Here is a 208,511-nt window from a genome sequence, read left to right as displayed (position 1 = left end):
CCACTTTGCCCCACAGTAGCGGGATCCTAATCAAGCATCTGCCTCAGTCTCCCCAGCTGTACAAAGGGTGCAGACACAGTCCTGGAGGTCAGAGGAAGTCGAGAAGTACCAAGCCCCGGGGCGACAACCCTAAGTGGTTGGCCAGGTCCAGAAGAGCGAGTCCCGCCCTGATTGTGCAGATCCCGCCCCCAGGGTCTCTTCCGCCCCGCCCCATCCCCGAGTGGGCGGAGCTCACAGCTGCAGCCCCAAGCGGGGCTAGGCTGGGCTCTCTGCCGGGTCCTAGTGCCCGCCATCCCCGCTGCTTCAGACCTCCGAGGCCGAGGGCACCGGAGCTCACTCGCCTGCTCGCGGCTGCCAGTGCCCGGTGGTCCGGCCGCTGAGCTCGCCTCGGCTGCCTCTCCGGGCCCCACCCATCATGAGAAGCGCGCTCCCCCTGCTCCTTTTCTCCCTGGTTGCCCTTTGCGGGCCCGGTGAGTTCTTTTCAGGGAAGGAGGGAGGGGCGCCTGGGTGGGGCAGAGCCCGTTTGGACTGGCTACAGGTGGGAGGGGAGGGAGGGCGCCCAGCGGCGGCCGGAGTGGCCCGAGGTTGTGCGGGACGAATGGGGGCGTGGGCGGGGCTGAGCCCACTTGCCGAGGCAGCGGGGGCGGGCCAGGATGAGTAGGTCTTCGAGGTTTTGGGTGGGGACCACCTCTCCTCGCGGGCCGCCAGGGCCACCCTCCGTAGCCAGTGCCTTTGCGCTGGGCGGCGGCGCAGAGTGGTAACAGGTCGGCAGGCAGCTCTGCTCAATCCCAGCGCTATTGTAGAGATGCGGAAACTTTGCCACGGGGCAGGGGTAGGGGTGCCCAAATGGCCAGCCCAAGTATGTTTGGGGGTGGATCTACGAAACACACTTACGGCACCACTGCCTGTGTCACTCACCCCCGTTGGATGATGTGCGGGACAGACAGCTTGGCTGAGGGCCAGACAGGTGAAGTGGAGCCTGCCACTCAGAAACCTGAATCTGTTCTAGGTCTCCTTGGGTGCTATGCCTGCAGACAGAATATATTTCTTATGGCCTTTACCCTATCTGAGAATCTAATGAAAGTTAGGGAAACTCTCCCCAGTAAAATACACGCAAATTCATATGCTCACAGCACATGATCATTCCAAGGGGATCATGGATGCCCTAAAACCAACTCATGGGAAAACTCCTAGCTTTAAGGGTTTACTCACAGACAGTAGAGTCTGACAACCTGGAAGGGAAATCCAGTCAGCCCTTCCCAGGCAGAGTCCAGATTCGGTGAGGATTGCCTGCTCCCAGCCTCAGTCTCCTGACCCAAGTTCCAAAGACTCTCAGCTCCACCCTCCAGCCCAGTCTTGTCCTCCAAGCCCTTGTCAGCCTAGGGGACCAGGGCTACATCTTCCATAGACAGAGACACACCATAGGAGGTGTTGGAGGTAGGAGTTGGGGAACATTCAAGGTTCCTATAGGGAAGTGAAGATCTCACCAAATATGGTGTCTGCACTCCATGTGTGTGTCCTATCTCTGTCACCACTTGCTGGGTGCCATTCCTTTACCCTCTCTGGGCCTCAGTTTCCCTATCTGTTCTATGGGGATGATATGCCCTGACTACATACTTGGGGACTCAGATGTATGAGTCAGTTGTAGTATTTCTTAAGCACGGTCCTGGGGCTACCTTCATCAGAAACGCCCAGTACACATTCCTGGGCCGCATCCTAGGCTCTCAGGATCAGACTCTGGAAATTGAGCCTGAAAATCTACGTTTATACAAGCATCTAGATGATTGTTACATGTGATTGGAGAAACTACTGATAATATATCGTGAGCTCTTTGTAAAAGGTAAAAATCTCAATGTTAGAAAAAAAATTCTTAGCTGCCTTTTAATAAATACAAATCTCTTGTTCCCTTACTCAGTTAAGGACACACGCTCCCAACTGAAAATCACCCTGCCTTTCAGATGCCCACGTGCCAAGATTCCACTTACTTTCTGTGGTTTGTATTCCAAACCAATCGGTATTGCCTTTCCATTTTCCCGATAAAGATTTTATGATCAACTCTGCTTTTTCAAACTGTACACACACTCACACGGTTTAGAATTCCAGTTATGATCTCCTCTCAGACTGTTAACCCTTTACTGCTGGGGAGAAGTTTTTCCAGAGAAGGCCTAGGAAGGCAAGGCCCTGGACAGAGGCAAGTCGGGCCCACTCCTCCTCAGAATCATTGGGTCATGACTGACCCCTAGTGGTGGCCTCTTTGTTTAACTGTGCTGGCCCCAGGGCTGGGAGGTGACCCCTAACTGTGCCCCAGAAGCTTCCACCTATTCTGGGCCACCCCTGTCGTCTGGGAGTGAGAGACCTATTCCTTGTCTTCTGAACCAGGCAGGCCTCACAGCCATAAAGCAACAGATTGAAAAGCCTAAACACGTGTTGTTCGAACCCTCCCCTCCCCTCTCACATACATAAGTACAAATGCAGGGGCAGGCATGAGCACACACGTGGCTCTGGGCTCCAAGGTGGCCTCTGCAGGGACGGTCTCCTTACGGGGAAGTTAGCAAGGACATGGAAGAGGGCACTTTGCCTGAATGAGCCACCTAGACCTGCCTCTGCCTCTGCCTCTGCCTCTGCCTCTGCCTCTGCCCAGGGCTCCTTGAGTAAGTTCCTTCCTCTCTTTGGTCCCAGTTTCCCCAGATGAGAAACAGAGAGTGGGCTAAATGGTCTCAAGTTTTCGGAGCCTCTAACTCTGGAGCCCATGGCTGGTCCTGAAATGGGTGAGGGTCCTTGGGGGTCAGCGGAATGCCCTGAGAGGCAGGACAGGCCCAAAGCGAGCAATGTGAGCAGCACTGGCCTCCCAGAAACCCAGGTAAACCAGCCTCCTGGGGCTGCAGAGATGTGGGATCCAGCGGCACTGCAGGGCTGGGGACCAGGAGCTACAGATTCTGACACCAGAGCTGCCCTGACATGCCAGATGGACTTGGGCAAGTCATATCCCACAGAAATGACAAGTCAGCCCGAATATATATCATAAGAGGGTGCTGTGAGAGAGACCCGGCTATAGCCTGGGGCTACAGATTGGCTTCCAGGGTATTCAAGCGGCTGGCCTCTGGGAGGGGGTCCAGGGTATGAAAGGCGGGGCTCAGAATGTAGGCCAAGCGTCCACAGGTCCCCCTCTGGACAGCCTGGGGCAGTTTGGGGGAGGGACAGCAGGCAGCAGGTGCGCTGGGAGCATCTTTCACAGGCACTAAATATTGCATCTGCTCCAGATAGGCAATGAGTTGGAAAGTGTATGGAGCAGGCAGGGTGGTGGCTGCTCCCCGTGGCCGTGTGTCCAGCCCAGCACCCACCCAGGGGGCCACCTCACTGGACTGAGGTCGGGCAGTTCGCACTCTGGGCCCTCTGGCTGAATACGGCCGGAGGGGTTTGGTAAGACAGTGAACTGGCCCTTCACGGGAGGAAGTAATCCCCGTCCTGGGCCTGGTGAGCCCAGGGATCCACCCCTACCCCCTCCGCTTCCCTTGTTCCCTTATCCTTCCCCCTCTGCTGTCCCCCCGCCCCTCCCACACACACACCGCTTCCTCTGCAGACTCTCATGTCTTCCCCAGCTCCTGGGGTCGTCTGCTCAGGTGTCATTGACCTCCCTCTGAGGCTCCCCTTTTCCAAGACCCCACCACCTGCCCTCACCTGAAGACACCAGAGTTCCTGAACCTTACCTTCACTCCTAGATGTGTGACGGACATGGACAAAGACCCAAATACCACGTGGCGAGAGATCTGGGTTTGAAGAGGGGCAGATCTGGGGCTATGGGTCAGGCTCCCTGCAGGAGGCTGCATTTGCTGGGTCTTGAATATGGCTGTGAGCCCAGACTTCTCCTTTAAGCTCCAGACCAGGAGCCAACTGCCAGCTGGACCCCTCCCTCTGTGTGGTGTCTGAAAGGCACCTCACACTCTGTAGGGCCGAGTCTGAGCCCAGGAAACTCCCCCAAGCCCAGGCCTTTTCTCTTTCAGTGAAAGCATCACGATGCTCCTAGCTCTGCACACAAACCCACATCGGAGGAATCTCTCTCCTCCACTACACCGGGGGCTCTCCGAGGGCAGGAGCCTCTCAGTTTTGTGCTTGCTGTCCTCCCCAGCACGTAAGCAGTGCCTGGCACAGGACAGACACTCAGACATTTGATGGCGGGTGGCCTGGGGACAGTCCTGGCAGAAGAGTGTGCTCGAAGACTAAGAAGTGAGACAGTAAAGGTCACGTGGGGAAAGGAAAACAGTGTCTATGGCCAAAATACAGAGTGCCTGGACACAGAGGTGGAGAGGCCAGGAAAGACCAGGCTGAGGGAGAAACGCCGGTGTCAGGGCAAGGGGCTGGGGATGCCAAGCCGCAGCACGCGGGTTGGAAGCCTGCCTACAGCTCTGAGAGGCCACGGGCAGGGATGGGCTCCGGTCCTCTTGCTGTAGGAAGACCGCCCTGGCGCTGTGTGGTAAATGATGGCAGGGCAGAGCTGGGGAGGAGAGACCGGCAAGGAGGCTACTGGAAGAGCCCAAGGCAGGGTGGTGAGCCCGGATGAGGGCTGGAGGGGTGCAGATGGGAGAACAAACTGAGAGACTTGGAAAGTAGGGTAGACAGAACTGGGTGGCCACTTGGATGAACCAAAGGAGGGTCAGGAATAGATGCTCAGTTTTGGACCAGGTGTCTGGAGTGTGGGCTGCCCTTCATTGCTAGAGGGAACAGGAGGAGGAAGATGCAGGGCATGGGAGGAGACAACTGAGCTCTGTCTTGGATAGATTTAATTTGAAGTCCCCAAGGAGGAGCAGGCCTGCCGGCACCTTAGCTGTTCCAGCCAGCCCTGGGCTCCCTGACCCTCACAGCTCTCCTCTTCGTTGCCATGAGCAGCAGTGGGGGTCAGCAGGGTGAGGACCTAGCAGGTCTGACTCTCTATTTTCCCAGGGGACGGCCGCGTGGCCAACGCTGAGGAGAAACTCATGGACGACCTTCTGAACAAAACCCACTACAACAGCCTGATCCGCCCAGCCACCAGCTCCTCCCAGCTCATCTCCATCCAGCTGCAGCTCACCCTGGCCCAGCTCATCAGCGTGGTAGGTGCAGGGGCAGCTGTGCCTCAAGGCTCAGGAGGAGAGGCACGGTGGGTTTTTGGGGCCCGGGCCAGGTCTCCAGAAAAGGAGTGGCCATCCCGTGTGCAGGGCTGGGAGCTGGGCAACTTGGGATTGGCTTCTGTTATTACCAGGACTCCTGGACAAAGCCCTAGATTGTTCATCTGATCTTTTTCCATATGCATAAATTAAGGAATTTAATCTAAAGTTTGAGAGCCCTGACTCTGCCTCTAAGTTATGATTCTTTCATTCCAAAAACGCTGGCTGTACCTTTGCATGCGGCCTTCTCTTTGCTGGGGATGTCCTGCCCACTTTGTGCACTCTCGTTCCACAGTTCAGCGCCACCTGCACACCCATGATCTCAATCTCAGTTCAGATGCTTTGGCTTCAAGTGACAGAACATCCAACTATGAGTGCCTGAAACAATAAGGACATCTGTTTTATCACATAACAAGCGAGCAGGCTGATCGTTTCAGTGTTGGTCACGGCAGTAATTCAATGATGTCAGGATTCTAGTCGTTGACAGTGATGTCAGGATTCTGTGATTCTTTTGTTTTCTCCCCCATGACCATGAGATGATAGCCAAGGTTCCAAACAAGATCTTCACATGACAATGTGGCAGTAAATGGCAAATCCTTTCTTGAGCCCTTTTTTGAGTAAGAGAAAAACTTTCCCATAGACCTGCCCTCTAGGCTGCCCCTAGCTCTCGACGGCCAGGGCTACAGCTCATGCCTAAGCCTTAACTGATGATCGGCTGGAGGAATGGAATTAGCATGGTTAGCTAAGACTTAGCAATACATGGTGAAGAGGCTGAAGAAGGGACCATGAAATTCATGAGTATCCAATATTTAACAAAGTCATAGTTTTATTAACAAAAGTTGTGAGCGGGGAAATGACCACTGGGGAGGCAGCCAATGGGCCTGCCACAGACAGGTAGGCCTCCAACACAGCCTAAGTGCCTCTTCCTTCTGGCCTGTTCTCTCCCCCAGCCTGCTCAGCAGGTGACTTCGCATACCCTCTACCTGTCCGAGGAAGTAGGAACTAGGTTGCAGAAACTGATGGGCACAGAGGCCCAGGTGCAGGGACAGGATGAGAGGCAGCTGCTGCATCCTTCTAGCCAGCTGGGTGAAGGTCTGGATAATTGAGGGCGGTCACTGCAGGTTTGGAAGTGAAGAATGGATTACAGAGCCAGCAGTAGGGTTTTTGGATCTTGATGTGTGGATTGTGTGGATGTGGGGCCGGGTGGGGGCTGCTGAGGAAGGCTGGGGTACTTGGGAGTTCCCCTTCTGCTGTCTCTGAGTTGGGGGCGCCCAAGGGACACATGGCTCATTGTGAATCTTCCCTGTGTGGCCCTTTCCACGTCCCTAGGCACAGTTTGGAACCCGGCTCCTAGAAGCAGCTCTGTGGGGAGTGTTCCCAGGCAGGGTACTGTGACCAGCCATGGGGCAGGAGATAACCAGGGAGGCTGGACCTCCTCTGCTCCGGGGGCTGGCTTCCTACCCCCAAGCCTCTCTCCCTAGCACACTTGGCCCTACAAACCCAGCCCATCCAACCTACAGCCCACTAGAAGGCTTTGGCCAAATTAATGGCCGGCTCCCTCCCCTGGGAGGAAGCGCAGCCCAAGAATGGGGGAGGGGTGGAGAGCCTGTGCTCTCCGTCCTCCCCTCCGCTGGCCAGCTGGAAGGAAGTAGCGCTGCCAGCCAGGCCGCTCCCCGGCTGGTGTCTGAGAGTTATTGTCCGGCCAAGGGCTTTTTGCTTAATGGGGTGAGCCCAGCTGCTGCCCCACAGCTGCCGCCCCGGGGAGGGTGGGCAGGCAGGCAGCTCTGGCCACGCTTCCAGGCTCAGGCTGCCCCTGACAGACCTGCTCCGTGGGCGCTGTGAGGGAAGAGAGGTTACCAGAAGGAGGAGGGCACCCAGCCTCCAGCCCCCAAGCCTGTGGGTGCAGCAGGTGAGCTGCCCTAATCGGGAAAGGCTGTGTATGGAACAAATGGGAGGTCTGAGGGTTGATTTCCCCTTTTTGTGTTCCAGGGTTTAGGTTTCCAGGAGGCGGAGTAATAGGCGTAACTAGTTTAAAGACAGACCGTTTCCTAGGCAGCAGGCAGGGAGTTTGTGCTGTGTAAGGCCAGGGGAGGCCAGGGTCTTGAACCAGCGTCCTCAGGCGGATTCAGCAGTTGCTGGGGGAGTAAAGGGGGCTGAAGGACAGGACTAAGGGACAAGAGAACTTTCTGGGTGACAGCAATGTTCTACACCTTGAAAAGGAGGTGGGTTACCCAGATAATGCATTTGTTAAAACATCAAATTGTATGCTTAAGATCTATGCATTTCACTGTCGTAAATTATGCCTCAACTCAAAAAAATTTTTTTAAGACAGATGAAAGCTTTCAGCTTTCATTAGTGACAGAGTATCTTATTGCAGATCGACTTTTCCACAAGAACAATTATAAAGGCCAGACAAAAATGCCTCGCCTCCCCTAGATCTATTTGACGGTCTTGGAGAGCTCAGCTAGGACTCGAGGGACCAGGATTCAGGAGGTGACCCTGTCAGTCTCTGGTGCTTTTCCCTTCATTTGAAGATTGGTAAGCACTGGAGGGCCAAGGGGCTAGGGAGCTGAGCACAAAGTAGTGGCCGAGGGGCTGAAAGGCCAGCTGAGCGCTTGGCACTCTTACGGGGCTGGGATGACACAAATTGGAGCTGGAGCCCCACTAAGGAGATGGGGCCTTGGTGGGGACCTTAAAAGGACCACCCCTCAGAGTCAAATGAATCAAGAGCAGGCCGGCCGCCACAAATAAAAACTGAAACCTGCTTTGAACCAGCTCAGTCACAGATGAGATGAAGGGCCCCCCCCAACTGCTTGCCATAAAGCCAAAGTCAGTCCTCCCTGGAGGCAGATGAAGTCAGACGAAAACTTAATAGGCAGGCAAGAACACAAGATGAAACAAGAAAAAAACAAGAGGAAAAAGAAGAGAAACAGACTCATAGATGATTCAAACACTGGAGTCATCAGACATAGGCTTTACAATAACTGCCATTAAGGCGGTAAATTAGCTCAGCGGTCGAGTGTGTGCCTAGCACGCACAAGGTCCTGGGTTCAATTCCCAGTATGTCTGTTAAATAAACAAATAAACCTAATTACCTCCCCCCATTAAAAAAAAAGATGGTAAATTTTATGTTATGTGTACTTTACTGATATTAAAAATAAAATACCCTTACACCATATACAAAAATCAACTCAAAATGGATTAAAGACTTAAACATAAGACAAGATACAATAAACCTCCTAGAGGAAAACATAGGCAAAACATTATCTGACATACATTTCAAAAATTTTCTCCTAGAAGAAATAAAAGCAAGAATAAACAAATGGGACCTAATGAAACTTACAAGCTTCTGCAGAGCAAAGGAAACCAGAAATAAAACAAGAAGAAAACCTACGGAATGGGAGAAAATTTTTGCAAGTGAAACCGACAAAGGCTTGATCTCCAAAATATGTAAGCAGCTCATACGACTCAATAAGAAAAAAAATAAACAACCCAATCCAAAAATGGGCAGAAGACCTAAACAAGCAATTCTCCAAGGAAGACATACAAATGATCAAAAAGCACATGAAAAAATATTCAATATCACTAATTATCAGAGAAATGCAAATCAAAACTACAATGAGGTATCACCTCACACCAGTCAGAATGGCCGTCATTCAAAAATCCACAAATGACAAATGCTGGAGAGGCTGTGGAGAAAGGGGAACCCTCCTACACTGCTGGTGGGAATGCAGTTTGGTGCAGCCACTATGGAAAACAGTGTGGAGATTCCTCAAAAGACTAGGAATAGACTTACCATATGACCCAGGAATCCCACTCCTGGGCTTGTACCCAGAAGGAAATCTACTTCAGGATGACACCTGCACCCCAATGTTCATAGCAGCACTATTTACAATAGCCAAAACATGGAAACAACCTAAATGTCCATCAACAGGTGACTGGATAAAGAAGAGTTGGTATATTTATACAATGGAATACTACTCAGCCATAAAAACTGACAACATAATGCCATTTGCAGCAACATGGATGCTCCTAGAGAATGTCATTCTAAGTGAAGTAAGCCAGAAAGAGAAAGAAAAATACCATATGAGATCGCTCATATGTGGAATCTAAAAAACAAAAACAAACAAACAAACAAAAACAAAGCATAAATACAGGACAGAAATAGACTCATGGACAGAGAATACAGACTTGTGGTTACCGGGGGGGGTGGGGTAGAGGGTGGGAAGGGATAGACTGGGATTTCAAAATTGTAGAATAGATAAACAAGATTACACTGTATAGCACAGGGAAATATACACAAAATGTTATGATAAATCACAGAGAAAAAAATGTGACAATGAGTGTGTATATGTCCATGAATGACTGAAAAATTGTGCTGAACACTGGAATTTGACACAACATTGTAAAATGATTATGAATCAATAAAAAGTGTAAAAAATAAAATAAAATAAAATAAAATAAATTTTCTTAAAAAGAAAATACTGTGCATTACTGTGTTCAAGAAACTTATAATGATGGAGAATTTAAAATTTATTGCATGGGCTTAATAGCAGATTGGTCATAGCAGAAGAGAAAGCTAATAAACTGGAAGAGAGGTCAATTGAACATACCTGGACACATAGCAGCACTATTCACAATAGCCAAGACATGGAAACAGCCTAAATGTCCATCAACAGATGACTGGATAAAGAAGATGTGGTATATTTATATAATGGAATACTATTCAGCCATAAAAACCAACAACATAACGCCATTTGCAGCAACATGGATGCTCCTGGAGAATGTCATTCTAAGTGAAGTAAGCCAGAAAGGGAAAGAAAAATACCACATGAGAGCACTCATATGCAGAATCTAAAAAAAAAAAAAAAGAGAGAGAAAATACCTGGACAAATGACAGAAAAAAAGGATGGAAAATACAGAGGAGATTCAAGAGGCTCTATGACTGTTTATGAGGCACAGATACAAAGAAAATCATATCCAGGTACATCACACTCAAACTCCTGACAAGCAAAGACAAAGAAAATCTTAAAAGCAGTCAGAGGAGAAACAAAAGTCAGGAGCAACAACAAAACTAACAGCTGAAAATGGAAGCCAGAAAATTAAATGACATTTTGTAAATGCTGCAAGAAAAAGTTGCAAACCTGGTAGCAGACAACTATTAAAAATGTAATTCAAAAATGAAGGTTAAATAAAGATGTTTTCAGACCAAAAAAGAAAAAATGGAGAATTTAACCCAAGAAGACCCGATATTAAATGATGCTCTTCAGCAATAAGGAAAACGATCCCAGATGGAAGCACAATAGGAAGGGTGGATTTGAATTGATAGTGACAGTATTAAACAAACAAAAGTCTTGCAAGATTTTAATTACATGTAGAACTAAATACAGACAATAGCCCAAGAGTAAGGAAGGGGTAGATGGAACTGAAATGTTCTTAAGTTCTTGCCTTGTTCTGGAAGTGGTTAAAAGTAGATTCTCATTTATACTAGATTCTAAAAAACCAAGTATATGCATACTGTTGTCTCCAGCGTAACTACGAAAAGATGAGTCACGTTAATATGGGAAGAAATGGAGTAATAAAATAGTTAATCCAAAATAAGGCAAGAAAAGAGAGAAAGGGAATAAACAGAAAACAGATAGATGGTAGGTTTAAACCCAAATTTATCAATAACTACACTAAATGTAAATACCCTAAATACTCTGATTAAAACAAGACAATTGGGGGGAAAAAGACAATTGGAATGCATCCTCTCTCTCTCCTCTTCCCACCTACGCTTCAACAGCCTGGAATGTGGGCATAATGGCTGGAGCTGCAGCAGTCATTGTGGACTATCTGCAGATGAGGGCCACACTCTAGGTGTGGTAGAGAAGAAAGCTGGAAGGAATCTGGGTCCCTAAGGACTCTGTAGAGCAAAACCACCATATACAGGCATACCTCAAAGATACTGCAAGTTTGATTCCAGATGACCACAATTCAGTGTATGCCACAATAAAGTGAGTCACATGAATTTTTCGGTTTCCCAGTGCATATAAAAGTTATGTTTACATTACACTGTATGCAATAGAATTATGTCTAAAAAAAGTACATACCTTAATTTAAAATACTTTATTGTTAACCATTATCTGAACCTTCAGTGAGCTATAATATTTTTGCAGCAGTGATCAAAGATCACTCACTAATCACAGATCACCAAAACCAATAGAACAATGAAAAAGTTTAAAATATTGCAAAAATTACCAACATGTGACACAGAGACACAAAGTGAGCAAATGCTATCGGAAAAAATGGTGCCAATAGACGCTCCACAGAGAGTTGCCACGAATCTCCAATTTGTGAAAAACACAGTATCTGTGAAGCACAGTAAAGTGAAGCACAGTAAAACGAGGTGTGCCTGTATGCCCAAACTGTTACGAGAGAGAAATAAACTTGATTCAAGCCAGTGTTAGTCTGGCTCTCTGTTACGGGCAACTGAACCTTTTTTTTCTACTGATATGCTTTCCTAGTTGAGGGTTCAGGAAAAGGTCCTGGAGGAAGTAATTCCCAAGCTGAGATCATGATGCTGGAAGTTACCTTGGTGAAGAAGAGGCAGGGAAAATGGTACAGACTGAGAGCACAAGGCACATTCAGAGAACTAAAGAAGGCCGGGGCAGGGCAGGTAGAGTACAGAGCAAAGATGAAATGAAGCTGGGAAAGCTGGCAAGGCCTTGCAGACCCTGTGAAGGAGCTGCATCTTTATTTCATACATGCAGAAAGCCATAGATGTGACCTAAGTAAAGACAAGATTAAGGGGGAAATGGCAGGAACTCTGGAAGTTTCTTTTGGCTGCATAGGAAGAATGGGTGTGTGGATGGGGTGTGTGTGTGCAGAGTGGACACAGACCAGCTGGGGGGTCTTGCAGTGGTCCAAGTGAGAAAGAGACTATGGTGGCCTGGATCATTGTGGTAGGGTTCTTGTATTCTTAGGAAAATATTTATTGCACATCTGACACATCCCAGGTACCCTTCTAAGTGCTGTCTTGCCCTCAAGGAACTTAGATTCTAGTAGGAGGTGGCACAGAATACCCCAGTAGGGGTGTCCAGTGGTGATAAGAGTGATGAAGAAAAATAAAGCAGGGTGAGAGAGGGAGGGAGACAGGTGCTATTTTATGCAGAAAGGTCACGGAAGACCTGAAAAAAGTGAGAGGTTCAGCTGTGTGGATTTCCAGGAAGAGGGAACGGCATGTGCAAAGGCAGAAGCCAAAAGACAAGTGTAGCTGAAATGGGATGAGCAGATGGCAGAGCAATGAGATGAAGGTCTAGAGCTAATGGGGAGGGAAGTGGGGGCGGGCTGATCATGGCGGGCCTTGGAGGCCTAGGGCAGGACTTCGGCTTTCCCTTTGGAGGAGATGGGATGGGAGTAGAGGGTTTCAGCACAGTGACACAGCCTGAGGAGTTGAGATTTTAAAGGATCAGCCTGGCCGTTCTGTAGGGGAGAGACCAAAGGCAGGCCAGGGCAGAGCAGGAAGAGCAATCAGGAGGCTACGGCAGAGGTCCAGGCATTGGACGATGGTGGCAGCAGAGATGGAGAGAAGCAGACACATTTGAGACTTGTGTAGGGGACAAAATCTACAGGACTTACTAATGACCAGACAGCGAGGTGTCGGCGACAACCGCCAGGTTTCTGGCTTTGAGTGGTATGGCTGGGGGTGCCACTTGCAGAGAGGGCAATGCCAATGGAGCCCCGAGAATGGGTAAAAGATCATGAGCTTTGAGGCACCCTAGCTGTGAAATACATCTGAGCCGTCAGAGAGATGTCAGCTGGGCAATTAGTCACATGGCCCAGAGCTCAGAGCCTTTTACTTGAGAAAGTGGGATCTGTTTGTGAGGGTGCCTCCCGCTCACTGAATTGATAGCCCCATTTCCCTCCCCAGAATGAACGAGAACAGATCATGACCACCAACGTCTGGCTGAAACAGGTAAGTGCCCTGCAGGACCCCCAGCCCAGGAGGCGTTTCCTCCAGGGCTGCCCCTTGGCTGCGAGGAGCCTACAAGTGACGGGGCCTCGCCTGTCTGCTCAGGAGTGGACGGACTACCGCCTGGCCTGGAACAGCTCCCGCTACGAGGGCGTGAACATCCTGAGGATCCCCGCGAAGCGCGTCTGGCTGCCTGACATCGTGCTTTACAACAAGTGAGTGGCTGGGCTGGCCAAGGTGGGTGAGGGCCGGGCCCTGGGTCCTCCAGTCCTGAGTCCAGCCCTGGGCCCCATCGGTGCTTCACCCAGTCTTCAGGCTGTGAGGCTGCAGAAGGATTAGAGATGAGCAGAGCCAGCACCCTCAGCCCCAGGTGGGGAATCAGAGTCCCAGGGACGGGGAGGGTCTTGTGACTCACTCAGGCACAGCTGGGACCCGGACCAGCATCCTGACTCTGAGCCCAGTGCTCTTTCTGTCCCCACACTGACCTTTTGACCTTCAGTTGCTTTGTCCATGTTGGTAGCATTGACTTAATATGCATAAATATCGCAGGTAGATGGAGGGGGCTAGAGAGACTTCCCGGGTTGCAGTTATACCAGCAGAAGCATGAAATGATGATGAGCATGTGGTCTAAAGACAGAAAGACCTGCCTTCAACTTGTAGCTCTACTGCTTACTCGTTTTCTGACCTTTTAAGAAGTCAATTCACTTCTATGAGCCTTGGTTTTTCCCGTCTGTAAAATGGGGGTGATGTTAATACCTACCTCACTGGATGATTGTGAGATTTAAAAGAGTTAATCCACGTGAAGCCTGCTGCTGCTTCATGGCAGGGCTCTCTGCACCATGCAGTTGCCAAGTAAAGCGGGCCGTTCCAGAGAGGACATGGGGGTTGGAAGAGGGATTAGCGAGAAAGTATCCCGCAGGGCTCTTTGGTGAGTTCTGAGAACAGCCAGCCCTCATCTATGGATTTCATGAGGTTCTCCTCCATGCCCTGCCCCACCCCCAGCGCTGATGGGACATACGAGGTGTCTCTCTACACCAACGTGGTGGTCCGCTCCAATGGCAGCATCCTGTGGCTGCCCCCTGCCATCTGCAAGAGTGCCTGCAAGATCGAGGTGAAGCATTTCCCCTTTGATCAGCAAAACTGTACCCTCAAGTTCCGCTCCTGGACCTACGACCACACGGAGATCGACATGGTCCTCAAGTCGCCCACTGCCAGCATGGATGACTTCACTCCCAGTGGTGAATGGGACATTGTGGCCCTCCCTGGGCGAAGGAACGTGAACCCGCAGGACCCCAGCTATGTGGACGTGACTTACCACTTCATCATCAAGCGCAAGCCCCTCTTCTACACCATCAACCTCATCATCCCCTGCGTGCTCATCACCTCGCTGGCCATCCTCGTCTTCTACCTGCCGTCCGACTGCGGCGAGAAGATGACGCTGTGCATCTCCGTGCTGCTGGCGCTCACCGTCTTCCTGCTGCTCATCTCCAAGATTGTGCCACCCACCTCCCTCGATGTGCCACTCATTGGCAAATACCTCATGTTCACCATGGTGCTGGTCACATTCTCCATCGTCACCAGTGTCTGTGTGCTCAATGTGCACCACCGCTCACCCAGCACGCACACCATGGCGCCTTGGGTCAAGCGCTGCTTCCTGCACAAGCTGCCCACCTTACTCTTCATGAAGCGCCCCGACAGCAGTCCCTCCAGAATCCCCCAGCCCAGCCAGGCTCGCCTGACCAAGTCTGAGGCCACCGCCACCACCTCAGCCACAGGCCCCACCAGCTCCTCCAATCTCTACAGGAACTCCATGTACTTTGTGAATCCTGTCTCTGCAGCAACCAAGTCTCCAGCCGGCTCCAGCTCGGCGGGTATACCCAGGGATTTCCGGCTGAGGTCTTCTGGGAGGTTCCAGCAAGATGTGCAGGAGGCTTTAGAGGGCGTCAGCTTCATTGCGCAGCACATAGAGAGTGACGATCAAGACCAGAGTGTAAGTTGCTAGCCCAGCCCCCGACACCTGCCCAGTGGAAGAAGCTCGAATAATATCGCCAGTTTCCCATTTCCTGCAGTTAATTCATGAGACAAGGGCTTACAAACTCTTTGTTTGAATGAGAAATCCACAACTGAAATGAGCCTTATTCTAGTTTCGTGCATCAGGGGAGATGAAGGAAGTACCAGTCATCCTTTTGTGTTTGTTTTGGGACAGCAGAGCCTGAGGTGAGGACTGAGCAGAGGCAGTTTATTTGAGAAGTGATCTCAGGACGCACAATGAGGAAGTGGGGAACAGGAGACGGGCAAAGGAGGAAAGCCGGTGTGGGTATTAGTGAGATGATACTGGGGTCCATAAGCCCTGGGGGCTCATCCAGTTGGGGACTCTCTGCGGAAGGTGGGGAACAAGCCTGAGAATCATCCCCTGGGAGGGAGGAGGGTATTTGCCCATCAGCTCCCATCTTCCATAGGCCAAGTAGCCTTGGGGCGTTAACTCCCCTGCACTTCTTGGTTATGCCAGCTGGCTGTGGAGCAAGCACCTTTGCTGCTGGAGAAAGCCCTGGGGCAAAGAAAAGAGAAGCAGGCTTGAAGTGGGAGGCTGTCCGTGGGCTGGAAAATGATTCTGCCTTTAGGGACACAGGGGGGCCGGTGCACCGAGGGCATCTGCCCCCAGGCTTGTCAGGCTTGTCACGAAGCCACGCAAACACTTACAGCTTTTATAGTACAGAACCATCCATTTGAATATTACTGCTGCCAGGGTAATAAATGATCGAGTAGGGTGACTACAATTACAGATTCCTGAAAAGAGCTTCAGTTTACTTTCACAGGGCAAAGCAGTGAGTTTAGGCATCTCAACTAACTCCTTTGAACAAATCACGCTTCAAAGGACAGTTTTGTAATAACTAAACACAGAATGTGATAGTAACGGTTAGAAATTTTCACACAGGTTTCCAAACAGGGCAGGAGAACAAGTCTCAGGGTCTTGTGAATGCTCTCATTTTAGCACCTTATCAGATCAGATTCTTTGTACAGGTTTTCACGGCACAGCACGCATCTGCTTGGGGGAAAAGAGGACATCGCCGTGTTCTTACCTTCCTGCGAGTCCTTTTCAACTAGCCGCATTCTCAAGGGAGGACACGGGGGTTCCATTAGTTCGTGTGGAGAGAAAAGAGCAGGGCAGAAAAGCTCCCAAATTACACTGTGAATAAAGAAAGAAGAGATTGCTCACCAGTGGAATGTAGGACGCAAGCTCTTCTACGCCCTTGTCCTCAGAGCGCGGTCCCTGGACCTGCTGCACCGGCCTCGCCTGGGAGCTGCTTAGACGCAGCATTCGAGGCTGCTGCACAGACCCACTTGGGCAACTGTCAAACTAGAGTTTCGAGGCCACCTGTTCTGACTGAGCTGGGATCTGCTCAGTGGCTCCGGGGCACCTGTAGGTTGAGAGGCTGGTCTCCGGCACCCCTGGCTGAGCCGGCACCCACCCTGAGCTTTCTCTTCTAAAGGTCTCATGCACCTCTTGCTGTTTCTAACTAGTAAATTAAAAGTTAATTAAAAGCATCTTGTGGGAAGGAGCCAGGCAGGACCCACAGTTATCATAATCACCAGCGTTCATTGATCTCCAACCACACATTAGGCCCTGTGCCAGGACCAGACGTCCGTTACTCCTGACTCTCCCAGGAACCTGTGAAGTGGCATTTACTTGAACCTCCATTTTACAATAGAGGAAGTTAGGTCCAGAGAGGCTCGTTGACTTGCCCAAGGTCACACAGCTGGCACAGAGCAGAGCCAAGCTCCATACCCAGATCTTTCTTATGTCCTTAACCTTTCTTGCCCTTCCCAGTGCCTTGCCCTGCCCTGGCATGTGGTGGCCTTCTTGGTTGATCAATTTTCTCATGTTGAGCTGGAGAAAGGAGACTGTTTTCCCTTCCAGAGCATGCCCGCCCCCAAGCCAGCCCAGGCTGTTCCTCATCCTTAGCACTTTCGCCCTCCCTGACGATTAACTGGTCACCATAAATAGCATAAAAATATAAAAAGGGGGGAAGGCACACATGCGCAAGAACACACACACAGTCGTTTGCAATTAGGGCTGTCAGAAAGAAACCCAAGGTGAGGGCAGTGCTGTGCGGAGAGCCTGCGGTGCTTGCCACATCTGGGACACAGGCAGCAGTTGTGTTTCGCTGGGGGTGTGGGGCTGGCTGACCAGGATCATCATGGAGGGGAGGGAGGTGCAAAGTGCTCACCAGGGCTCTGGCAAATTGGGTCACCGACACCAGCCTGCCCGTCGCTGCCCAAATTTCCAGCTCCAGTGCCTCTGCTGTGCTCTGCTGATCCAGCCACTAGCTAGCCACGAGGGAAAGTACGCAGGAGGACCCAGCCAGGCCGGGTGTGAAAGCGGGCGTGGGCGAGGGGGAGCAGGATGCTGGGGCCTCTGGGCATCTCCCCTACCCCCCACCCCCGCCAAGGAGGCAGGCACATCTGTGGTGGCACCCCGGAGGCCAGCCAGGTTTCTGCCAATACTCCACCCCACAGCTGGATCTGAGAAGACCAGAGAGCAGGGGCTGGAGAGAGGGTGAGAGTCGGGGAGGTGGGCAGTGGGGAGAAACCCAGGTGATGTGGCTGGAGGCTGGGTCTTAACTACAAGATCTAGCAGACACCGCTCATCACAGAGCTGAGCAAATTAAACAGCAGGATTTCAGGTGTCCTGCAGGCCCAACTGCACAGCCCCTACTCAGCCAGGTGCACCCCAAGTCTTCCGTTCGGTGAAGCCAGCTCAGGCAGGGGGCTTGGGGTGAAAACAGGGGCAGGAAACTTGTGATCCTCATCCCCCTTATTTATAATCGAATTTGGTTTCAGATCACACTCTGCGGTATTAATAGCCCCTTCCATTCCTAACCTTTCCATACAGTTCAGTTCCCAGGGGCTCCATGGTGCCACCGGGGCAGGAAGGGGTGGATTAAGGACCTGAGAGGCACAGCTGAGAGGACAGCCTCAGACTCGGAACTTGCCACTCCAAGTGCTAAGTGGCTTGTGGCATCCTTGGCCCGAGAGTGAGGCCCCAGTGTTGGGGGGAAGAGGGAAACCAGGGAGGACCCCCACGCTCAGCCGCTGTAACCAGCCCCTCTGTCTGCCCACAGGTCGTCGAGGACTGGAAGTACGTGGCCATGGTGGTGGACCGGCTGTTCCTGTGGGTGTTCGTGGTTGTGTGTGTGCTCGGCACTGTGGGCCTCTTCCTACCGCCCCTCTTTCAGACCCACACGCCTTCCGAGGGGCCCTAGGCTGTCTTGCATGTCTGAGGCCCCCAGCCTGTGGGGCACGATGATGTGAGTGGCCAGGTGGACAGTTTGCTGCTTCCTTCTGGGTCACAGCTGAAGAGGACCTGAACAAATGAGTCTGTCAGTCCCATCAAACAGCCATGGCCATGGGAGGAGCAAGGATGCGGGGCCTGGACTGTCCTCTCTCAAGGCCTTGGAGGAGCCCCAAGAAATCCCCGCAGGAGGGTCTCCGGACACCTGAATTCTGGCCTGTCTTTCTTCCCTGCGGCAGGCTCTGGGGATAAAGATCAGCATAACTAGAGCATCCACTGTGTGCCAGGCATCTTGCCTGCAGCCTGCCCCACCTCTCACTCCATCTCCCTCCACTCCTCCTTGTCCGCTAGGTTCAATGAGCTTCTTTTAGTCCTTCATATGCTTCAAGATCTTCTCAGCTTAGAGCCTCTGCATTGGCTGTACGTCCTACCTGAACCTTCTTCTCCCGATGCCTCCTAAGCTCTTCTTACGGCTGCATCATTCAGGCCTCTGCTCCTATCAGTTATTTGTCCAGTGTCACCTTCCCCAGTCACTCATTCCAAAACATTCTCCCCCACAGCCATGTTACCTTCCTCCAGCACCTCTCAGTACCCGAGGCTCTCATTTGGCAGCGTTGTTTATTGTCCACATCTCACCCACTAGAGTGTGAGCTCCCTGAGAGCAGGGACCTGGCCCTTGGTGTTTGCTACAGTATCCCCAGGGCCTAGGATGGAGCTCAGCACACAGTAGATGCTCAATAAATGTTTGTTGAATGAATACATGCCTCCTTTTTCTCCTTCAAGCCCAGATGCCCCCTCCTCTGAGCAGATTTCCCTGCCTCTCCCACCTGAAGGGAATGACTCTCTCCTCCACACTTAACCCTGGTCACATTCTGCTTTTCATATGGGCTGGGTCAGGTGTGTCTGCCTTACAAATGCTCTAATTGGTTTTCCCCCACATACTTTCTTTTGCACAGTACCTCGCACACAGTAGGCACTCAAAATATTGTGGAATGGAGGACTTTAAAAAAATCTATTTAAAAAAATTATACAATAAATGGACTTTTTATGTACCATTCTATTAATTTTAACACACATGTAGATCCATGTAATCAGGATACAGGAGACATATCACCCAAAACAACTCCCTCCTGATGCTCCTTTCTGGTCATGTATCCGCCCCCCCCCCCCCGCCCCGCCATGAAGGACTTCTTAGCAGGAGAACGAGAATGTTCTAAATGGGGGACTGAGAGGTGAGCACCAATTCTCACATTTTCTGAGTCCTGCAAAATGTTTTCTTTGGTTTTAACGTGGGTATGTGGCCCATTCTGCAAATAATAAAGGTGACTCACCTGTCCTGTGATAAAGGCACTCCAAGGAAACCTGCAGGTGCCCCATCCCACTCCTGGTGGGTGATCAGAGAGGCCAAGGGGCCCCAGGGCGGCCTGCCCAGATCACAGGGTGGTCCTGGGGCACCGAGGGGTGCAGACGAGGTTCTGCAGGGCGCCAGGGGCTGGGAAGTGCAGTACTCTCTCCCATGGCTCCATTTCGAAGCCTCATTTTTAGTTTTGTTATTTCTTTCGTTTTACTTTTCATCAAGAGACAGTCAAACATCCCGTAGAAGAGGGTAACAAACCTCCAGGTACTTCTCATCGAGCCTCAACAATTACCAACTCATCGCCCCTATTGTTTCAACTGACTCCCCACCCCCAACTCCACCCCCGTCGTAAACTATAAGGACTCTTAAAAAGCACATATACCATTATCACTCCTAAAATCTTGAGACCTCGCTTTGAGGGTGTCTCAGAACCTTTCGGGTAGACCGATGGTCCCCAAGCCCGGGGATGGGGAGCCCCGCGCTCACCCAGGAAGCCCGGGACGGAGATTGGGTCCCTCTTCTTCCCCGTGGTCTGCCAGTACCTGCTCCGATTGGCCGGGCGCGGGGCCGTCCGTGGGCTGCACCGACCACAGAGGGAGGGACGAGACCGCCCAGTACAGCCCGGTGCGGCGGACTGGGGCCCGCGCGTCCCTCCTCTCCGGCGTGAGCGAACCTCCCCCGGGTAGGGGCGCAGAACCCTATGGCGACGGGCTGGGGCGGGGGCAGCCCGGGCGCCAGCGCCGCGCCCTGGTCCGGCTCCGAGCGGGCGGGCTGCGCCGGGAGTCTCCGCCGCCGCCGCCGCGCGAGCTCCCCCCAGTCCGGCTCCACGCCGCCCGCCCCGTCTGCGCGGAGCCTCAGGCCCGCGGGCGGACCAGCCATGGGCGCCCGCCCGCGCGGAGCCCGCGTCGCCAGGCTCTCGCCACTCCGGGCGCCGCCGCTGCTGCTTCTGCTGCTGCTGCTGCTGCCAGGTACGGGCGCGCGGCGAGGGGCGCGGAGGGAGGGCGCCCTGCCCGAGCGGGGACGCGGGGTCCGGAGGGGCTGCGGCCGGGAGCGCAGCGCGCGGAAGCGCGGAGAAAGGCGCGGTGGCCGGGGACTCGGGCCCCGCGTGGACGGGCTCCGGCCCGGCGGCGTGTTGGGTTGGGGGGGTGCGCGTTTCCACATCGGCTCCTGGGTCCTTGAAAGTCATTTGGGCGCTGCTGGGAGGACCCGCACGGAGGCCCTTCCTTCTCCCGCCCAGAGTTACGGATTCGAGTCCCGGCCCTGCCCGTCGTCCTGCTCCGCGTACTGGGTGCCGGACTGGCGCGCCCAGGCCGCGGGTTCCACTGTCTGCATCCCACCCACCTCCTCGTTTCGCGAATAGATGGGGAAGCTGAGGCCAGAGAGGGCTAAAGACTTGACCAAGACCACCTGGGCAGAGGAGAATCGTTTCAGGGCACCAGCCTCTCCTCCCTGTCCTCGCCTCTCCGCCCTTCTCGTCGGTTGCTTTGAGATCCTTAGCAGCAGTACGCGCCTCCCTGCCTTCTGCTGGGTCCCTAAAGGAACTCATTAGGGTGAAGCTGGCCCTGACCTGCCACCGAAAAGCCTTTCGAGTGGCCTGGGAGGACTGGTAGATTTCAAGGGGCGAGGAATTTGGCAGGACTGCAGGCGACCCCTGCAGCTCGGCGGGTAATTGGTTGGGAGAGCGCTGCTTTTGCCCCCTCGGTGCTGAGACCCCCACTCCCCAGAGCTCTGCGCACTCCGCACGGAGCTCCTGCCTGTGGCCCCTCCTTTATTTCGGGGGAGGTGGGGAGCCAAGATCCTTGGAGAAGTTGCGTTGGACTTCACCAAGGATTCCCCTCACCTGCTCCCCCGATTGTCCCCAGATATGTAAATGGGAAGCAGCAGACAGCTGACTCAAGATGCCTGGGGTGTGGCTTGTAAACAGAGCGTCCCCAAGGGTTTCAGAGAGGGAAGGGTCTTTGATCAGGTTGTGAAGCAGGAACCATGGGTCACATTCTGAGATCATGGGAGCCAGGTAGGCACCTGCTTCTAAGATGGTTGGTACCCAAACCAATACAGGGTCCTGGGTGGGAAGAAAGAGAGCCCCAGTCCTGCGCTGCAGTCTCCCTCTGGCCCTGGTGACCCCTGCCCTGGGAGGGGACCCGTCATCTCTCCATTGTGGAAACAGTGAGGGGCTGTACTTAGGCAGACTACATTTGCATCACAGCACTGCCCTGTAGTAACAAAGAAGGTGAGGACAGTCCTTGAGCTCTTACCCTATGCCGGCACTGAGCTAAGCACTTCACCCCTAAGAACCTTCCGTGGGAGATTTATGATCATTATTTTTACAGATGAAGAAACTGAGGTTCAGAGACGTTAAGCCACTTGCCTGCACTCACATAGCCCAAAGCAGTTTGTCAGGATCTGCACCAGATCTATACAAATTCAGAGCCCAGACTTGTAACCATTATGCTTCTCAATGAATGTGTGTGACCTGATGGAATTCGTATCTCTCTCGGGCCTCAGTTTCCCAGTCTGTAACTAGTCCAAAAGTCTGGAGTTCCAGAGAGTACCCCCAGCAGGTGGCTAGGAGGCTATAGGTGGGTGGTGTCCCTGGTGGGGAGAAGTGACAACTTCCCCCAGGATCTGATGGGGCTACTTCCCTCAGTGGCCAGCACCTCTGATGCCGAGCATCGTCTGTTCGAGCGGCTGTTCGAAGATTACAATGAGATCATCCGGCCAGTGGCCAATGTATCTGACCCGGTCATTATCCAGTTTGAGGTGTCCATGTCTCAGCTGGTGAAGGTGGTGAGTGCCAGAGCCACAAGCTGTGGCCAGGGGGTATGGAACTTCTGGAAGAGCCTTTCCCAGAACCAGCCTTGTTTTTGTAATTCACCATCTACCTTAATCTCTCTCTCTAGGATGAAGTAAACCAGATCATGGAGACAAACCTGTGGCTCAAGCAAGTAAGTGACCAGACCCTGTGCACTGCTGCCCCCTGGTGGTGACTGCTTTCTTTGCTGTCAGTGAACCAAGGGCCAAAGCCCCCACTTCACTCCTGTGATTGGGGTTCACTGACTGACTGATGTCTCTTCCTGGGCTTGGGGTCACATACATTGCTCTATACCCACTCTCCTTGAAAGGAGTGCAGGGCCTAGCCCCTCAAGTCCCAGCTGACAGGCCGTAGCCTGGAAAGAGAGACCTTCTCTATGCTCACACAAAATGAGGCAGACCTGGGCCTAGAGCCCTGGCCCCTGAATCTAGGGTGGTGCGTGAGATACCTCTTGCCCTTCCTCTTGCTAAAAACTCATCCTTAAGTCAGAATCAGATGCTGTTGCTACTGTTGGTCAGGTGGGAGCAAGGGTTCTGAATTCTCTTCAAATTGAGGCCAAAGAAGTTGGCTTCCAGGCGTCCTGCCCAGGGAGGCTTTGTGCAGATGTGGACAGATAATCCTTGGCCTGAGGGTGATCGTCCCAGCAGCCCAGCCAATTGAGTGCTCAGCTCCTGCAACCTTCCTCCCCAGGAGGCTGGAAGTCAGATGGGCGCTGTGCCCACTCGGCGCTCTGTGGCACACGTTCCCTCTGGCCACCGCCTCACCTCTCTCCCCCAGGTGCTCAGAACTCCCAGCCTCTGCACCCAGACACTTCTTGGGCCCTGGTGGGATCACAGCTTCTTCCCCCAAACCCTTCAGAGACCAACCCTGCCTATGCTGGAGGTGGAAGTGGGTTCTGTGCCATCATTAGTGCTCTGCTTTGGGAGCTTAATGGCATTTCTGAGCATTTCAGGGACGTCAGCAGCTAGAGCTTAAGGCAGGGACCTGGACCTGGCACTGGAATTGTCTGGACAAAGCCCTAGTGGTCCTCATTGAGTGATAAGGGCTGCGCTTGCCCATGGTCATGGAGCAGTGGACCCGGCAGCCAGGAGGCAGCCTGCACACTCAGCCCTGGGCTGTCTCCCCCACTAGCCCCACCATGAGGATCTGCGCCAATGTGGTCTGCATCCTGGAGGTGGCTCTGGGACCTGCAGCAGAGGTGGGGAGGTCACCAAGATGGCTGGTGTCAAGAGAAGTAAAACCATGCTGGTCCTTCCACTGCCTCTTTCTCCCTCCCTGCTTCTTTCTCCCAGATCTGGAATGACTACAAGCTTAAGTGGAACCCCTCTGACTACGATGGGGCAGAGTTCCTCCACGTCCCCGCACAGAAGATCTGGAAGCCAGACATTGTGCTGTATAACAAGTAAGGTGCTGGGGGGCCCCCACCCTCTCCAGGCTGTCAGCCTGGGCCTGGGTACTTGGCCCACTGCACTTTGTGAAAGCAGCCCTCCTGGGACCTTTTCCAAAAGGGCTTCGTTCATTTGGTTTATTCTGCAGGTTCTTTATTGCAGACCTGGGGTGGACCCCGGTCCTCCTGTCCTCTCCCACAAACTGGAACCTGGGGCACCCTCTCTGTTTCACTGTTTCCCTTGCTGAGGATGCAATGCCGAGTAGGTCCTCTATTTTGAGGGGCAGATACCTCCTGGTGATTTTTGTCTGGGGCTCTCGGGACAGAAGAACCCCCCCTTCCCTTGGCCGCCCCCATAGTAGCTAGTCCCACACGTGTCCTGTGCAGGGGCCGCTGACAGTGGCAGTTGGACCCCACACTCTTATCTGGTGTTCACGGGGTGCTGCATACCCTAACTTTGTTGACTTCGTGGGTGGTGTGTTTTTCCTTTTGCTATCTTGCTGCCCTATTTTTCTGAGGCACGTTGGAGAGATGAAAGAGACAGATGCCCAGTGATCTTTCTCATATGACGTATACCCGTGCCCCACTCAGCTCAGACTCTTTCCTTCTATTAAAGCGGCTCCCCGCTCACCTCAGCACCCACCTTGCCTTTCGTTTTTTTAGTCCTTTCACATGGCTCAGCAACACACTGGCTCAGAAACCTCCACCCGGGCCATCCCTTGCTGCCAGCCATCTCTTGGCACCCAGAGGGGCTAAGATCTTCATTTATTTTTCAGTCATTTATTCAGTCAACTTGGACTTACCAAGTGCCCTCTATGTGGCGGGGCTGTGCCAGACCCCGGTCCCCAGCGAGGTCTCCATCTTCTGTCTCCTGGTGGCAGAGCGAGGCTGCCGACCGTCCCCGGTAGGCAGGCAGGCCTCCTGGTCTGAACAGACACAGTGCCCAGGATCCCTGGGATACAGTAGACATGTGCACCAGCCACCAAGGTAAGCTGATCTCCAGTGTTGGGCCTCTGGGAAACACGCACTTGAGGACTCAAGTTTGACTGGTCAGGGCTCTGCCACAAACTGTCTAGAGGGCCCTGAGCAAGCAAGACCCGCTCTCTGACCTTCAGTTTCCTCCTCAGAGCAGGGTCGGTCGACGTTTTCTGTAAGGGCCAGGCAGCGAGTGTTTTGGGCTTTGTGGGCCTTCTGGTCTCGGTCACAGCTACTCAGCCCTGCCCTGGCAGTGCCAGAGCAGCCCTAGGCAACGGACCACAAACGGGGATGGCTGGGTGTTACAGTAAAAATGCATTTACAGAAACAGGGGGCAGGCCGGTGGGCCGTAGTTTGTCAACTCCTAGACGAGACCCTGGGCTCTGAAGGTCCGTTTTGTTGACTGGGACACCGTGGGGAAGGCTGTTCTGAAGGCCTCTGCCTTCCTGGGGTCCTGTCAACCCTCTGCATCGGGGCCAGCCTCCCAGCCTCCCAGGGCTCCTCGGTGCTGAGCACGACCAAGTCCACCTGGGGCCCCGTGCCCCCACCCCACTGCTCACACCTTCCTTTCTTCCTGCAGCCACGGGCCGGGAATCATCATCATGCAGAACTGAGGGCACAGCAAGAGTAAAGGAGGGCTAAGAGCATGTAAACCCCGCGGGGCCCCTTTGGGACACCCAGCCAGCTGGAGTAAAGACAGGGAGAGGATCTGGCATCAAGTCTTCACATGCAGGCTGTCCTGCTCGGCAGAAAGACGCACATGGGGGTGGGAGGGCCAGAGGCCAGCGAGGGGACAGGCACGGGACATATCCCCTTCATGCAGTCCTGTCCAGGAACAACAACGCAGGACATCCCTAAGTGATGAGGTCTGCCACTTTTTTCAGTCCCTTCAGGCAAATGCATCTGAGGGTTGTCCCCTTTGGAAGGACACGAACGCCGTCAAATGCGGAACTCCAAGAAATCAACCAGGCAAATCTAGGGAAGTGTCGAGAGTCTGCTCTGCCCTCTTGGATGCGAGACTGCATAGGGTGTTGAGCTGGTCATCAGCAGATCTCCTGTTGCACAAACACGAAGCCAGTTCTCAGAATAATGTATATCTCTGTGTATAAAGAAAGTCAGGGTGCACCTAGCTAAAAGGAAGGAAGATGGAACATGGGGAGAAAACAGGGAAGGACAGGGAAACATTAGGCAAAGGAACCTGTCATGCTGGATTTGGAAGACAAGGAATCCAAAAACACAGTTATTATTCGTTCTAATACAGAGCGGGGAGGAATGGGGAGTGGTGAACGGTAGAATCAGGGTGCAGAGACAGGGTCTGGTAACAGACCCATCTCACAGGGCTCAGTGTAATGTGTGTGATCACACCTGGGCGCCTGAGGGAGACAGTAAGCAGGCACTGACGAGGGCCACGCCATAGGGACAGCAAGTGGCAAATGTCCCCAGAGGTCGCCTAAAGACCTGGATGACCACTTTCATTCATTTCTTTAATTTCTTTAATTAAAAGAAAAAAATCTCTGGCATTTGGGAGTGTCTCAAGAAATATCAAGTCTGGAGTTACTGGGTGTGCAGTGAACCAGTGGCATACCCCGGGGGTGACGGGTGGGTCAGATTGGGGGGGGCAGGGTCCTGGGCCTCAGTGCCCCCCTTGGTAAGTGGGGCAGTGAAATGGGTGGCCTTTTGCCGCCTGTGGAGCTCTCGTACTCTGTGCTTTTACTAATAATCACTTGCCGTTTACCTGCTGGTGGTGTGGGAAGCTGGACTCGATGCCCACATGGTCATGACCTGCGTGCCACACGTCTCTTCCTTGTCTTTGCAGTGCTGTCGGGGACTTCCAGGTGGACGACAAGACCAAAGCTCTGCTCAAGTACACGGGGGAAGTGACCTGGATCCCCCCGGCCATCTTTAAGAGCTCGTGCAAAATCGACGTGACCTACTTTCCGTTTGATTACCAGAACTGCACCATGAAGTTCGGCTCCTGGTCCTACGACAAGGCCAAAATTGACCTGGTCCTCATCGGCAACTCCATGAACCTTAAGGACTACTGGGAGAGTGGCGAGTGGGCCATCATCAAGGCCCCTGGCTACACACACGACATCAAGTACAACTGCTGCGAGGAGATCTACCAGGACATCACGTACTCGCTGTACATCCGGCGCCTGCCCTTGTTTTACACCATCAACCTCATCATCCCCTGCCTGCTCATCTCCTTCCTGACCGTGCTCGTCTTCTACCTGCCCTCCGACTGCGGCGAGAAGGTGACCCTCTGCATCTCGGTCCTCCTCTCCTTGACCGTGTTCCTCCTGGTGATCACCGAGACCATCCCGTCCACCTCGCTGGTCATTCCCCTGATCGGCGAGTACCTCCTGTTCACCATGATTTTTGTAACCTTGTCCATCGTCATCACCGTCTTTGTGCTCAACGTGCACTACAGAACCCCCACCACGCACACAATGCCCACGTGGGTAAAGACCATATTCCTGAACTTGCTTCCCAGGGTCATGTTCATGACCAGGCCGGCAAGCAACAAGGGTACCACTCAGAAGCCAAGACCCTTCAATAGTGCTGAACTCTCCAACCTGAATTGCTTCAGCCGCACAGAGTCCAAGGGCTGCAAGGAAGGCTACCCCTGCCAGGACGGGATGTGCAGCTACTGCCACCACCGCAGGGTAAAAATCTCAAATTTCAGTGCCAACCTCACGAGGAGCTCCAGCGCTGAATCTGTCGATGCTGTGCTGTCCCTCTCTGCTCTTTCACCGGAAATCAAAGAAGCTATCCAAAGTGTCAAGTATATCGCAGAAAACATGAAAGCACAGAATGAAGCCAAAGAGGTAAGAATATGTCTGTTACCACACTGGTCATTCATTCATTCAACAAACATTCATTGGTTCCTTGGGGGCAAGGCTTAGGGTGGGATTAAGGAATGAAACTCCAGCATCAGTGGCTTCTATTCCTCCATTTACCAGGTATATATCCTTGTCTCAATCTGTGAGCCTTGTCTTCTCATCTGTAAAATGGGATGGTTAAAGGTGGTGAGTACGTGGTGCCCTGCATTTAGCTACTGGGTTGCCAGCAGTCACACCCAGGCCACTGGAACACCTGATGCCAAGAGAGTGGATTAGGAGGGAGGTTGGACAAGGGCATGAGGCCAGATGATCTCCAGTTAGTACTGATCAGCTGAGCTTGTTTTAAACTTTACTAATTGTGTCCCCCCCCCATTTAAGTGTCATTAACATGATACACACCTCTCAAGTGTACAGCTCAGTGAATTTTTACATTATGTGCACACTCATGTAACCATGATCCAGATAAAGATACAGAACATTTCCAGTGGCCCAGAAAGTCCCCCATCCCCCTTCCCAGTTGGTACCTCTCTTTCTCCTCAGTAACCACTGATCCCAGTTTCTTTTACATTGATTAGTTTGATCTATTCTTGTACTTCATTTCAGTGGAATCGCATAGTATAACCTCTTTCATATCTGACTTCTTTCATTCAACAAAATGTCTGAGGTTTATCCTCTTGGTTCATTTTTATTGGTGTGTAATGTTCTCCACGATGACAATACCGCCTTCTGGTGATTCATTCTACAGTTGTTAAACATTTGTTTTATTCCAGTTTGGGGCTTTTATGAATAAACCCACAATAAATATTCTTACACATGTCCTTTGGTAAATACGTACACTCATTTCTCCTGGATATATACCTAGGGGTGGAACTGCTGGATCACTGGAGAGACGTGTTTTTCACTTTAGTGGATACTGTAAGGTTTCCAAAGTGTTTGAACCTATTGACACGCCACCGCTGCTCCCCCACCCCAGCAGCGTTTGAGAGGTCCGGCTGCTGCACATCCTTGCCACACATATGAAGTGGCATTTCAGCCCTATTTCAATTAGCACGTTCCTTGTTGAGTAACGATGAGGGATTTTTTTCGTAGGCTGGCCATTTGGATGTCTTCTGTGAAATAGCTATTGAAACTCTTGCCCATGTTTTTTTTAATCAGGTGAACTTCTATTTCCTCCAAAACTTTTATGCTAGAACTAGTGATAGGTATTAATAGGGAAGTTCTACATTTATGTGTTTGGCTGCTTCACTCTGTTTACCCCCAAGGTTACCAGAATCACGTTCAATAATTTTATAAGAAGCTCTGCTTGAAAATTAATTGGCTCTGCTTTAGGTTGCTTATTAGCAAAGAGCTAATTACCAGATAATTTCAGCTCCTGATGCACTGTAGGTAATTAATGTTGCCTGGGAATGACTGGAGCCCCTTATTCAGCTGTGAATGGCACAGGAAAGTAGACGAGACAGGAGGGAGACAGGAAGAGCTGCCCGTTCTCCTCAGCCCACCCCTCTGAGCAACTGCGAGCCTGTCTTATGACTGTAAGAATGCAGAACCTCACACTGAGCCCAGAAAGTTAGCCAAAAAGTCAGGCTCTCCTTTAAATTCAGTTGAAGCAATTGTTGGACATTAAATAAATGATTACTGAGAATCTCTCATTTATAACACTAATAACTTTTGCAGATATCCTCTACCCTTTCTTTATCCAATTTTATTTTTTTTTATGGTGGGTTTTTTATGTATTTTTTAAACTTTTTTTGGGGGGGCAGGTAATTAGGTTTATTTACTTAATAATTAACAAAGGTACTAGGTACCTAGGGCCTCGTGCATGCTAAGGTACCACTGAGCTCTACCTGCCCCCACCCCCGCCCCGGTTTGGCATTCTTATGAGCCATTTCATTCTGAGGTTTCTCATCTTTAATTCTGGGGAAATCAGGTTATTTCTGTAAAAGTCTCCTCCTCCCTTCTTTTCTCTTTCCCTGAACTTCTGTTGACAGACCTGGACACTTCTGCTCCCAGCCTCTGCATCTCAGCTTTTCTCTGACGTCGCCCCCTTCTTCATTCGTTTCCTGCTGCCCCTGGGAGAGGTCCTTACCCTCCCTGTTTCTTTCCTGGGCTGTACGTTCCCCACCAGTTACCCCAGCTCTTGAGCTCTTTGTTGCCACTGGTCTGTTTTTCACACTTGTATTTCCAGTTGGTTCTTCAGTAACACTGCCTGATCCTACTTCATGTTCCAATATTTTTCTCTTATCTCTGAGAATATCATGTTTAGTTTAAATCCTTAACGTATCCACTTCGTGAATGTTCTTTCAAGTACCTAAGCTGCTGTGTTGGGAGCCTGTGAGCTCACTTTTTCTGGGGGTGTCAGCCATTCTTGCTGAACAGTGTTTGAGGGAGGGGCCCAAACCCCGGCTCCACGAGACAGAGGATGCACATTGCCATGGACCGGGCTACACCACCCTTCAGGGGTGCTTCCTCCCCTCCAGGTGACCTTGTCCCTCAGGGGACTTCTCTCAACCTCCCACCTGGCTCTGATCTCCTCCGAGTCCCTCTCACTCACCCGAAGTTGTTCATCTCTGATGTGGGGCGGTCAGTGGGCACCTTCTCTGCCCTGCTCTTCACCTCAGCTGGGCTCAGCTTTGCTCACAGGTTCCCCGCCTGCTTCTCTGCACTGGGAGGGGCAGGCTGGGAAGAGGCCAGTGTTCAGGGAGGAAAAAGCACAACTGCAAAGCTCCCCCCAGCCCTTCCCTCTGCTGAGACACTCACCAGGCCACCCCTGCCCAGCTTCTGAAAGTCTTTAAATCACAGTCCCCTCTGGTTCCTGGGGCATCTCCAGGGCTGGGCTGCGAGAGGGAGCCAGGAGCTTGGGCACGTTCACCATTTTGCCTAATACTCATCTACCTGCTAACGTATCACAGGCTCCCAAGTTTCCAGAGAATGGCCAATATCACGGTGCCTTAAAGACCCAGAGTTAGACAAAAAAATTAACTTCCACAGCTCCGTTGGCAGCACTGTTCATATCCATGCGTAAGATGCAACTCCTGTCTTTCGTCACCAAGCTGAACAATGTGAACTGCTGTCAGAGCAAGATTTATCCTTGGGTAATGGGCATTTTTTAAGTCAGCATTAATATCCATGGGTATTACTCACTAAGGACCCCGTGCCAGGCACCCTGTTTCATTTAATCCTCATAACAACTCTGAGGCAGGTGCTGTTCTTACTCCGGTTTTTACGGATGAGGAAATGCAGGCTGAGAGGTCACATCGTTTACCCAGATTCTCACATCTAAGAAGGAGCAGAGCTGCGATGGTAACAAGCCTGGGTGGTTTTCCGCCCCACTGCCTCCCAGAGCCTTAGGAGGTTTAGCCGGTAACAGGTCGGGAGGAATCACAGGGTCTATTATATATTCAAAGCTTTTACAAACCAAAGTCTTAGGAATTCAAGTAAAGTGACTTGTGGCAAAGAAGGCATTAGAATTCTAATCCGTTGATTTCTCCGTGTCATCCAGAGGACACATTTACTCAAGCTCGTAATGGTGAAATAAAATCCTTGTCTCCCAGCCCCATCTCAGTGCACTTAATTAAATTACTAAATCACATGCTGCCTCTTTTTTCTTATGCGATTATTTCTTCAAAATCGGATGATTCGTGGATTCTTTTTTTCTCAATTCAATTATGGTTTCCTTGCTTTCTGAGTTGTCTAGGAGTATAATTAACATACAATTCTTCTAACTATTTCAGGCCTAATTGAAGCTGTATTATATACAATTAGCCTTGCCCTTTCTTCCATCTTTTACTTTGTTGGGCTGTATTAGCTATTCCAACAAAGGCCCCGAATCCTCCCACAAAGGCCTAAGCCCAGGAACTGATTCTAACTAACTTTATAAACTGAAATTCCATTTGGGGGAAACAATGGTTTATGTATATATTTAAAAGTTTCTGTAAAACACTTCTTTTGTTAAATTTATACCTAAATATTCATACTATTGTAAACAGAATTTTCTTAATTTCATTTCAGATTATAAGTGTATAGAAATGCAATTGATTTTTGTATATTGACCTTGTACCCTGCAACCTTGCTGAACTTATTAACTCTAATAGATTTTTGGGGGCTGTGTGTATATATTTCATAGGATTTCCTATATACAAGATCATGTTATCTATAGATTAAAGATGGAATTTTTTTTAGAAAAAAGTAAAGCTGATTTAAAATACACTTACTATGATATTTTAGACCTGTTTCCCTAGTGCACAAAGAGAAACTTGAGAATGGTAGATTTCCTCAGATTACATCAATTAGAGGAAAGAAGTTTTCTTGCAGATTGGTGGCAGAATGGCTTCTCCTACTGAAACACATAAACATTTAGTATTGAGAATGTGTTCACTCTGCCTTTTCCTTCCTGCTTAATTTGTCCCTCTTTCATGATTTTTGTTTTTGCTTTTCAGATTCAAGACGACTGGAAGTATGTTGCCATGGTGATCGATCGTATTTTCCTGTGGGTTTTCATCCTGGTGTGCATTTTAGGGACAGCAGGGTTGTTTCTGCAGCCCTTGATGGCCAGAGATGATGCATGAGCACTAAACTCCGTGTCTGCCTGAGGTTATTTAGGTGTGTGTTGGGGCTCAGTCTTTGAAGTTTATTTTTTATCGTGGTAAAATACACTTAGAGCATAAAATACATCACCTTCACCATGTTTAAGTGCACAGTTGAGTGGTATTAAACACGTTCACACTGTAGTGCAGCCTTCACCATCATCCATCCCTGTAACTCTTTTCATCTTGTAAAACTGAAACTCTAGACCCATGAAACTAACTCCCTGTTCTCCACCGCCCCCTCCCCCCGCCACCACCATCAGACATTCTGTCTTCATGACTTTGACTGTTCTAAGTACCTCATGTAAGTGGAATCATACAGTATTTGTCTTTCGGACTGGCCTATTTTACTTCACATATTCTCAAGGTTCATCCATGTTGTAGCAAATTGCAGAACTTCCTTACTTTTTAAGGCTGAATAATATTCCATTGTAAGTATATACATTTTGCTCATCCATTCATCTGTTGTTGTTGGACACCTGGGTTGCTCAGATGTTCTGGCTGTTGTGACTATTGCTACTGCGTACATGAGTGTACAGATCTCTCTTCAATAATCGGATTTCAGTTCTTTTGGATATATATACCCACAAATGGAATTGCTTGGTTATAAGGCAATTCTATTTTTAACTTTTTAAGGAAGCATCATACTGTTTTCCACCACAGCTGTACCATTTTACATTCCCACCAACAATGCCCAGGATTCCAGTTTCTCCACATCCTCATCAATACCTGTTTTCTGTTTTTTTGAAAAAAGCAATCCTATTGGTTGTGAAGTGGTAGCTCATTGTAGTTTTGATTTGCATTTCTCTAATGATTTGTGATTTTGAGCATTTTTTCACGTGCTTATTGGCCATTTGTATACCTTCTTTGGAGAAATGTCTGTTCAAGATCTTTGCCCATTTTTTAATCAGGTGTTTTGTTTGTTAAGTTTTAGGAGTTCTGTGTTTATTCTAGATATTAATCCCTTAACAGATATATGATTTGCAAATATTTTCTTCCATTCTGTAGGTTGCCTTTTTACTGTTGATGGTGTCTTTTGATGCACAAAATTTTTTAATTTTTATGAAGTCTAACTTGTCTTTTTTTTCCTTTTTACCTGTGCTTTTTGTGTCATATCCAAGAAATCGCTGCCAAATCCAGTGTCATAAAGCATTTGTCCTGTTTTCTTCTAAGAGTTTTATTGTTTTAGGTTTTATGTTTAAGCTCTTTCATAATAGTAACACACTTTATATCATCAAGCTGCTGGCTATGTTTTTGTCATTTCAAGGTTTATTATCCAGTTGTCTTGATTTTTGTAAAAAAAAAAAGATTCATGCAAGAAAAATGTCAAGAGTATTATGTAAACAAACATTTAACCAGCCTTTTGGGTAAGGGTAAGAAATGTCAAAATATAATTCTTCTACAGTGAGCAGTAGCATGCTGTGCTGTGGATCATGTAAAAATGGGCTAAATATGAAAACTTTTTCTTTTATTTAGTGGTCGAGACAATTGAAGGGAAAAAACTTGCTGTTCAGAGATGTGAAAAACCATTTGGTTCAGTAACACAACAGATCTCCCAATGGTTTTCTTACTTAGCCCATTATCTTGTTTTATACTATTTCAGCAAGACCTCACTACTGTCTTGCTGCACGTGAAGTTACCATGCACTTCTTATTGTTTTAAACTGTTTTTCAACAGTCGAAGGACCATGCCTCTACTGCAGAGGGCATCGATTATTTCATAATTTTGAATCATACTATGAGAAATTATGCCTAGTCATAACATTCATTGTCAAGGAACCTTTAGAACAGGGTTTCTCAACCTTAGCACTAGTAACACTCTGGGCTGGATCATCCTTTGCTGGTGGCAGGGTTGTGGAGTGGGGGTCTGTCCTGTACATCATAGGCTTTTTAGTAGCACCCTGGCCTCTACCTACAGGACACCAATAACGTATCCCCATCCCTTGCCAATGTGACAACCAAAAGTGTCTCCAAAAATTGTTAAATGTCCCCCTAGGGACAAACTGCCCCTGGTTGAGAACCACTGCTTTAGACAAATTTCTAAGACAAGAGGATCCCATACTCCACTTCTGAATCTGAATAACCACCGGCAAGAGATGATTCAGAGGCCATTTTAATCTCACTAGCCTTTGTTTTTCCTATGCAAAAATAAAACTGACAGAATTTCAGCTCACTGTGACTCATGTTTCAATAAGTCAAAAGAAGATTTCTATAAAATTTACATACAACATTTGAAAGTAACAGTAATGGAGATACTGGTAACAGGGATCAGGGAGGTATACATGCTGTAAGAGCCATCCCGCAATTTAAACTCATCAAATAGCATTAAACACCTGCCAATAAAATGCAAATTAGACAGGATCCCCTCTGCCTTCCAGATAGTGTTGACTTGAACTTGGACTGGTTACTTAGTATAAATAAATAAGGCATTTGTTCTCTCAAGAGCTGGGCGTTCTAAATCAAATGCAAGATTTCTATCAGTATTTTTCTCCTGGACACGCAGTAGCACATCCTTGCCTGTGACACATGACACGGTACTGAATGCATAGAAATAGGCATCGAAAGGCCCTGGCAACTCTCAGATTCTGGTACTGTAATTGTTGGAATGGAAGAGGTACAAGTGAAGCACTACAGGCATGTAACAGTGTGCTTGTACATAATTAGAATACCATCTTTAATCTTGGAAGATGGTTTTCTCACAGAACAAGTCAGTAGAATCCACAGATGTGTTCTTACAATGGGATTCACCAAGTTATAGTGGACACCTCTAGAATCAAGGATAAAAAGATGCTACTACAATTAATATAGAAGGTAGTTCTATTAATTGTGGAAAATGTGGACAAGAGGACTGAAGTTAATGTTAAGGATATGCTACTGCGTGTCCATAGGAGTTGTCTATTGTATGATTTCACAATGGAAGGTAAGCTATAAAAATAGTTGATGCAATAACTGTTCAGTTTAAGCATTGAAAGAATAAACCAGCATCATAGTCAATCGTCATCACACAGTGATCAGCTTGTTCACTATAGCAGCACAATGCTATACTAAAGATCAGCTGTCACCCAGTGAATACAGGACAGAGAATTTTTTAATGTGTACCTTTACCAAATGCAGGAAGTTTGAAATCAGTCTTCAAATGAAACAGGAATTTTCCATCACAGTCAAAAGATGAGCTTCACTGTTGATTACAAAGAAGAATTATTTTCCAGGATACAAACATCAGATTTTTACTAGTACAGTTTAGATACTATTTTGCTGCTGTTTTTTGAAGGTCAAATGTTATTCAGTCAGTTATTACTTCAATCATGCAGGGAGATGTTCTAATGGGCAATCTAGTAAGATAAATTGATGTTAGTGGGGAGGGCATAGCTCAAGTGGTAGAGTGCATGCTCAGCACGCACGAAGTCCTGGGTTCAATCCCCAGCACCTCCTCTAAAAAATAAAATAAATAAACCTAATTACGCCCCCCGCAAAAAACCCCACACAAAAACGTACCAAAAAAAGGTAAAAAAAAAAAAACCAAAACTGATGTTAGAGTGTTAATCTGTTAAAGACTGCATCAAATGTTAAACACAATTTACATTTTCATAATTTTATAGGTGCCATGGGAGATACGTGCCTTTTAAGTGAATTCCTACTACAACCCTGTGGGAAGTGTCACTTCTTTGCATTTCCAATATGAACTGGCACTACTATATTTGCCCATTTATAGATAACAGGAACAAAAAGCCCAAGAGATCCAACAATTGAAACCAGAAGAAAAGTCCATAGAAACATCCGATCAAGAACCTGGGCTATGAATTTCCAATCTGCAACAACCTGCATCAAAAAAAATAAAACGCATTAAATAGTTAAAAGACATGACACAATTTGTTAATTTACACATCAACTTATAATATAAGTGGCTTATTTTGATAGATTTTTAATAAAGCACTTGGTTATTTTATAGTAAATTAAAAAAACTTTTTTATTCTTATTATATGTAGTTATTTCTGTTACTTACTCTGGCCCCGTAGTGTTTACTTATTTTAATTATTAAAGATAATCCAGCCTGAGGTTAATTGCATGACAGAATAGTTCAGAATACTAAATATTCGACACGTGTTCATCTTCTTCCTCACCTCACCTGCTTTATTTAGTTTTGTTTCTCCTGGGGACCATTTTAATCTAAGCTCAAGAGTTCCGATCTGCTGGCTTGGAGCTCATTTCCTCCCCATTTTTGCAGCCTAAGCAGGTGTGAGTGACCTCAAGGGAAAGGGCAGGCTGAGACCAAGCCCTGAGCACCAGAAGCTCCCCTTCTACAAGGCCATGACCTTGACCAAGGGCTTCCCCAGCCCCCTGTTCTCTGTGAAGCATGGGGTCTTCTACAGACACTGTGCCCCAAGTCTCAGAATAATGTAGAATTTAGAGGATGATTAACACCCTACCACCTGTCTGTTCCTGAGTTTTTCCCCCCTGAAAATAAACCCCACAGGCCATCATGGAAGCAGCCCTGACCCTTCTACAGAACACTTTGCAGACATTCATTAAATTCCATCTCAATCTCAATCATTATCTACTACTGGTATCTTTCAAGACTCCATTGATAGCTTTATTTTATAAAGTTAATTATAGTTATGCCAAATAGAAACTTTATAATCCACAAGCGTTAAAAGTTTATTAGAAACATATGTCAAATGTTGCGGGGGTGGGGGGGCTGTTACTTTCCCAGAGTCATTCCATTTGCTTACCACACCTGCTAGAAATTTTTTTAAAGATTTAGATATTAGAATCTGTATAAATTTTTTATGCTAGATACTATTTTGTTATTTGTTGGATTTACAATATTGTATTAGTTTCAGGTGTATAGCAGCGATTCAAAATTTTTATAGCTTATACTCCATTTAAAGTTATAAAATATTGGCTATACATTCCTTGTTCTGTATAATATATCCCTCCCTATAGCTTATTTATTTTATACATAGTAGTTTGTATCTTTTAATCCCCTACCCTTATCTGGCCTCCCTCTTTCTTCTCCCCACTGGTAACCAGAGGTTTGTTCTCTGTATCTGTGAGAGAATTCACATAATTTTAATGGGACTATTCAAAGCAAAGTCAATTCTGAAAATATTACACAATAAAGAATAGTGACCAGATTGAAATTTTACATATTTTGAAAAATACCTCCAGTTCAATACAATCACATTAATAAAATGTATTCATGTTCAATTCTTGCATCTTCACTATTAATTAACCTTAGATAAGGAGCCAATGAGTTATTTTTCTATAATAAAGTTTTGAGCAAATTTTTGTTCTTAAGCAAATTAAGTGTATTATGAAATACTACACTAAGCTTCCTGTGTACACTTTGATGTATAATACATAAATCCTGAGAATACCTTACTGCTTTTAATTCAGTAACATTCTCTTGTAACTGAACAACAAAAAGAAATTATCCTAGAAAAACATCTTGGCTATATTTATAAAGCCTACATTAGGCTCATTCTTTAAAAAATAAAACCACTTGAGAAATTATAATGCAGTTGTGCCTGCCGATTACTGTACAATTCAGAAACAAAGTTACTCCAGATAAAATTAAAATGGTTCATCCTGTCAGAGCCAAAAAAACAAATGGCAGGATCACTGTGCCTTAGAGTAACAGAGCAGTCAGCCTAACACAAAGTGTTTTTTAAAAAGTCATCCAAGATGCTGATGGGGACATGGAGGCATGAGATCTGTGCACCTGCCCCACCTGCAAAGGTTTTAACTGAAACCAATTCTAGTAGAGATCTTTTACCAAACAGTGTGTCAGTATTCCTGGCCCTCATCTGTGCTTAGTCCTAAGGGTCATGCTGTTTGCCCAACTCAGAATCAAAACAGATCTGCGTTCCTAACAACAAGCGGACACAGACCTCCCGGACGTCATTCTCCCTCATCACGTGTCTCGTGATGTAGCGAACAGAGTCAAGCGCAGCTTCCAGCGTGTTCCGAGAAGGTTTTGGTCCCCTGCTGCTCTCAGTTTCTTCCTTCTGACTGAAGTACCTATCCACATGGCTTCTCATGCAAAGCAGTTTCGGAAGCCGGTGAAGAAATATCTTGCGGACCCATGGAGCCATAGCGTTATGCGTGGAGGAAGAACGGTGATGGATGTTGATAGCGAAGACGGTGACCATAATGGACAGTGTCACAAAAATCATGGTAAACACCAGGTACTCTCCAATCAGAGGAATTACTTTTGAAGATGAGGGTATGATCTCTTCGATGACAAGAAGGAAGACGGTCAAAGAGACAAGCACTGAAGTGCAGAGACAAATCTTTTCACCCTCGTTTGAAGGCAGATAGAAGACAAGTACGGTTAAGAAGGAGAGCCCGATACAGGGTATGATGAGGAACAAGGTATAAAAGAGGGGCAGGCGCTTGATCACAAACGAGTAAGTGATGTAAGGGTACCAGCAACAGCTGTCCGTCCTGTTTCCCTTGCTTCCCGTTGCGCTCACAATTTCCCATTCTCCGTTATCAAAAAAATCTCTCTTGTCTACATCTTGGTCCTCCAAAATTATATCAACCTGTGATCCATCGTAAGTCCAAGAACCAAATTTCATGGAACAGTTTTGGAGATCGAATGGGAAAAACGTGACATCGATGGTGCAGGAACTTTTGTAGTTTGCCGGCGGAGTCCAGGTGACAGTGCCGTCGTACCTGACCACGGTTTTCGTACTGGCCCCTTCAAAGCGCCCATCTGCACTGAAATACACACACTGCACGGTAACAATGCAGGGATTAAACAACCCACGCATGCGTTTTGCAAGCCTAATAAACAAGAAAGCCTATACCATAGTGTGCAATATTTTAAAAAAATTATTACACTTGAGCTATGCCTGCTACACGCAGGGGGGCTCTAGTTTAGGACATCGAACGCTACTGAAACTGAACCCCTACGTCCACATCCACTGCAGGACTGACAGAGCTATATTTGACAGAATCCTGAGATTTAAGTGGTTGAAATGGTTTCACTTTGCACACAAAATGGAATTAGGCTGTTTATAGCAATGGACGTGCACAGAGCCAGAACCTGAAGCCACACTCTTAGACGCCCCACAGTGTTCTTCCGTCTCCGTTACAGATACCGGATGCTTCCTAGCAGACGGGGAAAGAACGTTAGCACCCGGCTGGGCATGGCCCTGGGAGCAGCCGCACCTCTCCAACTCTGCCACTCGCTGGAGAGGCCTAGCAGGAAGCACCACCGCCACCATGACATATCTTCAAAGTATTGCTCTCGATCTTAAAATTCATGTGACTTTTGCACACTACTCTGTAATATATCCGTGTTGTATATAAAAATGTTTTTCCAGTGACTTAGAGTAAAATGATGCTCCAGGAAGCAGCATCATGCTACCTCACAGCTTTGTTCACGGCTTCCATGTTGAGAACCGTGCAGGTAAAGGTTTGAAAAGATTAAAGATATGTTTGCTTAGCATTTGCTCTGTCCTCATGCCAAACGCCTTCTTGCCAATAAAACAAAGTGCTTTAGGGTAAGCAAATTCCCAGAGCTGTCCTGGAGTGGTCTTAGAAAAAAAGGAAACTGGTATCCAGGAGTACCCTCTCCCCTAAGTTAAAAACCACCCTCAATGGGTAGCGGGTATAGCTTAGTGGTACAGCACGTGCTTGATGTGCACAAGGCCCTGGGTTCAATCCCCAATGCCTCCATTAAGGGGAGAAAATGAATAAAAATTTTTAAAAACCATCCTCAAAACACACTTAGGTAGAATACCTACGAACATGAGTTAATAATTAACCCAATGTTGCTCACTGTGGGAAAATTGTGATACAGTATTTAAGAAAAATTAGAAAGATGCACATTTGAACATAAAGTATGACCTTAACTATTTAAAAAAAAACATACCAGGTGGAGAGGATATAGTTCACTGATAGAGTGCATTGTTTAGCATGCATAGGGCCTGGGTTCATTCCCCAGTACCTCCATTAAAAAATAATAATAATAATAAATAAATAAACCTAATTATCCTCCCCCAAATACCAAAAATATATAAAAAAAAAATCTGGAAGGAAGTCTGCCAAAAATGTACGCTAGAACATGAGGGTAAATGGGGATGTCAGGCGGCCTCGGTGTGAACCCCCACCACCCACCATCACATGTGAGCTGTGTCATCTTGGACAAGGTATAACTCCCCTTTCTCATCTGTCAGATAGATATAATCATACCTAGTTCACAGTGGTTATCACGGGAACTGAATGAATAACGCACATAAGGCACTGAGCACGCTGCCAGGCACTGAGTAAGGTCAGTGCACGCGGAAGCTGATGACGGCAGTGGCCTCTAAGTGACAGGATAACAGGTTTGATTGCACCTGCCCCCCAGCTTCCAGCGCATACCTTTCTGGACTTCCCAAATGTTGTATAGATTTTTGAAATCTAAGAACACTTTTATGATCAGAAAACAATACACCGAAAAAGGGAGAGGAGCACAGAACCGATCTGCAGGTTTATGAAACGAACACAAGTCAGTCATGTGACTTTATAGCTAAACAATATTCAAAAAGAAGAAGAAATTACTAGTGTCTAATAGTAATGCAATTGTTTTCTTTTGAAAACCTAAAATGGCTTCTTGAATACAACTTACTTATCAAACAAAACGATGTCTGGGGTCCAAAGAGAGTCTGAAGGGACACGTATAACTTTTATTCCACCATAGTCATCAGGATTCCATCTTAATTTTACATCAACCCATTCCTTAAAAAGAAAGAAACCTGACTCAATTTCAAGAAAATTAATAGTCAAAAACAGTGAAAACTATACTCTCAACATTTTAGACATAAAATCACCTCTACTGCCAGTAGAGAAAACTCACCTCCACTGCCTTCCTCTGGGCACTGGAGGACAGCCCTGTCCCCTTGTGTGGTGACTCCAGCCATGGTCCCCACGAGACACCAGGGCTGGGCGCGTCCATGGCTCTGCTCAGCACCTCTTCTCCCACCAAATGACCAAGCCCAGGAGCTCAGCCATGGGCACCTAAGGCCGAGGTTCAAGGGACATTCTCTTTTCTAGCTGCATTGTCACTGCCTGGCTGGAAGGGTCCACGCACAGAGCAGCTGGATTTATTACACATTCCCCATATTGAAACACCTTGTCCAGCCTCCACCCAGTAACAACTCTGTAATCATGTCAAGTTAAGACTTGCACCCCAAACATTGTAAAATGATTATAAATCAAAAAAAATGTTAAAAAAAAAGACTTGCACCCCAAAGAAAGCATATATACCTTTTGGGTATATATGGGGTTTATATGTTTGGGGTTAGGAAACTGGTAGCAGGTATTAAAAAATCAGGGATGCCCTACTGTATAGCACAGGGAACTATATTCAATATCTTGTAATAGCCTGTAACAAAATAGTACATGAAAAGGAATAAAATCACAAGCTCAATTAAAAAAAATGTAAAAAAATAAATTAAAAATTAAAAAAATAAATTGAAAAAAAAAACCAGGGATAATAAAGAACAAAGCGAAGCACTCAACAGTTGTTGGGGACATATGTATGGCGGCCCAGAAAAAAGTCCTTTCTAGAAAAGGACTAGGAACATAAAAATAAAGCAATACATTCTTGCCTGTCCCCCTCACTCAGAGTAAGAGCCAAAACCCTCGAGTGGCCAAGGAGTGGCTGCTCATAACCTACACCAGAAGCAACCACCCGCCGCCTCCTGTAGCTTCCCGGACCCCATCCCCTACACCCCTCCCCACAGCTCCCTCACCTCTAGCCAGCTGGCCTCCTGGCTGCTCCTTAAACACACCAGGCCCCCTCCAGCCTCAGGACATTTGCCCTTCTGTGTCCCTCAGCCAGGGACACTCCTCCCCCAGATACTCACGTGGCTGGCTTACCCCTCCCTCCATCCACCTTCAAGTCTTTGCTCCAATATTACCTCCTCAGTGGCACTTCCCTGCCCGTTCTATAGAATTACAGTCCCCAACCCTCTCTTCTCCACTTTCCTTCTGTATTTTCCTCCAAGCTTACGCGCTTGAAAGGTACTATCCAACTTCCTATTTATTCCCCCGCCCCGGGAATGAAGTCCCCTGAAGGCCTAGACTTCTGTCTGTGTTGTTCACTGCTGTTTCCCCAGCGCCCAGAGCAGTGCCTTGCACACCACCGGCACTCAAATAATGTTAGCTGAAGGAACACACGACTCCATCTACCTCATCTTTCTGCATCCTGCCAATCCATCCCAAGACCAAACACTCCTATTCCCTTTGTGCCACAAACCCGCTGACAGCAGTGGCACAGCAAAGAGAGGGGCGGCCCTTGAGATTTTATACATACCTGTTTCAACCAGACATTTGTCGTCATTAACTGATTTTTCTCATCCTATAAAATAAAAATTTAAATAAGGCTGATTACATCAATTAGAGGAACAATAATTCTTTAAGAGTTGTCTCATTTCTATATAAACACTCTCCTCTCTCTAGTACCTACACTCGATTCATCAATCTGGTTCTCTAGAAAAGCAGCACCTTTTTTCTCCAGCCTAATTTCACGTTATTCCTTCCAACATACCCTGTACTTCAGAGCAGCTGCCCTCAAGTACTCCACTGGCTTTTTTAGATTTAACATTAACAGCCTCAGCTACTGCAGCTCCTCGAACCTAAGCCGCAATCTAAGGGGCGCAGCGTTAGTTTGTGTACTTAGCATTAAGGAAGAAGAAGGTGGAAAATGGATCGTGAGCTGTCGTTAATCATGAGACACGTCTGGATTTCAGAAGCACTGCAGTGGGGCGGGGACGCGCGTGTTACAAGCGGCGAGACCCCGTGTCTGTGTGTGTTCTGGAGGGGCTGTGACTTGCTGCTTGCCTCTGCGAAGGCACGAATCTGAATCTCTCTTGCGGAGCTGCTGTGTACAAAGCAACACTGAGGTCAGAGCCTTGAATGGCAACTTCGTAACGCCTCTACAGACTACTTGCCTAGAGAACGGAGGGCCCTTGGTACGTGCCACTCACACTTTCCTGCTGTCATATCTTTGCTTATGCCGGTCCTTCACGGAGTTTTCAAGGCCTAATTAAAGTGGCATCTTTTCCATTAAATTTTACTGAAATATCACAGAGCCAGCTGACCCAGTAAAAGATGGTTATGATTATCAACCACACACACAGGCCTGGTGCAGGGTACAATGCTCAGGGCACAGAGACCCACAGCAGTATGAGGGAATCCCTACTGGGGAGAGAGGACAGGGTGTAAACAGCTGAGGTGACTGGAGGGTCCCCATTCCCCACCCCACCCCATTAACAGTGAAGGACCCGGGAGAACGGAGGAGGCCAGAAGGAGGCTCATGTCTAGGGACAAAGGCAGCTGGTAGGTCCTTACATGGAAGGAACTGGTCCTAGGAAACACCACGTGGCCAGCCCTCTCATGCTGCGTTTTCCAACGAGCAATCTTCCTTCCTCAAAACACCAGAGCTGGAAAGGGCCTAGAGAATTTACCTACTGTAATCTCTCCATTTTGCAAATACGGAAACTGGGCCAGTGAGGCAACTTGCCTGAAAATCACACCACCAAGTAGTGGTAGAACCGATTCTAAGAACTCACAACCCCAAATTTTTAACCCTATCCCATCAGCTCTAGTGTCCACGCCAGTCATACACCTTTCCGAGTAACCGCTGATCCCCGTATTAGAATATGCCTTTCAGGCAAGAGATCTAAACAGAGACATTAATAATTAGGAAAGTTCTGGTAAACATATTAACTATGACGCTGCACGGTACTAGGTCATCTCTGAGACTATGGACCTTTTCCCCAGAAAAATGTGAACATGTAGATTTTGCTCTCTGGGCTGAGACCTAGTCAACACTCAGTGTGTTCAACAGAACACAACGATCCATAAATTCACAAAGGTGTGGGGTTAGCCTCTCCCTCAGGGGATGCAGCCTAATTTCGGCTCAAGTACCTCTCGAGCATCTATAATGCGGCCAACACAACGGAGGCCGCAACAGAAACAAAACCGAGTAAAGACAAACAGGATGACACTCGGGAGGAAACCAGAAATGAATGTGAACTACGCCTGAGCACAGTGGGTAAGTTTTAGTGGTGATGGTTGCTTTTTTTTTTTTAACCTGACCATAAAAATCAAAACAAACAAGCCAGCCCTGAGATTTTAAAAAGAGTGAGAACACATAGAAAATGAGATAGGAATCTGAGGAAACGTCAAGGAAGAGCCACTAAACATGACCACGAGGTTGAAGGGGAAAGACCTCAGCAATTAAAATGAACATAAAACCCCTGGGAAGCAAGTCAGCCAACCTTCTAGTCTCAATGTCCGGGGCCCTTGGCCCCCATCTTCCTTGACTCCAGTCCCCTCCTGCTCTTGGGGTCACTGACCCCACATCTTCTGGGCTCTTCTCTCAAGAAGCAATGCTTCCCCAACATCTCTGCTTGGCCAACCCTTGCTTCTACCACGTTCTGTGAACGTGGCTTCTGCTCTCCCTGCTTTAAGAACTCATCAATTCAAAGTTTTCAATAATCACCTCAGGCCAGCAATTCCAACCTGACATCCTCAGCCTTGTCTCTCACCTCTGAGCCCATCCTGACTTTCCAAGGGCCTCGTGAACTTTTTCTGTTGAATGTACCACAATGACTTCCTATCAAAAGCAAACCCATCACCTTCCCTGTCCCAAGACAACCAATTTTCTCTTTCAAACTGATCACTCTTCTAACCACATAGGCTTCAAAATTAGACCTCTCCCTCTATATTCAGTGCTCAAGTCCCATTCCTTCTTATCTGAGATCTCCTAACTTGCCTCTCAAGCTTCTAGTCTTTCACTCCCCAAAGCCACCTATTTAATTATAGTATTGATCTTGCTAAAGGATTGCTTTTCCCATGTCTGTGACCCATCGGATCTTTCATTCATCCAGCGTTTACTACGTGCCAGATGCCAGGTGAGGCTCCGGGACAGACACAAGGAATAAAGCTCACCCTGCTTTGAGGACACCATGCCAGGACATGCGTGCCAGTCAGTGTGGTGGGCGTTATATCAAAGGGCAAAGGGCCGTGGGGACAAAGGAGAGGCTGTCTGAGTAAGTCTGATGTCAGAGTCTGACAAATGAATTTGGCCTTGGAGGATAAATGGCTTGTGCTGAGAAGGAAAGTTCTGCAAACAGAAGGAATGACAGGAGCAGAGGCACAGTTCCTGCAGACCTCACCTCCTCCACCATCCTGTCAGGCCATTCTGCGCAGTGGGGCTCCCAGCAGGAACCTTTTGATCTAGACAGCCGAACAAAAGGGCTTAATATCAGTTCGGCACCTCTGATTATAATCTTCCTTGTTAACTGAAGTTCTTTCTTCTCCGCACACGGATCCTACACTGGGCACAAAGCCAGCTCAAGGGCCACTTCTACCTTGCTTTCTTTGATCACCTCAGTCCTCAAGGTCTGAATTCCCAGATCTGTGATATCACGATTTAATCCTGTAGTGTTCCACAGTGACTCCGTTTACATGCTTACAGTCCCAACTAGAAAGAAAGGCTGAGAGCCAGCCCTGCTGATCTTCCTTCCTACATCCCTATTTTTATCTATCTTTAAAATCTCTCTGTATTGCCGAGCAAAGGATCAAGCACAGAGTCCACATTCACTGACTTTCTGGAAGCAATTAGGTGACATATAGCAATCAACAGACTTGAAAAATGTATATCCTTTGATTCGCCACTTTTCTTGAGGAAAGGAGAAATGCAGACATTTATGCACAAAATATTCGTCACTGTCATTTATGACAGGAACAATTGGGAACAACATTCTCTTCTGTCAACAGTAGAGAATGTTTAAATAAATTATAAATTACCATAAAGCCATTAAAAATTACATTTAAAGATTATGTAATAACAAAAGAAAAGGTTCATCATGTAACAACAGGGGGAAAGCAGGAGTCAAAATTATATCTAAATAATATTCTAATTTTGTAACATATAAAAAAGGGCAAGAAATACAACAAAATGTTACCAATGGTCATCTCTGGTGGTAGGATTACAATTAATTTTTATTTTATTTGTATTTTTTGAACTTTCTAAATTCTCTCCAAAAATCACGCATCACTTCTCTAACCAGCAAATAAAAGCACACTTACAAACATTACTTACATACACACACATATATATATACTTGTTGACTATTCTGGGAGCACAGCAGGGAAATAATTATTGATTGACATGATCAGAACAAGAAGAAACTAGTTTAAAAATCAGTATGAACTTTTTAGTTAAAAACAGAAAGAATCTCAAAAAAAGAAAAAGAAAAAAAACAGAAAGAATCTCTCAACCATAAGAACAAGTTAAAAAGTTAAATCAAGGGAATTTACTCCCTGCTGATTGTCACAGGGAAAAACCTCTGAAATGTTTTAAGTGTGACGCTGAAGCAGTGATCTGTTGAGGTCCTTTTTGGTCCTAAAAGTCTACAACTCTACTCTTGGAGTTTTTGCTTTTAAAATTTTTGACTTTTTGATCATATTTTTTAACACATTTAAGGAGAAGCTTCCATAGAAAATGTTTAATATCTTCAAATTTATTTAAAAATAGACCTATGTTAATTACCAAATAAGAGAAAATGCTTTCTAAACGATACCAGATTATATAAACACACTGCATTCCCAGGTGACTGGTGTAATCATTTTCCCTGGTGAGTTGCTTGAGGAAGAAGACTTGTGTTCATTCACTTTTGTAACCTCTGTGGCCTGAGGCAGTGCCCGGGCACACAATACACTCTCCCCACCCCCGAGTGAAATGGAATATTAATGACACGCATACCTACCACGTCCACTAGTTGAGATATTGCAAGGCCAAACTTGATTTTTATTTTGTCATTCAGGTGTTCCACAGGACGAACCCATCTTTCGTAGTCTTGAAATAAGTCCTTAAACAGACTATCTTCATGTTTTGCAATAAAGGATGGTTCAGCTAATCCTGTATAACAAATTTTTAAAAGTTAGTGGATTGGCTCCTCTCCCACCAGATACCTCTACTTAAATAAAAAAAAAAAAAGTTCGGCGTTACTAACATACTAACAAACCGAAGTATTATTTAAGCTATTATCAAAGGAGATTTTTAAATGAAATATTAATACAAGTGTCTGCGACCAACAAGGGACACTCTGGTTTGGATATACTTCTTAGTTAATTCAGGTTATTCGCATGGAAATACACTGAGTTCAGTAAGAAGCACTCAGTACTTCATAGAGTAATTTGAAATCTAAGTAATGAAAGCATTTAAATTACCAAAGCTAAGGGGGTTGCTCGTCATAAAATTCCAAACCTAGAAAACAGATAGATTAAAGTTCACTGGTCAACTATAAATATAAAATAAACACGCTGTAATTTACAAGCTTTTAATATACAAACGTATAAATACTGAATAAATTATTCAGATTTCCATACCTTTGTTTGCCATACATTTGTATACAATTACCTTAGGGCCTAAGATTTAAAAAGAAAAACAAATTTTTTTTAAAGTTTCAGATGCCAAAGCCAAAGACTGGTTAGATTTAAGGGTCACAGTTACATTTATACTTTTACTGAGCTTAAATATGTCTCTTGGAAATAAGCTTTCAGTGTTGTATGGACGCTGGAGCCTCTGTTTAGGAAATGTCGAATGTGGGAAATTCAAGGATGACATTTACTCAAGACTCACAATTTTACAAAGGAAAAGTATGTATTTAAAACAAAATGTCACTGGCTTCTTTACCATAAAGTGTACACACAAGGACCTGGAGTAGCTATCGCTGCTCTTTCTTTGAACTAAAAGAAACGATCTAACAGAAAGTTAGCACTCTCACGCCTGGTGCCAGTGACGTGCTCTTGTTCACTTTTACTACCTCCTTCGACACTGAGTCAACATCAGGAAGCACAGTGGTCCCACCAGCTGCCCTCCGTGAATGCCAGCACGGGGACCGTCCTCCCGGGCGGCACCACATACATGCGCAGCAACTCCCTTCCCTGCTGCCCACTGACTCCACGACAGCTCAGCACGCTCTTCCCGTCTAGATCAGAGATTGTCTTATCCTGACGAAATTTAAAATCCCTTCTTCTCTCACCTGAGTTCTCAGCGTTAAGAATAAAATGCCATCAGGCACATCTTGCTCATCTGTACCATGCAGAAACCAGAAGGCAATTCGTGCCCCCGGTTAGTGATTCTCTCTAACCAAAAGGCAAAATCCGGGAACACACATGTGATAATAATAGCTCTTCCACGTGGCTGGCTATTAATGTCATGTGATAGCCAACACTAATTATACTAATTAATAAAGGGACTGTATTAATCATCAGTGCTGCTTTCCCGCCAAGCAGAGGAACTTGTGCCTGGCTTTACAAGCATCGTACCAACGGCAGGCCTTAAAGCCGTCTCTGGCACATGGAATTCATTCTCCTTTCAATGATATCGTGGGGGTCCTGGTCTCTTCTCTGACTTCAGCAACAAAATTCATCAATTTTACACCATAAAGTTATTTTATATTTATTCAAGAAAATAATTGTTTCACCAGAGAGGTCGCTGTCCTTTGAAAATGTCACAAATGCTTTTTGGGCTGCCATTTTTTGACAAAGTTTCATAACAAAAGAACTCCTGGGTACTGTAGGAATGGATTACTGATAGGGTGAAATCTGGTTTTCAGATAATCACTGTTTTGCTTTTCTTTTTAAGGGAGTATATGTGAAATCACCGTATTTGCAGGTACATTTTTCCCAGCACACACAGATCTATAATCTGTATGCACACCACACAGCAAAATTCTGAATCACACATTACTATTTACTATCACTATTTTCGAGCCACTAATCCATTTTTATAAAATGGAATATAATGCAACAGCTAATGTCAACAACTACCCTTTAATTATCTGAAGCTTAGCGAAACTCCACAACGTTAATGTGTTAGTTAAGAAAAGCAACCTAGACATTTCTTTAAAATGTAAACATTAAGAACACCTCCTATTTCTTAAATCCACCCATTTCCCAGCAAGCCCACTGCCACGGTCCTAGCACAAGCTACCTGCATCTGTCGTCAGGACTAGGCAAGCCTGCCATCCTCAGCGGGTGCCAGGCGGTTTCTCAGCGCCCCTAGTGGTTCTCTGCACAGATACACAAGCAGTCGTTTCAAAACACAAATCTGATGTTACCCCCTTGCTTAAAACCCTTCTGTAGCCTGTAGCCTTCCACTAATTCAAGATAGACTGAAATCCTCGGGGCCAAATGTGCTGGATCTGTCCCCTCCAGGCTGTCTCTCCCCTTTGCTCTTTCCAGCTACACTGACAGTTCAGCCTCTCAAACACTCCACACTGTTCCCCCCTGTGAGGAGTGCTTGTCCTCCCTGTCTGACATGCTCTCCCTCCCCTTCACCCAGTCGACTCCCACCCATCCTTCAGATCGCACTTCTTCAGGGCTCTGTCCTGCCCCCAAAGTCTACACTGGGTTCTCCGCATAAAAACACGTTCCTTATCTGAGGTGTCCTTCTACAGTCTCTGATGAATTTGCTTAAAGTCTGTCTTCCCAGCTGTGGTGCAAACTCATGGCAACAGGTCCTGTGTTTTATTCACCATTATAACCCCAGCGCCTAACAACATACTGGCATAGAGTAGGCACTCCATTTGTTGAATGAATACATGGATGAATAAGGAGCTGGTACCATCTGACAATTCCCATTTATCTCTAATAATTCAGAATTTCATCACTGGTTGTGAAACAACTGCCACAATTTTGCTATTTTGCTAATTAAGGATGACGAGTCACTAGACAGCTTCTTAACAGTAGAGAGACCTTGTCTGACTCAGATCTGAATGTGCAGAGAGGCAACACAACACGCTAAGAACTCAGGATTCTACGTCAACAGGCTGGGGTCCATCTAGTCTCTAATACTTACTGTCTGACCTGAGGGCAAGTTACTCAACTTCTTTGTGTATTAGTTTTTACATCTGTGAAACTGGTCTAAAACAATACCTAAAAAGGTTACTGAGAGGATTAAATAAAACTGTGCACAGAAGTGCCAGCACAGGGTCGTGCTTATTAGTCCATAAATGATTGCTAAAGTAATGATAACTGACAGACCTCAAAAGGCAAACACACAAAAATACTGCAGCAAAAGCAATCACTGCCTGCAGAGCTACTGACCTCCACCTAGAACTTCCCAAATAGCCCAACGAAGATCATCTCCTGGGCTAGTGAGTATATAGCTCAGTGGTAAAGTGCATTCCTAGCACGCATGAGGTCCAGGGTTCAATCCCCAGCACCTCCATTAAAAACAAAAACAAGTAAATAAAACTAATTACCATACCCTCCCCCCAAAAAGAAAAAAATTATAAGAATAATTAAAAAACAAAAAGATCATCTCCCTATGGATTACCCCAGGCAAGCAACCCTTGCAAAAACACGAAGGAAGAACGTGTCTGTGGCACTGGACACTCAACACAGCGCAATGACAACTCAACAAAAAGCTTTCCTCCAGCCTATAACCTTCACAGCTAATAATGCTAATCAGAATACCAGCCTACTAACAGCACGTAAATCACAAATCTCAGAAAAACAGAGACCCAAGCAGTGATGCACACTAAAAGCAGGACGAGAACCAAAAAAAATTAATGGGCAATTCTCTTGAAGCAGTTAAAAATGCAACAAGAGGAAAACTAAATTGAATAAGTAAAAGATAGAAATATGTTATCATGTCATTGACTCTCTGAGATTTGAACTTGGGCTTTACAAATCCATTTGTAACACCGAGTATCGTGACGAGGGCTGTCTCTGCTCGAGGACTGAGAATGACTGATCAAACACGTGTCCCTTTCAAGCTATTTAGTGAAGCCACACATATTTTCAAAGAAATGTAACCTTGATCTTTAACTTCAGTAGCCTGATTAAGAAAGGATGCAAAACTGCAAAGCTGAAAATCGTAATTTGAATAGTTGGCGCCACTAATGAGCTGTTAACTTTCACATGCCACCATTTTCTAATCTGCATAAATAAGGATATGCTGCAAAATGTCAACAGCTGTTCAATGTGTGTGGCAAGAACTCTTCGATCTGTTGTATTTTAAATTTTTCCATCATAAAACATGAATAAAAAGGGTAACTTCTGCTTTGCTGCCTGTTATGCAGATAAAATGAAAGAGCACATTACCTTGTATCTCGGATAGTGTCTAAGGCAGTTGAATTTTTTTTTAGTTTTCTCCACTAAATTCATAGGCAGCTAAATCAATAGATAGCTAAAGATTTAAAAAAAAAACCAATTCCAGGAAGATAAGAGAGGATAGTGTCCTCTACTGGCATTCTTCTGGGAAGAACTATGATTTTCTTATCAAAAAGTATTGGGAAAAAAGTCAACCAAGGTGCTCTGCAGCTAAATATGAATATTCACAGTCTTGACAATCTTCAGATAAAGAATTAACAGATAACATCTGCTATAAGTTTCTTCCATAAATTCTTCCTAAATCTTTAGCATCTGCTATAGCCTGGGTGTATTAGACCCTAATGTGTGGTAACTCGTTCACCTCAGTCATTCATTCAACAAACATTGAGTGGCTGCCTCTGTGCTGGGGCAAAGCAGAAGACTCTGGTACCTACCTTCCTGGGAGACAAATTTGCATTTGTTTACTTTCATTATATCATAATTATAAACTGGATGGCTGTGCAGAGAACACCCCCTTGTGTATCTGAACATGGCTGCAGTCTGAAATCTGACATAGAATTTCTCAACACTATTGACATTTCAGGCTGGATAATTCTTTGTTGGGGGGGGGGAGGGTCTGTCTCCTGCACTATAGGATATTTGGCAGCATCCCAGGCTTCCATCCGCTACATATATCGCCCTTCATGTGACAACCAAAACCATCTCCAGACATTGCCAAATATCCTCGGTGCGGCAGAGGGTAGGGTAGGATGGGGGGTTGGGGGTAATGCACAAACCTGCCCCTGGTTGAGAATCACTGGTCTACTAGTAGCCAGTAAGTGGCAGAGGGAGAAATAGGACCCAGATTTGTTTTTCTCAAAATACTTTAATTACAACAGTAATGTATGATCACTGTCAGGACTCCAGCCAAAAGTACACAAGGAGTAGGAATTCTCTCTCTCCTCATCTCCCTTCCTCCAAGGTCAACCACTGTTAAGTTTATTGTGTAGACATTTTAAAATACACACACACACACAGAGGAAGAACAAGTGTTTACTTTTTAACTTCTGCAGCTTGCTTTTTCAACCAATTCTATATGTCAAAGTATATCCACGCATCTCCACACTTTTCTTCACAAGCTGCAAACCGGTCTGGGCTACGGGTGTATCATCATTCACGTAAGCTTTCACCACTGGTGGGCATTTATACAGTCTTCAGTTTGGGGTGACTTCTACCAATGCTACAACGGGCAAATGCTGTAGTTAACGTCCTTGTACATCTATTTTTCCACACTTTTACAAGGACTTCGATGACACCGAGGTGGAATTGCTGAGTCAAGGGTATATACGTTTTAAATTTTGCTAGTTATTGCCAATAGCCTTTCCTTTCTTCTTTATAGGCTGCTGAAGAATGAAACAATGTATCTAAAAAGGTGTGTAAGAGTGATATATTATATGTCCCCAATTCATAATTAAGCCAGTCCTGGAGTAATCTTCCCCTACAGGGCTCTGTGTATGTTTTTTAAGTTAACATAGTGTCTCCTGTTCCTTTTTTAAAGCTCCTCTCTGCAGCAGCGCCAGGAGGGCTATTTTAAGCAACAGCAAGATAAAGAAGTGAACCTAATCAACCATTTTGTAAATGAGAAGAAATCTGTACTATATCCAACATCTTCAATGTGGCAGATAGGTATGCTTCCACATCATTCTTTTAAGTATTGCAGATGAGAGGCAGAGGGGTTTTTTCCCCCCACTCCAGGGTTTTCATTATATCTTCTATTGATTTTTATCACAGAATTACAGGATAAAGTTTCTCTGTAACTGATATGCATTAGTAAACCTAATTTAACATCCTGCCCTGACTCTCAGAACACCTGCAGTAAGAAAATGACCTGAGGCAGTTAAATTTAGATCCAGTCAATAATTTTTCAAGAAGAGACAACTTTCATCCTTTGAAAGTCTGAGCATCATCAGATTAACTAAATGCAGAGTTCACTATTGTAATTTGACACCATAAACCTCTCCACAGGCAATAAATATGTATTATGGGCTAGGAGATTTACAGTGTTATGAACTGAAATACCCAATGGTACATGAAGATGCCTCGGTCCACTACAGCCTGCGCGACTTTGATAAGGCTCTTGCAGATTTCCTCCTTAGGGTCATCTAGTTATGAGTGAGTAGTGGGGACTGGAAGGAAACATGAAGACAGGCTGTTTGTTAAGATGATGGGACAGTGCTTAGTTTCTACTGGTCTTATGTGGATAGTTCATTGTAACTTCTCTATCTCCATAGCTGCTGCCATTGGATCCTCCTGATAATCCATCCACTTGATATGAATAGGAAACTGTCTACAATCTTGCTACTCAAAGTGTGGTTCTCTGATCAGCAACATCTGTATCACCTGGGTGCTTGCTAGAAATGCAGAATCTCAGGCCCCGCCTCCAATCTACTGAATCAGTGGCTACATGCTAACAACATCCCCAGGGATTCCTGTGATATTTTTTGGTCGATGCTGCTGGCATCTCATGGACAGAGGTCAGGGCTGCTGCCAAACAGCCTACAAGGCAGGACAATCTCCCATAACAAAGCATTCCCCGGCCCCAAATGTCAGAGGTTGGGAAATCCTGAGCGAGAGGAAAATGGTTTTGCCCAACTCCATATATACACCATTGATCATAAAATAAAAAGAAAGAAAGAATATCAAAAGTTCATATTGTCCTTTTTTGTCAAAATTCAAATATTCACATTTAATTCCGATTTTTACTGGCAAAAGGCTATATGTGATAATTCTACGTTAGAAGGAAAGAGCCTGAGGTCACTGAACAAAACACGGTTAGGAGAAACAGTATCATGCTTCCTCAATTTGGAAACAACACGTAAAATTTTACTCGCAGAGCAGAAAAGGATCATTAAAAATAATCTCCCCATCCTATTGTCATTATAAAACTACACCTATGCTGCTCTGGAGAGCAGATTTCCAAAGAAACAAATTGGAAACTATTCCAGAATTTACCAGCTCTCATTGTCAAGACATGCTTATTTAATATTAAACTTAAAATTATATCTGAAAAAATTTAATTCCAATTCTTAGGGGAGAAAAATAATGCTATAAGAAGAAAAATTTTCTGTACTGAAAACTCACATCCTAATTATAAAAAGTTACTTGCTGGATCTAATTTTTCGATTACAGGCTGGGAAAAAACCCTATTCTGACAAATGAAAACCTCTTCGAAGTTCTGTCGATAAGCTACATTTACAAAATCAGGTGCATCTGAAATGTATCAGGAGCTACACAAATAAAACCCTACCTTCCAGGTGCCCACAGCTGAGCTTACAGAGCATATTTAGTGTTTGCAAGGAAAAAAATAATTTTTAATTTCAAATTAAACTGTGTGAAAAGTTTATGTCCTTACTTAAGGCACCTAGATACTCTTTTGGATGTAATCATAACAGAAGTAGAGAGGACAGTCACTATATGTGTATTTCTATTATCTTCTTAAAAGTATTAATGAAAATGACTAAAGGGGAGAAGAAAAATATCTTTCTTAGCTTTCACCAAAATTCAAGTTTCAACCATTGAAAACGTCACACAACTACACAGCGAAGGAATGTAACTGACTAATGACTAATTTACATAAATCACTCTCAATCATACTCAGGTCAGTTTAAAAGGCTTGTATTATCTTAATGTACTAGGTTAATTATCCACACTTTAATACAGACAAAATTGCCTCTTGAGCCACCTTTCACAGCTAAGTAAGGCTGCTGGCAGACCAGACATTTTCTATTCCTAGAGACTGGCTCCCAGAAAACCATAAAGAAGAGTTATTAAGACCCTAAGATGAATATGAAAACAATAAAAATGTAAATGTAAAATTAACTATGGTTCAAAGGACCTAAAATCCATCTATAACCACCCTCTAATTTCAAAGATGGACAAATAAAGGATCAGCAAGGTCAAGCAATATGCTCAAAGAAACACAGCAAATTAATGGCAGGTGTCCTGATTCCAGATAGTACTTCAGCCACCCTACAATCAAAGGCAGTTTTACACAAAAGCGTACTAACATTTAGGAGCAAGTGTGCAATTCCATTATCTGTTCAACATTTGTTCTTTAAACGATCACTTACTAGGAGCACATGGAATCTTGGAATTATAGAGCTGGAGAGAGAGAAGCCTTTAATGATCCCTCATCTTACAGATGAGGAAACTAATATCCAGAGAGATCTTACTATTCCATTCGTTCATCAACAAACATTTACTGGGCTCCTACAATAAGCTAGGTCTCTGCAATACAAAGATACACAGGATAAGATCACAGTTCTTAAGGAGCTCATGTGGGACAAAGGGAAAGAAAATACAAATGTAATACAACATGGTGGTTATTATAAGAGAGGTATTCACTAAGTGGAGTGGGGACAGAAAAGAATTAATCAGCTCTGATTGTTTGGATAGAACACTGAACACCAAGCATGCACAGACAGCTATTCACATCATTTAATCTTGGCTATATTTTATATTTTAAAAGATGAAAAAAGTTCCACTTCACCAAAAAGCATAGGGAGCCACTGTTTTCTGAGTGTCACGCATAGCACCTGGCATTTCATACACATTATTCAAACCTGAAGATGACTCAGAGGTAAGCAGTATTTTTCCCATTTTTCAAAATGACTCAGAGGTAAGCCATGTTAGCCACATTTTTCAAAGCTTGTCCAAGTCAGGATACACTAGTCATAATTTGAACCCAGGTTTGTCTGGCTCCAAAATCACATTCCTTTCTTTCTGTTAAATTATGACTTCCTCTGCACAGGATTTTCTTTATGTGTTTTAATCATCCTCCACATTATTTCTCTTAAGTCTATTTTAAGCAATACATCCTGCAATAAATAATTCTAGTCTTCAAGATGACCACTTTCTAGAAGCAGGAATCAGAGTTTTAAAACCTGAAGGAAGGAAAAGACAAGAAACTGTTCTGCTTAGACCCAAATAAAGTTTCCCCTTTTAAAGAAACTCACTCAGAAAAACTGAAATACTGACATGAACTTCAGCTTTTATTTCTTGCTTGAAGAATTCTTACCTTTTCTCCAATTTGATCACACTACAGGACTCCATAATTGGTAGTATTTTTCTTCAAGGTATTAAGAGGGCTGACTCAAACTTTCTAAAGCTTTCCATTTGAAAAAGTACTGTGTGTTTTCTTTTGTTGTTTCTATTCCAATCCAAAATATTTTTTTAAATTGAAGTACAGTTAATGTGTCAACTTCTGGTGTACAACATCATGTTCCATCATACATATACATACATATATTCATTCCCATTCTTTTTCATTATAGGTTACAAGATATTGAATATAGTTCCCTGTGCTATACAGAAGAAATTCGTTTTTATCTATTTTATATATAGTAGTTAATATTTGCAAATCTCCAACTCCCAATTTATCCCTTCCTACCCGCTTTCTCCCTGGTAACCGTTTGTTTACTATATCTGTGAGCCAGTCCAGAACATTTTGACATAGAGAAGGCTTTAAAAAAGCTCTATTCCAAGACGCTAAAGAGGAATTCAGGATGCAAACAGCCAGCAGCCAGGGAAATCCGCTGCCCAGAATTCTACAGCTAACACATTTCATCTTCCAGCAAAAGGAAAGATTTCAAATGCTAAGGGGTGAGTTGGGAAGGAGGGCGAGGACCAAGGGGTAAAAGATCAAGTCCTAACCCCTGGTATTAAACCCAAGCAGCCTCCATACTTGCCTGTGAATAAGTAACAACGTGAGAAGCCCAGCTGAAACCAAGAAAGGAAAGCCCTGCCGGATAACAACCGCATCTTTTACTGAGAAAGTTTTTACCTAAGTATTTACTAAGTCATCCAGCAATCTCCAGCGATTCAGGTCATGGAACAAAAGCCAAAGCGGCCTATTCTCAGCATTTAAATGAATACACCTGAGCATTTAAACGGACCCCCCCCCCACTCCAAGCCCCCAGGAGAAAAATAAAACCGCCCTCCGTAATAAGGTTTTCAGTGCGGGCCGCAGCCTCGCGGCTCTCGGGGACCCGGCCACCCCGCGCCCCCCGGCCGCCCAGGCTCACCTAGCGGCGCACCGCCCCCCGCGCCCGCCGGACCCCAGTGCCCCGCGACCAGCTGAAAGAGGAGGAAGTGGAGCGGGCGAAGCCCGAGGCTGAGGACCGCGCGCCCCAACCTCCGCGCTGCCATCGCCCGGCTGCCTGTGCTCCCGCGGAGAAGCGGACTCCGCGGACGAAGCCGGGAGCGTGTGCTGGAGCGCACGGTGATCGGCCTCGCGCCTTTGGGCGGGCTCGGGCGCGGGAGGAGGGTCCGCGCGCGTGGCCCCGCCCCAACCCCCGCCTCCAGCTGCCTCTTACCCAGACCTCGCCCCGCCCCGTCCCTTCTGGCCCCGCCCCGTCCGCGCATAGCCCCGCCTCAGCTCCGCCCAGTCGCTTCTCCAGCCTCGCGTTTGGCCCCACCCTCTCTATTCTAGCTCCGCCTTTTTCACACCTGGCCCTGCCTCACCACCCTGGCCCCGCCTCCAGGCCCGACTTTTGCCGGGCGCGACCTTGGAGCTCAGAGTCCCGGGAAGGGGAAGGCCAGAGAATGGCATCACTGGCAGGTCCTTAGTCCAACTACAGGATGACCTTGGGCAAGCCACCTGTGATAACTACCTGTAATTCATGTCTGCTCTGTACCCAGCACCAAGAGGGGAACCAGACGGACAGACGGCTCTCAGCTGACAGAAAACCAGTAAACATAAATAGTTATTGAGTTGCGATGAGGGATGCAAAGGAAACAAGTGGGAGGCTGAAACCTAGTGGAATGGGACTTGCCCCTAAATTCCGGGCTGAGGCTCTCTCCAGTCAGCCGCACCGCCCACTCAATTCGTCCTTGCGGGTTAAATACCAGTCGCAGCCTGCCTGCCTCATGTGGCTGTCATGGGGGCCAAGTGACCCCCAACAGCAGACCAGCGAGGTGACCCTGGGCAAGTCACCCTCCCTCCTTGGACCTGTTTCTTCATCCTTAAAACGAGGTGGATAAACTAGAGGACTCAGAAGGTCCAGCTCTGACACTCATTGAAGCCATCCACAGAAATAATGTAGGTGGCCTAAATGGGGACAATGCCCTCCGTGTCATCATCAGTTAACCTTAGTAAACGTTAGCGATTCCATCTGCTACGGACACTTAGCAACTCCTGTGGTGACCGATGATGACTGCTGGAAGCCCATCACAAATTCCGTGAGACCCTGTATTTATTTCATCCTTCCTTTTCATAATTGATTAGAAAGTTTCATTTGGCTGAAGAGATTCAGGCAAATCATTTCTAAACTTCAGCGGCAGTGAGTCTCACTGATTCTTCACAGAAAACTTTATAGAGTTGACACCGCTAAGACTCCTCGTGAGCAGAAATAGCACTCCAGGCTCCAGACTCTGTGAATGTTTAAAAACTAAACCTGGTTGCAAAGAATCCAAATGGTGAAATTTAGTGAAGACTTTTTTCCCTCAGTCTAAGTACAACCAGGAAAATGGAAAGCAGAGCCACTGAAGTTAGTCTCCTTCGGCTGGACTTAAAGCAAGAAAAGGGGCCATGGAAAATGACAACCAGGTTAGTCACTAATTACACTTCTACACAGGAAGTGAAGGCAGTACCTATTGTCCCTACATTGCAAATTTCTGTTTTGCTCTGATGAATTTATGGGGCAGGGAGACACTTAGGCGATTCATCCTAACCGTGTTTGGAGGAAGTAAAGTGTTATTTCACTTTCAAAGCTGGGGGATTTGAAACTGAGTGGCTGAATAACCATTGAAGGTCACAATACCTGTCAGTGGAAAAACTAGAATTCAGTGGTTGTTGGCTCAGCCACGGCGAGCATAATTGGAACTCCTAGGCCTCCCCAGAGTGTCATATCAATAATCATGAGAACAACGGTTATTTATATAATCTGTGAAAAACTCCACTGGCTGTTGTTACTAGTTTTAAGTGAGAGGCAAAGTGTGTAATGTGTTGGGCACTTGAAAACTCAAGCAAATAATTATAGCATATAATGTATGTGTCTTGGATGGTTTTTTCTGGAAGGATACACTGATTAACTCTCAGTGGAAGCAGCACCTGGCTCTGATAACAGCATTTTCACGCTGCTAGGAGACGCTGGCTGACCACACAGCAGTGACAACTGCAGCTGTTGCTGTGGCCACCGCCTACAAAGGTCCCCCGGAGTAGCAGCTGTCCACCAACTTTCTGAGATTTGATCGAAAAGACAGTCAGGCAATCTACAGTGCACCCGCGTCCCAGACACCACATTTCCTCTGGAGCAGCAGGATTTGTTATTACACTTTCCAGTCTTCACCCATCCTACTCTCTCCCTTTCCCTGAATATCCAAACCCATCCTTTCTTCAAGATCCATTTCAAACGCCACTTGTCCCAGGGCGTCTCACCTACTTCCCCCCACCAACCACAGCTATCTTGCGTCTCCAAACTTCCAGAACAGTTCACTCTGATTTCTCTCACAGCACTTATCACGTTCCATCTTCTTGTCCATTTCTCTATAAATCTTACATCCTCTACTAGATAATGAGCTCCTAGGCCTGGAGTCTAGGTCTTATTCATCTTTAGAATATCTGCCAGCCAGTCAGTGCCTGGCCACAGAAAGTAGAGTAAGTATCATAGTAACCTTGCCAGGTAGTGGGGGAATGTAATAATGGAGCACTTTCTAATATACTAGCACATTCAGTCTCCAGCAGTATTATAAGGGCAGTACTTTTATTACCCTTGTTTTGTTTTGATCTCTCCTTCTTGCTTCTCTTGGCAGGTTTCTCTTCTTCCCTCCAGACTCTGCATGTTGAGAATTCCACAGGCTCAAACCTGGACCTAGTCTCTCATCTCTGTACACTCCGCACCTGCCTCCGCACCCTCCTTCTGTGATCTCATCCGTTTCCTTGGCTTTAAAAATCTTCCACAAACTGACAAGAACCAGATTCACACTCAGGTGCCAATCTCACCTCTGTGTATGTGACACCATCTTCACTTGGGCATGTGACTTATTATGTTTCAACCCATTTTGTCCTCTCAAGTCTCCCCATCTCCATCCATGGCACCGCCATCCAGCTTATTACTCAGGCTAACAACACGGAGGTCATTCTTGGTTCCTCCCTCTGTGTCACCCACCAAGGCTAACTCAACTCTAAGTGCTGTTTACCTGGAATTTACCTGGAATCCATAGCCCACTCCTCTCCTCTCCTGCTACTACAGTCAGGTCCATGCTTATCTGTAGCTGAGACTCCTGCCCTGCATGCCCAGCACCTTCTGCAAAGGCACCTGAGTGACCATCTGAAACAGAAACCAAATCCCAAGCCCTTGCCAGGATTGTTAGTGACCCTGCTGCTGCCTGCACTAACACGGCCCCCTACACACACATACATGCACGCACACATGTGCACACTGTGTTCCTGCTTCTTTGGCCCCCTTCAGTCTCTGGAACCAGCCAGCAGGGTCCTGCCTTGACTTAATCGGCTCCCTCTGCCTGCCCTATTCTATCCCCACCCTCCCCTCCTTGTTTTGCCTAAGTCCTTCCAGACTGAGCGTATTTGTCACCTCTTGAGTGACACATCGAGCTAAGTTGGGTCTCCCACTCCTCCACCCGTTATTCTCCATCACTGTCCCCGTCCCCTCCCCTCACCACATTAGTCACAATTTGTCATTACATAATTCTAGTGTGCCTGATTCCCCCGATAGAACATTACCCGCAGACGGGCCGCAGCTGTGTCTGTCATCCACCGGGATGTGCCCAGTATACTGAGCGTGCAGCAGATGCTCCACACGTCCGTCGGGTGAAGAAATGAATGTTAAGTCGTTTGTCGCAGATCTCCCAGGAGCGAGGTAGAAAATGGTGAGCAGGGGCTCAAACCCAGCTGGCCTGACTTCAAACTAAACTTCTCCTCTCTGTGGCCCCACCCCTTAGCTTTAAAAAAGACCCCTTAAAACTTGCCTTGTGGAAGGTAAAGCTGGTAACGCATTCAGCTGCCGGCCCCAAGTGTTCAATAGGTGCCGCTAGTATTACTCGTGTGGCAATTATTCTCTGATGTGCTTTTCCACGTAAGCAAACCCTTAAGCAAAGGGCAGCTGGTGCTTTGGAGTTAAAAGCACGTGCATGGAAGGGAATTAGGAGGCCAAATAACTAACAGGAATCAAAAATAAACTTTGTCATCTGCAAGTGCTACGACCTAACGAGCTGTCTTTCATACCAATGTTGTTGGATTTTCTTTTTTATAACGGGGTCAACTGAGCTAAATTCAGAGCTGGGCAGATTCTCCGAATCTTCCATTCAGCATTTCCATTATGGCTGGGTGATAAATTCTGCTGTGAGCCTTTAAGATGAGAGCCAAACCAAAAAGTTAATTAAAGATAAAAATGGGTGCTGTCAATTTTACTGCTGAAATTAAATGCATTTTCACAGATTAAAGGAAAAAAGCAAGTATTGATAGGATATTAAAATCCAATCCTTCAAAAGAAATGATACGAAAATAAAAGGTCCCTTTCAGGGGCTATTTCAATGGCTGTAATCAAAATGTAAAAGTGCAGACGTATTTCAATGCAGAGAGCTTTAAAAGAAAATTGGCCATATTTTTACCAGATGGTAACAACTAAATAGTAGCACATAAAATCAAATATCACAAAAAGTATAAACCATGTATAAAACTGAGCTGTCTCAACAGAATTTAATAATAGCATATATATATATGTGTGTGTGTATATATATGTATGTATATATATGTATATATATATACATATATATATATGCCACAATGTCAAAGACTCAATTACCAATAGAAAAATACAAGAGAACAAGGAAATGGCAATTCACGACAAAACAGAGTAAATTATAATGTATCCTGGACAAATACTGGCTCTTGTTACAAATGAAGATACTGTTTTCCACCTCGAGAAAGTACCCTACAATATCCCATGCCCCCTAAATGTTGAAAACTTTTGTACCTGGAAATGATGAATCATATCATGAAAGAATTTTATTTAAGACAAATATGAACAATAGTGTATTGTGTACTTGTAACGTGTAAAAGGATAGATTGTAAATTAAATCTTTTCTACACACACACACACACAAAATCGTTAACTATGTAGAGGTACTGGATATGGTAATTAGCTTGATTGTGGTGATCATTTCACAATGTGTATGTATATTAAACATCAAGTTGTACACCTTAAAGAAACACAAGTTGTATATGCCAATGATAGCTCAATAAAGCCGCTAAAAAATAAAAATAATTTCTACAGTTTAAAAGACAAATGTGAATTTCTGTAGATAAATTCCTTCAGCAGATTTGCAGTTACGTACTATGCAAAAGTTCAACATCTGTATACTAGAAACAACTTACTAGATTTATTGCATTAAGTGAAATGTTCTTCATAGGAGACATACTATTATACATTTTTAAAAGAAACGTATGCCCCTATTTAATGTCTTGAAAACATAATTGCAAATATTTGATTCTGTGCAAAAGGTAGCATGGAAATATCCTTATCAAATATACAGCCTGTATTTCACTCACCTTCTATTCTAGAAATAAAAGGTATTTATAGAGCTGACACATATACTAAAAATAAATCCAAAGGACAAATGATTCTGCATGTGCAGACTCCAAATACTCCAGCAGTTTGTAGCTATGCAACAGGGGAACTGCGTCTTGGACTCTAATTCATTGATTGCCAATTTAATTGTTCTCAGACTCTTCCCACCTCAGTCAAGGGGTATGAAGAAATTCTGATCCTCAAAAGCACTCAAAAAATTCAAGATTAAATGTATTTCACTTCCATTTGTAATTTGTAAACTGCTACATAACACCTTGAGGGACATGGATAAAGTAAAACCAAAACAGAGCTGTTTCTCTACTATGTTTGCGAACCTGCTTTAATCATCCACTCCCCTGATTTATGCAGCAAGGTTCACTTTGGCATCCAGCTTCATTTCCTGTGGAATACTAATCGATGTCACGCTTTATGGGAAAAAAGCAAGACCAGATGAGCAACCTTTCAGCAACACAAAAGGCTCTCCCACTGAAGGTTAGAGTTAATGTATGGCATTGATCGTTCTAGAGAATCGATGGTCTTTGAACTAATTCTAAGCCACCTGATCCAAGGCTCTGAAAATTGGAAATCATTTGCTAATTTCCAGTTCACAGCTGCCTCACATGAGACACCATCTTTCCTTGCTCTTCTACAACACACCTGATTAATTTTATCAATTTTTGAAAACTAGAAAGAATACTTGAAGTCACCTGTAAGGAAAAGGATATTTTTGATCCTTGATTACGTCGGATCTTCTCAGCCACTGGGGAACCAGAGTTGAAACTGCTTGTGCTTTGGATGCTGATCTGATCTCTCCAGTGGGAAACAGATTGGGAAATACAGAAAGTTCTAGACATTGGGAAGTGCGCAATCTTTGGTCTTTGCTGTGAGATAAACATGAGTGTGAATCCTTGCTGTCACTTCCTGGCTATTCATTCAACAAATATTTGAGAATCTATTTGCCAAGTTCCCGGGATGATGCAGAGAACAAGATAGATGACGTCCCTGCCTGGGGAAGGAAAGCAAAAATAAACAAGATCATTTCAGAATTTGATAAGAATTCTTGAAGAAATAAATGGAAAAAGAGAAAGTGATGGAGTAGAGGTGAGGGGTTCTACTTTGGATTGGGTGGTCAGAAAATGCCTTTCTGAGGAAGTGACCTGAATGAGGACCTGGAGACAGAGAAAGTGCCAGGCATGCAGAGTGCAGTGGGGAAGAGCATCTCCGATAGAGGGGATGAGCTAGGTGAAGACCTTAAGGTAAAAAAGAACTGGATGTGAGGGAAGGACCGAGAGGAGTCAGGTACAGAGTGTCATCAACGAGAGAGGGGGCGTGCGGTGAGGTGCGGTTGTTCAGAATGAAGACAATGGACTTTACTCTCTGGACAATGGAAAGTGGGGCTGATTCAAGGTTATATTGAAGATTATATTGTTTGGGTAGTGGGGGTCCTCTTAAAGCAAAATACCAAATTGAATATGAAATTGGGTATTTATTTATAATGAAGAAAACTCAAAAAATTACGGTTTTAAAAAGTTCACAAGTATCGCAGTATCTAGAAAACCATAGTCCGATGAACTGACACACCTGTAGAGTATTTTCCCTCCCTGCTTTTTTGGGATGACATGAGCTGCATCCTCCTCTTATAATTTCATACATCTGAAGACCGGAAGAGTTTGCCATAGACCAGCTTCTGACTCCACACACTTCAAGCCTGTTTCCTTTCCACTGTCTAGACACTTCCGACGAGGAGAGGCATAGAAGACGCTGCTCCTGAGACGACAAATGTCCCTACACCTTGCTGTCGTGATGCTGGGTAGGCTGGCACAGTGGGTGGAAGGAAAGGGCCTGGAAGGCATTTCCACACTGGGATGACTAACAATAACCTCCCTGCCCATGAACGTGACTCCGAATAAATACATTCCATTACAGCCATGACCACTCCAAAGACTTCCAAAAGGAGGGGAGGTTTGTGTGGAAACAGACAGTAGTGCTTATAAACTGCAGTTAAAAGATCTTATTTTTGGAAACTCTCCAAAAACATATGAGCATAAGCCACACTGTTAGGGTCCTTCCCAGGGCCCTGGAGTTTAAGCTTCGCTAATAAATTTGTGAAATTCTCTAATGGGAAACTGATAAAAGGGTAAGACATGTGCTCACGTGCTCTGATTCATTTATAAAGATCACTCTAGCAGTTAGGGGGAGAAGGGCTGGAGGGGGACAAGTCGGGGAGGCTCCCATAGAAGCCCAGGCAAGAGATGACAGTCCTGGTTTGCGCTGCAAGGGTGGCACCGGAGCTGTGTGACTTGGTACAAGCAACTCACCTTTTCTGAGCTTTGGTTTTCTCAACTACCTAATAGAAAGGTTGCCTCTAAATCCCAGGGCACACAGAAAGTCCTCAATGACTGACTGCTATAATTACACTAAATGCTTTACAAGGTTATGGTGAGAACTAGCACTAACAGATAGAAAGTAACTGACACACACTGTGTACTCAACAAACGGTAGCTTCTGCTCTGTTGTACTGGGAAACAGGGCTTTCTAAGGCTGCAAAATGCTCTAGAAAAGCAATGAGAAGGAAAAAACATACTTTAAATTCCCCTTTAAGACTATTTTAAAATGGCTTTTCTGTAATTTGCCAGAGTCCACCAGTATGCTTATTCAGCATCTGAACTGGGCCGGTGCCACAAGTTAGCAGCGGCTAACTCTGCGCAAGATAGTGTGGGGAACTTTTACTTGATCCGTGGTGTTTTTTCAAAGTGAGCATGTACTCCCTTTGTAATCGGAAGAAGTAAGTTATTAGATTGTTTAGGACTCAGAAGACAATTTACCCTGGACTCTCTCATTCTGTATGACTGAATTTTTCAGAGAATGTTATTATATAAGGCTCTAGGGTACAGAATCAAAGATGTACCCTTTACTAGTGTTAGGCATAAAGGAGCTTAGAGAAGAGATACTTCCTGCCGGGATGAAAGGAAGCCAAAATCCTCTCCAACTGTGAGACCTACTTCAATGGTAACTAACAAATTCATATACATACATTTACTCAAAGAGTCAATCCAGCTTCCATTTTTATTGGGCTCTTATGGGAGAAAATAGGGGAAAGCAGGCTCCTTTTAAAATCTGTACTGCTAATATGAACATATAGTATAAAGATGGATTTAAAATAAACCAAGACAGGACCCCTCAATCTCACTTCTGGGTATATTCCCAAGAGAAATTAAGACACATGTTCATACAAAAACTTATACATGAGTATTCAAAGCAGCAATATTCATAATAGCCAAAAAAAAAAAAAAGAAATAACTCTAATGTCCAAAAATTGATGGATAAAATGTGGTATAATCACACAATGGAATATTATTCAGAAATAAAAAGGAAATTAATTTATGCTATTCTTTCATCTAGTAAACAAAGAACTGAATTACAGTACACACTACAACATGGATGAACCTTGAAAACATTACACTAAGTGAAAGAGGCCATTCACAAAGGATCACATATCATATGATTTCATTTACATGAAATTTCCAGAATAGGTGACTCTGTATAGACAGAAAGTAGATTAGTGGTTGTGAAGGGCTGAGGAAGGAGCTGCGGGTGATGGCAAAGTGGTGCAGGATTTCTTTCCAGGGTGATGAAAATGCTCTGAAATTGACTGCGGTGTTAGTTGCACAAGTCAGTGAATATACTGAAAGCCACTTAAGTGTATTCCTTAAATGAGTGAACTGCATGATAAATAAGTTATACATCAATAAAGCTGCCACCAAAAAAAAATTTTAAATAAATGAATAAATAAACCAAGAAAGGCAAACAACTATCTTATTTCATGTAATTCTGAATTCATTCAAGAATGGGCACAGGGAACTATATTCAGTAATGAAAAAGAATATGAAAATGAATATATGTATGTATATATATGTCTGAAACATTCTTTACACCAGAAATTGACACATTATAACTGATGATATTTCAACTTAAAAAAAAAAAGAATGGACAATTCCCAATTAGTCTGATGAATGGAATTAAAGTTGCATGATTAATTTAAACAGTGCCTTTAGATACCAATTATATATTTTAAATTGTGCATGATAAAACCAATAAAACCACACATTTATTAGAATGTTATATACTTTCATGGGGAATATCTTTATATGCATTATGCTAACAAGAACTATAAATGATTCACAGCTTTGCCTGCATAAACACAAAAAGCCTTCAGTATATCCATATCAAAAAACAAAATTAAAAAAACAAAAAAATAAATAAAATTAAAATGCAAATGCTAAAATGAGAAAACACTGTAATGTGCATGACAAAGAGCTATTCTTGACAGAGCTCATAAATGAATTTTTTAAAAGGTAAATGCTCTGATAGAAAATTGAGCAGCCAAGGAGATGGACAGTGCACAAAAGAATACAAATGAACAATATCTGGAAGAAAAAGGAAAAACAAAAAGCGTTTGAAATGGTTTTACTCACTATGTGATGTGCAAGTTTATCAAGTTCTTTCCCCTCCAGGGATATTAGTGTCCACTTGATTTCAGGCCAAAACAGTAACAAGAGATGTTAGGAAATTTAAAGAGTAGTTCATCATGTTCATTTACTGTCTTTAAATCTGACTGTAACTACTTATCTGAGTTAGAGACCTTGGTCATCCTTTACTCCCTCTCCCTCATCCCTCAGTCTGTGGGCCCCTCAGCCCCTGTTTCCTGTACCGCTGTCTGAGACCCTCATCTTCCCTTGCCTGACTATTTCAGCAGCCTCCTAGCTGCTCTCCCTGCCTTATCGCTTCCCACTTAATCCATCTTCTGGACTCCAGGAGTTAGAGTGTCATTGTTTCTCTCCTTTACTCAAAAATCTCAGTGGCCTCTGCATCATATAGAGCACAAACTCCAAGACTGGTGAAGCTGTCCTCTCTTCTTAGCTTACATGTCCAACCTCATCTCTGGACATTACTCTTCTTCCCCCGACAAGCTCTGCTGTTGCTCTGCTCAGCTACTGACTTCCCATAAAAATGGGAAGCTCTCCCATTGCCAGGCCTTTACACAAGCAGTTCCCTCTGCCTTTACTCCCTAGTCTCAGGATGCAGCCACCTGGAGTCTAGCACGTCCTCCATATTATTAAGTAGATGATGACAGCCCTCCCTGCTTTTCCTACAAGACTGCACATTAAGGACTGAGGACATGTCTTACTCATCCACAAATCCCCATCACCTAAAATTACCAGGAACATGGTAAACATAAAGAAATAAAGAAATGAATCCACTTTCTGATTTTTCAGAATGTGGAATATTTTTGCATTGCTAAAACAAATATTTTCATGGAGCTTTCAAAGTGCTAGACTGTAGAAATTCCAGTTTCGCTTATTTTCTGATTAAGAACACAAGCAGTAAAATTATATGCAGGAACACATGATTTTTTTTCCACACATGTAACTCCCCATAATGAAATCAAGATTTTGATTTTGCAGTTTGACTCAAGATTGAAAACGTTTAGCTTTTTGGTTTCCTATTTATTTCCATCAAGGTGCACCTGCACCAGTAATGCTCCTGGGGGAAACCACGAGTCTTGCCCTGGGAGAGAATGAAATACTTGCCGTTGCTGGAGAAGCACCCCCGTTTAGATGAGGATTGCTAAGCGTGCATTCAGGATGCATCATCAGAAACCAGAGGGCTCTGAAACCTAGGGCTAAAAATATGCCACAGAGCAGAGGAAAAAGAGGCTGGGTGAGAATCTAAGCTAGCAGTCAGCCCTAGAGCAGGAAAGACGCAGGTGTAGAGTAGCCCCTGCTGCACCCTCATCACCTGCTTTTCCCCCAACATAATGAAATTATTTCAACAAAAGGGTATGTCGAAATCTGTTCATCATGAGGATAAAGTTCTGAAGACTTGCTCCTAATATGGTGGAAAAATATGCAAGGCTCTCTTACACACTACGGTCCCTGAAGTGGTCGTAACTTGAAGCATTAAAGAGGTGGTCAGAGTATGGAAACCCCACCAGTTCCACTGACCTGGATGGAAAAGGGGTGTATTTTAGGATTTCACTCCAGTGTTATCAAGAGCCACTGTTCATTCATTAACATTTATTTGCTGCCTAACATGTGTCAGTTTCTGTTCACCAGTGTTCCTGCAGTGGTTAAGTGGTTGGATTCTGGATATAATCTGGAGGTGAAACCAACATGGGGGAGGGTATATAACTCAGTAGTAGAGTGCATGCTTAGCATGCATGAGGTCCTGGGTTCAAGCCCCAGAACTTCCATTAAAAAAAAAAAGGATAAATAAACCTAATTACCTGCCTCCTATCAAGAAAAAAACCAACAGGATTTATCAGTTCACTTCTCCATCTACTGCCACTTCCCTATATAAAGATGGAAAGGTGGTCATTTTAAGATACATAGTCAATTCTCACTATTTACAGATTCTGCATTTGCAGATTTGCTCGTAACCCCAAGTCAATACTTGCAGTGCTTTTGTGGTCACTGCCAACAGGCACAGAACCGCAAAAGTCCTTGAATTGCCTGATGTGCACGTTTCCAGCTGAAGTCAAGGCGACACTCTGCATTATTTCAGCTTATACTGTAAACAAGTGTTCTTCTTTCAGTCTGTTTTGTGCTACATTTTTCAGATTTTTGTGCTTTTTGTTGATGATTTTGCTTTTAAAAATGCCCCCTTGGCGTCGTGCTGGCCAGTGTTCCTAAGAGCAGTGATGTGCCTTACGGAGAAAACACGTGCATTAGATAAGCTTCATTCAGGTGAGTTATAGTGCTCTGGGTCATGAGGACAATATTATTACCAATGTACACCAGGTAAGATGTCTTTAAACAGAAGCACACTTAAAACAAGGTTATGTATTGATCCATTTATGAAAGTGGTGTGACCGGAGGCTCAAAGAAACCTGATCCGTTACTTCGCTAGGAGCAATGGCTCAGCATTTGCTAATTCAGTGCTCATGGTGACGGTAGCTACCACGAATAACAAGAATCAAGCAGCACTGCTCCACAGCACTTCTATCAGAGAGGCCTCCATCCTAAGTGAACTCTGAGCAAAACTCAGCAGTGGAGCTCCTTTAGTCAAACTGAACATTCTCACCTGCTGGTTCTACTTGTCCTCTGTGCTCTTAGTTTCTGCTGCACAGCATTCCGCGTGGTTTGGGCTGTGACTGTGGGCAGCCTGTCCTAGCTGCAGGGTGCTCAGCTTTCTTTCCTCACACCCACATATCAAGTCTGGCTTGGCTCAGCCCACATGTTCATTCTCAAACCCATCTCTGGAGAAGGACACAGATAGTCTGGCCAGATTGAAGGATGTACTCACCTCTGGGACAGGAGTGGGGTTCTCTGACTAATAGACCTACCAGGACCACCTGGAGAAGAAAGGTGGAAAACCAGAGCCTAAAAGCCGTAGCTAAGAGGAATGACGAACTGAAGGCAGTGGTCATCTCTCTCAGGGGTAGAGGGAAATGAGATCTGAAAGGGGGCTTCAAAAGTACTGATTAATTCACTTCTGAAGACGGGCAGTGGATACACAGGGCTTCTGTTCTAATTACGCCTTTCATGTTTTATCATAACTACTTATTTGTGCAAGGGTGTATGTGCACGCACACACAATATGCAGTATGAACAGCCATTAGTACCAAAGGCCAGCAAACCTAGAAGAGGGGTGTGATTCTTATTTCACTGGACAGGCCTCAGATCGGGTAATGTCAGATGAGGCCTCGGAGAAGGGCAGCTGTTTTTGCTCAAATTGGGCTCCAGGTTCTCCAAGACAGTAGGGTAACAACAGAATAAAAATCTTCAGTGCACGTTTCCCATCTTTCTTTGTGATGTTTACACTTCTGCCAATTTTAACATCTTATTTAAAAGTAACTGCAAGGGTGGCCACAGCATACATAAAGCATGAAAAGACCATAGCCCTATTAACCATGTAACCTTCAACAATTACTGCTAGAGAAATTTTTCCTTCACCATTTTCATTCTTTCCAAATTTTATTCCAAAAAAAAAAAAAAGGAGGTTGTGATTAAGATGTCCATCTAAAAAGAGTAATCATCATTACAATATTCAACTGGACAGAAATAATAAGGACCCAAGTCAGTTGGTACCATCCTATTTTCCCACTAGGTAAGTTTAAAAAAAAGTCAAAGCTTTCTCAGCAGGGAAGAGGAGGACAGCTTTTACACTGAAATGGTGCCCCAAATGAGTTATAAAATCCCTGACTTTGTCTTCTTTTTTTTTTCTTTCTGACTTTGTCTTCTATTTATCCTTTTCTTTCTGTTCTTTTTCCTTCTTCTCGCGTTCAGCTTTAGCTTCTTCTTCCTCATGTTTTTTGATCAACTGTTCCACTTCCTTTTGCTTGAGAACTCTGATGACTGTCTTTCCATTCTCTCTTGTTAGTGTGGCAATTTCCACTGGAAGCAAACACACATCTGTATCACAGGCAAGCATACTTTGCCAACACAGGTAACAGGCAACCACAGTTTAATCTCTTCACATCATCTGAGCCAGAGTTCACCACTCTTCCACGTTTTATGCTGAGTATGATTCATGGATACTTTTAGGGGAACAAAAGTCCTTCAATCGCACAATGTTTTTATTAACATTGTTGCCTTAACATTGTCTCTTCATCCATCCTCACCTCCTGAGCTGCTGTTCTGTCACTTTCTGGGAAAAACTGCAATCAGCCAATTAGTCTAGCTGGCCTGACAAGAAGGAACCACAATTTCCTTGTTGGGACCTCCGAACTCTCAGCCAGAATCTTTAACTAGTACGAACACTTATTTTTCAAGGACTTTTCAAAACAAAGACATGAGAAGCAGCTCCCATGACTATGGATGAGAAAAGAAGACTGATACCAGAAGGAGAAGGAATTTTTTGAGTAGGGGAAATTGAGAGGTGCCTCCTTGCAATCACGGAGAAGTAGACAAGAGGGCAATCTACAAGTAAATGGCATTTTTTTAAGGAACATGTGGAGCTAAGTTATCCTAAACAAAACCAACACATTAAGTTACCACAATTTTTGTAAAACATTTATAAATAAATGATCATGTAAACATTAGCTAAATAAAGCATTTAAAATTGCAAACATGGGCTTAACAAAGGAGACCAGTAGATTCAGAAGAACAGAGGGAACCACAACCCACGCCAGTGTTACAGCTCTGCTAAAGGACACCGACATATACACATAAAGGTCTAACCACTTCCACATTCTTTACTGAATGCACACATGAGCACAGACATCATTGTCAAGAAGTAGATGACCATTACCTCCAAGTAGCACGGCTCAGATTTTACTCTGAACATTGAGATCAATCAGACTCAAGGCCTTAAGCTTGGAGTGCAGTGCAGGATTGTGGCTCCACAACTTATCAATGGTGACCCTGGTCAAGTCTTAGGAAGTCGCTGAGACCACCTAACTTATAAGGCTGCTGTTTCAGTGAACTATGGTAACATGTTAACGGCCTAACATGTAGCCACTCAGTCAATTCCCTCACTAAGCAAACAGATTCGAGGAGTGGACGTACCTTTTTCAGCAGAGAGTTTGCTAACATCCATGGTCTTATTTAGAACTTTAATAGCTAAAGCAAGTGCTGACTTCAGAGTCATTTCTCCCTCTTTGTAGTCTTGTTTTAACATTGACACAGCTGCCTATAAAACATAAAGAAGAATCAACATGGAGAATTTCCTCTCAATTTTTGCATTTTTTATAAACATGGATTGATGAGAATATGCCTAAATTATTGTTGGTATTATAACCAATATAATCAATTTTGATGGCAGGGAGGGGAGACACGGGATAGGGATGTGAAGGGGGCTGCTGATGCTCTATGAATGGATCCCAGGGATCCGTGATAACATTCAGGGGGGGTCTGTGAACTAGCACGTGAAAAAAAACTACATCTTATTTTCACAGCTTCTAATTGAAAGTCAGCATTTCCTTTCATTATAATTAGAGGCAATAAGCCCAAGCAGTATCAGCTGTACCTGCGACTTCATCACCAACGGAAACCACAGACATTTTAGTCACGTTAAGATTGCTGCAGCTACCTTAAATACTGTTTACGCTCATCGCTACTTCAAAGTTACGGCAGTTATTAAGCCTTTTGCTAGATTTTATAGCAACACAAACATACTCACAGCGCTGTTATTTCCAATGCACGTGGCTTTCCATCCCCCGTAATTTCCGCTAGGGTCACTCTGATAGAGCTGAAAGCCATAGTGCTTATCCCAGCCAATGTAAAGCAATGAAACACCGAAGGGACGTTTGCCTTTAACGGGGGGGGGGAAAAAGCCAAACACATCAACACTCTGAATTTAGTTATCACCATGGTTACTTGAGCTCACTGACTGTGGCTAACCCCTTTTCTGTGAAGTTAAGTGTTCATAAACTGCTTCGTGTTCTGGACACCACAGATAAGCTCCATCAAAAATTTCACTTTTGTTTCTAGGATCTGGACGCAGCCAGGAAAGGGAATAAAGACACAGAGGACCAGTGCTGAATTTCATTATTATGTAAAAATCAATTCGTTTCCAGATTTGAGAATGTTATTTTGGTCTTTCAATAGTCTATTAATAAAACACTTAACAGTCTACACAGTGGAACCCAGTTAGTTCATGAGGCAGGAATGGATGAAAAGTGTCTACTTATTTCATTTTCATTCTCTTTTTTACTGCCTCAAAAAGGTTATTACTCATAAAATGTTTCAACTTTTTGTAATAAAATTTCCAAAGGATTCAGTACCTCCAAACTGTGTATAAGCTTGTTTGATATCACACAGTGCTGTGACCAACTGCTCACAAGGAATGGGCTCCTGATATTGCAATAAATACCTAGGATAAAGAAACTGGAATATTAATAGTTTTCTCTGAAACACTGCATCTACACTGTACGCAAAATACTCTCTGAAAAGAAATCAATGCCACGGGGACAACATAATAGTCACTTGTAATCTGAAGGGGGAGAGGGGAAGGCATGGCAACGTCTTACCCTTACAGTAATATTTTACAAGTTTGGTTAAAGAAAAAAAAATTAATTTTCAATTAATAGGTTTTTAATGACTTTAATCTTTGCAAAAATGAGTTCTTAGAAAGATCGAAACTAATTTATGTGTCATCAATTACACTATTTATGAACATACCTTTGAGCAATGAGCCTCAGTTCATTAGTCAGAACGTTAGCATCAGAAGTTATGCCGGCCACACTGCAGGCCATATCCCTTGAGGAGAAGACAGACATCAGTTAGTTTGCCTACAATACATTGGTCTGTAAGCAGAGAAGACGTTTCCCGGGTATTTACAAGTTTTCAAAAGTACCAAGTTCTATTAGAAATTCACCATATTTGCTTCACAGCTGCTACGCCCTTCAGACAAAAACTACGGAAGTTTTATCTTCACAGACTTTCAGCTTGATGTCATTCAGCATGAAACATAAACAAATGCACCCTTAAGTTCTTTACAAGAGATGCATTTATCATCACCCTGTGAACAGGGCAAGACAATAAACACTAGGAAGCTAAAGTAAATCCTGAGAAGATTCAACTACAAAGAAAAAGGTTTTGCTAGACAGGAAGATGGATTACTCCACACTCTTGGGCAGTAAGTACTCTCACCTCCTAAAGCCTGGCTTGATGAGGGTGACTGTGAGGGGACCCAAGGGCAAGATATTTTATAAGGCTGCCTAGGAAGTCCAGGGCTAGGCTCACATGAGGGATGCAATTTCTTTCTTTGCTCCCTGTTCCCTGAAGGCTGCCCTGGCTCTCCTACAGCCTAGACACCCTCTGGCACTGTACCTAGTCAAGCCTGCAAGCTGCTGAGAGGGCCCAACAGTGACTCTGAAGGGATGACCCCTCTCTGGATGAGTGTATCAAAAGGGCCTTATGACCAGCATTCACCTGGCCCACCAGAGAAGGGAAAGTCTCCAATTGGCAAACCCAGCTCTCTGGTGGCTGCAAAGCCCTGCACATCCAACTATAAACAGAAACTTCACTAAGTGTACAGGGCTCAACTAAACTGTTCCCAGATCTGCAGGAGACCTGTTCTTTGGTAAGATTCAGTATAATTCAATAAAATTCCTGAGTAACCATTCTAAACAATACCTTCAGGGCCTGCTATATGCCAGACGCTACGCTAGTTTATTTCATTTATTTTATTGTATTTCATTAAACTACCACAACCACCCTAGAAGGCTCTGAGGCCCAGGGAAGTTAAACAGTTGGTCTGAAGTCACACAGCTTGTACTGGCGGGCCCTAGATTTAACCTGAACTCTTATCACTGCACAATGCTGTTTCTCCAAGAAGTATTTAGCCCTGAACTTAAAAATGAATAAACCCATGGTCCTGGGCTTCATGGAGGTTTCAATCAAAATAAATTAAAAGCAAAAATTTTCAGAAGTAAAAACATAACAAACTGTTCAATTCTACCGTGTCACATTTGAGAGAGAAATGGCCCTCCCAAAATACATGAGATCCCACTTTTGTGAGAAAGTGAGATTATTTAAACTCTCTTCCCTAAAATTTCACTTATTTCACTTACTCATTCAGTTTATAAATTTTTTCAGAAAAAAAGACTTCATCAAGAAGCTTGTGGATGTTGCGTCTCTCTGCTGCGAGCAAAACGCCGTCGTTGGCTAAAATTCCCAAACAGGTGCCTGCATGTCCAATAGCTTCCATGGCATATTCAACTTGGTACAAGCGACCTACAAAACACAAGCGGTGAGAAAGCATGCCTCTCCGCCTTGTTCCTGAACCACTGGTCCAAGAGAAGTCAGCAACAACGCTGGCAGGCTATAAACAAGAGGCCCACTTTTACTCTTAAGATACACGTAATCAACCTGGTGACCATAATTACTTTAAAGTACAAAAAGGATGAACAACTTAGTATTTTAAAAAAAAGTATGTAGGTTTTTCCCTCCTAAAATTCAAGCACTTAAAGATAATTTTTTTTTTTAAATTTGAGACAGATTTAACAATTTCTGTTTTACCTTCTGGGGAAAATATAGTGGTCCTGGAGTCATATCTTCGAGACTGCAAAGGGAAAACATACAAATGATTTCTACCCACTCAAAGTAAGCCAACTCCTGCAAGCCCACAAATCATCACAAAGAGCATATCCTGGTACACAACAGTGAGCGTGAGAGGAAACTGATAAGGAAGAAGACACCATCCATCTCTTTTTCCTTCCACTTCAGTTTTCTCATGCAAGTCTGTAAGCTAAGTACAAGCAATACCATTTATCAGGCAACAGCTTACTGGCATGTGTATTAACTCACCATGGTTTCTGAACTTTATATAATTCCTGTAACAAGAAAACAGAATCACTATTAAAATAAAATTTACAGTTTAACAATTTAAAAAGCATTTCCTGATTACTCCCCCACCCCCACCAAAAATATGTTTTGTTCACTCCCTTCGTTCAGCTAACATTTACTCTGTAACCTTTACCCTGCACCAGGCACTATGCTAGATGCTGGAACACCCGGATAGGTAAGACCAATCCCCTTCCTGAAGAGCTTACAGTCTTCAGGTAGCCAGGTGAAGGAGGCAGACAGACTAGACAAACAGAAAGCAATGCGGGAATAGAGGCATTAAAGGTAGAGGGGGACCAGGGATGGAGAAAATCAAGAAAGTACTTTTTTTGGTGAAACAAATACAGAAAATGAGCCCAAATTACAGATGGGAGAGGCAGAAATAAGGCTGAGAACCTTCAGGTCTCAGGAAGAAAGGGGGTAGGAGAAGGGAAGGGCATTCCAGGCAGAGGAGAAAGCTTGAGCAAAGGGTAGGTCAATGAATAGAGAAGACGAATTGCTGAAACTTAAAAAAATGGAATATGAACAAACCAGAGAACTAAGCAAGTATCCAGGTCATGCAGAGCTTTGAATGCCAAGTTACGAGGCTCAGGCTATCTCCAGAGAATGATACGGGATCGTGATCTATAAAGGGGAGGGGAAGGGCGGTAATCTTTGGCATTATTACTATTCCTACAAAAGACAATACTGGGGCTCAGCATGATTTAGTGGAAAAGTCAAACTTTGGACTCCAGAACCAATCTTCCCCAACAGTGGAATATCGGTTATTAAGAACGGAAAGAAGCAGGGATCAGGACCTGAAGAGCCTGCGTGCCCAGGTAAAAACCGTGAATTTTACCTCTTAAGTAATGGGGCTCTACCGAATGATGCTGGGCCAAAGAGCCACAGGAGCTGACGGCTATTTTAGAGGGCGCACTCCGGATGGCGAGGACCGGGGCAGGGTAACCAGTTACGAGACTACTGCAACAGACGGGTGAAAGGTAGGGCTCGCCCTGGGCAGAGACCCGGGAGGGCAAAGAGAGGAGGGCCGCCGGCGGTTCTGACCGCGCGTCCCCACGCCTGACGCCGGACAACCGCCGGACGCGAGTTCACCCGCACCTCGGCCCAGCAGGCTAACTTTCACGTACGGACTCTCCCAGAGCCCGAGGCTCCGACTCCCCCGTCCTGCCCACCGGGCCCCGCGCCCCACCGCTCCGCGCACGGAAGCCCGACGGCGGCCGGCCGGGACCAGTCCCGGGGCAGGACCGTCACCGAGGAGCTGGTGCAGAGTCATCATGCCCACGGCTCCTCGGCGGCCGCCGCAGGCCGGGGCCCGCTCTGCCGCGACGCTCACGACCCCCGCCCGCGGGGAAGCGGCCCAGCTTCCGCGGGTGCCCAGGGGGGAACGCTCACCGGAAGGAAGACGCTGAAGAGTCCAGACCCAAACCGAGCGCCTTTCTTCGCGGAACCCACCGCCGCTGCGCGAGGCTCCGCTGCTAATATGGCCCCCGCGCGTGCGCAGAACCACCGGGGGCGGGGCCGCCAAGGACGCGGAAGTCCTTCCGGGGGGCGGGGCGAGAGCCAGGTGCCCTCGTGGGAGCTGGGGGGGTAGGGTGCGACGGCTCTGGCAGGGGTCCGCAGCCCGGGGAGGGGGCACCATAGCCTGGGGAGGAGGGCAGGAGCACCCCGGCCAAGGAGGAAGTAGGAGTATAGCTAATGTCCCTTTCCCACGCTTTGCGCTCTGTTTTCACTTTCACTTTCACTTTCTTTTCAGCGCTAAGTCATAGGCCCAGGAGAGCAATGGTGTGGGAGCTTCTGTCAGTTGCTAACTTTTCCTGCCCTGTTCTCAGAATGGTCCCAAGCACGTCACACGTTACCCTTCGACTTGCCTCTTCGTATCATCTCCCTTCCTGAATTTGTCCTCCACTTTTATTGCTGATACACACACTTTTGGACATATAAAGCAAATTATGGTGGGGTTTACGTCTTTGGGAGAACTTTTACTTTGGTCTCCTCCTCTGCTTTTCACCTTTTCAGAAAGGATTCCCCTGACCAATCTAGTGAAAGCAATACCCTACCATCACCACACACACACACACACACACACACACACACACACACACACACACACACGTTATCTTCTATATAGAAATTATCATGTTTACTAGTTTACGTGTTCATTGTCCATCTCTCCTTTCCACAGTTTTTCTCATCTGGCTTCAGTCCCTATGTAAACTATCTACTATTCATGTTTTAAGTTTCTTCGAGCTGGATGGTTGAGTAGGTCTGGGTTAATGTGTAGTCATGTGCATATGGTGTCCGCCAAGAAGAGCTCCACAGGGCAGGGACTTTGTCCTCTTCATGTCGGGCAAAAAATTATTATTGAGGGATCCCAGCTTTTAAAAGGAGGTAACCTAGGGATGAGTTGTGTCTTGAGGTCTCTCCTGTCATTTCTGCTTCCCAGGCACACAGGGAGGTGAGCCAAGGTGAAATGGCAAGGGCCACACCCAGACAAGTGGTGCCCTGAAGCATCTTTAGGTAGCAGGTAGCCTATGGAATCTCTGAGGATCTCTGCCACCTTTGTTTACTCTGCAGAATTAAGCATTAAGAATTATAAGTGAGAGGGAGAATTTCTTAGGTCAAAAGAAGAGGGCTCAGTTGAGATAAAAGGGCAGAAATAAGAATGAGTTTGACAAGTTTGGGTGACAGAGTAGTTCAGTCTGGCCAGAGTAAAGGAGGAAAGGGATTTAGGCTAAATCGTAGAATGCCTTCAGTGCCAGAATTTTTTTTCTGTAGGAAATGAGAAAAGGGGATTAAAGTGATATTTCAGGATGATGAAGCCTCATCTCCTATCCCACATGTTCCTCCTACAGTGTGGCATGGATGCTCCCATTTAGAGATTCTGTGTCCCCTTGCCCTAAATCTGGGTGGGCCTGTGACTGCAATGGAAGTAACATCATATGACTTCCAAAGACAGGTCATAAATGATGGTATATATCTGTCTTGTTCTCTTGGGATGATGGTTCTTGGAATCTGGGACCCTATGGTGAGGGAGCAGAGACCAAGTAGAGAGATGTTGCACCATCAGCCCAGATGAGGTTCCAGCATGACCTGCCAGATTTGTGAGTGAGGATGCCTCCAGATGATTCTAGTCCCCAGTCACTCAGTTTCCCCCAACCATCATATCTCCCCCAGCATTCATGTCTTCCCAGCTGAGGCCCCAAGCATTGTGGAGCAGAGACAAGGTATCCCAAGGCCTGTCTGAATTCATGGCATGCAGAATCCATAAGATAAAAAAATGAGCTTTTAAGCCACTGGGTTTTTGGTTAAATTGTCACACAGCAATATATTGTAACTAGAATTTTTATCTGTCCCTAATGTGATGGATGTAGGCTGGAGAGATTAAGGATAAGAGGACCAGAAAGTAAAGTTCTGTTGCAGTCTAGACAGGATTAAAAACTGGACAGAAAAAGATACACACAAGAATAGTCTTTGCCGGACATGTGGAATTGATTTCAAATCTAGAACTGGGTTTTCTCCTCTCTGGTTGAAGGAACCAAAGGCTGGCCCTTGTAGACGTGTGTCCATTTTAACAGTTCATCGGACGGATGTTTATTAAAGGTGTGCTAGAGGCCCGGCAAACAGCTAGGTTCTGAAAATAATATGAAATAAACTATTCAATTTATGCCACCGAAGAGTTTACAGGCTACATGGAACTGATTTATTGGAGATAAGCTAGGGCAAACACCCAGTAGTGAAATATCAATAGCAAGACAGCATGTATTTAAATATTGAAATAGTGGTCAATATACTGCAATAGGAATTCCGTGAAAGCGAATCCGAGTTAGCAGGAGGAACAAGCAAGCGGGAAATCTGTAGTTCATGGTGTAAGAAAAGGAACACTGGTTTGGGAGTGAAGTATAAGTTTCAGCTTATTTTTCTGGTCCCCAATTTCCTGAATGATCAAGCCAGATAAAAATCACAATCTCTTAAATTTGAGAAACGTTAAGTGCTTTCCGGTGATGACCTCATGTGAGCCTCCTGACACAGGTGTGTGTGTGAGCCCACGGCAGGCCTGGGAGAAGAGGGAGGAGAAGGAAGCAGTGTGGGGCCCTGGCTCTCTTGGAGCAAATTCCTTCAATTTTTTAAGCAAGTAAGAATGACCAGGGTTCTAGACCTGAGTCATCTGCCCTGAATGGATAGTTAAAACAAGACTAAGTAAACAGCTGTTTACTAAAATCATACCAAGGGAGACATGAACAGAAGTCAGTGAAGGAAATACAGTGGTGTGATGACAGTCAAGTATATGCGAGCTACAGTTCACCAGTATCACATATTCACATGAAAAAAATAATATAAATGGTAGAGAATTTACAAATATCTTTGAGACTTTCTTGGTATCACTGTGAAAACTATTTAGGTACCTCAGGAGTCAGTGGCCTTGCCTTGTCTTACTTGCATCCTTGTGTTCCAGTATGTTCTGGCATGTCTCTCTGGAGTTCCAGTTTCAATTGCCCTCTGAAAATGACTTAAAACCTTTTCTTATGAATACCATCTGGGTTTCCCCCTAAGGCATCTTAGTGTGTGTCTTATCTTCTCCAGCCTTTCTTCTAGCATACATTCATTCTGCAAGTATTTTTAAAGACGGTGGGAAATGCACTACACCAGGCGTAAGAAGGGATAAGGGAGAGACAAAAAAAAAAAAAGTTTTACATAGTTTCTACCCTCAGATAGCTCCTAGACTAGCAGATTGCACGGCCATAATCCATTTTACCAAGCGAGGTGCCATAAAGAAGACGGGATGCAATGGGATTGCAGGAACAAAGAGATGGGAGAAGGTGTCATAGAACTGGTGATATGTTAACCAGGGTTGTATGTTACATCCAATTATTTAAAGTATGTGAATATATCTATATGTATGTATGCCTTTCAAGTTTAAAAAAAAAATCATTGATCTTGGGGCTAGAATAGACCTTGAGAGACCGTCTGATTCAAAACATCACTGCATGTTTCAGACCAAGATGAGTGGGACCCATGGAAAGACAGGCTTGCTCCCGGAGAACTTTCTTAGGTTTAACCAATGGTCGTGAAATTGCTAGAAGGCCTTAGTGGTTTCATGTGCATTGATCTGCTCCATCAATTCATGTTTAACTGTGCAGGTTTTTTTTTTTTTACAGAATTAGACTTGGTCCTGTAGGTTTTTAATTACCCACATTAATGTGAATTTTTATCTGGTCACATGGAGATCCCAGGTTCGTAGGACTTGGCAGTTTCAAACCAGATTTCTTCTACAGCTTTCTGGCCCATGTCAAACATCTGCTGTAAATGCCTCCACCCGGTTTTTGCAGTAATCATGAGATATTCTTCGTTCTCTGGGTATAAGTGGCAAGAGTATGCAGCCAGGACAAGTGACTGACAAAAACGACTGCAGACAAGTAGAAACAAAGCACCCTTCTCCGCAGGTGTCAGTGGGATTACACTTTCAAAGCCTGCGAGGACATGACCTCCTACTTGTATAGGAGTCTTGCTTTCAATCATCATGTACATGATGGTGATTGCCACTTCAAACACATAGTAGCCATAGCTCATGTCATCAAAATCTAAAATCCCAGACACTTGGTATACAGCATCTCCACAGGCTGACTTGCTGGACTCTATTAAAATGTTGTGGTCGTTAAGATCTCCATGATTGATACCTGAAAGGACAAAAATCAAGCCAAGTAAAGACAGGTGTTTAATACCCCAGTTCATTCTCTCTCCGTTCCTTTTTCTCAGGTATGGACATGCAAATGATTTGATGGGATAATGGAGATAAAGAGCTAAGCCCTCTTTTTCTTGAAATAAAATAATTTCCTCTGAAAAGGATAAAGGCAGTTCATTTTGATGGTTATTTTTGCTTTTGCTTTTCATCAGTAGAAGGTCAGAAGATGGAGACTGTTGTCAATGCAAACACCTGACTTTGGCTATGAGACTAGTAAGGGAAAAGAACTGTATATATAACTGTCTGTTTATATATACAATGTATATATTCATGTTATAATAAGAAGCAAAGAGTGGGGAGGGAAACATCTTAGTGGCAGAGTGCATGCTTAGCATTTACGAGGTCCTAGGTTCTATCCCTGGTACCTCCATTAAGAAGCAAAGAGCCCCAATAAATACAAAACAGAAACAGACTCACAGATATAGAATACAAACTTGTGGTTGCCAAGAGGGCGGAGGGTGGGAAGGGACAGACTGGGATCTCAAAACTTGTAGATAATGACAGACATATGCAGAATAGATAAACAAGATTATACTGTATACACAGTGAAATATATACAAGATCTTGTGGTAGCTCACAGAGAAAAAAATGTGACAATGAATATATGTATGTTCATGTATAACTGAAAAATTGTGCTCTACACTGGAATTTGACACAACATTGTAAAATGACTATAACTCAATAAAAAAATGTTAAAAAAAAAAAAAAGAAGAAGCAAAGAGCCCCAGTGGGGTGGGGACTAGCTCAGTGGTAGAGTAGTGGGGCCCTCATGATGGGATTAGTGTCTGCAGAAGAAGAGACACCAGAGGGCTTGCTGGCTCTCTCTCCTTCCTGTGAGGACACAGAGAGAAGCCAGGAAGAGAGTCCTTACCAGAACCTGACCATGCCTGCACCCTGATCCCAGACGTCTAGTCTCCAGAACTATGAGAAATACGTTTCTGTTCTTTACGCCACCCAGTCCTCGGTATTTTTTCATGGCAGCCCAAGCTGACTGACACAGAAAGCACAGGGCAAAGAGGACACACACTGTCTATCCTAGGCTTTGCTAGAAATGCCCCTCAGTTCCTCGCCCTTTGACCAGTGTTTCATGCTGGGTCAAAAGGCTCATTACGCCCTAAAGAAACTGCTGTCCATGTACATAAGGAGATATGCCCTAGTGTGCTCTCTGCAGCATCATTTTTGTAGGAAAAACAAAGAAAGGGAACCAAACTAAAATTCCATTAACAAGAGAATAGGCAAAAAAAATTTACAGTACATTCAAATAAATTACAGAGTATATATACTATGGAATATTATTCGGCAGTTGAAACTAGTGAACGAAGTGAACTAGAACTCCATACATTAAATGGTTCAATCTGAAGAATAGAATGTTTGCAGAATGGTAACATACAGCATGATACCACTTATCTAAAGTTTGAAAATATGCAAAATGCTGCTATAGGTCATTTATATACACATACATATGTAGTGATATTAAAACATGTATGCAAATTTAGTAGGGAGGGGAGAGGTGGGATCATGTAAAGTTTAGAGGGAGCTTCAAATGTAGTGATTCTAAGGAAAGTGAAAGTATTTTTTTTAAAAAGCAACGGGAGCAAATAAGGCAAAGTTTTAAGGTTTGATAAAACTAAGCTGTACCTCCATACGTCTCTGATGGTTTGAAGTTTGACAACTTAAAAATCAAGAAAAAAACTTATTTGGTCGGGGGGCTACTCACATTCTCGAAAATGACTTAATTTGGTCATCACTTCATCCTTGAACAGCTGAATGACCTGTTCGACGATCTCCCGCTTCCGATTCTGGCCCAAAGCATACAGGTATTTCTCCAGAAGAGGAACGTTTTTCAGATTCCAGATGAAGTTCTCCCGATGAAGACTACTTAACTGTGGGTGATGGAAATTCTAAATCAAAAGCAAAGGCGGGGGTGGGTATAGCTCAGCGGTAGAGCTCCTGCCTAGCATGCATGAGGCCCTGGGTTCAATCCCCATTACCACTGTTAAATAAATAAGTAAACAAACAAACATGATAATCTACTCCCTTTCCCCAGCCAAAAAAAGCAAAGAAACTCTTAGACTCTAGACCGTTGGCGTGACCTCTGCTGAGAGATCTGCTGGGTGCTAGTACAGGCTGGGTGTGCCTTAGGGAGGGAGCTGGTGTTCGCTCATGGTTACTGACTTGCTTCATTTTCATTAATCCACAGAGTGGTAATGACATCATAGTTCCACCGATCTCATAGTTTTGAGAGCGCATTTCCATCTTGCTCAGTCCTCACAACTGGGTGAAGATCGGTATTGCTAACCACAGCCTACCAAAGGGATTGGAGGCAGCTCTAAAGAACTCTGCCCCGGGCCCCCTGTTTCCTCTCTGACGTCATCTTTTACTTTTATGACTTTCTTCCAACCACACCGACACTGGCCTCCCTGCTGTTCAAGGAACCCATCCCTTTGGCATTTGCTGGTTCCTCCTGGTGAATCCAGGAATCCACGTGGCTGGTGCCCTCATTTCCAGCAGGTCTTTACTCAAAAGTCACCTTTTCAGGATGGGGAGGACTCTGAGCCGTCCACCTAAAATTTCAGCACTCTCTCCAATACTTCGTACCCTTCCTCCCTGCTTCTGTTTCCTTCTGAAGCACTCAGCACGGATCGCTGTCTGACCTTCGCCGGGATTCGCCTGCCCACCCAGCTGTCTATCCTCACTAGAACGTCAGCCCCACGAGGGGCAGGAGCTTGCATCTGGTCTGTTTTGCTCCCGACTGTATCCCCACATCTACAACACTGTCTGGCACAGAGAAGGCACTGCTGGAGCAGTATTTGCTGAATAAATAAATGTTCTTAGCATAGAAAATTCCAGAATTGTAAAGGCCTCTCTAGGCATTGACCACTCTATCTAAAGTTCTGAATGACTTTGACCATCCCTGCACAAATGGGGAAGATTTCAAAGGATGACAAGTTGTAACTATGGGTCTGAGGGACTCAGTCCAGACCTCTTTCGCAAAGTAAGTTCTAGAAGGTGCCTTGGTGCTCACCCAGTGGAGCAGCTGTCAATTTTTTCTGACTCCGACTTGCAATCAGAAACATGTATAAGTGACAACCCCCCCCCCGTATCCAGGCAACACGCACCTAGGGAAAAAGGTTTCAGTAACAGTACTTAGGACCTTCCATGTAATGCACTCTGGTATTTTGCATTTTATTCTGTTTCTTTAAAAATGCTCCTCTAAATTGATTTTAACACTCATTCTCATGACCTGGAGTTTGAAAACACTCCCCTGATGCTCCTGTTCCCATTATCATGTTCTTGCTAAGTGGTCATGTAGCCTCTGTTTGAATACTTCCTGAGGGAGGTGCTTTTTAGCCTTATTGAGCCGGCTTTGTGTTCTTCCTTTTGATGAGCTAAAACCCGCCTCTACCATAGTGTCCATGCCACGGGTTCCAACTGTGACCTCTGGGGCCATAGGGAGCAGGATGAGACCTCTCCCACATGAGTGTCCTCCAGATGTTTGAAGACAGCACTCCTGCCCTGTCAGAGTCTTCTCCTCTGCAGTGTAAACCTTTCTAGCTCCTTCAATTATTCCTCCCACGACATGGTTTTGAATCTCCTGATCATCGGGTGTGTTAAACATCACCGTGGATCACAACACTCTGCAGAGTCAGCATGAAGACACTGTTAGGAGTTGTGACTCGTGGGGAGCAGGACTGAAAAGAATCTAAGAATGAAGATGATGATGGAGTGAAAAAGGTTCATTTTACACCTTTCAGTACTGCTTGAAATTTTTGCCCTGTGCATATATTACTTTTATTTTTAAAGAATGCAAAACATAATGCTCTTGTTGGGTTTCCAACAGAGCAACAGTTTACTCAGGGAAGGCTCTGAGTCAGCTTCTAAAATGGTGGCACTGTGACCCCAGGCATCTTGCTCCTGGATGGAGTAGTGGGAAGAATACTTGGGATGTGGATTTGGAATCAGACAGATCTGGGTTTCAACTGGCTCTATCTCTTAGTATCGTAGATCTTAGTTTCCTTCACAGTAAGATCAGAGTATCAATAGCAATCTCCTAGTCATCCATTGATCAACTGAGGCATGAAATAAACTAAGAAAAGCCACTGTGGCCAGCCAGAATGAAGGAGTGGGAGCAGACAGGCTGCCCCAACAGGTTCCAAAGGGGCACCGGTGAAATGAGTAGAGGCTGATCTGCTTTCCCGTCTGGCAAGAAGCCTCAGTGTCCACAGATCTCAACACTGTCCAGACCCCATCTCTAACACCCGCCCCCTTCCCATCCCTCCAGTCCTTTGTCCCAGGCTATAGAGGCGACCACATGATTGCCACTCAGGGAGAGCCCTGCCTACTTTAGAATGGGGTTAGAATCCATGTCCTGCTCAGCCCTTTCCTCTCCCACAGGCTTAACATTAAATCAATTACCGTATCTGGTTGGCTCTGTCTTCTAAATGTACCTTGAACCCTTTCTTGGTTCAAGCCTTCAATCAGCTTTTACCTGGTTACTGCATTGGCTTCCTGGATGCACTCCCTGCCTCCATTCTGGTTTTCTGCCCATCTGTCCAGCATGTTGGCCCTCAGAGTGCTATAAATCAGAAATTTTTCCCATTTAAAAACCCTCCAAGGCTCCCTACTGTCCAAGCAAATAAGATAAAGTCCAAACTTCTTAGTGTCATATATGGTAACATATTTTACAATCTGACTCCACCGTATGTTTCCAACCTTATCCCCTGTCGCTCTCAGGGAGGTGGATAAATGCAGGGAGGCTACAGTTGTAAACTGAGATAGTCAAGGCAGGAATGGAACGAAGGAGGTGGATCATAGCCATTGGAGAGGTAGACTGGACGGGACTTAGTGCGGGACTGGAAGTGTTTTACTCATGCAAACTGTCACTCATACAAACTGTGCCTACTTTTTAAAGTGTCCATCTGTTCCCTGAAACACACTCCTCTAGGACAGGGGAATCCTAACTTTTCCCCCAGTGCCTGGCATAGAAAAAGTGGCCAGTGAACATTTGTTCAGTAAATGAAGATGCTTTATGGGTAAGTCTGGAAGAATACTTGTCAAACATGATATCATTTCTATAGGACAAAAACATCCTTAACACAAGTCATCTCAATCCATTTGTAACACAGCTATTGCTTCAGAGAGAGCTCTTGCTGATTACACCTTATCTGGATGAAAAGGTCAGGTTTTAATCTGCGAATGCAGATTCACAGATTTCAGTGAGCAGCATAAAGAATATCATGAATTTCTAAAAATGTAGGTAATCTTGCCAACACACCAGTAAAGTAAAGACCTGGGCAGAAAGAAGCCTACTATCATAAAATTCATGTATCTAGGACTCTGGTGATTTCATAACACACGTTAACAGCCACCATACATAAAAAGAGAGCCTGAGTTCATTTTTAAAATAAAATATATCAAAATCAAACAAATAAAAAATTCTTATAAACAAAATAAAACCCCAAATCTTACCTCCAGTGTCTTATCCAACTTGGCGGCTAGCCTTCCAATTTCATATAACAGCTGGGAGCTGATGGGAATCTCAGCTATGGGTCTTCCTGGGAGGTAAGTCAGCAGCCTCACCAAGTAGCTTTTGATTTCGGAGCCACTGTCTAGATGGATGAAAGAATATCTCCTGTCAAATATCCTCTTTAAAAAAAAATGATTAGAGGCTGTTCTGCCTTTGCAATTATTATTGCAAAGAATAATAGAAATGACAGAGCAAGAGAAGAAAATATGCTGATCTAAGACAAGTTGGCAGGATTCCATGAGGCAGGGCCAAGCGGATCGAGCAAGCAGGTGGAACAGACAGAACTCAGAACATTGGAACTGGCCGTTTACATACTAACAAAACTGAAGCCCTCAATTCTGCAGGCCTTAGCGCTGAACATAAATTACCTACTCTGGTGAGTGAATGCCTAAAATACATTTTTTTTCATAAGTTGATAATTGAGGAAACTGTGATAAAGAAATGACTGTTTCAGAATCATAGGCTTCTTTTGGGACAAACTGCTGCTTGAAGGTACATCTTAGCATCTAGAAGCGAAAGGGACCAAGTTTCACAGATGAGGGCTCAGAGCCTTAAGAATTTGTGTGCCCAAAGTCACACATAATGGTAATTACAGAGCTGGGATCTAAAATTCCTGATTCTATGTTCTTTCTACTATATCATAGCACCAAAATATACAGCTGATCATATGAATAAAAAAAATTTTTTTTTTTTTGCTTAAAAAAAAGTTCCCCTAATTTCCACATATCCCCTTAGTTACTCATCCATCAGGTCCTTTCTAGGCAGAAGAGTTACACCAGATCCTGGCTCTAATCACTTCTGAATCAGAGGGCCAGTCTCTACTTTGGTGATGCTGTGGCTTCACCCAATTGCTGAAGTAACAACCATGTCTACGCCTGGAACAACGTACCTGTTCTTAATATTTGTACTTGTGGCCAAAATGCAGTAATGTACATGGACGAGCGATGACTGGTGGTGATCTCTTACCTACGGATGTGAGAGAGGTTATGTGGTCTCCTTTAGTACGATACACAGAGGCTGTCGGAAATCCGGCCGCTCGCAGGAACATCATGATGTGACTCTGCACTTCAATCAGGTCTGGAGTTTTGCTAGACTCGGTGTTGTTTATTTTGAGGACACATTCACTTGGGCCATCTGTAGTGTCTTTGGTTCTTGAAATGTATACATGAAAGTTTTGGTCATCATAGCTAGGAAGTGGCTGGATCTTGGAAACTTTTAACCCAAATACCGATTCCACTATTGCAGAGGCTTGGACCTCACTGAAAGTGGGTTTGGTAAGAGCCTGTGATTGCTGACCATCTCCACTTGACATTATTTCTAGGGGAAAAACAGACAAACAAACAAATAAACTAGAAAGGGGACATATAATGAATATATTTATTTAAATGATTTTCTTTAGGACAGGCCAGTAATGTTCCCCAATATTGATTCTGTATTTGACTGAATTTTCACTTACAAAGTTAAAAAAATCAAATGAGTAAAGGAGATAAAAAAAAGTAGTGAATAGAAATCCTTGTACCATAAATGACGTCTAAGCTCATCTCACAAGCTAAAGGTATGTTTCCAGGGACAGAATTCAGACCAGGAAAGCACCTTGGTATCACCTAGTCCAATTTCTCCTCCCCTCCCGCAACATCAACTTTATTTACAGGGGGAACTTAGGTCCCAAGAGGTTAACTGTCCTGCCGAAAGTTATACATCAAGTTATAGTAAGATCTCAGGGCTCTAGATTCCTAATCCATGATTAAGTCCTTTTGACTACATTATCATCAATTTTGGTTTAAAATATAAGTTCAAATACAGTGATCTCACTTTTCTATTCACAAGTCGTGTTAAATTGTGAAGACCATCATCTAGTTTATGCTTCAAAGTGTTGGCTGATGTGCAAAGGGTCAAGTGAAGCTCCGTGGGGGACATGAAATGTACCTAGAGGGCTCTGAAAAGTTAACTCATAGTCACAGATATCCTAAACAATAAAAAACTTAAAAGGTGTTCAAAACAAGCTATAAGGCAGGAAGTAATAAACCGATAGAATGCGAAGAAAACACTGAATTAAGGATAAACCTGAAATGCCTGAATTATCACTGAAGTGACCGGGTTTACCTTAAATTGTAAAGAATAAATTTTCTACTGCTAAGCAGAATAGGGGCTTGAAATAAAAATTAAAGTAGTTTACAAAAGTAAAGGTACACCTGAATTTATGACCTATGAAATTAATATTTACCAGATCTATGATAGAAATTCAGAGGAGAGAGAAATCACTACAGCCTAAGGAAAGATATTCTTGAGAAGATGGATTTGAATTGAGCTATTAAATATGATTTGGATAAATAGGATGGGGGAGACTGTTTTCTTCCGCTTGATAATGCCACCCTCTGCTACACATACTGGGCATATTTCCCAAGTGTTTGTGTGTGTGTGTGTGTGTGTGTGTGTGTGTGTGTATACACATGGCAATGTAGGGCTTCTAAATACCGTTCAGGAACCAAATATTTAAGATCCTTGCAATCTCACTTCCCTCTTTTCCCAAAATAGTTTTATTCCAATCCTTCCTTATAATTGTAAATAATTAATAACATCTTGGGGATGGGTTGCATTTTAGGGTATAATTTTGATTGCAGTTCAAGGGATGCAGAGTTATATAAAAAGAGTCTCATGAACAGTTAGCATTTGTTGTTAGAAATCAGGACAGCTGTTGCTTCTGGCAAGAAGGTGGCATGAGGAAACTTTCCCGGAGGAAAATGTGCCATATCTTGACTAGGCTTTGGTTACACAGGTATATATATTTGTCAAAACTTAGCTTAAAACTCAAGTAAGTGTAAATGCCATATGATATCACTTATATGTGGAATCTAAAAAAAATAATAAGGACACAAATGAACTACTTATTATTTATAACTTGATTTCTTGAATATGTGTAAGCACATCTGACTGTCCTTTATGATTGGATTATTGCATTCTGTTGATTCTTATTTTGTGGCTGGCTTTATTCCTTTGATAACTATGTAAGTTTAAAAAGCTAAAGCTCTAATCTGTTCTTAGAAATAATGATCCGTACACATACATAAACTCAAACAATGTGCAGTATATTGTATATATGTATTTACATGCAATATAATGTGTATGTACAGTCAAACTGTAATAATTCTACCTAATAAAACTGAAAAAGAAAAAATTCACTTGTATTATAAAAAAAACTCAACTAAGTGTAAGATCTGTGAATCTCACTGAATATAAATTTCATCTTAAAAAAAAAAAGCCCTTGTGAAGGCTTGGCTAGGACAAGGGGTTGGGGGTGAGGTCTTAGGACTTTCTTAGCGCTCCCCAAATCAGACTGTATGTCCGTTAATGTCTAATCACTTCAGGTCCATGACAGCCAAAGCCCAGTGAGGCGACGGGGATAAAATTCAGGGAGGTACTCTAGGGCTCTCCTATATGACCCCCTCTCTGCCTCAGCCCCAAGAGGACAGGCTGGTGACTCAAGTGACAATAAGAATGTAAACTTCACATGCCAGGCCCCTCTCTCTCCCCGCCTTCCCTGACCCCCCCTCCCTACATGCTTTTTCCTGCCTCTGAACTTGCACAGCCCCTCGTGCCACTGGTTCCCATCACCTGTTTTAGTTACTGCATTTCTGCCAGTCACTTCTCATGTTTCCTTTCTGACCAGAGCATTTGCTTTCAGAAGCAAATTAAATTACTGAGATTTCGTACACTAATGATATTGTGACAAAGCCTAAATGTGGCTTCAAAACAACCTTTGCACCTGAAACTTCTGGGAAGCAATATATCCTGTCACATTGTATTTGGGCTTAAGGCTTTACAGGGGATTTTAACGTTCCTTCTGGAGATTTACAAACAGGTGTAAGGCGTATATTCAGAGTGTAATATGAACTAAAGCTTTAAATTCAAGATGAAATCCTGGAGTAATTTTTCAACTCCTAAAGCATTAAGGATATCAGAATAGTTCTGAATTTGATATCAATGATAAATCCTTTAAGTTGGAAGGAATCTTAGAGGCAATTAGTGACGGCCAATCTGTCTTCTAGTCTAGAAGAATGTTTCTATAACATCCTTGAGTTTGTGAAGCCTCTGCTTGAAAGGTATGGTTTTCTAAAGCAATGTAAAGCAATATTGGCAGCTCCAGCCATCAAAAGACAGCCTGGTGCAATAAAAAGTAGTGAAGGTTAAGTGTATTTTGCCACAGTGTTAAAAGTGGAGGGAAAAACAGTTGCTATGCTGGGAGAAATAAAACATATTGCAGTCCCAGCTCTGCTAGTTGGCTCTGAAACTTTGGACTATTCACATCTCCTTTAAAAGAGAGTTGGACTAGATCATCCCTCAAAATCCCCTTCTACAGCTAACAGTCTGTGTTTCTAATGCTGTTTCTTTTTGAGCTTAAACTTGCCTTTTTTTTCCCCCTTGTATACAAGGATTCCAACTTATGGAACTAAAGGCACAGATCAAGTCAGCTCCTGTAAGTAAGTAAATGCAGAGAAAGAAATCTGTCATCAAAAATGTCTGTCTTAACCAAATGTCTTTTGTCTGGGTGAGGGGAGCACTGAAGGAAACTCAAATCCTATAGGTAGTTGATCTCTATTTCCTGCCAACAGTGTTTTACTTGGCTCCTGAGAAAGCCCTCAGGAAGCAAATGTTTTCCAACTCCAGAGCATGTGCTAGAATCTAGAAACCTTTGTCCTACATCCAGCGGGGCTGGACCTTAAACTCTGCACTTTGTGTAAGGTATACCAGACAAGAAAAAGGAGTCACTTTGATTCTTTCCTCTCCCTCACTCTCAAAGTGTTACAAAGTCTAGTAAATTCTACCTTAGCATGTCTTTCAAATCTACCCTCTTCTCCTGCAGTTCCTTCTGCTACATCCTTCCAAAGTTGGAGAGCAAGGATTATACCTAGTAAATTTCTGTATCCCCCTTACCCAGCCCAGGGTCTTATTAAATATCAGAGGAACTATTGGAAGAAGGGCTATCTTCACTCCACAGGCTCATGGGGCCATTTACCCTCAAAGGGGATCAGGAAATAGAAAGGCAGGGAAGCTAGAATCTGTAGTTTTTCAAAGACAACCACAATGCACTATTGGGTGCTCCAAGTGTTTTTCTGCTGGGTGAGGGGTTAATTAGTGGATAAGCGGCCTGAGGGGTTGCTAACCCAAGAGGCAGCTAAATAAGGTAAGGGGGGGCGCACAAGTCGGGTTCACAGCGTTATCATGTTAGTGAGGCCCCGCGGAGCCTTAGAAAGGGTTCCCAGTAACAACCTGGCTCGGAGTGGCAGGTGCTGTACCTTCCCTCTGCCAAGGTCTCCACACAAGTCGCGTCAGGGTTGGACCATATGGCTTCTCCGGTGCCACGCCCCAATCCTGGGATCTCGGTCCAGCCCTTCTGGGCTACAGGTGCGATCCAAAGAGGAGGGTGACTGGCGCATCACAAACGCAGCGAGTCTGAGGCGGAGCAGCGGCTAAGGGAGCCCGAGGCTCACGACTCCGGGCCCCAGACTCACAGCGCGCCTCCCTGCTCTAGGCCAGTCCCCCAGAGGATTCTAGGGTTCGCCTCTACTTTCCCCGCCTGGCTCACCCGCAACGACCCGAGGTCCTGAGGCGGATCCCGCTCTCCAGCAGCCCGGGACTCTGCGCTGCCGCGGGGAGGTCGCGCCGGACTCCCTGCGCCTGGGTCCGCCTCTCCTCCGAGCCCGCGGGTCCTGACTTCTGATTGGCTCCTCGAGACCCCCCGCCTCCAATCAGCGCAGACTGCTGGACGGCGAGGCTCGCCCAGGCAGAGCCGGCTTTTCCCCGCCCCGCCCTGGGCCTGCCTAGGAGGCTGCGAACAGAAGTTCCTCGCACCGGCTTCTGATGGGTTTTCTGCAGTCCTGCCCCGCCTTCTCTCGGTGGTCACCCCAGTCAGAACGCGGCTACCTCGCTACAAAACTGGACTTCTTGTTTCTGATTGGCTTTTCGAGATTCCGCCCCGCCCCTTGGTGAGTAGCCATTTAGCAGGCTTTCGGCCCTTGAGTGGCACCTCGCAGTTCCTCCCAGTCCACGTCGCCGTGGAGGCTTTGTGGACTCCTTCTCCGAAGACTCTAGGTGTCTGGGTAGACTTCATCTCTGGTTTTTCTTTCCTCAGCGTCCCTTCCCCTCCTGCTGGAAACACGTATCCTGGAGGCTTCGCAAACGTGGCCCAGGGTGGCCTCAAACCCATCCAAGTCTCCAGGAACTGCAAGAGCTCTGCTCGGAGAACCTGGGAGTTGGGCCTGGCTTTCTGCACAGGACCTCGCTCTCCCGGGATACTTAAATGTTAGAACGTGAAGTTGTCTTATTTATCGGATAGGTCTACACGTTCCTTGTACTGATGGGGAAACTGAAGTCTAGAGGGCACAGAGCCTCAACCACACCTGGTCACTCAGCTTCTAGTTTCAGCTCTTGCCACAGCTCCGAGTTTTCTACTCTCAAGCCATTAAATTGAATATAATAGATGTAAAGTGGGAGCGGGATGTGAGATATAAAGGCCACCTTAACAGGTTCCCTCTGGGGTTGGGGTGATCACAGTTCAGATCTGGTGGGATGAATGATCCATGTACACTGAGAAATAGAACTGGTAGTTGGGTCAGAATCCTTATTTAGGTAGTTCAACCACTGGATTCTTCCTCTGCAGGAAAGTACAGAATACACATAATTATCAGGAGGCTGCCTTGGGAATCATGGCATAACAGCCAGGCTAGTTGGGTGACCTTAATCGTCAAGGGCACTAGGTTCTGGTAGAATTTGATGCACTCTGCGGCCAGGCAGAACCTGACAGTATAGAGCACTCTCTCAACTAGAGTTCTAGGTACCGCTCATGTCTCTGCAACTCGTTCTGTTTCTGTCCATGGACATCTCCCCCTCCTCCCCCTCCCACGATGTAGCACACTCTGGTTATCTGCAGTCACCCTGATTGACTGACTTGCATGTTTCCCAAATCTCTATCAACCACCAATCTTCTCTTGTCTTCCTGTAGATACTGTTCTTATCTGCTTCACTTCTCATTTCTGAGTAGCAAGGCTGTCTTTTTTACAGCCCCAGGGCAACATTCTTAATGTCTCACTCCTGTAGGTTGTCAAAGACCAATTTTGATTTGGATAATCTGTAACCAGAATCTGACTCCCATTGGGCCTGATAGGCCCTTCCGCCTGCAGGCCCTGAATTTTCTCCGCCCTCTCACTGTTCTACCTCTACTGATTGGTCTGTTGTTTGTTTTTTCTTCCTACTTTTCTGGGAATGAAGAAATGGGAATGAAGCTTGGATCTGAAAATTATGGTGAGAATTACAGACGGGGCTGCTAGTCAAGGCTGCCTCCTTTGGCATGGCTCTTTCTACTCATTACACCTTCTTTAGAAATTCCTTATTTTGTAACTTGCCTTTTTTTTACTTTAAACAAGCATTTTCTTGTCTTTAGGAATATCCTTAGACATAAATCTTTTGTGCATTTTTAATGCTGTCTTTCAGATACACTGCTCAGTCATATTACTGGGTCTAAGAGAATGAACATTTCTAAGGCTCTTCATACATGCTGCTAAATCATGCTTTTCCTCAATAACGTCAGTATTGGATATCACGATGATGAAAAAAGCTCCACCAATCTGACAGACATGTCATGTCATTGTTGTATCAACGTTTTTTCTTCTCTACCTGGCCACTGGGACACCTTAGTAGTGGCTCTCAAAGAGTTTAGTGATCAAAAATTAGAGTCAGACAAAATGAACAATTTGCAGAGTGAGATTAGAGATATTTTATATTATAAAACATCCTATAAAACATAATAGCCTAATAGTCTTATGATACGATATACTGCAGGGTATTTAAAATGGTAAAAACTCAGTGCCAATATGTGAACACAAAGTTCAGTGACAAGTGTCATTATACAGGCAAATTTGGGGGGATTACATATACACCTGCTTCTGAAATAAATGTCCCATTTTTGAAATGTACTAAACACAAGCTTTATAATGGACATTTTGGAAAGCTCATCAGTCAAACAATTCACATCAAATCAAAATAAGCGGAAGCTCATTTATATAGTTAGAAAGCAAAACTAGCATCAAGTGAAAACTATAAACTAACACAATGCAACGCTGGTGTTAAACTAGGTTTCTACAAAAACTCTGGATATTTACACTATCACCATGTGCTTGTGTTGTATTGGTATAAATTTTGTAAAGCAAATTTCTTAAGAATACTGAATTGGAATCCTTAGAACACTCTTAACAATACTTTGATAACTATGTAAGTCTAAAAAGCTAAAGATCTAATCTGTCCTTAGAAACAATCAGTACATATATGTAAACTAAAAAACGTGCAGTATTTTGTACATATGAATGTGTACATGCAGTCAAACTAATAATTCTAATAAAACTTAAAAAGGAAAAAAAATTAAAGGGTAAACTTTACAGATTAAAAAACTCTTAATGTATCAGTTTTGGTTTATGAATACCAAATTTTAGTAAACCTTACTTATTTAGGTTACTCTTAAAAAAGTGGGTGAAAGGGCAGATATTTTTTGATCAGTGGACAGCTGACCATATTTATAAAACATTACTTTAGGGTAGCGGCCCCTGGCCCTGGCTCCCAACTCCAGATGACTGGCTTCACGGGAGCACTGCTAAATAAATAGCCAGCGGAAGGAGGAAGTGACACCACCAGCTGGTCTTAAAGCAGAGGTTCACGAAAGCACAGCACCTCCATCCCGCATCCATCAAGAAAAGGCCATTTCCTCCGGTAATACACCCTTACAGCCTGAGACAAATTCAGTCCTAAATGTTCACTTCAACATAAATTACTTCCGTAATAAAATCCTATAGTATGGAGGTTAAGTAAGTACAGTGCAACTTGTGGAGGGTCCAATTTGCTTGTCAAATATGTATTTTGTTTAGTTGTAGTAACTAAAGTGCTATGAACAGCACAGATAAATTAGGAAGAACCAGAATCAGTAGCTATAAGCCACAAGGAAGCAGACTTCAGCTTGAAATAAAATCTATGTAACCAACAAAACTTCAGTCAACAGGATGGGCTGCCTAGAACAGTGGACGGTCTCCATCTCTTGAATGTTCAAGAACAGGTTGCCCAGTTACATGTTATCTGTACAAGGGATCCTGCTCTGGGTGAGAGATTAGTCTTTTCAACTCTAAAATGCGATTCCACGGACCTAAGTACCTGTTGGGACAACCTCTGAATCAAGGTCAACTTCACTTACTGTTTCCTCAAGGCTATCCTTATTGCAAACTTTATCTTGGTTTTCATTCTCCTATTGGGAATAACTAGTGTGTGAACACTTAGATAACATGCTTAAAGAGAAAATTCTGGATGGTATCCTATTTCTTTTGAAGTTACGGCATTTTATTTTCAATTACCGCAAAATATTTTATAACAAGAGTCAAGTATGTGATAATACAATTTTCTTTATTAAAAATAATTTACAGCATCAATAACATATACACAATTCTCAACTGAACTTTGCCTCCAATATATTTCTATACAATACTTAACATTGTTGAACTTAAAACTGTTATACTGGTTTGTTGGCTTTAAATAATAGACAATGATTTACAGTCACTTAAGTGAGAGATATATGGTTTCATAATTACCTACTATGTGTAAAACTGATAGAAACATCGGCACTATCACACTTTGGGGGGAAAAGTCACTAAAGAAGCCAAAGCCCGCCTCCTTCCCCCTCTCTTTTATTCCAAATCAAACTAAGATCGGGTCAACATCCAGTATCTGAGCATTTTCTCCTAAACCTAAAGGCAAAAGACAGGTGTCTTTTAATTCAAACATAGAAAAACGTCAGTCAAATAATTTCTCCTCATCCTGTCACTCAACACCGAGAAGGCGGATGCACAGAACACTGTTACCATGTATGTGAACCACTGCGATTCTGACTTAGGTCTTGGCTGTGCTTTCTGCCCATCAGGATCGCTGAAGTCTGACTACCAGTGAAAACCTGAGCAATCTGGCTAAAGGGATTCCAATATCTTTCGTTCAAATATCAGTTTGGAGGTAAGACAGGAGATAAAGACAGCTGTCACCTTGGAAACTCCCTAGGTGTGGCAATGGCAATTCAGTGGCTGGAGGACATTTTCACCAATTAGCAAAACCCAGAGGCATGGACTATGGCAATGGTATGTAGCATGATGTTTCTTAAAAGCTAACAAAATGCTTTTAATAATGACCTTTGAAATAGTACTTTTAAGTTCACAACACTGATTTGCTTCTCTCATGGGCCTATTATCTATTTCCTCCCACAATATTTATGTGTTTTTTTAACACACAAAATTATCCAGATGTACTCAACAAAGGAGGTAAGTAAAACAAACAAACAAAAAAAACCCAACAGGTGCCACATTTTTGCAAACACAAAATTTGGCTGGAGGCAGAATTATAAGGTACACTCTGGGACACACATCCATGACTCTCCTCCCCAACTGACAGCCATTGCTTATCAAGCTTTTTGGTTCAATGTATAAAAGCGAGAGATTAAGAGAACCTTCATTTTGTTCCCGAAATACAAGATCTTGTACTATCACTGGAGGAGGTAGACTGGATGTGTAAAGGCTTAATTCACAGCTAGCTAGCTGTGTTCTCTTCACCTGCTGGAGCTGTTGCTTATGATCACGACACCCAGGCCTCTGCCCAGAGGGTACATATTACAGTGTGGCTTAAAAATAATACAGATGTTCTCCCCACACATGACAATCTGGAATTATCATTTCTTTAAAGCCTATAACAGATATTTTAACATTTAACTTGTAAATTCTCCACCCCAATTCATATTTTCATGTAAATTAAAAACACATGCACTGACAAATACACAGCATAATAAAATATCAAGAACACAATATGATTTGAAAGTACCAAAGAAAATATTTATAAAAAAATTTAAATAAAAAGGAAGTCAGTTTGCCAAACTCTAATCCATCTAATTGTCTAAACACATATTTGCAGAATATTTTCCAAAGATTGTATGATTGATTATGTGCAAAGTTCTCAGTGGCCTTTACCCGCTGGTTTGGTAGTTTCAGCATTTTAGCTTAAAACAAGTAATTCTTTTTTCTGTGCAATGTGAACTAATCTTCTGAATTGCAGTAACTTAACTAGGTCATATGATGATCTCTATGTGGGGAAAAAAAATCACCACAATTAACCTTCTGCCTGCTAAGTTTAATTTCTTAATTTAAAAAAACGGTAGGATTTTCTGGAATTAATTATCCAACCTTTTTCTTAAAAGTTGCCAAACTTCTTGATGACAGAACATTTGTTGTGGTAAACAGACATGCATATAGAGAAAATATGGTATTTTGACAGCAATAGTATTTTATCCTGACAGTCAGCAGACATACATAATTAATAGTGTCATGCATCCCAGTTAAAGTAATGATTCAAAATGACGGGCAGTCAATTTAAATAATTAAGAAATAGCCAACATTTAAAAAATGCTTAGGGTTGACCAACCATATAATTTAGGGTGGATAATTTAAAAATCTAGAAGAAATCATGTTAGCATTTAATAAATAAAGTTCTCTTTAGCAACTATGAACGAGTGTGGAATTTTGGTTAATGATACCTAAAATATTAGGTTATAGAAAGTTATAGAATCACATAAAGTGAGCAAAATAATCTAGTCCAATTAATATAATGCCACCCAAGGCTTGCCAAAGTCAAAGGAGCAAATTACTGAAAAATTAAGGGCAGCACATGTGATGCTTATCTTCACTGCTAATACATGGTGCTACACAACCAGCTGTAATTCTGCAGCAATCCACCTTCAGATGTGGAGGAAACCTTGGCTGGGATGGACAGAATGATTGTGTCTGGGGCAGGTTCTATCCCTTGCAGTTAGACTGAGACTTAGGATAACCCTGGCTTATACTACAAACTAAGAATGCCAACTATGTCCAGCTCAGTTTTAAAGAGGAATTAACGTATCTGAAAGTCCATTTATAAATCTCATTCCACCTTCCACCGTTTTAGAATAATCTGGCCTCTTATATTTCAATCTGCTACTCTTAAACCAACAAACAGTAGTATACAGTTTTATAGGTGCAAAACTAAACAAAAAGACTTCAGGAAGGGTTATTCATATAAGAATCTTCAACACAAGTTCAAATTCTGCCTTTATTTACAAAATGGTCTGATAAAATATCCCCCCATACTTACAGGTCTCTTCCACAACACACTTCACACGTTGATTTTAGCAATGTTAATAGCACCATTCGTATATTATTTAAAATCAGGAAGATTTCATTTCAGTCACTATGGTGATTCATAATCATTTACATCCATGGATGTGACAAGTGAACACACGAGGACTGTCTGCAGCTCCACGGTCAGGATTCCTGGGTCCAGCACAAAAGGCTTTGTTTGCAGTTACCAGTTATGAAAGGTATCCATGGTGAGTAGATACTATGAGAATTTTCGTGCCACAAAGTTTAATAATCCTCCATGTTTGTACAATGTTATTTCCACATCATTTTCAAACGAAGCAATCACGCTGAATACTTTTCCAGTGCTTGTCTTTAAACAAACAAAAACATCTCACATGAGCGGTAAAATCTACAAAGTGTTACTCAGTGGTTAAGACCATCTGTCTTCACATTCAGTGACTGTACTTACACATACTCTGTCTGAAAAACATTTGTCCTACTTGAAAAACACCTAAGATATCTAACCATGTGCTTCACAGCTAAACAGAAAAACAGATATTTTCATCCCTAACTCTAAATGACAAGCATTGTTATCACCTAAAACATTAAATTAAATGATTTATTAGATTTTGACTTACTAATTAGGGAAATTATACTCATTACTCATGTTCATTTTATGTTAAGTTAAATATTCACTGCATATAAAATCTGTTACTCTTTCCCTGAACACTCAAGTTTGGCTTCTCTTAAAGTGGTGTATATGCCTGGACTAAAATTAAATCAGGACAGAGAGAGCTGATAACTAGGAAAAGGAAGTTGAAACATGAAACTCGAAGTACATATATCTTCTTTTCTTCTGGACTCAGTATCCAGTGTTTTCTACTTTTCCTCAGAGAACATCAATCATATTAACATAGATTTAAGTACACAGAAAACCAAGCCATCTTTCTAACTACAATTTATGCTAACTGACATTAGTATGCAATTTACAGTAATTTGTTTTTTACTCAATTTACAACCACCTATTTAAATATATAGTACACAAGCATATATTTGAGAATTTTAGATATACCTTTATAGTTAATGTAACTCCAGGAGACAGTTCTTCAGGAAATGTTAAAGAAAATGTTTCTCTGCCAGAGAGGCCCAAGGAATCTGCATTTTCTCCCGGAAGGAACTGAAGTGGAGCTATGCCAATTCCAATCAAATGATCTTTGTGAATTTTTTCATAACTCTCAGCCAAAACAGCTTTCACACCCTGTAACAAATGTGCATTTTATTTCCTCCATTCATCTCTCAAAGCTGCTTTACTGAGTAGTTTAAAGGGAAAAATTTCTACTTTTGACTTTTCTGAAAAACTTTTAACCTAATACCCCATACTAAAGGTGAATGTTATATCAAAGGATTTAAATAAATTTTTTATATTATCTTTCTGTGTCTTTAAGTAGCTCCTCTGCCAGGCCAGGGTTAAGTAAGCACAGGGCCTACCACACAGTAAGAGCTCTCTCTAAATGCCTGAAACTCAGACAGGGCTCAGGAGGGTTTCTGCTTAATTGTGGTGGATCTAAACATATGTGTTCATCAACACTCCCTTTTAAACTGCCACCAAAATATAGGAGTAAAGACGTATAACCCCGTAGCAACGAAGGGAACAGGATGTGAAAATTCTCTAAGTATTTAGAAGACAGAGCTAGGTAGATGACTTAGTGTTGAAACTACAGAGTGATGAACTGAAATGAGAGTGATGCCAATAAAATGTGAGTCAATCTGTAACAAAGAACCTAGAAAAGGCTTGAGACTCAGAGGCATGAGGTTCTGGAAACACTGGGATACTGATTAGAAGTCTATAAAAAGCAGTAAGATCTCCAGCCCAGTCCCCACTGAAGAAGAGAGAAGGTTTATTCTCTGAAGAAAACAAGCTGAAGAGGCTCTGGACCCAAGTTTCCTCAACTGGCCCCATTACCGTCCTCCTAAGGAGCCCTTTATGGACATTTTCCGTCTAATCATTTCCTCCTCACTCCCACTCCCCAAATACAATGTGTATCTGTTTATGTATATACATGTAAATCTGCACTTTATACATAAAAAGAGCAAGATTTTTTTTTTTAACACCCAAGAACCAGTCTTTACCCCTTGGAAGTGCCATCACCCTGTAGAGAACCGATGCTCGACTGAGAACTAGGCACAGGGGAAGGCTGGGTGAAAAGACGAGCAGAAATGGGGGGAGTAAGCTTTCCTCAGTGGGTCTCCTTCCACGAAAAAACATTTGAATGGCCTCAGAGAAAATACTTACAGATACTGACATACAGGGCTCTCTCAATGAAAAAGGTAGCTTATCGTAGTAAGGCCCCCTAACTGACAAAGCCCAGCCCACAACCACAGCCTGTCATTAGTTTTTTAATGTGTAACTGAATGGACAGCCAAGGATCAACAGCTATATGAGGAAAGCCTACAACGTAAACCAAGGATACAAAAACCTCAGGAAAAAGGGACCCTCTACCTATAACTAATATCCATGACGCAGGCATATCTCGTTTTATTACCTTTGCAGATACTGTGGGTTTTTTTTTTTAAACAAATTAAAGTTTTGTGGCAACTCTATGCTGAGCAAGTTTATAGGTGCCAAAATTTTCCAACAGCATTTGCTCACTTCATGTCTGTGTCGCATTTTGGTTAATTCTTGCAATATTTCAATTTTTTTCATTATTATTTTGTTATGGTGAATCTGTGTAAGTGATCTTTGACGTTACTACTACGATTTGCTGAAGGCTCAGATGATGGTCAATTTTTTTTAGCAATTAAGTATTTTTAAATTAACATATGTACTTTTAAAACAAAATATGCTATCACACATTTAATACACTACAGTCCAGTGTAAACATTTACATGTGCTGGGAAACAAACTTTACTGCAGTGGTCTAGAACCAAAACTGCAGTTATCTCTGAGGTATGTCATATGTCAGTATTTATAATTATTATCTTACAAAGACAAAAGAATTAGGCTGACTCCTACAACTCCTTAGAGTATTTACATGTTACGGGGGAAGATTAAAGATTCAAAAAGAATGACATTTGTATGATTATAACAGCTCTGAGGGCTGTATTCTGACCAGGTTTTCACAACTACAGCTGTAAAGAGAAGCAGAGTTATGCGTATGAAATGACAGAAAGCACACGTCACTGACTATTCTCACTATGTGCTCTTCAACAAAGAAACAGTCTCAACAGAAATGTCTTCCTAGCAGATAGCCAGGCACCTTCATCATCTACTTGGAAAAAAGAAGTAAAACCTGGCCCATTATTTCTGAGTCTGTTACCCACTGTTACCCACCCAGAGAAAATTACATGAAAAGGGGGCAAGTAAAACTACCAATGGGTACAAAACATTACTATAAAAGCAATAGTTTAAGACAGAATCGGCTTTCCCTCTACCATATTGATTTCTACAATTAAGACTATAGGTTTAATCAAATTCAGACTATTAAAATGCAACTAGATTAGTACAATGTATTACATAAGATCACTTAAAAAAAAACCCTACAAATAGGAGATCCAAATAAGTTTAAGAAATCCAAATGAGCAAAATAAACTTTGATAGAATGTTACTGACAAAAGAGAATATTTAAAACTGAAGTTTAAGATAAAATTTAAGAATCAATACCAGTAAGTATGGTCCTTTGGCAGCCCAGTCTCTTGAATTTCCTGAACCATATTTCTTTCCTGCTAAAATAATCAGCGGGATACCTTCTTTCTGGTACAGCTCTGCAGCCTCAAATACATCTAGCTATAGATTAAAACAAACACAAAAATTTTTAATACAAATTCTGGCCTAGTCAGCAACTGCCTAAATACTTTGTATACATCCTTACCGTCTGTCCTGATGGAAAATGAACTGTTTTGGGAGCTGGTTTTCCAATAAACTTATTAAAAAGCTTGATATTTGCAAAAGTGCCTCTTGTCATCACAGCATCATTACCTCTCCGGGCTCCGTAAGAGTTGAATTCACGAGGGGTAAGGCTGCAAGAAAGTTATGGAAGTAAGTTTTTGTTTCAGATGGAAAGTAATCACACATTAGTGAACTGTAGTATTTATTCAACAACTTTTATTTTGGAAATTTTCAAGCATGTACAGAAGTAAAGAAAACAAAACAGTGAATGCCCAGGAGCCTATTACTGAACTAGAATAATCATTTCATGGAATCTCATTGTTTCTTCTATATCATCCTCTATCAGACTGTTTGAAAGCAAACCCAGATATCGTATCTTAGCTGTATCTATCTCAGTATGTTTCTCTAAAAGATATGGACTTAATACTACCTAGATACAAATAATAATAACAACAACAACAACTATAACCTTAATACCAGCTAGCCAGTCAATGTCCCCGATTTTCTTTTTCTATAGCTCTTTTGTTTTCGGTACAAGACATCTAGAATCATCTTCTATATTTTCCAATCCCAAATCTGGAACCAATCATTTCTTTAAGAAGCACTGATTGCTTGCACCAAGAATTGGTATTTAGACACCATAATCTGGGTCCCGTGGGTGTTCACTGGTACTGGATTGGTCACTACATAAATGACATTTTAGGCCACGAAAAAACTTAGCATAAGCATCTCAACAATCAACAACCAACTCTTATTAGTCTGTAATTTGGTCTTTTATGTAAAGGCAACAAATCTTCTAATTTAAACATCTTACTTCAGGATGTACATTTAAATACTGAACTTCAAGATGGAGGTGGTGGTGGTGGGGTGTCGAGTGTCTTTACAAATAAAAATTTTAACTGATAAAACTGCTGTGTTAAACACGCTAAGAAATCCATATAAAATTATAATATAAAAATTGTATATTTGAGAAATGGTGATTTTTTGTTTGGGTGGAAGCTATGTCACAATTATGATCAAGATGGAAATCACAACCAAAAACATTTGGGAGAAAACAAACTTATTTTATCTCTCACCACTATAAATAAAAGCCATGTGTAAAACAAACTGATTCATCTTTATTAAATTACATCAAATGGAGTTGCTATTAGCAATTTCTGCCAAAAAGTGTTTTAATTCACACCAAACTACAATTACCTAGAAAATAAATTCATAGATTTCACAACAGCACCAAGATTATATTAAGAGCTATGTAGTATTATTATATGTCAAACCAAGCTAAGTAGCACTGATTTTTGTAAGATATTTCAATGAAAAGTCTTGTCATTTGCATAGCTCAAGCATCAAAAAGCTAATCTGGCAGCAGCAGGACAAATTCTGCCTTTAGCAAAACTTTGTCTCTGGTGTCAATACAGCTCTTTGATAACAGAGCACCTCTACATTATTAATCATGTAGAAATGAAATTAAACTCTTATAGTTTTGGGTTTACATACCCTATGTAAATGATCTTTACATTCACATTTATTATTCTTAAAAAATGTTAGGCTCATGAAGCAGACATTCATTATCTTTTGATTTGATACAGATTGAGCCTCGTCTCATGCATGTACCTTTTACAGCCCAAAACACATATTTACATTTTGTACTCCAACAGCAGGAGGGTGCTTAGAACCATCATGCTTTATTTGGTAGATCAAACCAAGCTGAATTTTCAACAAAGTAGCACTGAAAAAGAAAAATCTCGTTTCCAATCAGTCTTTGAATTAGAACATTGGAAATGGACAGACTGGAATAAGCAAAAGCAGTTATTAACAGCAGGTACAATAAAAGTGCCTTAGTTACTGCTTAGGTCAAATACATGGACAATCAGACACCTGTAATAGCATGTAATTTACTGGATAAAGGAACGTGGCCTGTAAAAAGCCTGTTAACCAGTGAGAAAGATAAAAACAAAACAGGCTATTACCATGTACACATACCCTCTGTTTGTCAAATACTTAGCAGCAGCACTGCTCCTAGCGATGCTTCCAGCAGGTGATATATGATCTGTTGTGACAGAGTCTCCCAGATACAGTAAGACATGGGCATTTTCAATAGGCTGGAGTGCAACTGGCTCTTTGGTCTAAAAGGTAAAAAATGTTGAAGGCATTTAACTCTTCATGAGGTTTTCTTCAGTTCATAACAATCTTTAAAAGATCAAACAGTAAAACAGTACTTACAAGCTTATCAAAAAATGAAGGACATCTGATATAAGTAGACTTTAAGTCCCATGGAAACAAAACTGAATCTGGTGCTTCTAAGGAACTCCACCGTTTATTTCCCATCTGTGAATATGGTTTTGGTTGATAAACCAAAAGCAAGAGAAAATGGAGGCAGAAAAAGAGGTTTATGAAAATGATCAAAGGAATTAAAAAAGTACTTAGGTTAGAATGAAAAAAAGGAAACAGGCCTTATCTACTGGGAAGAAAGCTAAGACAGTGCATTCTATAAAATTATGATGACATTTTTGGACAGAGTGGATAAAGATTTGCTCATCAAATTTTAGCACACCTGATTTTCAGGAATACTGAGTTAAGTTTCAATACAAACTGAACATGAAAGACTTTAAGAATCCAAAAAAGCTAAAGAATTCTAAAAGATTTACACAAGTTGCTGAAGAAATTAAGTGTTTTGGGGTATGCTGTCAATCTTTAAGAATATTATGGAGAAAAATTGCTTTTTTCAATATACTTGTCCTAAATCACCGTGCATTAGTCCTGCCTTAGAACTTTATTCAAAATCTCACCATTACTCACAACATCCACTGCTAGCACAAATGTTCCATGCTATTACCATTTTTCACTGTGGACCACTACAAGTGGTCCTCCTGACTCTGTTCTTCTTATCCAACCTCTCACTCTAATATATTTTTAATTCAAAGACAGAACAATCCTTTTTGGTTATGACACTCCTTCTGTTCAACACCCTCCAATGGCTTCCTGTTTTACTTCACTCAGAGTAAAAGACTGAGTTTTTAATGGTCTAAAATTCCCTATGTAATCTGGACTCCATTTCTCTCTGACATCATTCCCTACCACCATCCTTCTTATTTCCTTTGTCATAGTCACACTGCTTTCATTAAAGTTCCCTCCTTAAGGCCTTGACACTGATCCCTCTACCTGGAACGCCCATCCTTTGTTCAGATATATGACTAACTTGTTCACCTCTTTCAAAACTCTGCCCAAACACCATGTTTTCTATCCTATATAAAACAGCAATCTACTCCCCAAATTTTGCACAGTTGGTTCTTTTTACCCTAGTCTATAATTTTCCATAGCACTCATTACTTTTTAACATATTGCATAATCTACCCAAGTATCCTGTCTACAGTTCACTGTCTGCTTCTCCCCATGAGAATTTTGTGTTTTCTTTGCTGATATATTCCAAACAGCTAGAAAAGTGCCTGGCACATAGTTGGGGCTCAAGAAATATTTATTAAGTGAATATCTTTTCTGCCCTCATATTTGTATTCTAAGTTCTTTTTTAAAAATGTGAATATATGTTATTTGCTTGTAGATGCACAAAACATCTCTGGAAAGATGCTTAAGAACCTGACATAACTGGAAGGCAGCTATACCCACCACTATACCACCACCGTCTCAAGAACTTGACATAACTGGTTGCCTCAGAGGAGGTGAAGTAGGTGGCTAGGGGCTGGGTGAGAGGGAGATTTCATTGTGCTTTTTATTTTGGGGGAGGATGGGGAGTTCTTATCTATCTATCTATCTATCTATCTATCTATCTATCTATCTATCTAATCTATCTGAGGTGCTAGGGATTGAACCCAGGATTTCATGCATGCTAAGCACATACTCTACCACTGGGCAAAACCCTACACCCCTGCTCTTATTTACTCTGAATTTTTAACCAGTTGACTAGGAACAACAAACAAGGGCAGTTTCTATGAAGTATGTCCCTGTTCAGAATGCCAAATATAAATGTTTGCTATATATTTCTTGTAAGTAAATAAAATCAATTCTAATAATCTAAGTTAATTCTCTTATTAGATAGTAGAGATTCCAGATACAAAATAACTATCACTCATTAAACACTCTGTATTCAAAATAATATAACTTTAATTTCTATTCTATTCAGAAAGATGCATGAAATAAATACTGCTACTTCATTAAGCTATTTAAGAAACAAATGAGACTCCTACCTCTATTTTCTCTTTCAATGCTTTGAACATCGACAATACAACATGTTCTTCCTCTATCTGATGGACTTCTTCCCGACTAGGCCAGATATCATGCAGGTAAATGTTCTTGCCAGTAGAGTCAGTACCTGGTTAAAAAATTTTTAATATGAAATTTAGTATAAAAAGCTACTCTTTCAAGATGTTCACATCTTTTCAAAGACATATCAGAGAAACCAAGTGTATTACTCAATAGCAGAGCGCTTTAGGCATAAGCAGCTAGAAGAACTAATTACTTGCACATTTTACATTCTTCATATGAATCAGAAGTTAATAATGCATCATAAGATTTCCTGAAATAATTCAAAGAATGAACAGTCTAGGAAGTATTTCAAAAACACAACTTCTGGGGAAAAGAGTGTGTGCAGGCTATCTAGGTACACAGGTAAAGGAGAAGGTACCTAGGGGCTCCGTCTGGAAGTCGATGTTCACTGTGCCCGCTATGGCATAAGCCACCACCAGGGGCGGAGAAGCGAGGTAATTGGCACGAACACAGTCACAGAGACGACCTTCAAAATTTTTACTTCCAGATAAAACTCCACAAGTAACCAAATCACCCTGAAAAAAAACCAACCAAACACATAAACAAATATATTCAATTCAAGAGAGGGCATAAATTTGGATAATCACATGTAAGTAATATCAAATATTATATTTCTTAAAGCAGGATAACCAAAAACAATCAGGTATGCCAATTATTAGATACAGAACTATCAATCTTGTAAATAAACTAAACTAATTACTTACACTATCAAGAAATTATTTCAAGGATCTAAAAATTATTTTAAAGAATCATTTTAAGATTGACAGCTTACTCTTCCCAAGACATCTAACAACTACAGAAATATACATACATCAGTATATATTTTCAATAATTTAAGTGAAATAAAGTTAAGAAACCTATTTATTTGGATGTCTTACTGATCCACACAGTTTACCTGTTTTACTGCATTTAAAACCGCTTCTGATAAGGGTGCTGTATTTCCCACACATGTTGAACATCCATAGCCAACTATTTCAAATCTGCATTTCAAAAAATAAATGTGATTTGACAGAACATCACAACATTTGTAAAGAAAGGAGAAATTTTATCTTTCATTTCCATCACTATAATATGATTACTTAAGAGAATATTCTTGACACATGAATCTTCATCAGTAGTATGTTCATTTCACAGCTTTTGAGCAATCAAGTCTGACTCTCAGGCATGCTATTTGTACTGAGTGCAAACTCTGAAAAGCCGCGATACCTAGGACCCTCCCTGGTAACATTCGGTTAACTAAATCTGACAAAGAACTTACCACACTACACAAGAAAATTCCTCAAACACTACTTGCTAGGAATGTAACATGACCATCGAAAAAACAGACATTGTACTTTCTTCCAAAAGGGTTTAAACCATAACATATCAAGAGGACCTGGCTGTAACAATTTGACCAAAGGCCCCCAAAGAGGCATTGTAACTCAGCGCTCTCATAGGAGCAATTTTTCAATTCCCAACCAAGAAAAATCCCTGACAAAAATTCCATGATGATATAACTGAAAAATTAGATATAATCCTTGAACTTACTTTCAGCTGCACTTCTAAAGAAAGAAAGAAAAAGAACCCTAAAATTCATCAGTTTTGCAAAAGAACTGATGGCTTATGTAAGAGAGTATGTTCCAAACGATACAGTGAGAACACAGCTAGCATCAATTATTTTTTTGACTATGTAAGAAATGTAAAAGTTATTATCTCTAAAGTTCAGGGACAACTTAATCTATGCTTAATGGATCCAATAATCTCACAAAACCTCAGTTAAAACAATTTACTCAGTTACTGTGCAACCTGTAAGATTTCATTCTGTTCTAAAAACTGATCTACGAGACTCATGGAAATAACGCACTGCTCAGTACCGTCCCTTATGCTGTCTGTCACGTTACTTGGTTTCACTTGTCTGTATTGTTTTCACCCCTAAACTAGAGATCACATCCCCTACTTCTTTGTAGCCATCACACTGCCTTTTTCACTGAATATGCCCAGTATATGTCTGCTGAGTGATACAGCCTCAAAGATTTTGTGGAATGGCAAGGCAACAAGCAGAAAGAACTAAAGGGTATTTTTCCGACCTTCTTTTTATATATGAAAGGTCTTAACAGCAACTTCAGTCACTGCTGAACATCAACATCAATATAAACAGTGGTAACCAACACTTACCCAAGCTTACTAAGATACGGTAATACTCCACTCGAACTGAGGTAATGTGTAACCATCCCACTGCCTGGAGATAAACTTGTTCTTATATAAGGTTTAACATGCAGACCAGCTTCAACAGCTTTTTTAGCCAAAAGACCTGCACAGTAAACAAATAATGATTTATTACGGCAAGGTTTCTTTCCCTCTACCCCTCATATTAAAGTAGGAAGCAAGAAAGGGTTTGTTTCACAGGTCATCTCCAATTCAGGTTAGGGCCAAAGCCTAAAATCCATGAATTTACTGTCATTATTTTGTCCAATTTATTCTAGTGATTTGTTTCATTTAAAACAAATTAAAAATTGTGGTAGACATACTAGCCTTGATACTATGAATTATTAAGACACCATCTGATATCATGGCATCATGCACACAAGTGGAAGAAAAGGATTTATCATAATATGCACATATGTAATACATATCATTGAATGAACCGTTTTGAATAGCCATTTATCACTGATTATACTTGATTTTATACAATTAATGAATTGTTCCATGTACACACAACTGATTTCATTTATAATCCTTGTCAATAAGGAGCAGGGTATAGCTCAAGTGGTGAAGTGCATGGTTGACATGCATAAGGTCCCAGGTTCAATCTCCAGCACCTCCTCCAAATAGAAATAAATGAATAAACCCAATTACCAACCCACTCCCATAAAAAAATAAAAAATCCTTGTCAATGATCTTTTACTTCCTTTATACTTTCGACTGAATCTAGCATATTGCTATGGTAAACTTCCAGTAGATTATCAAGAGATCTTCTAATTAACTTTACTTCCAAATTAACAGAAAAAGCAGATACAACCTAAGACTCAGACACATAAAGTTACAATTTAAAAAATGTACTTTCTTTGTAATAAAAACAAAATAACATACATCAAACTTAGGCTCCTTAAGACCTAAATAAAATCTCAGAAAGGCTCTCAATGTCAAACATAGACACCAATACTCATACATAATCTAAGAAACCGAACATGAATATAACAGAAAAGTAAAAAATAATTTAGGAGAAGAAAATGTATGGCCGTGAACCACAACCTACCTGCAGCGAGCATAACAGATGGGTTGCAGTTATTGGTACAACTGATAACGGCAGCAATGACCACAGATCCATGAGCTAGCTTATATTCACTTCCTTCATAATGAATAGCGATGACATCATTTTGCTTTTCAGCTGCAATTTGGAAGCCTTTAAATCCAACCTATACAAATTTGCACACAATTATTAATTAAATAGTCTGGATATGTATAGAAAAAAAGAGTGGCAGACAATATGGCAGATCCTTGACATTTGATAAGTTCTGACTGTGAGTGATGCCAAAGGTCCATGACATTTAGTAGTTGTAATTTAGCTGAAGCACGAATTTGAATAGTCATGATAGGAGTTGGTGGTATTCACAAGCTTTTAACTACTGAGTGAGTACAGCCAACTACTCAGGATCCAGATCTCATTTGACTTTGCTGTTCTGTACTCATTCCTACTTATAGTAATTCTCAAGAGATAATACAAACTTTTCCTTTGATAAAAATGGCCTTGAAGATTTGCTTCAAAATGATCTTCTGTGTATATATGTGTGTAGAACAGATGAAGTAAGACTGGCTATGAGTTGGTAATTGCTGAAGCATGGTACATGGGAATTTGTCACACTATTTTATTCCTGTACAAGTTAAGACATTTTCCACCAGAAAAGAAAAGAAATTATAAAAAGAAAGGCTCTGAAAAGAAAGCCAGCTACAAGATTGAAGCCATGATTCTCAAACAGAAAGTACAAACCTAGAAAGTCAAAGAGGTCACTTGTTATTCAGTTAATTTGCCAGATTTTAAGAGAGTAATAACAACAATATAGTGGGTTTTTTTCTAGTTTGTGAAATCACAGAAGTCTCGAGAAGGGCTGTCCAATTGAACTTTCTGTGATGATGGAAATACTCAACAGCTATGCTGTCCAATACAAGAGCCACAGCCACAAGCAGCTTTTCAACTTGAAATGAGGCTATCGTGAACTAAGAAACTCAAATTTTAACTTTAATTTTAGTTAATTTAAATATACCCAATCAACCTCTGATCTGCATAGAGGACCTGGGAATACACTTATGCAAAGTCTGACTTGCACTCTGGACAGAGGCAAGAGGGGTCTGCTGGTGTGTGCCACATAAAACATATAAAAATACAGCCGTCAGTTGAGTTCATGGGTCATCCAGTTGGTTCTTTACCACTTAGCACAAAGTGTACTGACAACTAAAGGTTAATAACAGTAATCTACCTTTTCATTTAAGCAAGCTTGGAAATCACTTTTCATATCTGTCACAGCAACTCTATCCTGAGGTCTTTTTGGACCACTGACAGATGGAACTATTGAATTCAGATTAATCTGGATCACCTAGAAAATGAGAGAGAAGAGGAAGAAAAGGAATTAGAATTCATAAGTCCAGATTCCAACTTGAGTACTACTTTCTGATGCAGATAGTATTTATTTTAATGCAACTTGTTTTAATGGAATTTGTTTTAATGGTGATATATACTCCCAGAAATAAATATTTTTAAAATGCCATTTCACTTATGAAACATAAAATTTTGCTAAAAGCAGATCAGTATGCAAAGTATCACACCACCAGTTGTATACTCTATACAAAATTTTTTGTTCCCTAAACGTTTTTTTCCCCCACAAAGATAACAGTCTTCACAGTCATCACAGCCCGATGATGAAGTGGATTCCTGTACCACCTATCAGTTTATTGCCTCTGAGCTCCAAATTCATTGTTCTTTTCCTGCCCTGTGACAAGGGAGATGGGCTTAATAAAAATTTCTCCTTTTTCAGGTTGCATGTTTAGTCTGGTCAATAGAGGGTGCTGGGGGGACACAGCAGAAAGGGAGTTTTCTATTCCTGGTTACAAGTCTGTCTAGCTGGCCAGGCTCCTACAGACCATGCTTTTATTACTTGGTTTAAAAAAAGTATTTTATAAAAATCTTACCTCCCAACTAGGTAATTTATTCTGGTAATTCTACCATTTTCCTATGTACATTTTATTCGGATATAATCAATTCAAATTGAATTCCTCTTCACTATGGCTTTCATCATTATTTAACAGCCCTGCTTATTCTGGTCGATCACAACTCCAACACCAATTTTCTTACACTGTCATTTCATGGACCCAGGTGATCCCAGTCTTTGTCTTTAACGAGTTTTTCTTGAGATCAACATCCTAATGAATTTTAGTTTTATTTCTTATAACCTAGTCAGGTTTTTAATAGGCAAGCTTATTCCATTTTGTTATATATATCACCAAAATTTTTCCATTTAATTTTTCTTATTCTTTCCTTTGATGTCTTTTTTTTTTAATGTGGACAAAGCACTAAATTCAATAAATGGAGCTGATAAGAACCAGAAAATGATCAGAGAAGTTAAAAGATTTGCCTAAAATGTCACACAAATTCAATTCCTATGGGTTCCGCACTGGCATGCAATCTACTGACATGCATTCACTTATTTACCTAACATGTTCACTAAACACCCAGTGTGTGCTAGGCTCTATTCTAGGAGCTGGGGGTAAAGTGCCAAACAAAACAGATGAAGTTCCGGTCCTCATGGAGCCACTTTTACTATGGTGAGGGAAGGACTGGCAAACAATTATACAAATTACTAGGCTACAGTAGGGCTATATGCTGTGAAGAAAAATAAAGGTGGGTGAGAAAATGGATTTCCCAACAAAAAAGAGCTTAACAGTTAACCATACCTATAACACCAAGTTGTTTTAGATCCCTCACACACTTCTAGAAAGTAAATTTTGTTAAAATTAAAACTTTCCTGAAAGTGAATTTAACCTACTTTAATATAAATTTCCAACAGATGAGAAAGAGAAATATTTGCCTAGACGGTAAAATATCTAACATTTAAGGCCATTTAACTATATATCCCTTTTCATAATAGTGCATTTTTACAAAATACAGACATTAACTAGATGTAGACATCATCAAAATTGGTATTTGGAAGTGTATTATAGTACACATATTCTAAAATGGAAAAAAATAGAGTGATAAAATAAGTCAATTTTGAATTTTAAGTACTAAAAATTTAGACTTGATAAAAAGTCATAAAATTCACTGTAATATAAATCTATGTAAAATTAATGAATAAAACCCAGAGCAGGGTCACAAATAACATTAACTTGTTAAATACTAACAGCTAACATTTACTTAGCACTTACTATGTGCTTGAAACTGTTATAATGAATTTGTATTTAATCTCTAAAGAATTCTGTGGGGGTAGATATTATCCTCATGTTTAGAGATGAGAAAACTGAGGCAAGAAGGCTAAATAAAGTGCCCAGGATCACACAGCTAATAAGCCTTAGAGCCGGGACTCAAGCCCAGGTGGTCAAGCTCCAGAATTCACACTCTTAGCTACTACTAGGTGGGTTATTCTGCGTATACCTGCGAATATTCAGGCTCTCCTGAATTATCCTGGTCATTTCGAAACAATTTCACAGCTTTAAGGTATGTTTCCATTGACTTGAGTTTGGCTTTGTCAAAACCTAAAAAGAAGATTAAGAACAAAAATCCAGTCAAGTCAGCAATTTTTTAATCTTCGGAGTAAGGATGATGAACAGCAAACAAACATTATGTATTACCAAGCACTCAGAAAAAAAAATTCTTTAAAAATTCATATTATTCCCAAATAAAAAATTTATCAGTCATGAAAACTCTATAAAATACATGCCAGAACTCTCCCTTTAAAAGTTACTCAATCACAGACAAGATCAGAAATACTGAGCCAGATCTATAAAACTCACAAAAATACTGTTTGCAAGAGAAACACCAATAACAAAATTGAACATAATAAATTACTACCCATCATGAAAGAGGAAATTCGTTATTCTCCCTAAACAATAAGCAACATTAACGTAATAGTCAAAATGAAAAAGTAAATAACAGTTAAAAATAGTTTCACAGAGCAGAAAGATGTAAATCTAACAGGATCTTCCAGAAATTAAAAGACCTTAGATGTTAACAACAAATAAATCCAATTAAACATTTTGGTGTTATCTGAAAGCCTGATGAAAAGTAACTGTGCCAGATTATATTTCCCAATAACTGTCACAATAATAAATATCCCAAGTTACAAGCTCTCTTACAATGTGACAATGACAGCCATCCATCAAGAGGTAGAATCTATGTTCGTTTCCCTTGAACCTGAGTTTCTAGCTGACTAGCTGGTGCACACGTGCTCTCACTCTCCCCTTGTCTCCTCTCTCCCTTCCCCCAACCTCCCTCCCTGGTCCCTCTCTTCCTGTCCCCATCTCCTCTCTCAAGTTACTAACCCTTGAAAAGTCACCATGTGAGAAAGCTTGGATTACATGCAGAAACCAGATGTGGGTGTTCTGGCTGACATTCCCAGCAGAGTCCTCATCAGACAGCCAGCATTCACTGCCAGACATGCAGGTGAACAAGACTTCAGGATTCCTGGCCCTAGCTTTTAAGTCTTGTAGTTGAGGCTCCAGACATCACGAAGCAGAGACAAGCTGTCCCAGCTGTGCCCAGTCTGAATTACTCATCCACTGAAACTATGCAGCAATAAATGATTACTGCTGTTTTAAGTCACTAAGTTTTAACACAATTTGTTAACGCAGTGATAAATCATTAATACATTAACCCATACTAATATATAAGGAATGAGGCACTTCTTTCTTAAATGTTCTACCACCCAAAATCCAGTTTAGCGAGAGCTCTGCATTCTATGAGGACCATTCCCTCCATGGTTCCAAAGGTCATTTTGCCATTTGATTTATAATAATCTGTCCCCAAACTGAAGAATACCAGAATATATTCCCCAAATATACCTACGATTAGAGAATAGTAGTTCAGTAATGATCTCTTTAAAAAAAAGAAGTGGATGAAATAAAGAGATACTGCTTTTTAAAGGATACGGGGCCTTATAAAATATCAACACATTCTGGTTTTGCAGGTACTAAATAGTCAATAGAAAAGTGGTCAAAGTTCCTAGTTAATCAGGCTACAAAAAGGATTTGGAACATGTAACCCTAGGTCGCTTTTCACAAAATTACATGCTTCTTATTCTTTAGATAGAGCACTGGTTCCCAAACTGTTTTGTCTGGTGGCTCCTCTATTCCTGGATGCAGAAGGGAACAGCTGTGAATAAGTGCAGCTTGACTTGCCTTAAAATTGCAACCTCCAAACCCTAAGCAGGAGAGAGGTACCCATCATTATGAGGAAAAAGTTAGGCAAAGATAAGCAGTTTGAATAATTCCTCTACATCGCTCTAAATAGGTCACAGGGGACTAGGGTTTGAGGACACAACACTCTTTAAAGACATCTGACACAGTTTATTTGAAAGCTGCTATTTCAAAAATAGGATGATTCTATGAATATTAAATAACATGTACAAGGTAGTGATTTGTTATAAAATATTTCAGAAAGATGCATTAGAAACATGTTTATCCTAATGACTCTATATCTTCTTACCTGTATGTTCTAAATGTTTTAATGTCACATTGTCAACAGGGAAAAAGCTGAGGATAGCACCATATTCTGGGCACATGTTTGCTATTGTAGTTCGATCCACTATAGACAACTGTGAAACTCCGCTTCCAAAAAACTCAACAAACTTTCCAGCCACTCCTACTTGCCTGAGGTGCTATATAAAGGAACACAGAGAAGTGCACATGGTAAGAAATTAGCAATGGTAAGATTAACATAAGATAAACAATAATGACCTACTGTGCGACACAGGAAACTATATTCAACGTCTTATAATAGCCTATAATGGAAGAGAATCTGAAAAATAGGTATACATACTATATAATGGGTGTATAACTGAACCATTTTGCTATACACCTAAAACTAGCACAACATTGTAAATCAACTATACTTCAATTAAAAAAAATAGTATGGATTCTCCAAAAACTATAAAATCTAATTTTTAACTCATACTAGTAATAGTGAAGGAAAGAGGTCCTCTGTTGTTTTTATGAAACACTCATTCTAGTTTTGTAGGTATTTTAAGATAACTAGTCAATAGAAGAGTGGTCCAAATGTTAACTGTTAGTCAGAAGGGCTTCATATATGAGAAAGTTCAAAATGACTAAGATTCATATTTTAATGTCTCTGAAATTAGGGTGTACCTTGGACTCAATGGTGTGTCTGTTGTCTGACAGTCTTATTTCTTTCTTAGCAGCACATAAAACAATGATGCTTCTAACCACTGATGGCATCTTAGATTTAATGAAATATTAATACACTGATAAAAATGTGTATTTAAATAAAAAATTATATACTGGCTATAAACATTCCTCGAATTTCAACTACTGGTCTAAATATTTATAGCATCATTAATTATAGGTAAATATCAATTTGATAGGATTTAATGTGTGACTTCAAACTTAATTTCTTCTAAAATCATTTATTATTACCAAGTAACCAAAACAGCTACCCATTTTTCTAAATTTTTTAGTAAAATGGTCCCAGAATGGTAGAGGAAGTGCCCAAGATGGTGACTAAGTATGAAACAATATTCAACCTATGAATAATATTAAATCCTAACATTTTAGAGGTGCTAGGGATCACTTAATCCAAATTTTTTTATAGATGTAGGAACTCAAGCCTAAGACAAAGCTGTTCCTTATTTTTATGGTTATATTTTTGAGGATGAGAGCAACAGAGATTGGACGTATCAAGCCAAATATTGCTTTCACTAAACCAATGAGGTACCACACAATACATTTTGAAAACAATGTATGTTTAATCCTATAAAGATCACGGTTAGAACAGGATCTCAAAAAAGGCACAAAATATTCAAAAAAGTACACATACATAATAGATTTAATTTTTGTATCAATAAGCCAAAAGGTAAAAAAAAAAGATGTATAATAAAAAATACAGCCGCAAGGGTCAAAAAAGCAGCATTAATTTTCAGGATATATGAAAGAAAAGAATCGACTTCTCTAAAAACATAATGGGATATCCTTTCCCTTTAGGAATTATCCTGCAATTCTCAATTTAACTTCTTGATCTTTTGGTACCACACATCGAATTAATCATTTCTGCAAGAGGTCAAATTTTTTCTAATTAGGGAAGAAGGATCAATACTAAATGGTGAGAGGAAGGCAATACCATTTTCTTTCCCTGTGGAGTACCCTGAAAGCCTTCAGACCAATAATCTAACCAAAATTGCTGAGACTCTGGGATCCAAACTGAAATTCTACATGGAATATTTTCCAGATTCATTCATTTAAGGAAATAGGACTCAATCATTACAATAAAGTTAGTGAAAACTAGAAATTTAGGATAAAGAGTTACAAATTACTGTCTTTATGAAACTCTATAAAGTACATGTATTAAACACATGCAGCCAATATTTTAAAAATTCAGAGAGAAAGTTTTTATATAATAGTTTAAAAAATGTTAAAATAGCCAATAGAAAAATTTGACACTACCACATTTTTACTGCCCATATACTTATTTATATTTTTTTAGTGGAAGTACTGGGGATTGAACCCAGGACCTTGTGCGTGCTAAGCATGTGCTCTACCACTGAGCTATACCCTCCCCTGCAGCCCCTATTTTTGAAAGTACTATCTAATTCAGTAATAGTTTCCAGAGAACAGATGATTCAATTAAGTATTAAAGGAGATGCAATTAGACTTTTCTAAATAGGATTATTTTTTTATTCATGTAGTCAACAACTATTTATTGAAGCAATAAGGCAAAATGGTTAAGGGCATGAACTTAAGAATCCGACTGCCTGGGTTAGAATCCTTGTCCTACACTTACTGTTCAGCCCTATGACCCTCTAGTAAGTCATTAAACCTTACTGAGTCTCAATTTTCTCTGAATTAAAATGGGAATAGTAATGGCACCAATCTCACAGGCTTGTAAGGGGAATAAATGAGTTAACATGTCACGTGAACAATGACACAACAAATTGTTTTGTACTTACTAGTATAAAATAAGGGTCATACTTTGCTATTATGATGATAATGATGATGATAACTACTATGACGTGGCCAATAACGTGAGTGCTGAGGATGAGGTGAAGAACCCAAATCCCTGCTCTCAATGGGGCTCCTCTACTTACCAAAAAAGAAAGAAAGACAGAAAATCATTTCCATTAAGGTATGTATCTAGCAAAATTTAAACTTACCTTTGTAATGCCAAGAACAACATCTATGGATGTAACAAAAGGGTTTGATGAGCCAGTTAATTCACATCCAACCACCTCTGGTAAAGTAAGAGAAACTGGCAGACCAAGCATAACTGCTTCTGTTTCGATGCCTCCAACCCCTAATGTAATAAAGACAGGCATGAGCAAAGTACATTTAAAGATAATTTATCTTTGTAACATCTAAATCTCTAAGTGTTTGAAGAGCTTGTCTTACACAGTACCTTATACAGAATTGCTACAATGCTATTACTGTAGACATGGAACTCAAGTCTTCTCAAAAGAATGGCTCTACTCACATGGTTGGGGAAAAACCTGATTTTTACCTTTATATTAAATTCAGAAAACATTTACTATGCTCAAGATACAGATATGAATAGAACCCAGTCCATGTCAACCTCAGGAAGCTCATTCCAATGACAAAGACAAAAAAGCCAACAATTTTAACACCTTGTTAAAGAGTAAATGCATTCTTCCAGAGGGAATAGCCCATGCAAAGCCATGAGGTGTAAGGGTACAGCCCACTCAGGTAGGTAAAGGGCTAGTCTCTACGATGTGTTTGAGTAAGTGGCCAAAGAGGCACCAGATTGTAAAGGGCCTTATATAAAACATGTAGAAAGGTGGATTTATAAAGGCCAGAAGTCACTGAAGGACAAGGGAGCAACCAGATCACCTTCAGACATCATCACCATCATCATTAATCCCTCCACAAATGGTAGTGCTGTGCTGAGCACTGTCCACACTTCTTTTCATAAATTCTCTCTTACACCACACTGTCCAAAAACACTTGAATTAAGATTTATTTTTGTGGCTGCTATTATAGATGAAAATATGGCCTCAAAGAGGCTATAAAGATCTTGCTACTTACATTCTTTTCTAATATTCCTGACATCCTCTCCCAAAAAGAAGTAAATACATTTAGTCATTTACTTACCCCATCCCAGAATCCCCAAACCATTCACCATGGTTATATGAGAATCTGTGCCAACGACACTGTCTGGGAAGAGGAAGTCCTTTTCTTCAAAAACCACTCTTGACAAATACTCTAAGTTTACTTGATGAGCCATTCCAGTTCCAGGAGGGATTACAGCCACATTCTTAAAAACTCTTGAACTCCACTGTAGTTTGTTTAAATTTAAGAAATCGAAGTGTTAGCCTATTACATGAATTTGTACTCACAATCCACATATAAATAGGGCACTAAATATATTTTATCAATGTTCAATATTGTCAAAGTGGACAGTACATACTGAAAAACAAATATGCAGATACTAAATCTGAATCTATTCATTTTTAAATTATTAAAATAAAATTAAGTCAAAGAAGAATGTTCCAACAGTCTAGATAAACAGTAGTTTTCAACTTTGTTCCAAGGATTCTCAGGGATGGGAAAAGGGGAAGGACCAAGTATAAGATCCTCCAAGAACACCTGAATTAGAGCCACTCTGTTTTCGTCCTGTTTTACAGTAAGCTTTCTGACTAGGATTTTATTTGAAGGAAAGAAAAGTAAAAAATGGTTCTACTGCTACAGTGTTTAAAAACTTCTAAAGATACAAAAATCATACCTTCCAATTATTTTATAAAAAAAACTTCCCCCAAATCATTTATACCTTGAAAAATTGAAGCCTCTCTCGATTTCTGCCAAATTCTACTTCTTGATTTTTTAATACTGTTTCAGGTCTAAAAAGAAGAAGAGCTGGTATTAAATGCAAGTATTACGGAAAAAGATTTGCCTTATTTCTTTGTTCTTATGCACTTACAAACCTATTTTAAAAATTCTTGGAATAGTAATTTACTAGACTTCTCAGAATCAGTTATTTTCTTTTCAACAAGGAAGCTCTACTTTAAATAACACTCAAAAGCTATTGCAAGGACATTTTAATGAAGTCACATCCGCACCAGTGTTCCAAACTGTACTGTGAGATTTGGCTAAAATATTAAAAGTAGTATGCTAAGCTTTGTAGGGTTTTTCCATTGCAAGGAAAAGGAGAGTAGCAGCTTAATGAACAACAAGCATGTACATTTCTCCCCACTTGGCTCTTGGGCCAGTTAAACTAGGAGATTTTAGTTGTTCCTTGTTGATGATCACTATGTAACAATGACAAACAACAACTCAACATAGTTTTACAGGTTAAAAAGAGCTTTTGGCAAAAATCTTGTATTCATCTCATCCAAAATGGAAGGTTCTATTTTAATGTACAAGTAGTAATTTACTTTATATGGATTATAAATATATTTTACATTAATTATTTAAACTAAGAGATAAAATCAATTGATTGCCAAGCAGTAAACATAGTGTCATTTTTAGCAATCTATTTTTATCTAATGGATATTTTTTAAAAAATTATTTCTAATAGCTTTAAGTTGTTTATTTCACCTGCCAGCTGGTGATTTAAGTGTTGACTAGAATATCAATATTACTTAAATTATACATGTCCTCCAGGGTCCAGATAATTATAGTTGTTTAATTGTCAACTTTTTTAAAAACAAAGATTGCCTTAATAATTCATTGCTGAGTGATCTCTTGAAGCCATAGCACATCTTAATGAGATTTTTCTCAGGACCTCAGGGAAGATAGCTTTCTAGAGCCACTCCAATTATTTTACCTTGCCATAGCACACACGGCTACAAAGTGCCATACAATGTTTATTAGCTCATAACCTGACTTCAAATTAGACAGGGATTTCAAGTGCCAAATGTATGCTCTCAACTCTACCCCTCAATCTCGTTTGAGTCTATAATTAATACTTTACTGACACAATAAAGCACATGAAAGAATTACTTTTTTCATGTAGCCAAGGGCCATAATATATCTCATCTTAATACTATGTAATTTAAAGTCAACATTGAGGGGAAATGTTATACCAGATTGGATTTTTAGAAATAAAAATATACTATCCTAGCACTTCACACTCAGCCAATTATAAGACAGCCAGCCAGCTGGGGTGGGGGGTATAGCTCAGTGATAGAGCACATGCTCAGCATGCATGAGATCCTGGGTTCAATCTCCAGTACCTCCACTAACAAAAAATAGATAAAAATTTAAAAAAATTTTTTAAATTAAAAAAAATCATAGCCAAGATAATTAATGATTTTTGAATCAATAAACCTTCCATTTTAGGAAGTTACTTTCTGCATGAGAAAAGATATTACTCTCAAAAGTCAACATGCCCCTAATAATCAGGACAACTCGGCAGGAGCAATAAGGAGTGCTTAGAAAAAACTGTTGTAATTTGATGGCAATGGACCCATAGATTATACTGAATTCTTAGAAAGGAAGAACAACCAAGGGCATTATAACCTGAGGTTTCATAGAAATATTGAGCCCAAAATTTGGAACTACCGAGAACTTCAAAGATCCAGTTTAGGGACATATGAATTAATGTAATATTTTGCACTTATGATGAAGTATGTGTCGATATTATTCTTAGCTAGACTAAATCTTAAATGTGTTAAATTTTTTTAAATGGAAAAAGTGTAAGTCATTTTTTACTAAACTTTTAAAAAGTCTGACAGTCTAATAACAATGGGATAATAAACAAAACTCTCAAAATAACAAAGACTTTGGAAACTTCATAGCATATAAAATTTCAAGTCATAGAACTTTTTTTCTTACTTTGAAAAATTACGTATTAGGCAATTTAACAAACTCTTAAGAATAGGATTCTTTTCTTGGCAGATTTACGACTTTCCATGGTACTAGACAGGAAATCACTTATCTAAAAGGGCTCATTAAGTCTGTAACATATGATAACGATAATATTCTTAACACAGCAGTCTTACTGCAATAAGGAAAAAATAAATCTCCTAACAGAAAAATAAAGCTAAAAACGTAAGTAAGGATTTCACAAAAAAATGAACGAATGAATAATAGCATGTGAATGGTACAAATTCACTAAAATAAAAAATGTACAGTTTAAATATTTTTTGTCTACATTAGTTACAAAAATTAAATATTAATAGAAAATTCTGAAGACAAGTTTTCTTCTAAAGGAACAGAAGGAGATAATGGTATTTAGAGACCAGCATTTTAAGTAACTTTGCTTCTTTCAGTACAACAGGAAATACACAGAAGTATATATTGAAGCACAGTAAGTATAAAGGCAATGTAACAGCAATCAGGAGGGGAAGGAGATAAAACGTAAATTCCTTAACTGAAAAATAACCCAGCACTAATAAATACTTAAAAAAAATCTCATACTCAGGCACTGGTTGCAAATGAAAAGGACATAGAATGGGTGTATTTTCAATCTGCGAAGAAAATTTTCCTGAGTTTCGGCCTAGTTCTCCAGAATCACACGACCCTCGGCAGGTAGTCTGGCCTCTGCAGAGAAGCTTCTTAGGCTGCACTCTAAGTGGAGAGAGCTTTCCTGCTTTCTGTAGGTCACCACCTCCAGGATTTGGAGCGTTCTGTATTGCACTATCATTCCAAAAGAGAAACAAAATAAAACCATTTAAAAGTCACAGAAATTTCCCTCTTCAAAAAGTACACACTAGCAATGCTGCCTAGATCTAAGTAACTGAATGTTTTTCAAAGGCTGACATATCATTTAATTCAGGTTACCACAAAAAAAAAAAAAAAAAAAAAGAGAGAGAGAGAGAGGTGGGGGCACGTGATTTAAGTTTATGGAGATAAAAACGTAAGTCTAAGTGCCCAATAAAATCATTTTCATACACTTCTATGACAATTTAGGTAACTTTTGGCAACTACCAAAATAGATTTTTGTTTTTAATCTAACAACTTATAAGAAGCTAAGAGCCATAGTTTACTCTAGAGGGCAAAAACTCTCATAGGTTTTAAGAAATTGTAGTCTTATTCCATTATTCCAGAGAATGTAAAAGAAAGCTGATGCATGAAAACAGAATCATGTCCTCTCCAGTTTGACTTGGGCCAAAGGAGCCTTTTAAATACAAGAAATTTATTTCAGTGGAAGGAAAATAGAGCTGTAGTAAGCTCACTGTTTTCAAACACCAACTTAATGTAATTAAGGATATTCATGGCTCACATCTTTAGATTTTCTCTGGAAGGGAAGTTTAAAAAACAAAAAGGAAATTATACCTTAATTCAGATATTCACTCCAAAAACAGCAGCAGAAATACACAAATGTGAAAATAATTTTAAATTTAGACTAAGTAAAAAAAAAAAAATCACCAATACATAAACTTTTTACCAGTTTTTCTCTTTGTATATTAGTCAATACTAAATGTAGCAAACTTTACTTTGGCACAAATGATCTCTGTTCCCTTTCTTCTATATCACACACTCCCCATGGATTGTCAGTTAACTTGCATGGCTGTCTTTATAAATCTCTGTATTACAGTACCATTTGTTGAAGTCAATTTGTAATGAATGGTCAACCGTGAGATCTGTTGGACAGGCAGGATGGACTTTCTTAGGATCACCTCCAAGAGTTTTCACTGCCTCCCTCATAGCAGCAAAATCCACCATTGCCGGTATTCCACTGAAAAATAAAGAATGATCAACTTACAGTTCTAATTGTTCTTTTATATATGCTCAAATGACTAATATACATTTATTCATTTTTTTTTAAAGTATCCTTTTTTTAGTTTGCATTCATGTTTGATAACGTACTGGTTATCCAGTTATATGTATCCTGGTTTAATGAGAATATTAAACATCACCTGGGAACTTGAGTGCTCAAAGGTAGTTGTGCCAAAAATAACACAAGAGATGATTTTTAGAGGCTAAAGAGAACTTCGAGAACTGCCTATGGAATTCTCTTGCCTTAAATTTTAAGATATACACCCCCCCCTTTTCTCCACCTCTAGCCTCTTGACTCCCAGTACCTACTTGTCTCCAGTTATCCACTTAATATATGAATATAGATTTATCTACATATATATCTCCAGCCAACTATATAACAAGCAGTTACCAAATGCTTTCAACATGCTAGACACCAATGGCATAAGGCCCAATAAGTGAGTAACTACTCTCAAGGAATTTGTAGGGAAGATAGAGTAGTGATTACAGAACAGTGTCGTTAAGTACTACAGAAGCAGCATATACAGGGCACACAGAGCAACAGCACATAAACCAGATTTCGGTGGGTGGGTGAAGGGGATGTTCTTACTTGTCCAGCTAACTCCTATGTCTCCTTCAAAACTCAGCTAAAGGTTAACTCCTCCAATAAATAACCCCTGGACATCCAGATCAGACAGTCTTTTAGGCTATGTAAAGGCTTCGGATTTTATCCTAAGTGTTATGGAAACCAACTGGAGAATGACAGAATGAGGTGACCTTGATGAACATTTTTTAACCAAGTCACTTCATCTACTATAAAAAGACAAGACTCTACACTGCAAGTGTAGAGGCAGGGTCACCAGTTAAGGGATTGTCATAGCTACAGTCCAGGTAAGTGAGAATGAGGCTAGAATTGGGATGACGGCAGTGGAGACATTAATAAATATCCGGGTTCAGGGTATGTATATTTCAAAGGCAGAACTGACAGATCTGCTGACAGACTGGATTATATATGAAGGAAAGAGAGGAACCCAGGTTAACAGCTAAATCTTTACCCCAAATAAATGGGAGACTGTAGTGCCATTTACTACAAAAAAAAAAAATTGGAAAGGAATAGGTGAGATGGAGTGGGCAATGAACTTCAGGATATGTTAAGTCTGAGAAGCCTATTAGCTAGGTGGAGATGACAAGTAGGCAGTTAACAAAAGTAGTTTTTAAATAAATGGTACAAAAACAAAAAAATGGCCTAATTTTTAACAAATTGCTTCAGTTTTTTAAAAGGCAATTTTTAAAATTCATAAACTGTTCTTCAAAATTAAAAAACAACAGCACCAATCATCAGGGAGTCTGACTTCTGGAAAGGAAACATTCTGAAAATTCATCCATGAAAACTAAATCTCTCACTCACGTAAAATCTTGAAGAAGAACACGGGCAGGGAAAAAGGGCACTTCAACATTGCTTTGTTTGGTTTTCCAGTCTAAAATGTTCATAACATCTTCCTTTTTCATTAAAAAGCCATCACAATTTCGCACAGCAGCTTCCAACAGGACCCGTATTGAGTAAGGCAGAACATCTGATCCAAGAGAAAATACTACTATTAATAAGGAATAGTCATAACTGTATATTGTAAAGATTACAACAGCAAAATGTTAAAGACACAGATGCACTGTTTTCTCAATTAAAAAAAAAATTTAGTCAATAACCAACAAGGATTTGCTGCATAGCACAGGGATTTATTATAATCAGTATCTTCTAATAACCTATAATGGAATATAACCTGAAAAACTATATATAACTGAATCACTTTGCTGTATACTTGAATTTAACACAATATGTAAATCAACTATACTTCAATATAAAAAAATTTTTTTTAGTCTAGTAAACAGGGAGTGAAACACTAGTCATGTTAACATCAGGTTTTCTATAAATTTGACTTTCCTACATGTAAGCGTAGGCCCTGAAAAAGCAAAGATAAAACCTTCACACAAGAGCTGCAATGATTTGGGAATATGATACTGACAAATACATAACATTCAGGAAAGACACAGAAAAATGGAAAAGCACAGAAAATCAGAATTAAATACAATAATTAAAATATCCCTCTTATGGCAAAAAAATGGTTAAACAGGCAAAGTCTGTAATGTATTTAAAGATTTACATCAAAAATGGTTAGTTTAAAAATAAGTCAGGGTGCTTAGGTGAGTAAAATTCATGTCATGAAAACTGTCATTCACTTTATTATTTTAAGGATATTATAGAGAAATAGATGTCAGTATTTAAAATTTTTCAGTTATATTAAATTCTCATACTGAATTTTGCCACATAAAAGTATTTCCTTGGGACTTAAAGGGAAGATGGAATCAGTATGAAATTAGTTGAATAAATCACAGCAACCCACATAAGAGATCACTATGCAGCTGTTTAAAGGAATGATGATCTCTACATGTTGATGAGAAATGATCTTCAGACTGTATCTTTAAGAGAAAAAGCAGTACAAAATGTTTACAGTATATACCTTTTCAGTAAGGGAGGGAAAAAAACTATAAGAATCACATATTATTATATATTAAACATAAAATTTAAACTATATAATTTAAAATGTTAAATATATAATTTTAAGTATTAAATATTAAATATATATTAACAAATACTTTTCCCCCAGAAAGAACGATGAAAGGACAAACTAAAAAACTTAGTTTATATTTCACACAGTATTTTGGCTGTATCTTCCCAGCAGGAAATATACTAAGAGCAAAAAGATCAACAAAGAAAACAAACTATATTCAGTCATTAGTATTGACATTATAATTTTGAAATTGTCATATATATAATGAGAAACAAAAAGTACTTTTGTTACTATGGGTGGGAAACCAAGATTTAAGAGTACTGATGTACAAGTATAAAATGAGAGTAGCTAAGTTTAAAAAAATACATCTCAGTTGGTATCATGAAATAATTAAACAGACCTAATTACCTCTCCCCAATAAAAAAAACAAAATAAAACTCTCTAACAATTGGTATCATGAATATAAACTCATTATTTTTCTCTTTCTAAAACATATGTATGTATTTCTTACATTTGTTCAGTGAAAATGCCTAAAATGATGACAATCCAATAGTAATGAACCCCTAGCAATCCAGTTTGCTGTTTCTAAATACTATTTCCCATTTCTAAAAAAACAAGAGTTCCTTAGAAAAATGGTTGGTCCCATTATTTGGGAAAGGAGATGGACAAAATGAACCTGGAACATCTTGTGTCAGAAACCAAAGAAGTGATCAAAGACTAATGGGGACACTTTGAGCATGGATCAATTTGAGCATCAAAGTGAGTAACGACTGTAATTCACTGAAATATATCAAATATATAAATAACCCTTAGTTCATAACAACTCCTTTACTAGAGAAACTCATTACTCTGAAAACTGACAAATAAAGAGGAGAAAATCAATCATTAATCCTGTCTTTCCTGATTTCAAGTAACTAAACAATTAAGAAAGTTCCTTGTAATAGAAGAATTATAGTTAATAAATGTAGAAAGGCAATGATAGAAATAGAAAAATCACCAGTGTGCAGCATTTAATGAAATAATGGATCTATACAATGATCCTAAGTGGATACCAAAATCATTAAGTGATACGTGAACAGGGAACTTATAATGGAAGGATCAAGATGAGAACAACCATACCCAACTCAGCTATGTCCCACAAAAGTGGGGCATTATGGTTATCTGCCTACTGATGAAACAGGAAATATAACCACCAACTATGAAATGTTCTTTGCAAAAATACATACATAAATAATCTCAAATCTAATCAAACGTCTAGCTCTAACTTCCACTTAATAGGAAACATGGGGGACAGTACAACAGTAAAACGAAACCATGAAGAAGCAATCAGTCAAATCCAGAATGCAGTACATTCTGCAGAACAAAGAACCTGGTTTCTTCAACAGAAAAATGGCATGGAAAAAGGAAAAAGGATGGATATCATAGAGACATAAAGACCAAATGCTATGCATGGATCCTATCTGGATACTATGTAAACAAATCAACTGTAGAAACGTATTTTTGAGACAACCAGAGAAATCTGAATACGGACTGGGTTTTAGATCATATTAAGGAATTATTGTCAATTTTGTTAAGATATAATAAAGGCACTGAGATTATGGTGGTTGTTTTTAAAAAAGTTTTTCATGCATCAGAGATATATACTGGAGTACACTTACAGATTTTCTAAATGGTGGAATATCTGAAACAAAAGATGAGCAAAATGTTGATAACTGGCTGAGAAATACGTGGTGGGTTATATACTATTCTCTCCCTACTTTCATACTTGAAAATTTTAACACACAAATTAAAAGATTAATGGAATTGTGAGTAAAAAGGATAAAGGACTACATAATCAGAAATACTAGATTCAAAGCCCATATTGGCTATTTACAATAGGTATAACTTTTGAAAACTGACTCAAGTTGATGCCTTTCTCATGTAAAATCAGGATGCCAGCTACCTAATAGACATGTGAAGAATATCATACCTCATCATCTGTCTAGTACATGTAAAACCCTCAAATACTGTAACAAATAGTAGGTATTCCACAAATATTAGTTTCCATTCTTACCTCAAGCAGAAACATAACGAAGCCCCAAAAACCAAGAGGAATTACAGGCGGGAAATTTTTTTAATAGGACATTTGGAAATAATGAGAAGTAAAATATTATCACAAAAGCAAATACAAAAAAATACCATATGAGATCCTTCATATGTGGAATCTAAAAAAAAAAAACATAAATACAAAACAGAAACAGACTCAAAAAAAAAAAGCAAATACAAAATTAACTTTGTGTTTGGTTGACAGGTTATGGACTGAGTGGAACAGAAAAAGCTGAAACTAAATGCCTACACAGGGGAAAGGCAATCAGAAACAAAGCCCAGGCATCAGGACAGCCTGCGGTTTCTTACGAGGAGTGTGAGAAACTAGACTGCAATGCAACAATGCCGTCAAAATTCAAATTGAAAATAATTCCCAACCTAGAAATTTGTACACAGGTAAACTATCAATCAGGCAAGGGCTCAAAAATTTACTTCCCAGGCACCCCTTCTCAGGAAGCTACTGGTAGATGTTCTATAAAACAAGGAAACAAATGGAAAATAAAAAATGAAATCTAGGTAATAGTTTCTAACACAGGAAAGAGCAGAGACTCTTCCAGGGCAATACTGTGTAAGCCACAGTGCAATCAGCCTCAAATGGAGCAGATGAAGTCCAGATGGGACACTGTCAAGAGAAGGGGAAAAAATGAATTCATAGATTACCTGATTATACCAGGAGTTTAGTTCTTTTGGAGAGTTTGAAGATGAATTATTGATAAGGACATAGAAAACAAAGCAAACAAAAAAAGATAATCATTAATGCCAGAAAAAAAAAAAGTTGTAAGAGAAATGAGATACAATCATTATTTACTACATGGATCGGCTGAGAATGTTTACAGTCATAATAAACACTACATACTGATTTAACCAAAAATTATTACTAGGAAGAGATACATGGTATGTATGTAGGAGAGAAAAGTGCCAAATTCTCATTTTCCATAGTAAAAAGCTAGTAACGTCTAAAACTGAAAAATCAAGAAATAGCTGTATTCTAAGCAAGGCTATTTAATAAGATGGAGGAAACTACCAGAAGAAATAGCCAAGACTTAAAAACAGCATTCTCTGCAGAGTAGAAATCCAGTGCAGGACCACTCTTTTGGTTATAATTTCAGTGGTTTTGCTAGTTTTTAACTCTATCATTTGAAAATTAATATTAAATTAAAAAGCAATTATCAAGTAAGAGTGCTCTAAGGAAATAAATCAAACGTTAACTGGGCATTTGGTCATTAAGAAGCACTAACCTGCAGATCTGTCTAATTTCATAATAACTACGAGAGGCCTACTGCAAGGGAAGATGTAAATACCCCTTCCGCCAAACAAAAGCGACTGACTTCTTATTTCTCTCTGTAGTAGCCAGCCTCCAAGATGATACTAATAACTTTCACCTCCTGGCATTCATGCTCTCCTGCAACCTATGCTGAAGATCACTTGTTAGTGTGGCCGAGAGTGTAGCAGAGATGACAGTGTGTGACTTCAAAGGTTATAAAAGTATTCCAGCATCAGCCTTCCTCTCTTAGACTGCCCACTGGGAGAAGCCAGCCGCCTGTTATGAGGACAAGCAGCACTGACTGAGGCCTCTGTGCTCCAACTATACCATCTTCAAAGTTCTCTACTTCTCCGAACCTCTCTGATCCCCATTCTCACACCTGTTCATCAACACCATGAGGACTTGACTTTCTCCTCTACTGATCAGCACCACTTGTCTATACTTTTTTTTTTCACTTAAGCAGTTTAGGTTCTATGTGGTTAAATCTCTCATTTTCCCTAATCCTACAATTTTTGCCCCTTTGTTCTTTTATCCTATCTGTCCATCAAAACACCAACCTGTTTTGTTCTTTCAGCTGGTGAACCCCACACCACTTCACTTACGTAGAACTGTTCTTTCTTTTTAAAAAATAACTTCATTGTGGCATGTATACTTTCGAAGCATACAATTCTATGAATTTTTAGTAACTTTACCAAGTTGTACAATCAGCACCATAAGTCAGTTTTAGAACATTCATCATTTCATTAAATCCCTCATTCCCATTTACTGTTAATCCTTGTCCTCTCTTCACCCACCCCCAGAAACTACTATCTACTGTCTCTATAATTTAGTCTTTTCTGGATATTTCATATAAATGGAATCATACAATAAAGTCTCCTGTGTCTGGCTTCTTTCACTGAGCATGCTTTTGAGGTCTACTCATGTTGCAGCATGTATCTATAGCTAAATTTCTTTTTATTGCTGAAGAGTATTCCACTGTATGGATATACCAAATTCTATCCATTCACCCACCGAAGGACATTTAGGTTGTTTCCAGTTTTCAGCTATTACGAATAATGCTGCTAAGATCATTCATTTGCAAATCTTTGTGTGGATAATGTTTCTATTTCTCTTGGGTAGATTCCTAAGAATGGAATTGCTAGGTCATATGGTAATGTCTAATGTTTTAAGAAACTGTCAAACTGTTTTCCAAAGTGGCTGCACCACTTTACATTCCCACCACCAGTGTGTGAGTGTCCCAATTTCTCCATATCCTCCCTGACATTTGTTACTGTCTGTCTTTTACACAATACCCATTCTAGTGGTTGTGAAATAGTTCACTGAGGTTTTAATGATGGTGACATGCAAAGGAGGAGAAAGGAAAACAAAAACAAAAACAAAAACAAACCCTAAAATCAGAGAAACTGGTACCAATATAAATACATGATTACAACCTCAGTCGGGTCCTCTGTATCTACCCAGAAACTTGCTTTGTTTCTTCTTCAATCTGCTTGTTTTCCCACACTACACAATTAATTCATAACTTCACCTACTCGGCCTTAAAATCTAATCTTTCTCTATTTGCCCCACTTCCTACCTCCTAGATAAATAAAAACTAAGTTTCTTCTACCCTGACTTCCTTCTACTTTACTTGCAAGCCTAGCTGACTCTGAATTTATCCTTTCCCCAGTTAAGAAGGCAGCTCTGGATCTCCTCCTACTAAATGCCAACTTTCTTATAGGCACTCTGCATCCAATTCCCAGTAATACATTTTAAGACTCATGAGTCATCAATTATTGTCTTTCTCCTTTTTCTGCAATCTACCCTTCAACTGGATTCTTCCCATCAGCATTGAAAGTCTCTAGCCCCAATTGTACACACACATGCACGTGCACACACATAGCTTCCAAGTATTGCTTTCTCCAAACTCTCAACCAAGTTTTTTGAAAGAGTAACCTCTATTCTCAATGTTCACTTTTCTACACATTCCATTCTACACTTCTATTCACTCTTCAGCCCAGACCAATCTGATTTCTTAAAATACCCACGAAACAGCTCTAACCAGAGTTTCAATATCCTCTTAACAACACTCAATGGGAGCTAACAATTCATCCTTCTTGAAACACTCATTCCACTGGCTTTCACAACACCATCCTCCAGGTCTCCTAGCTCACATTTCTGCGTTACTTTCAAGCAGAAGCAATGACTGCTTCTGTTCCAGACTATCTTTAAAAAGATATTAATATGTTCCAAGCGAATAGCCTTGGAAGATAAAAAACAGTGTCTCTTTCAGGAGCAAAGGGCAGGCATGCTTACTGTTTCTTATAAAAAAAATTTGGGTTCCCTAAGTCAGAGTTCCTTTTCTATAACACAATCACTGTGTGTACATGTGTTACCTGGTCCACTTCAACAAATGCTGGTACACTAAGCATACTGCATTGCTATGGGTAATAAACTGTCCACTGTCTCTGATCCAAGAGTTTTGTGTCTTCTGCCAGCATCTGTGAAACTGTCAGTTTAACTTGCAAGGAGAATAAAATTCCAGCTCCTTTATAGTTCTTAACACTTTCTGGCAGCCCTGTCTTGGTTTCCTGCTGATCTCTACTCCTCTACCTGATCCTTAAATGTACAAGCTCCTCAGAGTTCATATCTAGGCTCACTTCTTTTCTCACTCCATACTGTCTCCTTCCAGGAATTTCAACTGATTCTATGGCTTGTACAAACTATCTACACACCAATAATTTCAAAATATTTTTCTGCAGTCCAGGTCTGTTTTCTGAGCTTCAGAACCATGCAGCTAATTGCTTCACAAACACCCTTACTTGAATACTGATTATGTTCCCAAACCGACCACAGTGATTTCCCTCTGTCCCTGTTCTGTATCACTACCTCCTCTTGTGTTCCCCAGCTTAGTAAATAGCACCATCACCCATCCAGATGCTTTTGCCAAAGCATCTCGACACCATATTTGACACCCCTCTCATACAGCTTTTGCATTTGTCTACTTCTACCACCACCACCACTATACCCAGTCCAAGCCACCACTGTCATCTCTCACAGATTCTCTAGTTCATCTTTCTGTCTCCACACTTGCCTCATACCAGTGGTTTTCAAAGTGTGGGGGGAAGTCCTTTCAGGGAATCTGTAAGGTCAACTAAGACATTATTTGCCTTTTCCACCATTTTGACATATGCACTGAGAGTTCAAAAGCAATGGCAGATAAAACTGCTGGTGCCTTAGCAGGATTCAAGGCAACAGCACCAAATTGTACTTGTACTCACTGTATCGTTCATTTTCCCACAAAATGTCAGTTTCACTTAAGAATGCCCATGATGAAGCAGAAAATGTATTAATTTTATTAAATCTCAACCAGTGAGGTCAAGTCTTAATATTCTGTGTGACAAAAAATGAAGTGTATACAGCATCTCTGCTCAAAACCATTTTCACTTGAAAGAACTGACAAAACTATGGTTATTCAAACGTGGGTATCTAGCAGACATCTCAGAAATGAATGAAGTAGGCCTGTTTGTTCACTGTCTAGTCCCACCACTGTCTGCTCGTGGCGTTCACTGATGGTCTTTGAGAAATAAAGGTTCACTGAGTTATGCAGATCTTCCAAAGGTGGACATGCTTTATTACACAATATATAAAACATACAGAGGTGTACATTTGTTAGTATCACCACAGTCCTCTCCAGGTGGGAACCAGAGCCCCCATGTAGCTGTTCTCTGAAGGACACCTCCTGCCTGTAACCAGTACCCAGGCTGAGACACTCCCAACAGAAGACCCTTTGCCCTGCCAGTGCCTGGACTTCCTCTGCAAGCTGCCTGGAGGGTCACACAGTGAGCTGCTGCTGCTTCTGCAAGCTCCCACGTGGCCCGTGCACTCTGAAGGCTCTTGCCCCTGCCAGCATCTGTCCTTCCAATACTCACCCACACCACATTGCTGGTTGCCTATTCCCCTGCATGTACTCCAGAGGATGGCCTACTGCCTGTCCAGCAACCCCAGACCAGCTCCAGCTTGGCCAAACCAGCAAACTTCTCTGCTATCTAGTGAGCTGAACCATACCTTCTCCAATGAGATCTGAACTCCTTCCAATCTGTCCTTCCTTAGGTATTCTCTGTCAGCCCTACAGTACCGTATAGTTTCCTTGCATCTTACAACAACTCTTGTGTCATAGTTAATAATTATTTGTATTAAACTTCCCCTGTTCTACGCCCTGAAGGACTGAGATTACTACAACATACTAAAGCACTGTACTTACATATTTTCCATTACTAAACTGTGTGCTTTCTTTAGCACAAAGATGCTCTCTTAGCCATCTTTCACTCGTCAGAAACATGTGAGTACTCAACGTTAGCTGAGTGAATTAAACAGTGTTGTTGAGAGATGCAAGCACCAAGTAGAAAACTGGACAGGATTAATACTGCCTCTTCTAACCAGGAACTTCCAGAACCCTATGAATCCCCAAAACTCATCCTCGAAAGGACAGGGAATCAAAAAGACACGCAGGGAACTAGGTAGGACAAGCCTGTAACTTAAACTGAAAAAGTATAATTTGTGTTATCACACTTCTGATATGAGCTGGTAACAATAGATATCCTTCTGATCAATTATTTAGTGGAAGATCCAAGAGGTGGTTCGCACTTTAAAAAAAGATGCTGAGGTCTGCTGTTTTAAATGGGAGGCAACGGATGAAAGGCACAGCCAGGTTCCCGGGGCTGCAGGTCTTACCACTCGAGGCTCAGTGGCTGCTCCTAAAATTAGGCAGTATAATGCGCCTCTCAGTGCAGAGGGCACACACTGTTGGCCTGCAGATGTGTTTTGTTTGTTATGCAGAGAGTTTTAACATTTTAAAGTTCAACTGACAACACTGAAAGACCAGAGATTTTTTTTCCATGAAAATCCAAATTTCTAGCTTCTCAAGATGAACATGAGAAAATTTTACAACACCAACTTCACATTCTTGCTAGAACGGAGTAGCACCTACCCCTTTACATAGGGCATTTCTCTCCTGGCTGCCACAGTTCCAGCCAGGGCCATTTCACTTGTTTATGTTGCCTCCATGGTCCTTGTAAGCATGAGCATGCAACCTCTGTGTAGCAGTTTTATAAGCACCGGCTTGGGAATCACAGATTTTTATTCAAGTTCCTCCTCTATCACTTATTAAACAGCGGTACTTAGTAGCAGGACCTTGGTCAAGCGGATAATAACAGAACTTATCTTACAGAATGAATATAGCAAACAATCAATAAACACTAGCGCTTTAATACTGCCATTATTAAGCTGGGAAACAGAAAGGTATTCGGATGGGGGGGGAGTGTTGGTCTGAAATCAGAAGATATGAGTCTAAGACCAAATCTCCTCACTTAGAAGATATGTGACCTTAGGCAAATTACTCGGATTTTTGCCTCATTTGCCTCATCTGCATAAATCTATTTTTCCCTGCCTAACACAAAGCAATGCAGTGAAGACAAACAGATAATGTGAAAGGGTTTTGTTATTTCTCAAAAGTGATAATTTCAGGTTTAAACAAGAAATGAAGAAATCACCCATAGGAGATATCAATACTAACAACCAGTTTTAAATAAACTAAATGTGACAGAGAAACACACCAGACTGAAGAAAGGGGGAAACACTCAAACATCCTAGGACTGCTTAAAGCCCCAAGGAAGGTATCTTTGGAGTCCAGACTAAGAGCAAGGGGACTGATAAGAACCTGCTAGAGTAGCTACAGGTAAACCTAAAACCCTGTCCAAGGCCAGGAGCCTGGAGAAAAAATTAAGAAAATGTTCTAGAAGGCCCTGTAACCCCTGATCTGGCAACAGGATTAACTCATGCCCACGTCTTACTAGAGTGAAGGTATTGTTTCTGTCTCTAACTAGTACCAGGCTGGATGGGACTGATATCCAAAAAAAACCTCTGACTTTAAAAAAATATATACTGCTATGGAGAGTCTAAGAAGGCAGAAAAAGAGTAAACAGATTCCTGTTTCCTTAAGATTTTTTCCCCCACTAACTCACAGAGGTGGAGAAAAACTAGAAAAATAGTATCTATTATTGATAAAGCCGAAGAAACACTCTTCTCACTTGCTCCTGGCAGGCATGTAATTTGGCATTACTTGCTAACGTAACAGGCACACTTCATGGTGCCTGTCCAAACCGCTACCCATGGAATGGACAGTGCTCAGTGTCCCATTACCTCCCTGGCTACAGCACTGAAGCAAGGGCCAGTCCCCTGGCAGGTCAATGACCAACAGGCTGGTGAGAAAAAATACACATGGACAATTAGATTCAGCTCTCAGGAATTTGCAATGAGGACACAGACTGAACCAGAAAGTTGTTAAGAGCTAAGCTAGAGCCAGAGGCTGCCATTTGTGGCCATGTATAAAGTCAGCAGGCAGAGGTGGCTCGCCTGCAGTGAAGCAGAGGGAGCAGAAGAGTGGAGGGGGCAGGAATCTGAAGCCCTGAGAGAAACAAAGAGCTTCCCCAATTCTGGTCCACTGCCCATTTTCTTGAGAGAGAGCCACATTTCATTTGCCTGGGAGCTCTGTATCATCATAATAAATCTTCCTTCACTTGAGCTAGTAGGTGTCTGTTCTTTGCTACCAAAAGGACCTAACCTAGAACAAAAATTGTCTACAAAAGTACAGTTAAAACCAACAGATCCTTGGACAAAATGTGGTAGTTGTGTGCATAGAATAGAATTATGTTAGGTAAAGGTAATCCTTAGAAAGTTATGTATTGTGTGTGAACATTACAAGTAAACTATTTCAGTGCTTACCCAAACTTAAAGCCCTCTCCAGAGTCCACGGAGAAGACAAGATGAGAAAATACGGACGTGCATCCCCACTAGCAAGACACCTGACCAGCAACAGCCTCCTGACAAGCCCAGCCAAACCAGATCAAAACAACAGGTGAGAAAGTCTTCTAGAGATACAGTCTCATCTGGCTGGTAAGCCAATCATAACACACACAGAATGGCTGGCAGCAGCTGTATTGAATATTTATGCAAAATGAGTAAGTAAAGTAGATAGAAAACTGGAGAGGAGATATTAAAAAAGAAACGGAGAAAGAGAACAGGCAGCCTCCAAGTGACAAAAAGAACAGCCAGCCTCCAAGTGACAAAAAGAACAGCCTCTGGCTTAGAAATTCTGGTTCCTAGGAGGCCTTACTGTGCCTTTGAAGTCTGGAAACTGCAACAGCATCTTCTTTACTTGAGTGCCGAGTTAAGTGAGTTTTTGTTCCTTATATTCAAGGGTAACAACTGGAAAAGACAGTACATATATGGTAAAAGTAAAAAAGAAAAATGATGAGGGTGAAACTTGCACACTTTCAATCCAGTAACTGCATATAATGATAAGCTTACATCAAAATTTAAGTATTATACACACATAGCAGCTTTACATATAAAAAGGGAAAAGTCGGTAACAACCTCCATATTCAAAGATCTGCTAACTAAACCGTGATGCATTCATACAGGCAATACCGAGCAGCCATTAGAAGCTGCAGTAAAGTACAGGTATCCCTTTCTACTCGAATTCATGCTCCCTGACTCAGAAAGCAAACAGACTCAGGTTGCAAGGGATATTTGTATTCAATGACATGGAAAGATGTGCATGATATATTAAGTTAAAAAAGGTTACAAAACAAAACATACTGTATTTTTTGTTAAAGTAGCACATTTAGATCTATTTGTACATACACATAAAAATGAAAATGTTTCTGCACTGCCTATAATGTTTCTGTCTTTGATTGCCAATCCCAACCTAATTTCTTCTAATCGATAAAAATTCTCCTTTAAAAAATCAAATACAGATTTTCTTACAGAGATTGCAAGGTAGGATTTGGAAAACCAAGTCCTAGCTCTGTCGAAGGACTGAGCAGTACTATGGGCAAAAAGCAAGCAGTTACGAAGGGCAAAAGAAACGGTGAAAAAGAACCTGAGATAAAGAAGGGGGCCGGAAGCTGAAGACCTTCTTGCCCAACAAAGCTACTCTCTAAAATATGTTTCACAAGAGCCAGGCCAGTCTCCTCACTGTCTTCCCCCTTAATCATTCTCACTGATGTTTTCCATTATGCTTACTGTTCATTTTAGTTCCCCAAGTGCTGACTGTCCTCTCTGATCCCTCTGTTTAACATCAATTCAAGTCCTACTTCCTTCAGAAAGTAGCCTCTGACAATTCCAGGCAGTGGTGATTTCTCTCTTCCTTGGAAACAGGTATATTTTCAAATTCATAAATCTACTTAAGAGTTACCCAAAATTTCTAAGGTTGCAGTCAGTACATTGCAGTGCCAGACAGGCATCTCCAGATCATTAAAAAGGCACTGAGCCACAAGCGCAATTATGTAAGATCAAAATGTAATCAATGTGCACGATGTGTCCACTTCCATAGATATCCTGAGTACAAACTTAGGAAGCATGAAGATGAAATGGCAGTAAAAAAACAGAAATCAAACAATTTGCACTGTATTCCACCTAAAGACAAGACTCAGTGAGGGAAGGTGCTGTTAGTGAGGCAGAGAGTCTGGGCTGTTCACTCACCACCCACTCCCAACCACTTCAACCACTTCTCCCTTGTCTTCCTCCATGTCAAAAGCCGAAAAGCTAACTACTCCATCTTTTAGCCTCTAAAGCCAAGAGTGGCTGAAGACATTTTGACCAGGGAGATATAGGCAAAAGCTCCTGGGAAGGGTTTTCCTTCCTGTTCTGCCCTTCCAGCTCCCTAGAACATGGACATAAAGCATGGAGGTACACAGCTATTTGCAACCAAAAAAAAGAATATATGAAAGCAAAACAGAAAAAAAGGAGAAGCCTAGGTTCTTGCTGACACTAGTGCGATACAGTCCCAGTATGCTCACATCCAGATATCTTGTTATGTGAGAAAAATAAACCCCTATTTGTTAAAGCACTGTACAGCAGACTTTCAGTTCCTTGCAGCTAAAGGCATTCCTGAAAGCTCAGAAGAGTGTTAATGACCCACCCCCATCCCACCTCCCACATCCCCTCCGCCACTACGAGGGCTAGAACACCTTCCCCTCATCAGGTTACTCACTCCAGCTGTGATTCTCCGCCTGGTGGGCATCAGAATGTGGCAAGCAGAGAAGACAGTGGTTTGGACCCTTGGTTACCAGAGCCAAGTCTCCTAAGCACACACATGGGAGGCCATTCAATCTGATCCCTCTAAAAATGCAACCAGGATTTTTCTGTTCTTCTACTCAAACTGCTCCTTTCTTTCAAAGTCAATTTTTCTTTCAAGTTGTAAGTCCTATTAAGTATACTAAGAAATTACTTAAGTAACTACTTAGTAAACCTCTCATAATAACCACTCTATTAAAAGGTGAGTTTTAACCCCACAGAAATAAAAATCAAACTTGTTTTAAAGGCATTTATATTTACAGGTGTTGTACTGTTATATTTATCATGGATATAAAAAAACCTAGTACTCTAAAACTCAGTTATGTAGAGATGTCCATGCCAGCTTATTTCCAGAGATAATATAGCTCTTAGATTCCTAATCCCTCTTTCAATGCATTTTACGGTTGTTTTAATAGTTTCCTATTGATTTCCTGCATTTGGGAAATACAGGCCACCTTCAAGCAGGCACACTTCCACAAATTAACCACAGAAAGAACTTACACTCAATTTAAAAGTCATCCCCATATATGTTCTTTTCCTTTATTAAGCTATAAAATGTGGGTTAAGAAATTTCCAGGCCAGAATCACTAGATATTTGAAAGAAGTAAAGGGAAATAAGAGATTTTTCTTGCCTATAATCAACATGGCTGTTCCCTTTTCAAAATTAATACAAACTCATCATCAGTGAAAAGATAAAAATAAATGTGAGTGAAAGACATGGCACTAAGAAAATGACCAACCTTTCTTAATACCAATCGCTACAACTAAACATGCAAAGTAAAGGATTTTGGTGAACTGTTTATTTTTAAATGGCAACCTCATTCTAAGACAGGGATCTTCTCCAACATATACTCTAAAATATCTAAATTTTCTCACAATGTACAAGAAAATACTGCAAGGGGCAGTCTAAAACACTTAAATCCACCAAAATCTACAGAAAGATCACAAAAGCAATCTTCTTAAATAACGAGAGAACAAAACAAATCAACCAAGATTAAAGAAAAGCTCCCTCCAAAACTGACTGCAACAGATTTGGCATTTTTCTTTCCAAGTAGTTTTCACTGAAAAGAATCATCTAAATCACTCTTCCAAACAGGTCTTCCCTGCATTGGCCTGGTTGAGAAACCTACTCAGTCGTCAATAAAGTCAAGACTTCCATCCAATACGTTGGGGTTCCACCAAGTTCACTCCTCTGAGACCTCAGGAAAGGTTTGTTTGATCCTGATCAGGTGCCTGCAAAGTTCTGCCAAGAGTATTGGTGCATAAGCCAGGGCAAAAAAATGCCCTAGTGAACAATTCAAATCAGTAGGCCCTGTTGGTGATTCCTATTCAAAGGACAGCAGATAAAGAATTGTAGGCATTGGTCACTAGAAAAATTAAAATACACATTTAATAGCTCTAGGATACCATCAGTCAGGTTTTGTGTGTGTTTTTAAATAGTATTAGTAGTTTCCTGTGGGGAAAAAAATCATTACTAAATTAACTTAGATTTTAAAATGAGAAGCTAAGGTAGGGGATTGTATCTTTCCTCAAATAAAAGACATCCCAAGAAGAGTTTTTCAAAATGTTAGAGATATATGTAAGTATACCTGCTACAACATGGTGGGAATAAACTTAAAATTTCTTCTACTTAGCTTGACAGATGCATTTTTATTATTAGAAACTAAAGAAACCCAAGAAAATTTAAGCAACATTACCATACTTGGTGCCTCCAAGTCTAGGTACATTGAAGAACTTCTTATGTGAACTGTCATTTAATGTTTCAATAAGGTACTCAAAGGCATATCCTGGAAAAAAAAATTATACTTTTATTAAACATTGCTACAAAGTACCTAATTCAAAGTGAAAATATCTGGAAGCCAGCTCTGTCCAACAATTTTCTGCACTGGTGTAAACGTTCTATATTTGCACTGTCCAAAAGGTAGCCATTAGCCACATACGGCTATTGAGCACTTGAAATGTGATCACAGCAACTGAGGAACAGAGTTTTAAATTTTTTAATTAATTTAATTTAAATTTAAATAATCACATGTGGATAGTGTCTACTGTATTGGACAGTACAACTCTAAACTGTGATTCTTGTCAAATAAAAACTGGTAAAATAATTAACTCCTGAAATGTGATAATACAGAATACTTGGAAAGGGATAATAAAACAATTTAAATGATGTATAGGCATGTTTTGTGAAGCCATGTCCTGAAAACTGCATAAATATAAACAGCCAATTTGATAACGCCACCATTCTGTTAGAAGAATTGATTTTTTAAAAATAATCAAAAGATAGATTTTCACAGAGCATTCAACGACATGAATACAATCTAAACCAAACCAAAACAAGCAACTTATCAGGTAAGACCTTAATAGGTCTGAAGACTGAAGGTAAAAAGTGAACAACAAAGTATCTGGGTAAATTAGGAGATTCTCCCTAAAAGACATGTCTTTCTGGTTTTGCACGAATTGAAGCTTAACAACAAAGTCAAAGACCTAGAGGTCTCATTTGAATGTGCTTCAGCTCCTAAGGCTCTCAGGGGAAGTGGCGGGGAGGCAGCCCTGAGATTAAAGAACCTTCAGATCTTTTGTGCAGACTCACTGCGGTGGGTGGGCAGGACCCTCAACATTGTTAGGACCTTGGTCCGAAATGAGAAGCGATAAGTACAGCCCACTTTTTGAGAATATATAATGTTTTTCCCCTTTTTTATTGAGGAGGAAGGGGGGAGGTGGATGGGGGGAGGAGACTCAGCGCTGCAGTAAATGGTCCGGCAACTGGCTGACCAGTGTTCGGCCTTGACCGCCCCCCACTCTGCTTCCAGAGGCAAAGAGAGAGGGAGGGGCTCGAAGCTGGACAGCGGAATAAACAACTAGCTGCGTGAGACCCAAGCAAGGAGGCAGTGACCCCCACCCTTATCTCTTACAAATGGGGGCGGGGAGGGGAAGATGGTGGGCTTCTCCCCGACCCTTGTGCTACTGAAATGTACCGGGAAGCCGCTGGCAGCCAGCAGCGGCCAACAGGCCGAGGCCGGCCCGGGTGAGAGCCAGCAGCGGAGCGGACGGCCCTGCTGGGGTCACGCTGAGGGGCGAGGGCGGCGAGGCCCGGCTCTCGCGGCCTGGGCGCGGAGAGTGCGGCGCAGCAGGCAGGCCCCAAGGGAGCACGACCTGAGACCGGAGGGCCCGGACGCCAACCGGGCGACTCCAGGCGAGAGAAGCAAGGTACTCGGAGCCCGGGCAGCTCGCGTCTCCAGCTGCCAGATCCCAGTCGGCGGACTGAAACTAACCTGCACTTGGGGCGTCCATCGCCGGAGACCATATTATCCCTGCGGGGAGGGGGCCCGCGGGGGAAGGAGGGGGAGGCCGGGCGGGGAAGAGGGGGGAGGAAGACAGGCGGACTGGCGAGGGAGGAAGGAAAGGAGCAGTCTCGCGCAAACACCGCGAGAGCCGCAGAACCGGCCCCAGGTCCGAACTCGCGGGATTTGCCGCCTAACTCTCGCGAGATCCTCGGACGAGGAAACAAAGAAAGAGAAGGGGCGGGGCCAACCAGAAGGCGATTCTTTGCGCAATCGCTGTTGGTCTCGGAATTCGGGACGAAACACCGGGGAGGCTGTGGGTTTGGCGTCACTAGTATGGCCCTCTTAGCGATCCTTTGCATAGTAGTGGCCTCAAGTGTGCGACTGGAATTGTGAGATACAGCGAGTGTGGGCTCCTGCAGGGTATCCAGGGGTTGTGCGGGGGGTGGAGGGGCTCGGAATGGGAATTCCTAGGAAAAACAGCTTTAGGAGAACCGCTTTCCCCTGAAGATAAAGCCTTAGGTTAACCTGTCTTGTGTAGCCTCCACGCGTGTTCTCAGGAGAGGATGGCCAGACTGATCTGGCACGTAGGAAGCGCTTAACTAATAGTTGAATAAGTTTTCCTTGCACTCCTTAGGCATGGCATGGCACTTTATCATGATTAGGTCTCCATCCCTCGGCCTCAGCTTCTCACGTCCCTACGTTCTTTCCTACTGCCTTATCTCCTGCCGGCAGCCAACTCTCCAGAAAGAGCTGCTTGTGCTCGCCCATCCCCTCCCACTCCTTATCCCTCTCGGGTTTGCCTTCCACCCCCTAGAAACGCCGCTGGTCAAGGTCAGCAGTAACTCCACTAAGCTCATGTTTCTCAATCATTACCCTACCTGATCTCTCCCCTTGTTGAGAAATATTTTTCCATCAGCTTCTGTGATCTCAGACTACTTGTTTTTCTCCCTATCTTTAAGGGTGCTCCGTCTCAGGCTCTTCTGCAGGCCTTTCTTCCTCATGTAGCCATGAAATACACTGGGTATAAAATATACCCCAGGGCTCTGACCTTGCACCTCTCCTCACCATTTTCCCTGGCACGTCTCACCTTCTTATTTGGCTTCAGTTATTAGTTATATACTGTTGCTTCCCAGTCTACCTGTAACCCAAACACGTCTAAGCCCAGAGTTCAAGTACCTCCACATCCCACAGGCCACCCAGACTCAAAATGTCTAAAACGGAACTCATCATTTCCCCCTTAAAATCCCACTATTCCTTTTGTATTGCCTGTATCAGTGAACAGCACCATCCATCACGCAGTTCCATGCTGACACATCATCCTTGATCCTGTACCCTCTTCTTTTAATCACTGACCCAACAAGCCTGGTGGAAGCAAACCCCAGTATATTTCCTCTATTTATGGATCATTCCCCCTGCCACCACCTAGATTTGAATATTTCTTGTCTAGATGACTGCTACAATCTCTCCTCAAAAAGACCCTAGCAGGGGAGGGTATAGCTCAGTGGTAGAGTGTGTGCTTAGCATGCATGAGATACTGGGTTCAATCCCCAGTACCTCCATTAAAAAATAAATTAAAAAAAAAAGACCCTAGGACATGAGTACTACCATGATGATCATTTTCATGATGGTGAAACTGAAACTCAGAGGGGTTAAATAACTTATCCAACATTACTCAGCTACCAAGTGACTGACTCAGGATTTGATCTGGTATCTCATACCTATTGTTCATACCCTTCTCAGGAAACTTACTGTAGGCAGAAACACTTCTCTGTCACTCTGTAATATCTCACTTGCTGTTCTCTCTTCATGGAACACTCGGTCCTGCTAACCCCCTACTCATTCTTCAGGCCTTAGTCCAGATATTATTTCCCACAGGAAATACTCACTGGCAAACCCCCAACTCTTCGTCTGAGTTGGGAACGTGATGAAGTTTTTCCCTATCTTCCTGTATGTCAATTAAAACACTTTATTACACTTGATTGTAATTGCCCATTTACTATATTTTCCTTATCTTGGTTAGATGCTTTTAGCTGCATGCAAGAGAATACCCAACTAACAGTGGCTTAAACAACACAGATCTATACTTATCTCACATGACAAAGTCTATAGTCGGCAATTCTAGGGTTAGTGCAACAGATCAATGACATCATCAAAGACCCAGGCTCATTCCTTATTTTGGCCTCACGCTTTTCAGCATTTTGGTTTTTGTTCCTCAGACTTGTTGCCTCCTGGTTGCGAGATGACTGTGTGATACAGAAGACTTATGTTGTCCTACAACTTACAAAAGAGGGGTGGAAATTGGTGCAGAACACCTCTCTCTTTTTATTGGAGGAGAAAATATTTTCCTGAACATCCTCCATGGATGTCTCATTGACCAGAAATTAGACCAGTAGTTCTCCACTTTTTGAAACCCAACACCCCCTTTTCAAGACATGTATTTTGTAATGTCTCCTTTACTGTCCTGGCGGGAAATTCATAGATAATGTAACCTACACAAAACAATAAAATAATCTATACAATGCCATAACTGTAATACAAAGGAGAAATCAAAGGAAAGTAGTTTATTGGAAAATAATACGTATTACACTACGCAGGCGCCCAGGCATGTATATGCTGCATGACATAATGATGAAGTCAGATACGTGCATCTACTTATAATGTTTTTACAGAACATAAGATAGTATTCAACTGAATATAGTCAACACTTTTTGTTTATATTTGACATTTCCAAATAAGATCTAAATACATACATATTTCATGCATAAATATATATCGTGAATGCATGTATATAATAAATGCATTTATGTAATAAATGATACATGTACATATATATCATGACTGACTAGCTGAAATGGAGGCTAATGAAATGTATTGGTGACTCAGATATTATTGGAAGCACTGTCACTGCTGATTTTCTGGAGTGGTGAACAATTCTTGGCAAAGTTCCAAACAGAGCAAAATAATGACCTTTCCTCTTTTTACATAATATTTGCATTCCTGAAAATTCAGAGTGTATTAAAACCATACACAAATGCCTTTTACATTGATTTATAAATGGGATTAAGTTCGAGGCTCAGGTTAAGTATAAACGTATTTGTTACTGTTTTGATGCTTGTGAGGGTTATCTACCTGAGTATCTGGCAGCATGTTCAGTGGGGGAGGTGGTTTGATCCTTCGCTGTGAAATTCCGTCCTGCGGAATGCAAAGGGAATCTCACAGCCATTAAATGCTAGAAGTGCTCCCCTCCCATGGTGACAACCAAAAACACCCTCCCATTTTCCTTTTTTTTTTAAATAGCTTTATTGAGATTTAATTCACCCATTTAAAAAGCTTTTTATTTTGTGATAGTTGTAGACTTACATGTAGTTTAAGAAGTACTAGAGATCTCATGCAACTCTTCACCCAGACTTCCCCGGTATAACATAATGCAATATCAAAATGAGGAAACTGAACTCTGACGTTATTCAGAACTCAGCAGTTTTACAAGCACTCTTTTGTAGGGGGCATATGTGTATTTAATTCTATGTGATTTTATCACGTGTAGATTTGTGTGACCAACAGCACAGTGAAGATATAGATATGTGCTTTGCAAATATTTCCTCCCAATCTGTAGCACACATTGCTTTCCCCCCACCCCCTCACACATTGCTTTTTGCACAAAATTGGGGCTTTATTAGCAAGGAAGAAGAGGAAATTCCTGTAAGGCTGGCAACCCCTCGTGTTTGCCGCATAACCACTTCATGAGAGCAGATGCTGTATCTGTTATTCCTTGCTAAGTCCCCACCATACCCAACAGTACCTGGCATACAGTAGGTGCTAAATAAATGTTTGTTGAATAAATGAAATGACTTGTTCAAACATAGATGATTTGAATTATGAGATGACTCATCTTTCCAAAATAATTTTCCACAGGAATTCTGTAAATAGCAAGCTGTCCTAGTGAAACTGAAAATATAACTCACATTTAAAAATTCAATCAATGGAAACTTGACCCATGTAGAACGGTGCCCTGGATACTTAATTTGGCTCAGCCGTTATTTAAGTATTGTTTTCTACTACATTCCAGAAGGGGGAGGATTCAACCTACCCCTGAGGAACTCATAAACAGGTAATGTCACTGTAAGTGGTAATAAAAATAATAATAGCTAACACCTATTAGACCTCGTTAAGTACTTTACATGCATTATCTCATTTAAATCCTCACAACACCATTAGAAGTCATTTGTATCACTTAGGATGCTTTTAGCTGCAAGTAAAAGAAACATCCAACTCAAACTGGCTTAAATACAAGCCACTGCTTCTATCAGTTGAAGTCCTTACATTTCTCAGAAACATTTAGCCTGGCTGGGCATCATCACAGCTCCCTACAGACCCAGAGAAAGGTGGCACTGAGCAACTTCCTGGGTGGCTCACCTCCCTGAAAAGAGCAGCCCTAGTGACCAACAAACATTTCTCTGATGGCTGATCTCAGCCAGGCCCTGGGTGAGGGGCTGGGAATATAGAGGAGATTAGGATGACTCCAGGCTTGTCCCTTAGTCTTACTGAAAGGTAAACAGGCAATGACCAACTATCTAAAGAGTCAGAAAATGACTTTACTGGGAAGCAGTAGAGTTTGAACTCAGAAGCTTTGTGGTAGGGCTTTTTCCAGCCAGCACTGTGGACGTTTGATATCCATGTCCTGTTTATCCTGCCCAACCGACCCTGATCTCCTTTCCGGCAATTCAACCTCACCCCACTCCCCATTCACAGGTCCACCATGGGGCTCAGTATTTAGCCCAGGAATTGGGGATTAACATAATTAGAAGCCACAAGTCACTACTAGAGTTTTGCTGAGCATTCTGAGAAAGGGAAGTTTTCTTTTTTCCTCTAGAAGTCATGGGGAGTGAGGTGGTGACGTCTGGAACTGCTGCAGCCATTTTTGCCATCACAGAAGTGAGCCTTCAACAATAGGTTCTCTGCATGGAACTTGAGAACAAAGCTGAGACTGTGGAAAACAGGCCCAAGAGACAGAGAAATACTAGATCCTAGGTGTTATCACCTTAGCTTGTGGATCAAATCTTGCCTGTTTTCTACAAGAACCTCCTCTGGAATTTTTTTTCAGTTATGTGAGCCAGTAACCTCTGCTTCATAGGCTGAGCCATTTGTGTTTGTTTTTTGTAACTTGCATCGAAAGGTCTGATAGCTATTTATCAGCTGTGCAATTTTTCACAAATTACATCTGTAAGCTGCAAATTTTTCCATTGTAAAGTGAGAACAATAACCATGTCTACTTGGGTAACTGTGCCAATTACATGTATCTGAGTTGTATTAGTTCCTAATAGTGACTATAACAAATTACAGATTTAGTGGCTTAAAACAACATCATTTTATTATCTTAGAGTTCTGGAGACCCGAAATCTGAAATGGATCTCACTGGCTGAAATAAAGGAGTCAGCAGGGCTGCATTCCTGCTGCACACACTGGGGAGAATTCGTTTTCTTGTCTTTTCCAGCTTCCAGAGGCTGCTCTCTTTCGTTGGCTCTTGGCTCCCTTTCATCTTCAAAGCCAACAATTGTATCACTCGGACCTCTGTTTCTCCCATCACTTCTCTTTCTCTGACTTTCCTGCCTCCCTCTTTCACTTATAAGGAGATTTGTGATTATATTGGGCCAACTGGATAATCCAGGATAATCTCTCCATCTCAAGGTCAGATGATTAGCAAACTTAATTCCATCTGCAGTCGTAATTCCCTCTTGCCATGTGATATACCCACAGGTTCCAGGGATTAGGACGTGGACATCTTTGCACGGGGTGGGGGGAGTGGTGTGTGGAAGGGATTATTCTGCTGACCACAGGGGTCTAGCCTTTTGTGGACAAATATCCAGTACGCAATGAATTATTCCCATAGACTTTGAAGCACAGATGAAGAACACTTAACTGCACTTAGTAGGAATCAAAGAAGGTTTCTTATAGAAAATGATAATTGGAGCTGAGTCCATTTTAGACCGATATCTGCCATTTGTCAAATACCTCAAACACTGCCAGATGGTTTGCATAAACTATTTGTAATCCTCATAATGACCTTGAGGATAAATGTTATTATTAGCCCTGTTGTACAGATTTAAAAACTGAGGTTCCAGAGGTGTGGAAAAAGATGATCCCTCATTAGCACTTATTTGTTGGTGGAACTAGGAGAGGTCCATTTCGATGAGAGCAAAAGAAGAAAAGAGCTCCAAAAAACTTGGGGCTCAGGCAGAAAAGGCAGACCCAGAAGGAGCCTTGCAGTGTGGGTCCCCTGGGTGCCAGGAGAGGTGTGTGGGGAGAGAGAGGAAGGGTGCAGTGATCTAAAATGAATCAGAGAGGGGGGAGGGTATAGCTCAGTGGTACAGTGCGTGCTTAGCCTGCACGAGGTCCTGGGTTCAAGACCCAGTCCCTCCATTAAACTAAATATAAACCTAATTACCTCTCCCTGCCAAACAAGCAAAAATAATCAATCAATCAATCAATCAATCAATCAAATAAAAGGAATTGGGCATGATATGGAAACCATACTCCACTTCATATACAGATTTCACAAGCTCTTTAAAAGTGTTGGCACAAGAAGGGAACGTGAGAAACTAGCTAGAGTTCCGCAGTGAGATGTCCAGTGAGATGACACCGAGCAGGAGAGGGAAACCGGATTCTGGGCCCCCAGTCCCACATCCTTGCTGGGAAGGCAGGCCAGATCCCCTGGGTTGGTACAAGGTGAACCCCCTGAGAACCAGCCCTCCATTCTCAGTCCCCTGAGGGCTCTGCCCTGCTGCTCTGCACGCCCAGCCCATGGTTTGTGGCTGGAAAACCCACAGTGATGCTCCAGAGGGAAAGCCTGGGCTGCGAGGAGGCGAGTAGCCTCTGGGGGGCAGCAGCACCAGGCACTGTCCCTTCCAATGATACAGAGACATTAAGGACTGAGTGACCTTGGTTGGCACCAGTGGTGAATGAAACACTAAGGGAACAGTCAGGGAATGAAGTTCCCAATCGTACTCGCTAACGTGGCGATAAAAGCTCGTTCTTTTTTTTTTTTTTTTTTTTACACTCAGGACACCTCAATGGCCCTTTCAAAGCAGCCATCCTACTAGGCTCGTTATCTGTTCCAAATGAATTTGTCCCCAGTCAAAGCACTGCAGCAACTCTTCCTTCAGAACAGCCTTCAGAGCCGAGGGCTGGACTAGAAGGATCAGGCTTGAGGGCGAGCACTTGTTGGAGGCTGTTCATCTAAAGCTCAAAATGTTCAAATCTGACCTTTCCTCCCCAAACCCAGGTGCCCTGGGCCTCACTCCCACAACCTTCTGCACTTCCCCCACTGATAAGACACCCTGATCTGAACTACCACCAGATTATTGTGGTGGCCTCCTGACTGGTCTCAGAACAACAGCCCGAGGGATTCTGCCCAGATGGAAGCCAGCCCCTGTCATCCTCTGCTCAGAAGTCTGCCCTGGCTCCCATCTCACTTGGAGTAAAAGCCAAAGTCCTTACTGTGGCCTCCAAGGCCCTGTGCGATCTGCCCCCTCCTCCTTGATCTCACCCCACACTACACACACAACCCCCTCTGCAGTGGCCGCACTGGCCTCGTTCCTGCTCCTGGAGCACCAAGGCCACAATCCATTCCCAGGCCTCTGCTCTCACAGGTCCCTCCCCTCAGGTATCCGTATGGTTCGCACCTGCACTTTCTCTGGTTCTCACCTGCACTTTCACTTTCCAAGCTGACCTGCTCAGGGAGGCCCTTCCTAACCACAAACACATCCGGCAAATTCCGGCCCTCCTTAGGCCAGTGATCCTGTTTCACGCCTCTCCTCGGCAGCTATCGTGATGCTGTGCGTTTAACCCACTGGTGTCTGTCCCGCCTAGGATGTGGGCCCCACGAGAGCAGGGACTTGTTTTGCTCACGCTTGTATCCCCAGAGCCAAGCATCGGCACGTGGTGGGAATATCTGGGTGGACGTGTGGATCAAGTCACCCACAGGCAAGCTCAGCCAGGGTACTTAGCTCGTCTCTCTGAACGGAGAGTGGACAACATCAGAGACAGGGAGAGACCTCGACTGATCTCTGGTCTCATCTGCCTCTGTGACTTTAGTCAACTGAGCACTTAAATTTTCAAATTGAAAAGGGTTTTCCTGGTTTGCCTGTGGTGACGGTGGGCAGTTGTTCACTGACGGTGGAAAATTGTTTTAAAGCAGAAGCCAGACAAGCTGAGACTCCTCAGATCCGTGCAGCAGACAGCCCCACAGCTCTAGGGAAGACGTCTCAGTCCCGGGCCACATGTCACAGAAGCTCCCACTCTCTCTCAGTTTTAAGATCTGGATTACCTTTGTGTGTTTCTAAAGCAAGAAGCTTTGTCTCTGAAAACGTGGTAACTTGGTCCTGATAATCAGAAAGAACTCTAGGTCATCAACAGAGCGTTGCGTGGAGGAACTGAAGTTTGGCTCCGAGGTCCCCGACCTCGGCGGGTCCTGCATCATTCTCCCACCTCCTCCTTCCCATGCTCTCTCACTACCCCGTCTGCGCCTGGATTTTCTCTGCCTGGGCTCCTGCCTGGCCTCCTAACTGGCATCCACCTGCACCCCCCTGCCCAGCTGGGCTTCCGGGAGAATCAGCTTTTTAAAATAATTTGTTTTGTTATTGTTGTAGGGAGGTAATTATGTGTGTGTATGTATGTATGTAATGGAGGTACTGGGGATTGAACCCAGGGCCCTGTGCATGCTAGGCATGCACTCTACCTCTGAGTTATACCTCCCCCACCAGGAGAATCAACTACAATGACAGTGATCTTCCTAGTTCCAACACAAAGGCCGAAGTCCAGACTTTCTGGGCTGACATTTGAGCCCTCCGGTGTCTGGCTCAGGACACCTGTGCCATTCTTGTTCAGGCCTCACCTTCGAGGCTGCACAGGACTAATGTTCACTGAGCACTTACTATGAGCCGAGTGCTTCTGACACTTCATTCTTTGCAAAAAACTATTAAAACAGGCCATTATGACTCCCCACTTTGCTCAAGAGGAAACGGAAGCTCAGAGGGTGTGACTGACTTGTGCAAGGCCACACAGGTAACACGTAGCAGTCAGGATTTGAAACTCGGTTAGCCTAACTCAGAGAAAAGAAGTTTTCCAAATCCCGTAGTGTCTTCCTTTTGGAGAAACGTCACAAAACCCTGGACACTGGCTATACGTGGTCTGGACTCCCAGCAGATGCAGCAGTTCCTTCCGGCATCCCTCAGAGGTTCAGAGGCGGAAAGCGGAGCCGGTCGATAGGACACTGAGCCAGATGTTTGTACTCACGGATTTTATCTATAACCAGCTGTGATTTTTGACTCTAACTTGGACAAAAAAGTTCAACTGTCTCTGAAGACTGAGCTAGCCTTCTCTCTAAGAGCTCTCCCAGACCTGACAGTCAATAGTTCTGTAGTAAATACTGTGGACTGACTCACCCAATTCATCTCTGAACTGTAGGGGCTAGACCACTAATGACTATATTTCCTTTGCAGGCTGGGATCTGGTGGTGATTTCTATTCTGCTGCTCAAATGCATTCATATGAGACTCTGATTCAGAACTGAATTATGTGGAGAAAGAGGTGGGGCATGGACATCTGTTTTGCTGGCACAGAATGGAGACTAGCTGGCATGACTCCGGGGTACGCAGGTGAGGACAGCCTCCTAATTGTCACGTAACAACAGCTCCCTTGGTAGCTCAGTTCTGCAGTGTAGTTTTGTGAATTGTTCCCAAGAACTCAGCCTAGACAGTCCCAGTGATTCATTAGGCTCTACATATCTCTTTCCATCAGCTAGGGCTCTATTGCAGAGGACAGAATCCATTCTAGTTCATTTAAGCAGAAAATGATTCACTGCAGGGTATGAAAGGGCTTACAGAGTTGATGGGAGAGAGAGCTGAAGACACCAACTCTAGATTGACGTTGCATGAATGGCTCTCAGAGGAGACAAGGGAGCTGCTACGTCATCTATGATCCGGATGCCACTGGTCCCTGCACCACACTGATGCTGCCACAATCCAGGAGCCTCTATGGTTATCAAACTCACACTGAGGAAGCCACCATGATCAGAAAGCACCACCACTGCTGCAGCTCCGGAGTCACGCTGTGCCCACGGCCATCTACACCGAGAATGCCTCGTGCTCTTCTGAACTCACAAAGCAAGTGATTGGACACTGGAATTTCTGCAAGAGCCACTGAAAAATCAGTAGACCCAGCAGAATTGTGGCTTCCTCTTCACTTCTGTCTTCTCTGCAAGCCCATCTGAACTCTGCTACAAGAGAGACTGGGAAACATAGACTAGCTCTCCAGCCTCATTGTTAGAGGAAGGCACACAGGAAAGCAGGTGGAATCGATGCTAAGCACAGTCTACCAGCATAGACTCTCTTCTGTTAAAACTCACTGGAGTACATTCAGACGTCTGCAAACCAAGGGCCCTCACCAACAGAGGCTCTGGCTACCTCCCGGAGATACCTGTTGAATATGGGACAATCCGACTATGAAAAATTTTCTTTTCTGTTGGGCTGTAACCCGCGCTCCTCTGTCTCATCTGTCCCAGTTTTGCTTTCTGGCACCAAACAGAATAAGTCAGCTCCTGTGTCCATTTAACTGCCCTCTAGGGATCTAAGGATGGTGACGTGATGTTCCCCAAACTGCACAGCAGCATGGAAAAGCCTGGCTTTCAAATGAAAAACTGGTGAGGAGAGCCACACATCAGAGTAAAGGCAGAGATGGCCCGGGGTGGAAGAGGTGGCAGGGCTAACCTCGGGGAGAAGAATGTATTCATGGCATCTCAGCAAAGGCAAAACCACAGCCATTTGGCAACTCCCAGCCTACTGAGAGGCTGTAGAAACCAATTAATTCAAAGTGTATTATATACAGTATGCTAAATTGGTCACCAGAGGGAGTCTAGATATAATAGGATTTTGGCTAAAACCATCATTATAACAGTTAGTACTCGGAGAGCTTTTTCCTCCTTCTTTCATCCAAAGTGCTCCCAGCACCTTGCCACCAACGGTCTCATTAATGAACAAGTGCCTCTGTGAGCGAGCAGGTGGCCAGTCTCATTATCCCACTTTTTAAAGAAGGGCATCTAGAGGTCAAGTGACTTTTTTTCACATCATGCTAATTAAAATCTTGTGTAGCTGTTATTTGCAAGTTCATGGGCTCCTTAAAAGCTTTGTCAGTGATTTTAAAAGCCCAATTCACACACTGACTGCTTTGACACTCCCATTAAGAAGAGTCAAAAAAAGAAAAAGAAAAAGAGGCAGTTTCCCCCTCATTTTGGTTGTATATGAACGTCAAGGAATCTGGTAAAATTAATTAACTGCCTCTGGTGCCAGAATTTATTTGTTCATAATACTTCTTGGTTTCCTATGTTGAGTAAATATTATAGACTTGATAGACACTGAGACCTTGACCCCCAAGAAATGTAGTCCAGCTGGGAAGGGCTTTGTGCGTGAGCCATTCCTGGCTGGGGTGATGTGGAAGAGCTTCGCAAAGAGATGACAAAGGATAGGAAAAACAACACAGAACATTCTGTAGAGCACAGGGAACTATATTCAATATTTTGTAGTAACCTTTAACGAAAAAGAATATGAAAACGAATATATGAGTGTATATGCATGACTGGGACGTTATGCTGTACAGCAGAAATTGACACATTGTAACTGACTGTACTTCAATTTAAAAATAAGTTAAAATAGAGTAAATTAAAAAAAAAACAGAACAAAGCAGTGGGCCTTCATGCATTCATTCTTTGCCATGGGAGCACCTGGAGGAAGTGGCCATGGAGTTCCGGATGCCCCAGTCCTTCTCCCAGCTCCTGCCTGGCCTCCCTGTCTTCCCACAGATTCTCATGCAGCCCAGTGTCTTTCTAGTAAATTCCCTTTTGGCTTAAGCTAGCCTGAGTCTCTGGCTGATAAAGAATGCTTTCTGGGCAGAAGCTGTGAATGACCCAAGTCCTGGAAAGGAAAGATCAGATCTTTCAGGAAGGATGGAACAGAAGATTTGCAATGACAAGGTTTGAACCACTAAATCTTCCCCTCATACTAAATCTTTGCCCAGGTGGTGCAAGCACCAAACACATATTTTAGAGGTGTACTACTGACGTGTAAAATGTTACCATGGGGGCAGCTGGGTGCAGGGTACGTGAGACCTCTGTATTACTTTTGCAACTTTCTGTGAGATTGTAATTATTTTTAAGGAGAAGGGTTTTTTTGAAAAATGCGTTTCTTGTTTTTTTTTTAAAATTGAAGTGTAGTTGATTTACAGTGTTGTGTTAGTTTCAGGTGTACAGCAGAGTGACTCAGTTATACATATACACATATATTCTTTTTCAGATTCTTTTCCATTATAGGTTATTATAAGATATTGCATATAGTTCCCTGTGCTATCCAGTAGGACCTTGTTATTTGTCTATTTTATATATAGTAGTGTGTATACGTTAATCCTAAAAGTGCATTGTTTTTGACATGGAGACACTGTCTGAATTCCCACTCCTCTTCCACAGTCGGAGGGAGGGAGAAGCAAACACCAGAGGTGTAGGCTAAATCAAAACCACACTGGCAAGCTGGCTGGGGGCCCTGTCAGGAAGCGGGGGAAGTCCCGGCGCCTAAGGCAAGGAGCAAGCCAACTCCATATACCGGGCATTCAGAACTGAAGGAAGGTGGAAGAGCTGAGCAGGTTGGAGCTTCAGGCTCAGATGCAGGCCTTTGCCTCCTGGGTCCACTACTGTCTGAAGTTTGCTCTTCCAGGCTGCTGGGGTGTGATGTAGGGGTGTGTTGGCCACAACCGAAAAAAGCCAGGGGAGAGGTGAAGAGACAAAGATAGGAAGAGGGATATGCAGATAAACCAGATAGGGGAAAACCTTCTCCGCTTGCTGGTCAGACACAAGACATTGAGCCAGATCCTCCTGTGGATTTCACTAACTCCTCAAGTCAGCTCTTCATGGAAGGTGGTACCATCTTCAGTGAGTAAGTGGAGAAAAGCAACTCGGAGCGACTTGTGTTTGGCCACACAGCCGCTAGGTAGCAGAGAAGGAAGGAATGGGCAGGTCTGCCAGATTCCAAGCCCTATTGAGTGGGCTCCCCAGCCCCAGGCCCCTCCAAGACCCTAGTGGTGCAGAACTGTTTCCCCTCAAAGTGCTACAGTGCCCGTCACCTCGCCCGCACCCCAGCCTGTCCTAAGTGAAGCTGCCTCTGCCCACTCTGCCCTCAAGTGGGCGTGGCATGTTTCACACCGAAGAACCCAGAGTGGTCACTGCACTGGAGGGCGGGCTGTCTACGACTGGGTCCCCCTAGTGCAGCTGCTGGACCCGATGTCTGTGCACTACTGACTTTGATGCATCTTGCCAAATTGCCCTATGTGGAGGTTGTCCTGGATGCTCCCGCTTCCCCGCATTCTCTGATACTTATCTGTTACCAGGATTTTTGATCTTGACCAATCTCTGGTAGTTTTTTTTTTTTTTCATAAATCAGCTTTATTGAGGTATAACTTACATATGACGCCCAGGGTAGTTTTGATTCGCACTTTCCCCTTTAACAAATGAGGCTCCCATCTCTTCATATGCTTAAATGGTAGGGAGAGTTTAAGGTCCTTCAGGTAGAAAGAGTCCTGTCCTGCTAGGCATCTTACCTCTGCACAAATTCCCCATTTGTGTGGGCCAGTAACACTCCCTCTCTATCCCCATTAAAGCCCCAGTGGTTGTCACCTGAGTCTTTTCTGGTTTTAAGCCCAAGACTCCCTGAGCGTCACACACGTTACCCTGTTTGGTGCTCGCAGTTCTATGAGGTGGTTATTATCTCCATTCCAGAGATGAGGAAGTAGAGGAGACACAGTGAACCAGTGGCAAGGCTGGGTTTAAATTCAGGTCAGTTTGAGCCCATAGCCCAGAATCTTCTGACTCTCTCACTCTGATTGTCGGACTTGGAGTCAGACCACCAGGACTTGCATCCCAGTTTGTCTATCAGTTGCTTGAGACATTGTGAAAATCTCGTCCTCGCTCCAGGCCAACTTCCATGACCTGAGAGGGAGAATGGGACAGGAAATAATCCAAGACTGTCTAGACACCGATCATTTCATACTCGTCAGGGTGAGTGAGTCGCAAAGCAGAGGGAAAGCAAAACTTCTGCTCCTGCACAGCAAACAGCAGCACTTCTCAACGCGTTCAGTTCTGAACCCCGGGGACAGGCGGGTGAGGGGGAGAAGGTCCATATTTCAAGCATTTATCCAGCATATGCGGGGCAGCCCAGCCTTGTCAAGAGGACTTCCTCGTGCCAGGAACCAATTACAAAGGCAGGTGGAAGTAGTTATCCTTGTTGAGAGAAACAGGGCACAGGAACTTGCTCAGAGGCCCTGAAAGATGATGAGAATGAAAACCAGATTCCACAGGGTTATGGGAGAGAGTAAATGAGAGCTGCTGTTCAGTTTTAAAAGCTGGGGTGGGGGAGGGGGGGAGGCACACATTTTAAAGGAGGGGAGAATGAGGCATGGACAGTCAAGTATCTTGCTCAAGGTCATGCAAACTTTAAGGCTTGAAAACCAGTCTCTTGATTCCCCGTGCAATGCTCACCATCTCCCCACGCGCCTTGCAACCTGCCAATCTGCTTTTCTACCAACCCACAGGGAGGCGTGGGGAGGCCCACACTGCTGGAGAGGAGACATCCATCGGTTGGAATTGTCTTGGTGACGCTAATGGGATACATCTGCTAGGCTTCGCAACTGGGCTTTTATCTTTTGCACTTTGGTGATGCCGTTGCATAATTACCTCTGGATGTTTGGTTACAATGACTGCGTTTTGCTCCACAATTTGCTGGAATCTGCAGAAGCAGAACTTTACTATAAAGGAGACAAAGGAAAAATTCCAAAGATGTGGTTCAGCTTGGGAACACATGATTTTTACCCAAAGCTTGTAAAACATCTCTGTTCTTTTAAGCCCCTCTCTGCTGTACAGCATATGAACTTTGCTTCCTTAGGGAAGCTGGGAGATCAATAGGCTCTCAAATGTGGTGCTCCATGTGGACCAAAATTCTGGTTGCATTCTGCCACTGGACTGGGCGGGTGAGCTATGCTGGGGAAAGTCTGGCGGTGCCGAGAAATGGGGATAGGGCAGGAGAAATGGCAGTGAGGAAAGCCAGCCCACGGGTGGCTGAACATTGGCTTAGCCACCTTCTGTTGTTACTATCCATGCTTCAGGTTGCCAACACCTGGGGGAAAAAAAAAGATACAGGCTTTGATTGTAATTTTGAGCCAGGAGGCAAAGCTTGAGCCCCAAGGCTTTGGAGTCCCAGCTCTGCTTGTCAGCTGTTGACCTCAGGCAAGTTACTTCCCTTTTGAATCTCAATTTATTCACTGGCAAAATATGAACAAGAATAGTAAATACCAAAAAAAGTACATACATAATAGGGCTAGTAAGAGGCTTAGGTGAGGTAGATAATATATATAGTCTGATTAGCACACTTGAAGGACTTAGTAAATGGCAGTATGACTATTACACACGGTTCATCAAATCTATGTTGTCATCAGTTGTAGGATACACCATTATTTTATGTACCACTGAAAAAAGAAGCAACATTACCAATTACACTAAGGCACAAGGCTTTCTTATGTAGGATGTGTAAACACACACTTCTGAAAAATCTGAGATTTATTTAGACATGGATGCTTAATAATATATCACGTTCATATCTACATGAAAAGAAAAATGTAAGCAAAATAAATTCCCTTCAAAAGGGTGCGACAGAGTCACTTTTTGATTCCACATCACTAGTGATCATATTTTCACATAATGTTGTCATCCAAACCATCCACAGTGAATACTGCACCACTCCTTAAAAGGGGATCTTCTCTAGTGTCTCCAGAATTTCCTTCCAAGCCACTGATCCCCACTCCTGAGATTTTATGTCCATGTACAGACAGTGACATGCATGTATGGTGGCCACCTGACAACCATGATCATATGATGCACCCTGAGTGCAGGGATGTCAAAGTGTAGGAAAAGTGTGCATTTAAGAATTCATAACATCTCGTATTACCAATGTGTTGCAGTCAGTTGTGAAGTGTCTTGTGAAATACTTCTAACTAGCAATAATTGAAGCTTGAAGTTGTGGATGGTTTCCTTAAAAAATGTGTGTTCAATGTTAACTATTCTTCATGGCAGAGTCACTACTACTACTATAATTATTATTACACTTACATAACACTCTAAGTGCCGTTCACCGACTTAAGTTATTAACATATTTAATCATTAATACATTTCATTCTGACAACAATTATATGACAGATACAATTATGCTCCTTTTATAGATGAGGAAGCTGAAGCACAGAGAGGTGAAGTAACTCGCCTGAGGTCACACAGCAAGTCTTAGTTCTTAACCACTATAGGAGTTTCTCAGCTTGAGCACTGTTGACATTGGGCCAGGTGAATCTTTATTGTAGGGGGCTGTCCTGTGCATTGTAGGCTGTTTAGCAGCATCCTTGTTCTCTGGCCTCTAGATACTAGTAGTACCCCCCCACCACACACCCAGGTATAATAATCAAAAAGTCCCTAGATGTTGCCAAATGTTCCCTGGGGGGGGCCAAATCATCCCATTTAACCACTGCATTATACCTAGTCCCTTTGGGTGGTCACTGGGGAAGCCAGATCTCAGGCCCTACTGAAGATCCCAGGTCTTGCTTCATTCAAATCCCGAAATAATGGGAAAACCCAAGATTCTGGGCATGTGGCCAGTCAGCCTCAGGTGGAACCATGTGGGCTTGCAGAGGGTCAGTTGCATTGGAGTGCCTGAGGCAGAGGAAGTGGTCAAGGGTTCAGGAGACAGGTAAAGTCAAGAGGGTCTGAGAGATGCATCAGATGCAATTGACATGACAGCCTTACAGAGAACGTAAAGTTCCCTTTGTCCTTCAGATCCATTCCACTCCTTCTCCTCCTTCTCAGGGACAATCACTATCATGAATGTGGCATGATCCTTTCAGTCTGTCTTTTATGCTTTTACGTTTATAAATTTACATATACCTACGATAAATATATAGTAATATATGATTTTCCTATTTGAGAATTTATAAAAATCGTATTTTAATTTTGTATCATACATCAATTTTCTGTTTTCACTCAACAATATATATTTCGGGATCTACTCAAAATGATACATATAGATTTAATTCATTCTTTTTAATTGCTGTGAAATATTCCATAATGTAACTATACCATATTTTGCTTAGTCACTCTCCTATTGGTGGACATTTGAGTTGTTTCCAGTTTTGCGTGAAAACCAGCATTCTGCAGTGAATTGCCTTGGAGGTTTCCTGTATACATGCTGAACATCTCTCTGGCATGTCCTTAAAGATGGAGTTGCAGGCTTATGAGGATTACAATTGAAATTACATGTTCCATTTTATCAGATGCAGCCAAATTGTTCTCTGTTGAGTCTATATCAATTCATACTCTCGCTCACAATGTGTAAAAGTTAACCTTTCCACCAACACTTGGTGAGGCCATTCCTTAACATTTTTGCTGATCCTCGGGAGTCTATTCACATTGGGGGTGGGTCACGCATGTGGGTAAACATCATCCATCAAGTGAGTCTCAAAGGGGAAAAGGTTGGGAGTCACTCAGTCTGTGAGAATAGTCATGTTTGACCACAAACATCTTACTGGGGTTTGAAGGTTGATTAATTGCTTAACAACTCCTTAGAGTAATTCACCTTAGCCAGTGAAACACAAACTGCTCTTAAAACAAAGCAGTCATTAAATTAACTGCTGTGCTGAAAGAACTTCCCGGTGGACTTCATAAATGTGGTCTGAAGTCGGCCCAGTGAGTCCCCGTGGCTGTGCCTTGGTGATGGAATAACATTGAACCTGGAGGTCCGCCCTCCACTCCAGGGCTCTGCACGCGGGCAGGTGTGAAATGAGGGGCCTCCAGCGGTACCTCTGGTACCTCCTCCTATGTCCCACCCCCGCTGCTTGACCAAGATTGGTAGGGCAGGTGGTCGATGGGCTGTATCTCAGCCCACCAGGGGAGAAGCCAGGATTGGTCCAGCAAGACTGCTTCAGGAAGTGAGGTTTGCCTGATTTGGAGCCTCTGCACTGAGACCACCTCCTGCCCCAAGGCCTTTCAGACCATCTTTGCTCACCTGCTCCCTCCCAGTTACATACCTCCTTCCCTCCAGAGTCACAGTTTTAGGGTGTTAAGAAAATACAACAGGAACCCCAGGAATCTGATCTGGGTTCCACTTCTGCCCATCACCCAGTGGCCAGGGACTGTGTCTGTACAATGGGGATGACCCCTTTCTTTGGGACCTCTCGGGGTTAATTTGAGGAATGCCGTAGGTGACAGGTGAAGTGGGGAGGGGAGCTGGTTTAGTGGAGGAGACTCCAGTTTGGCTGTTCAGTGGCTTAGGATCCACTGTAACCAGGTGAGTAATTTCAGGAAGCCTCCTCTTCTCTCTGGGCCTCAGTTTCCCCATCTATGAAACTAGAGCATTGGGCTGGATCAGCACTTCCAGAGTGTATCCCACAGGATACTCTGCCTGCTCCATGGAAAAGGGGCTCCATGGTCTACTAAGCCTGGGAAACAGTGACAGTGATACCCACCCTGGAATCACGCTGAAAGGGAGCAGACAACTGGCAGGAAAGACACTCGGGGTTTCCCACACATCTTTGACTTTGGAATATTTTTCTTGTTGAATGAATAATATTTTAACATCTCTGAAACCAGGGACGTGCCTGACAAGTGCTGTATTTTATGAGATTTTAAAACATGGTTTAGTTGTAGCTATTGGGTGTCAGCTAAATGCTGGCACTCACTATTCACTATTTTTTTTTAATATTCCCAGTAATTTTGTAAATTAGGGACTATTATTATTTGTGCTTTGCAAATGAGGAAACTGAATCACACAGAGATTAAGAAACTCACAGGCAGAGGGCAGGAGGGTACAGCTCAGTGGCAGAACACATGCTTAGCATGTACAATGTCCTGGGTTCAATCCCCAGCACTTCCATTTAAAAAAAAAAAAAGAAAAAGGAAACTCACTCAGGATCATACACCTAATAAATAGCGGAACTGGAGCTTAAGCCCTGATGAGCCTGAACTGATAAACACTGATGATCTTTGGAATCCAATCTGTGATTCAGTGACAGTGAAAGACATGACATGGTTATCAAAGGCCTTAAAGGTACCACGTTCTATGAGAACAAACAGAATCATAAATGGGCAGGACACTGTTTTAGCACTAGTATCACAAGAGAGGACAGCTGGTCCATGAAGGCCACAGAGGAGTGGGGAGCACTGAGAGGGATCCAGATCTAGCCTTTCAGCAAAGAACATTATAACATGGCTTTGCAGAGCTGAGGGATCAGGCACCTGGTCTACCTAATAGTAAGTGTTGTGCCCTAGACTCGTGTCCTGCTCTGGGCCCTACAGACCATTTCCTATACTGGCAGTCCTTAAATCCCACCTGCGAGGGGGGTGGGCCGAATTATGACTCTCAGCCAGATAAGGTTGCTGAGGCTCAAGGAAAGGGAAACTCAGAAACGCTTTCTTGCAGTGCTTTCTCACTGGTGTCTGCAGGAGCCGTCTGTTCTCCAGACTGCAACATGCAGGGGGAAATGCAGCTAGTACTTTGCCCTGAGAAGGTGATTTCTCATCCAACCTGTTTCTAAAGAAGGCACGCGCTCCCCCCACCCCCCACCTCTGGCTCTCTCTCTTTCTCCACGCTCCCTCTGTCCCTCCAGAACCTGGTGGCCCCCTCTGGGTTCCTAACATCCTGTTCCCCAAAGAGGAGAATGAAACATCACAAACATTTCTGAAGTGTCTCTGACTGATGTCAGCTGTGCTCCTTATGCGAGGGCGATTTGCATCACTACAAGGGAAGGAAGCTCTTATAACCAGGCATATTTCTCGAACTGTAAGGTGGATACCAGCCCTGAGGCATCTTGTTAAAATGCAGAGCCTGAGTTTGTAAGTCTGGGTGAAGCCTGAGATTTGTGATGATGCTGAAGCCACCACACTCTGAGTAACAAACACAAAGCTTTGGTGGAGAACCTGGGGTCAGGATATCTGGGCTCTTCTTCAGTGCCGCCTTTCCGTCTAGCTGACGTCGGGAAAGTTACTTAACTTCTCCTAGTTTCAATTTCTCCATCTGTAGAGTAGCAAATACCTAGCAGTATTTAGTAAATGCCTAAATATTAGTAAAAACCTAAAATAGTGCTATCTACCTAATGGAATTGTTAAAACAATTAAATGAAAAAAAGTACATACATGGTACTTAGCCCAGAGCCTCGCACATAGTAAACCCTCACTAAATATTAATTAGCAACTATTATTAACGGGACTGGAAAGGCTAGCCTGGTAGAATCCCCAGCACCAGGAAGCCAGGAGGGAGATGGGGAAGGAAGAGATTCTTTCTGGTGTCATGAGGATAAAGTCATTCATAATCTGGCTTGGAGCCATCAGAGGCAAACTCCTCTCCTGTAATTTATCACCGCTGCCTTGCTGGTTTCCCTGGAAAGAATGAGAACCCGGGTCACCCTGGGCAGACGGGATGACAGGTCACGGGTCCAGCCTCCTGTTTCAGCAGCTTTGTCTTCTTGAAGGTCTATCTCTGCAGGTTTTTCATGCACTTGCAGCCACCCTCAGCTGCTTCTCCTTAAATCATCTCCATGTCACGGAGTGCTGGGAGCCGGCCTGCGTCTCAAGGGCTCCAGCTGTCTCCTCTGGAATATGAATAGCACCCGTCAGGCTGTTTGTCCTGTTGCCTTTGCAATCTGCTTTCTGCACAATGTCTAGTTGAGGCATGTTTGCAGGCTTGGTGAAGCCATTATTTTTCTTGGTGACATTTTCTGGGAGTAGTGTGGATTCAAGGAGAGATGAGGACAGTCTTTGCGTGTGACTGGAACTGTGTGGCCCACTTGTCATCTGTAACTATTTGTCCTGTAGACCCATCCACCCAGTCCAAAGAACACCAGGGCTGGAGCTCAGGTATAGCCCTTGTCAAACTGTAAGGCACAGGCAGACCCCCGGGGATCTTGTTAAACAGCAGCGTCTGATTCAGTAGGTCTGGGGCCAGGCCAGAGATTTTGCATTTCTAAGAAGCTCACGAGTGATCTGATGTCGCTGGTTTGTGGACCATACTTTGAGTAGCCAAGTGGTTCTCAAACTTCATCATGCATCAGAATCACCTGTAGGGGGATGTAAAACAAAGACTGATGGGCCCCACCCCCAGACTTTCTGACTTGGTAGACCCAGGGTGGGACCGGATGATTTGCGTTTCTAAGTTCCCAGGTGGCGCTAACGCTGCAGATCCGGACTGCCCTCTGAGAACAACTGTTCTGGTTCCCCAGCCTTTTCATCACCTGTGTTAGTATCCTGAGTTCTGTGACTTCCTGGAGGTCTGCAGGCCTAACTGCTCGCCACAGTCCAGTCCTGCCGAGTGCCCCTAGTCTGTCATGTGCATAGCTGGCATCGCCCCAGACTTGGCCATGACAGCCTTGCATTCTTTATGACTCTGTCTTGAACAGGTTGTCAAGACTTGCCTCATACTGCATGCTTGCTGGCCTCATTCTCCCACCGACAGCCCCTCCTGGTCCTTTCATCCTGAGCGCTACCGACGACACCTCAGCCTTGGTTTTTGTATCACGGCTCTAACGCCCCGAGACTTCCTGCCCTGGTGGCCCGAGTCAAGCAGTCCACTCCAGTCTGCACCTCGCCCACTGCCCTAGGATGGCCCCCTTCTTTCTTGGCTCCTCTAAGGATGCCAGGCCGCTGCCAGGGGCCTGGCATGCGAGGCTGTATCCAAGAGAAGCAGAAACCACGGAGCTAATTGAGCCAAAGCGGACACATGGCCCTGGAACTGAGGAGCCTGCCCTCTCCCACCCCCTCCAACCGGAGCCTCACAGAGCTGGAATGAGTTAGTTTGACCTTCTCAATTGATGTAGTTAATGACGTGGTTGTGCAATGCTTTAACAGGGCTGGTTTCTGGGCCTGGCCCAAGGCTAAGCTGGACCCTGGCGGGCATCCACGTCCCCAGCCCTGCCTGCTCCCTGGAGCCTCACCCTGGCCAGTGCCCTCTAGTCACCCAGGGCTGGTATTATCTTGTCACCAGCCACTCTGAACTCCTTTGCCTCCCCGGAGGAACCCGAGGACAATGTCTCTGACCTTTCCCTGAAACTCCATCTCTGTGACGCTTTCTGTTTTACGAGCTGGCATTTCCTGTCTGGAGAATCTGTGTTTCTGTGTTTGTAGTCAGAGCAGAAAAGAGCTTCCCAGAGAGGTTAAGTGACTGCCTGAGGGCCTGGTAGCCATAGCTCTGTGATTAGGAATCTTTGGCCTCCATGATACAATTTTCTCTCTCTTCCTTGCTATAGTTCCCAAAGTTCTTCCTAACCTTTGTATGACAGCTCTTGCCTCAACTGTTCAGGTCACCTTCCCTGAGCCCAGCACACTGAAAGGGCAAAGGCTTGGTGTCAGATTGGTCTGGGTTCGAATCACATCTTCACAACGTTCCAGCTGTGTGACCTAGGGCAAGTGACTTAACCTCTCTGAGTCATTGTTTCCTCATCTGTAAAATCAAACAGGGGCAGTCTAGGGAGTAAGTGAGAGGATGTGGTAAAGTAGCCTGCACAGTGACCAGCATACCAGGTTGTCACTGGTCACTCCAAACCAACCCTAGCACCCATCAAAGGGCTGGGCTTCTGATGGCCCAGCTCTTCAGACAAGGAAGGAGTGGGTGGGATTGCAGGCTGGCTTGGTTCCCTCTTGGCTCTAACCTGAGTGAGGATGGCAGGGCAGGCTAACAGCACCAGGATGGGGGCCCCAAGACCTCCCAGCCCGTATGATGCGAGGCAACCCACCTCCCCTCTCTCTGCCTTGGTGATCTCATCTGTAATGAGGCAGCTTGACTGTGAGACCCAAGTTCTCTCCAGCTCCGTGATTTTCAAATAGGTACTCAATAAACTCAATTAACACATCCGGGCTGGCAGAGGGGACTTGTTCAGGATGTAAAGTTGCTTGGGTAGGTTACAGGCACTCCTTAAACCATGACCCAATCCCTCTTCCCCTAGGGTCACCCTTCAGTGTCCCCACCTCCATCTCAGAATTCTCAAGCCCTACACTTCTGAACTGTGCTGTTGCGGAGTCTGTGTTTTGCATCTTTCGCATCTAAATGCGGCTTCCCAGTGAGCCCGACATCCGTCAGCCCATCCGTCCGCCGCATGTGGTAGAGCAGTGAAAGGTTCCAGGACCTGTAGGTGGTCCCTCCCCAGTGGGCTTGTAATCACTTCCCAGATTCCAGAGGCTCATTATGTGAAACCCAAGCTGGGAGCCCCGGCCAGGGCTTGCCTCTCCTATCTCAGCTGTCAGCGGGTGCTTGAGTTGTTTAGAATTGTTCTGGGGGAAGATGGGAGGACCAGGGCCCGGGAAGGTCTGTTTGCAGCCCCCTCCCTCATCCTTCCCTTGTTGATGTTGGCCCTGCTGGAGTCTCCCCGAGAGAGCCGTGGTCTCGCCCTCTGGGTACACCTACTGTGGGTCTGCCAGCCTCCCGGGGCATGGGTGTGGAGCATTTGACTTGGGCCTGACCCTCCCACTGCGGGGTGGGGGCTCTGGGGCAAAAGCAGGGGATTCATCAGGAAACGGCTGTTGAAGAGCTTGTTCACCAGACTTGAACTTGAAACGGGTCTGGACAGCTTGTTCTACTGTTCTTCCACTTTCCCTTCCATAAAGAGGGGCTAAACCTCTTACAAACCCAGAGGCAAGTACTCGGGGATGGGGGAGGGGGCTCAAAGAATTACCACATGCAAATCCTGCCCGTAAGGAAAGAACAATCTAGAGAGAGATCAGAGAGCGTTATCCCTGCAGGAACGTGGGAGGACTGAAGCTGAAGGGAGAATGTTTTAGTACCTGCACACCTTTCCTGGGGGCAGGTGCAGACAGGAGACGTGCAGACCGGAAGCACAGTGCCTGCCCTGGGGTCACACAAGGGCCAGGAGGTACACTAACAGCCACGATACAAGGCTGACTCTGGGCGGCGCCTTCACAGGGCAGAGAGAGAGAACCAGGAGTTCTCAGGAGGGAAAGGCCACTCCCAGGAAAGCTTCCTGCAGAAGGCTATGAGCTGTGCCTGGAAGGATGAAGGGATCTACAGCTAGGGATGGAAAGGAGGGAATTACAGGTCCTGGCAATGTGTGAGAAACCCATTGGGAGGCTAGAAAAAGCAGGATGTGCTCAAGGAACAAGTTAACCAGGTATTAACTAGGAGAGATACCCCTTCTCTTCTTAATGGCTGTGTGGTCTTGGACAAGTCACCTAACCTCTCTGGGCTTTACTGCTTTGTGTACACAATGGGGAGAAGGCAGAGAGTTCCTGTGAGGACCTCTCATCTCATCTGTCTTTCATAAAGCAGTGAACAAGACCGACAAAGTCTCTGCCCCCGTGGAGTGGGGAGAAAGAACAAGAACAAATAATAAATAGGACAGATGGTGCTAAATGCCTTGGGGAACAGTAAATTAAGGAAGGGAGTGGAGAATAAGGAGGGTTGGGATAACAATTTAAGATTAGAGAAAATCTCAGTGGTAAAATGACAACTGATCAAAGATCTGAAGGAGGTGAAGAGTCAGCCATGTGGCTATCTGGGGAAAGAACTATCTGAACAGAAGAGACAGCTAGTGCAAAGGCCCTGGGGTGGTGTGTTCAAGGCCCAATAAGGAGGACAGTATGGTTGGGAAGGAAAGGAAGAATAGTAGTTTTCCATAGAAACTGGCTCTGAAAGGATGTATGTAGTAGGTCCCCTTTGTGCTGGGGAGAAGTCCCATTGTGTAATCAGAAACAGCTTGATAGGGCTTGTTGGCAGGAAGCACTTGCCATGCTGGCATCAGCAGCTGGTAGAGTGCCCAGTGCACCTGGGGGCGATCATTGGCTGGACCCATTGGCTGTGCTGAGAACACGCTTCCTGACACGCTGATGGCAGGGATTCTCAAGTGCTCCTGCCTTTGACCTAAAGGGCTCTGCAGCTCTATTTGGAGTGTATCAGGGGTCCAGCACAGTCCTGCAGCCATGGGCCTCCAGCACTGATAATGCTATTCCCACAACCAGACACTAGACCTCAGCAGAATCCTAAGTAAGGCAACCATACATGTGGGGAGAAAACACTTGACATCTTTACCAGGCCCTGTTTCCCCAGTCCCCAACATTTCCTCCTGCCTCTTGACCCCTCCCCCTTTCCACCAAAGGGTTCCTCCCTGGCTACTTGATGGAAGAGATGTCACAGCAGAGCCCCAAGAACAAAGGGTTGTTTTGGCTTTTGAGTCACAAATGCCAAGGGCCCGGAGATATTAATGGCATTAAGGCATGAGGGTGAGTGAGGGTGGGGCTCTGGGCTTCCCAAGGAGAAATGAGTTGATGGTTGGGAGTTGGGAGGGGAGGCAGAGGAAAATGAAGACTGTGGATGCTGGGAGGGCCCATTGAAAGGAGTCTGTGTCCTTCTCTCTTCCAGTCAAGTGCCCAGTGTGGAATGGGGGCAGCAGGGCTAGCTGTAGGGTGTGCCCAGGCCAACTGGGGTCTGAGAGCATCTTCTCCAAGCTCTCTGGGTCCAGCTTGATGCTGGTAGCGCTTTTAGTCCTATGTAATTAAGAATGACCTGGGTGTGGTCCTGGGAACCAAAAGAGACCAGGCCACTGGGAACTGGGGGAGGTTAACAATGTCAAATCCCCATACAAAGAAGAGTAAACATTTGTTATAGGCAGCATTTTTTTCTAAAGCATTTCACATGCATTAACTCTTTTAGTCCTCACAGCAATCCGGTAAGATAGGCAGTATCTTGTCCCCATTTTACAGATGAGGAAACTGAGAGGAAAAATAGGTGAGGTCTCAGGGCCAGTAAAAGACATGGCTAGGTTTTGAACACAGGCTGTCTGGCTCTGGAATCTTCTCTTAACCACACCACCACATAGCGAAGATAAGGCTGCCCATGCGGATGATGCCCGCATGATCCTTGACCACACTGAGAATCAGATTCCAAGCTGTACCCCACCACCCAACCCTGGTTCTCCATAAACCTAGGTAAGAACCCAGATACACCTGCTACTGGGACTATGGCTTCCTCTTCCCCGGTCAAGGGTTTCCAGTTCTTGGGTTGAGCTGCTCCAAGGGGTTGGGGTTGGGGCACTTCTCATGACTCCAGCAGAAAACGCTCTCAGATTGGCTGGAGGCTTCTAATCTCCCCACTCACACATCCAATTGTGCCTGCGGTTCCCCCCTCATCTGGAAAGAATGAAGGCAGCAAAGCACTATGGTCGCCTAATGCAAACCATTTGTGTGGTCAGAAGGCAAATAGGATGTGATTCATGTGGACGTTCTGGCTTTTCTTTTAGGAGACCAGTGGTCAGTATGCAGAGGGCAAGGCATCTTGCAGAAAAGGGACCTTTCTGGTCAGGCTGGATTCATTCTCCTGGAACCATCCTGGACCTCCCTGGGAAGCCGGGTCTGAGCAATCCTCGGTTCCCTGCAGATGAGCTATGTGTGTGCATAAGAGGTCAGGGATTTTAGAAATTCCAATCGGACAAGTTTGACACCACCTTAATTTCTTACAGGCTGTGGCCCAAGAAACAATAATGTATTCAATACACCAAAGAACACTGGAAGGAAACTTTGAACAGTTATCATCCTGTTTCAGTAGATAGTAAGCTCCCTGAGGACAGGTGCGTGCATAATTTGTTTGACCCGCAAGACCTAGCACAGGCCCCTAGGAGGTTGACGCAGAGTTTTATCTCAACATCCTTTCCACTCTCGCTTCCCTCCATGTATCCTCTGACTCACCCCATCCCTTTTCTGTGCTTTGTGGACTACCAAGTACTCTCCTGCCACAGGACCTTTGCACATATCTCCCCTAAGGTTGGAGCATCCTTCCCTCCCTTATTTGCCTAGATAACCTCTGTAACTTCTGAGCTCTCAGCTCACCCCAGGGAGAGTCTCCTTGCACTTTGTAGCTCTCCTTGTTACATCCACCACCATTGTCATTTTACACTTTTTCATGTGACTCTTTGATTAGTGTCTGTCTCCTCCACACAATCAAATTTATGAGGACAGAGACTGTGTCACTGTCATCTGCACTGTCTTGTCCAGCACCTGGCCCCTAGTAAATTTGGAAGGGGTCGCTCACCCTTCCTCGAGCACCTGGTCTGTGTACCAAATGCTAAACAACCCTGAAAAAGAGGGACTATCCTCCTTTTGTGGAGAAGGAAACTGAGGCCCAGAGGGGAGTGAAGAATTATTCAAAGTCCCACCTTTGTCAGGGCCAGAGGTGGGCTCTGAACCCAGTTCTTCTGACTCAGGTACCAGCATTCTTTCCACCTGGGTTGCCCGCTACATCTCTCCTGATTTGTTGAAGGATTAACCTGACTATTCGGGGTGGATGGCATCAGCCTTGTGTGTGAATCTCAGACGTATGGCTGTGGTTTCCAGCTCTAGGCCAGCCCTTCACTGCTTTGCTGGGGAGAGCAGCCCAGCAAGGGGTGTGGCCCAGTTCTCTGGTTCTGCCCAGCCCTGCTGGCCCGTGAGCACTGAGGGTGGAGAGGCAGGCATGTCTGGGGCCCCGGGGTTCTGCGCCTCTCAGGGTGATTGCTACAGCTGGCCGCACGTTCACCCACTGCACTTTGGGAAATTGCCCCAGGTCCTGGTTCACAGAATTGCCGGGAAAATGACAGCTCTGGGTCCACATGAAAGGCATTCTTGGAAAATCTCTTCCCCCTCCCTGCTTCCCCTGCTGGAGAACTTTGTGCTGTGAATTATTGCAACAATCGGCGGCCTGGATCAGTTTGAGTGGAGGGGGCTGGGTCTCGCTGTTTTATTGCTCCAATGTGTGCAGAATCAACTCAATTCTCAGGCAATGTCTGCTCTCCCCACCTCTTCGTGGAATGAAGACACTCAGGGAAGTGGAAGCAGTAGACAAAGGGCGTCAGTTTCTTAGCAGTTTGCCCTGTAAAGCTCCCCTCCACGTTCCAAACGCTCTAGCAAACAGAGGGTGAGGGGAAGGCTCGATGGGGACCAGGTAGTGAACTTTCCCTCTGCACTGACTCACTGCTCCATGCCACCCAGGAGTGACAGCCATGGCCATGACTGACCGATAGTGATGGGCCTGGCTGTGGGGAAGAGGAAAAATTCAGTGTAAGACTGAGGACAGAATAATGCCTTGTGCCTTGTCTGTCTGTCCTTTTTGTCTGTCCTTAGCCTCTCCAGGGGTGTCAGGGAATGCATGTCATATGATATATATCATCTCACATTTTAGGGGTAGAGCGGTGTTGTCCTGTGATGACAGAAATGTTCCATCTCTGTTGTCCAGTGTGGTAGCCCCCGGCCACCTGTGGCTGTTGTGCACTTGAAATGTGGCTAGTACAACTGAGGAACTACATTTTAAATTCCATTTATCTTTAATTAGTTTTCATTTAAATCGCTCTATGTGGCTCGTGATTCTCATATTGGAGAGAACCATTCCAAAGCTTTGCTATTCAAAGTGTTTGGATAACCAGCAACGTTAGCATCACCTGAGTGCTTGTTAGACCCAAGCCCCACCCCCAGACCTACTGAATCAGGCTCATGGTTTAACAAGATCCCAGGTGGCTCCTATGCATGTTAATAATCGAGAAGTATTTCTCTGGAGCACAGTCAAGAACAAAGGAGGTTTTTAAAAAAAGGAAAGGAAGGAAAAGGGCTAGCAGACTGTCTTGAAGTCTCTGTATCTTTTGCATAGAATTCTCAGCACTCATTTGGCAGCGGTGGGAGGGGGTGGGGTGGGGGGGGAGGGGTGGTTAATGCTTCTTTGGAGTCAATTCTAACAGCTTTGGCTGCAGGGTTTTACTTTCCAGCCTGCAGGAGGTGGGAAGCAGCAGTAGGGAGAAGCAGCTAGAGGTACAATGAGAGCCTCTTTGCCACCTCTAATGCCACGTGTTTAATCAGCACCAAGTGCCACGTGGAATGTAAGAATCACCGTCACCAGTGCCGTTTTGGAAGGTAGGATCTGGAGCGTCTCTCCAAGACAGCACTGGAGTCCCTTTGCAAGCCAGGGCTGCATTTCAGAATTTCATTTTTAAGTACATCTTAGCGTCTGATATAATGAAACACATGCTGTAGACCGATGAAATTTAATGTTCAAGCTAAATAATAAAATCTTTTATTTATGGGCAATTTTTACGTCTCCCTGTAGGGAGATAAGTTATTGTGCGAGTCCTTCCCACTCCTCCTGGGTTTGATGTGAAGCCAGCTTTTTTCTCCTTGACATCACAGGGGAAATATGGGGAGAGAGGGAGGCAGAGGGTGAGGGGAGAGGAGGCTTTACCTCTACAGGCCTGTGGTACGATGTAGCCAGGTGCCTCTACGCTGCAGGCAGAGCCACCATCCCCAAGTGTAAATATGGTCACCTGATACTCCTTCTTAAATTTCTCTGATCCTCATAGTCCTGAGGATAAAGTCCAGATTCCACAGCAGGGCCATTCAGGGCCCTCCACCTCCCTCTCTGTTTACCACCCCCAGATTCTTGCATGCTCAGAGCGCCTCCAGGCCCTCGTGTCTGTGTTTCCTCTGCCTGGAGCCCCCTTCCCCTTTCCCATGGGCAAAGCACGCATTCTTCAGGGACTCAGCTCTGTGAATCTTCCTCAGTCCATCTGAATGGAGGTGCGATTCCCTCCGCCAGGTTCCCTATCACTGTGCACCCTTGTATATGTACCCCCACCCTCCACCCCAACGTGTGCCATCTAGAGGGCAAGGGCCCTGCCTCCTGTGCAGCCTGGGCACCTGGTGCTAGCCTGGCAGAGAGTTGAGTCCCTCTTTCCCGGGAACCTGCATGAGCTGCCCACACGTGCTGTGTACCAGCGTGGTGCAGGGTGTCTTCAGACATCAACTCACATGACCCCACATCAGCCCTGGAAGGGAGGCGCTAGAATTACCTCCATTCTTCAGCTGAGGAATTGGAGACTCAGTCAGCTGAAATCAGCAAGAAAGCGTTAGAGACAGAATTTGAATCCTGGTTTGTCTGCCCTCAAGATTGGTTTCCCTAATGCAGAGAAATTATCCAAAACTTGGAAATAAGACAAAAAGATGATGTGCCCTTTAAAAGTCCTTCCTTCTAGAGCATTTTCTAAGGTTTGCCTCAGGGTTACTGACTCTAGGGATGTAACTTTGACTTACTCTTTACCATTAATTAGGGCCCGGACTTTGTAAAAATTGATGTTAACTGTAGAAAATTGATAAGCTGCAAATGACTTGCAGAGAATCATCTGTGGGGCAGTTAAAACTCACCCGGATACCCACGCTCCACCTCTGATATTCTGATTCAGTAAGTCTTGGGTGAGCCTGTGTTCTGTTTTGTTTTTTCAACACTCTAAGGGAATTCCAATTAATAATCAGGGCTGAGGACCTGTCTATTTAAGGGAGACAGGCTTTATATTAAAGCCCTTGACCACAAGCCTGGCATATAGTGAGTGCTCGTTAAATTAGCCATTACTCCTGTTAGCCCTGATGGTCGGGTTTCAGACACTGAGAGAGAAGGGGTGGCACAGGGCCACCCTGGGTGTTCCTGAAGTCATGCCAGCTCCACCTGAGGTGCAGCTGTATGCCGGGTTTAGGATTGTGTTTGTTTCTTATGGCCGCTGTAAAAAAAAAATTACCCTAGATTTAGTGGCTTAAAACAATGCAAATTTATTCTCTTATGGTTCTGGAGTTCAGAAGTCTAAAAATGAATCTTATGAAGTTAAAATCAAGATGTCAGCAGGGCTGATTCCTTCTGCAGGCCCAGGAGAGAATCAGTTCTCAGCCTCTTGCAGTGTTGCCGGTGGCTGCCAGCATCCCCTTGGCTCGAGGCCCCATCACTCCCATCCCAGCTTCCATGGTCACCTGGCCTTCTTCCACCACCCATTCTCATCTCCTTCCTCTTCCTCCCATAAGTACCCTTATGATTCCATTGGGCCCATCTGAATAATCCAGGATAATTTTGCCTTCTCAAAAGCCTTAACGTAATAACATCTTCAAATTCCTTTTGCCATAAAAAGTAGCATTCACAGGTTCCGGGGATAAGGTTATGGATCTTTGTGGGGGCATTATTCTGTCTACCACAGCCCCGTTCCCCTCAACCTCTGGGACCCAAGGCATGACCCCTTGCTGCTCTGGACCCCAATCCCTACATCTCTTGTAGCTACTGGGGACTATATTCTCAGGCTGGGGATCAGAGAGATCAAGTAGACATTTTGCAAACCTCCATACAGTTTTTATACTGAAAACAGTCATATATTTTGGACTCAAGGAGTCAGGAGGGAGAATTTAAAGTCAGCTCTGATGATCTGGTTGCCTGTGGGTAGTCCACAAAGCAAGCGTGACATCTTCCTGTCACACAGCTAGGTCACAGCCACCTCTTTGCAGCAGCGGACAGTCTGTTCTCTGGGCTGCAGCTGCATTTACTGTGTATTAAGCTGTTAAAAAGAAAAAAAAAACTATCTGCCATTTAAAAAATTATCTCTAAAGGTAATAACAGAAATGAGTTACGATTGTTGCAGTTATGTCTCCATTAAATAATTATAGTCTGAGAGCTCCACAAAAGCCCATTAGAGAAGAGGCATAAGGCTCCTCTTCCTCCCTTACAACAGGCCGTGGCCTGGGCTTGCAAACGCAGGCAGGGACACCGTGTACACCGCACAAAGGCGTGCCCTCCACCGTCCTGTGCTGGGGTGAGTGGCTTGGCCACTAGGGTAGGAGCTGGATGTCTAGCAAGCAGGATAGAGAGACCAGACTCCCTGGAAGTCTGCATAGTCAACAACATGCAGATTTGGACCCAGCAGCCCTGCTCACCCACCTGTAGCTGTATCCCACCCCCCACCTCCCATACATGAACTTATTTCACAAAAGTTCAGGGTTTAGAAACCCTCAAAGCATTCCCCGACATCCTCTCCCTCAGTCCTTGCAACAACCCTGAGAGATTGGCCACATTACTGTTATTGTCCCATTTTAGAGATGAGGAAACTGAAGCCAAAAGACATGGATGCTTTGCTAATGTCAGCTGGCTGGTACGTAATGGGGCCGGATGTAGAAGTGCCCTCTTCGTGACATCACTCAGTGCAAGGTGGCCCTGGGGCAGGGAATGAGCATGCGCTGTAGTAGGCAAGGTTTCCATCTTGTCACCTGCTGCCGGAGGCCCAGACTTCAGGAGGCTCCACTTTCCCCGCCTCCGCCTGCCCCCCTCAGCATTCTCACTTTCTCCGCTTCCTCTGAGGGACTTCCCCCAAGACACTCAGCAAACACCACACCCCACACAGCATAATGACACCAGCTTCTGCGTTTCAGGCTCAAGGGCAGAAAAATCACAATTACCTACTCAAAGGAGTGAGGGAGTTAACATGCCCTGAATGGATTTTGCCCTTAATTTAACAGGCTAGCGTTTGCTGTGGGTCTAGACTGAGAGCTGTCCCACTAGGGCGGGAGCCGGCTGGCGTTTCAAGAGGCATCGGGGACAAAAGCAGAAGAAGCTCAACCCCGCTGACAGGAGGAACTGGCAGCCCGGCTGGAGGACTTGGAAAACAATTTGGTGCCTTGTTTTGGTGTAACTGAAAACCCCGTCTAACTGGGAGGCGTGGGTTCCGCTGAGCTGCTGAGCCCTGATGCCCTCGGCTCAGTTTACTCTGCCTGCTGCCCCCTCCCAGGGGCAGGGATTAGAGGGGGCCCCAGACAGCCCACCTATCCTTTGTTTAAAAAACCATCTGTCTTCAGGTTGGCAGTAAATCCCACCTGGAGGTTTACAGCAAGAACAGCCACCAGACCAAGGAACCTGCTAGATCAAGGGACCCACTGGAGCAGAGATTTGCAGACAGAATTCAGAGAGTCTGTGGACTTAGACACACAAAGCATGACACCTCTGTACCCCCTAACCTCTAAATGTAATTCAGCATTTTTCTCCCATTGTGAATGCAAGCAAAAAACCCCAGCAGTATTAGCAGCACGGGGAATTCTGTCTCCACAGAAATCACCGGTATGTTCACATCACATTACAGTTGCTGCAGGTATCTTGAGGTACAGTTTATGCTCCTCACCACTTCTAAATTAGGGTAGTTGTTAAAGGCGTTGCTAGATCCTAATTGATGGGTTAAAAAATAAATATACACGCCGATATCACAATTCAAAAACTGTTTTGATGATTGTATTTCAGTTTAGTTGATTTTCATTTTGCAGTCCTATGTATTTTATTTTATGTATTTAAAAACATTATTGTGGTCGCTCCCTCTCTTCTGAGATGGCCCATACTCTGTCTATGGAGAGTGTATCTACTTTTACTTTAAACTTCCCCCACCCCCACCCCCATGCCTCATGGCCTCTGGCCTTCTGAGGTGGCCTACACTCGGTCTATGGAGTGTGCATCTCCGAATAAATCTACTTTCACTAAAAAATAAAAACATAATTTTGAGAAGGGGTCTATGGCACCAAGAAAGGAAAAGCATTAACATCTCATGCATCCAAAGTAACCTTCACTGTAGGCAGAGGCTACAGGTCACATCACCGGGGAGGAAGGGTTAAAATACAGATTCCAGGGACTTGTCACAGGTTGGGCTCTCGAAGAAGCTGATCTGAGATGGAGTTTAGAGTTCAGAGGGTTTATTAAGGAAGCGCCTTTGGGATCAACACCTGTAGAAGGGAGAGGAAGGAGACAGGATTGGGCAGAGCAAGAAGATGCAGTCTCCATGGAGACCTGAGTCAACCCGTGTGCAGTTCAAAGGCTGGGATGACTCTTCAGAGTTGTCCTGAGTTGGGTCGCAGGGCCAGGCCTTTAAATCCCCATGTGGACCAGTTATTAGATACAATCCCCCAGGAAAGGGATATGACCTTGGGCAAGGCTGCTCTTCCAGGCAGGGCATTTCTCAAAGAGGGCTGTCAGCTGAGAGCTTCCTGCCAGCAGCACTCCGATCAGATGGGGGAGAGAGCCCTTTGTTCCTAAGGGGGATCTGGGTGGTGGCTCACAGTCCACCATGGGCTCCACCCCAGGCCTACTGCAGCGGAACCCCTGGATCGAGTCCAAGACCTGCCATGTTTAAAGCTCTCCTACTGATTCTGATGCTCTGCCAGGTTTGGAAGCCCTTGATCCCAGGAGGTAAGAGCCAGAGGGAACTCTGAGATCATAGCGTCCAAGGGACTTGTTCAAGGCCAGGAGGCTGCTGACCTGGCCTTGTCCTTGACACCTCTCCATTTATTAATTTTACTCAACAATATTTATTGATGGGGGTGGGTATAGCTCAGTGGCAAAACACATGCTTAGCACGTATGTGGTCCTGGGTTCAATCCCCAGAACCTCCATTAAAAAGAAACAAAACCTAATATTTACTAAGAGTCGTCCACCATGCTGGGCACTGGGGATGCTCTAGTGAGCAAAAGAGACACCGTCCCTGCCCTTGGGATACTTATAGTCCAGACTCTCACAAGCCTCTCAATGTAGGATGCTGCCCAAGGGGCCAGGCTGGCACAACCTCTCTACAGGGCAATTTGGCAAAATCTATCAAAGTTATAAATGTATCTGCTTAGCCTATTTCTAGGTATTTATCTTGCAGACCAACCTCCATATGGGTGAAGTGACATATGTAAGGATATTCATCAAGAAATTATTTATAATAGCAAAAACCTAAAAAGACCCCTCAGTGTCCATCAATGGTTGAATAAATTACAGTGCATACAAAGGAATGTATACAACTATTAAAAAAAGAGGCAGCTCTATCTATGTTTATATATGAAAAAACCCCAGCAACAATCCTACAAGGCATAGCAGTAAACAAAAAAAGGGAAGATGCAGAACCATGTATAACACGTTAACAATTTGGGTGAAAAAAGGAGAAATATTTATGTGAATCCATGAAAGTTTTCAGCTGCCCACGAGTTTTTAAAATGAGGGACTCAGTCCATCCAGTTAGAAAAACAGGAACCACCTGAGGGTTTTCAGACAGAGTTTAATTCAGGAAATTGGTTAGACAAGTGATGCAGGAGCTGAAAAGCCAAAGAGGAGACTGTAAGGAAGGCAGGTCAGAAACTAGCAGCTCAAGGAAGCTGCTGGACCTGTCCACTGGGAGGACAAGGGGATGAGGCTGTTCCTGGGGCTGAGGGGCTGGGGTCCTAGTGGGTCTGGAACCCTGGCAGACCCGTCCTGCATCCTTGGAAGAGACACGTGCTGTCAAGAAGCCACCCAAGGTAGAGAGAGAGGGGAAGAGAGGGCCTTTTTCCCTCCCCTCCTGCCTTTTCTTTCCCCCCAGGTACCTCCCCTTGACTTATGCCCAACCTGAAGCCAGCTTCCCAGAACCTTGAAGACAGTAGCCTGGGAGCAGCAGCCTCTTTGGACACAAAGACAATCAGGGAGGGCGAGGAGTGGATCTGTGGGCTGTCATGACAGCGATAAGCATAATGAGTATGTGTCTAGAAAATGCAGAATATCTCCTGGAGGCCACATGTGAAGTAGTAATGGTGTTGCCACTAGGCGCTGGGGACTGGGAGGGAGACTGAGTTAATATTAAGTCCCCCTTGATACTTTTAAATTTTGCACCATGAGCATATATTGCCTATTGGAAACAAGATGCTTGTCTGACATTCATATTTAGTGCATCAGAAAGGGCAAGGCTGTTAAATTTTTTCATTGGAAAATATCCCGGAAAAAAAAAAATGCCAGCAAAATCTCCCCTCAGAGCTCCTGGGATTAAACCCTCCAGAGACAGCACAGCATTTATTCTGCACATCTTTTTCACAAGTGTCCTCTTCAAATCCTTCCTTTCAGCGCCCAGTCCCTGAGAGGAGGGAGCCCCGCCCTGCGTGGAGGCAGGGGGAGCTGGAGTGGGGAAGCTATTTCCCTCTCAGCAGCAGCTGGCCTGATGCATGATCTCACACCACATCTGTAGCCACTTAGAAAACTGCCGGCCGGAAGGCCTCACTCACGGCTGAGGCCCAAGTGCCTGGCTTACCACCTCCCTGAAAGGGCAGATGCTCTGATGTGGGGCACCTACCCTCCCCCAGGGAACGGCACACACACTGGCTGCCAAGGCCAAAGCTCCAGATGCCCGCGGGGGAGGAAGGTGTCGGTCCCTGTCGGGCTTTTGGGCTCTGCCCTGGACTGATACATTCTGTATTCAATGCTCCATAAAGATGGGCAGTGGAAGAAGGGCAAGGCCACCTCTTCTCTTCGAAAATTAACCCTTGCAGCACCCTATGAAGAGACAGCAGGGGCACAGACGGGTAAGTGACCTGCCCAAGGTCACACTGCTTTCGAGTGGCAGAGGCAGGATTCAACCCAGATCTGGGTGGTATGGCAGGTCCAGCCCTCTCACTGTGCAGATGGAAATGTCGAGGCCACTGAGGGGGTCGCCGGGACATTGGCCCAGGGATCTCTGCCCTGGTGTGCTGCCTCACTTGTCCCTTTTGGGGATCCCGAATCAGACTGTAGTGATTCCTCACTGAAAATCTCTAAATCTGTTTTTCTGGCTATAAAGCGGGACGACTAATACATGTCTAAAAGGTGGTGGTGAAGCTCCTTTGTCAATGACAGCAATGCTTCTGGCACATGTGTCTTAACAAATAGGAGTGTCCGTCTTCCTTCTCTATAGCATCCTTGTCCTGAAACCTCACAGGTTGCTCAAGGCTCAGACAAGAACGCTGCCCTCACTACAGAAGGCTCGGGCTGTGTGCAGAAGTCCCAGGAGCAGGCCTGAGAGCCGGGCTGTAAGTCCCACATCCTTCTATCCTGAAATCCAGATCCAGATTTTCTTGGCATGCCATCTCCCTCCTAACTCAAGGCAGTGAGTGCAGGTTGGTGGATGCAGGATGGTTTCCCAACTAAATTCTGAACACTTTTCTTAAGAGAAGAAAAAATAGAGACACTCTCTCAGTTTGAGCCTGGGTTCTCTGGCAGATGAACTTCTGTGAGTACATCTTGGGCTCTGTGCCCCAATACCCTGCCCCTCTCCCCCACCCCAGATCTTGATGATCTAAATCACAACCAGATCCGTGACTCCCCCCAGAACCCAGAGGGTCAAACCTTTGTTTCTAAGATGAGTCTCGCTGGCAAATGCCCCAGGCCTGGCTCCTGGCCCCAGAGCTCTCCTCTCTGTATGACGGAGACCGCTTCACCCTCATTGTGGGCTCCGCCCCTCTCCAGTATCCGGGACTGATGCTGTGGATGGTTGGTACTGACGGAAGGAGCCTGAGGCTGCCAGTTACCTCAGTGGCTTACCTTCAGGTCATCCTTGCTGTGGGCCTCACTGTGGCCTCTGGCCAGCACGTTACCTCTGTGGTGTCAGCTCCCAGGGGACCCTGCAGCAGCTCGCCTGGCTAGACTGCCCTTGTCTCGGGTAACAGCTGGGCCTACCAAGGGCTGCCCGAAGCCATTCTCATTCTCTCTCTCATCTGCTAATGTCTGCTAAGTGCAGCACCTGGGCATGAAGGAAACAGCCTCCGGTCCTCTTTTCCATAGTCGAGCAGAAGAGACAGGCACATAATGAGACAATTACAGCCCAGTGTGGCCAGGGCTCTACTGGAGCAATGAATGAGGAACTCTGGAAAAAACAAATAAGGGAGGAAGAACTGAAGTTTGCCCAGAGGAGTCAAGGGCAGTGTTCCTGTTCTCTCTTGCTCCAAAACAAACCACCGCGAAACTTACTGGCATAGAACAACCATGCGTGTTTGCAGATTCTATGGGTCAGGAATTTGGACAGGGCACTCTGTTGTGGCCATTGCTTCTCTTCTGTGCAATGCCTACGCCCTCAGCTAGGTGACTCTAATAGCTGGAGGTGACTTGAAGAGTTGGGTGTCTGAGCTGGGACAGTCAACCAAAGTGCTTACTTGTGGCCTCTCCAGCATAGTGGTCTCAGGGCAGAAAGACTTTTTATATGGTGTCTCAGGGGTTCAAGAGTGAGTGTTCCCAGGGAACAAGGCAGAAGCTGTGTGGCCTTTTATGACTTAGCCTCAGAAGGTATGCAGCATCACTTCCAAAATACTCTACTGATCATGCGGTCCTAAGACCAACCAGATTCAAGGGATAGGATCACAGAATTCACCTCTTGCTGGGAGTAGAGGCAAAAAAAAAAAAAAAAAAATTGCAGCATGTTTTCAAACTGCCACAGAAGGTTTTCTGGAAGAGATACTCTCTGAGCTAAATTTTGAAGGCAGAGAAGAATTTTGCCAGATGGACAAAGTGGGAAGGGTGTCCCAGACTGAGAGATCAGCATTTGCAAAGGCTCAGGGGCAGAAGAGTGGACTATGCTACATGAAATAAGTCCCATCAGATTTCCTAGGAGCTCAGCAAAGACATCCTTCCTGCCAACTCACCAGGCAGCCATTCTCTGTTGGTCCTCCCCAGACTGCCAGGACCCACTGTGCCCCAGGACCCAGACACCAGCTCCTCAACTGAGGGCTCACCCTGATCAGGGGTTGGGTGGTAAACCCATGTCCCAGCGGCCCCACTTGGCCCCTGGGCTGTGGTGGGCACACAGGAAGGTGCCACCTGGGAGAAGCTTTGAATAGCCCATGTTCTCATCTCCAGCTCTTGATTTAGAAACCCCTGAGGTCCAGCCAAAACTTTCTTGGTTTGGTTTTTCAAAGCACTGAAGGCTCTGTGTCTACTGGCTTGAATCCCAGCAATTCTTTCCATAATGGTTAGTTCTTTTGATTGTAAGCATAAAAACTCAGACTAGATGAAACAAAAAAGGGAAATTACTGGTTCTTGTAACTAGACTGTTCTAGGAGCAAATCATGGAGTTTAAACAGCATCAGAATTCCATCTCTCCCTGTCAGTTTCTCAGCTGTACATTTTTCTGTGTGACTTCAGTTTTCGGCAGCATCTCCCCCAAAGTAACAACTGATGGCTGGAAAGCTCTAGGCTTAACTAATACTCAGAGCCAGCAAACCCAGCCAAAAAAGAGCACCTCTTCCCTGAATGCTGGTGCTTCAGTCCCAGAGAGGGTTCTTATTTGCTCAGCTTGAATCACATGCCCTTCCCAGAACCAAGAACCATGGCCATGGACATATAGTATTCTGACTTGCTATGACCAAATCAAGCTGAGCTAACCCCTAGTAGGGGTTAAGGGTTAGCCCTGTATTGACTACAAAGAATCACTTAATTTCAAGAAATAGAGGCTCTGTAACTAGAAGAGAAAAGGAAAATGCGAGGGGCAGACAAAACTTAGTTGACACAGTCCCAGGGTCACTAGAACAGTTGCACAGTTTGTGCACTGCACAAGGGAAGATCTAGGATGACTTCTGTATCTGCCCAGAGGGCATCCCTTTTTCTAATTCACATGAAAGTGGCCATGTGGACTACTGCTGGGCTTTGCAAAGTCTACCACGCTTTCTTTTCCCCAGGGCTTTAATGCTGCCTGGAAACCCCTCTTCACTCTTCATGAATGCCTGCTCCTCTGTGAATTGGCTGGGATGACTCTTGAGTTCCCCATGGGCCCTCAGAATTATGGCCTGAGTCATGGTCATACAGTTGAACAGTTGTGATTCCTTGTCTGGCTCCTCATCTGGCTGAAGACAGGCTCCATGAGGACAGGGAGCGTGTCTGAGCTGTCCTCCCCGGTGACAGGGGGGACGTGCAGGTAGGGTCTGTTCAGTGGATGGGAAGACAACAGAACTGTCCTCCTCGCTGCCGTAGCTCTCTCCTAGCTGTGCGCAGAAGTGGATTACAGAGGAACGCGCGTCCTGCACTTGGGTCCCTGGAGAATGTTGGCCTGATCCATGCATCTTCAGTCTATCTCTCCACACCCAGCCTCTGGAGACTCTGCCCAAAGGCAGAGGTCTTGAATGGTGCCTCCGCAGGGCCATCACCCCAGGTGGGGGCTCCAGAAGTCAAGCAACTTCCTCCTTCTGTCTGGGGAAGAGAAGGTGGCTGGGCCCCATCAGGGCCTCACCGAGGACTGCCAGGCAACTGCTCTAGGGCTCAGCTCTAGCTCCTGATTAAAACCAGATCCAGGAGCTTGGAGCCTTTGGTGAAACTGGATACCTATCAGTGTAGGCAAAGGAAATATACTGTGGGAGGGAGGGAGGCTGGCTGGCAGCCCGGCAGGCCTGGGCCGGGCAGTAGGTTGAGCTTTCCTTCTGAAAGGTCCCCAGGAGCCCTTGCTATGTGGGGTGATGACAGCTCGGAGAAACAGGAGACCCACGGAGAGCAGAGGCACACACCCACTTCTCTGGCACTTTCTTCCTGCCTCCTTTCCCTTTGTCTGCTTCTTTTCTTCAGATAGAAGACCTGGGTTCAATCCCACTACCAACTTTTGTTCATTTGGGGTAAAGTTATTTAACCTCTCTGAGCCTTGGTTTTATCATCTGTAAAATGGGGGTGAAACTAGTACCTACTTGGTTGGTTTATTATAGGATTAAAACTGATACTTAGCCCAAGACCTGGAATAGAGCAAGCCCTTATTAAATGTCAGTTATTCTTATGCTTTCTCCCTCCCTCCTTTTCTATGGAAGCTGTCTGGGACCATTAAACTATAAACACAATCCTTAATGATCACAGTAAGGGAAATACTTCACGCCCCTAATGGCTGATACAGTAGATAAAGTGTTGGCTCAGGGGTCGGACAGCCCAGGATTGTAACCCCTGCTCTGCCATCGACAAACTGGCTAACTTGCCCAGGGACGTAACCTCTCTGAACCTCAGTGCCCCCATCTGTAAATGGGATACTGAAAATACCTGACCTGCCCGTGTCCCAGGATTGCTGTGCCTGTCGCGTGAGGTCCATGCGTCAAGGGGCACTGGAAACTGGACGGAGCCATACACCTGGGTAATCACTATTCATGCTTCCAACGTCATACCTTCCCTTTGGCTGTCTCCTTTTCTCTTGTTTGATCCTTCTCTTCCTTTTCCCAAAGTCTTGAGTCAAGTCAACTTTGTGGGATCATAGAATGTGAGAGCTGGGAGACCTTGGTGTTCATCAGTTCATTTGTTCTGTTAGAAATCACTTGGGGAAACACAAAGAATTTCAGACTCCTGGGCTCCCACCCAGACCTCGAGAATCAGAATCTCTTACTTTTTAAATGAAAATTTGTTTCAAATTACAAAAGTAAGGTATACTCATTCGAAGTGAATTCCAGCAAGACAGAAATAATGAGAGGAGAAACGGCCAGTCCTCAGAAGTAAGTGCGATTAACAGTTTGATGTGTGTCCTGGAGGGTTTTGTGTTTTTCCTGGAAAGAGCTGACCATAGCATTTTTATTTTTCCCACTAAACAAGATCATTACTCATTTTTTCAAAAATTTAATATAGCTTGGACATCTTTCCACATCAGTACACGTATATCTGCCTCGTTCTGCTTGACAGCTGCGGAGAATTCCGTGATGTGGTTTATTGTGGTCGACTTAACCGTTTCCCTGTTGGTGGCCATTTTGGATCCTCCCTGGTGATTCATATGCAGCCAGTCCAGCCTCTGTCCACATTTGGCGACCTTTGTTTTGCGCAGATGAGGAGTCAGAGGCCCAGGGAGGGGATGTAAGCAGGCCAGTGTCACAGAGCAAGTTAGTGCCAGAGCCAGGCTTTCGGCTCTGGTCCAGACGTGTTCTTTGCATCAAACTGTATCAACACAATTATTTTTTTAAGGACGTGGTCCAGGGAACTTAATAACATTTTTCTGAACCTATTCCTGATCAGAAGAGAAGAAAACTTGTCTTAATTTTATCTTGTATTTCTCCCCAAACTTTCTCAGAGTTTTCACTTTTCATTATGTTCTTTGAAGAATTCATGATTCAATAAATTTTTCCTGTAGATTGTTTCCAAAGCCAATGCTTTTTAATGCTAGAATCCCCAAATCCCACTTCCCCTGAGTATAACTATTCTTAGAGACCTTGGTCAAGTTCCAAGTTAGGGACCCCAAACCCCTCCCCTTCATTCCCCATAACTAATGAGTTTTCCTCTCAAAGAAACAAAAGGAATTATAAAATTGTGACTGTCATCTATCTTCTTATTAAGTAAATTTCTCCAAGTCCTGTAGGTAACTTTCCCAGAAAGATAAATTACCCAATTGTAATAAATACAATATGTAATATTTGCCGAACCCTTGTGAGAATATTCTCTTTGCCCAGAAATTATGCTTAATATTCCTACCAAAGGATAGAACATTAAGCCTGCTTCCTATGAGATAAGAGAGGTTTGATTGGAAGTGACCACTATCCATCAAGCTACATCCTCTTTAAAGCAGTTGTCCTTAGAGCTTAGCGCTGAGTTGCAAACCTTTCCAAGTCTATTGCCTCTATCATAAAGGAGTTGGTCAGAAACCACTCAGATTTCTGAGTAAAAAGGAAGAGATGTCATTCTCAGAAAACCGACCACAATATTGGTAACGTTTGAATATTATTTACCATTGTCTTGGACAAAAGCTAAAGGGAACAAAGGACTACAGATAACTGTTTTGTCTGGTACCTGCCTCCTGGGTTCTAGGACTCTGGCTTCTACCTTAGAATCAAAAGTAGGCCCTTCCTGGCTCCTAGATTGTGGTTTCTGAATACCATGGCCTCCTGTAAGGACTGGACAGTTGGAGAAATGGCTGATTCCAGCTGTGGAGCAGGAAATGTACAAAATGAGCCTGGAGCATCTTGGCATACCAAACGGCAAGGAAATTATCAAAGATGATTGGGGGCCTACTGAAAGACTCAAGAGCCTCTTCAAGAGGCTCCCATTGGCCAAAGATGGGTCACTTTTAGCATCCACAAAGATAGCAACTGCAATGGAGTAAAACACATCAAATATGTTCCAATCCACAAATGCACATTGACTTTCCAAAAAGAAAAAAAAATTGGTCACCTTTAAAGGACACCAGGAGGACCAATTCATTGCTTTGAAAACTAGTAAGTACAGGGAAAGAAACAAACATTCATTCTGCCTTTCCTATTTAACTGTACCTCATGACAACCACCTAGCAGATAAGAGGAAGTATCTTCTTACGGAAAGAGTCTAGCTCATAAATGAGGAAAGAATGAAAGATTAGAGTACCCCCATGTTTCAGCCTCTAGTGAAACCACAGATCTAAGCAGTGATAACTAATGGCTGCTAACATCACAGAAAGAAAGGCGAGCACATTGCAAGTCCTTGAAGGGAAGTACAGCAGACCAGTCACCTCTCCAGTATTCTTGCCAAGAAAATCAAACCTGAATCCAATGAGGTTCTAGACCCAACTACCAATTTGCAGGAAATACAGGGGACAGAGAACTTGTTAAACAACACCGTGGAAGTGTAATCATCAAAATTCAGACTATGGGGAACTTTACAAGACCAACAACCTGTTTTTTCAACAAATATACTATAAAAAAAACTAAAATGAGGTAGGGAGGAACTCATAGATTAAAAGACACTTAAGGTATCTATCAACCAGTCACAAAGTATGGTTATTTCAATCCCAATTTGAGCAAATTAGCAAAAAATAAAAGTTACGAGAACATTAACAGGATATATGATGATATTAGGAATTTTTAATTTCTAAGGTGTGATAATGATATTGTAGTTATTTCCTGAGGTAATTATTAACTTCTAGAGACATTATACTGAAAGACCTGTCGGTAAAATCTTAAAATGCCTTAACATTTGCTTCAAAATAACCCAAGAGAGGCGAAGAGTAGATGAAACAAGATTGGCCACAATGGTTGTTGAAGCTGGGTGGCGGGCACATGGGGAATCAGTATACAGTTCTCTCTACTTTTATGTATGCTTGAAATTTTCTATAATAAAGAGGTTAAAAAAAAAAAATACAGCTCAATCCAGAGAAGGAAGCCTCCCTGATCTTGACAAGCATCTAAAATGGTGACCCTGGGCAAATCACTTCCTCTCTCTCAGCTCCGTCTCTTCACGGTTGAGAGTACTTAACAACGAAGAGGTTCTGATGGGTTGGGGTAAGCACAACTGTCCATCCAATTTAAGGGTTTTCGGTCAGAGAAGATTTCAAATCTACTCTGACCTACATTTATCTGACCCTCTGGGGACTTTGTGATGATTAATTTTTCACCAGTGACATACCACATTTCTTTTCTTAGAGCAGAGCATTTTCTGGACAGTGGGGAGGACAGATACAGATGCGAGGGATGTCTTTGACAAGATCTGAGGACTTTCCTGACACAAATGGGCAGTTACAGTAAAGGAGGGCCGATCCCTGGAGCATACTTGCAGAGGACGGATGCCTCTGAAAGGAGTGGGTTGATGGTGCGAAGTCTGCATTCGCAGGCCGGCTGCTCTGTATTTTCTCAGATAACATCGCCTATTTACTTGGAAATGTTGGCTGTCATGGTGATGAGAAGGGGCTGAAGTAAAAGGGGACTGAGAAGGATGTTACAATACACATGAGGCCTTAACTTCCATAAAATATTTTCACATCACTTTTTCCTTTGAGCAAGATGGCACCTTGTCTAGTTTCATAGTGCTGGTAGTCGTCAAGACAAGGCTTCCTAGAAATCTGCAAGCTAGACAGGCTCCTGTCCTTCTTTCCATTACCTCAGTGCAGCAATTAAGAATGATTTAGGTTACAAGGATGCAAGCCACTGAATAACTGGCTTAACCAAACAGGGGCTTTTTGACTTTTTTTTTTTAATCATATAGCAATACATTCAATGAGAGGTAGGGGCTATGTGAGCTCAATAACTCTGAGCTGGCATCTCCTTTCCTCATGGTTGTAAGATGGCTGCACCAGCTCCAGGCATCACAATCTCACACCATATTCAGAGGCAGTAAGCAGAAATTAGATTCCCAGGCTTTCCTATCTTATCAGGAAGAAAAAGTCTTTCCCAGAAGCCCCTTAGAAGCCTCCCCTTTATGTTTCATTGGGCAGAACTGGGTAACATGCTCAACTCTCATTACAATGCAGGCTGGGAAAATAAGCACTGACTTTCCCAGCCTCTACTGTAGGAGATGGGCAAGGGAGAGGGGGATCTGGGACAGCTGATGGATGAAGCAATCAGTAAGTTAGCTTCTTCCAAGTCTTCCTGCTCCTGAGGAGGGTTTTCTACGCTGTTCACACTTTTCTTTTAACTGGGGCTTGCAATCTCTGTCCCCCTGCCTCTGAGATATAATATGTGATGTGTATTATACTACCTACCTAAGGGTTACTCTTGCTGTTTGGATGGAGTTTGAGTTGAGAACTGCTGTTTGCTCCCTTATGTCTGCCTTTCCTTGAGGACATCCATTCAGAAAGGCTTGGATCTTGTAGAAAATACTGGCTCTCCATCAGTCAGATAATCAGCACGTGTTTACAGAGGAACCACAACTTGCCAAGCCTCACGTGGGTGCAGAGCTGTTTAAGCAGCCATTCCCAGCCTCGGGGACCACACAGGCTGGATGGCAGAAAATGTCAGAAACCTAGGAGATGCAGAATGACAACACAGGACCACAGTGGAAGCTCTGCGTGCACAGAGCAGGCTGTAATTGTGAGCCTAGTGTGGGGGCAGGGACAGAGAGAGAAGATGCCCTAAAGGAGCTGAGTGCTGGCCTTGAAAACATAGAGGATCTGAGAGGCCAGAGGGGTGGGATCAGGGTCCGGACCCATGTGGCTGGAGGGCAAGGACGCCGTGGGAATCTATAAAGCTCTGAGTACTTTACAAACCTTAACTCCCCTAAACTCCACACCAGCCAGGCCAAGTGGGTTTCATTGTCCTCATTTTACATAGCAAGGGGCCAAAGCCCACAGTGCTTAAGTAATTTACCCAGGGTTTGCCAGCCAGCACAAAGAATGGAGGAACCACAGTTCCTCACCACCCATCTTGTTTTCCCCTCTTCTGACAGGTTCTGCCCATCGTCCAGGAGAGGTCACTTGACTACAATGAGTGGACCTGGCCAGTCACTTGACCTTATTCCCCACAGTTGTGATTGGTCCAGGCATGGTCGTGTGACCGGAACCAGTTCCGGAAGGGAATAAAAAATGGAGAAAGAGATGGAGGGAGAGAGGGGTTTAAGGGGCACTGAGTCAGAGTCCAGGCCCTGGGGTCCAGCTCCTGCAGGGTTTCCTCCAGTCCTGAGAGCTTCCCCAGCATTCCTCACAAAGTGGGAGATCAGCACATTCCTTTAAAAAGCAGTACCTTTATTAAGATATAATTCACATGGCATACAATTCATCCATTTAAAATGTATGCTTCAGTGGTTTTCAGTGTGTTCGCAGAGTTGTGCAATTATCACCACATCAATTTTAGAACATTTTCATCACCCCCCACCCCGAAGAAACCCTGTACTCCCATTTTCCCCCAGCACCCCCTGCCTTAGGCAACCACCAGTCTACTCTCTGTCTCTGTGGATTTGTCTGCTCTGCACACTTCATATAAAGGGAATCATACAACATGTGGTCCTGGGACTGGATTCTTACACTTAGCACAGTATTTTCAAGGGTCAGCAGAGTACATTCCTCTGTGCTGGGGCTGGTTGGGGCTGTTTCTAGTACTTGCAAACTAAAGGTGTGCCCAGGAGTTGAAGCTAGGTCTGACAGACACAAGGACCTCATTATTTTTGTTTTACCTGGTGAGGTCATATCATGGGGGGGCTTGAAAGCCAGGACAGAGTGTCTGACATTTCTGTTGCCAATCATGGGGACTGCTGAGCAGGGGAGTAACGTGTTTAGAGCAGCATTTTAGTGAGATTATTCTGGTGACAGTGCTATTTTGTGTAAGCGGTCATTCTACATGTATGTGTGTGTATTATATATCATATGTAATGGGCGTACACACAAATAAGTTTAGGCTGAAGACTATAGCCGCCATCTCCGTACGGGGCTCTGGAACACGAATGCCCCATGAGTGCTTTTCCAAGACGGAATGAGAAACACTGTGCCTTTTTCTCTGAAAAATGAAGAAGGAGCAGGGTTTAAGAGAAACGGGCAGCAGCCTACGATCTAAGTGAACCACTGGCGCTGCTTAGCAGCCCCGGCCCTCCCCTTCCCTGGAGGCCCTGCTCCAGCCCCCTTCCTCCAAGAAGCCGTCAGGCAACTCCTCCAGCACTCACTCTCTGCCACATGAAACTGTGTTTTATACGGTGCTGGGCATGGACCTGGCTGTTTCTGGTGAGTGATCAAGCCCCGGAGAGGAGAAACAAGCAGAATGGAGGGGCTGGCACGCCGCCTGTGGCCACTGGTCCTGGTGGCACCAGGGTATAGCCAGAGTTGAAGGAGCTGTTTTCACGAGGAGCTTGGAGAGGCTCTGGGCACAAGCAGAGGCGCCTCAGAGCCCTGGGGACAAAGCAGAGCCCGGTGTCAGGCTCTCTTTTGACTCTGACTCAGAATCCAGCCCTGTTCTCGTGTGTCAAGGCCCGGTGGCTTTGGGACTGCGGGAAGCAGGACTGTTGGCAGAGCCGTTGGCTCTTTTGTGGAGCGAGTCACAGCAGAGACGGTCCCTAGAGCCCCAGCAGGCAGGCAGGATGTGAGCTGAGTTCCATTCGGCCTGAGACCCCCACCCCCCGAGTTCCAGATGTGCGTAGTGGAGACTTTGAGAGGGGCTGAAATCTCCCATGAGCAGAGTGGGGCTCTGGGCCGTGGACATATGAGGAGTAAGGTAAAGGTGTCCTCATTCCCACTCAGGCGGCGGCGCCTAGGCCTTAGGCATCTACCCCATCGCGGGGTGAGCTCTTTGAGGGTCACTGTCTTCTGGCCTCATCCACACCCAAAACATTGTTGGTCAGCCAACTCTGGCCTGGCTTTGCCAAGAACCCATGTGCCTAGGATGGCAAGGAGAGGTGCCCAAGAAGCCAGGCAGGCCACGTAAATAAAGGCAGGGGCGATGGTGGGGCCCACGCGGAGGCAGAGGGTGTAAGTTCCACTTAAAAGGGGGGAAGCTGCCAAGCCAATTGTTGCCCTGTGGGAATGCAGTGAGAAATGCCAGATTTTCCCAGTTTTTCTCTGAAGTGGAAATCCAGATTTTCATGTGAAATCTCTTGATTTTCAAATGTGAAAGTTGGCAACTGTTTATTATTGTCCTTTGGCATATTCGGATCTATTCTCAGCCCAGCTGTGCCCCGGGAGGGTGACTCTTGTGGACAGTGCCCTCCCTCCCCCCACCTCCCCACCCTCTTGCCCTCTGGATTCCAGGTGGGTTTGGTAAGTGGGCAGAATAGGTAAATCAGAGATTGAAATGTGGGAGGTCAGGATATTTAACCCACTTGTTCCAAGCTGAAGAGACTCTTCCCCACTCTCTGAAGCCCCATCATCCCACATACACTGGGGCCATGGTTTTGGCAGTGACCCTGTTCCTCTGTGTAGTGCCACAGCTCCTGCACGGTGGTCTCTTTCCCAGGTTAGTCTGGTGACCCATTGTGCCTAGGTCTTCAGCCCCAGGGGAGAACTGCGTCCCGTCGCTGGTCTCTGAATGCCTCCTCCCATCTATGCAAATGCCTGTGTAAATAAACCTCCTCACACTGAGCTCTTCTCAATTAACCTTTTTGAATGTGACCTCCCTTTCCTGCTGGGAACCACCGATATACCAACTAATTCAATTAAAAAAGCAACACTGTGAGGTCCAAACTCCCCTGGATCTGCAGTCTGGATCCGGCTGGAGAGAGGCCAGCTCGCAGCCCCTGCCTTATGCTCCAAGCCCTGCACCTGGGCAGCAGGCGGGAGCCCAAAGCACTGCACAGCACAGCGCACCGTACACCATGACCCGCGTTGAAACTGAAGAGGCAGTCCAAAGAAGGAGAAAGCCTTGAGATGTGTACAACCAGTTTAATGACTGAAGAAACCACACAGATGCCAAACTAGGGAGCACTAGGGACACAGAAGCACAAAGGCCTTGGGGGGAAACACTACATTACCGTGGGGAAAATGGGATCTCCTAACGTTGATAGTGGGGGAAGGGGAGGCCCACTGGCAGCTCAGAACTATGACATTTTTCAGGGGAACATGCATTCCACCCCCAAAGCAGGAGTAAGCTGGCAGCCTTCACTCTCGAACATAAATTCTCGTGCAGACCACGTCATCGGCGCCGAAAGTCTGCAGAGAAGGAAAACCAATCAGTGCAGATGCCTGTGCAAAAATGTTTAAAGTGTATCGCTAATAAGGCCGCTTACTGCCCTGTTAAAAACTCTTTGTAACAGACATTCAATTTCCTGTGCCGTGTGCTCATGCACAGCGTAAAGGGTTGCTGGCAGTTTTTTTTTTCCTCCCTTAAGCTCTGTATTGGCAGAGAGGCAACTGGGCTATAGGATTAAGTTATATGCAGTTTTCCTTTGCTTCTGGAACCTGGGAATGGTGACAAAAGAAATGCAAGTTTCCTGGCTTTGATTTTTCAAATTAAACTGAAAGGGGAAAGATTTTATATTGGACGTTTCTGAAGTAGAGAGCAAGGCGCTGGGGCAGCTGGAGTCCTGGGGTCCAGTGCTGACCAGCCAGGTGGGGTAGCTTTGGAGAGGGCGTAAAAGTGCCTTCCAGAAAGCATCTGTCCAGCCAGAGAGATGGCCTGAGAAGTTTTATAAGTAATACTCAAGTCACCTGCAAGCTAAAAAATCAGTCTTGGCTGCAAAAGCACAGCGTCAGCATCCAGACCTAGCTCTGCAACTCACAGCTGGGTAAGCTGAGGTAGGGCTTTGGGCTCCCGGACAGCTTGGGTTTGGCGGGGGGTGGGGCGTGCAACTGAACAAGACGATCCCACAGCTTCTTTCCAGCTACAATTCTGTGGCTGTTTGTTTGCTGTGGGGAAGACAGTTTTATTCTGGCCTCTGAAATGATATCACCATAAATAAACTGTCTCCAAATTCTTCCAAAAACTGGCACTTACTCACAGGCCTGCTCTCCTAGGTCCCTCACAGGCAGTTAGATCAGAGAAAGCAGTATGTATGTTAAAAAACCAAAAACAAAAAGAAAAAAAATTACTCAGTCAAAACACCTGATGTGGGTATGTTTGTTTGCAGGTGTACATTATTCTGTGGGAGGGTTCCCATCTTTCAGCCTGTCAAAGAGGCCTGAGGCTCCAGAGGTTAAAAGCCGTGAGTGAAGAGCTTGGCTATACCTGGATCTTCCCGTGGGTCCCTCAATTGGTCTTGAGATACTCTCAGAGAACATGTGCTGGGACACAATTCTAACATGTGTGTTTCAGGGAAATACTAGTCATTAATGATTATTAAGGAAGCAAATGCTCATCCCCAGCCACTTTTCTGAGTAGGGGACTCCTGATCACACAGGCACAGCTGTCCCTGCTCTGGACACCTTCTTTGTCCTATTGACCTTTCCCATTAGTGAGGACTGCAGATGACTCTGGGTGCTGGGGGAAGGTGAGGCAGGGGTTCCCATGGAAATTCACCTCTCAGTCTAGACCTCTTAGAACCATGTCACTTTCCCAAAACTCTTCCAGCTCTACACCCATGGAGTGGCAAATGGAATGCCAAAGTTTGGGGACTGGACCCTTTACCTGTACTGGAAACACTGACACCTTACCCAGGCCAGCAAGTGGCTTCACAAAACAAGAAAAATCACTACATTTTGAACCACATTTGAAATGTCCTTCTCAGCCTGCAAACTCTGCTGAGAAATTCCTGAAAGAAACTCCCCATAGAATGTTCCAGAGTGGTTTAAGGGAGTATTCTCAATTTTCAAAATGAAGGCAACTTATATCCAGTTCGGGGGGTTGCAATTTACTGCTGCTGCTGGGAGAGCTTATTTCAACTAAACTAAAATACATTGCCTCTTGTTATATGGAGACAGCATCTCCATTTGGATTTATTAATGATAATAACCCTGGAACAAAAGCCCACATTTTAGATCCCAAATGCCAAGAATTAATGCTCCCTTCGAGGCTCGTCTGCATGTCTGCTGAGCCGGGGAAGGATGCACGGATAGAGCTGCGGCGGGGGAGCTGCAAGTGCTGGAGTTCTCCCAGCAGAACTGGGCTGATGCGCTGGCTGCTCAGATACGATGGAGATGAACAAACTCACACTTCCTCACAGAGCAAAGCGAGACTCCTTAACCCTCAGCTACACCCGAGCTCTAAAGTCACCCCCCTCTTTGATACCCGTGGTACTACCGAACCATATGTGCATTTTTCTCTTCAATTCCCGTATCTCACCCTCAAATTGCTCCCCCCAACCCCATCAAGTATTCCTGCCCTCCAAACAACATTAACCAGGTTGCAAATGAAGCCAGTTCTTTCTGCAGGAAAGAAGAAAGTGTGTGAAATCTTCGCAGGGAAGGACAGGAGGAGAGAGAGAAAGCGAGATCAAGCAGCCTCCGTTAAAGTGATAGAGACAGCTCAATTTAGGGTCTTCTTGCAGAATAAACGTATAATTTCAGGGCTAAGCGGGGCCTCAGGGATCAAACTCTTAACTCAACCCCTCATTTTACAGTTGTGGGAGGGAAGGGCCATGCCTAGGTCACACAGTCCTGCCCGAGATTTCCTCGCCATCTCCTTTCCCGACATTTCAGGGTGACATTCGCTAAGATGGGGCAGGCAGGCAGTCTCAGAGGGGAGATGTTAACAACATGCCTTAGAGGGAAGATATTAACAAGATGGAGAACAAAGGATATAATTTCCTGGTTACCAGCAACAGCTCTTCCCTTTTCTGGGGGGGAGGGGGTTGTTGCCAGGAAAACTTGGTCTGTTCTGAAACACAAAGGGAGACTGACAGGGAGCTGTCCTTTTCTCCCAGTCTCCTTTGGTTCCCATACCAAAATAAAGGTGGAGGAGGTGTGTGATTAAACTAGAGATTTCTAACTTGACCTCACCAGGTATATTTTGTGTGGCCAGGGATGTTTAAAATATTTCAATCTAGAGCCTACCCTCTCCAGCTCTAAAGGCCCCACCCTCCACACTGGGTTAACACTCAAACATTTCCCAAATCAGCTTTTTTTTTGTCTGGCTCCTGAAGACCACTGGAGTTTATAAGTCTGGGGGTAAAAATATTCTTTAAGGCTCCCAGTGCTGGCATACTAAAATTTCTGAAATCCTTCCCAGGTACTAAAATGGGGAATGAGGAGGAGGAAAAAAAAATCCCTTCTGCAGAGTGAACCCTGGGACCTCACAGAGCCCAAGCATTCTGCAGCCCGCTGGAGGGGAGACTGGCTCACACAAGTCAGCAAGTCACAGCGGGGAATGCATGGGTGTGGACAGCGGCTGGCACTGCAGCCTGTCTCCGTTTCTCGCCCCTGCTCTGCCCTCTGAGCACTCATCTCTCCTGCCAACCACCCAACAATGATTTCCTCTGACCTAAACTGTCATCTCGAGCTTTCCGCTCACATTTTAACCCAAGGCAAAAAGTGTCTCTTCCCTGAATGGGTGGGTGAGGACGACGTTGGTGTGGCCCACGGCGGGCATCATCTGGGGAACCGCGGGCTTGTTTCAGGGTCAAGGGGCCTCACCAGGATGAGCTCGTCGTTGGCCAGCTCGCGGGTCCAGTAGGTTTTGGGGCCGTCGCCCTCAAGAAGAGTTTGTGTGCAGTGGATCTTGTTCTCATTCTCCCAAGTGGCTAAACTCTGCGGGCAGGAAAACCATTAGTGACATTAATTACAGTCTTGGCAGCGGGAGCAGAGACAACAATGAGCACAGGAGAATAATTGCTGTGCAGAGAAGCAACACATGGTCCCTGTCAGAGGGGCACAGAACCTTCTCTGCTGCACCTTATCAAGCCCAAATTCAGAGGGCTGACCACGGATTTCACAGGGTATAAATATACCTTGTATTACACACGTACACACACACACACACTCACCAAAGCCGCAAAGCAAAAGGCAGGCTTTACATCTCCACTAATAAAATTGAGAGCATGCAATGATTCATTTCCGTCAAAATGGACTACCCCTTCAGGCAATTCAGCTATTCAAGGCAAGAAGCTGCACATCAGAACTACAAATTTTTAGAACGGTTAAGACGCCATATTTGTAACCACATCTGCAGTCAGCAGATCAGGAGCTCTGCTGCTTGCACGGATTTGGGGCTAAAGCCTTCCTTTCTGTTTGCACTTAGCAGATGCAGCACACAGCCTGCTCTAATAAACCTGTGTCTCTGGCTCTGAGGATAAAAAACACTGCCACTTCCCAGGTTACATCTCCCTCAAAATTTTTTTTTTTAAATCTGAAGGGTCTTCACACGGTTGGAGGTGAGAGGCGAAGGGAGGGATTCCCTGCAGTTTTCCCCAGTGTCTGCACAAAGCCCTGTGCAACTGGCCTAGGAGGCTGTACTCAATGTGCACATACTCACTTTTTAACTAACACATGGGACACATTCATTAGGCACGGTGGGAATAAAGCCCCACTCTCCGGGCTGTGTGTGAACCTTGGATTTTTGATCAGAATTACTGTCTCTGGCAGTAGTCACTGTTGGATGTCCCCAAATTGAGTCCTGCCTATTGCCAGGCCTTCTGCCTTAGACTCCCAGACCGTCACTCTACTATGCTGTCCTGCTCTTATGTTTTTACCAGCAGTGCGGTGGCTGGGGGCTCTGATCCCACCAGCTCCAAGTCCAGACATCATTTTCAGGCTATGCCAACTCTGGGGGCTAAATCTTGCTGTGCGGGACAGTGAGCTCCGGGGGACTGTGTCTCTGTGTCCTCCCAAACCCCGTGCCCAGAGAGTCCCACTCTCGATCAGACAGACAAGCACAACTCAGGAAAGGTGAAAAACAATTTCTCACTCTCTGTAATGTTATTAGTTTTTCTTTTTTTAAACACTGGGGAGAGGGAGGGAGACACTTTGTCACCTTTTAAATAAGTGGTAGCAGTAGCGATCATTTTTTCCATCTGTCCTCAAACTACGGAATTAAGTAGCCAACCCTCTATTCTATTCCAGAGATCAACCAAATGCAATTTTTGCCTACCTAATAAAGGAATTTACAACCCCTTGTTTCAGTCCACCCATTTCATCCCTAGGGCCGATATACAGAGAAATGCCGGACTCTTGCATTTGAGGACTAAGAAGGAGTACTTAGTTCATCTTCCCAGCCAAAATTCGTCTTGCTTTTGGAAAGATCCCGCCTTTCCTTTAAGGAACCAAACTGAGGGCGGGCGGGAGAGGTGGCAAGGCCATTAAGACTGCTGAAACTAGATCCAGAGCACTCCCAGGGGGCCCAGAGACCCAGGGAGGGGGGCGGGGCGGGACGCGAGAGCCGCCGCTCCACCTGCAGCAGGAAACGTGGCGGCCGCGCGGCCGGGAATCTCGCAGCCCCTGCAACCTCCTCCTCCCCCGCGGCCTGCTTGCGGAGGATCGCTGCAAAACGCTGAAGTCCCCGCAAGGAACGCTGCGCAACCCAGAGCCCGCGCTTTGAGTGTGGCTGTTAGCACCTCAGGAGGCAGCTTAGGGATGGGGTTGGGAGAGGATCGGGTAGAACTTTTTCCTGAGACCAGGGCAACTCGGTGGCACAGATCCTCTCTGCAAACAGCCCGTGCACACGCCCGGCAAAGGAAAGCGCGCCACAGGCTGCAACAGGAGACGTGGTTTCGTCTGGCTGCAGCGTTCATGGGTAGGGAGCGGGACTCCGGGAACGCTACTCGGACTCTGGGGTCTCACCCTGCACTTGCGTCCGTCCACTGTCTCCTCCTCAAAGCCTTCTCCGACCTTGAAGTTGATCTCGGTGGTGCGCACCGTGGTGGATGTCTTTATGTAGAACTGATCCCCATCTTGGCGGATCTCCACGTGCGGCTTGGAAGCAGCCGCCACGGCCACCTTCCTCAGCATGGCGTTCACACCTGTAGGGGTTAGAATGCGTGCGCTACCTGTCCGGGTACGGGGCCTCGCCACCGGACCGTTGTCCCGGGACTGGCCTAGCACTTCCCAAACCCTCTGACTACAGATAGGGGACTTAAAACCGATCCATTTCTCCCACTGCCCAAGCCCTGATTTTCGAAATGAGAAACTGAGGCTCAGAGAGGGTAAGAGTTTTTCCCGGAGTGGCACAGGAAATTGATGTCAGGCCCTGGCCTCAAACTGAGTATCCAAATTTAAAGTCTCTGACCCACCTAGGACTTAAGTAATAATCTCTCTTCGCGACGATCTAGCACGAGATAAAAAGCCGAACCGTCGGGGAAAGTGCCAAGCATCCAGGAAACATTCGCTGGATGCGCGGATCCCGGGCGCTACTCACCGCTTCTAGACAGGGCGCACCTTGGAATTCTCCCCAATCTGTCGCACCGGCGACTCCCTCTTTGTCCCCAAAGCCCACCCCCGGCGGGCCCAGGGCGCTACTCCCCGTCGGGGCGCGCGGTCCACGCCAGCTTACCCAGCGCCTTGAGCAGCTCATCGAAATTCTCGCTGCTGCGCATCTTCCAGGTGCCGGCGAAGTTGGGCATGGTGGCAGTGGTGGCGGCGGCGGGAATGCGGCGGCAAGCTCGGACAGCTGCGGCGCAGCAGGCGCACACTCCAAGCTGCAAGGCGGAGACTGCCGCTCTGCGCCCAGCCTCGCGCGCCTAGAGTCACCGGGAGAGCGCCCCCAACCCCCACCCTGCTCCAAGCCCCGCCCCGCCAGCCCCGCCCCCGCCCCCTGCGGCCCCTACCCAGCAAGAGCCCTTCTCCCAACCCAACTGTGCCCCCACTCCGCCCCTCGGCCTTCGCATCAACAGTGGTGCAGGCCTGGCACCAGCTCTCCTATAGTTCTGGGTGGGGGCGCCTCTGCCACCCCCAGGCCACCCAAATCTTTTTTTAAAAGTGGGCAGTGGGAGAGGGTTAGATGAAATACTGTTGGCCAAGAGGGGAAAATTGTTGAAGCTAGGTGGTGGGGGCTTGGGAAAATCATTATACCATTCTCTCCACTTCTGTATATGTTTGAGAATATCCATAATATAAAGTTAAAATAATTGGGTGGCGGGTCCACCAGGGGATGGAAGCCACTCTTTCTCCACTCCCAGTCGTGCCTTCTCGTTGTACCCAGTTGGCCGTCTCCCCTCCCAGTCGGGGATCCTATTCCACACCCCCGCCCCCACGAGTAGGACCAATGGGAGCAAGTGGCAGGAAAGACCCAAACCCCACCAACATGTGTCTGGGCATTGCCGCGTAGAACCTAGGCTCGCGCGAGATTGAGGGTCCTCCATGTTGGTAGGGAGAGAGGGAGCTCGGGCCGGTGCACCCGTGTGGGTCTCTCAAGCATACCACGGTAGGTCAAGAGGGGTGGACTGAATGATCTCCAGAACCTGGGTAGCAGCGACTTGTTTTGTGGAAAAGTGAGGCTTTGCAATCAGGCTGGGATGGCCAAGTGGAGGAAGTCTCCTCCCTTATTCCTTTGATCCCAAATATGCACCGAACCTAAATCCCCCTGTGTCTCCACTACAGGGAGTACGGACACTTCACCGCAGCAGACCCTGAAATTTCCTTCCAGTCTCTCCACTATTCCACCATCCATATGCCTCGGCCAAACTGCACGATTCAGTATTGTAGAACCTGCCATGCATCTTTGCACCTCTAAGCTTTGGCCCCTGCTGTGCCCTCTCCCTGGAATGCCCTTTTCCTCCCGGAGCTAATAAAATCTTGCCTATTTGTCAATGTCATCTTTTTTGTGAAGAGGTTCCTAATCGAATATGATTGTTTCTTTCTGGCCCGCAGGATCCATATTTGGTCCTGCTCTTCTTCAAGTTTTAATCCTTCTATAAATTGAACTCCTAGAGGGCAGTGATTCATTATCAACTTGTCCTCTCTTCCTCAGGCTTAGTCAGGTGGGTCTCAGTAAATAAGCATTGATTTGAGAAGGATGCCATCTTGAAATCCTTAATCATTTTTGGTCAAGGGGTCCTGCATTTTCATTTTTCAAATTATGTACCTGATCTGGAATGTGGGAGGCAGAGGATAGAGCTGCCACAGAATCAAACCCAATTTACAGAGGGTCTGGCATCTCTACAGTGAGGGGGGAAAACAGGGGTGCCATCCAGCTAATGCAGGTGTCTGCCCCTATCCAACACTCCTCCCCAACATGGCCTTTGCCATCTTCAGACCAGGCTGGGAAGGGGCTGGAGCAGGACAGTGGAGGGCAACAAAGTTAGGAGTCAAGACCATAGGGAAAGCCACAAAGATGCCTGGCAGGTCTTGCAGCAAAGGTATTGGATGCAGCAAAGGAACTGGATACACAAAGGGGAGAGAACTCTGGGAATTCAGATTCCCAGGCCAAGCCCTGGAGATTTGGATTCAGTAATCAGAGTAAGGCCCAGAGTAAGCCCAGGGGCTGTGTTTGACAAGTTTTCCGGGTGATTGTCCTTGTACAACCAGGTTGGCCCTATTATATGACCAGCTATGCCTGGCAAGAGAGGGGACATGGAAACAAGGGGTCAGGGTGACTCCCAGGTTTTGGGGATGTGCATTTGGTGGTCTCATTTGCTGTTGTGGGGAGCACACGGGCAGGAGATGAGTTTCTGTTTGCAATGTGTTGCACATGAGTTGTCTGGGGCATCTAGGACCCAGGGCAGTCAGCAGTGTGGTCCTGGAGTTCCAGAGAGAAGTCTGAGATGAAGACAGGGCTGTGGGGGTCATGTGCAGGTAGCAGTTGAAGACATGAGTGTGGAGGAGATGCTCAGGGACGGGACAAAGGTGGAGAAGAGAGGCGGCCAAGATGGAGCTTGGAGCCTCTCAACATGTAGGGGGCAGATGAGCTGGGGAGCCAAAGGCAGCCAGAGGAAAGGCAGCGGGTGATACCCTACTAGCTATGGGGCACAGCATATTATGAAAGGAGGGATGGGCCAGCAATAGCAACTGCTCCAGGGAGGTTCATGGAGGCAAGGGGGTGAACAGATGGCTCTTGGTGACTGTGGAGTCTGAAAGCAGGCTGCACTGGAATGGAAAGAGTAAACTGGGAGCAGAGAAGGTAGACTCTTCTTCCAAAAAGCAGAGATATTTGGGGGGGTGGGATTGGAAGTTATGAGAGGAGGGGGCATCAAAAAGGACTATTTGGGGGTATGTTAACATTTTGGACAGAAGAGATTTGATATTTACAGGCTGACGGCAGAGACTAAAGGAAAGGCAGAAGATGTAGGAGAAAGAGAAGATGGATACAGGTAGCGGGGAGAGAAGATGAAACTCAGAGCAAAGGTGGAGGTGCTTGCCTTCAGGGATGGGGCGGGGGGGCAGGAAGGAGGAGGAAAGGGAACCAGAAGCGAGGGTAGTTGCCGGCTAAGTTCTCCTCTGCCTGTTACATAGAAGATGGTCTTCTTCAAAGAGTGAGAGGAAGGTTGCAAGGTGGGGTTCTTGGCGAAGTCTTGGAAGAGCCCCTCTGGGAATGGGAGAGGCAACTCAGGCCGCACAGAAGTGATGCTGGGCTCCAGTGAGGTCTGAGAGGACCAAGGCTGACTCCAGCTTCCATGATGGAATGTGGCTTTCTCCCACAGCACCTGGACTCCAACGCTTAGGGGATGAAATGGAGGCTGCAGAGAGACAAAGAAGAGCAGGACGGCTGAGAGTGGTGGCAAGAAAGGGCTGAGGTGAGGGACCAGGTGTCTGGGAAGAAGTGGGAGGGAAGTGGAGCCAGGACGGGGCTCAGTAGGTAGGGAGAGGATGGAGAGGCTCCAGGTCTGGATGTCCTGTGAAATTGAAGAGCATGGCGGGAAGATGGCATGGTCAGAGATCAAAGTACTGGAGTTTAGGATAATGATGAAGCCATCCTTAAGATGTCAATGTACATTATGAATCTGAAAGAGGGGCAATTGGTGTGCAGCGTTTCCTGAATCTCACATCAAGTATCCTGCAGGTCCAGTGTTGCACCGAACTCACTTTGATCAATTCCACTGAAAGGCTATGGGAACCATGGAAGATTTTTAAAGAGAAGAGCAACCTGGTCAGATGGCATTTTAAACAGATCCTTCTGTTGACCTGTATGGAGGATGAACTCAAGGAGATTGAGAGCTAGTTCATGGAGACCACTGAGGAGCTTACTGCAGTGGTCCAGGCGGGAGACAAAGAGGGCTCAAGCTCGAGGAGGGAACAGATTGAGAATATTTAGAAAGTAAAATCGGTAGAGCAAGGTGGCTGAAGGAGAAGGATGTACACTTGTGGGGTCTCTAGCTTAGCGGTGGCATGGAAAGTGAGAGCCCCAACCCGGACTGGAGCCTACAATTTCACCTGAAGGATGTTGAGCTTGACCTTGGATGATATAATAGCTTTGAGGTTCATGGGGACATACAAATGGAGCTGTTGGGAGGGGGAAATTCCATGAAATAACAGGAGGGAACTTCCAGAAAGGCCTCAAGGATGAGGAACCCAGTTTACCATAGTGTGGGGGCTCTAGGGGTAGAGAGACAGCCTGGTATGTGGTGAAGGTCTGGGTTAATGTGGATCACATTTGAATGTCAGGCTTCAGAGTGGAGCTCTGCTGGGGCAGTGGTAAGCCCGGTGACAGGGGCTTGGAGTTCCAAATGGCATTCTGGTGACACATGGTCTGGGAGGGTGGCAGTGCCTTGCCTGGGTGGCCAAGAAAGGGATTCAAACTCTAGCCCCTTACTCCTTAGTCCAAGGAAATTCAACTGGCACCGGCAGGTGGGCAAAGGTGACTTCTTGGCTGAACAGTTACACACTGTCAGTCAACTCTACATCCTTGGGACTCTAGCACATTCCCAGGGTGCCCTGTGTGTATGTTCGGGATCTCCTTCTTGTGATCTTTGAATCTCTAGAACAAAAAGACTCTGGGAACCTAAGGTCCATGAGTAGATTCATTCACTCACTCAGCTCAGTTTTTGGAGAGAATATCGAGCATGGGGACCAGGCATGGGGTTCAGAGGTGAGGGGACAGGGCTCTGGAAGTCACAGGCTGGCAAGGAAGATAGATGCACCAAGTAAAGTTTGAGACAATGAGGTAAGTGCTGTGAAGTGGGGAGGGGAGTCACTGGGGGAGCCCAAGGGAGGGCATCTCACGTCTGGGGTGTCTGAATGTCCTGGAGAAGATGACGTTAAGCTTAAGCAGCGCTCTGAAAGGTGGGTAGGATTTCAACAGGCAGACGCAGGGGAAAGGGCATTCTGGACAGAGGAAACAGCAGAGGCAAAGGACTGGAGCCACGCAGGGCTCTGAGCCCCTGACGGCTCCTATAAGGAACAGGTCTGCAAGGAGCGCTCTCTCCCTCAGAGCCAGGTGGTCTCACCTTAGGCTCAGGGATCCCAGAGTCCAGGCCAAAAGTGGGTATCCTCCGCGGCCTGCAGTCACCAATGGGCTGTGGCCAATTCCTGGCGTTTCCTCCTCTGATGTGGATTTCTCACGGGCCGGGGCTGGGGCCTGGGCCCTCTCTCCAAGACCCCTTTGTTCTCCAGCTGGCAACTCTTGCCTTCACAGACCCCATGCTGCCAGCTCCTCCCAGGCCGCTGACCCGCATCCCTGTTCAGAGCATTTCTGCGGAGCTTTGCTACTTTTGCCTGGAGGCCCGCCAGCTCCTCAGCCTCCCAGGGGCCCTGCTGGCCTGGCCCCACACCCTTAGGCAGGCTGAATTCATGCTGGAAGAATGGAGGTCAGAGTTCAGTCCCCGAAAGCTGGGGGCTCTGAAAAGGGTCCCAGTGGGGGTCTTCAGGACAGCTCTCTGTCAAGGGGGCTGGGGCCACTGAGCCAGGACAATCTGGGAGTCAGCAGAACAGGACAAAGAGGAGCTGGATTCCTGGGGAAGACTGGGGGTAGGGCTGCACTTGCCCTGCTGGGTGGGTTTCTTCTAGGATAACAGTGTGGAAGGAGCACTGGACTTGGAGTCAGAGAGCAGGCAGCACCAGGGCCCAAGGGGTCCTGGGGGTCACAGTAGAATAAATACAAATGACTAATGTTTATTGAGCTTTTACTATGTGCCACACACTGTAGGAAATGCTTCATGAGTGTTCATTCATTTTTTTTTTTTTACCACTGTCCTGTGAGTGGTACTCATTTATAGACCAGGGCGCTGAAGCACAAGATACAAAGTACCATGTTCAGGGTTGCTCAGCTAACTAAGATCTGGAAGGTGAACCCAGGTGGGCTGGGCCCAGATCCATGCTCTTACCACCATACTCTGTGGGTTTATTGTACAGATGGGGACCTAGAGGCCCAGAGAAGGGTGCCTGGCCCCAGGTCAAACAGTGGAACAGAATGGAGCCCTCACCCCCTGCCCACCACCCCCTAGGATGGTGAGCTTGCTGAGCTCTCTGCAGCCTGGGATGTCTGACCACCTGAATGCTAATGAAGACAGCTCTGCTTAAAACCAGGACCAGGAGAAAGGGGTGTGGTGGGTCCATGTATCTGTCGACCAGGGCTTTGGTTCTGGACTCCCACTGAGTGAGTGGCCATGCAACATGGAGCAGCACACACAAGCACCATGAAACTCAGTTTCTCCCTTCATAAAATGAAGATGAAAAAAACCAACCATGCCTGCTCTGAAAGGTGAAATGAATGAATACACGTCAAGAAAAAAAAAAAGGACCATGCAGCTGTCTGCCATTAGAATCTATAGTCAGCTCACTCCTAGCCTACCCACCAACCCAAATGGGGAACTCTGGCTTCTCCTTTGAGTGATTGTTTCACTCATTCATCAAATGATTATTACACATCTACTATGTACCAGGTCCTGCAAGTCTCAAAACAACTCTGTGGGTTTTGTTATACCCATTTAACAGATTTAAAAACTGAGGGTCAGAATTAGGTGACTTGCTCAAGTTCACAGAAATAATAAGCAGAGCCAGAAATTGAATCCATGATTGTCTCATTCCAGGGGGTCTGAGCCTCCTAGGAGCTGATGCATGAGGCTGGTTCCTAACTTCCATGGTGCCACCCAGTGTAGGGGAAGAGGGAAGACAGAGCAGCAAGCAAACCCTAATTGCCCTGTAGCAGGCACAAAGATAGAAGGGCATCCTAAGAGGCATAGGAGCAGGAAGAAAGGACTGTGCCAGGGCAGTCCAGGGAGACTTCCAAGAAGGGACAACCCTTAAGCTGAAGCTTAAAACTGTTTGCCAGGTGAACATTTTGGACAGAGGAAAACAGCAAGAGCACAGATCTGGCAGCCTGAAAGGAAGGGAAATCAAGGAAAGGAAGGTAAGTGAAGGAGGGAGTCTGGCAGGTGCAGTGAGGGAGCGGAGTGAGCTGGGAGCTGGGAGCTGGGAGCCAGACAGTAAGGGCAGCAGGGAGGAGCTGAGGGAGGCTGCCACACCTGCTGGATGGTGCTGCAGCCTGTCCTGGGGTATCGCTGTTGCAGGAACAGGGAAGGTCAGCAGCCCAGGTCCAGGTGTCGCATGCAGATGTAGAGCCTAAGGTCCACATAGTGCTTCTCTAAAGTGCAAGAGATTGCCAATATTAAAAATCAGAAGATTTCACATATAAGTCCAGATTTCTGGCTCTTTTGTGTTCTCTTAGTGGAGGTACTGGGGATTGAACCTTGGACCTCATGCATGCATGCTAAGCACTGTGTTCCACCACTGAGCTATACCTTCCCCGCTGCTCTTGAAAACTCAAATGATGTAGTAACTTGGGGCTGACTTTCTGTATAACAAGCTCTTATGGGTTATATCATGTCCCCCTAAAATCATATATTGAAGCCCAAAATGAGGTCATGAGGGTGGACTCTGATCCAACATGACTGGTGTTCTTATAAAAGGGGGAAATCTGGACACAGACATACACAGAGGGAAGAGGATGGGAAGAGACTCAGGGGGAGGACGACCATCTACCAGCCAAGGAAAGAGGCCTGGAGCAGGTTCTCCCCTCCCAGCCCTCAGAAGAACCAGTCCTGCCAACACCTGGTTTCCGACTTCTCTCTCCAGCACTGTGGGCAGCAGACTTACGTTGGCGAAGCGCCTCAATTGTGGTACATCGTTACAGCAGAGCAAGAGTGAACTAGCTGAGACTCCCTACCCCCTTGGCCCTGCCCCCATTCACTGCCCTTGCTTGGTCCCTGCGGTGGTGGAGGTGGTAACTCTGCCCTTTCACCCCATGTGTCTGCTCCACTCTGATGCAGGGGCTCTGGGGATGCCCCAGTGTAACCTGATTCACTGGGAAGCTGCAGAAGGGATGGAAGAACCCAGTGGGCCTGGTTGGTGGGCTGGCAGCGGCCCTCCATCTGGTCCGAGAGGTCTGAACTCAGGAGAACCACAGTTAGTCCGCGGAAGGGAACAAGCTCTTTCGATCATCTGAGCCTGAAGGGACTTCCCGACTGACTGGGCTCTGTGGTCTGGGAACCAGCAGTCTCAGAGTCACCTGGAAGTGTGTTAGAAATGCAGACTCCCAGGCCCCACCCTAACCTACTGAATCAGAATCTGCATTTGAATAATAAGGTGACGTATATCATATTCAAGTTTGAGAAGCCCTGGTTCTTAAACTGGGCTGTGCATTGAAATCAGGAGGCTCCAAGTGAATGCTAATTCCTGGGTGTCTCCCCCAGAGATGCTGATATGTTTATTCTAGGAAGTGGTTGGGACATCAGATTTAATGCTTATTTATTTACTGATTTATTTCTTGCCTGCAAGTAAAGTCATGCAAATATTACTAGTACATACAATAGAAGTTCTGAGAATTGAGGACAACTACGAGCTCTCACTGTTAGCTTTTTAATTACCAAACTCACCAGCATCAGAAATAAACTTCCCTCATCCCCAGTGTTACGGCTGTCCTGGGATTTTATTTAAATGTTACCTTTAGTGCCCTCTGTGACATATTCTGGGGCTATTTCATCATGTTTTTGTCTAGTGCCATTTTTAACATGTAGTAAATGAACTAGCTTAACTAGAGTAAAAAACATTACATAACAACAGAAAATCAAAAGAACGAAAAACACTGTCGATCAGAGGGCCTCTCACACACAAAACAAATTAAAAAGGACTTGTAAAAACAAGAATAATTCCTATACCTATAATGGAAGAGAAATGGGGAAAGACTCAGTTGTACCACACACAGTTTGTAAGAATTAAATGAATATTTAAGTAAATGAATAAAACTTGGCTGCACATTGCAATCACCGGCGACTCCACGTGACTACAGGTGTCTCCCCCAGAGGCACTGCTGTATTCATTCTAGGGCGTGTCTTAGACATCAGATTTTTAAAAGCTTCTCAGGTGATTGTGAGTGCTGGGAGGGACTTGGAAATATCACCTAAAGCCTAAAGATGTTAAGTGATTCACCCAAGATCCTATAACTATTCTTGGCAGAGCTAGGACCTGTGGGTGGGTCTCCGCTGGAACACTTTGTTGCTCAAAGTCAGTGGGATAGTTTGTCCCCTGGGGCCTGGAAACCACTGTCATGTGTGCTGTCATAAAAGGACCATGGCCTGAAGCACTGGGCCAACTCTGGGCCCCTGTTGTGAAATCCAAGATATTTCCAATTCTGATGAACTTCAGGAAAGGCAAACAGGCAGCAGCTGACTCTGAGGACCAGATGGTTCTAATGAAGGCGGAAGGGAAACCATTTCTTCTTGGAAACCAGCAAGGGACTAGCAGAGACAGTGGAGGCAGGGCCCTGCTCCCAAATTTGCTAACTACCCCCTGCACTGTGGCCATTAGTCAATGTGATAGGCAGCTGGGGCTTTCAGGGCATAAATGTTGTGCTTAAGGTTGAAATTACCTACCATTTGCTTCCACTGATGCCCGTCAATGTTTTTCACTAAGTCGTTGAGACAGCTGGGGGTAAGGGCATCTAAGGGAAAGAACATGGGCTTTGGAGTCTTGCAGACCAAGGCTTGAGACCCAGTTCCTCATTTATTAGCTGTGTGAACTGGGGCCAGTCTCCCAACCTCTCTGAGCCTTGGTTCCATGTCTGAGAATTAGCGGTAATATTGATACTTGTAGACCTCACGTGGTCCTGGAAGGCTCACATGAGATAATGTACATGATCAGATCCTGTTAAGGGCAACGCCTGTTAGATGACCATGCTTTGTATGTTATTAAGGGTGATGCCTGTGTTAGACAGTGTATGCACACATGTGTAACGACATACCATCTATCTGAATTGGAATGTGCACGTGTAGGCACAGGTCCAGGGTCCCTTGCTTGAATCCTTTGGGGCCAGATGTGTTTCAGATTCTAAACTTTGCAGATTTTCAAAACTAATATGATGGGCCGCCTAATCCAGTACCTTCATCTTGCTACAGAGAAACATGAATAGTCACATAAAATTGGATAAAGAATAAACAACCTCCTGTCAGTTTAGATCGGGTTATGCCTCCTAATAAGTTAGGAAGAAATATTCAGTTTTCAGAATGTTTGGGGTTTCAGAATTTCGGGAAAGGGACTGCAGACTTGTGTCACAACAGCTATAACGTATTGAGCGTCACGTCCAGTGTGCCTAGTGCTTCACACGCTTTTGCTCACTTAACCCTGCCCACGTCCTGTGGGGATGGAGGGTGTCAGCTTCATGGGGTGACCCATGTGCAGGACACTCCCCCGTGGGCCTGTGAATGGCCACACTGGCCAGCTGAGTGGGGCTGGAGAAGATGCCCTTGCTAGGGGGACCTCCTGGCGTGCGGGCCCGCCATGGTCCACTCACTCCTCTTCCTCTACTCCCTGAAGCTTGTGTTTGACGTGAAAGCAAGGCCCACGTCCCACTAGCCCACTGAATCACTGGTTGTTTTTTTTCTTCTAAAATTAGCT

At 44.2% G+C, this 208,511-nt stretch overlaps 7 protein-coding genes across 15 annotated transcripts; 2 read left to right on the top strand and 5 right to left on the bottom strand.

Moving 5' to 3' along the window:
* Positions 1-277: 277 nt before the first annotated feature.
* CHRNB4 (cholinergic receptor nicotinic beta 4 subunit) lies at positions 278-19,084 on the top strand. Of its 2 annotated transcripts, XM_006208775.4 has the most exons (6): positions 278-470; positions 4,939-5,087; positions 13,054-13,098; positions 13,201-13,310; positions 14,098-15,085; positions 18,219-19,084. In XM_006208775.4, the coding sequence occupies exons 1-6, from the start codon at positions 416-418 to the stop codon at positions 18,357-18,359; spliced, it is 1,488 nt and encodes a 495-aa protein (XP_006208837.1). In that variant the 5' UTR covers positions 278-415; the 3' UTR covers positions 18,360-19,084. The 2 variants fall into 2 exon arrangements, with proteins under 2 accessions (XP_006208837.1, XP_072807027.1); XM_072950926.1 differs by having other exon boundaries at positions 13,054-13,310.
* A 1,294-nt stretch (positions 19,085-20,378) lies between these two features.
* CHRNA3 (cholinergic receptor nicotinic alpha 3 subunit) lies at positions 20,379-33,917 on the top strand. The gene is made up of 6 exons (XM_072950925.1): positions 20,379-20,713; positions 22,393-22,532; positions 22,646-22,690; positions 23,850-23,959; positions 26,736-27,747; positions 32,199-33,917. The coding sequence occupies exons 1-6, from the start codon at positions 20,446-20,448 to the stop codon at positions 32,325-32,327; spliced, it is 1,704 nt and encodes a 567-aa protein (XP_072807026.1). The 5' UTR covers positions 20,379-20,445; the 3' UTR covers positions 32,328-33,917.
* Positions 33,918-35,893: 1,976 nt separating this feature from the next.
* Positions 35,894-57,610, bottom strand: CHRNA5 (cholinergic receptor nicotinic alpha 5 subunit). The gene is made up of 6 exons (XM_072950927.1): positions 57,538-57,610; positions 47,119-47,270; positions 42,654-42,698; positions 40,965-41,074; positions 38,236-39,067; positions 35,894-36,163 (listed from the first exon to the last, which is right to left on the bottom strand). The coding sequence occupies exons 3-6, from the start codon at positions 42,678-42,680 to the stop codon at positions 36,002-36,004; spliced, it is 1,131 nt and encodes a 376-aa protein (XP_072807028.1). The 5' UTR covers positions 42,681-42,698; positions 47,119-47,270; positions 57,538-57,610; the 3' UTR covers positions 35,894-36,001.
* Positions 57,611-63,895: 6,285 nt separating this feature from the next.
* PSMA4 (proteasome 20S subunit alpha 4) lies at positions 63,896-77,836 on the bottom strand. Of its 7 annotated transcripts, none has more exons than XM_072950921.1 (11): positions 77,724-77,832; positions 77,170-77,291; positions 76,863-76,955; positions 76,296-76,321; positions 76,008-76,050; positions 75,560-75,722; positions 74,166-74,243; positions 73,769-73,857; positions 73,165-73,295; positions 72,552-72,675; positions 71,239-71,438 (listed from the first exon to the last, which is right to left on the bottom strand). In XM_072950921.1, the coding sequence occupies exons 4-11, from the start codon at positions 76,296-76,298 to the stop codon at positions 71,284-71,286; spliced, it is 786 nt and encodes a 261-aa protein (XP_072807022.1). In that variant the 5' UTR covers positions 76,299-76,321; positions 76,863-76,955; positions 77,170-77,291; positions 77,724-77,832; the 3' UTR covers positions 71,239-71,283. The 7 variants fall into 7 exon arrangements, with proteins under 7 accessions (XP_072807025.1, XP_072807022.1, XP_072807023.1 ...); XM_072950922.1 differs by having other exon boundaries at positions 77,170-77,288; positions 77,724-77,826; XM_015243148.3 differs by lacking the exon at positions 76,863-76,955.
* Positions 77,837-80,008: 2,172 nt separating this feature from the next.
* On the bottom strand, positions 80,009-93,259 carry HYKK (hydroxylysine kinase). Of its 2 annotated transcripts, XM_015243149.3 has the most exons (6): positions 93,183-93,259; positions 88,565-88,915; positions 87,541-87,680; positions 86,561-86,647; positions 83,789-83,972; positions 80,009-82,006 (listed from the first exon to the last, which is right to left on the bottom strand). In XM_015243149.3, exons 2-6 carry the CDS (start codon positions 88,908-88,910, stop codon positions 81,546-81,548), a joined length of 1,218 nt encoding a protein of 405 aa, XP_015098635.1. In that variant the 5' UTR covers positions 88,911-88,915; positions 93,183-93,259; the 3' UTR covers positions 80,009-81,545. The 2 variants fall into 2 exon arrangements, with proteins under 2 accessions (XP_015098635.1, XP_006208840.1); XM_006208778.4 differs by lacking the exon at positions 86,561-86,647.
* Positions 93,260-99,737: 6,478 nt separating this feature from the next.
* Positions 99,738-143,240, bottom strand: IREB2 (iron responsive element binding protein 2). The gene is made up of 22 exons (XM_006208779.4): positions 143,098-143,240; positions 141,523-141,612; positions 126,201-126,366; positions 124,635-124,772; positions 123,512-123,730; positions 120,921-120,990; positions 120,245-120,428; positions 119,293-119,432; positions 116,616-116,787; positions 114,567-114,667; positions 112,399-112,515; positions 111,180-111,339; positions 110,099-110,234; positions 108,840-108,924; positions 108,303-108,459; positions 107,866-107,990; positions 105,887-105,991; positions 105,647-105,789; positions 103,650-103,797; positions 103,442-103,564; positions 100,853-101,038; positions 99,738-100,150 (listed from the first exon to the last, which is right to left on the bottom strand). The coding sequence occupies exons 1-22, from the start codon at positions 143,114-143,116 to the stop codon at positions 100,040-100,042; spliced, it is 2,895 nt and encodes a 964-aa protein (XP_006208841.1). The 5' UTR covers positions 143,117-143,240; the 3' UTR covers positions 99,738-100,039.
* A 48,505-nt stretch (positions 143,241-191,745) lies between these two features.
* CRABP1 (cellular retinoic acid binding protein 1) lies at positions 191,746-198,598 on the bottom strand. Its single transcript, XM_006208780.1, has 4 exons — positions 198,241-198,598; positions 197,532-197,710; positions 195,390-195,503; positions 191,746-192,032 (listed from the first exon to the last, which is right to left on the bottom strand). The coding sequence occupies exons 1-4, from the start codon at positions 198,308-198,310 to the stop codon at positions 191,982-191,984; spliced, it is 414 nt and encodes a 137-aa protein (XP_006208842.1). The 5' UTR covers positions 198,311-198,598; the 3' UTR covers positions 191,746-191,981.
* Positions 198,599-208,511: the final 9,913 nt, after the last annotated feature.

Source organism: Vicugna pacos, chromosome 27, assembly GCF_048564905.1.
Source record: "Vicugna pacos chromosome 27, VicPac4, whole genome shotgun sequence".
Taxonomy (NCBI): domain Eukaryota; kingdom Metazoa; phylum Chordata; class Mammalia; order Artiodactyla; family Camelidae; genus Vicugna; species Vicugna pacos.
The sequence above is the reverse complement of the archived record's forward strand: the minus strand, read 5'-3'. Positions and strand labels throughout refer to the sequence as shown.

Coding starts and splice junctions, on each gene's coding strand:
- IREB2 (XM_006208779.4), bottom strand. Junction 126,367..141,522: donor ACTTGGAGGCACCAAGTATG/GTAATGTTGCTT, acceptor CTCTTGGATCAG/ATGTTCTGCCTTACTCAATA. Junction 103,798..105,646: donor AAGTATTTGACAAACAGAGG/GTATGTGTACAT, acceptor ACTTTCTTGCAG/CCTTACCCCTCGTGAATTCA.
- PSMA4 (XM_006208777.4), bottom strand. Junction 75,723..76,007: donor CACTATATTTTCCCCAGAAG/GTAAAACAGAAA, acceptor TGTGTTTTGTAG/GTCGCTTGTACCAAGTTGAA. Junction 71,439..72,551: donor CAAACTCTCTGCTGAAAAAG/GTACGTCCACTC, acceptor GTTTGCTTCCAG/TGGAAATTGCCACACTAACA.
- CHRNA3 (XM_072950925.1), top strand. CDS start 20,446: ATGGCGACGGGCTGGGGCGGGGGCAGCCCGGGCGCCAGCGCCGCGCCC. Junction 22,533..22,645: donor TGTCTCAGCTGGTGAAGGTG/GTGAGTGCCAGA, acceptor CTCTCTCTCTAG/GATGAAGTAAACCAGATCAT. Junction 23,960..26,735: donor GACATTGTGCTGTATAACAA/GTAAGGTGCTGG, acceptor TTGTCTTTGCAG/TGCTGTCGGGGACTTCCAGG.
- HYKK (XM_015243149.3), bottom strand. CDS start 88,910: ATGTCAAGTGGAGATGGTCAGCAATCACAGGCTCTTACCAAACCCACT. Junction 86,648..87,540: donor AGTTGGATAAGACACTGGAG/GTAAGATTTGGG, acceptor TCTGATTTATAG/CACTCTGAGGGCCAACATGC. Junction 82,007..83,788: donor ATTAAGTCATTTTCGAGAAT/GTGAGTAGCCCC, acceptor TTGTCCTTTCAG/GTATCAATCATGGAGATCTT.
- CHRNB4 (XM_072950926.1), top strand. CDS start 416: ATGAGAAGCGCGCTCCCCCTGCTCCTTTTCTCCCTGGTTGCCCTTTGC. Junction 471..4,938: donor GGTTGCCCTTTGCGGGCCCG/GTGAGTTCTTTT, acceptor CTATTTTCCCAG/GGGACGGCCGCGTGGCCAAC. Junction 15,086..18,218: donor GTGACGATCAAGACCAGAGT/GTAAGTTGCTAG, acceptor GTCTGCCCACAG/GTCGTCGAGGACTGGAAGTA.
- CHRNA5 (XM_072950927.1), bottom strand. CDS start 42,680: ATGACGACAAATGTCTGGTTGAAACAG. Junction 41,075..42,653: donor CAAATGTCTGGTTGAAACAG/GTATGTATAAAA, acceptor TTTCTTTTTAAG/GAATGGGTTGATGTAAAATT. Junction 36,164..38,235: donor GGGAGAATGACGTCCGGGAG/GTCTGTGTCCGC, acceptor TTTTTGATGCAG/GTTGTTGCAGATTGGAAATT.
- CRABP1 (XM_006208780.1), bottom strand. CDS start 198,310: ATGCCCAACTTCGCCGGCACCTGGAAGATGCGCAGCAGCGAGAATTTC. Junction 195,504..197,531: donor TGGACGGACGCAAGTGCAGG/GTGAGACCCCAG, acceptor TCCTGCCCGCAG/AGTTTAGCCACTTGGGAGAA. Junction 192,033..195,389: donor CCAACGACGAGCTCATCCTG/GTGAGGCCCCTT, acceptor CCTTCTCTGCAG/ACTTTCGGCGCCGATGACGT.